This window comes from Neoarius graeffei, chromosome 17 (assembly GCF_027579695.1).
Source record: "Neoarius graeffei isolate fNeoGra1 chromosome 17, fNeoGra1.pri, whole genome shotgun sequence".
In the NCBI taxonomy this organism is placed as follows: Eukaryota; Metazoa; Chordata; class Actinopteri; order Siluriformes; family Ariidae; genus Neoarius; species Neoarius graeffei.
Window position 1 is genome coordinate 50,732,306 of NC_083585.1, and position 253,143 is coordinate 50,985,448.

The following is a 253,143-nucleotide window of genomic DNA, read 5'->3' on the forward strand; positions in this document are numbered from 1 at the left end:
TATTAGCCACAAAGTCAGGAAAATCTGTTCGTAAAATTACATTATAATGACCAAATACAATGAAAAGTATTTTTCCAGTCTCACCTGTGAAAGGTAATCCCATGTGATCTCATTTGGACGGTAAACCTGTTGGTACAGTTAAACGCAGCTAATCTTTATTCTCCGCTTTGACCTTTCCAAAATGGCGACGAGGATGACGTACGCGGAAGGCGGCGTCTTTAATTGTCCGGAATAAATTGAATGATACACGTTGATGGATTAATTTGCTTTTCTACGCCCTTTTTTGAGGAATGTATTGTAGGACTTAAACCATCATCTGAAGAGGTGAGATCGCTCCTTTTTTCCCCTTATTTTTGCTGGCAGGATTGACTCTGCCCTAAGGGCTATTCTCTCTCACTTTGCACCAGGCATTACACAATAAATATTCACAGTGAAAATATTTTGTAAGCGCGTTTCATGAACCAAGTTATAGGATTTCTTGACAACTTGCATCGCATCGCAATGAGATCATTGGCACTACTGGTGTTAAGAATCAGACCATTTTATAAATGAATATTTTGCTGTAGAGCTGCAGTGTTTGTACAATTGCATGTTTTTGCTTCACTATTACTGCCACTATTCTGCTTCTTGCCTTACTACTGTGAACTAACACTGAACATAATAATAATAATAATAATAATAATAATAATAATATCCAAGCTCGTGTTTCACTCTCACTAGTGCTCTGTAAGGCTTTTTCCTGGTGATATTCGTTACACTTCTACCTGGCGTGAAGCACTCACAGTCATGTGGTTGTGACGTCATCGTAAACAAATCCGTTTTACTCATCCAGACGACTTCACAACGGCAACGTTGCCAGATCTTTCCACTCTGGAACCCGTTCTCAAAAAGATTGCATTTTGGGCACCCAAAACGCCGGTGCCGTGTGGACGCCAGGCCTAAACGATAAGCAATTGTATCTGAGTCACCCGAATCCGCTGCCGTGTGGACAGGGCCTAAGATACTTGATGTCAGCATTATCAGTCACATCCATATGAAAATTAAAATCACCACAGATGAGGTAATTGCAATGAAAAGAAGACACATTCTCCAACAGATGAGAAAAATCGTCAAAGAACATGGTTGATGTAAGACCATTCTTTTTGGAAGGAGGAGGTCTGTAGATGGATATAAGGCGAAGAGATTTATTCCCAGCGCTAACATTGATGTCTAGACACTCCATAGCAGTAAATTTACACAATGGCTCGTTCTCAGTAATACTGAGGCCTTTCCGTGTTATCACTGCAATTCCACCGCCAGTTCTATTTAATCTAGGTAGATGAGTGATTACATGAGTAGGTAGTGCATTCATAAAATCAGCGATAGTCCGGTCGTCTCAACCGTCACCATTCAGCCAGGTCTCAATTATAACCATAACATCAATTTGACGGGAAATTATAAAATCACACAAACTGGTTGATTTGTTCTTCATGGAACAAGCATTCCAAAAAGCGAAACGAACTTTAGGACTATACGAAGTCGGGATCGTTTTAAAGATGTTCACATCTATTCTTTCTGTGATTCTTGGAATGTGTATCAAGTTTTGAGAACCAAAACAACGGTGATAATTATATGCAAAATCGCGATGAGGCCGTTGAGCCGTGACACGTGAAGCAATATTATAAATCTTCAAAGCTTCTCTTTCTTTTACTCTCCTCCCTGCTCTCTTGCCATGATAACGCCAATGAAATGAACATATTCCTGCGAAGAAACGATTGCAATGAGAGTTAAAGGAGCCAGGCATTGAGACCACTAGAACTAGAGGCAGGAATTGTTGCCTGAGCCAAGGCGGGAGCTGAACAGCTGAATTGAGTCCAACAGCAAAATCAGGATAAATACTCCAAGGTCGAGGCCAAAAACAACCAAGATAGATAGATATCAAAAGACAGATATCTAATAGTAAATTCAGGTTAATAATAACAAACATGAGTACATAAAATCCAAAATAATAAACGACTAAAAGCCAGTGCAACCTTGCTCATCGGTGCATAACAATGACGTAGTATAGATGTTAAGCTGTTAGATGTTCTCCCCGTGTCTATATGGGTTTCCTCCAGGTGCTCCAGTTTCTCCCACAATCCAAAGCAGGTTAGGTTAATTGGTGGTTCTAAATTGACCGTAGGTGTGAGTGTGAATGGTTGTGTGTCTCTATGTGTCAGCCTTTTGATGACCTGGCAACTTCCAGGGTGTACCCTGCCTCTCGCCCATAGTCAGCTGGGATAGGCTCCAGCTTGCCTGCGACCCTGTACAGGATAAGTGGTTACAGATAATGGATGGATGGATGTGCCCTGGTGCCACAGTGGTGTAGTCATTAGAACTGTCGCCTCACAGCAAGAAGGTCCGGGTTCGAGCCCAGTGGCCAACGGGGGCCTTTCTGTGTGGAGTCTGCATGTTCTCCCCATGTCTATATGGGTTTCCTCCGGGTGCTCTGGTTTCCCCTACAGTCCAAAGACATGCAGGTTAGGTTAATTGGTGGCTCTAAATTGATGACCGTATGTGAGTGTGAATGGGTGTCTGTGTCTATGTGTCAGCCCTGTGATGATCTGGCGACTTGTCCAGGGTGTACCTCACCTTTCGCCCATAGTCAGCTGGGATAGGATCCAGCTTGCCTGCGAGTCTGTACAGGATAAGTGGTTACAGATAATGGATAGATGGATGGATGGATGTGCCCTGGTGGCACAGTGGTATAGTCATTAGCACTCTCGCCTCACAGCAAGAAGGTCCTGGGTTCGAGCCCAGTGGCCAACAGGGGCCTTTCTGCGTGGAGTTTGCATGTTCTCCGCGTGGGTTTCCTCCGGGTGCTCCGGTTTCCCCTACAGTCCAAAGACATGCAGGTTAGGTTAACTGGTGACTCTAAATTGACCGTAGGTGTGAATGTGAGTGTGAATGGTTGTCTGTGTCTATGTGTCAGCCCTGCGATGATCTGGCGATCTGTAGTCAGCTGGGATAGGCTCCAGCTTGCCTAGCTTCCCTATAATAACGAGTCGGCTCTTTGATTCGGTTCTTTGAGGTGAACGTTAGGAGTCGACTCACAGATTTGAAGAGTTGTTTTAGTCAAAGTACGTAGAACAGTCAAGAAATAACAGGCTGTATCATCGAAATAGAATTTTTTAGAGTTTGGTATGCGTGCTGTTATAGGTATCAAGGTGCTTGGGGAAAATTCAGAGCAGAAGTATATTTTTAATCCTTTATTTGACTTTTAACATAGAAATATCCTCAAAACTTGTGAAACTGGGTATTTTTGCGGCTCATTTCGGTGTACCTAATAATCTGACCAGCCTTCTTCAGTGTATCCAGTGATGATATTTAGGCTTTGGACCCGGAGCAGGTGACGCGCAGGAGATCGAGGAAGAGGAGGCGCGCGGCGGGGGCGCGCACTGCCGCGCGCATGGCCCAGTTGCGTTTTGAGCCGCAGCTTTAAACGCGCACGAGCTCTATGGACTCGGACCTCAGCATCAGACCAGAGGATGCTGTAGAGCACGTTTTCTCCTACGGTAGGTCCTGTGTTTATTCCATGTATTCCAAAATGATCTTGGTGACGCGATGGTGAAGCTGCAACCTGTTGCGCACTTCCAGGATTTCATTCCATCTGCAGCATCCTAAATATAGACACAGTAGACGCATCACTGTGCAAGACTTCTACACACTTTAAAGCATCCTTTTCTGTCTCTGGCTTGTGCATCATACTGTACAGTACATGAAGCTGTTGCTTTTTGTAAGGTTGAAGGAATAAGGTTCCTTCTTTAATAAGGCGGGTATGGGATCGAAACCCCCTCAGTAGCTTTCTCACTTCACCCTGTTTCGATTTTGGAACGGACAAAGCCCTGGCCATAAGAGCAACCTACTTCCTGTAATAGATTAATTTACAAAAGGGTCAGATGAATCACATGAGTGACATAAAGGCATGTTTATCATATATGAACTAAAGAAGAAGTGATTCTTCAAATCTAGCATACCTAATTAAAGAGTATGATGGACTGGGCATGTCTAAATGACCATCAGGGATATACATATTTATGCACCGTTCCATGTATTGATCTGGAAAGTTGAACTTGCATCAGTATTAAAAACTAGATGGAAGTGAAGTTTAAGTGTGTTTGTACTGTACAATGATAAAAATCCATACCATTAAACGGTCATGACTTTATTCAATAGAAATGGTCTTCTTGTTTCTCAGGCAACCAGATATGTGTGTTTAGTGCTCCGCTATAAATATGTGTGTGGGGGCTGATAGCAGTGCTGATGCCAAGCATTTACATAATTGTGTTCCTCCTCCTCTCCTCTTTATATTGCAGTGTTATTTTTCATGTTCACAAATTTCCGCCTGCACAAATTTCCACTGAATCTCTTGCTGCGAGATGAGTTGAAGCTTCTGAATAAACCGTAGGCCTGCTCGTATGTGAGTCTGTCTGCTATTGACATGACACACACACACACACACACAAGTGACACAGTAACGGTCACAGACTATAGCGTGTTATGTCACTTGAGTCAGTTGACACCCATGCAAAGGTGTAATGCTCCTTTGTTTATCTGGCTTATTTCCTTTTCTTGTCCAAAAATGGATGGACAATGAGCGCTTGTTATACGTATCAATGACCGATCCAAGATGAACATAATCACCTGGCTGTAACTGGATACTTGGCAGCTGAGCCTAAGATCAAGACAGGCTTTGCACCTGGTTTCTTGTGCTGTTATTGGCTTGCGGTGCTTTATCTCCTCCTCTGAACAGTCGCTCTGCATTTGCATTTGCCAAAATGCATGTTGGCTCCTCCTTGAACTGTTGACAGACAGACAGTTTTGGGGACAGGTGCAGAATGAGGACCCAGATACTCTGAAAGCCCTCATTATCAGTGAAGCAGAAAGCACTCACCCTTTGATGGAGAACAGTCTCAACTCTGGGAACGTAGTACCCCAGTCCACGTCCCTTCGGATTTCAGAACTAGCTTGAAAGCTGTGATGGCTGGAACTGATATTAGACGGGAGAGTTAAACTCGAATAACTGTCAATAGCTGCACAGTTAAGATATTAGTGTTGAGCAGTTCTTTACATCGCATTCTCATCTGTGACATTAAAAACACACTTGATAAACATATTTAAGGACTAATAGGCAGCAGCATTCATGATTTTGAATCTATTCATGTGCGTCATGTCTGTAATACTCTTTGGGTTTATGCCGAGCTTTCTCCAAATACCAAACATTCAAACCAAAAATTATGAAACGTACTGTTCTTTTGTCTATTCGTTTGTGTAATTTGTACCTTGGACAATGTGTACGTCAGTATATCTATGTTTAATTTCTCTTCCAAAGGAAAAAATATGCTTTCTTTCTGTGTAATCACCTGATACTGATAGGCTGCACGAATCTACAGTCTGGGCTAGAAAGAATTCAGCCTCACTCATTCATACCCTTCCATCCATTATCCATAACCACTTATCCTGTACAGGGCAAACCGGATCCTATCCCAGCTGACTATGGGTGAGAGGCGGGGTACCGGTACACCCTGGACAAGTCGCCAGGTTATCACAGGGCTGACACATAGACACAGACAACCATTCATACTCACATTCACACCTACGGTCAATTTAGAGTCACCAGTTAACCTAACAGCGTGTCTTTGGACTGTGGGGGAAACCGGAGCACCCGGAGGAAACCCACACGGACAGAACATGCAAACACCACACAGAAAGGCCCTCGTCAGCTGCTGGGCTTGAACCCAGAACCTTCTTGCTGTGAGGCGACAGTGCTAACCACTACACCACCGTGCCGCCCATCATTCATACCTTTCTGTTTGTTTATTTATTTATTAATTTAATCAACCAACCAACCAACCATTGATGATGCTGCTGTATGTTGACATTTTAGGGGTACTGCTTTAAAAATAAAAAAAAATGCAAGAATTTGAGAGTAAATACGTAATATATAATGTCGATGCAGGTGTAACCTTTGCTAGCCTTGAAGGTGACCACTGCCTGCAATTCCTCCTTCAATAAAAGAGACTTCCACATACGTCAGCATAACTTCACCAAATTCTCAACTTACCTCATTTTAACACACAAATGGTGCTCTGATATGTGCTGTTTTGTCATCGTATTAGGACTTTATTCTTAGAAGAGTGCACCTTTTCTCATAATACTGACTTTGTTTTTCATTACAACTTTATTCAATGTTCAAGATTCAAGGTTCAAGAGAGTTTTATTTCTAATACGTCCATATACAAGTATACAGTGTACTGAAATACCGTTATAGAGAAATTCGAAGATGGCAAAATAAGGCATATAAATAACTCTCTTTATTCTATCCACATTCACTGGATATGAGCAATCGCACGCTCTGATTGGCTACTGTACTACAAGGCTATCAGCTCATATACCGTGACTAGAGAAAAACAAAATGGCGGCACGTGTTGCTGAACCAACCGAGGATGAAATAAAAACTCTACTCGAAAACAAAACCACAAAAAAAGCAAGAAAATATGGAATAAAAGTATTTGATGGTAAAGCCTCGGTCACAACCGGTCGTACGTGCTCCTACGGCCGGTCTACATGCAAAAAACGCAAGAAATGCACGGAGGGCGCGCGTGAAACGCACCGAGGGCGCGCGTGTGACGTGCTGATTTTCGAGCCGTAGACTGGCCACAGACCGGCCGCAGAGGTTCTTTGTCATGTCAAACAAACTCTACGGGCGCTTACGTTTTTTTCAAGTTGCAAGACAAACTTAGGCCAACGTGCTTCTTTCTCCATGAACAAAAAAAACACAGCAATTTGGGAAACGCCAAAAATCGCACGGCCAAAAAATCGTCCGTCCGGTTGTGACCTAGGCTTAAGAGCATATCTTTTTTTTTTCAAGAATTATTATTATAGCACTTTTCACAAATTGCTCCTGTCATTTCGCTGGTTTGTTTACATTCTTCATCTTTAAGCAGTAAAATTTGTTGAATTTTTTTTAGACTGGTTCAAAACCTCAAAGAAGTTTGAAAATTACGTCACTGAAATGTCCAAGGAAGAATTAAAGAAATGTCTAAAGCTATTCTATACCTCGGGACGACAGCAAGACGACACTTTCTACAAAAAAAAAACACTAAAGTCAATTCGTGCAGCCATCAATAGGTTTTTAAGAAGTCCGTTTAAGCGAAAATGATTTTGTCGGACGTTTTGTATACAGTTTTTATTGATCGAATTTGCAAAAAAATAAAAATAAAAATGCTCTGTTTTTCAAAATTCAGTGCATGCGGTTAGAATAAAACAGTTATTCCAGTCAATCTTGCCGGACATGGCTTATAAACAACTCGGTGCTACGCGCCTCGTCAGCTATCAGCTCATGTACGACTCGATTTTGTGGAATAATTGTGAAATATAAAGCTATCTAATTTGGCATTTAGCGATCTAAACATCTAGCTACCTAAACATATAGCTATCTAAGTACAATAAACAACATAAATAACAAGACAGACAGGTGTCTTAGTTTATTATTTATATGACGACTTTTTTCTTGTAATCTCAAAGACTGTATGAAGGTTTTTTTCTCTAAATATTCATTTACAACTATGATGTGATTGTCAAAATTGCTCGGTTATATGCACAATGATGAAGCTGCAACCTGTTAAGCAATTTCAGTATTTCAGTCCAGTTACAGCGTCCTAATGTAGACAGACAGGACATGCATCACCAAGACCTGTGCTCACTTTAAAGCATCCTTTTATATTTCTGTGTCTGGCTTGTACAGCATATGTGAAGTTCTTGGCTTTAGTCTATGTTTTTGCTCACTGTGAGATTAAAAAAAAAAAAAAAAGTGGGTGGATTTTCCTCTTGGTTCTGCCAGTACATGAAGTAGATATATATTATTAAAAACAATACGACAGTACCACTGGTATTAACAATGAACCACATCCTATAAAAGGTTAAAAGTACAGTATTGTTGGTGCAACTGACCAAAAAAGTACAAATCCATCATTCTTTGTTGTGCAGTCAGATGAACCACATGAATGAAATTTTCCTGAGATACTGTACCTAAACACAAATGTCACATCATTTTAAGTCAACTTTAAAATGAAGCATACAGATGTGTATGGTGTATTAAGTATTTACTAGCCATTATATGTGTTTATATGGACCGTTATACTCACCAGCCATTATATTAGGAGCACACGTACACCTTGAGTTTGATGCAGTTCTCTGATCAGCCGAACCCTTGACAGCAGCACAGTGCATACAGTCATGCAGATACAAATCAAGAGCTTCAGTTAATGTTCACAATGTTCAAACATCAGAATGGGAAAAATTGTGATCTCAAAGTGTGACTTTCTTTCACTGTGGCATGGGTGTTGGTTTGAGCCAGATGGACTGATTTGAGTATTTCAGAAACTGCTGATCTCCTGGGGTTTCACACACAGCAGTCTCGAGAGATTACACAGAATGGTGCGAAAAACAAAAAAACATCGAATGAGTGGGCGACAGTTCCGTGGGTGGAAACAAACGCTTTGTTGATAAGAGAGCTCAAAGGAAAATGGGCAGACTGGTTCAAGCTTTTTTGTCAGGAAGGATATAGTAACTCATATAATCACTCTTTACAACCACGGTGAGCAGAAAAGCATCTCAGCATGCAACAGTAGAAGAACACATTGGGTTCCGCTCCTGCAGCCAAGAACAGGGATCTTAGGATCAAGAACAAGTTCCTATTAAAGTGGCCAGTGTGTGTGAATTAAATCCAGAATTTGATGTGAAAATAATTAAAGCGAGACTGCCTTTCAGATTTTTCAAGTGTACTGTAGGTCATAAAAATAATTTTCCCCGACACCCAATTATTTTTGTTTAGTAAACTGAAAGCTACTGAATTCGAATCACAGATTTCCAATTTTATTACTTTTTTTTAAAACAGAACAATTAATGAATTTACAGCCACATGGCCCTAAATTCTCCGCTATTTTTTCCTGCTTCACCATGACCCAATTCAAGATACTACGTCATGCATCACGTGGTGGGCTTTCCCCGTTCACGCAAGGCATTGTGGGATACAAATTTGAAACAGGAGAGAAAAATGGAGGACGTGAGTGTGCGAATGAAACGTGAAAGACCGACTACAGTAACGGAAAGCGAGAAGAAAAGACGTTATGTTATATACGAAGGAAAGGAAACGCAGGACCAAACTAATAAATATCGGTGCTCTGCGAGCACCTCGGTGTGATCAGCTGTTCGTTTAGCAACAGAATGTTGGAACTGTCAGTGCACGCTCAAAGGTAAACCTGTAGATGGCAGTAATGCAACACTGTGGATGCCAGCTGCCGTGAAACTTAAAACAAGAAGAAGAAGGTAAGCCTGCGCATGCGCACACAGACTTCCCCTGTCTGCTTGCCTGCACGAAGAGACCGATTTCATGCACATTATTTGCTTGGGAATCCCCTCAAATTAAATAACTTCCCAGCCACAGAATGGCCTGATATTTTGTGAGATATTACAGAAATAAACATCTTTTTTTTCTTTTCTTTTTTTGCAAAATAACAGTTAATACAATTCTCAGTATCATTGCTTTGTATAGACATTGCTTCATTTGAACAATATTCAAAAACAAACAAAGTAAAAACATACCTAAATAATGTTGGGGAGATAAATAAGGCATAATAATAAACAAACAAGAAATAAACATCTATCACAATGACCAAATTTCAGAGCGAACTAAATTTCACTGATTTTATGAAATCGAAAGGCCGTCTCGCTTTAAACCATGTATTGATGTCTTTTTTATCTTTGAAAGACGTTGGTTTTAATTATCCCAGCCACTCCTGTTTCAGAACATTTCACATCATGTAACATGAAGTTCTTTCTAATGTTCTTTTTTTTTGACGACTTAGACACACATGTATTCTTCAATTCTTTATACACACACACACACACACACAAAAAAATCTCCTTCTCACCCCCGGCGGGGGGGTGGTATCCATGTCATCCTCAAGCTCGGGTCCTCTACCAGAGGCCTGGGAGTTTGAGGGTTCTGCGCAGTATCTTCGATGTTCCTAGTACTGCGCTCTTCTGGACTGAGGCTTCAGATGTTGTTCCTGGGATTTGCTGGAGCCACTCTCCCAGTTTGGGGGTTACTGCCCCAAGTGCCCCCACTACCACGGGGACCACGCAACCCTTGACCTTCCACATCCGTTCCAGCTGCTCTTTCAACCCTTGATACTTCTCAAGTTTCTCATGTTCCTTCTTCCTGATGTTGGCGTCAGCTGGGATCGCCACATCTATCACCACCACCCTCTTCTGCTCTTTGTCCACCACCACTATGTCCGGTTGGTTAGCCAGGATCTGTTTGTCAGTCTGGAAGCTGAAGTCCCACAGAATCTTGGCCCTGTTGTTCTCAGCCACCTTCTGTGGTATGGCCCATTGGGACTTGGGTATTTCTATTCCATACTGGTTGCAGATGTTCCTGTATACTATCCCAGCCACTTGGTTGTGCCTCTCCATGTACGCTGATCCAGCTAGCATCTTACACCCTGCTACTATGTGCTGGACTGTTTCAGGGGCTTCTTTGCACAGTCTGCATCTTGGGTCTGATCTACTCTGGTAGATCCTGGCCTCTATGGCTCTTGTGCTTATGGCCTGTTCTTGTGCTGCCATGATTAGTGCCTCTGTGCTGTCTGTCAGTCCTGCATTATCCAGCCACTGGTAGGATTTCTTGATATCAGCCACTTCCTCTATCTGACGGTGGTACATGCCATGTAGGGGTTTGTCTCTCCAGGTTGTCTGTTCCTCCTCCTCCTCTGCACTCTCATCAGGGTTCTGCTGCCTGAGACATTCACTTAGCAGTTCATCCTTTGGGGCCATCTTTCTGATGTATTCTCGGATTTTCGATGTTTCATCCTGGACCGTGGTCTTGACGCTCACTAGCCCTCAGCCTCCCTCTTTCCGCTTAGTGTATAGTCTCAGGGTGCTGGACTTGGGGTGGAACCCTCCATGCATGGTGAGGAGCTTTCTAGTCTTGATATCTGTGGCTTCTATCTCCTCCTTTGGCCAGTTTATGATACCAGCGGGGTATCTGATGACTGGTAGTGCGTACATGTTGATGGCTCGGACCTTGTTTTTACCATTCAGCTGACTTTTCAGGACCTGCCTTACTCTCTGGAGGTATTTGGCTGTGGTTGACTTCCTTGTGGCCTCTTCATGGTTTCCATTAGCCTGTGGGATGCCAAGGTACTTGTAGCTGTCTTGGATATCACCTATGTTGCCCTCTGGTAGGTCAATCCCTTCAGTCCGGATCATCTTGCCTCTCTTTGAGACCATCCGGCCACACTTGTCCAATCCGAATGACATCCCTATGTCATCGCTGTAGATCCGGGTGGTGTGGATCAGCGAGTCTATTTCTCGCTCATTCCTGGCATACAGCTTGATGTCATCCATGTAGAGCAGGTGGCTGATTGTTGCCCCACTACGGAATCGGTACCCGTAGCCGCTCTTCGTGATGATCTGACTGAGGGGGTTCAGGCCTATGCAGAACAGCAGTGGTGATAGCGCATATATATATATATACAGTGGGGCAAAAAAGTATTTAGTCAGCCACCAATTGTGCAAGTTCTCCCACTTAAAAAGATGAGAGAGGCCTGTAATTTTCATCATAGGTACACTTCAACTATGAGAGACAGAATGGGGGGAAAGAATCCAGGAAATCACATTGTAGGATTTTTAATGAATTAATTGGTAAATTCCTCGGTAAAATAAGTATTTGGTCACCTACAAACAAGCAAGATTTCTGGCTCTCACAGACCTGTAACTTCTTCTTTAAGAGGCTCCTCTGTCCTCCACTCGTTACCTGTATTAATGGCACCTGTTTGAACTCGTTATCAGTATAAAAGACACCTGTCCACAACCTCAAACAGTCACACTCCAAACTCCACTATGGCCAAGACCAAAGAGCTGTCAAAGGACACCAGAAACAAAATTGTAGACCTGCACCAGGCTGGGAAGACTGAATCTGCAATAGGTAAGCAGCTTGGTGTGAAGAAATCAACTGTGGGAGCAATTATTAGAAAATGGAAGACATACAAGACCACTGATAATCTCCCTCGATCTGGGGCTCCACGCAAGATCTCACCCCGTGGGGTCAAAATGATCACAAGAACGGTGAGCAAAAATCCCAGAACCACACGGGGGGACCTAGTGAATGACCTGCAGAGAGCTGGGACCAGAATAACAAAGGCTACCATCAGTAACACACTACGCCGCCAGGGACTCAAATCCTGCAGTACCAGACGTGTCCCCCTGCTTAAGCCAGTACATGTCCAGGCCCGTCTGAAGTTTGCTAGAGAGCATTTGGATGATCCAGAAGAGGATTGGGAGAATGTCATATGGTCAGATGAAACCAAAATAGAACTTTTTGGTAAAAACTCAACTTGTCATGTTTGGAGGAGAAAGAATGCTGAGTTGCATCCAAAGAACACCATACCTACTGTGAAGCATGGGGGTGGAAACATCATGCTTTGGGGCTGTTTTTCTGCAAAGGGACCAGGATGACTGATCCGTGTAAAGGAAAGAATGAATGGGGCCATGTATCGTGAGATTTTGAGTGAGAACCTCCTTCCATCAGCAAGGGCATTGAAGATGAAACATGGCTGGGTCTTTCAGCATGACAATGATCCCAAACACACCGCCCAGGCAACGAAGGAGTGGCTTCGTAAGAAGCATTTCAAGGTCCTGGAGTGGCCTAGGCAGTCTCCAGATCTCAACCCCATAGAAAATCTTTGGAGGGAGTTGAAAGTCCGTGTTGCCCAGCGACAGCCCCAAAACATCACTGCTCTAGAGGAGATCTGCATGGAGGAATGGGCCAAAATACCAGCAACAGTGTGTGAAAACCTTGTGAAGACTTACAGAAAACGTTTGACCTCTGTCATTGCCAACAAAGGGTATATAACAAAGTATTGAGATGAACTTTTGTTATTGACCAAATACTTATTTTCCACCATAATTTGCAAATAAATTCTTTAAAAATCAGACAATGTGATTTTCTGGATTTTTTTTCTCATTCTGTCTCTCATAGTTGAGGTATACCTATGATGAAAATTACAGGCCTCTCTCATCTTTTCAAGTGGGAGAACTTGCACAATTGGTGACTGACTAAATACTTTTTTGCCCCAGTGTAACAGGAATTTTCCCCACTGTGGGATAATAAAGGTCTTCTTATCTTATCTTATCTTATCTTATCTTATCTTATCTTATCTTATCTTATCTTATCTTATCTTATCTTATCTTATCTTATCTTATCTTATCTTATCTTATCTTATCTTATCTTATCTTATCTTATCTTATCTTATCTTATCTTATCTTAAAGGGGGTGTGAGCTCCAGATGGTGTCTGAGACAGAAAGACTCATCCTGCTTTGTGGATGATCTTAGAAACTGATATACCATCGTGCTCTTGAATTCTCAAATCTGACTGGGGAGAAGGTTTGATTAATTGTCCGTAAGAGCAGCTCTGACTGGAATTCAAATCACAGGTTTATATTAACATGCTCATTTTAATACACTGATGTTCTGTTAGTACAACTCACTTGTATAGTCGATGCTCAACATAATAATAAATGAATAAACAAAGATGTATAATCCTTGACATGATGACGTTTTCCATAATGTTTATTTGACATTGATGGAAGGAGTCTCCAGTGTTAGTGATTTGTAAGCGTTCAGTAGGGTGTTTGTTTGTTTGTTTGTTTGTTTGTTTAGATTTTTTGTTCACCACTGGAAAGTCTTTAGCATCAAGGAATTTACAGTTTCTTGGGAACAAGATTCATTTTTTTGTCTTAGCAATTTCTAGAGAGAGAAAAAGAGAACTTAGTGAGGGAATGACTGTTAATAACCAGCATAATGTAAGTGATAACAGTTACAAGTACGATGTGTTGTACTTAAAAAAAATATTTGTAATCGTTGAGAAATAGTGTAAGCGATATAAAACACTATGGAATGTGCTGATATTGGAAAATGATCACATTCAGGGTGGGAACATTACGCTTTGCATCAGGCCATATCACATCATCCCATTATTGAATATTTTCATTTAATCAATGTTTTATTTCTTGCTTAATAGTGTAATGCCTTTTTCATGTGTGATGCCCTGGGGGAACCTTTTCTCATATATATATATATATATATATATATATATATATATATATATATATATATATATATATATATATATATATATATATAACACACACACACACACACACACACACACACACTGATAAGCCATGACATTATGACCACTGACAGGTGAAGTGAATAATATTGATTATTATACATACAGGACACTTTTTCGATGGAATAAAAACGTGTTCTGTTCCCTTCTAGCGGGTTTCATTCATCGGTTTGATAGCATGCAATATTGTTAGCATATCGCTTATCCTATGTATATTACGTCACTCTACCCAATGGAGAATGAGCATTGAATATGGTTTAGGATATTGCATGGTTGTAAAGACAACTTGACGTCACATATCGGAGACGTAAAACTGATGCGCTAGCGAGAGACTGTGACAATTTGTAAACAAACATGGCCGCCAGGTTTGCTTCATTAAATACAGAAGATTTTGAGAGAATTTTGAAAGAGAAAGACGCTTTGAACACTCGAAAGGAATGTATAATAATAATAATAATAATATTGGCTGGCGTTGAGTGGTATATCAGATATATTCCATTCAGCTACTCGTTCAATATCATGCTAGCTGAGTGGAATATATCTGATATACCACTCAACGCCAGCCAATATTATTTAATTATCTCATTACAGTTGCACCTGTCAAGGGGTGGGATATATTCCACTCCAAGAGAACAGTCAGTCCTTGAAGTTGATGTGTTGGAAGCAGGAAAAATGGGCAAGCGTAAGGATCTGAGAGACTTTGACAAGGGCCAAATTGTGATATCTAGATTACTGGGTCTGAGCATCTCCAAAATGACACTTCTTGTGGGGTGTTCCCAATATGCAGTGGTTAGTACCTACCAAAAGTGGTCCAAGGACATACAACAGGAGAACCGGTGACATGGCCATGGGTGTCGAAGGCTCGTTGATTTGCATGGGGCATGAAGACTAGCTCATATGTTCCGATCCCATAGAAGAGCTCCTGTAGCACAAACTGCTGAAAAAGTTAATGCTGACACCTTATTGTTTTAGGCAGCATTAACATTTTCAGCAATGGGTGCTACAGTTTTTTAAGTTTTTTTTTTTTTTTGCTGTTTGTCAGAATTCATCAATTGTATTTCAGGTATTTCAACAAAGAATGATTGTGTAAGTAAGGAAATTTGTGTAACTGGACCTTTACAAATTTGAGCTGAAAACCCCTGATATAAGCTTTCCTTGTGCCCTATAAACCGACACCTTCCACAGTTGTACAACTCCTGATATATACATGATTTAAGAGCGACTTATGGAGCTGGATCATTGATAGGCTTCTTGATTTCATCCTGTGTCTCTTGGCTGATTCATTTACCGTAGCAGATCAGGATCGTACTCCTTTCAAAGTTAGACATGAAGGCCAGCAGGCAGTTAACTTTAGATGAGTTTATACTAATAATAGCTGCTTATCAATTATTCACCAGGGCTCGCTCTGCCTTTGCAAATCCAAATGTTCCTCACCATGGCAACAGTTTGCTGAATTTTCTCGCTGGTCCGAGGTGTTGGGCTTATCGCTTGAACAGTTTGTATACCTCTGCGGTCATCCGTGACCTGACACACACTTCTGAATACATACCTGTAGCATATCTTTACATATCTGTAGCACGTCAGCGGCTTCGAATTTTGAAGGAATGCTTCTCTCGGTGGATTCGGGACAGTGCTTTTATTTTTGCTGTATGATAAAGGTGTGTTTTTGTTTGTGTTGTGTTGGAAAGGGGTGTGGATGTGTTTTTCACTTTGTTACTGCTTTGTTGTTCAAAAGCACTGACTGCATTGGAGCAGGACAAACTTCAGAGGGCGCTCTCGTATCATAACTTTTTTCAATCGTGTACAGGTGTGGAATTTATGAGAACATGGTGCATCCATTGGTGCAATGTCAAGCTTTTACATTTGTAATTGAATAACTGGGAATTAACATTCGTACTTTGTAAAAGCAGCATCCCATCCCAATACAGGATCAATTCTCACTTTCAAGGATAAAATATTTTATATTTTACATCAGATGTGCTTTTTCCCCCTGTTTTGATCCACTGCTTTCCAAGATATACAGGATCTTAATCTTATCAAAATAAGCTCTCAGTGTAAAGCTCTTTCTTTTGATGGACTGTGAAGTAATTTTCTGTTTTGTTTTTGGTTTTTTTTCCTTAATAAAGATGCATGCAAGCACAAACTTGAAGAACGGTTTCATAATACGTCGTTTTATTGAAGTGTCATGTACATACACAGGTCTTGTCCCTTCGAGGTTCAGTCCTCAATCCTCAACTCGCCACATACCAAGCAATCCTTTCCCAAAACATCTTACCTAGGTTTCAAACCCAAGGTCAACACAAAGATAAAACTGTCTCCTTGGCCCTGGCAAACACATTCCTTTTCACAATATATGGTTTTCATTAACACATGAATTTTGAGAAGTACTCCAGTAGGTCTCAAAATTCGATTCCATACCATTAAAATCAAGAGGTGAGAAGAGCTAGAAAAAAAATCATAATTATTCTTCACTTTGTAGAGCTCAAAAAGCTTAACATGCAAAATACTAATGACGCAGTCAATGGTGTGTGTTCATAGTACAACAACCTTGTTACACAATACACAGTGTGTGTATTTGTTTTCACAATTAGATGCTCAAGTTAGGCAGGTGAGGGTGTGTGACTGGGAGTGTAAGTTTATATTAAAACGTCAGGCTGGCGTTTCGTTAAAGAGCTCTTTTCCTGGGCACGGTATATGCTGAAGGTGCAGTTTGACAGGGCTGACCTATATTTCAGGTTTGACCACACACACACACACACACACACACACACACACACACACACGTTTGTTTCACTATCCCTGTGAGGACCTTGCATTGGCATGATCTCATCTCATCATCTCTAGCCGCTTTATCCTGTTCTACAGGGTCGCAGGCAAGCTGGAGCCTATCCCAGCTGACTACGGGCGAAAGGCGGGGTACACCCTGGACAAGTCGCCAGGTCATCACAGGGCTGACACATAGACACAGACAACCATTCACACTCACATTCACACCTACGGTCAATTTAGAGTCACCAGTTAACCTAACCTGCATGTCTTTGGACTGTGGGGGAAACCGGAGCACCCGGAGGAAACCCACGCGGACACGGGGAGAACATGCAAACTCCGAACAAAAAGGCCCTCGCCGGCCACGGGGCTCAAACCCGGACATTCTTGCTGTGAGGCAACAGCGCTAACCACTCACTACACCTTATTATTGCAATTAATCCATGCTGTGCCTGCACCTAAACCTAACCCTGATCTTAACCACAGTTCTGAAAACAAAACTGTTTTTTTTTTCATTAATTAATTATTATTATTTTTTTAATTTAATACACCTACACACACACACACACACACACACACACACACCAGCAATTTCCTGATGGGGACTATCCAAATGTCCCTACAAAGTCAAAATTTTCATATTTTACTTTCCTTGTGGGGACATTTGGTCCCCGGAAGTATATAAACACACACGCACACACACACACACATTCACACTCAGAGCTATGGAATATCACTGAATAATAATTCCACCTGTCCACCTGTAAGAAAATCCTAAATGTAATCTTGCTATCATAAACATTTTTACAATTTCTTTGTTCATTCATATATTGTAAGCTGCAGATTTGCAAAACGTTGTTTGGGATGTCCCAGGGTTGCACCCAAACTCAGTGGAAAATTACAGCTTACAGCATGCTGAAAATGACAGTGCTCAGGTGTGAACATCTAGTCAAAATGAGTTTTCCTGGCATACAATATGCCTTTTCTTTGGAAAGCCAGAGAACTTTTGAAAACAGAAAACGCCTTGAAGTGTACACACTGTGTGTTTGTACTGCAGATGTGTGTCAACCCTGGAAAAACCTCACTCATTTAGGCGTGGGCTGCTGTTGTCTCGTTGTTTTATAAGGGCAGCTGGAAAGTGGCAAGTGATTTAGACAGGAGTCGCTAACAGGAATCGTGTTGTATCTGTCTCGATAGCCGGCGTGCAGAAATCTCTGACAAAGCCTGCTTTCTAGTGATGAGTCATTCACAAATTTACAAATGATTCATTCGTTTTGAATGACTCTTTTAACTGAATGGAAATGAAAATGATCGATTCTTTTTTTATGTCTCTGCCACCTTAAGGTGCAGGAGGTATTATGTTTTCGGGTTGTCCATCTGTCCGTGCGTCCGTCCCGAAACCTTGTGAACACGATATCGCAAAGGCTAACGAAAGGAATTTCACCAAACTTTCACCATTTGTGCACTTTGGGACAAACATGAACTGATTAGATTTTTGGGGGGCTTTTTTCACCTTTATTGGCTAGGACAGTGTAGAGACAGGAAATGAGCGGGAGAGAGAGACGGGGAGGGATTGGTAAATGACCTCAGGTCGGAATCGAACCTGGGTCCCCGGATTTATGGTATGGCACCTTATCCACCTGAGCCACGATGCCCCCAAACTGATTAGTTTTTGAGGTTAAAACGTCTAAGGTCACCGTGAGGTCAAACGTCTGTCCGAAAACCTTGTGAACACAATATCTCCAAGGCAAATGAAAGGAATTTCACCAAACTTTCACCATTTGTGCATTTGGGGACAAAGATAAACTGATTAGATTTTGAGATCAAAAGGTCAAGGTCACTGTGAGGTCAAATGTCTGTCTGAAAACCTTGTGAACACAATATCTCCAAGGCAAATGAAAGGAATTTCACCAAACTTTCACCATTTGTGCGCTTTGGGACAAACATGAACTGATTAGATTTTGAAGTTAAAAGGTCACAGGTCAAGATTACTGTGAGGTCATATGTCCATCCCCAAATCACAACTTAATAAGGTGTGTAGTCTACCAGGCGGAGGCATCCCCATCGACGCTGTTGGCGTCGAGTTCTATCTAGTTATGACTCGTTTGTCAGTGAATCGTGAGAAACCATTCACAGGCACAATAAACTGAAATTAAATGAGATGAAAGACAGTACAACAGTAGTATTGGATAGTAAAATAAAAAAAAATACATAATTTTCTAGACTAAAATAATGAAAATCAATGTATGGATTTTTTTTTATTAAAATGAACACTCTTACTCAAAAAAAAAACTCAGCTAGAAAATGGCAAATGATTCACACAGGACTCATTTCATAGGAAGGTATTTTTATTTTTTTGTCTATTTTTACCAGTGAAATTTCATTATGCAACAACTAACATACAGAAACATACTAATAAGCCTACTTGGTAGTGATGCATAATTTGCAAATCATTCATTCCTTATAATCCATCCATCCATCCATCAATCCATCCATTATCTGTAAGCGCTTATCCTGTTCTACAGGGTCGCAGGCAGGCTGGATGACTTTTGCAAATGAATTGTGAGAATCGATTAACAGACAATTGATTCGTTAATTTAGAAGACTCTGGTCAGCGAATTGTGAGAGTCGATTCAGAGTCAAATGACTGCAAGTGATTCATTCATTTTGAAAGATGCACAAAGAACAAAAATTAAAATTTCAATTAATAACTCAAATGGTGTTTTAATGAAAATGCACACTCTTAAAAGTACTTTGCGTGAATTGATTCACAGGCAAGTCATTTTTTTGAATGGCTCTTGTAAATAATTTGTGAATCGATTGACAGGCAGGACAAATTTAATTGGATCGAAGACAAATGGTTTCACTGTTGTGTAGTAAAAGAGCAGTATTGGATATTAAACTAAAACAATACGATTTTATTGATTGAAAGGGTTAAAAATAATGAAAATAGTGTTTCAATTAAAATGCACACTTTTACTAGAACATGTAGATAAATAAATAAGAAAGTTGGTACTGTAAATGGCAATGTAATGGCAAACTAGAGATTTCAAAATGAAAAAAAAAAATCTTACACTGTAATTTTGTACATGGTATTCAGGTTGTGTAGCTGAAAGTGTGTCGTGAATTATTTGACAATTCCACGTCCGGACTACTGAAGCATGAACATAGAACATTTAGGGCAGGGAATGACTGTTTTAAGGAAATGGCTTGTGTGCGATAGCTGCCTTAAGGAGGGGAGTTTTTGCAAATTGCACACCCTGGCTGACCACCACACTTCCTCTCTGTGAATAACACACACACACACACACACACACTCTCTCTCTCTCTCTCTCTCTCTCTCTCTCTCTATCCCTCCACCTGCCCATTTTCATGAGCTGCTGTTCTGTAACTGGCTGAACTGCTCTGACAAGTGCAGGGAGTGTTAAAATGTGCCTGGATCACCTCACACACCCATACACATACACACACACACACACACACACTTTCACGAGCAACAACACAAAATAAAGACTCAGCTCTCCAGGAGAAAGTTACAATACGAGAGTGAAAATAAAAAGAGGGAGAGGGAGAGAGCGAGCTAGGCTCAGATGGTAGAAGTAAAGTAAAGCAGATGTCAGTGTTTCCACGGAGTAAAGGCTGAAGAGCCACGGGCACGGTGCCAGCTGGACATGCCAGACTCGGAGCAGACGGACTCGTGCACATGGCACGACAGGATGATGCTGGAACGGATGGCTAATTTACCCGAGGACTTCCGGGGCAAACTGAAGAAGATGCGTGACAAAACGAGGCCCAGCATTCTGTCATGTAGGTGATGTTCAGACTCAGCTGCATTTCTGAGCTTAGGAGAAACCTGAACACAGGAGAGTCCAGACCGATAAACTGCAGCTATTCCTTGCAAGCAGACATGAAATGCCTTACCTCATGGTCATGTTTATCATGGTTAGCTCAAAAATTTTACATCTCGTCACTAAAACACTACACACATTAGGGGTAGCAGGACAGGGTGCTCAGTTTCTTCCATGGAGTTGAGTCGAGTGGAATCAGGTTTCTCATTTGTAACTGAGTGGCGTGTTTTGACATGCTTGATTTAGGCGAGCGTTTATATTAAAGCTGTTAATCTAACCTGCTAAACTTCATTGTGTTGCAGTCAGCTTGAAGAAACCAGGTAGAAATGTTTTGATTTCATTTTTAACTTTGCCTTCTTTGCTGTTATCCTGCCAGTTTAACAAACATGGTCGTAAAAACAGTCAGTCTGAATAAAGGTGGTTCGAACCTTCCTGTGATTTCCTCACACGGTGAAGGTCATACTTTGTTACATGCTAGAGTAAAACCAATCATAACCACAACCATAATCCATTCAGTTGGTAATCAGATCAATGTTGTCAACTCTTTTCACATGAAAGTGGAAAATCCTTGCTCAAACACATGCTGGAATTCAGCAGATGCTGTCATAGGTTCATTTGTGTATTATTTGAATTGTGATGGCCATTTGAATATTTGAACATGGTACATGAAGAAGGAAGATTTTCTAAACACATACACTATTTTCGAGGACACAATACAATACAGTACAAATTTTAGAGTTTTATCAGAATAGAAAATAACAGAAAACATGTTTCTTATAGAAAGACGTATTTGGTAACAGCACCACAAACCAACTCTTCATGTATTTACTGGCAGTGTAATGTTATCCAGAATATAGACAAAATGAAGCAATGGTAGTGAATAGGCAGGAAATAGATGTAGCAGAAATGTTTACAGATGGAGTAACTCATTAAAATAAAGAACAGAGAAGTGTGCAGGTCAACAAAAAATGGTGATCTGTGATTGGTTGTTGAGGAAAATGGTAGTCAGTGATTGGTTGTTGGGAACAACGGTGATTAGGGACTGGGCATTGGAAACAATAATGATCAGTTACTGATTGTTGGGAAACAATGGTGAGCAGTTATTGGTCAGTGGGAAACAATGGTGATTGGTCATTGGGAAGCAATGGTGATTAGTTATTGGGAAGCAATGGTCATTGGGCAACAATGGTGATTGCTGATTGGTTGTTGGGAAACACTGGTGATCAGTGACTGGTCACTGAGAAACATTAGTGATCAGTTACTGGTTGTTAGGAAACATTGGTGATTGTTCATTGGGCAATAATGGTGTTTAGTGATTCGTTGTAGAGGAAAATGGTAGTCAGTGATTGGGTGCTGGGAACAGTGGTGATTAGTGACTGGGCATTGGAAACAACAGTGATCACTTACTGGTTGTTGGGAAAATGGTGATGAGTGATTGGTCATTGGGAAACATTGGTCAGTGGGAAGCAGTGGGAAGCAGTTGTTGGTCATTGGTCAGCTGGCCCAATGTAAGATTAGCGGTGCTAAATTGGCTCCATCTTTAAATAAAGTTATTATTATTATTATTATTATTATTATTATTATTATTATTATTATTGGGAAACAACAGTGATTGGTCATTGGGAAGCAATGGTGATTGCTGATTGGTTGTTGGGAAACAATGGTGATCAGCGACTGGTCATTGGGAAACATTAGTGATTAGTTACTGGTTGTTAGGAAACATTGGTGATTGTTCATTAGGTCATAATGGTGTTTGGTGATTCATTGTTGAGGAAAATGGTAGTCAGTGATTGGCTGTTGGGAACAGTGGTGATTAGTAACTGGGCATTGGAAACAATAGTGATCAGTTACTGGTTGTTGGGAAAATGATGATGAGTGATTGGTCATTAGGAAACATTGGTAAGTGATCAGTGGGAAACAATGGTGAGCAGTTGTTGGTCATTAGGCAACAGTGGTGATTGGTCATTAGGCAACAATGGTGATTGGCTGTTGGGAAACAATTGTGATCAGTGACTGGTCATTGGGAAACATCAGTGATCAGTTACTGGTTGTTAGGAAAAATGGTGAGCAGTCATTGGTCATTGGGAAACATTGGTGATCAGTTACTGGTTGTTAGGAAACATTGGTGATTGTTCATTGGGCAATAATGGTGTTTGGGGATTTGTTGTTGAGGAAAGTGGTAGTCAGTGATTGGCTGTTGGGAACAGTGGTGATTAGTGACTGGGCATTGGAAACAACAGTGATCACTTACTGGTTGTTGGGAAAATGGTAATGAGTGATTGGTCATTGGGAAACATTGGTCAGTGGGAAGCAATGGTGATTGATCATTCTGAAGGAATGGCCATTGGGCAACAATGTTGATTGGTGATTGGTTGCTGGGAAACATTAGTGATCAGTTACTGGTTGTTGGGAAAAATGGTGATCAGTTATTGGTCATTGGGAAACAATGGTGATTGGTCATTAGGCAATAATGGTGAGTGGTTGTTGGGAAACAATGGTGATTAGTTGTTGGGAAACAGTGATCAGTTACTCGTTGTTGGGAATAATGGTGATCAGTAATTGGTTCCTGGGAAGCAATGGTGATCACCGATTGGTTCCTAGGAAGCAATGGTGATTAGTGATTTGGTAGCAATGGTACCAGCACAGCTCAGTCAAACTTTACACACTGGTGATGAGTTAACAGAACCTGCCCTCTCAACTCATATAACCTACAGATGTGATCTGAAAACTCCTCAAAAACGTACTAGATTTGTTGCTAGGTTATTTTTCGAAACAAAATTGCTAAAGGAGTTTAAAAAGTTGCCAAATCAAGAGGCAAAGTCCCTAAGTTGCCATTGCTGAATTAGATAACGACTGTCCATGCTGCTGCTGCACTGTACTCAGAATTAAATCTTTATGCAACTTTCTCATTTTCTATTTTCAGTCTCTTAAATGCTGGAACATTACTTGTGATTGAGAGACATATTTTAGTTCAGGAAAGTTTGTCTTTTTTTTTCTTCAGAATTTTCCAGGGTTTTTCCACGAAGCCACACACATAATGAACCTTGGATTTGGGAAAGAAAAAAACATCGCAAGAGGTTACCTGTGTAGTAGAACCACATAGAACTGACTTAATTCTTCATTGAAAGTGTTGAAATGGAAGCAAATGGGGTTCTATCAAGAAGGCTTTCTGTTAGGAAGCACTTTGTTAGAGGGTTCGACACAGCACATTTCAGGATTTCCTCAGAAGGACAAATCAAATAACTGAAAATGTCCATGAAAATTAAAGCGTATAGTTTTAAGTACACGTGTATAATTGAATAGCTTGCAGTGTTGACTTGAATTTAATCTACAGCATTGTTTTAGTGTTCTTTGGTATCCATATGGACTCCTATAAACACTGTGATTTGTGTTAATTTGGCACAGTGTGGGTGTTCTTGTGGTGCTTGATTTGGTCAATGAAGTATTGACATTAATCTTGGAACAACAATATTTAGAGAAGGAGGAAATGTTTGACTTAGTGACAGTTAGCACAAGAGCATAAAAGAACAATGTATGCAATTTGGAAAGAATGAAAAGGCTGAAGTGAAAGTAAAATCAGAGATAGAAGGCCAAAGAGTGAGAGAGAGGAAGGGAGGGCGGGTTGGAGAGAGGGAGGGAGAGGTGGAATATGGCAAGAATGGCCAGGAGACGGGGTGCTTGAAGGGAGTTGATTTTGTTCTGATAAACAACAGTGATGTATGCATCCATCCAACATACTTCACATTCTTTTCCTTCACCCGTGGTCGAAAATGCGTTTAATAAACTGTTAATGTGACAGCTCAGAGCCGCCTACACTCACACTCTCTCACTACTTGTTGACATCACATGGCCTTCAGTAACTGAACAGTAGCTTGTTTAATTGTGTGCCTATTATCTGGAATAGTTCTTTAGGGTGTTCTCACGTATGCTTATGTTTATAGTCCTTTTGAATCAAACCCGGGTGTGTTTTTCCCGTTAGTGCAGTTTTTCAGGTGAAACAAACCACTGACGCTCAGTTGTGGACTAAACAGGCAGAATGTCTGAGCGAGGTGCTCTCAGTCTACTTCCAAGAGAGATCTCGCACAGTTCAGTTACAGTGAGAAAGAGATTTGACTCTGAATCGACTCGACTGCAGAAAATGAAGCAACCATGACTTGTATTTTAGACCAGATGGACTAATACAAGGTTTCTCATTCAGGTCATTTCATTTAAAACATGACCTTGTCAGAGAAACTAATCATCTCTCTTACTATTCTATCCACATTCACTGGATATGAGCAATCGCACGCTCTGATTGGCTACTCTACTACTAGGCTATCAGCTCATATACCGTAAGTAGAGAAAAACAAAATGGTGGAGCGTGTTGCTGAACCAACCGAGGACAAAATAAAAACTCTACTCATAAACAGCCCCCCCCCCCCCCCCCCCCCCAAAAAAAAAAAAAAAATACAAAAAAGCAACAAATTATGTCATAAAAGTATTTAATGGTAAGAATGGGTTTTTTTTGTTTATTTTTCAAGAATTATTATTATCGCATTTTTTACAAATTGCTGCTGTCATTTCACCCATTTGTTAGCATTCTAAGCGGAAATGATTTTGTCGGATGTTTTGTATAAAGTTTTTATTTATCGAATTTGCTAAAAATAAAAATGCTCTGTTTCTCAAAATAAGGTGAATGTTGATTGAATAAAACAGTTATTCCACTCAATATTGTTGTACATGGCTTATAGCCGACAAGGCATGTAGCTCATGTACAACTCGATTTTGCGGAATAACTGTTAATTATTTTGTGACTTTGTTTTATAAATTAATATGATAAATATCACGATAATTATGGAGACATAATTATGTTTGTGTGTTGCTGTTTTGAAATATTACTGCAAGTCACATTCAGAAAAGCCACATTTAAGTGTGTATATGCTAATTTAGTTATTTTTCACTCTCCTGATATACTGCACTAGTAAATACTGTAAGTTCAGCAATAAAAATGAATCATTTTTTTCCATCGATCTACTTGACTGACTCTGAAGCAGTGGAACCACAAAAGTCAAGAAAACGAACATGAAAATGTTCAGAAACATGAATAACTAGAAGGGCACCCGGTAGAGTCCATACCTCTGCCAAGCCACATATTATCAACATCAAAATCAAATCACTTGATCCTAGGATAACACTCAAGCTGTCCACCAAACTTCATCCAAATCCGTTCACGGCTTTGTGAGTTATGTTGGGAAGAGACAAAAAAAAATCCTGGATCTGCATACATATCCGGATTTGCATCAAAATGTAATCAGTTGTTCCTTGGCCCATGTCTCACCTTTCCTCCAAATTTCATCAAAATCTGTTTACAACTTTTTGAGTTATATTGGAAACAGACAAACAAACAAACAAATGGAGGTGAAAACATAACCTCGTCCAACACAGTTGGCAGATGTAAATATGACTTTCCATGCATGACTTTAAATAACGAGGAAAAACCCAAATGCCAGCGCTTTGTCATAGAAAGTTCATGTCCATTTTGGGTGATTTGCCCAAAATGCCTGGGAATCCCTGGACTAATAAGCGTGAAAGTGCTATGAGTCATTAAATAAGTCCAAGTATGTCCTAAATGTTTATGATGAATGAGATTTTGATTTTTCATTTATCAGATTATTGGTAATACTGTGTTCCTCTTTAAAGGCTGCTTTTTTTTTTCTCAGATTTGAACACAAAAATGTACAGTAGCTTTCATTTTGAGTCCTTTACTGCCAGCACACTTTTCCCCAAGTAATTATAATTTCAAAATGTTGCAATTCTATCAGGGTGGCATGGTGGTGTAGTGGTTAGTACTGTAGCTTCATGGCAAGAAGGTTCTGGGTTCAAGCCCAGTGGTGGACGGAGGCCTTCCTGTGTGGCGCTTGCATGTTGTCTGTGTGGGTTTCCTCCGGGTGCTCCGGTTTCCCCCACAGTCCAAAGACATGCAGGTTAGGTTAACTGGTGGCTCTAAATTGACCGTAGGTGTGAATGTGAATGGTTGTGTGTCTCTATGGCCCTGTCCACACGGCAACGGATTCAGGTGAATCTGATAAAATTGTTTATCGTTTCGGCCTGGCGTCCACACGGCACCGGCATTTTGGGTGCCCCAAAACGAAATCTTTTGAGAACGGGTTCCAGAGTGAAAAAATCTGGCAACGGCGCCGTTGCGAAGTCGTCTGGATGAGTAGAACGGATTTGTTTACGATGACGTCACAACCACATGACTGTCAGTGCTTCACGCCGGGTAGAAGTGTAACGAACTCGATGCGAGTTGTCAACAAATCCTATAACTTGGTTCATGAAATGCGCTTACAAAATATTTTCACTGTGAATATTTATTGTTTAATGGTGCAAAGTGAGAGAGAGAGAGAGAGTGAGAAAATAGCCCTTAGGGCAGAGTCTTTAGTCCAAACACTGCGGAAGCAGTACCAAACCGTGCACCGCCCGTGCGCTTTCCAAAAACAAAAACAATCCCGCCAGCAAACATGGGAAAAAAAAAGGAGCAATCACACCTCTTCAGATGTTGGTTTAAGTCCGACAATACATTCCTCAAAAAGGGCGTAGAAGAACAAAGTAATCCATCAATGTGTAGCATTCAATTTATTCCGGACCATTAAAGAATTCTGGAGGATATCAGAATGTTGGCGTACCGGCTTCCATCTACCCCCATTCATTCCTCTTTCCGCGTCTTTCATTTTACGCTACTGATTAATAATCAAAACTTTATGTGGCTGATGCTACAGAAGAAGGGGTTTATGCTCATGCGTCTACTTCTTCTATTGTTCTGGTGTCTTCGATGGGACCGTCTTACAGCGCACGTAGAGGTGTGGCATGTGTATTGCATTGTTTTCAGCAAGCGTTGCGTTGCCATATGTACCTGAAATTTTACTGATCCGTTGCCCATGTGAACGCGATATTTAAAAAAAAAAATCTCGTTGCCATTGTCGTGTGGATGTAGCCTATGTGTAAGCCCTGTGATGACCTGGCAACTTGTCCAGGGTGTACCCCGCCTCTCACCCATAGTCATCTGGGATAGGCTCCAGCTTGCCTGTGACCCTGCGCAGGATAAGTGGTTATGGATGGCTGTAATTCTCTTGTGACTGTTTTAGGGCCTGACTGATATATCCCATGATACAATCAGTTGATATTAATGTTCTGCTCACTAATCAGTAGAAATCACATGGTCTATTGATACTAAAAAAACAAACAAATAAAAAAAATGTCTGTGGGTTTGATGCAACAACAATCGCAGAATGCTGTAATACCGGCCTTACACCAAACGACTTTTCAAGTGATTATAATGTCGCAGATAAGTTTCCAGTGTCAGAATAAAATCATGAGAGTGTTGCTTGAGCTGTTGTGCATTCCTGTCACCTCGATCATTTGGTATAAGGTGGTCAGGATAGCTGTCTTAAGTCAGTCTTTGTTTCTTCTTGATGTTCTCAATTGATAAAATCAACAGTGTTTAATATTATCTTAAGCGTTTTGTCTTGGCTTGTGAAAATAGTGACATGGACATTGTAAACAACCAGTAGGTGAGCTCTCTCCAGCACCAAACAGGAAACAGCAAAGCGGGTACAGGAACATCTCTCAAAAGGAATCGAGTTGCAGTTTTGCAAACAGTGACCCTGCAAGATTCCCAGTCTTTGCAAAATCATAGTCTGTGACTAAAAACTCTGTGACTTAGAACATGTTGTCTTTAGATGTTTGAGGGTGTCAGATGAAGAAAGAACCTGTCACAACGCCCTAGTTTAATACAGATATATTTAAAAACTCATTATTTAATAGAATAATATTTAAATATGAGGTATACACGGTGGTGTAGTGGTTAGCACTGTCGCCTCACAGCAAGAAGGTCCGGGTTCGAGCCCCGGGGCCGGCGAGGGCCTTTCTGTGCGGAGTTTGCATGTTCTCCCCGTGTCCGCGTGGGTTTCCTCCGGGTGCTCCGGTTTCCCCCACAGTCCAAAGACATGCAGGTTCGGTTAACTGGTGACTCTAAATTGACCGTAGGTGTGAATGTGAGTGTGAATGGTTGTCTGTGTCTATGTGTCAGCCCTGTGATGACCTGGCGACTTGTCCAGGGTGTACCCCGCCTTTCGCCTGTAGTCAGCTGGGATAGGCTCCAGCTTGCCTGCGACCCTGTAGAAGGATAAAGCGGCTAGAGATGATGAGATGAGATATTTAAATATGAATTAGCTGTTTAATTACCAGCATATAGAATTTGCTAAGCATTTCTTTGATTCTTGGCGTTTATGAATTTTGATTATTATTTGTTTTCCGCTTCACCATGTAAAGTACGATATGTATATTTGTCTTATTTAATTAAAGACCATTGACTGATTGATTGATTGAGACTTTAGTCTTCTTCAGAGTCTTTCCAAAGTCCTCTAGTGCATGGCATAAGGTGCATGAGGCACCAAAACTAACAAACCGGTGACAGGGTCATGGGTGTCAAAGGCTCATTGATTCACATGGGGCACAAAGGCTAGCCCATATGGTCCAATCCCACAGAAGAGCTACTGTAGCACAAACCGCTGAAAAAGTTAATGCTGGCTAAAACAGAAAGGTGTCAATTTGTGGTAAATGGAGCCCCAACCAAGTATTGAGTGTATAAATGAACATACTTTTCAGAAGTTGGACGTTTCTTGATTGTAATTCCTTTTTTCGATTGATCTTAGGAGATATTCTAATAATTTAAGATACTGGATTTCTGATTTTCATGAGCTATAAGCCATCTCATCTCATCTCATTATCTCTAGCCGCTTTATCCTTCTACAGGGTCGCAGGCAAGCTGGAGCCTATCCCAGCTGACTACGGGCGAAAGGCGGGGTACACCCTGGACAAGTCGCCAGGTCATCACAGGGCTGACACATAGACACAGACAACCATTCACACTCACATTCACACCTACGCTCAATTTAGAGTCACCAGTTAACCGAACCTGCATGTCTTTGGACTGTGGGGGAAACCGGAGCACCCGGAGGAAACCCACGCGGACACGGGGAGAACATGCAAACTCCACACAGAAAGGCCCTCGCCGGCCACAGGGCTCAAACCTGGACCTTCTTGCTGTGAGGCGACAGCGCTAACCACTACACCACCATGCCGCCCCGCTATAAGCCATGATCATCAAAATTAAAACAAAAAAAGGCTTGAAATATTTCACTTTATGTTTAATGAATGAAAAAATATTTTTTGCATGATATATTTTTTTAGATGCACCTATATATAGTTATATAGTTGCAAAATGCATGCTTGCATGATGGCATGGTTTTAATGCAACACGTTTAAAAGCTTTCATTAAATTGTCCTAATAAACATTTGTGAATATATGCTGTCAGTCCAGTTTGCCTGTCAAATAGTTTCAAATTAGAAAATCTAAGTCGGAAAATTGCTGAAATCTAATATCAACAGTAACAGATTATAAAGATTTATAACAATGATGCTATACATAAGACAAACAAGCATCCATTTATCCATTTGTCCAAACCCAGTAGGACATTTTCTTCTGTTCAGAGCTACATAAAAGGCCAGCTGGACTCATAAACATAACTCAGTGCATTATGTAATGAAGGTCAAGTAGCTGACGAAAGAGGAAGCTAATAAGATTACTAAAGCAGTGTCCTGGACCAGCATGGTGTGTGTACACAGATGGATTGGAGATGAGTAATAACCTACAAACCCACTGATTCAGTAATCTGATTCATCCTTGTTATTAGTTGATGTACAGAAAAGAACAAAGAAATCTGTTCATAGTTGCAGGAGGAATTAATACCAGGACTGCTCATTTCAGTGAAGTGAAAGTGCAGTTAGAATCTCATCTCATCTCATTATCTCTAACCGCTTTATCCTGTTCTACAGGGTTGCAGGCAAGCTGGAGCCTATCCCAGCTGACTACGGGTGAAAGGCGGGGTACACCCTGGACAAGTCGCCAGGTCATCACAGGGCTGACACATAGACACAGACAACCATTCACACTCACATTCACACCTACGGTCAATTTAGAGTCACCAGTTAACCTAACCTGCATGTCTTTGGACTGTGGGGGAAACCGGAGCACCCGGAGGAAACCCACGCGGACACAGGGAGAACATGCAAACTCCACACAGAAAGGCCCTCGCCGGCCACGGGGCTCGAACCCGGACCTTCTTGCTGTGAGGTGACCATGCTAACCACTACACCACCGTGCCATGTTAAAGGTTATTTGTGAGAAATCGAAGTGACTGCTTGAAAACGTCTGATGCTGAATTGCTAAAACGTGGTCTTATTTAATGTAGCTAAGGGATGCATGCTTGCTATTTTAGCATCATACGTCATACTGCTTCCCCACATCATCAACTCAAATGACATCGTTTGACTCAGTAATAGAATTTACACCTGAGCAGTTTCATAAAATAAAACAAACACGAAACATTGTCTTATCAGTTAACATGTAGTGTTCTTAGCTAACAATCCCATTGCCATCATTTATTAAAATTAACCCCTCAAAGTCTTGGTCTTGTCTTGGTCTCTGTACACTCTAGTCTTTGTCATGACTTGGTCTCGGTTTAGGTGGTCTCGACTACAACACTCATATGTAGTAATTTGGATGTAATAGTCAGGGGTAAAGCTGTAAGTTTATGACACTCGAAGGTCTTCATGATGTTTTTTTTTTCTTATTAACTTGAAGAAAGAGGAAAAAAGAGAAGATAATGAGGGAAATACTATTTATAACTGTTAAAATGAAAGTAATGACAAGAACCAACTTCTTTTACATTTAATCCACAACGTTAAATGTAATGATATACATACACTCGCCGGCCACTTTAATAGGAACTTGTTCTTGATTCGAAGATCCCTGTTCTTGGCTGCAGGAGTGGAACTCAATGTGGTCTTCTGTTCTGCTGTTGCATGCTGAGATGCTTTTCTGCTCACCACGGTTGTAAAGAGTTGCTATGAGTTACTATATCCTTCCTGGCAGCTCAAATCAATCTGTCCATTTTCCTCTGACCTCTCTTATCAACAAGGTGTTTGTTTCAACCCACAGAACTGTCACTCACTGTTTTTTTTGGTTTGGTTTTTTTGTGTTCCCCCCCACACACACACACCATTCCGTGTAAACTCCAGCGACTGTTGTGTGTGAAAACCCCAGGAGATCAGCAGTTTCTGAAATACTCAAACCAGTCCATCTGGCTCAAACCAACACCCATGCTACGGTGAAAGAAAGTCACACTTTGAGATCACAATTTTTCCCATTCTGATGTTTGAACATTGTGAACATTAACTGAAGCTCTTGATTTGTATCTGCATTGTGTTGCTGTCGAAGGCTTGACTGATGAGATAACTACATAAAACAGCATGCGGATGGGTGTTCCTAATAAAGTGGCTGGTGAGTGTATTTTAAAGGATAAGGCAACTTTTGTACAAAATCACCACAAATAGATATATATATATATATATATATATAAAGTAATCGATCATGGAATTTATAGAGAAAGAACAGACCGCATAACAGTATCTTTTAACTTTTAATAATATGGGCTTGCGCTGAGCTCAGCGAAGATGCGTTCCGCCATATTGATCTACTGCGTGTCGTCATGCGGCCCACCACTGAAAAGAACTCTTCAGTGCTTCATGGTAATAAGGTAAAAAACCAGTACAATCGCTTCTTCAAAGTTTCACCAAATGGTTTTATTGATGCAGCTTAAAGCTCATAATACTGTATAACTTTGGTCGAGTAAAAACACGGAGCAAAAACATGGCTGAATCCTGAATGACTCCTATTTGGATTTGTCCTACCAAGCCTACTGCGCATGCACGAAGCGGCTCGGCTCGGTTTTCCCTTTCGGGCGCTCTCGTTTTCTGTTAGAATTTGGTAAAGAAAAAAAAAATATTATTTATCAGCTTACCGGGTTCATGAACATAAATCTGACAGCTGACAAGGTCGGGATATAAACGAATCGAATACAAGCCACCCGCCGGGACTCCTTACTGTCATCACAGTGATCTGCTTGTAAACACTGTTTTCATGGGCCCAGTGACGTCACAGATCAGAGGGAGGCGCATTAACGAAAGATTCTGATTGGTTTATAGTTGCCCACACTCTCAAAATGGCTGCCTCCTCCAACTTCGACTCCTCTGTGTCAATTCATGATTTCAAAGTTAAAAATATTTGCTCATGTTCGATATATAATGGAAATAATTAACGGAATTGATTACGTATATGTTTTTCTCCTATTACACACCTGGTTTTGTGGAAAAACGGCATTACCCTTTAACTTTAGTTCAAATTTTTTTATACGTTTATGAATTCATTTTCAGTAACTGCAATGTATAAAAAAAACCCTGTAATCTGATTGCCATGTGCGTTTTTTTTTTCTTTTTATGAATCCTACTCTCTTTAAAGCTACTTAATCAGATTATATAATCCAGACTTCGTGAACTCCATTAACACCCAGTGCTATGGGTCAGCATGAAAATTGGAGTATATACGCACTGCTGCTCATAATCACCTTGCAACTGGAAATAGTCATATCCTTATTGTACACCATACAGTATCTGTCCTATTCACCTGGCACTGGTGAATGAGTAAAAACACGCTCTTCAAAATGAGAATTTTCACTCTGACGTATTGCATTTTGCCTGAGTGACAGCACAGGTATGCGATGTCTGTGCCAACCCAGCATGTGGTAAATGTTTAGGATTCTTGAGGACAGACAGACAGCTGATCTCCCACTGAGGCACCAGAGAAGGTTCAGTCTGCTGATTGGGCTGAAAGCATCAGCAGGTCATATTAAAAGCTTCAGTGTTACGTTTACCGCTACGCTGATAAAGTCACTTCTCTTTGCTGGGTATAGTAGCCAGTACAAACTACAATACACTGCGTTCAGCATGGCGGCACGGTGGTGTAGTGGTTAGCACTGTTGCCTCACAGCAAGAAGGTTCTGGGTTTGAGCCCAGTGGCTGACGAGGGCCTTTCTGTATGGAGTTTTCATGTTCTTGCCGTGCCTGCGTAAGTTTCCTCCGGGTGCGCCGGTTTCCCCCACAGTCCAAAGACATGCAGGTTAGGTTAACTGGTGACTCTAAATTGACCGTAGGTGTGAATGTGAGTGTGAATGGTTGTCTGTGTCTATGTGTCAGCCCTGTGATGACCTGGCGACTTGTCCAGGGTGTACCCCGCCTTTCGCCCGTAGTCAGCTGGGATAGGCTCCAGCTTGCCTGCGACCCTGTAGAACAGGATAAAGCGGCTACAGATAATGAGATTAGATGAGATGATGCTATATACTTGTATCCACTGTGCTGAAAACAGCTGAACCTAGATCAGAAAAGCAAATCCAACAGTGTTTGCTGATTATTTTGTAATGCTGGGTTGTTGTTTTTTTTTTTAATTGTTCGGCGGTATTCACCTGTCACAACTGGTTGACTACCGCGTGAATCGGTAGGATTGGCAAGAATGCTAGTCCACTAGTCCTCTAGTCCAGTTTTGCAGTGAAGTACAAGCAACCCAAACCCATCATAGCTAACTTTATATAAATGTGTTGTGATGCAGCAGGTAGTTTTGCTGCTTCAGTGCTCCAGAGTCCCAAATTCAATCCTGAGCTCTGTTTGGAGTTTTACATGCTCTTCCCATGTCTGCATGGGCTTCCTTTAAGTTCTCAGGGCTCCTTCCATCATTAAAACATGCCAGTTGGTGATAATCAGCTGTCTCAGGTGTGAATGAGTGTGGGAATATGTGCGTATGGTGTCTTGCAGCGGATTGGTATGCCATCCAGGGTGTATTCCCACCTTGTGCCTAGCGTTACAGAGATGGGCTCCAGGTTCACAGAATCCCTGACCAGTATAAAACAATTACTGTAGATGAATGAATGAATGAATGAATGAATGAATGCGTGATTTTCATTTACTGGTAGCTCTGGTGTTACAGTTCTACACTCCTGGCATGTTTGTGATGTCAAATCCCTAAAGGTTGTGAGTTCAAATCCCAGGACTGGCAGAGAGACATTGTTATTATACATCTCTTGTCACTTGCTTTGGATAAAAATGTCAAATGAATATATTCAGCATATAGTATACAGTTATCCAGACAGGTAGCAAATTAAAGGAAAAACCAACATAAAGGGAGTCTTGGGACAGCCACGTCACAAAAGAATCTTTCATAAGTATTCAACTGGGTTGAGATCTGATAACTGTGAAGTCCATAGTCCTTATAATTTACATAATTTACATCAAACCATTCAGCGAACCCTTGTGCCCTGTCGGTGGGGGTGGAGTTATCCTGGAAGAGACCACTCCCATCAGGATAGAAATGTTTCATCATAGGATAAAGGTCATCAGAAGAACTTTGTATCGATTTGCAATGACTCTTCCCTCTAAAGCATGCCGAATCATGCCGACAAAAATAAATGCCCCCCACAGCCTCACAGAGTCATCAGTTTTTCCTTTAATTCGTCAGCCTGCTCTATCTGCTGGTGTGTCATCACTTTGTTTGCATCAAGTTGTCATCATTTCTGATGATGCTCTTACAATTTGACAATTTTTTCTCCCAGAAAACCCACTGATTGTGCTGAAAAGCTGAGCACCATTAATTAGTTCTTTTCCCTTTGGGGTTTGAATAAACGGAGATACAGCTTGAATGCTACATGTCTCGGGCCAGACAGTTCTGATAGATAGTAAGAGCCCCTCTCTGAGATGCGAATAGAGGTTATAATTAGCCACGCTGGCTAAGAGGATTTCTCCTCCCCGCATTCCCGGTCTCCAAGCAGTGTCTGATCCAGCAAGGGCATTTAAAACCAACCTGCTTCTAAGCGAGAGACAAAGAGAAAGAGGGAGGGGAGAACTGGAGCGGTGTTTATTCTCTCCGGCAGCAGCATCAGCATTGTTTTATCGCATCACTTTCAGGCAGCGAGAGCAGCGTACACCACCTGCCTGCTCACGGCCTGGCTGCAGCAGGCAGGGGGGTAAATACATACGCCTACACACAAAGCAGAGCATGAAAAGAGTGCCCACTCTTCACGGGACAGCCAAACACACCATGGCCAGCCAGCAGGACTCGGGGTTCTTCGAAATCAGCATCAAGTCTCTGCTAAAGTCCTGGAGCAGCAGTGAGTAACTTCACCACTCTGTGCAATGGGACATGTTGTTGTTGTTATTGTTGGTTTTGTTGGATCTGTGTCACTTCTGCTTAGATTCGAGTGGTTTTTAGATTTTATCTCCCATTCCATTTCACAGCTAATATGATTAGGGATGGTTTGATTTATCACTGTGTTCTCTGAGCTTACTCTCTTGAGTATGATATGGAGATGCTTACTTCTTGTTTCATCAGCACTTCAGTCTTGCATTTACATTTATCACATTTTCTATTTACAAATTGACTGATTGTGCAATGCGTCATGCATTTCTCTTTGCATTGATAAGCAAAAACGTAACTTACTTATACATACATTGCTGCTACTTGGGATTGAAATCCCTTGCATTTATTCACAGCCCTTGATCTAAATGTAGTCAAAAATTTCAGTAAACACATTTCTTTGAACTTGCTTTTGGCAAGTAATGGTAGACCGTAATATTTAAAACATTCAAATGTGGCAGTTTAACCTTCAAATATCCAAATTCTGAGAAAAGTATTAGAACTTTGAATTTATTTCTGATTGTCATAATATAAATGAATTAATATTGAGGAAAATGTTGATGCTATGCTTTTCACACAGAGAGTGATTATACACTACGTTCAGACTGCAACCTGAAACGACCCATATCCGATTTGTTGTGAAATCCAATTTTTTTATTAGGCCGTTCACATTACCAATTATATGAGACTTGTATGCGATCTCCAATATGAACGGAAAACGACCCAAAAGTGTCCCGCATGCGCAAATTGACACGTAATAAGCACATCTACGTAATACGTAAGCAAAAAAAAGCGCACTCTTCAAGTTTAATGATTTCTTTTTTTGTTTGTTTGTTTAATTATCTGGTTAGTGTTAAAGTGTGAGGTCTCGTGTGTGTTTTTGTTTCTGAACTGAAATGAAAACGTGTAGCCTGGTAACGAGGGTTGACTCCTAAATGTCTCTCTAATTTCTATATAAGTGCACTACATGTTACTAGGAAGTAATGGATTTTTAAACTCTATATAGTGCACTCGAGCTTCAGTAGGCAGTCATTTGGGATACGGCCGCTGTATTACCAAACTCTTAATTCAGGCTTAATAATTTGCACATATTTATTTCGTCATATTAATAAACTTTTTCTACAATTTTATAAATATTTATTTAGATTGTTTATAGCTAGCTGAATTCTGCAACTTCTCTCAGCGCTGGCTCAAGGTGCAGAAACACCAGTGCAGTTTGCTATGGAGATGAGGTGAGACCTGGCGATGTGGTTTTTGTGGCGGCGGCGGAACTCACACAATAATCTGATTAATGTGGGCAGCAGACTAATGAGACCGAAGGTGTCAAATTACTGGAAATTTCCAGAACAATCTTATAATCTTGTAATACAGGATGGTTTAAGTTATAAATCAGTTATAGAAACTGTTTTATTTAATCAGGCTAACAGATCAACATCCAGGTCCCGACCAAATCCACCATTAGCTTGATCAATTCTATAAAAGTCTATTTAAATTCTGAAAACTGTACAAATGTTGTTGTTTTCCACCAAAGAGGCGGGATTAGCCAACGCAGAATAGTGACGTTTGTCTCTTGTTGATGACGTGTAGGTTGCATGAATGCGACCTGTCCGGTCAGACTGCAGTCGCATGTGAAAATATCGGATATGCATCGGAATTAGGACCACATATCCAAGCGGCCTGGGTCGCATGTGAAAAAATCGGATCTGCGTCGTTCAGATTGTCAATAACAAATCGGATACAGGTCGCATATGGGCAAAAAAATCGGATATGGGTCGTTTCAGGGTGCAGTCTGAACGTAGTCATACTGTCGAGGATAAAAATCCACAATTGAGATGCATAAAAATAAAGTTAACCTGATATTACGGAACCCTAAATAGAAATTTAGTCAAATTTCGAAATGCCTGGAGATTCCCACGGTTAGAAAACAAAACAGCTAAGATGCTGCTTGAAACAGGAACTTGAGACACAATATAAATATCAGTGGCGAACCGTTACTATTAAAGCTGGGACTTCAGCTCAGCCAAAACTTAGCCAGACACCAAAAAGGCAACAGGGCAAAGGATTTTGTAAGGGATTAGCAGCAGGCTCCCAGGTCGCTCCGTTGTATGTCGTTGTCGATGTTGATTTTAAAAATAACTAAGTAAATTACACCGGGAAATGAATACTTAAGTCTGAGTGAAAAATACTGTAGCGGGCGTGCATGGAAGAAGAGTCTGGAAACAGAAAGTTTAGTTTCTTGGTCGTTAGCCTGTGCTACTTGCGCTTGACCACTTTATTAGCATCCACTAACACTACTGAGGAACACTACACCGGTTGGAAGGTGACGTCACTGCTGTGCTGACAGCTCCAACTCACGGTTAAGCTCGCGTTGGCCTTCGAGAAGTCAGAGGGCAATACATTTTTGGTCCCTCCCACTATGAATCAAAATCTCATCTCATCTCATTATCTCTAGCCGCTTTATCCTGTTCTACAGGGTCGCAGGCAAGCTGGAGCCTATCCCAGCTGACTACGGGCGAAAGGCGGGGTACACCCTGGACAAGTCGCCAGGTCATCACAGGGCTGACACATAGACACAGACAACCATTCACACTCACATTCACACCTACGGTCAATTTAGAGTCACCAGTTAACCTAACCTGCATGTCTTTGGACTGTGGGGGAAACCGGAGCACCCGGAGGAAACCCACGCGGACACGGGGAGAACATGCAAACTCCACACAGAAAGGCCCTCGCCGGCCACGGGGCTCGAACCCGGACCTTCTTGCTGTGAGGCGACAGCGCTAACCACTACACCACCGTGCCGCCCCTGAATCAAAATCTGATTGGTTAATTAATCTGTTACTTCCTACATAAACATACACTGCCATGGCCTTCTGTCCCGGCAGTGAAGTCCTAACCAATGAGTGAGCCAGCTCGAAACTCTTCTCAGCCTAGAGACAACAAACAAAAAAAATCTAATTGGATAACTCGATTTTAATGTTTTCAGGACAGTAACCCTTTCATTTCTGAAGCAAATTTGATAGAAAATGAGGCCAAATTAGAATTAGAAGAGAATAATTATAATGAAATCATGAAAGAAATTAAAGCATGAAGGGAATTAAATATAACATTTGAAATGCTGATATGTTTGGGGCTCCTCTGAAGGCCTAGAAGGCCCTGATGGTTCCTCTCTGATAAATATACATCTTTTACATTACCTTACATTTAAGTGTATGATTAGATTCATGATAGAGATGCTTACCGAAGGACCATCACTCTGGATTTAAAGATAATAAAGAACAGCAAGAGAATGCTTATTCTATTACACCAATACTCCAACAGAGTCTCAGTCCTTGTCCTTCTAAAAAAAAAAAAAAAAAGGTTCACTTATTTAATGTCCATATTTAGATCTGTAGTCTGGAAGGTGGAAGGTTACAGGATAACTCATTAACTCATGCTCAACAACTCAAAAAACAACTTACTCCATGTCATGCTGCACCATCACTGGGGACTCTGCACTTCTAGAAACATCGTCTATCTCGGCCACTTGAGGAACAAAAAGGCGTTTTAAGTTAGTGGGTCAAGCCAAACTTGACTTGTAGCTTTAAGTTAGGTGATAGTGGTCCTTTTTGGGGTTTTATAAACTATAGGGGTGCTACACAATACCACTATCTCTATCTGCATCTGTTTAATACCTTAATATCCATAGTGGCGGCACGGTGGTGTAGTGGTTAGCACTGTCGCCTCACAGCAAGAAGGTCCTGGGTTCGAGCCCCGGGGCCGGCGAGGGCCTTTCTGTGTGGAGTTTGCATGTTCTCCCTGTGTCCGCGTGGGTTTCCTCCGGGTGCTCCGGTTTCCCCCACAGTCCAAAGACATGCAGGTTAGGTTAACTGGTGACTCTAAATTGACCGTAGGTGTGAATGTGAGTGTGAATGGTTGTCTGTGTCTATGTGTCAGCCCTGTGATGACCTGGCGACTTGTCCAGGGTGTACCCCGCCTTTCGCCCGTAGTCAGCTGGGATAGGCTCCAGCTTGCCTGCGACCCTGTAGAAGGATAAAGCGGCTAGAGATAATGAGATGAGATATCCATAGTGAAATCAGTATTTTGATTTAAACCATAGAAACACTGGAAAATACTGAAAAAGACCAGAGGTACCATGCCAACACTGTCAGCATGGTATTAATTCTGGCTCTGAAGTTCCTTTGCTTTAGCAAACTCATTTGAGTTCATATTTGGTCAAGGGATGTCTGGAGGACTTTTTCAACTCTTCTTACGCAGATCTCAGATTTGTTTTATCTTCCTGCAGTATTTCCAAACAAATTGAGTTGGTTCTGTTTGCCAAGCTGCCTCTCACCTGAAGTTGGCTGAGATTGGCTCTAGTTTCCCACATGACCCTGATGGATAAGTGGTATAGGTAATAAGTGGATGGACAAATGGATGTTTCCCAAACTATTATAAAAATCCAGTAGCCTAATTTAAGTCACAGCAACTGTGATCAGGCAGTTACTAAGGATGAATGAATGCTGTAAGTGTCCCATGTAGCACCTTCCCATTTTTTGTTTGTCCCTGATGGCTCTCGCACCCATACAGGAAAGTTAAAACCCTCATGCTCATATGACTTTTAGTTGCTTTTCTGCACGACCCCAGTCTTAATGCACACCTTGAATCTCAACTAGACATCCAGGTCACCTCTGTCTGCCTATTTGTATCTGTATAGACCACGTTATCTGTTCATTCTCAATAATGTACTGTATTTGTATTCAGTTACATCCCTAGCTGACAAACTTAATGGAGTTAGCGAGACCCTTGGAAGCTGGATATGGGTATACGGCCCTGGTCATGCTATTGGTCCCAAGTATGTTGCACAAGGGGTAAAATTGAAACATCCTTGTATGTACCCAGTACGACAGCATACTTTTTGATTTCCTAATACTCAAAAGTTAACAAATCACAGGGACTGAGAGCTCAATGGGACCGAGTGCACATTATCCAGGCATCTGAATGAAGTGACAAGAAGGATCTTCTGCTTCAAATAAGGTGGTGTAAACTCAGTGTTTCTAAAATTCACTTTACCTAGGCTTGCCAATGAGCCGAGCATGGTAAACATACTTTCTTTGTGTCAAAACTTAAAATTTCAGCAGAATTGGAACACCGCTTACAGAGGAAATTGAAATTCCATATGTGACGTAAATGTTTACGGAAAATAGTCGAATGAACTTCAGCCAAATGGCACATCTTAAAATTCTCAGCTTTTCAGAAGTCTGTGTATTACATCTATATATGTTGGACTCCGCCTTCTCAGAGAGCATTTTTTTTTATGACTCCAGTTCTTACCTGTTGGGACACAGCAGCCTACAAGAAATAGCTGAAAGGTTGTTTACGGGAAAAGTCACATACAGAACCATGGGGTTGCATTGCATCTGGTGAGACTGACATTCAACATGCAGCTTGAATCTTACTACACATTTAAACTATCAACTCTTAGTAGTCCAGCCAAAAAGAAATTTAGAGGCTATGCCAAACAGGCAAAAACTATGCACAGTTCCTATCTGGTCCTATGTCTGCATGCAACACGGCATACGGCCAAATGGGAGGCTTTGGGTGACTGTGGTGTGATCACCTGGGAATAGATCAGAAAAAAATCATTATGCTACCCAAGCTAGTCCTATATGAACACTATTAGGACATGTTGTGCTTTTGGTAATAAATATCTAACATGATCTAATAGGAGCTTAGACATGACATTTTTTGGAGTAGGACTAATAGTGTGGGTGGCACGGTGGTGTTGTGGTTAACACTGTTGCCTCACAGCAAGAAGGTCTTGGGTTCGAGCCCAGTGGCCAAGGAGGGCGTTTCTGTGTGGAGTTTGCATGTTCTCCCCGTGTGGGTGTGTGCTGGTTTCCCCCACAGTCCAAAGACATGCAGGTTAGGCTAATTGGTGGCTCTAAATTGACCATAGGTGTGAATGGTTGTGTGTCTCTATGTATCAGCCCTGTGATGACCTGGCGACGTGTCCAGGGTGTACCCCACCTCTTGCCCATAGTCAGCTGGGATAGGCTCCAGCTTGCCCATGATCCTGCACAGGATAAGTGGCTACAGATAGTGGCTGGCTGGACCAGTAGTGTGACCAGGGCCATACATAACTGATGCATGTTCCATATTTTGTGTTTTATGTCAAAAGATATTACAGAAAAGGCTGTTAATCACTTAACTCCTGCTCACTACGAGCTTCATTTCTCTTCCAATCAGCAGTGGAGGGTTTTCATTTGGGAGACAGGAGTTGTGTTCATGTGAAACTGAGCTTTTTTTTTTTTCCTAGATGAAGATGACCAATAAAAAAGAACCAGTTCATTAACATTTTGGTTTTCCCCCAACTCAGTGGAAAATCAAAAAGTTCAAACTGTAAGATGTTTTTTTTTCCCACCTGAGATAAATAGAAGTAGAATTGTTGCTTTGTTGTTGTTGTTGTTGTTGTTTTCCTAGTTCCCACCCCTATAGGTTTCCCTGTGTGCATTATGAAAAGATTTGTGATGACCTTGGAATGATCATGAATGACTTTCACAGTTTTAAACCATCCATTACATTCATGGCATTTAGCAGATGCTCTTGTGCAGCGCGATGTATAACATACCCAGAGCAGCCTGGGGAGCAGGTGGTAGTTAGGTGCCTTGCTCAAGGGCACTTCAGCCATGCGTACTGGTCTAGGGAATCAAACCAGTAACTTTTTGGTCCTAAAACTGCTTCTCTAACCATTAGGCCATGACTTCCCCGAGCTGTTCTTTGACATCTACTTGCATGAAATGATGTAGCAAGTCATGTTTAATGGTTATAGCTTCATAAAGGGGTCCTATTGTCCTGGGATATAGGATCCAGACTAACAATGGTCATGGGTTCACAAATTGTTTGTACCCATGGACCCTTAACAGAGTAAAAATATTTCCAAAGACCACTTTATAATCATAGGATAGAGTTAACTTAATGAACAGTCGAACAAATTGGAACATAGTGCATCATATTAACCCCTTCAATGCCCCTGGAGAAGTCAAGTACGTCATGAAATCTTTTACCGCTGTGCCTTATGATGTACGCTACTGGTCATAAACACCGCCTTTTATGTACCTTACATGGCACATTACTTTTATTTCACTGCGGTGCATACTGTAAGTTGACATGGTGGTTAGTGTGTCTGCCTCTCAACTGGGAGATAATGAGTTCTGTTCACGGTCGGGTCATATCAAAGACCATCATAAAAATGGTACCCAGTTACTTGGAATGCATGGACCCTTGGTATACATTTGTTTTCAAGTACTAGTAATTCCTGTTTATGGACAGGTTCTCATTGACAAGACCCGTTGTCTTGTGGTTTGGGTTTTTTTTTATGTTTTTGAAGTTGTTTTTGATTACTAAAGTTATTTTTACTCTACAACAGTGTTTTTTTTTGTGATTTTGCTATATGAATATTAAAAAATATAAAGTTCTGGACAAGTTAAAGAAAGATTATCAAAATATCCCAATTTTGACCTATTTTTGTCCAAAATGCCTGGCACATTACAATTAATTATGGGTGGCAGCCATGGGGTTAATAGCACTTCCTGGTTTCGTTCGAATTGTAGTTATATTCGAGTTAATATTATTAATATATGGTATATCATTTCTGAGTTTTAGATTAAGTCTTTTTCTTTCAGGTGACCAATTGGGCTTGAAACTGTGATCAGTAAAATAATAACTATAGCAATACGAATAATAGATGATAGTAATCTCTACCACTGTCGTGCGATTTTAAAAAATAATAATAAAGAAGTGTGAGTTCACCTTTTTTCCTCCAGACTGGTTCCTGAATTTAAAGACAGTATTTACTTCCTGATGCAAGAATGAGCTGCACACTGTCAAAACTAGGGGTACAGTAGGAGTCCATTTCTATCTCCCAAGGTACAGTACAGTCTACACCAGGGGTGGGCAATTATTTTTTCCATGGGGCCACATGAGAAACAGAAAATTTTGTGGAGGGCCGGACCAAAAGGCTGAACTAAATTCTGCATAATATTAATTGTATTTCTTTATATAAAGCAATAAATAACATTGTTTTTACAAGCTGCTAAGACTGGTAAGAGTATGGAAAAAACGAGGTTGCCTTACAAAAAATGTCATTTATTTAATCAAATTTCCCAAAACAATGGTTAACAAAATGTGAACGTTTGTATCATTTTTTTTCAGTCACATTCACCCCAAAACACAATAAAGACATCACAATATTGTCTTTCTACTCCAAATATCAAGCAAGATGCATCATATTATAATAATGATGCCCACATTTCTAGTCTAATCACCTCATTTGGTGTTTTTTATTTGTTCAGTGAGAGAAATCTAGTCTCTGTTGGTCTTTAACGAGTGCATCAGAGTCAGGTTGAATGTCTGAGGTGGAGATGCGAAGCACAGCTGACAGATGATCATCAGTCGATTCGATGTAGGTATCAGATCTACAGATCGGCTCGGGCTCCGGCGCCTGCTGGTGACGTCACACTATGTGATTGGCTGGACCGTTTGAAGGATGACATACAAGTTTGTGGTTGGTCTGGACAAATTACGGAAGTAGTTATCGCAGGATTAGGTTTCGTGGGATTTCATGTCGCGCGCATTGCGTTTTTGTTGAACACAACTTCAAAATAAAAGCAATGCACATTCAGTCCATTCATGGGGTAAAATTAGAAAATACGTTTATTTTGTAATTTCTAATTAACCTTACGCGGGCCGGTCAGAATGAACCAAAGGGCCGGATGCGGCCCGCGGGCCGTAAAATGCCCAGGTCTTGTCTACACTAATATACCCGCCTAGGGCTTATTATTAGACCTCAAGGTAGCTATATGTATGGTTTTAGGACCAAAAAGGTACATATATGTTCCTAAGCAGTATATAAAGGGTACAGATCAATACCATAGAAGGAACTGCTCCAGTGACAAGCTGTTGTACCCCTAAAGGTACAATAATGTGCTTTAATTTCTGAGATTGCACTCTGTCTATTGGTTCAGTGCTTTGGTGTTCTCACTGTTCTAAGGCAGTGACATGTCATATTTTTATGTCCATAACTCATCTGGCTGTTTTCAGCAACAGCTCAATTCTTCATCATCACCTGATCCTGTTACCAGGCTCCTGGATTCTCAGGGACGTTGTAAAAAAAGAGACTCTTGTGTTCATGATCCGGTTGTCAGTCTTGTTCTGTGAAGGACATCTGGCTTTCATGAGCAGATGGTGATGGTTCAGGTTTTATTCCAGAGAAGTCTCATCACATCACACACACACACACACACACACACACACACACACACACACACACACAAAATGTAAATTTGCAGTGATGAAGTACCCTTATCCCTTATCTTTTGTACCTTTTATGTGAATCTTTCACCCAAAAAATATGGATATCGTCTACCTTTAATAATAATTTGATATACATATAGTACCAGTCAAAAGTTTGGACACACCTTCTGTAACTAATTCAATGTTTCTTCTTTATTTTTATTAATTAAAAGACACTTTATGTCTTAAAGTAATGATGGATGTCATTTCTCGTTACTTAGTTGAGCGGTTCTTGACGTAATATGGATTACTACAGTTGTGGAATAGGGCTATTTACTGTATTATTATTATTTACTATTTACTGTTTGATCACAAACACGTTAAGAAGACAAGAAACTTGTCCACTAATTGACTTTTGACGAGGCACACCTGTTAATTAAAAAACATTCCAAGTGACGACCTCACGAAGCTGGTTAAGATAACGCCAATCGCGTGTAAAGCGTCATCAAGGTAAACGCTTGATATTTTGAAGAATTAAAATATGGAACATGTTTTTTGTTTTTTAACACTTTTTTGTTAACCACATAATTCCATATCCAGTACTGTGCAAAATTCTTCGTCACCCTATTTTATTTTATTTCATACAAACTTTGTTATAGATTTCTATTTTATGACGTCTACATTATCGAGTCAAAACAAAAACATGTTAGAGTCCAAATGCTTGTTTTCCAGCACAAAATTAAATATTACAGGGGAAAAAATGTTTGTATCTGAGCAGCATTTACATAAGCGAGCACTTTTCAGATTAAAAAAGAAAACATACTGAAGGCTACTGAGTTTTGGTGCAAAATTAAGAAGCAAGTGTGACAGTCAAAGTGTCCAGAAGAACTGGGGCTGGTTCTGTAAGATGCTCAGTAAAACCTACAGCTCATTTCCACATAAAACTGACCTCACTGGACCTAAGACTGCCATTTTTTTTAAAGCAAAGGGTCGTCTCACGCCAAATTGACTTTGTTTCATTTATTATGGCTTACTGATTACTTTTTATAGTTTTTTTTTCAATATTGAAACATTTCATTTCATTATTTTTAAGGCATTTTTGGTCTATAGCATTTCTTTACATGTGCGGAAGATTTTTGCACAGGACTGTATGTTCCATGTGTTATTTCATAGTTTTGATGTCTTCAGTATTGTTCTACAATGTAGAAAATACAAAATACAGAAAAACCTATGAATGAGTAGGGGTTTACAAACTTTTGCCTGATATATTAGGGATGACGGGGCTATTTTCACATTACAAGCTTCATTGCACAATTTTGATTTTTCATTCATATTGGATTTCGCTATTTTGTAATCATGGGTGACCCATATCTAGGAGTGGAAAATACTTGAGTACTGGTACTTCAGTACTTAAGTATTATTTTGCCATATTTACACTTTACTCAAGTATTATTGAAACTGAATACTTGTACTCTTATTTACATTTCCATGATTTTTATTCCTTATATTTTTATTTCAGTCTTCAAAGTATGTTACAAATCTCTTCTTTTCTCATACAGCCAATGAGTGCATGCTATCCATGAGTGATCTTGACTCATGTACGATTTGGGGAAGCCATGGCCTAATGGTTAGAGAAGCAGATTTGGGCCCAAAAGGTGGCTGGTTTGATTCCCAAGACCAGCAGGACTGGCTGAAGTGCCCTTTCGCAAGGCACATTACCCCCAACTGCTCCAGCAAGTGGTGTGGTGTGGTGTACCTTGTGTCTGATTAGCCAAAGAAAAGCTGATGATGTGATCATCAGTTCAGTCAGTGCCTAACTGAAACAAACAGTTTAAAGCAGCCAATCAAATGCATCAATTTAGAAAAAAAAAAAAAGTTTCAATCCAGTCATGTCAGTGCTGTGAGCCATGCAATTTCTACAGTTAAAGCATTTAGTCAAGTCACTTTATCATACATGTCAGCCTATACGGAATGTCCGTATTTTATATGGATTTGATTCAATAAACGTAATATAGGGCGGCACGGTGGTGTAGTGGTTAGCGCTGTCGCCTCACAGCAAGAAGGTCCTGGGTTCGAGCCCCGGGGCCGGCGAGGGCCTTTCTGTGTGGAGTTTGCATGTTCTCCCCGTGTCCGTGTGGGTTTCCTCCGGGTGCTCCGGTTTCCCCCACAGTCCAAAGACATGCAGGTTAGGTTAACTGGTGACTCTAAATTGACCATAGATGTGAGTGTGAATGGTTGTCTGTGTCTATGTGTCAGCCCTGTGATGACCTGGCGACTTGTCCAGGGTGTACCCCGCCTTTCGCCCGTAGTCAGCTGGGATAGGCTCCAGCTTGCCTGCGACCCTGTAGAAGGATAAAGCGGCTAGAGATAATGAGATGAGATGAGATGAGATGAGATGAACGTAGTATACGGGCGTACAAATAAAGGCAAGGCAAGTTTATTTATATAGCACATTTCATACACAGTGGCAGTTCAATGTGCTTTACAGAAGTAAAAGCAAAACAGTAAACAATAGAAAATAAAATTACATAAAATAAATGGGGAAGAAAATTAATAAGAATTAAACAATAGTAGAAATAAAATAATAAAATGAGATAAAAGCTCAATTAAAAAAAACAGCAGAATAAAATAGAATAAAAGTTAAGTAAAATTTAAAACATGGAGAGACTGTAAAAGTAAAGAGTTTAAAACATGTAGAGATGGCAATATTAATAATTTAGCAGAAAGCATCTGAAAACAGCTTGGTCTTTAGTCTAGATTTGAAGCTGCCAACAGCAGGAGCATTTTTGATGTCCTCTTGGAGTTGATTCCATAGCAGTACTGCATAGTAGCTAAAAGCTGTTTCACCACACTTTGTTTTAACAACAGGCTTTAACAGTAAATTTTTCTGCTGCGATCTGGTAGATCTGATTGGGTTAGGCCGCTGCAACATATCAGAGAGGTAATTGGGCCCTGTACCATTTAGAGATTTGTACACCAGCAGCAATGCTTTAAAGTCAATTCTGTAGCTTACTGGAAGCCAGTGAAGGGACCTTAGAATTGGAGTAATGTGCTCTCTTCTTTTTGTTCGTGTGAGAACCCTCGCCGCTGCATTTTGAACCAGCTGAAGTCGTTTGACGGGTTTTTTTGGCAGGCCTGTGAAAAGGCCATTGCAGTAATCAACCCTACTAGAGATGAAGGCATGTATAAGTTTTTCCAGATCATTTTTTGACATAAGTCCTCTTAGTTTGGAAATGTTTTTTAGGTGATAAAATGCTGTTTTAGTGATTGCTTTCATGTGCCTGTCAAAGTTTAGCTCGCTGTCAATGAAAACACCAAGATTTTTAACCATTTCTTTTGTTTTAATCCCCTTTGTGTCAAGAATAGTGGTAATCCTGAGTCTTTCATCTTTTTTTCCAAATAGAATTACTTCTGTTTTATCTGTGTTCAGCTGAAGAAAATTTTGTGACATCCAGTTGTTGATTTGATCGATACACTGGTAGAGACATTCAAGGGGGGCATAATCATTAGGTGATAGAGCAAGATAAATTTGGGTATCATCTGCATAGCAGTGATATAAAATTGAATTGTTCTTGATAATTTGCCCAAGTGGGAGCATAAAGTTATACGGATTCTTTAAAAAAACTTCAATATTTATTTAGAGCTATAATCAATTCCCACAATGATAAAAGAGTGCATAACATTTACAAACGTACTGTACACCACACAAAGCACAGACAGCCAGTAAAGAGTCTTATGAAATCGCGCGTTATCTTGTGGTAGCGAGACTTCGTTCCACTTTTGATCATGCGCACACCGCATTGCGAGAATCCCGCCAACCGGGAAGTTACATTTTGTTTGAAACACGTATTTCCACCTGAGCGACTTTCAATAGCGACTGAAAAGATTCTGAATGGGCACTCCGGCAAGATCAACACAGACACTTGCTGTGACAGGCAGCCTAGTGAGGTATTGGTGCAGACTGCTAAAAACTGTCATGGAGTACAATTCAGAACATTAGAGTGACACTTTGTGTTTTTGTCAAACATTGGAGCTTTGTATTCATTCTGAAGGTTTAAAGTAACTTGGATATATCATTGTAAATTATCATTCAAATTTTAGGTAAATTATTTTAATTTGCATCTTATAAGGATTTTATAAGGGAAATACGGATTTTGGAGGTTGGTTATACAGGTTTGATTGACCAAAGGTTGACATGTATGCTTTATTTATATCGCAAATTTTTAAAACAACCAGTGGTTTGACCAGAGTGCTTTACAGAGTTAATAGCTAAAAATATAGAAAGTCAGAAACAAACAAACAAATAAACAAACAAATAAAAGAAGGCATACAATGAAATAGTTATTTATTGAATTATTTATAAGTTAAGTAAATAGTATATTTGAAGAGTTTGGTTCCAAAACGTGATAAATGCCAAATTTGAAAAATTGAAACTCCCGCCACCAAACCATCAGCAATTATTATATCTTACTCGTACCATATTCAGTTTTCGCCAAAACACAATATCTGCCATTGATTTACACACTGCATTACAGCCTTTCGTTCCAAAACGCAACAAGCACCATCACCAATTTTTCTCAAAACCAGACCTATCTATTCGGCCAATCAGAGGTCGCCTTTGGCATGAAGTCTTCTAAGATGGCTGCACCCATGAAGTTGGAAATCGCTTCATCACTTCTCGCATTTATTGGACAGTTTCACGCTGAATTATGAATAATTTTGATAAAATAATCTAAAAAAATAAATAATTGATAAAATAAAATAATCTGTCATGAAAGAACATGGGGCGGCACGGTGGTGTAGTGGTTAGCGCTGTCGCCTCACAGCAAGAAGGTCCGGGTTCGAGCCCCGTGGCCAGCGAGGGCCTTTCTGTGCGGAGTTTGCATGTTCTCCCCGTGTCCGCGTGGGTTTCCTCCGGGTGCTCCGGTTTCCCCCACAGTCCAAAGACATGCAGGTTAGGTTAACTGGTGACTCTAAATTGACCGTAGGTGTGAATGTGAGTGTAAATGGTTGTCTGTGTCTATGTGTCAGCCCTGTGATGACCTGGCGACTTGTCCAGGGTGTACCCCGCCTTTCGCCCGTAGTCAGCTGGGATAGGCTCCAGCTTGCCTGCGACCCTGTAGAAGGATAAAGCAGCTAGAGATAATGTGATGTGTGATGTGATGTGACAAAAAAATTATTATTTGGCTCAGTTCAAAGCTGTTAATTAGTTCTGGATTTCATTGTTGAAGTTTTTGATCATTAAGGAGTTAGTCAATACATTTTAAAACAGGATACAGTGGTTTTCCTTTTATTACTTCCCATAGTCAGAAAAAGTGATTTTTCTCAAAACAATGGAATTGGATATATAGCGTTTTGGAACCAAACTCCATCCATTATCTGTAGCCACTTATCCTGTGCAGGGTCGCAGGCAAGCTGAAGCCTATCCCAGCTGACTATGGGTGAGAGGCGGGGTACACCCTGGACAAGTCGCCAGGTCATCGCAGGGCTGACACACAGAGACAAACAACCGTTCACAGTCAATTTAGAGCCACCAATTTGCCTAACCTGCATGTCTTTGGATTGTGGAGGAAACCAGAGCACCCGGAGGAAACCCACGCAGACACGGGGAGAACATGCAAACTCCACACAGGAAGGCTCTTGCCGGTAGCTGGGCTCAAACCCAGGACCTTCTTGCTGTGAGGCAACAGCGATAACCACTACACCACCGTGCCACCTGGAACCAAACTCTTCATTTACTAATTTACTTTTTCATACTCGAGCAACTTCTTGACTTTGGCTTGAGTAGATTTTTTGACCATATTCTTCGATTTTTACTTGAGTAACATCTTGACACATTATCTGTCCTTTTATTTCGTATAATTTCTCAGTACTTTTTGCACTTCTGCCTATATTTGTCTTTAATGAGAATAAACTTGTCTGCTGAACCGCCCTGCATCCACGCATCAACTTCTTGGTCAATTATTTCATTCCACTTTTCTGTTTTGGTACGTTCCTTCCAGGTTTGCTGGAACTCACCAACAAACATATTTTGTCCTCTTTGCAGAAGAAGAAGAAGATGCCTTTATTTATCACATGTACACTCATGCACAGTGAAATTCCTCCTCTGCATTTAACCCATCTGAAGCGGTAAACACAGACATGCACACACGAGCACACACACACATACCCAGAGCAGTGGGCAGCTATACCACAGTGCCCAGGGAGTAGTTGGGGGTTAGGTGCCTTGCTCAAGGGCACTTCAGCCATGATACAGAGGGAAGAGAAAGTGCTGTTCATTCACTCAACTCCCCTCACATTTTTCCTGCCGGTTCCAGGAATCAAACTGGTGACCCTTTGGGCCCGAGGCTGCTTCTCTACCCTTCAGTGCCCTCCTTTGTTGTTTTGCTGCATTGCTGACACTGAATGATCATCATGACTTGTGCCAACAACACAAAGCCACGTCAATTTTGATTTGGTCGTTCTCATTCATGTCACATGACCGTTTCTCAGATATAAAATAGGATTTGTGTCACTTCAACCTGGTAATGGTATGAACGTAGCCTAAGATTTGTGTGCTTCACTCACTCATGACCCGCTCTGTGCTGTGAGAACAGTCTGAAATATCAAATGTGTGGGCTGCGAGGTTGGTTGTTCTAAATGTGTTGATCCGATAAACATCTGAGAATGGAGGGGGATTTTGAGTTCCCATTTCTTCATAATTATACAGTTTCCTGGAGGACCGTTTATAGAGTTAATTATTAAAGAACATCCTACACTATTTACAGTGAAGGAAGATTTTTCCCATGGTGAAGCTGAAGCAGGAAGTTTGGATAATTTTGTGGATGCATGTACAGTATGAGCCCATGTGTGTGTTTGGGGAGATGTTTTTTATATCTTGATGAGAACCAAATGTCCCCACAAGGAGAGGAATATCTGATAGTTTTAACCTTGTGGAAACTTTTGTAACTGAAAGAGCCAAAAAGTTTCCTTTTGGTTACTGGGGTTAATATTTGCTAGGTTCAGGTTTAGGCATATCATTAATTAGATAAATTATTTAGAAGGTCCTCACTAGGACAGTCAGTCCATGATTTTATGAGTGGGGGGGGGGGGGGGGGGGGGCGCTCACGCTTGTATTCTATTTTTATATTTTCCCTTTTCTAAAACAGCATTTTATGTAGCTATAAATCTGGGAAAAATCTGGGAATTAATGACTGATTTGGGATTTTAACTCTTACATACTCAACATACTGGTCACCAAGTGTCACCAGGCAAAACAAACCTCGCCCGGCAGCACTTATTTTATACCTATATGTTGATAACGGTAATGTTTTTCAATCATCAGCTGTCAGGTTATAGTCCTGTGAAAATCCATGACCTTGAGTTTGACATTTCAGAGTCATTCAAGGTCAAAGATCATGGTGCCAAATGAAAGCCCATATGGCACTCCCTATAAGTTGATAATGGTAAATATCTGTCTACCATCAACCATTTTCAAGTTACAGCCCTCTGAAAATCTGTGACCTTGAGTTTGACCTTTCAGGATCACTCAAGGTCAAAGATCATGGTGCCAAATGAAAGGCTATATGGGAGTTCCTATATGCTCATAATAGTAAACATTTGTCTATCAGGAACTGTTTTTGAGTTATCATGGAAAATGTTATTTTGACCGAAAGGTTGACCTTTCTGGTGACCTTGACCTTGACCTGAATACCCCCAAAATTTAATCAGGTAATCTATGGACCATTGCCCACCTACCCCGGAAATTTGAAGTCAATTGGTGCAACCGTCTAGACGCTAGATTGTTAACAGACAGACACACAAACAAAAAACAAACAAACTGCACTGATTACAATAGCTCACCCCGCTTACTCCATCGCGGGTGAGGTAATAATACAGAACCTTTTTTGAAAAAAAATCATTTGCATTTTTGTATCTTCCTCGTTACTGTAAGTGGTATGCACACGTGTGTGTGTGTGTGTGTGTGTGTGTATTACTGAATGCAACATGAATGATAGGCTTATATTAATTCACAAACATGTTATCGCTCATTCACAGGCATTTGGAATCTGAGACGAATAATAAACACAGCCAATCAGTGTTACTGTCCCAAAACCACTACGGAAACCTGTTTTGCACCCTAATTTTTTAAACTAAAATCTTGAACCTTGGTCTGCCATCTTGTTTAATTTTCTGTCTCTCCTCAACATTAGCAATGCCAGCCGTTTCACCCCAAAAAGCATTTCAGCTGCTAGATGAAGAAAGAAGTGAACACTACCTCAACTTATAAACAAAAGACTTCAGAAAAGCATGCATAAATAAAACTCAGATATTCTCTGAGACAACAATCCTTGCTTCCTGGCTGCAGTGCATTCTGAGAAATGTAGTTGAAAATCTCTTTGTGCTTTATTCTTTTACTCGTAGTTATGGCCCGTGAACCTGATTTCTTCTGAATGGCCCAGTGGAGAGTTGAGTAGACACGTGTGATATATACGTTTTCACTGTGTTCTGTCAAAACGATGTATATCGCTCCCCGTGTCTCCTCAGTGAAGTAGACTCGGCCCTTGCGAAAGTCTCCGGTGAGGAGCATTGATTGCGAGGTCCTGTACAATTGAAACTCTCAGGCGAGTCGGGGAGGGGATTCCCCGCCGAGACTACACGCAGTGTGTTAGCACGAGCATGTAGCCTATGTGAAATGAATAATGTGTTGGATTAGCACTAATTCCATGTTTTGGAAAATCGAAAAGGTTGTCTTGGGCCCCTCTGGGGTTTCACCAATCCATGTGCGAAGTATAGAGTATGTGCGTCCAACCATGTCGATTTGCACAGGTGAACAGACAGACAGAGAGACAGACAGCCTTCCTTTAGTAGTGTAGATGTTGCATGATCGAGGAGGAGAGACTGCATTTCCCATGACTCTCAGCTCAGCCTTGGTGTCTGTAGTGTGATAACGTTGATTCAGCTTTGCGAAGCAAAGTGGGTGTTTTTTTTTTTTTTGCTTGTTTGTTTGCATGAATTTGTGACATTATGATCTCAGAATGGGGCGGCACGGTGGTGTAGTGGTTAGCACTGTCACCTCACAGCAAGAAGGTCCGGGTTCGAGCCCCGTGGCCGGCGAGGGCCTTTCTGTGCGGAGTTTGCATGTTCTCCCCGTGTCCGCGTGGGTTTCCTCCGGGTGCTCCGGTTTCCCCCACAGTCCAAAGACATGCAGGTTAGGTTAACTGGTGACTCTAAATTGACCGTAGGTGTGAATGTGAGTGTGAATGGTTGTCTGTGTCTATGTGTCAGCCCTGTGATGACCTGGCGACTTGTCCAGGGTGTACCCCGCCTTTCGCCCGTAGTCAGCTGGGATAGGCTCCAGCTTGCCTGCGACCCTGTAGAACAGGATAAAGCGGCTACAGATAATGAGATGAGATGAGATGATCTCAGAATTTCTGAGGGTTTTTTTCTTGCAAATTTATGACGTTATAATTTCAGAGTATCCAAGTTTTTTCTTGTAAAGTGACGACTTTAATCTCAGAAACTTTTTTTTTCTCAGAATATTACCCCTTCCTTCAGCTCCATAGTGCACAAAAAAACCTCACTATTTTCCAGTTTGTTTGTTTTTTCTCGTGACATTATGACTTTATAATCTCAGAGATTATCAGAGGGTTTTTTTCATGGAAATTTATTATGATTCTGAGTTTATGTCTTGGAATATTACCACTCCTTTTTTAATTTTATTTATTTATTTATTTTTAAAAATTTTAACCAACAAACCCAGTGTCCCTCATATGCCGTCATAGTTCTCAAATGTGAAGGTGTGGATTCATTTTCAATTGTATAACAGTAGTTTTGGTTGTAGTTCAAATCACAGGTTTATAATGATAATAACTCATTTGTATACATTATTGCTTCTATAGTAACGGCTCATCCACAGGGACCTATATGGCAGACGCCCCACATAATTTAAGCCTAATAATAAATGATTTTTTTTAAAGTGCTGTTATTTAACAAAGGAAAATATTTGTATAATCATTGCTATTCTATCTACCATCACTGGATATGAGCAATTGTGCGCTTTGATTGGCTACTCTACTCCTGGGATATTAGCTTATATACCATGAGTAGAGAAAAACAAAATGGCGGAGTGTGTTACTGAACCAACTGAGGACGAAATAAAAACTCAACTTGAAAACAAAACTCCAAAAAATACAAAAAAAGCAACAAAATATGGAATGAAAGTATTTGATGGGAAGAACGTATCTTTTTTATTTTTCAAGAATTATTATTATTATCGCATTTTTCACAACTTGTTACTGTCATTTCGCCGGTTTGTTTACATTCTAATCAGAAATGGTTTTGTCGGATGTTTTGTATAAAGTTTTTATTTATCAAATTTGCAAAAAATAAAAATAAAAATGATCCGTTTCTCAAAATCCAGTGAATGTGGATAGAATAAAACAGTTATTCCACTCAATCTCGTCGTCCGTGGCTTATAGCCAACTCGGTGCTATGCGCCTCGTCGGCTATCAGCTCATGTACGACTTGATTTTGTGGAATAACTGTTATATATGGTGAAGATTGATGTAAGGAGATGTTTATTTAACTGTGAGTACATTTTGCATCATGGGAAAGCCTTCAGGACAGAGGCGTTTGTGCTTTGTGGTTTCTTAGTGAAATGACCAGCTGTAGCTTTTTGTCTTATTGACTTCAAGAGAGAGAAAAATGAGAGGCTGGTGAGGAAATGGCTGTGAGAATGTAAATGATAACAGGAAGTAACTTGTCTCACCGATGTTCCACAACATTAACTGTAGCTATAAAAAAGTTAAAAGCATGACATTGCTCTTTAATAAACGGGAAGAAAATGCAACTGTGCAAGAGCAAAAGAACACTTTGGGATGTGCTGGTCTTCCAGGTGTTATTCCTTGTCATGGATTATTTTCCGATAACAGCATTCCTGGTCGTATTTTATTCCTTATAATTCAGTTAATACAGTTTACCAAAACAGTTTTAATTTATGTACTCATGTATCTGATGAGCGTATGGGGTTAAATGTGTTAAAGGGCTACCTTTCGACAGTTCTCCGGTTGTAACTTCTCATGAGGACAGAATCTTGAGATATTATAAAATTAGATTTGCATTTTTTTTTTTTTACATCTACTTTTTTTTGCCTTTGTAAGCATGTAGTTGGCTGAACTCATCAGCATTTTCTGGGGAAAAAAAGTGTAAAAAGGTTGACTGTGGCCTGTCAAGAGCTGAACTGTGTTCGTGTGTGTGTGTGTGTTGTTGGGAGTTGTTTACACTGCTGGTATGGGTGGGTTGATCTCTCAGTATAGTGTGTACTCAGGGATAAATATAGCCAAGCAGCTATGCCGCTGCAGTGTGTCAGTCCTCCACACATGCCCGGGCCCCCAGCTTAAAATTCCAACCTGACCTTCAGATTCACGAGCCACAAACTGATCACACTTCTGCACAGAGACGTCTGGCAACAAGCTGCCGTGGAAAACATCCTGCCCTGTGCTGAAGGCACAGACAGAGATGGAGGCTGTGTGTGGGAACGCAGCAAGTCGGAGATGCAGTAGGAACGGCTGATAACGACGTGTGATGTGAAAGTTAGCAAGAATGGATACGGTATACCGGTGTCCCACTATGGACGGTACAGCCATGTGCTGGAGCAAAGCCAGCGTGGTCAGCTTCATCAAGGGCCTGGGTATGTTGCCATAGAGAGAGAGAGAGAGAGAGAGGGAGGGTTACTCTGTATGAAGTAGTTCATGCATGCATATACTTTATACACTTTATTTTTAAAAAAAATGGGATGGAGGATTCTGAGAGGAATTTTGGGATACAGTGAAAGGGAGTCGGTTTTAAAGATGTGTGCTTTTGGTGTTCAGCTCGAAGCTCTCTGTGTGCTCTAACTGGGTGAGTGTTTTGGCTTGTTTCCCTCCTTTAACACTTCTGCTGTGTACAGTAGCACCTGTGTGTGGAAGTGTAAAAAAAATCATGGAAGAATATTGCTCTTACATGCTCACTAGTGAAGTGAAGGGGGGGTTTTTTTGGTCAGAAAATGATTATGTATCTCAGTAAAAATATATCTTCGGAAATAATAGTGAATTTTTCCTTAATAACAAGCTTAATAACTCCAAAACCTCTTTGAGTTTACAATAATATTTCACATTAACTGTAGTTATACAGCAGTACTACTAAATGAATGCTCAAAACCGATTGATCAAAATGTATTCATTAATTTTCTCTACGAGCAGCTCTTACATTAATTCTGGCTGCAAGGCAAATCACAGGTTTATATTCAAGCGCTTGTTATTGTTTCTACTTACACAGAAACAACTTACAATTAGATAGAGACTGTGACTGAAGTCACAGTAATTTGCACAAGCTCTTACACACCAGGACATCTGGTCACCGTACCCTATAGATCCGGAACGGTAAGAGATAGAGAATGACGCTTAGTGAGGAAAAGTTGCGCCCTGCCGCCCTGAACAAAATAAAAAAGTGATTGAAAAAATCATGAGAATTGACAGCGTTATAACTGATTGAAAAAAATCCCGTTTTTCATGGATCATTCCGGTTCGGTGATCCAGATCAGCACCAAAAGTCATAGCAATGTAATTCAGCCCAGAGATATTCTGCATGTGAAATTTGATGATGATTGGTTGAAAATTGAGTGAGAAGAAGAAGAAGAGAGAAAGATCCTGAGTGAGGGTAACAACTTACACCAGTGCTGCCAGCATAAATTAAATTTGCTGTGAGAAGTTTATTTCATATTTGCGGAAGGAGTTTCCTGTACAACTTACGCTGGTGTTTTCCGACATGGGGAAGTCTTCAGGATGGAGGGATTTGCGGGTTCTTTGTGATATTGATAGATAAGCTGCATTTTTTGCCTTCAAGAAAGAAAAAACAAGAGGCTGGTGAAGGAACGACTGTTTATATCTATTAATATGAGTGATTAAAAGAGCGAACTTGTTTTGGAGATGTTCCACAAAATTAAACATACTTATTAATGGATAAAAACAATGAGGCATCATTCTTTAATTAATAAAAATATACTGTATAGTTGTTGGTTCTATTTCTATAAAAGCACGTCATGCTTTGTTTTATTCTTTACATTGCATTGTACCATATACTGGATAAAATTTATCTTGATATTTTATCTCACTGATGTAAATGTGGGGCGGCACGGTGGTGTAGTGGTTAGCGCTGTTGCCTCACAGCAAGAAGGTCCGGGTTCGAGCCCCGTGGCCGGCGAGGGCCTTTCTGTGCGGAGTTTGCATGTTCTCCCCGTGTCCGTGTGGGTTTCCTCCGGGTGCTCCGGTTTCCCCCACAGTCCAAAGACATGCAGGTTAGGTTAACTGGTGACTCTAAATTGACCGTAGGTGTGAATGTGAGTGTGAATGGTTGTCTGTGTCTATGTGTCAGCCCTGTGATGACCTGGCGACTTGTCCAGGGTGTACCCCGCCTTTCGCCCGTAGTCAGCTGGGATAGGCTCCAGCTTGCCTGCGACCCTGTAGAACAGGATAAAGCAGCTAGAGATAATGAGATGAGATGATGTAAATGTATTCAAAATGCAGCGCTCCGAATGAATAAGCTCTTTTTCTCACACACATTAACATGAAAATGCAGAATTAGGATGTCGATCTTACAAAAGTGTGCATTGAACTTACGCTGGTGTTCATCCATGCAGGAAAGATAAGCGTTTTCATTTCTAAGAAAATGTGGTTGCAGTTATTTGTGAATTTTCTCTTTGTCTCAAATTTAGGCACTTTTTTTTTTTTGCCTTACATGGTAATGATGTCACATTTCAGTGGAGGAATGTGAACAGCAGCTGTGAGTCTGGGCGTTTTACTTCCGTTTGTCTGCGCTGAGATAAGAGTGACCCATGTGTTCAGCTGTGTTTGTTCGAGAGACAGAGAACATGGAAATGACTTAACGTCTGACACTGTAGCTTGACAAGTTTGGGGTTTTTTTTCACTGTATAGCACATGGGTTATGATGTCTTTTCAAAAAATAGAAAGAGGAAACATCTCAATCTTGCCATATGTACTTGGTTTGAACTCGGTTTGAACTATTTCAGATTCTCACATTCCCAGCCAAATGTTTGTTAACGTGTATTTCTGTGTTATCTTTGGCAGCCTCTCCTGGATACAGCAAGCCTCCTGTGTCTTCTGTGTACCACTCTCATAGCGAGAAGGGCCCCGGGACCATGATGTCCATCAACGTGGATCCCGAGAGCCGCCCTGGCGAGTACGTCCTCAAGAGCCTGTTTGCCAACTTCGCCACGCTTTCCGAGCGCAAAATCCGACTTGTCATGGCCGAGCCACTGGTGAGTAAACCTGGATGTAGAATGTACGATTACAGCGTTTCTCACAGCGTAGTCCTGACATGGCCCTGGCTGAATTCTGTAACAGACTATGTGATAACATGCATTCTTCATGTCAGACTGAATGTTGAAGATCCACTAATGATAGACCTGTAATTGAAGAAAATGGCTGAGCTTTGCCTATGTCATCGATCAGTGTGATCCAGGTTTTTGTACAGCAATGCAGCAAGGGTTTGTAGCTCCTTAGTTAGGATGCATGAAATAATTTCATGTTGTCGTAATGATAAACAAACTTGCCATGTTTGATCGGAGCATTGCTTTCTAATTAGCTGCCTACATAGCATTTAAAGCTTTAATAGCATGCTTTGTTTACGCTTCACCATTGCCACTACCAAAGAGGAACCATCAGGGCCTTCTAGGCATCCAGAGAGGGCCCAAACATATCAGCATTTCAAATATTATATTTAATTTCTTTCATTCCTTAATTTCTTTCATAATTTCATTATAATTATTTTCTTCGAATTCTAATTTGGCCTCATTTTCTATCACATTTGCTTCAGAAGTGAAAACGTTGTCCTGAAAACATTAAAATCGAGCTATCCAATGATATTTTTTTGTTTGTTGTCTCTAGGCTGAGAAGAGTTTAGAGCTGCTCACTCATTGGTTAGGACTTCATTGCCAGGACAGAAGGCCATGGCAGTGTATGTTTATGTAGGAAGTGACAGATGAATTAACCAATCAGATTTTGATTTAAGCTCTGTGATGACCTGGCGACTTGTCCGGGGTGTACTCCGCCTTTCGCACCGTAGTCAGCTGGGATTGGCTCCAGCTTGCCTGCGACCCTGTAGAACAGGATAAAGCGGCTAGAGATAATGAGATGAGATGAGAGATTTTGATTTATAGTGAGAGGGACCAAAGATTTATCACCCTCGGCCTTCTCAAAGGCCAGCGAGAGCATACTCGCAAGTCAGCGCCGTCAGCACAGTGGTGAAGTCACCTTCCAGCTGGTGTAGCATTCATTAGTAGTGTTAGCGAATGCTAATAAAGTGGTCAAGCCAGTGCTGTCGAGAGCAAGTAGCAAAGACTAACGACTGAGAAACTAAGATTTCTGTCTCCAGACTCTTCTTCCACATTGCACGCTCACTACAGTATTTTAACTCATGCTTAAGTATTCATTTCCCTGTGTAATTTACTTAGTTACTTTTAAAATCAACATCGACAACGATACACAACGGAGCAACCTAGTAGCCTGCCGCTAATCCCTTGCAAAATCCTTCACTCTGTTGCTTTTTTGGTGTCTAGCTGAGCTCAAGTCCCAGGTCTCATACTAACGGCTCGCCACTGGCCACTACCATACATGTATCTGTCTTGTGAACTTGGCATAATCCAAATGCACACACTGAGAAAAAATTTTGACCTTGACAGAGCATTGTTATTGTCTGTCTTGGGTCCTAAATTGACAGTAAGTGAGATTTTCACATTAGATCCCAACTTACAACCAAAGAACTATTTTACAATGAATCATCGACAAGTCAATGACACCATGATACATCCATACCAACAGAGGGCCCCCTCCTGTGAATTCTATGCCACAGCTTGTTTCACAATCACTTCCTGTTTATGAACCGGATAAGGACAATCAAGTTCACAGTGATGTTGCAAGGTTTGAATCATACATTTGCAAGTTCTGAGCCATTGCTTCCTGAGTGACATCTCTGTGCATTGGTCTTTACTCTGGTATTTTGGCTGCTCTTTGGATTTTTCCTCTGGCCTTGATAGTATCATGGATATTTTGTCCCTCTTCCTGTTATTCAGCATTCCCTTTTGGATTGTGTGTAAAGTTTGACCAAAACCTCCAGTACATTGAGCCTTCGTCATCTCCTGAGTCTCTAGTGTGACAGCTGGCCGAGACAGACAAGCATCCTTTTTGTCAAAAAGTACAAACTTATTTATTGGCCCTGTTGGATAACAGGTCATAGATCTTTACTTGACTCTCCTGCTTGGTGCTTTTGTTTTTCTGTTTTTTTTTTTTTTCTTATTGGTCATTTCTGAAGGTCTCAGTTCTGTTCAGGTCTTTAGGTCCCTGTATTCCTGAGTCACCACACACTCTGCACACTGCCTACTCATCTAATAGTCAAAGTCATGGTTTGGCCACTTATGCAAGTGATCTAATAGTCAAATCAGTGGGATTAATGATGACTCCCAGATGATTGGTTTTGCTTTGATTCAGTCCTATGAGGTGAGTGATTTGCAACCTGCATAGGCCTTTCGTTAACCTTTGGTTCTTCTACAAATCCTTCAAATCTGAGAGGAAATTTAGTTGATTGGTTGTAATGTGTAGCTCATAAGGTTAATAATCATGAGATCTTTCTGCAGGCGAGACATTGTGCAGCGTGATATCAAAACTATCTCGATATTACATTCAGTTTCTGGAAGAAACAGAGGTGATATGTTGCAAGTATGTTTATAACATGATTTTTCTTTTACTATTCTAATTACGTATTCAGATAGTGTTGATTAATTTACTTTATTATATGGCACGAGTTACTTCCGGTAAAATCGTGCGCTCTGATTGGTTCCTTGGCGAGCAGAATTTTCCCATAATGCCTGTGGGTGATTACAGACTTACTTTCCAAGGCACCGGCTTTCAATATTACAAAAGACAAGCAAAAACAAAACGACAAAAAAAGATTCATTGGGACTCAAAACAGAATCAAAAATGGCTGAAACACAAAAGACAAACAAGTGTCACCGAGTTATTCAAGAAATGAGCAATGAAGAGCATTCAGAAACAGCTAACCGCTAAGAAAAATTCAGTTTTGAAACCGCTAGCTGTTTATTCTGCGTGCGTGACTCAACTACGTTACAAATGTGACTTGACTGAAAGCAGCATCACACTTCATTATAATGAGTGTCTATTTTAATCTTAGAAATAAAAAAGCCAAATAATAAACTCCTTATTGATCTCGCTTGCTCGGTCTTTACGGGAAAATATTAGCAGGGATGTGATTTTTCCGCGAATTCGCGGAATTCCGCTTTTTTCACCTCAAAACTTGAAAAAAAAAATGTTTCCGATTTTTCCCTCAAATCCACATTCGTATCCTATTCATTCCGACTTTGTTTGAAAGATGGCAGCCTCGGATTTGCATCTTTATGCCTCAATCATGGAGGCTGCCATCTTTCAACTCTTCGTTTGAAGCGAGCGCGTTCATTGGTTGTTACAGAGCGATGGGTCAATCACGTACCTCATTTCATCTCATTGACGTAATTATGTCATTTACGCAATTACGTCATTGAGATTAAACGAGGTACGTGATTGGCCCATCGCTCTGTAACAACCAATGAACGCGCTTGTTAGCTGTACGTAAGCTCGCTTCAAACAAAGAGTTGAAAGATGGCAGCCTCCGTGATCGAGCGTAAAGATGCAAATCGAGTTAAAGAAATCGACAGAATAGTGAAAAACAAGTTCCGCTGGGAATGGTTGGAGAAAGAGGTTGCTACAGACGTTGGACATAAGACTGTGAGACATTTGTTCAGCGATTTCGTTCTTTGGGGAGAGGGCAGAGGTCTCTGGCTGTCAAGTTTGGGGATATTGGGACCTCCCCTGCCCGAGCTACGAGCGTCCAAAGTCGGGATAGAAACGAAACCTAAGCGGAGCGCCGCGGCTTGCCTCGGGGCGAATTACGTCCCAAGGCTAGCGGGCCCTGCTCGCGCTGGTTCTTTGGGGGGAGTGTGAGTGAGAGTGAGTGAGTGAGAGTGAGTGAGTGAGTGTGTGTGTGAGAGTGAGTGAGTGAGTGAGTGTGTGTGTGTGAGTGAGAGTGAGTGTGTGAGAGAGTGTGTGTGAGAGAGAGTGACCGTGTGTGTCAGAGTTGCATGTTGACCATTAAATTGGCTTGAATTTGTTAATCATGACAAGTTTTTTCTTGTGTGTTTTGCTTGCCATTTTAATACAATTTTTAAGTCAGAAAAACCCAGGAGCTTCGGGGGGCTTCCCCCCTTGTCCCCCCACCAGGGCGCTGCCCTGGACCAGCTGGGGGCCTGCGGCCCCCAGACCCCCGCTTAAAATTTTCAGATAATTTCACCAGCCCCAAATCACATCCCTGTATTAGACCTCAGTCTTTTTGTATGGGCCGAGCCAATATTTTTCCGTAAAGACCGAGCAAGTGAGGTTAATAAGTACTTAATAACAGCAGCTCTGATAGTAAGTTGGTTGCAAGGCAAATCACAGGTTTATATCAATGTATATTAATGTCCTTATTCTAATACTTCATTATTTCTGGAGTAGCAACATACACAGGAACTTGGTGGAAACTTCACATCTATGGAAATCTAAGGAAAATGCGGGCACTTATTGATATAATCACTGATGATAATGAGTGGGATGAGACATTTACGTATTACATTCACATTTATGGAAGGTGCGTCAGAGTGTTGTATAGAGTAGTGTTGTCATACTTGAGACCGGTCTTGGTCTCGGGATCAGTCTCGAGACTACTTTTTGAAGGTCTTGGTCTCATCTTGGACTTGACCACATTTTTTTCTCGGACATAAAGGACTCAGGATTTTATTTCAAGACCATTCAAGACCACAAGTGTGGGGATTTCACTAAATTGCCTGTTCATTGTCTGATTTATTTGTTAACATCATGACTGTGATTGAATGTAAATGCGACCAATACCGTGATTCATTGCTAATTTGAATTTTTTCTTCCTGTTAACAGCCGTCACCTTTCCCCCACCCCCCTTCACACACACCGGTCTGGTCCTGATTTTGACTCGGTCTTGCCCTGCCTTGGTCTTGGTCTTGACTTGGTCTCAACCCCTCAAAGTCTTGGTCTTGTCTTGGTCTCTGTACACTCTAGTCTTTGTCATGACTTGGTCTCGGTTTAGGTGGTCTCGACTACAACACTCATATGTAGTAATTTGGATGTAATAGTCAGGGGTAAAGCTGTTGTGATAGGAAAGTCCCAGCAAAAGTGAAAGGTAAGATGTATAAGATAGTAGTGAGACCAGCTGTGATGTATGGATTGGAGACCGTACCCTTAACGAAGAGACAGGAGGCAAAGTTGGAGGTGGCAGAGTTGAGGATGTTAAGGTTTGCGATGGGAGGTTGGACAGGATAAGGAACGAGCACATCAGAGGGACAGCACACGTGGAGAGCTTGAGAATGAAGCTAAGAGAGATGAGACTGAGATGGTATGGACACATCCTGAGAAGAGATGCAGAGCATGTGGGAAGGAGAATGTTGAGGATGGAGCTGCCAGGCAAACGAAAACGAGGAAGGCCAAAGAGGAGATTCATGGATGTGGTGAGGGAGGACATGAAAGTGGCAGGTGTGGTAGAGAAGGATGCGGAAGACAGGGAGCAATGGAGATGAAAGATCCGCTGTGGCGACCCCTAATCGGGAGCAGCCAAAAGAAGAAGTAGTCAGGGGTAAAGCTTTAAGTTGTATGACACTCGAAGGTCTTCATGATGTTTTTTTCTTATTAACTTGAGGAAAGAGGAAAAAAGAGAAGATAATGAGGGAAATACTATTTATAACTGTTAAAATGAAAGTAATGACAAGAACCAACTTCTTTTACATTTAATCCACAATGTTAAATGTAAAGATAAACATACACTCACTGGCCACTTTAATAGGAACTTGTTCTTGATTCTAAGATTCCTGTACTTGGCTGCAGGAGTGGAACCTAATGTGTTGTTCTGCTGTCGCATGCTGAGATGCTTTTCTGCTCACCACGGTTATAAAGAGTTGCTATGAGTTACTATATCCTTCCTGGCAAAAAAAAAAATCTCGAACCAATCTGGTCATTTTCCTCTGACCTCTCTTATGAACAAGGCATTTGTTGCCACCCACAGAAATGTCACTGCTCACTCAATGTTTTTTGTTTTTCGCACCATTCTGTGTAAATTCTTGAGACTGTTGTGTGTGAAACCCCAGGAGATCAGCAGTTTCTGAAATACTCAAACCAGTCCATCTGGCTCAAACCAACACCCATGCCACAGTGAAAGAAAGTCACACTTTGAGATCACAATTTTTCACATTCTGATGTTTGAACATTGTGAACATTAACTGAAGCTCTTGATTTGTATCTGCATGATTTGATGCATTGTGCTGCTGTCAAGGGATTGGCTGATTTAGATCACTGCATACAACGGCAGGTGTATGTGTGCTCCTAATAAAGCAGCTGGGGAGTGTAATGTACAATGTGGCATTTTGTAATAAATAAAAATTGTGTCGTATAAAAGGAATAAAACACTTCAGGATGTACTGTTATTGGAAAATGATCAGCTTCCGGTTGGTCACAGTAACTTGCCTTCACACGTCACACCTCTTTGCCATTGATTATTTTCCTGTAACAGATGTTGCAAAGTCACAGATGTTTTATTCCTTACATTATTCATGATGTCACTGTATATCTAAAGGCGATAACACAAACTGGCATTTTGTAGTATAAAGCAGAACAGGAAGTAAGGTAACCTACATATAATGGTGTAACTTACAGTAGGGTCAGAAATTTAACCTGACCCACATGTCTTGAGGAGTGGGGTAAAACTTTCAGGCATTAGCTTTCAGTTGAGCGAAAATGGAATGAAATTTAATTTTCACTGCTAAAAGGGAAAAGGAATCAATATGTGACCTCACATTGATTTTGTTTCCTCTGAGATGAAGACAGGATATTGGTTTATGCAACTTAATATAGCACACTATTTAGCTAAAATTGGAGGGTTCCTTTCCTCAACTGAGGACACAGTTCCTCAGTTATCAAAACCTCATAGCATTCAGTCTACTGTACTGTACCTCTCAAACAGGATTCCAACATTCCTCAGTGAGATAAGACTGAAAATTCATCCTGACTGAAAGCTGTACAGATTTCTCAGAGATACAGTGGTGCTTGAACGTTTGTGAACCCTTTAGAATTTTCTATATTTCTGCATAAATATGACCTAAAACATCATCAGATTTTCACACAAGTCCTAAAAGTAGATTAAGAGAACCCAGTTAAACAAATGAGATAAAAATATTATACTTGGTCATTTATTTATTGAGGAAAATGATCCAATATTAGATATATGTGAGTGGCAAAAGTATGTGAACCTTTGCTTTCAGTATCTGGTGTGACCCCCTTGTGCAGCAATAACTGCAACTAAACGTTTCTGGTAACTGTTGATCAGTCCTGCACACCGGCTTGGAGAAATTTTAGTCCATTCCTCCATACAGAACAGCTTCAACTCTGGGATGTTGGTGGGTTTCCTCACATGAACTGCTCGCTTCAGGTCCTTCCACAACATTTCAATTGGATTAAGGTCAGGACTTTGACTTGGCCATTCCAAAACATTAACTTTATTCTTCTTTAACCATTCTTTGGTAGAACGACTTGTGTGCTTAGGGTCGTTGTCTTGCTGCATGACCCACCTTCTCTTGAGATCCAGTTCATGGACAGATGTCCTGACGTTTTCCTTTAGAATTCGCTGGTATAATTCAGAATTCATTGTTCCATCAATGATGGCAAGCCGTCCTGGCACCAGATGCAGCAAAACAGGCCCAAACCATGATACTACCACCACCATGTTTCACAGATGGGATAAGGTTCTTACGCTGGAATGCAGTGTTTTCCTTTCTCAAAAATGTAATGCTTCTCATTCAAACCAAAATGTTCTATTTTGGTCTCATCCATCTACAAAACATGTTTCCAATAGCCTTCTGGCTTGTCCATGTGATCTTTAGCAAACTGCAGACGAGCAGCAATGTTCTTTTTGGAGAGCAGTGGCTTTCTCCTTGCAACCCTACCATGCACACCATTGTTGTTCAGTGTTCTGATGGTGGACTCATGAACATTAGCATTAGCCAATGTGAGAGAGGCCTTCAGTTGCTTAGAAGTTACCCTGGGGTCCTTTGTGACCTTGCTGACTATTACACGCCTTGCTCTTGGAGTGATCTTTGTTGGTCGACCACTCCTGGGGAGGGTAACAATGGTCTTGAATTTCCTCCATTTGTACACAATCTGTCTGACTATGGATTGGTGGAGTCCAAACTCTTTAGAGATGGTTTTGTAACCTTTTCCAGCCCGATGAGCATCAACAACGCTTTTTCTGAGGTCCTCAGAAATCTCCTTTGTTCATGCCATGATACACTTCCACAAACGTGTTGTGAAGATCAGACTTTGATAGATCCCTGTTCTTTAAATAAAACAGGGTGCCCACTCACACCTGATTGTCATCCCACTGATTGAGAACACCTGACTCTAATTTCACTTTCAAATTAACTGCTAATCCTAGAGGTTCACGTACTTTTGCCACTCACAGATGTGTAATATTGCATCATTTTCCTCAATAAATAAATGACCAAGTATAATATTTTTGTCTCATTTGTTTAACTGAGTCCTCTTTATCTACTTTTAGGACTTGCGTGAAAATCTGATGATGTTTTAGGTTATGTTTATGCAGAAATATAGAAGATTCGAAAGGGTTCACAAACTTTCAAGCACCACTGTATCTATATGAAGTGTGTTCAAATATTTTCCTGGACTTTTTTTTTCAGAAAGTAGATACAGCTACAAACACACAAACATACAATGCTTATTCGTTAAAAAAAGAGACAAAAATAACTTTGAAAAATTGGAGAGGGGTGGGAAATTAAGGTATACTCATCGAAATTGAATAATTAAGACTTTCCTACCAAACAGTTCTACTTGGAGCTTTTCTAACATGAAAACATGACGTTATAGGGTTCTTTAAAGGTTTCTTCGTGAATAAACCTTGGGTGTCTTACATTTTCTGAAAGTGTCCTCTTAGAAAATGGATGAGAGAAGAGAAAATGGCCAATTTGTGGTTTAGAGATTGTTGGGGTTCTGTTTTTAAAAGGTTTCTGTTTGAAATCTTTTGTAAAAGAACCTTCTTCTGTAAGGGTCTTCATAGGACTTTTAAGCGTTCATTTACAAGGTCATACTGTACTAGAACATTCCTTGAAGGTGCAAGATGTAAACTTTTTCTTTCTTGCTTTTAAATATCTATCTATCTATCTATCTATCTGTCTGTCTGTCTGTCTGTCTGTCTGTCTGTCTGTCTATCTATCTATCTATCTATCTATCTATCTATCTAAGTGAAAATCATGTGACGATTTTAAATAAATATACCATCAGGAATAATGAAGAAACTAAGAGGAGGAACATTTTTCCCTAAGATCAGAATGCATTCTTTAATTTAAAAAAATAATCATAATATGTGGTGAAAGAAGAATAAAACACTTTGGGATTTTTCTTTGGTGTGGTATTTAACAGTTATTCCATGAAATCGAGTCGTACATAAGCTGATAGCTGACAAGGTGCATAACACCGAGTTGGCTATAAGCCATGTCCAACAAGATTGAGTGTAATAACTGTTATTATATCCATGTTCACTGGATTTTGAGAAACAGAGCAATTTTATTTTTATTTTTTGCAAATTTTATAAATAAAAAACTTTATACAAAACAGCCAGCAAAATCATTTCTGCTTAGAATGTAAACAAATCGGCAAAATGACAGGAGCAATTTGTAAAAAATGCTATCATGATAATTCTTGGAAAATAAAAAAAAACATATATGTTCTTACCATCAAATACTTTTATTCCATATTTCATTGATTTTTTGTATTTTTGAGGGGTTGTTTTCAAGTAGTTTTTATTTAGTCCTCGGTTGGTTCAGCAAACTGCTCCACCATTTTGTTTTTCTTGACTCACGGTATATGATCTGATAGCTTAGTAGTAGGTTAGCCAGTCAGAGCGCGCGATTGCTCTTATCCAGTGAATATGGGTAGAATAAATTCCGATATTCTGTTATTGTGATGGATGAAACTCGTCAAGCTTCAGATCAAGTGTTTCAACATTTCAAGACAAATCCTCTTCCACTGGCTAGTTTGTATGTTGATGGAAATCCTTCTTTTTTTTTCTGTACTGATGAAAACAAGCATCAAATTATGTGTGTTGAATTGTCAGCTTGTTCATTGGCTGCAAGTTTTTCCACTCCAAGTTCTTCCTCTCAAGTTCTTCCACTCCAACCTTGGCAAACCATGTCTTCATGGAGCTGGCTTTGTGCACAGAAGCCCTGTTATGGAACAGGTTTGGGCCTCTTAGTTCCAGGAAATGGAAATAGTAATTCTACATTGCACAAAGACATTCTATCCAATAGTTTAATTTCAGCTTTTGTGGCAGTTATTGGTGGAAGGCCCACATATGGTCAGGTATCCATATACTTTCAGTCATAGAGTGTATGTGACTTAAACTGGGCCTCTATTATGAACAAATTCACAACTGCTGGGTCATTAGTGTAGTACTGCTTTTAAGGGAACTGGTACATACAGAACGGATGCCAAGAATGCCAGGAAGCTCAAACACTGTTCCATGAGATACTAGGAGATGCTGGGACATTTTCCACTTGCCTAAACTATTTGCTTATACTGTATTGACTTTTGTATTGCTGATGTTACCAAGATTTTTTTTTATTAAGTTCTTTAAAGAATACTATTTGGATGAAAAAGAGGTAGAGAACTATATACATGTATATATAAAAAAGATATGACTCAAATGGTGTGTCAGTAAGAAACCCAAAGCAACATTTCCCTCATTCCATAATGACGGCTCCTCACTCCAAAAACTCAGATCACATGTTGTTGCTGACGTGATCACTGGCTTTAAAGAGGTATGGAGTAAAGACAAGCCAGGAATAAGGCCAAGGAATAAAAACAGATGTACGACAGGGTCAGGTTAAGGTGAAAGGATATTAGAGAATGGTGCCGGATATGTCAGCTAGTAACGTTGGAGACCAGCACCTGCTACCCTCTACTCAAGAATAAAGTGAGAGATAGAGTGTGGAGTATTCTCGCTGTTTTTGTAGGTTGCATATGTAGTTTTTGAGTGATTGTGTAAGATTTTTATGATATTTTTTAGCAACAGTGTCAAGTTCTATTTCTGAGAAATTTTGACTAGCAATTAGCATGGCGATATGGTGGTTAAAAAGAAAGTTCATTTTTCTTTTAATAAAAAAAAACTCATTGAAATTTGACTTTTTCTTCCAATATGGAGCCATTTAATGAACCATGATGTTCATATGTCAAGAAAAAATCAAGCAAGTATCAGTACAACAGATAAAGGCAGAATTCTCCTCTTGGCTATTAGCATTGATGATTTTTATGGGTGAGAAAATGTCTTTACAGCCTGATCGTGCATCTGGATAGTACTTAATGCCAAAAAGTTTTGCCTTAAAGGGTTTAGGACTGTTTTGCAAAGTACAATATTTAAATAATACTGGCTGGCATTGAGTGGTATATCAGATATATTTCGTTCAGCTAGTATGATATTGAACGAGTTGAAGATGAGTTCAGTATCATGCTAGCTGAAAGGAATATATCTGATATACCCCGAAAATAAACCAGCCAATATTATTATTATTATTATTATTATTATTATTATTATTATTATACATACACCAGAGGGGAACCGTCAGGGCCTTCTAGACCTTCAGCAAAGGCCCAAACATATCAGCATTTCAAATGTTATATTTAATTTCTTTCATAATTTCATTATAATTATTCTCTTCTAATTTTATTCAGCCTCATTTTCTATCAAATTTGCTTCAGAAATGAAAACATTGCCCTGAAAACATTAAAATCAAGTTATCCAATCAGATATTTTTGTTTGCTGTCTCTAGGCTGAGAAGAGTTTAGAGCTGCTCACTCATTGGTTAGGACTTCATTGCCGGGACAGAAGGCCATGGCAGTGTATGTTTATGTAGGAAGTGACAGATGAATTAAGCAATCAGATTTTGATATATAGCAGGAGGGACTAAAAATTTATCGCCCTAGGCATTCTCAAAGGCCAGTGCTAGCTTAACCGTGAGTCAGCGCCATCAGTCCAGCAGTAAAGTTGCCTTCCAGCCGGTGTAGCATTCATCAGTAGTGTTAGCGAATGCTAATAAAGCGATCAAGCCAGTGCTGTCTATCGAGAGCAAGTAGCACAGGCTAACGACCGAGAAACTAAGATTTCTGTCTCCAGACTCTTCTTCCACACTGCACACTCATTACAGTATTTTTCACTCCGACTTAAGTATTCATTTCCCTCTGTAATTTATTTAGTTTTAAAACACACAACAGAGCGACCTTTCTCTTTCTCTTTGCATCTTTCTCTTTCCCAGCAAACAAATAAATGCTTCTGCACATGTGCAGTAGAAAACCTTCTCACTGGATATTCGTGTCAGCTCCAACGTGTAACGTCATGTTGTCTTGACAACCACGCAATATTGTAAACCATATTCAACGCTCATTCTCCATTGGGTAGAGTGACGTAATACACGTAGGATAAGCAATATGCTAACAATATTGCACGCTATCAAACCAAATGAATTAAACCAGCTAGAACGGAATAGAACACATGTTTTAACCCATCAAAAAAGTGTCCTGTATGTATAATAACGTACAATATTAGCCATGTTATTAGGTTTCTGTAAAGGTATGCTCACACAGATGTACTCGTCTTTGACATGAGCCAAGCCAGTACTAGGTAGTGTAGAAATAAGTACTCCTTGCAAGCAGTGCCTAGTGATATGAAGTCTAAAATATTCTGTTTTCCTGTGTAGAAAACATACGGTCAAGTTACTATCCATTTTCATGCTAGTCCAGTCTTGATAATTCATATCCGTAAGGTTCAGAAAGGCATTTTTAAATGGTAGTACTGTCTATGACTATATATTTTTATTCACAATTTTCCAAGACCTGTAAGCATGCTAAGAAGGTCAAAAAGATTTCGAGGTTGAGGAAGATTTACCGAGAAAAGTAAGGAGGCGGAAAAGGAAATAAATTCCTTTCCAGGTTACAGCATCCTATAAAATGTAGGGATGGAATACACGCTGTAAATCTTGACTGTGCTGTAAGTGCTGTCCATTTCCTAAATGTAAAATCCAGCGTTTTCCATGACATCTTTATTATTAATGAGAACGTTGTTTGTACTTTTAATAAACTGAATAACAGTATCTCAGATGAGTTATCAAATGGCCAGGCCTTATTTTTGTTATGAAGGTCTTAACAACTGATCAGTGACTGCATTAAGCTCATACAAATGGAAAAGAACATTGCACGTTCTATAAATATATGCTTAATCAATTCTGCTCCAGAGCAACTTTCAGCTGAAATATTTATGAGCCCAAAACTAAAAGGCTTCATTATTGAGCTGAATCAGCATAAATTGAATTGACCTCAGCGTCCTGTCCGTCTGCTCCTGTAGACTCGTTTAGCGCCGGTGACTTTTCTTTGCTCTTGACTGCACTGCCTAAAGTTAAAGCCGATAAAAGTGTTTGATTGAGCTGGAAGAAATCCAACAGCATGACCTTGGATGTCTTATTTATGTGTCCTCGAATAACTTGGGGATGGAAAAAGCATGGCTTGTCTGACCGGAATCACCAAGACCAGGACCAGGACAGTGTGAACAAACACTTTTTCTTGCATTTTATGTGAATCATGTAGGTGGAAGGTTCCACAATGGTGGTGCCGTTTATGACCAACTGATCTTGCATTTAAAAATACTGTATGTATGTAAAGCAAAGGTGGAAGCCATTTTAATAGACACAGGTAACATGTCCTTCACAACCATCTGTGTGTAAGTTTCAGATAAATATCTGAAAATATTAATAAAATATCTGTAGCACTTTGGGGGAAAAAAATTGCCCCATTCCAACCCAGCGTAACTACTCTTTAGAATAAAAATAATTCTGAATTCAAATACTTCAAAAGTCTTCTTGTTTTTTGTTTTTGCATTAATATGTGAATACTGTGCATTTTACCTCTTGTGCTGGAAACTTTTCCCTTTCCATAAGACTACGTTCAGACTGCACCCTGAAACGACCCATATCCGATTTTTTTGCCCATATGCGACCTGTATTCGATTTGTTATTGACAATCTGAACGACACAGATCCGATTTTTTTCACGTGCGACCCAGGCCGCTTGGATATGTGGTCCTACTGTAATTCCGATGCATATCCGTCATTTTCACATGCGACTGCAGTCATGCAACCTACACGTCATCAACAAGAGACAAACGTCACTATTCTGCCTTGGCTAATCCCGCCTCTTTGGTGGAAAACAACAACATTTGTACAGTTTTCAGAATTTAAATAGACTTTTATAGAATTGATCAAGCTAATGGTGGATTTGGTAGGGACCTGGATGTTGATCTGTTAGCCTGATTAAATAAAACAGTTTCTATAACTGATTTATAACTTAAACCATCCTGTATTACAAGATTATAAGATTGTTCTGGAAATTTCCAGTAATTTGACACCTTCGGTCTCATTAGTCTGCTGCCCACATTAATCAGATTATTGTGTGAGTTCCGCCGCCGCCACAAAAACCACATCTCCAGGTCTCGCCTCATCTCCATGCTTTACTTGCAAACTTGAAGAGTGTGCTTTTTTTTTGTTTACGTATTACGTAGATGTGCTTATTACGTGTCAATTTGCGCATGCGGGACACTTTTGGGTCGTTTTCCGTTCATATTGGAGATCGCATACAAGTCTCATATAATTGGTAATGTGAACGGCCTAACAAAAAAATCGGATTTCACAACAAATCGGATATGGGTCGTTTCAGGTTGCAGTCTGAACGTAGTGTAAGTCATCCATTATCAGTTATCAACAACCCTGTGATCTCCAACAACCCTGTTACCTGAACACGCCCACCCCATGAAATATTTGCAATTTTACGCAAGTCACATATTCAACATGAAACTGTGACATCAAAACTTCCTGAGGATCAAGGGAAGGAAAAATAAGTTGTCTTATTTGTTAGCTCACCGGCCGTAGGCGATAAGCTATTGCCATTACGCAGCATCCGTCGTCCATCCATCCACAAAAATTTGTGACTCCTCCCTGAGTTTTCAATGGATTTTGATTGTTTTGTTTGGAAGATATAATTGTTCTAATCGTTCTCATGAAGAGCAACTTAGCTAAACGAGTCTGGTTTCTCATGGTATAGCCGTGTGCGCTACTACATCACTGGCGCTCTGTTGTTTTTTTTTTTTTTTTTTAATTCCTATTGACATTGTGATATTAACTGGCCAGATCCCTTTGAAAGTACAGCCCTGTTACCCAAATTATAGAGTGACAGTAAATTATTCGTTAAAAAATGACATGTTAAGTAGATCATAAGAATGTCATCATGCCTTTAGCATGGATGCAGGTTAGCCCACATTTTGTGTCTTTGCTAATGACATGCTAAAAAAAAAACCTCTCTCAATCTTTTTACTCATTTAAGAGTACAATGCAGCCACTGTCCACTTGAGAACCTTGTAGAAAATAAACTATATTTGCCTGTGTTTGGTTAACATGTTTTTTGAACGCTTCAAGGCGTGTTTTCTTAAATTTCTTAAAATAATAGTTTCATTTCTAAGAGTTACAAAGGGACCTAGAAGGGCACACGGTAGAGTCCATATCTCCACCAAGCCACATGTTATCAACATCAAAATCAAATCACTTGAACCTAGGATAATACTAAAGCTGTCCACCAAATTTCATCCAAATCCGTTCACTACTTTTTGAGTTATGTTTGGAACAGACAAAAAAAATCCTGGATACATATGTATATATCAGGATTTGCATCAAAAGCTAATCAATTGTTCCTTGGCCCATGGCCCACCTTTTCTCCAAATTTCATCCAAATCCATTCACCACTTTTTGAGTTACGCTGGGAACAGACAATGAAACAAACAAAGAAACAAATGGAGGCGAACACATAACCTCCTCCAACAAAGCTGGTGGAGGTAACAATAGCACACCAAACATGAAACCAGCCTTTCAATGATGTGTTCATATGATATATTTTACAAAATCTTTAAAATAATTCTTTAAAATAATGTTTGCTGTACGACAATAGAATACGACTGTTCTTCAGGTGTAATACATTTATCTGATCTTTCTTTCTTTTCAGGAGAAGCCTTTAACTAAATCACTGCAGAGGGGTGAGGATCCACAGTTTGACCAAGTACGTGCACGTTACTCACCAGAGCTCTAAACATTTTTTTTTAATAAACAGAACTGTGGCAGGGTGGTGTAGTGGTTAGCGCTGTCGCCTCACAGCAAGAAGGTCCGGGTTCGAGTCCCGTGGCCGGCGAGGGCCTTTCTGTGTGGAGTTTGCATGTTCTAGATTTACTTCGGTGAATTAGGTTGGCATTCTTAAAAGGGATTTTTTTGGGGGGGGCAGTCTTATAAAGGAAGCAGAGCATTTCAACAACCACTCTCTAGTCACTTTTCACCCTCATTTCTCACTTACCCCCTTTGCATCTTCTGTCCTTTTATACATCTCTACCCAGAATTACGCTTACGTACTGTATATACTTGTCTTTCTAATTTAATTTGCTTCCCCCCCACTTTTTACTGTCCTTGCTGGGACTCGAACTCAGTTTTCAAAGTTTTCTGCTTTGAAGTTCACCACTACACTACGAAGGATTCAGTTGCATCTAAGAAAAACATTCCACTGGATGACCCAACCCTGAACCTAACCCTAAGTTCTAACTCTAGAATCACATTGGTGAATCCAGAGTCACCTGATTTCAAAAATCACCTGTGACGCTTGGGGCGGCACGGTGGTGTAGTGGTTAGTGCTGTTGCCTCACAGCAAGAAGGTCCGGGTTCGAGCCCCCTGGCCGGCGAGGGCCTTTCTGTGCGGAGTTTGCATGTTGTCCGCGTGGGTTTCCTCCAGGTGCTCCGGTTTCCCCCAAAGACATGCAGGTTAGGTTAACTGGTGACTCTAAATTGACCGTAGGTGTGAATGTGAGTGTGAATGGTTGTCTGTGTCTATGTGTCAGCCCTGTGATGACCTGGCGACTTGTCCAGGGTGTACCCCGCCTTTCGCCCGTAGTCAGCTGGGATAGGCTCCAGCTTGCCTGCGACCCTGTAGAACAGGATAAAGCGGCTAGAGATAATGAGATGAGAACTGTGCAAAAGTTTTAGCCCCCAGTTTTTTTTAATACAAACTTTGTTATAGATTTTTATTTTATGACTTCTACATTATCGAGTCAGTACAAAAACATTTTAGAGTTCCAAGCGTTTGTTTTACAGCACAACATTAAATGTTACAGGGAAAGTAAATTACATCAGGGAGCACTTTTCAGATTAAAAAAGAAAACATACTGAAGGCTACTGGGTTTTGGTGCAAAATGAAGAAGCGAGTGTGACAGTCAAAGCGTCCAGAAGAACTGTGGCTGGTTCTGTAAGATGCTCAGTAAAACCTACAGCTCATTTCCACATAAAACTGCACTCTTTGTACATCATACTGCTATATTTTTTTAAAGCCAAAGGGTCGTCTTACACCAAATATTGACTTTGTTTCATTTATTATGGCTTACTGCTTACTGTTTATAGTATTTTTTTTAATGTTGAAGCATTTCATTTCATTATTTTTAAGCTATTTTTGGTCTAAAGCATTTCTTTACATGTGCCTAAGACTTTTGTACGGAGCTGTGTGTCGATATAAAGATGAGATAGTTCATACACAGACAAACAGATATATCCAGGAAATGTGATATCCGAGAAATGACCAAATGTCAGCTCCTGTATACGGGAACCTTTTAGGCTGATCTGCTGAGCCAAAGGTGAATCAGGCTTTATATTTTATTGAAATGTTTTTGGATCACTCCGGCAGGCATCAGCAGGAATACAGAAATGATTTATAAATAATGAATGAATAGTAAAGTTTAAGAATCAGCACAGGATTAAAGGGTACTTCTATGGCGTATAAAAGCGTATTTGTTTAACTTTTTTACCTGGGTCTTTTATCTTTTTAAATATACTTTTAACTATACATTTGGAAATGATTACAACTTTATTCATTCTGCTAGATCTGTCGTTAGTCCAACATTGAGTTTGTAATTCTGATTGGACAGATGGTTGTCATTTTCAAGAACAGCAGCGATGACACTAGTGCTGGTTGGATACTAATAAAAAATTCACCAGGAATAAACAGACTTTTCAAGACAAAACTGCCTTATTGACACACCAAATAACATTTTTGAACTTTTCTGATAAGAGACATTTATTTAACATGAATGGTAGGAGTCTCATGTATCAGCATTGGTGCTTTCTGGATTCTCAGTCACAAGACAAGCTGCACTGGGGGAAAAAAGAGGCTGGTGAGGGAATGACGGTTTATAGCTCCGATAATATAAGTGATAACAGGAAGAAACTTTTTTCAGATGCTTGAATACTTTCAGTATGTCACTGGCAAATTGTTGTGGTGTAGTGGTTAGCACTGTCTGTGCAGTCTAGAAGGTTCTGGGTTCGAGACCCGTGGGTTTCCTCCGGGTGCTCCGGTTTCCCCCACAGTCCAAAGACATGCAGGTTAGATTAACTGGTGACTCTAAATTGACCGTAGGTGTGAATGTGAGTGTGAATGGTTGTCTGTGTCTATGTGTCAGCCCTGCGATGACCTGGCGACTTGTCCAGGGTGTACCCCGCCTTTCGCCCGTAGTCAGCTGGGATAGGCTCCAGCTTGCCCGCGACCCTGTAGAACAGGATAAAGCGGCTAGAGATAATGGATGGATGGCTGGATGGATGGATGGATGGATGGAAATTGTTGTGGTAGAAGAGAAATTATTAGATATCAGAGAAAGTAATTATTGGATATTAATGTTGAATAAAACCTGTTGTTACAGCATAAAAAAAAATCCAAATGTTCTGGTGAGCAAGTAGTGTTCATGTTTATTTCCATATTCAAGGTTTGTAGGCATTCTGTGTGTGTGTGTGTGTGTGCGCGCGCATGGGCGCGCACCAGATAGATAGCGGGCTCATTCAGGGCTCACAGGGTCGTGTGTGTGTGTGTGTGTGTGTGTGTGTAGTTCCTGGTCTTTCAGCTACCTCACAGAGACATGATTCTTCTTTCAGAATGAACGGTCCTCTGTGTTCTCCCCAAGCCCCAAATCTATCTCTCCTCTCTTCTCTTTTTTACTCCTCACCTCCTCTCTCTTGCTCTCTCTCTCTCTCCCTCTTCTTTCACCATGCCCTCCTTACCCAGCTCCTTTCCTCCCCACTATCTAAGATATCCTCATACTCTTTTTGAAATCTTTTTCTGTTCTTCTACCTGATACACATGAGCTTTCTTGGATGTTCTCATCTACTGGGACTTTCCATTTCCAGGGATTTTCTTTAGCCTGCTTTCTTTTTTCATGAGAATTGTACTTAACTTTAAAAATCCATATTTTGTATGATTAAATCTTTTCAGATGGATCAATTGATTTTATTTTTTTGGTGGCACGGTGGTGTAGTGGCTAGCACTGGCTCGTCACATCAAGAAGGTTCTGGGTTCGAGCCCAATGGCAGTCGCAAGACAAGCTGCACTGGGGGGAAAAAGAGGCTGGTGAGAGAATGAAGATTTATAGGTGCGATAATATAAGGGCCCGTTTACACGAGGACGCTGTCGGGTAAAAACGACTAAATATTTTATCGGAAGTGCCTTTCGTCTACACGAGGACGGCGTTTCCGAGGCTGAAAAACGGAAAAAATTGAAAACGCCTTCCAGAGTGGATAAGTTAAAAACAGCCCCCGTTGCATATCCGTCTAAACTACCCAATACGCGAAACTCTGCTCGGATCTGCTCACGTCGGGTACGCGTTTACGTCATACATATGTCATATACTGTACATGCCAGCCTGGGAAGTAAGAAAGTAAGTAAAAAAGTAAGAGCTTGTCTGATTACATCGATCCAACGGACCTTCAAGCTGCTCTGGCAGCTTTAATAAACGTCCAGGAGTCCTTCGAACATCTATACCGAATCTGCACATATACCGTTAATGAACAGAGGCGGGTATAGCATGCTCTTACTTTTTTACTTACTTTCTTACTTACCATAGTAGTCAAAGTTTTCGCGGCGCAGATGTGCAGATCAGACAAGACGGAAGACGTTGCGCATGCGTGCAGACATAGCGGAGGTCTTTCACAGCACCACCTAGCCGCCTGGCATGCGCATCCAATTAAATTCCACACATTTATGCGTCACCGTATAGACGCAGATTTCCTCCTTGAAAACGGCCGTGTAGACGCGGAAAAAAGTGAGAACGAAAACGGACTTTTGCGTTTTTGTTTCAGGCCGTCCCCGTGTAAAGTGGGCCAAAGTGATAACAGGAAGAAACTTTTTTCAGATGCTCGAATACTTTAAGTACACTCCTGTTCAAAAGTTTGGGGTCACTTTGAAATGTCCTTATTTTTGAAAGAAAAGCACTGTTCTTTTCAATGCAGATCACTTTAAACTAATCAGAAATCCACTCTATACATTGCTAATGTGGTAAATGACTATTCTAGCTGCAAATGTCTGGTTTTTGGTGCAATATCTCCATAGGTGTATAGAGGCCCATTTCCAGCAACTCTCACTCCAGTGTTCTAATGGTACAATGTGTTTGCTCATTGCCTCAGAAGGCTAATGGATGATTAGAAAACCCTTGTACAATCATGTTAGCACAGCTGAAAACAGTTGAGCTCTTTAGAGAAGCTATAAAACTGACCTTCCTTTGAGCAGATTGAGTTTCTGGAGCATCACATTTGTGGGGTCGATTAAATGCTCAAAATGGCCAGAAAAATGTCTTGACTATATTTTCTATTCATTTTACAACTTATGGTGGTAAATAAAAGTGTGACTTTTCATGGAAAACACAAAATTGTCTGGGTGACCCCAAACTTTTGAACGGTAGTGTATGTCACGGGCAGATTGTTGTGGTGGGGCGGCACGGTGGTGTAGTGGTTAGCACTGTCACCTCACAGCAAGAAGGTTCTGGGTTCGAGCCCAGTGGCTGACGAGGGCCTTTCTGTGTGGAGTTTGCATGTTCTCCCTGTGTCTGCCGTGTGAGTAGTGTTGCGACTGCCAGTGGCGCCTGTGTATGCCTTCGACTTGGCCATGTTGAGCTGAGTCCTTCATTATTCAGCTGCAAGAAAGGATGATAGCCACCCCAAACATTATTAATGAAGGAAGAAAAAATAAATTATTATTATTTAATTAAATTATTTAATTAATTTGGGAAGGGTGGTTAGAATGTGAAATTTGTCACTGCAGCGTTTTTGCCCCATTGTTTTAAACAGCATGAGGCTCTGAAAATCTTATTAGAAGTTAGGAGAGCGAGGGGTTAGGATTGAACATGTGACAGGCACGTGTTATTACATCATAACGGGCGGCACGGTGGTGTAAGTGGTTAGCACGGTCGCCTCACAGCAAGAAGGTACTGGGTTCGAGCCCAGCGGCCGGCGAGGGCCTTTCTGTGTGGAGTTTGCATGTTCTCCCCGTGTCTGCGTGGGTTTCCTTCGGGTGCTCCGGTTTCCCCCACAGTCCAAAGACATGCGGTTTAGGTTAATATAGGACAGCCTTGGGCTGAGGTGCACTTGAGCGAGGCACCTAACTTCCGACTGCTCCCCGAGTGCTGTTAGCATGGCTGCCCACTGCTCTGGGTATGTGTGTGTGCTCACTGTGCATGTGTGTGTTCACTGCTTCAGACGGGTTAAATGCAGTGAGGAAATTTCACAAGTGTGTGATGAATAAAGTTGTGCTTTCTTTTCTTTCTTTTTGTTTTTCTTTCTATCATACATTTTAAGAGCCGGGCGGCACGGTGGTGTAGTGGTTAGCGCTGTCGCCTCACAGCAAGAAGGTCCTGGGTTCGAGCCCCGGGGCCGGCGAGGGCCTTTCTGTGTGGAGTTTGCATGTTCTCCCCGTGTCTGCGTGGGTTTCCTCCGGGTGCTCCGGTTTCCCCCACAGTCCAAAGACATGCAGGTTAGGTTAACTGGTGACTCTAAATTGACCGTAGGTGTGAATGTGAGTGTGAATGGTTGTCTGTGTCTATGTGTCAGCCCTGTGATGACCTGGCGACTTGTCCAGGGTGTACCCCGCCTTTCGCCCGTAGTCAGCTGGGATAGGCTCCAGCTTGCCTGCGACCCTGTAGAAGGATAAAGCGGCTACAGATAATGAGATGAGATGAGAATGAGATTTTAAGAGCCTATCAGGATTTTGTATGCAATTGCTGGTCTTTTTTTTCCATGTTAATAGCGTCTGTACATTTTAATGAGAGTTTAAAAAAAATACAGGCATGATTTTTGTGCCTTATGCTTTAGTCTGAAAGGTTCTGGATAGCTTGTGATGTCTGAATTATTTACGCAATTTGATATTACTATGTAGCAAACAATCTCAAGTGAACTAATGTCAAGCAGTTAGTATGTAAGAAGAAGAACGTTTACCAGGTCTACCAAGGGTTTTGTCTTTGGTCATGCTCGAGACAAATAAAATGGTGATAAAGTCCATTCACTTCACTGGTAGAGGATGCAGTACACAAAAAAAAAAAGGGGGGGTTGTGATTTGTTCTCTTCATGGTTACTTTTGTATTCGCCTTCTTCACTTTTGCTTTGCTCCAAGTTTATCTACATGAGCGTTAATCCTAAGAAGCCACCAATATTAGAAGTGTGGACACAGGCCTGAGGTCATTTTCTGCCTCGAGCTGGCTAAGGCTAATTTTCCACTCAACTACTAGCTTTCCTGCCAGAAACATGTCACCCCAGCACCACTGATAAACGCCTGGTTTCACTCCGCTCTGGTGAAGAAATTCACAAAGACAGAAATCTGTTGCGACCACACCTTTAGGTTTCTGCTGCTATGCTCTCCACCCTGCTCTCTTCTTTCCGTTCATCTTCACAAAAGCAAGGCATTGTTTTGTCTGAATGGACTGTAATTAAAACACATTTTTGAAAAGGGACTAAATATGCCTGGAATGAAAGTGTGCCAGAAACAGTTGAACTGTGATTTCAAGCAGTTAATTATCCAATCTGAGATACAGAGTGAAACACTTTTGTCCTCATCTCTGAGATTGCAGGTCTCTTCCTCTTTTGAAAATGCAAGTAAACGGCATCTTTTTTCACCTTGCTTTTCCACTCACATTATCGCTCACACATGTGGCATCATCCATTTTTTTGTTTTACTCTTTCTTTTAGTATTATTGTTTATTACCGTTTGTCTGTCTTTTGATTTTATTCCTATAGTCCATTTAACAATGGACATTATTCTATCCACATTCACTGGATATGAGCAATCGTATGCTCTGATTGGCTACTCTACTACTTGTCTATCAGCTCATATACCGTGAGTAGAGAAAAACAAAATGGCGGAGCGCGTTGCTGAACTAACCGAGGATGAAATAAAAACTCTATTCGAAAACAAAACCCCAAAAATACAAAAAAATGCAACAAAATATGGAATGAAAGTATTTGATGGTAAGAACATATAGTTTTTTTTCAATAATTATCATTCTTCTTCTTATTATTATTATTGTTATTGCATTTTTCACAAATTGTTAGTCATTTTGGGGCGGCACGGTGGTGTAGTGGTTAGCGCTGTCGCCTCACAGCAAGAAGGTCCTGGGTTCGAGCCCCGGGGCCGGCGAGGGCCTTTCTGTGTGGAGTTTGCATGTTCTCCCCGTGTCCGCGTGGGTTTCCTCCGGGTGCTCCGGTTTCCCCCACAGTCCAAAGACATGCAGGTTAGGTTAACTGGTGACTCTAAATTGACCGTAGGTGTGAATGTGAGTGTGAATGGTTGTCTATGTGTCAGCCCTGTGATGACCTGGCGACTTGTCCAGGGTGTACCCCGCCTTTCGCCCGTAGTCAGCTGGGATAGGCTCCAGCTTGCCTGCGACCCTGTAGAAGGATAAAGCGGCTACAGATAATGAGATGAGATGTTAGTCATTTTGCCGGTTTGTTTACATTCTTCGTCTTAAAGCATTAAAATTACACATATATGCAATTTGTCATGTGTCCGCTAAGCAGAAAGTATTTTGTCTGGACATTTTGTATCAATTTTTTATTTATTGAATTAGCAAAAAATAAGAATAAAAATTCGCTGTTTCTCAAAATCCAGTGAATGTGGATAGAATAAAATAATTATTCCACTCAATCTCATCGTACATGGCTTATAGCCAACTCGGTGCGACGCACCTCATCTCTATCAGCTCATGTATGACTTGATTTCATGGAATGATTGTTAATTATCACAAAGCAGTGTTACAGAAATATATAAATATTTTAAATAAATTTTACATATACAGTACGATGCAAAAGTCTTTGGCACATGTAAAGAAATGCTGTCGACCAAAAATGGTTTAAAAAATAATGAAATGAAATGTTTCAACATTTTAAAAAAGTACAGTAAGCCATAATAAATGAAACAAAGTCAATATTTGGTGTGAGACGACCCTTTGCTTAAAAAATAAAATAAAATAGTAGTCTCAGGTACAGTGAGTGCAGCTTTATGTGGAAATGAGCTGTAGGTTTTACTGAGCATCTTACAGAACCAGCCACAGTTCTTCTGGACACTTTGACTGTCACACTCACTTCTTAATTTTGCACCAAAACCCAGCAGCCTTCATTATGTTTTCTTTTTTAATCTGAAAAGTGGCCTCTTTTGTAATCTACTGCTCAGATCTCAGATACAAACTTTTTTTTTTCTGAAACATTTAATTTTGTTCTGGAAAATGAACGTTTGGACTCTAAAATGTTTTTGTACTGACTCAATAATGTAGAAGTCATGAAATAGAAATCTATAACAAAGTTTGCATGAAAAAAAATAGAGTGCCTAAGACTTTTGCACAGTATTGTATGTATTAATAAATGTATTCCTAATGAGCGAGCCAGAGATGACGGTGGTGAGGAAAAACTCCCTGAGACGACAAGAGGGAGAAACCTTGAGAGGAACCAGACTTGAAAGGGAACCAATCCCATAATAAAGTACAGATACGGGTTACAAATATCGCATGTTATAAAATGTGCAATTTTTTTTTTCTTTTTTTGCCTTCCAGGCAAAAATCAGGGCTATGAGATCTTATATCCTCCTTGTCTTTCTTCACCTTTGGAGTAATTGTGCATTGCATTGATATTCTGTGTACATTAGATTGTATATTTAACTGGATAACTCATTTACCTTCCAGTTGATCAACACTATGAGTTCTCTGGCAGAGTACTGCCTGCCTTCTATCCTCCGCACGCTGTTCGACTGGTACAGGAGGCAGAATGGAGTGGACGATGAATCCCATGAGTACAGACCACGCTCCAGCACAAAGTCCAAAAAGTGAGACTTGTTACCCTTTTTCACAAGGCTAAGAGCATTAATCATTGTGCTGTAAGACCATTACATTCTTGTTTTGCTCTATAAAACTGAAGGGACCTTTGTTGGTATTGAATTCCATTTGATTTTGTATTTGGGTGTGTTTGGGTGGGTATATTTTCTCTTCCATGGACTGTATGACACTCCTAATAAATATCACTGACATAAGAGAAATGCACTATAATGGACCATTAAAATGTTCGCCTCCAGGCTTGACTGGATGGATTGGTTCAACATGCCAAAATAGCCCAGTGACATCACATGTTCAGCCCAGCACTCGGTCATGGAAAGCTGTTTCATCACTGCAGAATAATATTTTAATCTGTGATTGAGGATGAGACAATGAGAGTGAATATTACTCACATAACCTATTCATTGTTCTTCTCTCTCTCTTTCTCTCTTTCTCTCTCTCTCTCAGTGATGAACAGCAGAGAGATTATCTCCTGGAGAGGAGAGATCTGGCCATTGACTTCATCTTCTCCCTCGTTCTTATAGAAGTTCTCAAACAGGTACTTGAGACAGTCATATCTCAGTTTAACCAGCACGTGAATTGGCACCTCACCAGATTGGATGGATACTTTATTATCTACACAGGAATATTGCCTGAGTACAATTTACTCAAATTGAAGAAAATTTTACTCTACGCCAGATAACATTTGGTCCCTCTTGAAAAAGAGTAAAATTTGCTCTTTTGATAGAGCTGTTTTTCCAGAGTCAGTTCTCCTCAATTCAGTGTTAATCCTTCAGGGTCGAGAGCTTCGCCGGCAAAGCTCGGCAGGTTTAGAATGAGTAGGTTTAGATAAATATCTTCACAAGTTTTTTATCATACAAGCATGATAAACATATTGACAGAAACTTTATACTTTACACTTTCAGAGGCTCCAACTCTCTCGCCGTGGGCGGGAGATCTCCCGCTGTAGGGAACATTTAGAAAATCCTCCCGACCTCCCACTGACAACATAAAAATCTCCCGCCCACCCTTACTACACATTATTAGTTAAAAAAATATATAACTTGATACGTTTATGTTGACGAAAATTAATAGTTGACTTTCCGCTTTTCGTGCGTCTGACATTGTATGGGTGGACTCAAGTGTGTACCCCACAGTATACGACGATTCCCCAGTCGGTACACCGATCGGCGTACGGTAACAGGGGGATTGGAGTGAATGCCGGAGGCATGCGCGCACAGATCAAGCGCGCATATGAATCGAGCGGAATTCGGTATGCCGCGGGGTACACACTTGAGCCCACCCAATGTCTTAGCAGTTACTGATAAAGCGTACAGATGGCGCTATTAATGATACGCGCGAGAGAACGAGAAAACCCGTGACACTCAACCGTTTTGTTTGCTTTTTTGCGTCTGCATTTTGTCTGCATTTATCGCCTGCTCGTCTTTAATTTTATGTTCTCTTGAATGAGATAATGAAACGAAGTTCCGTTGGTGGAAATGGCAAAAGCCAAACTACGAAGAAAAAATATCAGAAAATCACCAAGATAAAGTTCGGATCGCCTGTCGCAATGGTCGCCAGGGATAAATGGCGGACTATTTTGGACGGCAGCAAGACGACCCTATATCTGACAGGGTTAGATCACCAGACCAGATGTTAGATTCTAACGAACTTGTCTGACTTTTTTTGTCTGACTTTTACTAACTTAGAATATTATTAGAAGAACATTATCATCAGAGGGTCTACCATTGGCAATTTATAATAGTCACTATTGACATTAACATTGACTTTAGGCATATTAAAGTTTGGTCTATAGTCACTGGATTTATCTCGATCCGTTACTATTAATAAGATTTAATTGACATGAAATGTGGTGAATCATTCATATATATATATATATATATATACACACACACCATTTTTTATATATATTTTTATATATATACACATACACACACACACACACACACACACACACACCATTTTATATTTAGATATAAAACTCGCCTTCGCGCCTATGGTGCTCAAACTTGTCTCCCTCCGAGCTACTCGCAGAGAGGGAGAATCTCCCTCTTTGCAATTTCCCAAGTTGGAACCTCTGCACTTTCCTCTGTGCCCACTGCCAAATAATATTATAGTTTTAAATTACCTAAATTAGATGAAATGTAAAACTTGTCACCTTACTCAGTCACACTAGAGTCGGAGCGCTGACCATACACTTACGCATTCATAAAAGACTATTCACATGGAAACTCTTTCGGTTTCCATTGGTTTCTCTTTCACCATGGGAACGCCCATCGTAAACAGGATAAAATCTGTCAGACATAGTTTGGGCTGTTTGGAGGTAAAACTTGTTGCGAGATGGCACGCGTGTTTTATGCATTCAGATGATTCAGGACAGCGATTCAATTCATGAATCATTTCATGATTCAGGACAGCGATTCAGTTCAGTCTTGAGAACTGTGATACTGATGATGAATGGTGCCTTTTTTTTTTTACTTTGACTTGATCCAGCCAAAGATCAGCTCGAGTAAGTGTAAATATGTCTTCTATTTTTGATGAGCAGATCGATTGATATGGTGTGCTGTAGTGCATACACAGGGAAAATGACTGAGCACTTTTTTCCAGAGTTAAAAGTATTAAAAGTTGATTGTAATGTAAATTAGAATGAACAGGCATTGAAACTAAACCTCATTTCACATTATGCTGATGCTAAGTTCTCACAGGTCTAATTGTGGTTATTAACATTACCATTCATTATCCGTAACCGCTTATCCTGTTCTACAGGGTCGCAGGCAAGCTGGAGCCTATCCCAGCTGACTGTGGGTGAGAGGCGGGGTACACCCTGGACAAGTCGCCAGGTCATCACAGGGTTGATACATAGAGACAAACAACCATTCACACCTACGGTCAATTTAGAGCCACCAGTTAACCTAACCTGCATGTCTTTGGACTGTGGGGGAAACCGGAGCACCCGGAGGAAACCCACACAGAGAACATGCAAACTCCGCACAGAAAGGCCCCTGTCAGCCGCTGGGCTTGAACCCAGAACCTTCTTGCTGTGAGGTGGCAGTGCTAACCACTACACTACCGTGCCGCCTATTAAGATTACTTTCATTGTTATTACTTATAGACTACAATGCCACACATTTATTTATTTATTTATTTATTTATTCATTCGAGACTTTCATTTTATTACTTACCTACAAAGCAAGTATTTTTGAGACTGGTAAAATGTTATGCTCAACTTTGTACACACACACATACACACACACACGCACGTGAGGGCGAAACGCCAAAAATGAAACTGATGAATGAGGAAACTGTTGGTGGATCTTCTTCTGGCCTCAAGTTGACTGATACTTTTTTTAGATGCTATATTTTCGTTCATATAAAGTCTCTTCCTTTGTCCTTGATTAGTTACAACACAGTATTATTTTCCTGAAATATTCAGGTTAATGGTTACAGATATTGGTTTGGATTCGCTGTCAAAATTGAGTTTAGGGTTCATCCACAAACGCTGCACTTCTCAAGTTCTTTACGATAATAAAACATGGATATAGCATGTTAAAGATTTTAAAAAAAATCTTTGCCATGCTACAAGGCATATCAGGTGGCGCCGATCTCCATTTCAGTAGCCCTCGGCCTCTCACGTATTACATAGGGTGGCACGGTGATGTAGTGGTTAGCACGGTCGCCTCACAGCAAGAAGGTTCTGGGTTCGAAACCAACGGCTGGCGAGGGCCTTTCTGTGTAGATCTTGCATGTTCTCCCTGTGTCTGTGTGGGTTTCCTCCGGGTGCTCCGGTTTCCCCCACAATTCAAAGACATGCAGTTAGATTGACGTGGGGTGGCCTTGGGCTGAGGTGCCCTTGAGCAAGGTACTGAATCCCCGACTGCTCTGAGTGTGTGTGCGTGTGTTCAGTGCTTCAGATGGGTTAAACGCCGAGGATGAATTTCACTGTGCTTGAAGTGTGCATGTGACGAATAAAGGTTTCTTCTTCTTTTCTTCATAGTTTGGGTTATACTAGGGGGCTAGTCCTCTGGTTCATAGTTTCTTCATAGTTCACAAGAGTTTGTGAAAAATAATGGCAGGAGTTAAATATAAGCTTTCTAATGATTATTTATGTCTCTCTCAATGATTAGATGCCTCTCCATCCTGTCCTCGACAATTTGGTCCAGGAAGTCATTGACCTGGCCTTTAAGCACTTTAAATACAAAGAAGGGTAATATTCAGATCTCCCTGTATCCACGACAAGCATTGTATGTTTTCCTGTCCCACTCATCTCTAACATTATGGTGTTTTCTGCATGTTTTTAGGTACAACGGTCCGAACATGACCAATTTGCACATTGTAGCAGATTTATATGCAGAAGTAATCGGAATCTTGGCTCAGGCAAAGTGAGTAGATCACACTCGCACACAAAGAGGACATTACACTATGCAGGCTTTACACAATTTACATTAAATATATTACAGGACCACGGGCTTCTAAAAAATTCGTACTTTCTTTTTAATGTTGTAAAATTTACTTAAGTATCTGGATGGTATAATTGCACCTTTTTAAATTAGATATGTTAATGAAGTGAGTATTAATTAACCTTTTATTATTTAATTTTCTTACACACTTGTCATAAAATGGGGGCGGCACGGTGGTGTAGTGGTTAGCGCTGTCGCCTCACAGCAAGAAGGTCCGGGTTCGAGCCCCGTGGCCGGCGAGGGCCTTTCTGTGTGGAGTTTGCATGTTCTCCCCGTGTCCGCGTGGGTTTCCTCCGGGTGCTCCGGTTTCCCCCACAGTCCAAAGACATGCAGGTTAGGTTAACTGGTGACTCTAAATTGACCGTAGGTGTGAACGTGAGTGTGAATGGTTGTCTGTGTCTATGTGTCAGCCCTGTGATGACCTGGCGACTTGTCCAGGGTGCACCCCGCCTTTCGCCCATAGTCAGCTGGGATAGGCTCCAGCTTGCCTGCGACCCTGTAGAAGGATAAAGCGGCTAGAGATAATGAGATGAGAATGAGACTTGTCATAAAATGTTTGGTCTGAGAGAGATAATAGGACAATGGGAGTATTTCCAATATACAGTACTTGTCAAAAGTTTGGACACTTCTTCTAATTCAGTGGTTTTTCTTTATTGTTATACATTAAGATACTTCTTCATGTCTTAAAGTAATGATGGATGTCGTTTCTCTTTATTTAGTTGAGTGGTTCTTGACATAATTTGGATTACTACAATTCTGGTGTTGAATAGGGCGATTTACTGTATTTTTTATTATTTACTATTTACTGTTTGATCTCAGACACATTAAGAAAGCAAGAGATTGCACTAATTAACTTTTGACAAGACACCTGTTAATTGAAAACCATTCCAGGTGAATTCCACCTCATGAAGCTGGGTAAGATAATGCCAATAGTGTGCAAAGCGTCATCAATGTAAACGAGGCTACTTTGAAGAATCTACTGTAAAACATGAAAGAAATCTACATTGTTTCCCACATAATTCCATATATGTTCTGGATGTTATTTCATAGTTTTGATGTCTTCAGTATTGTTCGACAATGTAGAAGATCGTCAAAAAATACAGAAGAATCCTCTGAATGAGTAGGGGTGTACAAACCTTTGACTGTTACTATATCATATATTTAATTAGCTACAGATCTGGACTGTGTTGGTTAGAATATTCTTTATTCTTTTTATTCACGCGCCATGTTTCTAGCTTTGTCTCTATCTTTCCTTTTGAGTCTTTGTGTTCAAATTGTGCAAACTGAGGAGAACATTCCAGGTGAACCGGTTTTCTTTGAACTTTTAAATTTGAACGTGTTTCAAGTTGGTCGCAAACATTACAAATTTAGCTTGGTCAGCATACGTCGATGATATTAATCCTCTCGGCTACTAATAACAACCCAATGACCAGGTCAGACAGCAGGGTTCAACTAGTTTTCAACTACTTACATCTACCTGTGATAACAAAATTGCAGGTAGACGCAAGACTGGTCTTGCGTCGACGCACGACAACGCAGATAATGACAGAGTGTTGCAGAGAGTCTTTAGTAGAGGCAGGTTGACGCAAGTGGATCACGATCTGTTCGTATTTCAGCTGCGATTTGCTTCCAGTCGGTGCAAATAGCAGGTTGACGCATGTAGAGGCAGGTGGCCGTGCAACGCTTGAGCAACCAATTGCAGGTTGAAGCAGTAATGGCAGCTAGACGCAGTCTGACGCAGAGGAAGGCAATTCTTTCGAGATGACTGCGATGCATCGCAGGTAGATGCAGACTGCACCTGCAAATAGTTTACAACAACTTGCGAGCAGTCTTATGGCCTTATATTTTTTAAAGGTTTTCTGTACGCTGCGCCAACCTGCGTCTAGCTGCGTCTGCTTCCGACTGGTTGATTCAGCTTAAAAACCCTGTATCTTGCAATACATCTGACCACAACGAAGGATTTGATGCAAAACGCCTGCATCTACCTGCGATCAGTTGCCACTCGACTGATCGCAGGTCGCAGCATGCATCTTTCTGCTGTCTGACCTGGGCACAAGGTGTCAATTCAAATTTTAAACACTTAACACTTCAGGTGCATGTGATGTATGCAAGTTATGCTAAACTAACAGCCACAGAGAGCAATACAGTCGCTTAGCTAATGCTAAGGATTGATTAATACAAAAAAATCAGAAAAAGTCGTAGTCTAACTAACAGACAAGTTTTCCACTTGAATTACTGTAAGAACATTAAATAAAATGGAACACTTGTGTCTATTTTCGGGAATCTGAACACAGATAGTCCTGCAGGGTGCTTAGCTACCCTCCTCACCAGGAAAACCTGGTGGGGTTGCCGGTTTAGTCACCGATGACCCGACCATGTACAGATGGTACTGGATTACACGGTTACCAGTAGCGGGTTTATGACCTGACCTGACACCTCCGACTGATTATGAAGATCTCTTGGAGGGACAAAATTACAAATGAGGAGGTTCTAGACAGAGCCAGCCTTCCCAGTATGGAAAAAAATACTCATTCACAGAAACCTCTGGTGGCTTAGTCATGTCTGCCGCATGGACTGAGAGCATCTGCCCAGACAACTCCTCTACTCCCAGCCCTTACTTGGAAGCCAAGGCAAGCGTAGACCAAGACTACAGTATAAAGACACTATCAAACGAAACCTCAAGTGTCTACAAATAAATCTTGACTCCTGGCCCTTCTTAGTGGCCGATCATTCATTATGGAGATGTTGTACTTCAGACTTCTTCCAAACAGATTAGGCAGTCTTCGTTGGTCATCAACAGACAACAGCATATACAGTTGTGCTCATAGGTGTACATACCCTGGCAGAATCTATGATTCTTTGACCATTTTTCAGAGAATATGAATGATAACACAAAAACATCTTTTCCACTCATGCTTAGTGGTTGGGTGAAACCATTTATTGTCAAATGACTGTGTTTTCTCTTTTTAAATCATAATGACAACAGAAACTACCCAAATGACCCTGATCAAAAGTTCACATACCCTGGTGATTTTGGCCTGATAACATGCACAGAAGTTGACACAAATGGGTTTGAATGGCTACTAAAGGTAACATCCTCACCTGTGATCTGTTTGCTTGTAATCAGTGTGTGCGCATAAAAGCTGAGTGAGTTTCTGGGATCCAGACAGACTCTTGCATCTTTCATCCAGCCACTAACGTTTCTGGATTCTGAGTCATGGGGAAAGCGAAAGAATTGTCAACGGATCTACGGGAAAAGGTAGTTGAACTGTATAAAACAGGAAAGGGATACAAAAAGATATCCACGGAATTGATAATGACAGTCAGCAGTGTTCAAACTGTGATTAACAAATGGAAAATCAGGGGCTCTGTTAAAACCAAACCACGGTCAGGTAGACCAACAAAAATTTACGCCAAACAGCACAGAGACGAGCCTCAAAACTTCTGGAACAAGGTAATTTGGAGTGATGAGACCAAAATTGAACTTTTTGGCCACAACCATAAACGTTACATTTGGAGAGGTGTCAACAAGGCCTATGATGAAAGGAACACCATTCCTACTGTAAAGCATGGAGGTGGATCGCTGATGTTTTGGGGATGTGTGAGCTACAAAGGCACAGGAAACTTGGTCAAAGTTGAAGGAAAGATGAATGCAGCACGTTATCAGCAAATACTGGAGGCAAATTTGCACTCATCAGCCCGGAAGCTGCGCATGGGACGTACTTGGACGTTCCAACATGACAACGATCCAAAACACAAGGCCAAGTCGATCTGTCATTGGCTACAGCAGAACAAAGTGAAGGTTCTGGAGTGGCCATCTCAGTCTCCTGACCTCAATATCATTGAGCCACTCTGGAGAGATCTCAAGTGCGCAGTTCATGCAAGACAGCCCAGGAATTTACAGGAACTGGAGGCTTTTTGCCAAGAAGAATGGGCAGCTTTACCATCTGAGAAAATAAAGAGCCTCATCCACAACTACCACAAAAGACTTCAGGCTGTCATTGATGTTAGAGGGGGCAATACACGGTATTAAGAACTGGGGTATGTAAACTTTTGATCAGGGTCATTTGGATGTTTTTTGTTGTCATTATGATTTAAAAATAGAAAACACAGTTGTTAATCAATAAATGGCTTCACCCAACCACTAACATGAGTGGGAAAAAAGTTTGTGTTATCATTCATATTCTCTGAAAAAAGGCCAAGAAAGCTAAAATTCTGCCAGGGTATGTAAACTTATGAGCACAACTGTATGGACACAGATAAATAATTCTCACTTGGGCACACCTTCATCCAGCATCCATGTTTGTTCACAGAGGACTACCTTCCCAGACCATTTGTGTGTTCTCAAATGTTTGCAGTGATCTCAAATCAAACAAAAAACTGTTTGAAAATGTCTGCCTTTGTTTGCTAATTTGAACATACCTATGCTTAATGGCTTACTTCAGTGTCACACATTGTTTTATTACCTACGTCAACTTTGTTGAAGGACGTCATGTTTTCACCTCTTTTTGTTTGTCTGTTCCGACCATAACTCAAAAAGTAGTGAGCAGATTTTTATGAAATTTTGAGAAGTGAGCCATGGGCCAATGAACAATCGATTAGATTTTGATGTAAATCCAGATATATATGTGGATCCAGGATTTTTTTGTTTGTTCCCAACGTAACTCAAAAAGTATTGAACGGATTTGGATGAAATTTGGCGGACAGCTTTAGTATTACCCTAGGTTCAAGCAATTTGATTTTGATGTTGATAATATGTGCCTGGAAGAGGTATGGACTGGACTGTGTGGCCTTCAAGTTTTGTCTTGTTTTCACTCCTTTCGCTTTGTCCTACTTCAGGTTCCCTGCCGTGAAGAAGAAGTTTCTGAGCGAGCTGAAGGAGCTCCGTCAGAAGGAGCAGAACCCCTGTGTGGTCCAGAGTACCATCAGTCTCATCATGGGTCTGAAGTTCTTCAGGGTGAAGATGTATCCTGTGGAGGACTTCGAGGCGTCTTTTCAATTCTTGCAGGTGCTGTGAAGTGATGAGAAAGTGGGGAATGTCGCAAAGTTTCCTGGAAGTTAGACAACGTAGTGCACATACTGTTTAACTATCGTTATGTATTCTGTATCAGGCTATTTATATCACATTCACTGATATAGATATACTATAGTTTAACTGAACGTTTATGTGAGTTTGCTTGAAACTTTCCATTTAGGCATTAAATCTGCAAGATCTTTTCTTTTGCACTTTCAGTTGTCAATACAATTTGCCAAATTGTGAACCCATTTGTTCAGTGGAAAAATACCTGACAAAGAATGGAATTGGTTTTTTTCCACTTTTGGAAACATTGCATAAGCTTATTGCATCATGGGTGTGTCAAAATTATTCTAACAACACACATTACTTCCTCAAAAGTAACATTATAGGGGAACTGTGAGCTCTATTTTCATCATCATGGTCCACATGGAAGAAAAAAAAAACAACCAAGATGTAAGATCAGCACATTGTTTGGAATCTTTGTGCCTGTTGGTGCATGTAATAATGTAACACAGAGCAGTGCAAATGTAAACCATGTCCACAATAACATCATAAACTCACACTTTATTGGCATGAAGATCTACAGTACCAGTCAAAAGTTTGGACTCACCTACTAATGCAATGGTTTTCTTTATTTTTATTAATTAAAAGTCACTTCATGTCTTAAAGTAATGATGGATGTCGTTTCTCTTTACTTAGTTGAGCGGTTCTTGACATAATATGGATTACTACAGTTGCAGATTTGGGCTATGTACTGTATTTTTATTATTTACTATTTACTGTTTGATCTCAGACACATTAAGAAGGCAAGAGATTGCACTAATTAACTTTTGACAAGACACATCTGTTAACTGAAAAGCATTCCAGGTGACTACCTCATGAAGCTGGTTAAGATAATTCCAATAGTGTACAAAGCGTCAAGGTAAACGCTGGATACGCTGAAGAATCTAAAAACGAAACTTTTTTAACCACCTAATTCCGTATGTTCCAGATGTTATTTTATAGTTTTGATGTATTCTGTATTGTTCTACAATGTAGAAAAATAATAGTAATAATAATAAGTTCAAGTTATATTGCACCTTTCTCACACCCAAGGTCGCTTTACAATTACTAAATAAATAAATCCACCAAAAGAAGGTCAGGATGTAATTCCAATGGCGTAGCCACCCACAGTTCCACAAAAAAGCGCACAAAGGTATGTCCCACACCGCCTGCACAGCCGCCACGACGCCACCAGGCAACATTGCCTGGAACACCATGCCAATGACCCACAAAACGGGCACAGAGGCACTGCCACACAGAGCGCCGGCATGTCCCAAACCACCTGCAAAGCCACCGTGATGCCACCGGGCAACATCTCTTGGAACACTGTACCAACCACAGAAGCACCACAAAGTGCTGGACAACCCTGATGCCAAAAGAGCAACGAGCCCACCGCAGCCCACAGCGAGGAGCATGGGCACCATCCACGGCAGACCAAGGCCCGAAGGAAACCGATGCTCAAAACTGGGTCCGGAGCGATGCTATAACCGGCAGACAAAACACCCAAAGAAAGAACACTCAAACAAAGAACAAACATCAAACCATACAAACACAAAAAGAAAAACCAAAGGCGAACAAAAGCAAAATAAAAAGGTCCGGTGAGAAGCGGCAACCAAAACGCGCACAGCGTACCCTCAACCATTAAACTACAAAATAATCAAACTACAGAAAATCCTCTGAATGAGTAGGGGTGTACAAACTTTTGACTGGTTCTGTAACTGACTGGAAACATATTGTATTAAAACAGCATAAGAGCTACAGTATATGTAAAAGCCTAAACCAGTCTATGCATCTATAAATGTCATTAGTGACAGTCAGACTGCAGTATAAATCATGTACAGTGGAGTTGCTTTGCCGTCTCGTTGAGTTGGTGCTTTGGTGAAGTCATCAGTATGGCTCAGAGGAGGCATGTGAAACCTCACTGTGTTCTCTGTTACAGGAGTGTGCACAGTACTTCCTGGAAGTGAAAGACAAAGATATCAAGCAGGCTCTGGCTGGTCTCTTCGTGGAGATTTTGGTGCCTGTTGCAGCAGTGAGTACCGAAGTATTGGCAAACTTTCTGCTTATATACTTCTAGAATTCTAGTAAAAGTGTTCACCCTGTCATCCAGAGATCCTGAGTTCGATTCCTGATGTTGTCACAGCCATCCATAGCCAGGAGCTCAAGCGCTCAAGAGTGCTCAGTCTCTCCCCTGTCAATTACAAGTAACACTAACCAGTTATGGGTGTCTCTGAGGGTGTCTCATGCATACGGAGGTGGGCGGTGGGCACTTTACTCCAAGTGTGTCGCCGCCCACTGATGTTGCCTGTGCAGCAGTTTGAAAATATTCTGTCAGCTGACTTCATATGCCTTGGAGGAAGCATGTCTCTGCCTTCACCCTCGCTGGTTGGTCGCTGTAATGAGACAGGGGAGAACTGTCTAATGGGCAGGAAATGGCCATAACTAAATTTGGAAGAAAATCCCCCCAAAAAAGAAAATAAGGTGAAATATGACCCTTGTTCATTTTTGTTTTCACGGCAGGCTGTGAAGAATGAAGTCAACGTCCCTTGTCTAAGGAACTTTGTGGAGAGTTTGTATGATACAACGTTGGATCTGTCTACTAGGAAGAAACACTCTCTGGTCAGATGATACTGCTGTACAGCTCTCTTTCTGCTTCGAAGTGCTGTTTTAACTGCAGCTTCTATTCACGACTTAAAAATGATTACTGGATTACTTTGACCCAATCTGTGTCATCTGAGTTTAATAACACTGGTTATTCTATCCACATTCACTGGATATGAGCAATCGCGCACTCTGATTGGCTATTCTAATACTAGGATATCAGGTCATATACCGTGAGTAGAGAAAAACAAAATGGTGGAGCGTGTTGCTGAACCAACCAAGGAAGAAATAAAAACTCTACTCGAAAACAAAAATCGTTATTAAGTTTTTAAAAGAAATAGCTAAAAGAATATAGGGTTGTTGTTTTATTTTTTTTTTTGGGGGGGGGGGGGTGTTTTGTTTTCTCACTATCTCCTGTTCCATACTCCAGCCCAGTCGGTGGCGATAATGCACCTTTAAGTTGGTTTGCCAACCACCAGAAAAACCCTAAAGAAGAACAAAACCCCCCAAAATTGCTGGGTTTCACGTGACGTCACATCCACCTCATTTGTTATTCAGAACTTTAGCTGGTGGTCTACCAAAGCTCAGTTGACAAAGTGTTTGTACAGAGAAGGCCCATTGCCACAAGAAAAATGCCTTACGCTTGCGTTGTTTTAGGTTGTTTGAATCGATCAAACCATGAAACTGCTAAAAGTTTCTTCAGTGAAACATTTATTGAATGTTTATTGAATTTAATGAACACAGGATTTCACAAAAAGACGTCGAGAAAGGTGGCTTTCGAACCTCTCACTGAAATCGAAGGGAGCCGAGTCGAAGCATGCTCGAGTTTGCAGTGATCATTTGGTGAAAGGTTTGTATTTCCCTCCCAGCTATGGCCTTAGTGTTTTCCAAGTACTTTTCTTGCTATATCTCGTTATTTTACGGTACTTTTTTCAGTCACGAAGCGCTAAAGTCCCCAGCTGTTTCTTTGTTTACTCCTCACAAAGTCCAGGTGCATGAAGGTCACGACAAAATTCTTCCCCAGCCGTACAGTTACAATGCGCCGTGATCACTTCTCCGTCTTGTTTAACTAAGATCCAGGTCTTTAAAGGGGTGAACTGTTGTTTGTTTGCACTTCAACTTGCAGTGCTTCATTGTAAAAATGCGAACGAAAAGCTTGAAAAAAAACCATACTTACACGGGCAAAAACAATACAGGATTCATTTGGCAGCGACTCGATACTGAGGTCCTTTACCCAGCCACATACAAAAAAGTTGTAAGCCTCCGTACTTTTCCACGCTTTCATCTGTTTTGCGGTGTAGAAGGACGTCTGCAACACCAGATAGTTCGAGATGTCGGGGAACTCGACTGAAGGGTAGTTTTCCAGATCATATGACAAATCCTTCTTTCCCGGACTGTAGGGGTCGATTCCATTGCACATAGCAATCTTATGAATATATCTAAAGCCAGCAGTGGCTTCTAGATTACGAGCATACTCTGATAAGTTATCGCTAGTTGTTTGCACTACGACAGCCGTTTAGACCACCAGCTATTTCACTTCTGGTAAAACCGCTAAGAAAAGTCACGTCACTGAAGCCCAGCAATACAAAAAAAAAAAAGCAACAAAATATGGAATAAAAGTATTTGATGGTAAGAACATATCTTTTTTATTTTTCAAGAATTATTATTATTATTATTATTATTATTATCGTATTTTGGGCGGCATGGTGGTGTAGTGGTTAGCGCTGTCGCCTCACAGCAAGAAGGTCTGGGTTCGAGCCCCGTGGCCGGCGAGGGCCTTTCTGTGTGGAGTTTGCATGTTCTCCCCGTGTCCGCGTGGGTTTCCTCCGGGTGCTCCGGTTTCCCCCACAGTCCAAAGACATGCAGGTTAGGTTAACTGGTGACTCTAAATTGACCGTAGGTGTGAATGTGAGTGTGAATGGTTGTCTGTGTCTATGTGTCAGCCCTGTGATGACCTGGCGACTTGTCCAGGGTGTACCCCGCCTTTCGCCCGTAGTCAGCTGGGATAGGCTCCAGCTTGCCTGCGACCCTGTAGAAGGATAAAGCGGCTAGAGATAATGAGATGAGAATAAGATTATCGTATTTTTCAAAAATTGCTACTGTCTTTTCGCCCGTTTGTTTACATTCTGAGCAGAAACGATATTGTCGGACATTTTATATAAAGTTTTTATTTATCGAATTTGCGAAAAATAAAAATACTCTGTTTCTCAAAATCCAGTGAATGTGGATAGAATAAACTGGTTTTTCCACTCGATCTCGTCGTACATCGACGCTGTGCGCCTTGTCGGCTATCAGCTCATGTACGACTCCATTTCGTGGAATAACTTTTAAATATATTGTCTCTTAACGTAAGTTATTCTCTATGTAAACATCATTCATGAAAATAGACAGCAAAACCCAATTCATGCTTGGGAATCGTTCAGAAAACAGAGGTGTGTATGCGCATGTGTGTGTGACCATTGCTTGTGGAAAACTGAGCCCTGGAATATGCCAACTGTTTTAAATTCAAGCCAAGTAGATATAGTTTACTGCTGGAAAACATCCTGATCATCTGTCTGTCTTTGTCCTCAGGCTCTTTACCCACTCGTCACATGTTTGCTGTGCGTCAGTCAGAAGCAGTTCTTCCTCAACAGATGGCATGTCTTCCTCAGCAACTGCCTCTCAAACCTGAAGGTAGTCAATGTTCTTCTTTCACTCTGTACTGCTTTTCAGATTTCTGCATTCAATTCACTGCCATTTTGGATTAAGTCTTATCTTCTTTAGCGAATTTTATATACTTACCTATCAAATGCATATGCACAAATACACGTGCCAAGGTACTGTATATGTGCTGGATATAATTGTGATTTAACATCATATTCAAAAGAGCTTATCTGTTGTACAGAGCAAAGACCCAAAGATGGCCCGTGTAGCACTGGAGTCTCTATACCGTCTCCTCTGGGTGTACATGATCCGCATCAAGTGTGAAAGCAACACTGCAACACAGGGGTGAGTCTGTACCCGTGTTGTGTAACACTCCTGCAGTTAAAGCCCCACTGAGAGCCAGGCGTGAGCAGAGCCAAAGGAAGTGGTGTTTACGTCATCAAGCCTGCTCCATCAATGCCATCTTTCTTGGTAGATTATGGGCTGGCTGGAGCAGTGAAATAAATAACACACGCTCTGTACCCCACCCAGTGGCGTCACCGGTGTGTGTGTGTGTGTGTGTGTGTGTGTGTGGAGAGTAAATGTACTCAGTGCCTCAGCGTAATTAGTGAAGGAGGACCAGGAGCGGGTGGAGGACAGAAAAAGGAAAACTCTGGGAACTTGGCTCACAGCCTTTTTTGGTACTGGGCTTGGATGCAAACAATGAATAGTGCCTTTTTGGAACCTAGACATATGTTTGGACCTTTTTTTAGCTCATTATTTATTAGGTTTACTAAAATAACTCCTCATTGGATGCAGTTTAAGCTTTAGGGTGTTCATTTAGTCCAAATGCCAGACTCCTGTAACTGCAGGAGCACTTTAATGAGGTGGACTGAGGTCCAGTGTCAAATGCCAAGTCTATAAAGAACTATTATTTTTTCCATTATTTATGAAAAAGCTAATATGATTTTATAATATTTTATACCACAGCTCTGTTGAATTCTCAAATCTGATAGGTCAGAAGGTTTATGTTTCTATATTTTCTATAGTAGCAGCTCTGACAATAATTCTAGCTATAATACAAATCATGGGATTATACAGAAGATATTACACGGTTGTGCAAAGATATGAAGTTTATCTTTGAGTGGTGAATGGATATATCACGAGTGAGCAAAGCAAACAAGTGAAAATATTTTCAACACTTCAGATATTCGTGCCACCGTGTAATGTTCTTTATATTATACTAGCAGGTTGCCCAGGTTTTGCAAAATTCTGGGTTGCCCCCAGACTTCCATGTCAAATTTGGTGAAGATCCGGGGACCCCCTGGGGCCCAAATATGGAGTTTCTGAGTTCTGCCAAATTGTGGCTATCTCCTGTACCTACATGCCAAGTTTAGTGAAGATCTGTTGAGAGTTTGTGTTAATAAATGTAACATAAAAGGCATTGAGGGAGGGGGTAGGTGGATGCTGTGCCCCCCAGGGACCTCCCTGGGGCCCGTACATGAATTTTGTTTATATCTGCAAAATTCCGGGTCATCCCCGGACCTACTTGCAAAATTTGATGAAAATCCGTAGAGAAATGGCAACGTTAGTTCAAGACAAACAAAAAAATTATAGTATAGCAGGTTACCCGGCATTGCCCGGGTTTTGCAAAATTCTGGGTTGTCCCCAGACTTCCATGTCAAATTTGGTGAAGATCTGTCGAGAAATGGTGATGTTAACCCAAGACAAACAAAAATCCAAACATCCACCACCCAGGGGCCCACCAGGGACTCCAAATATGGAGTTTCTGAGTTCTGCCAAATTGTGGCTATCTCCTAGTCTGGTTAACACCAGACCATATCACAAGTGAAATATGGTCTGGAATCCGCCTATTGAATTTCTTGTAGGGGAGGTGTGGTTTACGATTGTCAACGGCCGTTTATTGGACGTTGCGAATGTCTATCATTTGGCGTATACGTAGCCCATGGCCAATCATGGCAATTGTACCCGGTGACGTAGTTAAGAGCGACGAAGAAGACGAAGAGGCGAAGAAAGACTGTAACGCCAAACGCTGTTCTTTTTTTTAAAACAAACTTTCGCTCTAAACTATTCAGAACAGTGTCTAAAGCTTGATTGAAAGTTTGGTTCGTATCGCTCGCCGCCATGTTAAATGTGATCCGTAAACAGTCCCAAATAAACTACAAGCTTCCGTTTGTCGAGTAGTACACGTCACCGTCTTTCCACCCCTCCCCACTCTCTGATTGGCTCCCTAACTCAGGCGAGCCTTTAGACCATAGTTTCCATGCTGTCTTTTCAGATCGGAACGATTGTGCAAAGCAGCATGGGATTTCCCAGGCTAGCTATCTCCTGTACCTACAGTACGTGTCAAATTTGGTGAAAATCCATGTAGAAATGGCGACATTAGCTCAAGACAAACAAACAAACTTTGCAGATTATTATATAGATATGGACAAAGCCACAAAAAAAAACAAGTTCATTAAAAAACAAAATTAATTTTGAACCGGTTTGCCATTTTGACAACGCACGTCTAGTCAGCGGGAAAACACTGGGAGTGACGTCATCGGAGTGAAATATCGCGAAATATGTCACTCAGATCCGTGACATATTTCGTACAAAAAATGCAAGTTTTTCAACACGAGAAGATAAACTTCATATCTTCAAGCCAACATGTGATTTTCTTTTTATTATACAGACACATTCACAAACAAAAAGGACCCAAATTTATCAAAACAATTCATGGATTTCCTCACGAGTGACATATAGAGACTTATGTCACGGTTTTGGTTCTCTATGTCCCGGATGGAGCTCATATGAAAAATACGAGTGATGTATAGATTATATGGTTATATACATTATATGGTTATGTCCATATAATATTTAACAGTTATTCCACGAAATCGAGTTGTCCATGTACAGTGTACATTCGTGGCTCAGGTGGATAGGGTGTCATACCATAAATCCAGGGACCCGGGTTTGATTCCTAATCACTCCCTGTCTCTCTCTCTCCCGCTCATTTCTTGTCTCTATACTGTCCTATCCAATAAAGGTGAAAAAGCCCCCCCAAAAAAGTGATATATCTGACTTGATGCACTCCGCCATTTTGCTTTTCTCTACTCACGGTACAGTATATGAGCTGATAGTCTCCTAGTAGAGTAGCTAATCAGAGTGCGCAATTTCTCATACCCAGTGAATGTGGATAGAATAAATACAGATGTTACACATGAACTTGAATGGTGGATATTCTAACACCTAAAAGTCTTTTTATTTAATTATTTGAAGATGTAAGTTATATAGTAATTATTGACATTGTGATGTTTTCTATCAGGAGATGTTTATTTAAAATTTATGGAAGGAGTCTCCAGTGTCAGTGTTGTGTTACAGTAGTAGTTTTAGTTTTCCACCATGGGAAAGTCTTCATGGCAGAGGTGTTTTAATCTGAAAGTAAGAAACAAACAAACAAACATGACTAACTTGTGCTGTGGCTGTGCCACAACATGAAATATCACTTTAAGTGGTTTAAAAGCATGACATGTGATTGCTTAATTGCTAAAATTTGTAATTATTGGTAAATTGCTGTGGTATAAAAGGAAGAAAACACTTCTGGTTTGACTGTTTTTGGAAAATAATGAATTTGGGGTGGTAACAGTAGTTCTGCTTTGTATCGAGCCACAGTGTACCACCCCACCATTGATTATTTTCCAATAACAGTATGTCCCTTTTATTTATATTCCAGATGAAATATTCCATTAAAATAATTTGTCTAAAATTCCATAAAATATTCCATATTTTCCATATTGGGCCGCAGTGTACCACCCCACCATTGATTTTTTTTTCCTATAACAGTATGTCACTTACATATTTAAAGCAAAAACAAAACAAAATATTCAGTATTTCCTAAATATTAGTGCTGTCAAGCGATGAAAATATTTAATCGCGATTAATGTCGCGACTGTCATAGTTAACTCGCGATTAATCGCAATTTAATCGCACATTTTTGTCACATGAAAAACCATTGTAATTCTCTTATCAGCATAAAAAAGTGAATGGGCTTGCTCACCGTTCGAACTACGGGGGGGTACTCGGGGGATCCGAGATCCCCTGAAACAGACATGAGATCCCTTGAAAACATGATTTGGGAAATGTTGGGGGGTCTCTAAAATATTGGCAAAATGATGTTTATTGACATAGCAATCGTGTGTAACGGGAAGCATTTGCATATCCGAAGTGAGCGCGCGATGGAGAGCTGCGCTCTGAGACAAGCGCAAGCACCCCACCCCCCCCAAGGGAAAAAAGGGACCCCCCGAAAATATCGGCATAGGTTGAACACTGGTTGTACCAATGTGTTTGTTTTTTTTTTATTGCAGAGCATAACACATCTTGTCACAGCCACTGCAAAGTGGGGCTGGAGCCGCCGATGGGAAAACGAAACCTAAGCCGAGCACCGTGGCTCTTCGGGGGAGGGCAGAGGACTTTGGCTGTGCGGGGCATTACAGTCTAGCTGCTATCGTTTTTCTAAGCAAAGTCTCTGTTCCAAGTTCCTGGCAGTTTCAAAAGCTTATGAAAAACCTACATCATGTCACAGAGCGTTAATCTCGCGATAAAAAAATTATCGCCGTTAAAATTGAGTCAAGTTAACGCGTTAATAACGCGACATTTTTGACAGCACTACTAAATATATATGATTGATCTCACTAAGATACAGCAGGAGGGAAAATATCTTGTTACGCCAACCGGCTTATTCAGCAGCTTATCATGTTTTGTATAGTTCAAGCATTATTTCTTTTCTTTTCTGATTTTTCAAATTACATGCAAGGGCGGCACGGTGGTGTAGTGGTTAGTGCTGTCGCCTCACAGCAAGAAGGTCCTGGGTTCGAGCCCCGGGGCCGGCGAGGGCCTTTCTGTGTGGAGTTTGCATGTTGTCCGCGTGGGTTTCCTCCAGGTGCTCTGGTTTCCCCCACAGTCCAAAGACATGCAGGTTAGGTTAACCGGTGACTCTAAATTGACCGTAGGTGTGAGTGTGAATGGTTGTCTGTGTCTATGTGTCAGCCCTGTGATGACCTGGCGACTTGTCCAGGGTGTACCCCGCCTTTCGTCCGTAGTCAGCTGGGATAGGCTCCAGCTTGCCTGCGACCCTGTAGAAGGATAAAGCGGCTAGAGATAATGAGATGAGATGAAATTACATGCATTGCAGTTACTGATAAAAGGTCTGGTTCATGACAGATTTTAAACTTTTGTCAAGAATAATGGCAAGATGAAAAATCCAACTTGGAAATTCATAACAATTTGCACAACTCAAACCGTATATAAAGTTTGCATGGTTCAAATCAGAGTCTCAGAGTAAGCTACTAAACACAGAACACTGAAAAAGATGTTATCAACACACCTTCCTGAAGGCGGAAACCCATAATGATCTGAAAGTGAAAGTAGTTCTGTGCTTTTGACCAGGGTTTATTTTTTGCTACATTTTTTTGAGAAATTAACTGTTTGTGCAGGTTGAGATCTTGCCCTTGTCATGATTAGCATTATTAATTTATGTAATAATTTGTTTGCGGGATATACGGTGTATATACAGTATAATAACAAATTATTATATTGTATGCTGCAGTATCCATAACACTGTAACCAGTCAGCGACAGTGTTGCTCGCTTTGCCCTCAAGTACCATTAAGTCCTGTTAGTCTGTGAGTATCAGTCAAAAACTGATATAAACTGGACTGATGGGCAGTGAATAAAGTATCATTTCATTTTTTAAATTGCAGACTTTCTAGTTTTTTAATTGCAAACTTTGTGCAGTAGATACACTGTTAAAAATTTACTGTAAAATTTACAGTAAATTACTGGCAGCAGAGTAGCCAGTATTTTACTGTAAAATTTACAGTAACAAAAAACCCTACTGTAAATTGTGGAACAGTGTTACTATAATTTTTACACTACTGCAAGATGTTACTGTAAACTTTACAGTAAATTTTTAACAGTGTAGACACAGACAACCATTCACACCTACGGTCAATTTAGAGTCACCAGTTAACCTAACCTGCATGTCTTTGGACTGTGGGGGAAACCGGAGCACCCGGAGGAAACCCACGTGCAAACTCCGCACAAAAAGGCCCTCGCCAGCCACGGGGCTCGAACCCGGACCTTCTTGCTGTGAGGCGACAGTGCTAACCACTACACCACCGTGCCACCCTGAGGCTAATGTTTAGGCCTAAAAACCAACGTTAGATTGTGTCCGTATACTTGTAGAATTGATACAGATGTTGCCGACTTATGCACACGTTGAAAAATACGTCATAAAAACAAATCAGTATGAGTTCAGCATCCAGTAAAGCTTATTATATTTAGAGGCAACTTGCGAAAGTGCTTGCTTCCTGCTCCCTTACCAGATTCACAGCAGTGGGTGAGTGGGTTGCATCAGCATCCGTCTGCTCGCTTCGTGCTTAGCGCCAAAAAATTCCCAGAAACCTTTGCGCATTACGGTAGCAGTACACTGTACTGTATAAACGTAGCCACCTATAATTATTTACTGTATAAGTGTCACACAGTATCTTACTGTAAAATAATACTGTGCTATACTGTAAGTTTTACAGCAATTGTTTACAGTATACATTCCTTGAGTGTGCATTGTGTCACAGCCTGTGCTCTGGGGAGGTTCTTGTTGGGTTGGCAGTTGATTCAGTGGTCTTCGAGTCTGTAGTTACAGGGTACAAGAGGCTACATTTACCTCTGTTAACCTCAAGCACAATGACGTTGCTTTGTCACTTTAGCAGGTCATAAAGATATGAACTGGGATTAGCACATTGCAGGTCAAGCAGTCACCCCGGTCACTTGGAAGCTGTCAATCTCTCTCTCTCTCTCTCTCTCTCTCTCTCTCTCTCTCTGTCTCTCACACACACACACACACACACACACACACACACACACACACAAGTGCGGCCATTACTTTAAATAAAGCTAGTGTAATGGGCTCATGCCAGGGTTCCACCATGTACTAATTAGCCCAAAATAAAGCCAAAAAAAACTTAGTTGAATTGAGTAAAATAGCCGGCGATGCTACAACAGCATCCACGTACTTTCTGTCACTGGTGCCACTGAAAACTAGTGTATGTCAGTTGTTAGAATGAATTCTGTTCATTGTTTAATTGATTGATCTTGATACATTAATATATTTTGTCTACTTTTTTTTTCTAACCAGACGTCTTAACAATATTGTCACTACGCTGTTCCCGAAAGGGTCTCGGAGTGTCGTCCCAAAAGACATGCCTCTCAATATCTTCGTCAAGATCATTCAGTTTATTGCACAGGTAAAGAAAAAACATATGCAAAAAAACCACACACGTACGTACACACACACACACACACACACAAATTAATTATATTTATTAATGATTTAATTTAAAAAAAGCTGAAAAAGACATTTTCCTCATAGGAACCAGACAGATCTCCCCATGATGTCAAAATTTTCATTCAAAGTTTCATATGTAGAAATTATTAAAAGTAAAATGAGTAAGTAAGCAGGAAATAAGTAGTAAGTATGAAATAAGTAGTAAGTCGCAATAAGTAGTAAATAAGTTGTAAGTAAATAGTAAATAGGTAGGAAGTAAGAAAGTAAGTAGTAAGTAGCAAGGAAGTAAGTAGTAAATAAGTAGTAAGAAAGTTTAGTAAGTATGTAGGAAGAAAGTAAGTAATAAGTAGTTCGTAAGTAAGTAGTAAATAAGTAGTAAGTAAATAGTAAATAGGTAGGAAGTAAGAAAGTAAGTAGTAAATAAGTAAGTAGTATGTAGTTAGTAAGTAAGTAGTAAATAAGTAGTGAGTTAGAAGTAAATAAGTAGTAATTAGTAAATAAGTAGTAATTAGTAAGTAAGTAGTATGTTGTTAGTAAGTAGTAAATAAGTCATGAGTTAGTAGTAAATAAGTACTAACTCATGACTTATTTACTTAGTAGTAATTAGTAAGTAGTAATTAGTAAGTAAGTAGTAAGAAAGTATGTAGTGCATTAGTAGTAAATAAGTAGTAAATAATTAGTGAGTTAGGAGTAAATAAGTCATAAGTAAGTACTAAATAAGTAGTAAGAAAGTAAGTTGTCAATCAGTAGTAAGTAGTAAATAAGTCGTAAGTACTAAGTAGTAAATAATTAGTAAGTAATAAGTAGTAGATAAGTATTAACTTGTAAGTAATAAATGTTTAAAGTAAGCCCATTCTATAAGTTGAAACAAAAATATTAGATGTGTACCATGTTTAACTGTCTGTATGACTGTTTAACAGTTTGTGAAACTGTTTGCAAAGAATATTCTTATTTTAATTTTTAATGCCATCGTTACAGGAAAGGCTTGATTTTGCGATGAAAGAAGTCATCTTTGACCTGCTGTGTGTTGGGAAGCCTGCAAAAGCTTTTAGTCTTAATCCCGAGGTACATAAATAATGAAGTTATTATCATACTAAATCAATATATTCTGCACTGTTTTGTGTTGTGTGTTATGTTAATGGTGTTGCGCCTCCATTCACGCTGTTTCATCCACTAATGCTTGCAGTACAGAATGTAATAAACCGAGTCCCTTAATGTATTTGAACGCCATTATGTTACCCTCTTGGTGCCTCTGTGTTTACTTCAGCGAATGAATATTGGCCTGCGTGCATTCCTGGTCATCGCTGATAAGCTCCAGCAGAAGGACGGAGAGCCGCCGATGCCCAACACGGGAGTCGCTCTTCCGTCTGGGAACACACTGCGAGTCAAAAAGACATACCTGAGCAAAGCACTTACCGAGGATGAGGCCAAACTTATAGGTGACTGACTGAAACTATGAAGTGTTGACTGGAAAAGATATAGATGTATATCTACAGATGTACTCTCTATAGATGTATAAAGTATGCACTCACTGGCTACTTTATTAGGAACACCCATCCACCTATAGTTTTATGCATTTCTTTAATCAGCCAATCCCTTGGCAGCAGCACAATGCATAAAATCATGCAGATACAAATCAAGAACTTCAGTTAATGTCTACTTTGAACATCAGAATGGGAAAAATTGTGATGTCAAAGTGTGACTTTCACTGTGGCATGGGTGTTGGTTTGAGCCAGATGGACTGGTTTATTTGAGTATTTCAGAAACTGCTGATCTCCTGGGGTTTTCACACACAACAGTCTCGAGAGTTTACACAGAATGGTGCGAAAAACAAAAAAACATTGAGTGAGTGGGTGACAGTTCTGTGGGTGGAAACAAACGCCCTGTTGATAAGAGAGGTCAGAGGAAAATGGCCAGATTGGTTCGAGCTGCCAGGAAGGATATAGTAACTCATATAATCACTCTCTACAACCGTGGTGCGCAGAAAAGCATCTCAGCATGCGACAGCAGAACAACACATTGGGTTCCACTCCTACAGCCAAGAACAGGGATCTTAGAATCAAGAACAAGTTCCTATTAAAGTGACCGGTGAGTGTATATACTGTGTACAGTATATAAACTTAGTGGTTTGTAATTTTTACAAGTGATTTTTGGATTTTAATAATCATATTTTAAAGACACCTTATAAAAATTTTATTTGGAGTATTGTTATGAGGAGAATCTGCCTCATTTGTTTGTGTCAAAAATTTCTGGCCCAGAAATTAGTCCTGCCTCTTTTGACCTAATTGCTGATTTAGGAAGTCTACATTCTGTAATTTGTTTGGGCATGTTAAGTCACGCTAAGTAGAGTATGTACGCTACCATCCAAAGTTTAGGCACACTAGATTAAAAATGTATGTATAAGCAATATAGTTTATAAAGATAGGTGGTTGAGATTTATTTCATGAATATTGTAGCCTAAATCTTGAAGTTGATTATGTTTAAGAAGTTTGAAGCAGGTTTTTTACAGTATTACGTACACCTTATCCTTGCAACCTACTTACAACCCTGACAATCCACGGACATGGAGAACAATACGTGTGAAGTGCAATTCTACACATAGCCTTCTTAGGCCTTTAACTTGTCGTTTTTAAATATTTATATTTTGTTACTAAGCTAGTGGTCATCATCATGTCATCTTAAGCCTCGGTCACAACCGGCCGTACGCGCTCCTACGGCCAATCTATGTGCAAAAAACGCAAGAAACGCACGGAGGGCACGCGTGTGACGTGCTGATTTTCGAGCCGTAGACTGGCCGCAGACCAGCCGCAAAGGTTCTTTGTCATGTCAAACAAACTCTACGGGCGCTTACGTTTTTTTTCAGGTTGCAAGACAAACTTACGGCCTCGTGTGTCTTCCTTACGGCCGATGTGCATCTTTCGTACAATTTGCTGGTGTCAGGTTTGGGCAAAATGCCAAATTTTTTTGTACGTCGCACTAGCGGACTCCGTATGTGTGTCGTGCGCCCCACATACGTAATTAGTGCGGCCAACGCACGTTCAGATATTTCGTACATCATCCATGCGTGTCGAGTGAGTCGGCCGTGCATTGGCCGTACGGTGAGAGGGCGTCAATCGCACGAAAACTCGGTTATATAAAGCTGCAGGAGTGCCTACAGCCATTTGTACACGTAGGCTTTAATTGAGAGAAAATCCAATTTCATTTCATTGCATTGCTTCAATATGCCGAAGGCAAAAGGGAAGAGGAGGATAGAAAAGATGTCGGAGACGGAGGAGAGAGAGGGGGTGACAGAGAGGGAGGAGAGAGAGATGGCGGCAGAGAGGGAGGAGAGAGAGAGGACAAGGAGCAGTGAGGAGGAGGATGAAGACCACTACAGTTGGTACGCACAACGTATAGATCGTGCGCAGTTCTTGCAACCTTCATACGAAGCCTGCATGGAACGCACGGTCAGTACAATTAGTGCACATTTGAAGGGCGTTGGTCTTACAACTACGTGCGTTGGCTGTATGAATGAAACGACAGCTGTACGGCTGAGCAGCCTCAGATTTCGTGCGTGGTACGCACATTCGACTTCCAGGTTGTACGTTGGGTGCGCGGTGATCCTACTCCTTCATGGTCACCACAACTACGTTCTCCACGAACAAAAAAAACCGCAGCGATTTGGGAAACGGCAAAAATCGCACGGCCAAAAAATCGTACGTCCGGTTGTGACCGAGGCTTTAGTTTTACGTACGGGTCTGCAATAATTGGCTTTAGCTGTGTTGCAGTTTCCCTGCCTTAGTTTTATTATTATACCTCCGCTCTGAAGGAGAGGGGGTATACTGTTTTTTTACCTCTGTCCGTCTGTATCTCCGTATTTCCGTCTGTCCGAAACACCCTTTTTCTCAGCAGCCACAAATCATTTGTACTTGGTACCAAACATCAGCTTGGGGTTCTATACCGTGTGTACCATTTTCACCTCTGTCACACATCAACTTCCTGTTCACCAACTTAATGTATTTATGAAACATATAGCGTGGATTTACAAAATTTTTGTAACACTTTTCTCAGCAACTACAAATCAACTGCTTGATGTTTGGTACCGAGCTTCAGCTTGGGGTTCTATACCATGTGTTTCATTTTCAGGTCTGTGCCACATCGGCTTCCTGTTTACCGACTGAATGTATTTATGAAACATATAGCGTGGATTTACAAAATTTTTGTAACACGTTTCTCAGCAATTACAAATCACAACTGCTTGATTTTTGGTACCGAGCTTCAGCTTGATGTTCTATACCGTATATACCATTTTCACCTCTGTCACACATCGACTTCCTGTTCACCAACTTAATGTATTTATGAAACATATAGCGTGGATTTATAAAATTTTTGTAACACTTTTCTCAGCAACTACAAATCACAACTGCTTGATGTTTGGTACTGAGCTTCAGCTTGGGGTTCTATACCGTGTTTTCCATTTTCAGGTCTGTCCTACATCGGCTTCCTGTTTACCGACTGAATGTATTTACGAAACATACCGGTATAACGTGGATTTACAAAATTTTTGTAACACGTTTCTCAGCAACTACAAATCACAACTGCTTGATTTTTGGTACCAAGCTTCAGCTTGGTGTTCTATACCGTGCATACCGTTTTCAGGTCTGTGGCCCATCGTCTTCCTGTTTACCGACTGAATATATTTATGAAACATATAGGGTGGATTTTGACGCTATTTTAAGAAGCAAAATGCTATTTCAGAATGACAGTTTACCAGGATGCTGTTTGAAATCCTTGGAGAGAACACTGCTCTTTACTTACTTGTTTCAGGGTTCATTATTTGTTGAAGTCATCGTTCATAATACGTAAGTGTCCTATTCCTTCGATTGCTCGCATTCTGATATAAGCGAGAGCGGGGGGGGGGGATACGTAAGTGAGCAGTAGCTCACAGTTGATCTTGTTATTATTGTAAAATTATTTAAAGTTTGTTTGCCCCAAGGCAAATCTAAATAAATAAACAAACAAATAAATGGATAAAAGGTTTCCCAAAATGAGTAGTGTTCATGTAGTTTGGGAATTTAAGAAGCTCTTGAAGCTGCTTGAGAAAAAGCTCGAGTGTGCAAACTTCATTCGTAATACTGTTAATAATGTATTATATAGTTTTGATTTGTTGAGCACTTTTCTTGGTCACTGCATAATTGCATGTGTTATTTATCAAATTAAAAGAAAAGAAAGCAGTTTAAATATACTTCATCCTTTATCCCATGTGTTCTGTCTTGTAGGAATGTCCCTTTATTATTCCCAAGTTCGGAAAGCCATAGATAACATCCTGAGACATTTGGATAAAGAAGTGGGTCGCTGTATGATGCTTACTAATGCACAGATGCTTAATAAGGAACCGGAGGACATGATCACGTGAGTATGACACACAGCATGATGCACAGATTTATATGAAATGATACATTTGTTCACGTCTATAACTTTTCTTCATTTAAGCTGGAGCGGTAAACATCGCAAATATGTTTATTTCACGACTCACTTAAAATTATTTTTGAAGAATGCTTAAGCTCCACCCACTTTGCAGAATTATGTGATGTCATAAACCCCTGAAAAGCTTCTTTCGTCAATTTGTTTATCATATACAGTACCAGTCAAAAGTTTGTACACCCCTACTCATTCATAGGTATTTCTGTATTTTGTATTTTGTACATTGTAGAGCAATACTGAAGACATCACAACTATGAAATAGCATATATGGAATTATGTGGTAAAAAAAGTGTTTAAAAAACAAAACAAAATATGCTTCATATTTTAGATTCTTCAAATAATAATAATAATAATAATAATAAATTTTATTTGGAGCGCCTTTCAAGATACCCAAGGACACTTTGCAAAAAGTGTAAAAATTGTAAGTAAAAGTCAAAGTAGAACTAGTTAAAAGGCACAGAAGCATGACACAGAATCAACAACAAAGTAAAAAACACAGATGATGCAGCAATACAATGAAAAATAATAATAAGAAAAAATAATAACCTCAATCATTCAGCATTATGATGAGAAAGCAAGGGTAAAAAGATAAGTTTTGAGCATGGTTTTAAAAGATGAAAGGGAGGTGCATTGACGCAATGAAAGTGGGAGGCTATTCCAGAGTTTGGGGCCAGCCACACTAAAAGCCCTATCACCCATAGATCGGAGATTTGTGGAAGGGGTGGTGAGAAGGAGTGTATCAGAGGAGCGTAAATTTCGGAAGTATGCAGCGTTTTTCAAAGTATGCAGCGTTTACCTTGATGACGCTTTGTACACTGCTGGCATTATCTTAACCAGCTTCATGAGGTCGTCACCTGGAATGCTTTTCAATTAACAGATGTGTCTCATCAAAAATTAATTCGTGGACAAGTTTCTTGCCTTCTTAATGCGTTTGAGATCAAACAGTAAATAATAATAAGAATAATATAAGTAAACAGCCCGATTCCACAACTGTAGTAATCCATATTATGTCAAGAACCAAACAACTAAGTAAAGAGAAACGGCATCCATCATTACTTTAAGACATGAAGTGTCTTTTAATTCATAAAAATAAAGAAAAAGCATTGAATTAGAAAGAGTGTCCAGACTTCTGACTGGTACTGTTGATGATAAATATCAATTTTCTTCACAAATCTTTTAACCAGAGTAAACTACTCTATATTTTTTTTCCCCTCCCAAGAATCTAGTTTCTGGATGACCTGCATTCATGGAATTTGCACTCATTTCTATGCCTAATTAGATGGATATTTCCCATTAGAAGGAATTCCCCATTCTTTATGACACCGCATGGTGTTCTTTTGACTAAATAATAAAGAAATAATAAAAATAATAATAAAGAAAGAATAATTTCTGATCAGTTCCTTCACTGAAACAATCTTTCTTGTCTTTTTAGTCAAATAAATGTTTGAATCCTAACAACGTGGAAAGACTAGATTTGTATGCATATATAATTCGCTAAAAGCTCATTTGCATAAAGGCGGCACGGTGGTGTAGTGGTTAGCGCTGTCGCCTCACAGCAAGAAGGTTCCGGGTTCGAGCCCCGTGGCCGGCGAGGGCCTTTCTGTGCGGAGTTTGCATGTTTTCCCCGTGTCCGCGTGGGTTTCCTCCGGGTGCGCCGGTTTCCCCCACAGTCCAAAGACATGCAGGTTAGGTTAACTGGTGACTCTAATGGCCCTTTTCCACTACCCTTTTTCAGCTCACTTCAGCTCGCTTCAGCTCACTTCAGCCCGACACGGCTCGCATTTCGACTACCAAAAACCAGCACGACTCAGCTCGTTTCAGCCCTGCTTAGCCCCTAAAACTCGCACCGTTTTGGGGTAGGGCTGAAGCGAGCCAAACCGTGCTGACTGAGGCTGGGGGCGTGAGCAGACACTCCCCTGTGCACTGATTGGTGAGGAGGCGTGTCCTCATATGCCCACACACGCCCCGCGAGCGCGCTGGGATCTGTCAACACCGCAAACCCGGAAGAAGAAGAATTACGAATTACGAGAATTTCTGAAGCCTTATGCGCCGCCTCGCCTCATCTGTACGCTCTTGCCAGTATCTGTTGGCGTTGTCAAGCCACAGCACCAAGACCAGCAACACTAACGACTCCATGTCCTCCATGTTTATTGTTTACTATCCGGGTCGTGAGACTACTGCTTAAAAGCTCACTGAATCAGTGACATACAGAGCATCGTGGACGAGTTCGCGGAGCGCAAGGCTCGCCGTATGCCCTTCAAATAATGCGCGCAGTAGGCTATTGATGTTTTATTATGAGCCATGTACAGTATGTCGCCTAATGTTTTTTTGTTTCTGAGTTACATGTTCGTTTGAAGGACTTAATGTACAAAATAACATAGTTGCACCCCGTAGTGTTGAAATTGGTAAACACAGTGCATTCAGTGAGGTTTGCACCGCCCTCCTTTTATTTCTGACTCTTCCTGTCACCACTCTGAGCGCTCATTCGTATGCCCTTCAAATAATGTGCGCAGTATAGGCTATTGATGTTTTATTATGAGCCATGTACAGTATCCTAATGTTTTTTGTTTCTGAGTTACATGTTCGTTTGAAGGACTTGATGTACTAAATAACATAGTTGCACCCGGTAGTGTTGAAATTGGTAAACACCGCAGTTGCGGACATTTTGTAGCCTAAAATGATGTTATGATAAGCTTTAATAAAGGGCCCGGTCATTTGCCCCGCCCCCGGCCCGGCTCTGACTTGTTCCGCCACTGTCACTGATGTCACTGTTTGCGCTGCTTAACGACATCACATGACGTCCACCCACTTTCGCTAACTCCACCCAATGTGTCCACCCACTTCCAGCCAGCACGGTTCAGCGCGGTTGTAGTCGAAATGCAACTCCAACAGCCCCGCTCAGCTCGACTCAGCTCGACTCGGCACGGCACGGCTCAGCCGCGTTTGTAGTGGAAAAGCGGCATAAATTGACCGTAGGTGTGAATGTGAGTGTGAATGGTTGTCTGTGTCTATGTGTCAGCCCTGTGATGACCTGGCAACTTATCCAGGGTGTACCCTGCCTTTCGCCCGTAGTCAGCTGGGATAGGCTCCAGCTTGCCTGCGACCCTGTAGAACAGGATAAGCGGTTATGGATGATGGATGGATGGATCATTTGCAAAAATAAATACAAATGTCTGACAGTATTCTCATACAAGACATATTTTTAATAATATCAGCAAACATCTGCCAAAGATTAATTCTGATACGTTTTGTATAGAGTGTTGCTGAAAGTACATGTAATTACACACTCAATAACTACACATTTTCCTGTTTTGTTGTGTTGGTGGAATGATATTCCTAAAGTCTATTTTATTTCTGTGTGTGTTTGTGTGGCAGAGGGGAGAGGAAGCCCAAGATCGACCTGTTTAGGACGTGTGTAGCTGCCATCCCTCGCATCCTGCCTGATGGCATGACCAAGCCGGAGCTGGTCGACCTGCTCTCTCGGTGTGTGAGATAGAGATAGATCATGTGGGTGGTGTGATGAGACCTTATGTGAAGCAGAGGTACTATTGCCACCTCAAAGTTGATTATTAGCTCATCCGGCTGACAGGTGATGAGTTTAGGCCATCATGTGTTGTCTGTCATCCATCCGGTGGCATCCACATTTCATGAAAATCGTTACTTCTCTCTCAATTCTTCATCGATTTTTATTCTTTTTGGCAGGAAGGTAGGTCTGCCTGGGGTGCATATAGCTTCTACCCAAATTTGCATAATTGTAATTAATAATGAAGATATGGAGTAATTAATCAATCCCTAATGAGCAGTTTCCACACAAATTGCTTCTTCTTTCTCAGTTCTTCACTGATTTTGATTCTTTCTGGTATGAAGGTAGGGGGACCTAGGGTGCGTATAACTTTTACACAGATTTGCTTAATTGCAATGACTAATGAAGTTATGGACTAATTAAGCCTTAATGAGCAGTTCAACAAAAATTGCTTCTTCTCGGTCAATTCCTCACCATTTTGGATTCTTTCTGGCAAATATTTGAGCTGGACTGGTTGAGAATAGAATTGCGCAAGGTGGCCCAGTTTAGATCGTTCCTTCTGGACTAGACAGGGCCGGAGTGAGCTCTGCCGTCATTGACGGTCTCATTTTCCTTTAACAACACGTCCTAAAACATTTTGTTCCTCTTATACCTCGTAAACACTGCAACAATTGCAATTTGTAATTTATTAATGAACAACACATCATGCTTTTTACTACTCATGACTACATTTAATGTTGGGAAACGTCTGGAAGACAAGTTACTTCCTCATATCACTTATAAGTGCAATAGATAATCATTACATCACCAGCTTCTCTTTTTTTCCTCTCTGAAGAAGTTAATAATAAAAGAACAGTTTATCATGTTCCAGAAGAACTCAGTGACCAGCACAATGCTGGGGAAAGTAACCCAGCTCGGAAAGTTGCCATTTTATCCTTCAGTTTTTGAGGGGTCTTCATCAAAAATGGTAAAATATTATCTACTACCAAATTGTTATGATGAGTATTATTGGTGAATGATTATGCTAGAAAATATGGCTGTAGTATAGACAGAGAGAGGGCAAGTAATGAAAGTAGTAACGTCAGTGATAGAGTGTGTAGCGATGTTTCTCCTTGACCTTGTCTCATTTCCTTTTTCTTATTTTAAAACTATTATTATCTCATTGCGTGGGTGGCACGGTGGTATAGTGGTTAGCGCTGTCTCCTCACAGCAAGAAGGTCCGGGTTCGAGCCCCGTGGCCGGCGAGGGCCTTTCTGTGCGGAGTTTGCATGTTCTCCCCGTGTCCACGTGGGTTTCCTCCGGGTGCTCCGGTTTCCCCCACAGTCCAAAGACATGCAGGTTAGGTTAACTGGTGACTCTAAATTGACCGTAAATGTGAGTGTGAATGGTTGTCTGTGTCTATGTGTCAGCCCTGTGATGACCTGGCGACTTGTCCAGGGTGTACCCCGCCTTTCACCCATAGTCAGCTGGGATAGGCTCCAGCTTGTCTGTGACCCTGTAGAACAGGATAAAGCGGCTAGAGATAATGAGATGAGATTATCTCATTGCACTTCAAAATTTTGACATGACTTGTCAGTAGAAACTGTTCATTTTAACTTTACATGTATGGAAATCTTCAAACAGCGCCAGAAAGATAAAAGGAAAACACGAAGCACAATGAATACACGACTGATCTGGTTTCTCAGAGACTCCTGGGTAAAGTGATCTCTTCCTGGCTGCTGGCTGAATTGGTCATCTCAGTGCAATCTGAGAGGTGAACTGCTCTAATTGGGTCTAATTCCTCATGTTTAAACCATGAGGTCAGAGCAGGTTTATTTGACTGCAGGAGATAACCCTGAGTGCTGCTTTCCTGCTTGCATGCACTGTAACATAAGAAATTAAAAATTGATTATTTATGAATAATGAAGAAAATGTAATGTCGAGGAAGCTTTCAGATGAAAATTAAAGGGATTTGCAAGTTATAAATACAGTGGTGCTTGGAAGTTTGTGAACCCTTTAGAATTTTCTATATTTCTGCATAAATATGACCTAAAACATCATCAGATTTTCACACAAGTCCTAAAAGTAGATAAAGAGAACCCAGTTAAACAAATGAGACAAAAATATTATACTTGGTCATTTATTTATTGAGGAAAATGATCCAATATTACATATCTGTGAGTGGCAAAAGTATGTGAACCTCTAGGATTAGCAGTTAATTTGAAGGTGAAATTAGAGTCCGGTGTTTTCAATCAATGGGATGACAATCAGGTGTGAGTGGGCACCCTGTTTTATTTAAAGAGCAATGATCTATCAAAGTCTGATCTTCACAACCACATGTCTGTGGAAGTGTATCATGACACGAACAAAGGAGATTTCTGAGGACCTCAGAAAAAGCGTTGTTGATGCTCATCAGACTGGAAGGTTCCAAAACCATCTCTAAAGAGTTTGGACTCCACCAATCCACAGTCAGACAGATTGTGTACAAATGGAGGAAATTCAAGACCATTGTTACCCTCCCCAGGAGTGGTCAACCAACAAAGATCACTCCAAGAGCAAGGCGTGTAATAGTCGGCGAGGTCACAAAGGACCCCAGGGTAACTTCTAAGCAACTGATGGCCTCTCTCACATTAGCTAATGTTAATGTTCATGAGTCCACCATCAGGAGAACACTGAACAACAATGGTGTGCATGGCAGGGTTGCAAGGAGAAAGCCACTGCTCTCCAAAAAGAACATTGCTGCTCGTCTGCAGTTTGTTAAAGATCACATAGACAAGCCAGAAGGCTATTGGAAAAATTTTTTGTGGACGGATGAGACCAAAATAGAACTTTTTGGTTTAAATGAGAAGCGTTATGTTTGGAGAAAGGAAAACATTGCATTCCAACATAAGAACCTTATCCCATCTGTGAAACATGGTGGTAGTAGTATCATGGTTTGGGCCTGTTTTGCTGCATCTGGGCCAGTACGGCTTGCCATCATTGATGGAACAATGAATTCTGAATTATACCAGCAAATTCTAAAGGAAAATGTCATGACATCTGTCCATGAACTGAATCTCAAGAGAAGGTGGGTCATGCAGCAAGACAACGACCCTAAGCACACAAGTCGTTCTGCTTAAGAAGAATAAAGTTAATGTTTTGGATTGGCCAAGCCAAAGTCCTGACCTTAATCCAATCGAAATGTTGCGGAAGGACCTGAAGCGAGCAGTTCATGTGAGGAAACCCACCAACATCCCAGAGTTGAAGCTGTTCTGTACGGAGGAACGGGCTAAAATTCCTCCAAGCCAGTGTGCAGGACTGATCAACAGTTACCGGAAACGTTTAGTTGCAGTTATTGCTGCACAAGGGGGTCACACCAGATACTGAAAGCAAAGGTTCACATACTTTTGCCACTCACAGATATGTAACACTGGATCATTTTCCTCAATAAATAAATGACCAAGTATAATATTTTTGTCTCATTTGTTTAATTGGATTCTCTTTATCTACTTTTAGGACTTGTGTGAAAATCTGATGATGTTTTAGGTCATATTTATGCAGAAATATAGACAATTCTAAAGGGTTCACAAACTTTCAAGCACTACTGTAATATGTAGTAATGCACATGTTGCATTTTCTCTTTTATCCCATCCACATTACAATTGAAGCAGGAGACAGCTCAGTAGTTGAAGGTTAAGGGTCATGCTCAAGGACCCAACCATGGCAGCTTGGCTCTGCTGAGAGCTTGACCTATTGATGTAAGGTGACATATGATACCCGTTTTACACAAGTTGACACAGTTCCCTGAGGTCTTAATGAAATGTCTGTGACATGCTTTGATCTAAATATCACAAGCACCATAGCTCCCTGATCACCCTGCCTAAACAGCCCTGTTCAAAATGGCTCATTTGAGGAATGACCTGTTCCTTTAAATTATAATAATGAGCCACTGCTCAGCCCATTTTCCTCATTAATATTCATTCACAAAAGCAGTTCTCAAGCCGTGAGTGGAGGTATTCAGATGAGGAGGCGGGATAACTCTCATGAGCTCCACTTGTGACATAGAAAGTAGAGCCAAATCTGAATGGCTTGTTTTCTGAAATCGGCAGTACAAAGGAAACTGACTGGTGTCTTATTCCAGAGTTTATGGACTGGTAGGCACTTCAGATACCCAAAGGGATGTGCATAAGCACTGAAAAAGTGAGTGTTTAATAATATGTCGCCTTTAAACACTTAGCTACCAGTTTGCTCGTTTTCCAAAGCTGGTAATCCTTGAAAGTTGCTTTCAGACATCTTGTCTTTGTACGTTTTAATTTGTTTCCAAAACCCGACCCTGCACCTGATAAATTCCTAATTTTAAGCATGTAATATTTTTATAAATCTTGTAAAAGATCATAAAATGTTATGATCTTTTACAGTACAATTTCCTTAGACTTCAGAAAGGAAACACATTCTGAAATATCAATAAGTAGGTATAAATTACCCTGAAGTTGAAGCCATGAAACTACGTGTGGTTAAAACAAAGTTGAAAAAGTAAGTTAATGCTTATTCTCTTTGTTTTATTAAAGCTATACTGCTTTTCAGATTTTGAAGTGTAGATCATAAAAAGAATTTTCCCTGACACCCATTTATTTTTGTTTAGTGGACTGAAAACTACTGAATTCGAATCACAGACTTCCAATTTTATTATTATTATTATTATCTCATCTCATTATCTGTAGCCGCTTTATCCTTCTACAGGGTCGCAGGCAAGCTGGAGCCTCTCCCAGCTGACTACGGGCGAAAGGCGGGGTACACCCTGGACAAGTCGCCAGGTCATCACAGGGCTGACACATAGACACAGACAACCATTCACACTCACATTCACACCTACGTTCAATTTAGAGTCACCAGTTAACCTAACCTGTATGTCTTTGGACTGTGGGGGAAACCGGAGCACCCGGAGGAAACCCACGCGGACACGGGGAGAACATGCAAACTCCACACAGAAAGGCCCTCGCCGGCCCCGGGGCTCGAACCCAGGACCTTCTTGCTGTGAGGCGACAGCGCTAACCACTACACCACCGTGCCGCCATTATTATTATTTTAATAAAACAGTGAATGAATTTAGGGTCATGTGGCCCTAAATTCTCCGCTATTTTTTCCTGCTTCACCATGACTCAATTCAAGATACTATGTCATACATCACATGGTGGGCTTTCCCCATTCACCTAAGGCATTGTGGGATACAAATTTGAAACAGGAGAGAAAAATGAAGGATGTGAATGTGCGAATGAAACATGAAAGACCGACTACAGTAACGGAAAGAAAATGAGAAGAAAAGACATTATGTTGTGAAGGAAAGGAAACCCAGGACCAAACTAATACCGTAAATATCGACGGTCAGCGAGCACCTCGGTGTGATCAGCTGTTTGTTTAGCAATAGAATGATGGAACTGTCAGTGCACGGTCAAAGGTAAACCTGCGCATTGCACACACACACGGACTTCCTCTGTCTGCTTGATTGCGCGAAGCGAGCGATTTAATGCACATTATTTGTTCGTGAATCCCCTCAAATTAAATAACTTCCCAGCCACCGAATGGCCTGATATTTTGTGAGATATTACAGAAATAAACATCTATCACAATGACCAAATTTCAGAGGGAACTAAATTTCACCGATTTTATGAAATCGAAAGGCCGTCTAGCTTTAAATATTTATAAACTCTCAGGTTATTTCATAGATTTGAATCAGAGCAATGTTGAATCCTTGATTCTGATTGGTCAAAAGACTGTAATACAAATTACAGGGGATGCTTTTATTTCTGTTTTTTCATCTTCATTATTGTTTGTCTCGCAATAAAAAACAATTTGCACCTTTCAAGTGGTAAGCGTGTTGTATCAATCAAATGGTACTAACCCTGCAAAAATCCATTTTAATTCCAGCTTGTGACAAAACCAAGGGGGATGAATACTTTTGCAAGACACTGTATACTGTACTGTTGTTATTTATGCGTATTATTTGTTATTATGACGATATCTGTACATTTATAGCTGTCCTGTGGTTGCTGCTTCATTTGTTCAGGAGGTAAAAATGTACTCATCATGAAGTATATATTTATGCTTGACTCAGTGTGTCTTGTGAGTAGGTTGACCATCCACATGGATGATGAGCTGCGTCTGATAGCCCAGAATTCCCTCCAGAGTCTGCTGCTGGACTTTTCCGACTGGCGGGAGGAAGTGCTGCTAGGATACAGCGGTTTCCTGCTGCGGGAGGTTCAGGACACACAGCAGAGCCTTCTCCACTCCTCCATCAAACTGCTCCTCCAGCTCCTCACTCAGTGGAGGCTCGCTCTCCTCACATCCAGCAAGAGCACAGAGAACACCAACATTTGCTCCGCTGAGGTAACACATCACCACTTACGCTTATATTTATACAGATTTATCCATGACGCCATGATAGTTGGATAATATGATCCTGATGTGTGAGTTTTTATTGGATTTGGAGTTGAGATGAAGGTGGAGTTGCAGACGGTGGGTGGTATCAGGGTGTCCTGAAGATGATTCAGACCTTTCTGTTGCTCTCATCTCCTTCCAAAATCCAAGAAAATCCACAAACTACGTCATTTCATGTTTGTGTTTAAATTAAAACTGAAGATTTATGGAACTCAGTTGATGTGAATGTGTCATGTTTGTTTTATGATGCGTGTGTGTGTGTGTGTTTATGGGTTGGGGAGGTGCATATGTTACACGTGTGTCTTTGTGCATGTGTGTGTATGTGTACATGCACATGCATTCATGTTTATGTAATTGTGTGCATGCATGTATGTTTGTGCATGTTTATGTGTGTTTATGCATTTAATATTTATGACTGTATATGTAAATGTATATTGCACCTATGTGTGTGTGTGTGTGTGTGTGTGTGTGTGTAGTTATTACAGGGTGTGTCAGGCTCCAGGCTCCGTGCTGACGCTGCTCCTTTCTCAGCGGTGTTACGTGCTCTCGAGGGTCTCGGTCTCGTGCTGCTCTGCTCCTGTCACACTGCAACACGCAAACTAGCCGTGTCTGTGCTCCGAGAACTCCGCCTCCTCCTCCTCACGGTCTCACACACTGAGGTTAGAGGATGCGTACATACTGTACACAAACACACACACACCTCTCACAGCACACATTACACTGGAGCAACCCTCATTTCTGATTCTGGTATAGAGGACTTTCACTGACGTCACGGGTTTATGTTTATCACGCAGCGTCCGCCATATTGCCAGGCAAACAAAGAACCATAGCCACGACAGGTAATGAAGAAAGTCGAGAGGACTGCAGTCAGTACAATCTCTCTGAAATGATTAAAAAATTTATACCAGCAGATCGTGTTATATCCAAAAGCTGAAACATGCAGGCATCATAGAGCCATATAATTTACCCACAAACGTATTTATTTATTCTGCCCATTGCTCTCTCTCTCTCTCTCTCTCTCTCTCTCTGTGTATGTATATATCCATGCACACACAGGTTAAATGCAGAGGAGGAATGTAACAAAAATAAAGTCTTGTTCTTCTTCTTAATTTACCCACAAATGTATTTATTCCACATGAAAAGTGTTCAGCAAACCAGCTACCAGATTTAGGACACTATGACATCCTGAACTATTTAGTATTTGAGATTTCTAAATACACCGGATATGCTAAAGGCAAACAAAAGTGCAAATGCCTACCAATATCGAGGCAGGTTTTGTGCCAGAATGTTATGGGAAATTCCAGATAAAGAAAAATACCTTATTATGACAAAGGTAAGTTAGACTTTTTATAGTAATAAACAAGCCAGGGCCTAGATCTAGCATATTTTATGGTGTTTAACTGAGCCTACATTATCAGTCCATAACAAACATGCTGCTAGTTGAGCCAAGCATTAGGTCTAATAAAATATATCACATCCAAAGCCCACATTCAGATATATATGTTAATGTTGCACAGAGCTTTCACACTAACCTGTGATATATAACGAAATGATATTTAGATATCTAGTTACTTAAGATAGTTAAGAGTATAATATATTTTTGTGAGAAATTCCAGTCCTCTCCAGTGAACATGGAATTGAGAGACTTAGAGTGTGTTTAGTTTCCATTTTTTCTCCTCCAGGATATGACTGAATGCAGGATATTAATTACCTGGGGATATTTCTGAAGAGAACATTTTATACTCAGTAAAAGACAGCAATAAGCATTATTTACATACACGGACATGTGCATACCCACATGACGGATTCAGACATGACCGAAATCACAAATTAATAATTACCCCACCAAAATCGCTTTGTAAAACTGATCCCATCTGAACCATTTTTAACCTACTGTAACAGTATTGCTAATTTACCACATGGAGCAGCTAACTACCAGAACAGGTAGGCGGGGTTTTTACAACAGCCTTAAAAATGTTAACAGATTTGCATATTACGAGGAGACGAGGGTTTAATAAGGACAGCGCAAGCGAAGGAAAATGTTATAAACATGCTGCACACACACAAAAAAGTGTGAAATTTGGAAATATTTGTGGACACAAGTGTGTGACAGATGTGTGTGTTGGACAGGATGATGAGCGGCCCATGCTGGACGTGCTGGACCAGGCGAGCCCAGTGGTGCTGGAGAGCTTCACACATGTGCTAAGTGATTCTGTAAGCAATTCAGTGTGTGTGTGTGTGTGTGTGTGTGTGTGTGTGTGTGTGTGTGTGTGGTTTAACTCAGCCTCCTGCACAGAAGAAGCCTCTGTACAGCCACAAAGTCACTCCTGTTCTCACATTCATACAAGTTAGTATAGCTTGTCTGCTGTCTGTTTATGGATTAATACACAGTTTAGTACACTCTGTGTGTGTGTGTGTGTGTGTGTGTGTGTGTGTGTGTGTGTGTGTGTGTGTGTGTGTAGTGGACTGTACAGAGCCTGTGTGTTCAGTGCTGTAGAGAATCGTCACTTGCTGACACTTCATGCGGCGGCCACGAGTCTGAGGTGGTGTTTACATTAGACCGTATCCGTATCGTTTTCATCGCGGATGCCCTGTCCGTGCACATTAAAACGCCGGAAAACGACTCCACAGGCGGAACAGTTTGAATCCGCCAGGGCCCACGTATTCAACCCAGTACGTATCTGATCCGGTGCTGTGTAAACATTGAGGAACGAGGATACGCAGTGCTGAGCTCTAGCTGACGTCGTCATTGGACAACGTCACTGTGACATCCACCTTCCTGATTCGCTGGCGTTGGTCATGCCACGTTGGTCATGTGAATGAGCAATACAGGAAGTGTGTTGAGGAAGTCATTAAGTGAATGAGCAATACAGGAAGTGTGTTGGTTACCGTAGCACTAAATAGTCTTGTTGTAATCGCAAAAAACGGCCGTTCTGCGAGGTGAAGAGTGTACCGAACACTGTTAGATCCTTCTAGCATAAACACGAAGGCCATACACGGTGTAAAAAAGGCGTCATTGTAGTACCAGTACCGCCGATAACAGACTGGCATACTTCATTTTTTACAATGACATCCTTCCACTTGCAAGTGGTGAGTGACTTGCGCATGCCCGATATGCACTGGGATCATGTGACGTGCCGTCTAATTAGTCATGTGATTAGCGTATCCGTGTATTGGCGTTGCTGTGTGCACGGGGAACGGTTTTGTTGCGGGCACAGAAATTTTGTGTGTGTACGCGAATCGTTTTAAAAACGTTAATCTGATGATATGCTGATTCGAAATAATGTAAACAGGGCCTGAGTGCATATCCAAAAAGTGCATTTTGTATTCATGAATTTGTACCAGTTTTCAAATTCTCGAATCTGATTGGTCAGAAGGTGTTGATTCCAACTGAAGGGCCAAACCCGGGTGTTTAGTGCTAGTCTTACAAAAATGACATCACCCCTGGAAATTATACCTTATAAAACTAGACATGTTAAATAGTTTACTGTCTAAATTGCATTTTAATACGAGACCGGGAACGCGTTCTACGGTATCTAACTGGTACAGTTTGGCTCTTTGAGTCCGCCATTACATGAATGCGTTCCTGGTAAGTTATAATTAATTCAAAGGAAGTGATGTCATACACGTAAAGCTTGAAAGTTCGCTGCATTTCTAGCTTCAAGGCTATTCAAGTGTAGCCGATAAAAAAAAAAAAGCAGAATTTTGATGCATTATCGCCCAACGTCGGCAGGACACTTACGGAATGAATGGGTTCGATTTTTACGGACAAAGAGCATTTTGAAAAAAATTAATTTGTGAGGCAGATTCACATAGAAGGGTTTGAGTGACGTCTGGTACCCAGAACAGTTCCTATGATCTGGAAACAAAAATCAGAAGCGCCGTCCCAAAGAGCAAAGAGCTCACCGCTGCACAGGAAGTGTCAAGCTTGTTGCTTGAATTGATTAGTTGTCCTTAGTCAGATCAATAATGTTCTAAGGTAGTTTGTATGTGGCCAAATATAATACTCAGATAGACGACAGACAATTACTGATCTAAAAGCAAACCAAAACATACTTACTCTGAGTCACTTCGTCGTCCTTGTTGTTGTGTCGAGGGCTTTACAAAAGAAGGCAGTTGCGCATATGATGTCACACATGCAGCACCGCTGACCAATAGACCCCTTCGCAGTAAACGTCATTCATACGTAAGCGGAAATTGCGCGCGCAGCCTGGACCCAAAAAAGACTCAGGAATGCCTAGTTGTTGTGTTGTCAGGTGTCAGAATCGTAGCAGTGATGGGGTTAAAATGTACAGAATTCCAGCAGGATCTCACCCATTCCAAAAAAATCGCCGACATCTATGGCTACAAGCCATCAAACGTGTAGACTGGGATGAAAGCTCTATCAAAAATGCGCGGGTTTGCAGCGCCCACTTCATCACAGGTAAGATCAGGCTATTTATTAAACCTTTCTTTTTTATTCTTTCTAGTCTTCGTTTATTGATGGAACAAAATACTTTGGTAACGTTTGTCTGATTAGCTGGGTCATAGTTACACAATGTAATGAATATCGTTAGCATGTTAACTTAGCTTTGCATGCAGTTTTGTTTGTAGGAGAGGTCTCGCTTGACTCAAGCAGTCCAGATTTTGTGCCATCATTATTTGTGTATGCCGAAAATCACAATTTTAAAGCAAGGATGGAAAGGTAAAATTGTGTGCCCTCACTCTAAATGCCAACTTGCGTTGACTGCTCTAACCTAGCTCCCGCCCCGTTCAGTTTCATTTCTGCTCTCTGCCTCTCGCTTTTTACGCAGCTCTGATTTCTCTTAGCTGCACTCTTTACACTATCATTCCTTTCATGCCATTCCCTCCTGCAAATTGCTGTTTAGTGTTGGTATTTGCTGTTGTAGCTAAAGCCACATTGCCATCACATCACTGGCATAATTTGATTAAAACAAAATGAATATGAATGTCCCATTGTTAATCAAGTTGTACATGCCCGCACATAACATAATCATATGCGTCTAAAGACTTGTAGGCACGAAGTTTTTCGTGGGTGTGCACTGAAGTCTTGTCAATAAGGTACGAGTATATATCTGGCCGTTGTATACCAGGGAACTTACTAACATCGTCCGTCCACTCTTTAATTAAATGCGGATCCGGTAGGCGATGTCCACTTGTTAGAGTTAACTTATTTATGTAGCATTCTCGATCTTGTAACGACAATTGTTTGGCATAATCTGCTCATAATGCCGGTCTATGGCCAGCGCCATCCTGGCAATGGTCGGTTTGTTTACAAACATGCGAAGGGGTCTATAAATTGCTGTGAGCTAATGGTGGACAAACTTTTAGTGATTTTTGGAACAGAATTCAGATGCAAAAAATTCTTTTTCGAACCATTTTTTTTTTATTTATCAGTGAACTTTGCAACCTATTTGAACATATCACACACAGAAAACCCGGGATTTTATGATGTCATTTTCGTAAGATTAGCACTTTAATTCACTTGGTCTAATACATGAGCATTTCTATAGAAACGACTAACTCACAGAGACTCGTATGGTGGACATAACCTATCCTAATCCGAATAATAAACTGGTTAAAAATAAATAACAAATTTTTAAAGGGTGTGATTTTTTTCATATGGTGAAGTATTCTATCAGGAGATGTTTATTTAGCATTTGTGGAAGGAGTCTCCAGTGTCAGTAACAATCCTTTGTAACGATCAGAGGAAAATCTTGTACCTTTTTTAAGCAAATTGCTGTGGTGTGAGAGGAGCAGTGACATCAAGAGTGAAGAGAGACTGAAAAATAAATGCAAGGATAATGAAACGCGAATGTATTCAGTCCTATTTTGGTGCACAGTCAGTACGTGCTGATGTTTTCAAGAATGTTGGAAGAATTTGGGAAAAGTGTACATCGTATTTAACCTTTTCATTGTTCATTATTTTAGAAACATAGCCAGACTCATTACATCAAATAAAATCGCATGTCACATGAAGTGTCGCTTTTTCTAAATAGCATTTATATTAATTCAATGATTAATGGATTGTCCGTGTGTAGGAATACAAAGAGTGAAACAGATAATAGATTAGACTTGGAGGGGGAAAAAATATTCTCCTCACAATTGAAGAGGAAGCCATGGCCTAATGGTCAGAGAAACAGCTTTGGGACCCGAAGGTTCCTGGTTCGATTCCCTGGACCAGCAGGACTGGCTTATGTGCCCTTGAGCAAGGTGCCTAACCCCCAACTGCTCTGGCAAGAGTGGTGGCATATCTTGTGTCTGATTCGCCAAAGAAAAACTGATGATGTGATTCTCAATTTGGGCATTGAACCCCATTACTGTAAATCTGACATGAAATCATGTGCGATGATTTCATGCGCAACCCAAAATGGTCCATTTTCCAGGCACTGACTACAGATGATACAGAAACTTGTGAATCCATCAGGAGACAATCTTGACTATAGATTATTGCCGAATTTCCCAAATTCGTTGAGCAACAGACCACAAAATGCTGCTCAGAAGGTCAAGAAAACACGTAGTGAACTATTAGCGCCACCAAGCGAATGTTGCGCGAAAACTGCGCTCGCATGTTCGACGCATTTTCACAACAAATCAAAATGTCATTTGCTGGTTTTTATGGTAGAAGGAAGATCTACACTTGTCTCAGTTGTGTATGATGTTAAAAGTGGTAACCTATGGGGCGCTATTGAGGTGATTATTTGTTGATAGTTCCTGGATCGGAGTGGCACGGTGGTGTAGTGGTTAGCACTGTCGCCTCACAGCAAGAAGGTCCTGGGTTCGAGCCCAGTGGCCGGCGAGGGCCTTTCTGTGTGGAGTTTGCATGCTGTCCCCGTGTCCGTGTGGGTTTCCTCCGGGTGCTCTGGTTTCCCCCACAGTCCAAAGGTATGCAGGTTAGGCTAATTGGTGACTCCAAATTGACTGTACAGTAGGTGTGAATGTGAGTGTGAATGGTTGTGTCTCTATGTGTCAACCCTGTGCTGACCTGGCGACTTGTCCAGGGTGTACCCCGCCTTTCGCCCGTAGTCAGCTGGGATAGGCTCCAGCTTGCCTGCGACTCTGTAGGACAGGATAAAGTGGCTAGAGATAATGGATGGATGGAGTTACTGGATCAGCTAGCAAAAATGGTGCAAAATATCGCATGCTTTTCAATACCATTTCTACACAGAGCATCTGGTACAAAAATGCTGTGGTGTGACACATATCTAGTCTTTATTTTACTTTGCCTTCGCTCTGTCCCTGACTTGGACATGTGTGTGTGTTTCAGACGTCGGTTCCATCAGGACACCAGGTTGACCTGCAGTGGTTAGTGGAGTGGAGCGGGAGTCTCCTGAGCAGTCAGTACGATGTGTGCAGCCCGTCATCAGTGTGGGTGGTGGCACAGTCAGCACGGGACCCCTGGGCTCTTTGCCTCTTCAGCCTGCTGAGACAGGAACATCTGCCCAAGCAGTGTCCTACAGCGCTGAGCTACGCCTGGCCCTACGCCTTCACCCGCCTGCAGCTGCTCCTGCCTGTAATCGATCCCGGGTGAGCCACAGCTCTTTCAGCAGGCTTTATTCTAACTTTATTCTAAGCTCAGTAATATAATAAACCTTTGATAAATAATTGTGGAAATTCGTTTTCGTTGATCCCTATTAGCAACCCAGCAAATATGAAAAAGATGAGTGCAGCAGGTTCAGGTGACAACTACGTGGCTCTCTGGAGAAACTACCTGATCCTGTGCTTCGGTGTGGCCAAGCCGAGCATCATGAGCCCTGGCCATCTGCGAGCCTCCACTCCAGAGATCATGACCCCTACTAGTGAGAACAGCAGCAGCTACGACTACAAGGTGAACACTCAGGATTAACAGCCGTTAATGAACACATGCGTTTGGATGGTACTATATCTGTCATAGTGTAATGGTGTGTGTGTTGTGCGTCAGGTGGTGGGGACGCCATCAGTAGCATGGTTATTAAAGCAGCTCGTTCCCTTGATGCGTTCTGAGAGCATCGACATCACCGAGGCACTGGTGCTGGGCTTCGGCCGCACAAACGCACTCATTTTCAGGTTTGTAAAGAAATTCAAATGCTATAATTTCCCAAGCCGTATTTATCAGTTAATTAGCAGAATTAACACAATGCACTATAAGGACTGTTTTTAACACACCAATACCAAAATTCTCGCCCGGTTTGTTGACTGCATTCTGTTTAGTCATATACTGATCGTGCGCAATGTTCACGATTCATAATGCATCATAAAAGTAGTGAAAGGCAGTTTCACAATCATGGTTGTCTTTGTTGAATAACGCCAACTAATTCCTGCAACTAGGTCCAGTATGTAAATGCTGAGACCTTGTGGTCATTTTATTTAATTCTGCTTTAATTATGACGCTTAGATTTTATTGGTTAAACTAAGAATTGCATTTTTTTTAGCACTCACTAGGTTTTACTTTGGGACATATACTGTATTTTCATTCAGAATAGAAAGATATTGAAGTGGAAGTTGTTTTTGTGAACTAAATGCCTCTGACAGTATCCTTTATCCATCACAAATGTCCTCGCCGGAAAACACTCGCCATATGATGAGGTTGTAAATGATTTTTAAGAAAATATTTGTCTCTTTTGAAGCAGAAAACTCTGTTGTTGCGCAGTGAAAAACAGGAGTTGGGAAAAAAAACAAACAAACAGATGTGAGACACATTTGCAGCGGAGCTTCACATGTGGTTGAAATGTGAGTCCGTCAAAAAGTGTCCTCTCCGGAAATCCATAAGGATTGTGGTCACCGCTTCAGTGGTTCATATTATTAGCTCATCCGACCGACAGGCGATGAGCTTATGCTGGCGGCGTCCAAATTTCACGTAAATCGTTTCTTCTCTCTCAATTCTTCACTGATTTTTATTCTTTTTGGCAGGAAGGTAGGTCTGCCTGGGGTGCATATAGTTTCTACCCAAATTTGAATAATTGCAATTAATAATGAAGATATGCAGTAATTAATCAATCCCTAACGAGCAGTTTCCACACAAATCCATGGATTAAAGTTTTCCGTCGTGTGACGGATTTCCGTCAACTGAACTCTCCCAAGGCCAAATGTGAGGTCGGTGCTGATCCGAGGAGAATTAAAATGACGGGTGGTTGGGTAGAGATTGGGTTATAACACTGATGTGTTGCAACACCATCAACTATCAGCAGGGTTTATTTCACTTTTTTGTTTTTGAGCCATGCTTTGTGTCGTTCATTTCCTATGTTTGATCATGTTTAAACGTTCGCTGTCTACAGTGCGGCATTAAAAAAACATGCGCTGTCAAAATTGGCAAAATACATTCCCATGTGCTTGGTGTGCTTGTGTCTGACCATTTCTGTTTTGTATTAAATTAAATCTTGCTAAAATGACTTAGTTCAAACTTGGACATATAGAAATAGAGCATGTTAAAAAAAAAAAACGAAAAAATACACCCCGGAAAGCCCGCTCCTCTGCTTCAGCCAGACTTGAAGACCCGACGGTGCAATGCTTGCAGACTGTCAGAAGTAATTAGACCTAAATTTATAGCTAACAAATCAGCAGACGCCCCAACAATTATTATTTTCGTTAGGCCAGTGTGTAAGGTATGTTAGAACCGTGCCTTATAGCCTACGTTATGTCACAATTTAAAGGGCGTTTGAGGAGTTGGAGGCTGCGAGCGCAATGATGTTCCGACATGCGCTAAACTTTATTCCCTGAAAATCATACACCAGCGTTCAATGCCCCAAACAGTCAAAATGTCTAGAAGACTACGGTTAAATAATAATCATAGCCTACTAAGTTAAATTACGTCAAAACATCTGTTTCTGGCCTATGAAATGATGGAGGAAAATGAGAACGAACGCAAAGTAGATAGCAGCCAACTTCACGCGATCTTTTAGGGAACTTAACACTCGTGCTGGCCACAATATTTCTCTTAATAAAATCTTGAATTGTTTTTGAAGTCGTATTCAACACAAAGTAAGGTCAAACCCCAATTTTAATTTAAGCGAAGATCCAAACTTTTTTCTATATTGACGTTGAGCATAGAGGAGCATGTCATTCTGCTTTCGGTTTCGGCAGCATGGATGCGCTTTACATGAAAGAAGGCACTGATGTGTCTGCCATCGATAAAGGTGTAAAACAAGTGGAGGTGAGCTTGGCTGTATGAAATAGGTGAAAACGGAAAGCCATTTAGTTCATGGTGCAAAAAACTAAACATTCCAGGCGCTTGCATTTGTGTGGTTTGCCACAAAAAAATAATATACGGAAGCAATGGAAAGAAAGTGCAATAAATTGAATATATTAATCCATTAATTAATTGATAATAAAGTTATCAGTTCTAAGTTAACCATTCTCAGAATTTCATCGAAATCCACCCATAACACCCACCCCCCCCTGTAAATTTTCAGTCAAATAATTTTTTTTTGCTTTAATCCATGCAAATCGCTTCTTCTCCCTCAGTTCTTCACTGATTTTGATTCTTTCTGGCATGAAGGTAGGGGTACCTAGGGTGCGTATAACTTCTACACAGATTTGCTTAATTACAATTATTCATGAAGTTATGGACTAATTAAGCCTTAATTCAACAGCAGTTCAACAAAAATCGCTTCTTCTCGGTCAATTCCTCATCATTTTGGATTCTTTCTGGCAAATGGGTCGGTATTCCTAGGGTGTATATCGCTTCTATATATAGCTTGGATATAGTGTATATAGCTTGCAACATTTATTGCGCAAGGTGGCCCACTTTAGATCGTTCCTTCTGGACTAGACAGGGCCGGAGTGAGCTACGCCGTCACTGATGGTCTCGTTATTATAGTTACCACCATGTCCAAAGATCGCTGCACAGGACTTGAAAATTTGTACTTAAAATCACATCCATTTCATCAGTTTTGTATCCTGTACTCTTGTGGACTATAAGAAAGGTGGTCAGTTTTAGAAATGCACTACATGCCTCTTCTCACCACAAGTAACACGTCCAGTATAAGACTTGTAGCTCTGAAACTCTGCGCAGTTCATTTCCATTTCAAAAGGTCATTTTTGGCAGCAGAGAAACACAAAAATCTGATGTTTGATATTTGGACTATCGTGGACCTGAAAATTATGCCCTGTTTGTCAAACAGCCCATATAAAGTGTAATGTGTATGCGTATAATGTCTTGTGAAGGCATTATAACACGATACATGTAGAGAGTTCATTTTAGATATGACCTTCACTGAGAAAAGTAACTTTGCTGTACTGCTGTTGGTTTATTTGTTTGTTGGTGTGTTTCATACAGAGAACTGATCGAAGAACTGCACCCTTTGATGAAGGAAGCTCTGGAAAAGAGACCAGAGGTCAGTGTCTATCCCATAACGCTTGCATAAGAGTTATAAGTGTGGAGAAATCCAATCCAAGCATAGTGCTAGTGCAGTTAGTGAAAGGTTGGGCAATATTTCCTATGAATCTGGTACATAATGGATTCTAAGACTACGTTCAGACTGCACCCTGAAACGACCCATATCCGATTTTTTTGCCCATATGCGACCTGTATCCGATTTGTTACTGACAATCTGAACGACACAGATCCGATTTTTTCACATGCGACCCAGGCCGCTTGGATATGTGGTCCTAATTCCGATGCATATCCGTTATTTTCACATGCGACTGCAGTCTGACCGGACAGGTCGCATTCATGCGACCTACACGTCATCAACAAGAGACAAACGTCACTATTCTGCGTTGGCTAATCCCGCCTCTTTGGTGGAAAACAACAACATTTGTACAGTTTTCAGAATTTAAATAGACTTTTATAGAATTGATCAAGCTAATGGTGGATTTGGTAGGGACCTTGATGTTGATCTGTTAGCCTGATTAAATAAAACAGTTTCTATAACTGATTTATAACTTAAACCATCCTGTATTACAAGATTATAAGATTGTTCTGGAAATTTCCAGTAATTTGACACCTTCGGTCTCATTAGTCTGCTGCCCACATTAATCAGATTATTGTGTGAGTTCTGCCGCCGCCACAAAAACCACATCGCCAGGTCTCGCGTCATCTCCATAGCAAACTGCACTGGTGTTTCTGCACCTTGAGCCAGCGCTGAGAGAAGTTGCAGAATTCAGCTAGCTATAAACAATCTAAATAAATATTTATAAAAATGTAGAAAAAGTTTATTAATATGACGAAATAAATATGTGCAAATTATTAAGCCTGAATTAAGAGTTTGGTAATACAGCGGCCGTATCCCAAATGACTGCCTACTGAAGCTCGAGTGCACTATATAGAGTTTAAAAATCCATTACTTCCTAGTAACATGTAGTGCACTTATATAGAAATTAGAGAGACATTTAGGAGTCAACCCTCGTTACCAGGCTACACGTTTTCATTTCAGTTCAGAAACAAAAACACACACGAGACCTCACACTTTAACACTAACCAGATAATTAAACAAACAAACAAATAAAGAAATCATTAAACTTGAAGAGTGCGCTTTTTTTTGCTTACGTATTACGTAGATGTGCTTATTACGTGTCAATTTGCGCATGCGGGACACTTTTGGGTCGTTTTCCGTTCATATTGGAGATCGCATACAAGTCTCATATAATTGGTAATGTGAACGGCCTAACAAAAAAATCGGATTTCACAACAAATCGGATATGGGTCGCTTCAGGTTGCAGTCTGAACGTAGTGTAAATGTATTTAAGTGTTACAGAAAAAATACAGCCCCTGTATCACAAATATCCCCTCCCCCTTTTGAGGTCACTCCATGTACTTTTGATTTGGTTTTGTTCCTGTCCCTGTCATACCACTGACTGATTATCCTAATGTGTTCACCTGCTCCGTGTTAATTCAACAGGAAACTTGCATGTAAGATATACAATACATACAATTAACAGTTATTCCACAAAATCGAGTCAAACATGAGCCGATAGCCGACGAGGTGCGTAGTGCCAAGTCGGCTATAAGCTGTGTACAACCAGGTTGAGTGGAATATCTATTTTATTCTATCCACGTTCACTGGATTTTGAGAAACAGAACATTTTTATTTTTATTTTTTGCAAATTCGAGCAATAAAACTTAATACAAAACGTCTGACAAATCATTTCCGCTTAGTGTGTAAACAAACCGGTGAAATGACAGTAGCAATTTCTGAAAAATGCTATAATAATAATAATAATTATTGAAAAATAAAAAAAGATACGTTCTTACCAGGCGGCACAGTGGTGTAGTGGTTAGTGCTGTCGCCTCACAGCAAGAAGGTCCGGGTTCGAGCCCCGTGGTCGGCGAGGGCCTTTCTGTGTGGAGTTTGCATGTTCTCCCCGTGTCCGCGTGGGTTTCCTCCGGGTGCTCCAGTTTCCCCCACAGTCCAAAGACATGCAGGTTAGGTTAACTGGTGACTCTAAATTGACCGTAGGTGTGAATGTGAGTGTGAATGGTTGTCTGTGTCTATGTGTCAGCCCTGTGATGACCTGGCGACTTGTCCAGGGTGTACCCCGCCTTTTGCCCGTAGTCAGCTGGGATAGGCTCCAGCTTGCCTGCGACCCTGTAGAACAGGATAAAGCGGCTACAGATAATGAGATGAGATGAGATGTTCTTACCATCAAATACTTTCATTACTTATTTTGTCGCTTTTTTTGTGTTTTTTGGGCTTTTGTTCTCGAGTTTTTATTTCATCCTTGGTTGGTTCAGCAGTACGGCATTTTGTTTTTCTCTACTCACGGTATATGAGCTGATATCCTTGTAGTAGATTGTAGTAGCCAATCAGAGTGCACGATTGCTCATATCCAGTGAATGTGGATAGAATAATACGTAAGATAACGTATGTTTGTATAAATTCTGATAAGCAGTAGTGGGAATATGAGTAAAACTTTATAAAGCATGAGTGCAGTGTTTATGCCCTGCCACTGATGACTCATGTCGCTGTAAGTCTGTAGGTGATCATACAACCATGGCTCATTTCACTTCTTATCCACCCTGTACATTTATCTTGCATAAATACAGGATGGATGGTTGTATGAACACAGTATGAAGCGTTCTTTATGGATGCACTTGACTGCAATGAATGAGCTCTTGTTATGCATTAGAATAAGAAGCGAAGAGAGCGAAGGGATCTGCTGAGGCTCCAACTGCTCAGGATTTTTGAGCTCTTGGCCGATTCTGGGGTGATCAGCGACAGGTGAGAGGAATATGTTTATCTGTATCTGAGTGTGTGTGTGTTTTGTGGTTTTGCCTGAATATGTCATGAATTCCCACTCTCAGTGTGCAGGGGCTTTCCTAGCTGCTGTCATGTAGTTTTGTTTTGAGTTCATAGTGCTTTTACTGTGACATGTGATTTTGTTTTAGTTTTGGTCCTGTCTCATGATATCACATAATTACCCAAATGTGGTCACCTGTTACGTGCTTTACCTTGATTCATCTGGTTATTTCTGACCTGCTGATTCAGTTCCTCCTTGGAAAGTTGGATCATGTTTTTGTCTCATTAAACCCATAGCTTAGTTTCCTGTCTTCAAGGTTTGGATCTGAATCTGTTCTTGGGCTGTTTCACAATCATGGTTGTCTTTTTGAATTACACAAACTAACTCCTGCAACAAGGTCCAGTATGCATCTGTGTGTGTGTGTGTGTGTGTGTGCAGTATATAAGGGGCGGCACGGTGGTGTAGTGGTTAGCACTTTCACCTCACAGCAAGAAGGTTCTGGGTTCGAGCCCCGTGGCTGGCGAGGGCCTTTCTGTGCAGAGTTTGCATGTTCTCCCCGTGTCCGCGTGGGTTTCCTCCGGGTGCTCCGGTTTCCCCCACAGTCCAAAGACATGCAAGTTAGGTTAACTGGTGACTCTAAATTGACCGTAGGTGTGAATGTGAGTGTGAATGGTTGTCTGTGTCTATGTGTCAGCCCTGTGATGACCTGGCGACTTGTCCAGGGTGTACCCCGCCTCTCGCCCATAGTCAGTTGGGATAGGCTCCAGCTTGCCTGCGACCCTGTAGAACAGGATAAGCAGCTACAGATAATGGATGGATGGATGGATGTGTGTGTATATATATATATATATATATATATATATATGCTGGAGTTTCTTATATCTTATTTTACAGGGACACACCTACAGCCCTACCGACAACACTAATGTCTCTTCCTGTATACATTCTTATAAATAGGTTTATCAGGGTCAAATGCAGCTCAGTTTTGACCTTGTGGTTATTTCATTTAATTCTACTTGAATTATTACACTTAGATTTTACTGGTTAAATTCAGAATTGCATTTTTTAGCACTAACTAGGTTTTACTTTGGGACGTATACAGTACTTTCATTCACAATAGAAGGATATTTAAGTGGGAGTTACAGCTTTTTGCAAACTAAGTGCTTCTGACAGGATCCTTTATCCATCAGAAATGTCCTCTTCGGAAAACACTCTCCATATGATGAGACTGTAAATGATTTTTTAAAGAAAATATTTGTCTCTTTTGAAGCTGAATACTCTGTTGCTGCTGCACAGTAAAAAAAAAAAAAAAACAGGACTTGAAACAGATGTGAGACACTTTTGCAGCGGAGCTTCACATGTGGTTGAAATGTGAGTCCGTCAAAAAGTGTTCTCTCCGGAAAACCACAAGGATTGTGATCACCACTTCAGTTGTTATGACAGTTACCACCATGTACAAACATCGCTGCACAGGACTTGAAAATTTGTACTTAATATATGTCACATCCATTTCAACAGTTTTCACTTTGTATCCCTTAGTCTTGTGGACTATAAGAAAGGTGGTGAGTTTTAGAAATACACGATGTATATGCCTCTTCTCACCACAAGTACATGCTCAGTATATGACCTGTAGCTCTGAAATACTGCATCGTTCATTTGGTCATTCTTTGGCAGCAGTGAAACACAAAAATCTGAGGTTTGATTTTTGGACTATCGCGGACCCGAAAAGTTCCCCGATTGTGAAACAGCCCACTTATGTTTAGATTATGGGTTATACTTTTATTATGCTGTTTGTGTTTTGACCTCGGTGACTGGGTTGACACACTTGCTTGTATTTATAATTCTTCAAAAATGGTATTTAAGACTTAAAAACGGTATTTGTTTTTATGGTTGTATTTGGTGGTGGAAATAGTTTAATATTAATGAGCCTATAATTTCATACTGCTCCAAACAAACGAACTTAAGCGTAACTTTGTGTTCATGTTTCATAAACTGCAAAGGAATAAAATCGTGTTTTTCAGTAATGAATCTGGAATGTTTCTCTTTGATTTTCATTTACTGTGATTTTTTTTCTTTTTCATTGTACCAACACAAAGACTGTACAACAAAAAAACAAAAGACAACAGACAAAGACAGTCGTGCATAGACAGTGAATACAAGATGTGTAACGAACAAAGGGAAGAGGTCAATTTTTAAAGTAGAACCCCGATTCCAAAAAAGTTGAGACAAAGTACAAATTATAAATAAAAACGGAATGCAATAATTTACAAATCTCAAAAACTGATATTGTATTCACAATAGAACATAGACAACATGTCAAATGTCGAAAGTGAGACATTTTGAAATTTCATACCAAGTATTGGCTCATTTGAAATTTCATGACAGCAACACATCTCAAAAAAGTTGGGACAGGGGCAATAAAAGGCTGGAAAAGTTAAAGGTACAAAAAAGGAACAGCTGGAGGACCAAATTGCAACTCATTAGGTCAATTGGCAATAGGTCATTAACATGACTGGGTATAAAAAGAGCATCTTGGAGTGGCAGCGGCTCTCAGAAGTAAAGATGGGAAGAGGATCACCAATCCCCCCAATTCTGCGCCGACAAATAGTGGAGCAATATCAGAAAGGAGTTCGACAGTGCAAAATTGCAAAGAGTTTGAACATATCATCATCTACAGTGCATAATATCATCAAAAGATTCAGAGAATCTGGATGAATCTCTGTGCATAAGGGTCAAGGCCGGAAAACCATACCGGGTGCCCGTGATCTTCGGGCCCTTAGACGGCACTGCATCACATACAGGCATGCTTCTGTATTGGAAATCACAAAATGGGCTCAGGAATATTTCCAGAGAACATTATCTGTGAGCACAATTCACCGTACCATCCGCCGTTGCCAGCTAAAACTCTATAGTTCAAAGAAGCAGCCGTATCTAAACATGATCCAGAAGTGCAGACGTCTTCTCTGGGCCAAGGCTCATTTAAAATGGACTGTGGCAAAGTGGAAAACTGTTCTGTGGTCAGACGAATCAAAATTTGAAGTTCTTTATGGAAATCAGGGACGCCGTGTCATTCGGACTAAAGAGGAGAAGGACGACCCAAGTTGTTATCAGCGCTCAGTTCAGAAGCCTGCATCTCTGATGGTATGGGGTTGCATTAGTGCGTGTGGCATGGGCAGCTTACACATCTGGAAAGACGGCATCAATGCTGAAAGGTATATCCAGGTTCTAGAGCAACATATGCTCCCATCCAGACGACGTCTCTTTCAGGGAAGACCTTGCATTTTCCAACATGACAATGCCAAACCACATACTGCATCAATTACAGCATCTTGGCTGCGTAGAAGAAGGGTCCGGGTACTGAACTGGCCAGCCTGCAGTCCAGATCTTTCACCCATAGAAAAAATTTGGCGCATCATAAAACGGAAGATACGACAAAAAAGACCTAAGACAGTTGAGCAACTAGAATCCTACATTAGACAAGAATGGGTTAACATTCCTATCCCTAAACTCGAGCAACTTGTCTCCTCAGTCCCCAGACGTTTACAGACTGTTGTAAAGAGAAAAGGGGATGTCTCACAGTGGGAAACATGGCCTTGTCCCAACTTTTTTGAGATTTGTTGTCATGAAATTTAAAATCACCTAATTTTTCTCTTTAAATGATACATTTTCTCAGTTTAAACATTTGATATGTCATCTATGTTCTATTCTGAATAAAATATGGAATTTTGAAACGTCCACATCATTGCATTCCGCTTTTATTTACAATTTGTACTTTGTCCCAACTTTTTTGGAATCAGGGTTGTACAAATTCAATCCTGAAGTGATTCATACAGTAGATTAGATTAGATAGAACTTTATTGATCCCTTTGGGAGGGTTCCCTCAGGGAAATTAAAATTCCAGTAGCATCATTATAGGATAAACAGAGAATAGAATAGAAAAAAGAGAGAACTTCTAGATAAATTAAGTCTTTAGAAAACTTCTAGATAAATAAATTATTTACATATACAAATATCTTAAAAAGATATGAAAAAAGTCCAGCAGGAGAGGTATTGCACATTTATATTGCACATTGTCCAGTATTGCAGTATCAGTGATTTGTAGTATATACACCCTACCAGACAAAAGTTTATACACCCCCACTCATTCATAGGTTCCCCTGCATTCCGACCATCCTTCCCAGTGTAGAACAACACTGAAGACACCAAAACTCTGAAACAACATATGGAACAAACAAAAAGTGTTGAAAAAAAACAAAACTTGTTTTTTTTAATCATATTTTAGTCTTCAACATAGCCACCATGCCCCCCCTTGTTACGGATATTTAGATTGAGTTCCTCGGCAAGCCAGGATATATAAATATAAAAATCTGTTCATCCTCAGCTCTTTACCAAATATAATATGTTTATTTTTATGATTCCAAAATGGCATCATACTCACAATATACTGGATGCTTATTATGTAGGACATGGCATAAAAGCATTATAAAACCTACATAGCGCACTATAGCTCTATACAGTACAGCCCCTTGAGTACATGTGTCTTTATATTGGAAATTCATCAGTAATTAATGAGGAACTATTGAAAGAGCTTGCTCTCTCTCTCTCTCTCTCTCTCTCTCTCTCTCTCTCTCTCTCTCTCTCAGTACAAATGGAGCACTGGAACGTGACACTCTGGCTCTTGGTGCTCTCTTTCTGGAGTATGTTGATCTGACCAGGATGCTTTTGGAGGCTGAAAATGACAAAGACGTCGAGATCCTTCGAGACATCCGATCCCACTTTAGCTCCATGGTGGCCAACCTCATACAGTGTGTCCCTGGTAAAGACCAGACTCACAAATCAAACAGTTTCCTCAATGTAGGACAAAGAGATGCTTCTGAATGAAGACAGTGTAACTGCTGTTCATGAACTGAGGCTCTCCATGATGAAACATAAGCGTGGCAAATGTTTTATTCCAAGTTGTTCCTATTAATATGACTAACTTAATTGTTGCCCTGTTCTCTGACTGATAGCGGTTCTCTTTGTAAGACTGTTCCCAAAAAGCAGTGATTATAATGACGTCAAGGGCAAAATGACGAGCAATTTCAGACTTCCTCATGAAATGACAGAGACGACCATTCAGAGATTGGATCTCACAAATCAATAACAGATGTTGTGTTTGAATCAGACATTCAGAGTTCACTTACAGACTATTCAGTAAATTTTATAAAAAAACGTAGCCCATGAGCTGATTGATGAGCTGACTCATAATGGCATACACTACCGTTCAAAAGTTTGGGGTCACCCAGACAATTTTGTGTTTTCCATGAAAAGTCACACTTTTATTTCCCACCATAAGTTGTAAAATGAATAGAAAATATAGTCAAGACATTTTTCTGGCCATTTTGAGCATTTAATCGACCCCACAAATGTGATGCTCCAGAAACTCAATCTGCTCAAAGGAAGGTCAGTTTTATAGCTTCTCTAAAGAGCTCAACTGTTTTCAGCTGTGCTAACATGATTGTACAAGGGTTTTCTAATCATCCATTAGCCTTCTGAGGCAATGAGCAAACACATTGTACCATTAGAACACTGGAGTGAGAGTTGCTGGAAATGGGCCTCTATACACCTATGGAGATATTGCATCAAAAACCAGACATTTGCAGCTAGAATAGTCATTTACCACATTAGCAATGTATAGAGTGGATTTCTGATTAGTTTAAAGTGATCTTCATTGAAAAGAACAGTGCTTTTCTTTCAAAAATAAGGACATTTCAAAGTGACCCCAAACTTTTGAACAGTAGTGTATTTCTCTGTCTTTAGTGCACCATCGGCGCTTCCTGTTTCCCCAGCAGAGCCTACGACATCACCTCTTCATCCTCTTTAGTCAGTGGGCTGGTCCTTTCAGCATCATGTTCACTCCTCTGGACCGCTACAGCGACCGGAACCATCAAATCACTCGATATCAGTACTGTGCCCTGAAGGTAATGTAACACTCAGCCAGCTAGATTTCCTTTCTTTTTTTTTTTCATTAGATTTGAACTAGGGGGCGGCACGGTGGTGTAGTGGTTAGCGCTGTTGCCTCACAGCAAGAAGGTCCTGGGTTCGAGCCCCGGGGCCGGTGAGGGCCTTTCTGTGCGGAGTTTGCATGTTCTCCCCGTGTCCGCGTGGGTTTCCTCCGGGTGCTCCGGTTTTCCCCACAGTCCAAAGACATGCAGGTTAGGTTAACTGGTGACTCTAAATTGAGCGTAGGTGTGAATGTGAGTGTGAATGGTTGTCTGTGTCTATGTGTCAGCCCTGTGATGACCTGGCGACTTGTCCAGGGTGTACCCCGCCTTTCGCCCATAGTCAGCTGGGATAGGCTCCAGCTTGCCTGCGACCCTGTAGAACAGGATAAAGCGGCTAGAGATAATGAGATGAGATGAGATTTGAACTAACAAGCATATATCCAGTGCATACTGTCTTTTCATGGAGTTTAAATAAGATGTGAGAAGGCTGATGAACAGATGTTAAACGCTGCGTAATTGTTGACATGGTGCAATTTTCTGTGAAGAAAAAGAAGCCTTTATTTTTCACATGCACACTCAAGCAAAGTGAAATTCATCCTCTGCATTTCACCCAACTGAAGCAGTGAACACATGCACACACCCAGAGCAGTGGGCAGCCATACTACCGGTACAGCGCCAGGGGAGCAGTGAAGGGCTAGGTACCTTGCTCAAAGGAACGTCAGCCCAAGGACGCCCCATGTTAACCTAACTGCATGTCTTTGGACTGTGGGGGAAACCGAAGCACCTGGAGGAAACCCACGCAGACGCAGGGAGAACATGCAAACTCCGCACAAAAAGGCCCTCGCCGGCTGCTGGGCTCGAACCCAGAACCTTCTTGCTGTGAGGCAACAGTGCTAACTGACACATTAAAAGTAGACGGCCTTTCGATTTCATAAAACCGGTGAAATTTAGCTCCCTCTGAAATTTGCTCATTGTGATATACGTTTATTTCTGTAATATCTAAACAAAAAAACAGGCCACTCTGTGGCTGGGAAGTTATTTAATCTGAGGGGATTCCCTAGCAAATAATGTGCATGAAATCGCTCGCTTCGCACAGTCAAGCAGACAGAGGAAGTCTGTATGCGCATGTGCAAGTTTACTTTTCGGCGTCGTCTTCTTCTTATTCTTTTGTGTTTTACGGCAACTGGCATCCACAGTGTTGCATTACTGCTATCTACAGGTTTACCTTTGAGCGTGCACTGACAGTTCCATCATTCTGTTGCAAAACGAACAGCTGATCACACCGAGGTGTTCGCTGACCGCCGATATTTATTATCCTGCGTTTCCTATTTAACATAACGTCTTTTCTTCTCGCTTTCCGTTACTGTAGTCGGTCTTTCACGTTTCATTTGCACACTCACGTCCTCCATTTTTCTGTCCTGTTTCAGATTTGTATCCCACAATGCCTTGCGTGAATGGGGAAAGCCCACCACGTCATGCATGGCGTAGTATCGTGGATTGGGTCACGGTGAAGCAAGAAATAATAGTGGAGAATTTAGGGCCACGTCTCCCTAAATTCATCAATTGTTCTGTTTAAAAAATACTGAATAAAATAGAAAGTCTGTGATTAGAATTCAGTAGCTTTGGGTCCACTAAACAAAAATAATTGGGTGTCGGGGAAAATTCTTTTTATGATCTACACTTGAAAAATCTGAAAGGCAGTCTACCTTTAACTGAAGATTTATGGAAGGAGTCTCCAGTGTCAGTGCTTTGTAACAATCTGAGACACTATAGAACCACTCATCATGTGAGGTTTTTGTAGCATGCTGTGTCTCAGCTCAAGTGGCTGGAATATCATCAAACTCTCTCTCTGTTGTTCTGACTGTAATTCTGAAGTCATTTCTGTCACAGTTTTTGATCTACGTCCTACATGAAATGAAACCAAAACCAAACTTTTCCATAGTTTCCCAACTTGTGATGTGTTGAATAGAAAACACAGGCACTTCATAAAGATTCCGGTTGTGTGTGATTTAAAAATATGGGGAAAAAATGGATGAATATGTTTGCCGTTAGGGCGGCATGGTGGTGTAGTGGTTAGCGCTGTCGCCTCACAGCAAGAAGGTCCGGGTTCGAGCCCCGTGGCCGGCGAGGGCCTTTCTGTGCGGAGTTTGCATGTTCTCCCCGTGTCCGCGTGGGTTTCCTCCGGGTGCTCCGGTTTCCCCCACAGTCCAAAGACATGCAGGTTAGGTTAACTGGTGACTCTAAATTGACCGTAGGTGTGAATGTGAGTGTGAATGGTTGTCTGTGTCTATGTGTCAGCCCTGTGATGACCTGGCGACTTGTCCAGGGTGTAACCCGCCTTTCGCCCGTAGTCAGCTGGGATAGGCTCCAGCTTGCCTGCGACCCTGTAGAACAGGATAAAGCGGCTACAGATAATGAGATGAGATGAGATGTTTGCCATTAATATGCCAATTCATGAAATGTGTCTATAACATGTTACATGCATGTTTTTACCAGATAACCAGTGTTATTCTATCCACATTCACTGGATATGAGCAATTGCACGCTTTGATTGGCTACTCTACTACTAGGCTGTAACACAAACGATATGCGAGTAATTAAAACACTCGTTCAAATCAAATTAAAATTTTATTTGTCACATACACAATCATACATACTATGACATGCAGTCCGATCGCCCGACACACGAAGCCCCGATGAAATCAGGAAGGTGTGCACTGGGCTTAAGTAGTAATGATAGCTGAAGAAAGGAAAAGTAGTAAAACGAATGGGAGTAAAATAGAATGCAATTGTAAATAAAGTTAAAAAAAATCAAAATGTGATAGAATGCTCTGGAGAATATACAATATGCAGAATATGTATAGTTATTCTATCCACATTCACTGGATATGAGCAATCGTGCGCTCTGATTGGCTACTCTACTACTAGGCTATCAGCTCATATACCGTGAGTAGAGAAAAGCAAAATGGCGGAGCTTTTGTTGAACCAACCAAAGATGAAATAAAAATTGCTCGACAACAAAACCCCAACAATACAAAAAAAAAAAGCAACAAAATATGGAATGAAAGTATTTGACAGTAAGAACATCTCATCTCATCTCATCTCATCTCATTATCTGTAGCCGCTTTATCCTTCTACAGGGTCGCAGGCAAGCTGGAGCCTATCCCAGCTGACTATGGGCGAAAGGCGGGGTACACCCTGGACAAGTCGCCAGGTCATCACAGGGCTGACACATAGACACAGACAACCATTCACACTCACATTCACACCTACGCTCAATTTAGAGTCACCAGTTAACCTAACCTGCATGTCTTTGGACTGTGGGGGAAACCGGAGCACCCGGAGGAAACCCACACGGACACGGGGAGAACATGCAAACTCCGCACAGAAAGGCCCTCGCCGGCCACGGGGCTCGAACCCGGCCCTTCTTGCTGTGAGGCGACAGCGCTAACCACTACACCACTGTGCTGCCCAGAATTATTATTATTATTATAGCATTTTTCACAAATTGTGACTATCATTTCGCCGGTTTGTTTACATTCTAAGCAGAAATGATTTTGTCGGATGTTTTGTATAAAGTTTTTATTTACTGAATTTACAGAAAATAAAAATGCTCTGTTTCTCAAAATCCAGTGAATGTGGATAGAATAAAACAGTTATTCCACTCAATCTCGCCGTACATGGTTTATAGCGGCTATAAGCCATGTACGACGAGATTGAGTGGAATAACTGCTAAATATTGACTTGACTGCAACTCAGTAAAAAGCCTGTATTTAGTGACACTTCCAACCCAAATGAAGGAATTAAGAGAATTAAACAGCTTATATTCCTGTTATTTATCTATACACACACTCAATCTGGGTTTATCCAAAGCAATTAGTAGTGTTAATGTATTTTTAATGCTGCACTTCCTTTTCTGATTACAAAAACATCACCTACACTAACGCTCCTCTCCTGAGTCAGTGTATAAATCTGAATGTGGAGTAAAAGCCCATAATTCGAGGCTTGTGTCTGGACAATAGATTTAATCGGTGATTGCAGCTGTTTCAATGACATGATTCGTGCATGACTGCACGATGACAAAACACTGGTGTTCACCTGCATTAGAGGTGAGAAAAGCTGCAGGCTTCTGTTTCACATTTTAGGAGGAATATTTGTGGCTTTTTTTATGTGTGCGCGCGCGCATATGCGTGTGTCTGCCTTTAACCTCTATTCAGTCACACTGTAAGGAATGTAAACTGATCTCATGCCGATCTGTGGCTGTTGCTAGAAGCGTGTAATTTCAGAACTTTTGCCTGTCTGAAAATGTAAAGTGGAACATGATATGAGTGTACGAAACGTAAAGTCCTATAGGTTCTGCCTTTTGGTTGTGAGGTGCTTAATTTCTCTCAGACAGAGCTACAAACAATCCCTCTTTAGAAAATATCCCATTGTTTGTTTCCAAATGTAATGTTATACGCAGGGTGGGTTGGGAAAGTGTGTACAGGGGTAACAGCAAACATCTGAACAAGACAAAAATGATACCCCATTGTCCAGATTTGGATGTATCCTTTTTTATTTTATTATTTTATTTAGATAATAATTTTCATTCAGAAGTAATACTACCAATAATAATAATAATAATAATAATAATAATAATAATAATAATAATAATAATACCCTTGTGGCTACTACTTCAATTCCAAAAAAGTTGGGATGCTGTGTAAAACATAAATAAAAACAGAATGTGATGATTTGCAAATCATGGAAACTCTATATTTCAATGAAAATTATACAAAGACAACATATCAAATGTTGAAATTGAGACATGTTTTTGAAAAATATATGCTTATTTAGAATTTAATGCCAGCAGCATGTTTAAAAAAAAATGGCACAGGGGCATGTGTGTTGCATCACCTTTACTTTTAACAACACTCTGTAAACATTTGGGAACTGAGGAGACCAGTTGCTGTCGTTTTGAAAGGGAAATGTTGTCCCATTTTTTTCCTGATATACAATTTCAGTTGCACTTCATAATGCACCAAATGTTTTCAATAGGACACAGGTCTGGACTACAGGCAGGCCAGTTTAGCACCTGGACTCTTTTCGTACAGAGCCATGCAGTTTTAATACGTGCAGAAAGTGGTTTGGTATCGTCTTGATGAAATAAGCAAGGGCTTTCCTGAAAAAGACATCGTCTGAATGGCAGTGTGTTGTTTCAAAACCTGTATACCTCATTCAGCATTAATGGAGCCTTTGCAGATGTGCAAGCTACCCATGTCATGTGCACTAATGCACCCTCATACCATCACAGATGCTGGCTTTTGAACTGTGCACTGATAACAAGCCGGATGGTCCCTCTCCTCTTTAGCCTGGAGGATGTGGTGACCATGATTTCCAAAAAGAGTTTAAAATTCCAATTCGTCAGATCACAGGACAGTTTTGCTCAGGGCTAGACTGAGTAATATGATTAACTGTTAAATATATCCTTGTTCCCCTGTTTTTTCTCAGGCCATGTCATCTGTGCTTTGTTGTGGCCCTGTGTTTGACAACGTGGGTCTCTCTCCAGATGGCTACCTCTACAAGTGGCTGGATAACATCTTAGCCTGCCAGGACCTGCGGGTACACAGCTTATCATTCCTCACATACTATTCTCAAAACATTACGATAATAATGGCCATTTAATTGGCTTATTCTGAATCTGAATCTGTCATTTGTGTTTATATTATTGTTGTGCTGCCATGGAGTCCCAAATGCCTGGTTATCTCACACACACACACACACACACACACACACACACACACACACACACACACACACACACACACAGAGTCCCAAATATTGCATATAGGGCATGTACAGTACATCTTCATCACTGACTCATTTATTTGGTTTTAGCATATACTGCTTACTAAATTGCACACGATAAATGATTTCAAGTCATACACTGACTAGGATGCATGTCTGTTCTTTGAGTTTGAATTACTCAGAAGATGTGTGCACCTTTCAGCATATCTTCTAAGGAAATAGAAACATTGGAAGACTTTTGTGAGAAACTCTTAATTGTATAATCAGAATTGCAGCACATGTGGACAAGCAATGCACTTTAAAGTATCAAGTTGTGGAAGTTGTCAGTGGTTTAAAGAAAAGCTCGTCTCTGTTTACATCATCTTGAGCGTGATTACCGTGAGCAGAACTTTCAAACATTTCCTCTGTGCTGAGGAAATAAAAGAAAAGGACACTTGTTTCCTTGGCACTCACTTACTATGGAAGCCAAAGTCCAAATTGTCAATAAATGTTCCACAACATCAAATGAGATTAATATCAAATAGAGATTTTTTTTAAATGCTGTCATATTTCTTTAACTCGGCAATCAGTGTCCTCTTGAGCAAGGCAGTTTAATCATATTTAATAGTTATGTGCTGTATTTCAAAATGGCAAAGACAATTTCACGAGTAATTTGCTCCAAACCACATTTATTGAAATAGGCACAGCAGATGTTCCCGAAATATACTTAGTAAAATCATGTTTTCTTTGACGCTGACAAACAGCTATTTTAAACACTTATTTTGTTGATTTTTTTTTTAAATAAAACGTTCACACTAAAGAAAAGGTTCCACAAAAATATAAATGTCTTCCAGTGATTTTGACCTCAACAGATCTTAAAGATGAATCAGAATTATTTCAAAGTACAGTATGATGTTTCCTGTAGGTTCATCAGTTAGGTTGTGAGGTGGTGGTGCTGTTACTGGAACTGAACCCAGATCAGGCCAATCTGTTCAACTGGGCCATGGATCGCTGCTATACCAGCTCATACCAACTCGCCTCGGGCTGCTTCAAAGCCATTGCCATTGTCTGTGGAAGCAGGTGGGTTTGGGATTACATCAAAACCACAATCAGAAGTTTCATCTCATCTCATTATCTCTAGCCGCTTTATCCTGTTCTACAGGGTCGCAGGCAAGCTGGAGCCTATCCCAGCTGACTACAGGTGAAAGGCGGGGTACACCCTGGACAAGTCGCCAGGTCATCACAGGGCTGACACATAGACACAGACAACCATTCACACTCACATTCACACCTACGGTCAATTTAGAGTCACCAGTTAACCTAACCTGCATGTCTTTGGACTGTGGGGGAAACCGGAGCACCCGGAGGAAACCCACGCGGACACGGGAAGAACATGCAAACTCCACACAGAAAGTCCCTCGCCGGCCACGGGGCTCAAACCCAGGACCTTCTTGCTGTGAGGCGACAGCGCTAACCACTACACCACCGTGCCACCACAATCAGAAGTTTTATTCAGTAAATACACTGTATGGAAGAATGTGTTTCCTTATCATAACCTCTGTGAAGATAAACTACATGTGTCTAATAAATATTATTCTATCCATATTCACTGGATATGAGCAATCGCATGCTCTGATTGGCTACTCTACTACTAGGCTATCAGCTCATATACCGTGAGTAGAGAAAAACAAAATGGCGGCGCGTGTTGCTGAACCAACCGAGGACGAAATAAAAACTCCACTCGAAAACAAACCCCCCAAAAAAACAAAAAAAGAAGCAACAAAATATGGAATGAAAGTATTTGATAGTAAGAATGTATCTTTTTTGTTTTTCAAGAATTATTATTATTATTGCATTTTTCTCAAATTGCTCCTGTCATTTCGTTGGTTTGTTTACATTCTTCATATTTAAGCATTAAAATTTGTTGAATTTTTTTTTAGACTGGTTCAAAAGCTCAAAGAAGTTTGAAAATTACAGAACTGAAATGTCCAAGGAAGAATTAAATAAACGTCTAAAGCTATTCTATACCTCGGCACGACAGCAAGATGGCACTTTCTACAAAAAAAAATTAAAAAAACAATAACACTAAAGTCAATTCGTGCAGCCATCGATAGGTTTTTAAGAAGTCCGTCTAAGAGGAAAAGATTTTGTTGGACGTTTTGTATAAAGTTTTTATTGATCGAATCCAGCTTGCCTGCGACCCTGTAGAAGGATAAAGCGGCTAGGGATAATGAGATGTGATGAGATGAGAATTTGCAAAAATTAAAAATAAAAACACTCTGTTTCTCAAATTCCAGTGACTGTGGATAGAATAAAACAGTTATTCCAATCAATCTCGTTGTACATGGCTTATAGACAACTTGGTGCTACGCGCCTTGGCAGCTATCAGCTCATGTACGACTCGATTTTGTGGAATAATTCTTAAATATATTATAACGGTTACATTTGAAATGCATTACAGGCAGTCGTTGCGTTTACAACTAAGATGGTCTAAGAGAAGTCATGTGTCTAGGGTACTTGTTTTTCATATTTATAGCACCAAATATTCACTCTGAACTGTAACAGTGACATTTAACAACACCTCATGGTTTCCTTTCATGGAAACCAGGTCTGATTTACTTATGCAAAACTACTTTTGCATGTTGTCGCAGCATTCAAAGCAATGATGCAATCATGTGAATTTTAGAAAATCAACAGGCTTCTACAAGAGCTCCTGAGTTTGTGTAAACATTCACTATGTGATTGAATTCAGTGTAACTCATTCACATTGTAACTGGTGATTAGTTACTTTAATTTTATGTACAAATTATGGCAGAGTGACGTGATATTCAAACAAAGCAGAATAGATTAAGCAATATTTCAAAGACAAGTGTGTGTAATGAGTAATCGGGTGACTGGGAAGGGAAATAGGGGCCATGTGATTGGTTCGGAGACTGAATTCTGAGATTTGGCATTAGTAGTTGGTTGGTTTGTGATATGGAACTTGGAGTACAAGACGGTCTGAGACATGACATCTGGAAGTTATGAGAAGTCGTATTGACTCCAAACACCAGTCTATATGATGAAAATCAGCCCTCAAATGAAATATCACATTTTGAGTCACACTTCCCCTCCCCCAATATTACTATGAACTATACGAGTTATAAATAATTCAAAAACAGGTATTTTCTTACCTTCGTATTTGTGTCTGTGTGATGAAACATAAAATTTTAAGCCTTTTTTATCCCCCACTGGCTGAAAGGCCCGAAGGGGGATTATGTTGTGACGAAGTCTGTCCGTCTGTCTGTCCATCCGTCCTGGAAAGGGTTCTCACCTTCTGAAATCAACTCCTCTCACAATTTTTGGAGGAATTTCACGTAACTTGGCAAAACGCTTTGTTATAGGACAGTAATACGCATATTGCAATTTCATTTGCAATATATTGTAGCAGGGGATATTGTGCTCTCAGAGCACTCTTGTTTTTCAGCTTGCTAGAAAGGGATTTGCAAGTATTCCTACATAATCTGAGGAACGTTATTGTAGCTTGTGTTACAGGTGATTTTTGAAATCAGGTGAATCTGGATTCACCTAGGTGATTCTAGATTTACTTCGGTGAATTAGGTTGGCATTCTTAAAAGGGATTTTTTTTTGGGGGGGCAGTCTTATAAAGGAAGCAGAGCATTTCAACAACCACTCTCTAGTCACTTTTCACCCTCATTTCTCACTTACCCCCTTTGCATCTTCTGTCCTTTTATACATCTCTACCCAGAATTACGCTTACGTACTGTATATACTTGTCTTTCTAATTTAATTTGCTTCCCTCCCACTTTTTACTGTCCTTGCTGGGACTCGAACTCAGTTTTCAAAGTTTTCTGCTTTGAAGTTCACCACTACACTACGAAGGATTCAGTTGCATCTAAGAAAAACATTCCATTGGATGACCCAACCCTGAACCTAACCCTAATGCCGCTTTTCCACTACAAACGCGGCTGAGTCGGGCTGAGCCGTGCCGTGCTGAGTCGGGCTGAGCGGGGCTGTTGGAGTTGCATTTCGACTACAACCGCGCTGAACCGTGCTGGCTGGAAGTGGGTGGACACATTGGGTGGAGTTAGCGAAAGTGGGTGGACGTCAGGTGATGTCGTTAAGCAGCGCAAACAGTGACATCAGTGAGCTTCTAAGCGGTAGTCTCACGACCCGAATAGTAAACAAGAAACATGGAGGACATGGAGTCGTTAGTGTTGCTGGTCTTGGTGCTGTGGCTTGTTGTCACCGACAACGCGGACAGATACTGGCAAGAGCGTATAGATGAGGCGAGGCGCATAAGGCTTCAGAAATTCTCGTAATTCCTAATTCTTCTCCTTCCGGGTTTGCGGTGTTTACAGATCCCAGCGCGCTCGCGGGGCGTGTGTGGGCATGTGAGGACACTCCTCCTCACCAATCAGTGCACAGGGGAGTGTCTGCTCACGCCCCCAACCTCACTCAGCTCGCTTTGGCTCGCTTCAGCCCTACTCCAAAACCGTGCGAGTTTTAGGGGCTAAGCAGGGCTGAAGCGAGCTGAGTCGTGCTGGTTTTTGGTAGTCGAAACGCGAGCCGTGTCGGGCTGAAGTGAGCTGAAGTGAGCTGAAAAAGGGTAGTGGAAAAGGGCCATAAGTTCTAACTCTAGAATCACATTGGTGAATCCAGAGTCACCTGATTTCAAAAATCACCTGTGATGCTTGGGGCGGCACGGTGGTGTAGTGGTTAGCGCTGTCGCCTCACAGCAAGAAGGTCCGGGTTCGAGCCCCGTGGCTGGCAAGGGCCTTTCTGTGTGGAGTTTGCATGTTCTCCCCGTGTCCGCGTGGGTTTCCTCCGGGTGCTCCGGTTTCCCTCACAGTCCAAAGACATGCAGGTTAGGTTAACTGGTGACTCTAAATTGACCGTAGGTGTGAGTGTGAATGGTTGTCTGTGTCTATGTGTCAGCCCTGTGATGACCTGGCGACTTGTCCAGGGTGTACCCCGCCTTTCGCTCGTAGTCAGCTGGGATAGGCTCCAGCTTGCCTGCGACCCTGTAGAACAGGATAAAGCGGCTAGAGATAATGTGATGTGATGTGTGAAACGCGAGCCGTGTCGGGCTGAAGTGAGCTGAAGTGAGCTGAAAAAGGGTAGTGGAAAAGGGCCATAAGTTCTAACTCTAGAATCACATTGGTGAATCCAGAGTCACCTGATTTCAAAAATCACCTGTGATGCTTGGGGCGGCACGGTGGTGTAGTGGTTAGCGCTGTCGCCTCACAGCAAGAAGGTCCGGGTTCGAGCCCCGTGGCTGGCAAGGGCCTTTCTGTGTGGAGTTTGCATGTTCTCCCCGTGTCCGCGTGGGTTTCCTCCGGGTGCTCCGGTTTCCCTCACAGTCCAAAGACATGCAGGTTAGGTTAACTGGTGACTCTAAATTGACCGTAGGTGTGAGTGTGAATGGTTGTCTGTGTCTATGTGTCAGCCCTGTGATGACCTGGCGACTTGTCCAGGGTGTACCCCGCCTTTCGCTCGTAGTCAGCTGGGATAGGCTCCAGCTTGCCTGCGACCCTGTAGAACAGGATAAAGCGGCTAGAGATAATGAGATGAGATGAGACCTGTGACGCTTGCTTGCTTGAAGTATGCATTTCTAGTTCTTGTGGCATGTTGCATACTTTCACACAAAGAACTTCATTTCGTGTCATCTAAATGTACTGTAGCTAAATTCCATCACTGTGTGTGAACTCTTGGTATTAGCAGGGGTGTGTCCATAATAAGTATGGTTTGGACGGAGACTCTGTCACTTCCATGTCTCATATATAATGTGTACCGTGTTGTCTACATGTTTAGAATTATTGGTCTGAACGTCATGTTAATACTTTATTTTGGTTTTCCATGCAGAAATTACCCTTATGACATTGTGACCTTGCTGAACCTCATCCTCTTCAAAGCATCAAACAACAGCAGAGAGATCTATGAGATTTCTATGCAGTTAATGCAGGTGATTATGGATTATAAACACTCATCAGTGAAAAATATCAGTCGTTGTGGGATGTACCATGGACTAAAAATGTTGTGTACGTGCACGTTTGTGTATTCCATTGTATTAGCAGATTCTGGAGTCGAAGCTGTGTGTGTACTCTAAGAGGATAGTGGAAGAGAGAAGTAACGGGATTCTGTATGGTACGCACAAGCCTCTGCCCCCACTCTACAGTATCTCTGTAGGCCAGCTGTCTGCCCAACTTGCCAGGATGTACCCAGAACTTACCCTGCCCCTCTTCTCAGGTTAGTGATTAGTATGGTTATCTGTGTTAATGCATTATGCTTTTACAAAATACAGATCTCACATGATGAACGTTCCTGTTTTCTCTTTCATGATCTGTCACCTCCAGAGGTCAGCCAAAGGTTTCCCTCTACGCATTCCAACGGGAGGCAGGTGATGTTGACCTACTTGCTGCCGTGGCTCAGAAACATCGAGCTGGTGGACGGAGGTCTCCTGCCAGTTACCTCCAGCCCCGCCCACCAAGGAGAGGAGAAGAGAAGGCGGGGTCCCTGCATAGCCCCACCTTCATTACACCTCCCGGGTTCCGGATGGGGATCGGCACAGGCAACCTCGCTCGTCCTCAACAACCTTATGTTCATGACCGCCAAGGTAATGACATGCCCATGGCAACACTACATGATTTTACAAGAATAACCAAAATTTGTGTAAATAATACCTTTCAAGCAAGATTCCACCAAGATTCTTATTGGCTGTCAGCAGTAGAGACAATAACAATACAGACACAAGGAAAAAATTGCAGTCCTTTTGGAATTACCACACTCTCAGAAAATAAAGTACGGTACATTTATTGTAGCTTGAGTAGTACAACAGCTTGTCACTGGGGCAGTACCCTCTAAGGTACTTATTTGTACTCTTTATATACTGCTTGGGAACATATATGTACCTTTTCGGCCCTAAAAAGGTACACATAGTTACCCTGACGTGCAATAATGAGCCCTAAGGGGCATATCAGTGTAGATTGTACTTTGGGGATAGAAATGGACTCCTACTGCACCTCTATTTCTAACAGTGCAGGATTTCTGCATTAAATATGTCATATATATATCATCTCATTATCTCTAGCCGCTTTATCCTGTTCTAATATGTGCAATATGTGAAATAATCTTTTCTTCTTTTTTTTTTTGCTATTACAGTCATTTGTTGTCTTTGTTGTTATTTATTGTCCTTTGTGCTATTGTTGTTATTGTATGGTACATTGTCAATGAATGTGTGGAGTTATTTTTATATATTTATTTATTTATTTATTTGTGCGTGTGTGTACTAATTGCACCTTACGGGAATCTCATCTCATCTCATTATCTGTAGCCGCTTTATCCTGTTCTACAGGGTTGCAGGTAAGCTGGAGCCTATCCCAGCTGACTACGGGTGAAAGGCGGGGTACACCCTGGACAAGTTGCCAGGTCATCACAGGGCTGACACATAGACACAGACAACCATTCACACTCACATTCACACCTACGGTCAATTTAGAGTCACCAGTTAACCTAACCTGCATGTCTTTGGACTGTGGGGGAAACCGGAGCACCCGGAGGAAACCCACGCGGACAACATGCAAACTCTGCACAGAAGGGCCCTCGTCAGCCACGGGGCTCAAACCTGGACCTTCTTGCTGTGAGGCAACAAATATATATATATATATATATATATATATATATATATATATATATATATATATATATACAGGCATTGCCTAAATGCGGCACTCCCAATGAGTGTGAAATGTGTTAGTAAATAATCCCAGGTTATTTTTTAAAAAGCAAATTAAAAATAAGCACTGGATAAAAAAACAGCTATTTTATGTAAATAAAGATACAAATTTTATTGTCCAGTGATCAAGTGTTTGAGATACAGTGGGGCAAAAAAGTATTTAGTCAGCCACCAATTGTGCAAGTTCTCCCACTTAAAAAGATGAGAGAGGCCTGTAATTTTCATCATAGGTATACCTCAACTATGAGAGACAAAATGAGAAAAAAAAAATCCAGAAAATCCAGAAACAAAATTGTAGACCTGCACCAGGCTGGGAAGACTGAATCTGCAATAGGTAAGCAGCTTGGTGTGAAGAAATCAACTGTCGGAGCAATTATTAGAAAATGGAAGACATACAAGACCACTGATAATCTCCCTCGATCTGGGGCTCCACGCAAGATCTCACCCCGTGGGGTCAAAATGATCACAAGAACGGTGAGCAAAAATCCCAGAACCACACGGGGGGACCTAGTGAATGACCTGCAGAGAGCTGGGACCAAAGTAACAAAGGATACCATCAGTAACACACTACGCCTCCAGGGACTCAAATCCTGCAGTGCCAGACGTGTCCCCCTGCTTAAGCCAGTACATGTCCAGGCCCGTCTGAAGTTTGCTAGAGAGCATTTGGATGATCCGGAAGAGGATTGGGAGAATGTCATATGGTCAGATGAAACCAAAATAGAACTTTTTGGTAAAAACTCAACTTGTCATGTTTGGAGGAGAAAGAATGCTGAGTTGCATCCAAAGAACACCATACCTACTGTGAAGCATGGGGGTGGAAACATCATGCTTTGGGGCTGTTTTTCTGCAAAGGGACCAGGACGACTGATCCGTGTAAAGGAAAGAATGAATGGGGCCATGTATTGTGAGATTTTGAGTGAAAACCTCCTTCCATCAGCAAGGGCATTGAAGATGAAACGTGGCTGGGTCTTTCAGCATGACAATGATCCCAAACACACCGCCCGGGCAACGAAGGAGTGGCTTCGTAAGAAGCATTTCAAGGTCCTGGAGTGGCCTAGCCAGTCTCCAGATCTCAACCCCATAGAAAATCTTTGGAGGGAGTTGAAAGTCCGTGTTGCCCAGCGACAGCCCCAAAACATCACTGCTCTAGAGGAGATCTGCATGGAGGAATGGGCCAAAATACCAGCAACAGTGTGTGAAAACCTTGTGAAGACTTACAGAAAACATTTGACCTCTGTCATTGCCAACAAAGGGTATATAACAAAGTATTGAGATGAACTTTTGTTATTGACCAAATAGTTATTTTCCACCATAATTTGCAAATAAATTCTTTAAAAATCAGACAATGTGATTTTCTGGATTTTTTTTTCTCATTTTGTCTCTCATAGTTGAGGTATACCTATGATGAAAATTACAGGCCTCTCTCATCTTTTTAAGTGGGAGAACTTGCACAATTGGTGACTAACTAAATACTTTTTTGCCCCACTGTATGTTGTCTTGCATTTACGATCTGGTACCCTGTGGTGGTATGTCGTACGTACGTACGTACGGTACAGTCGCAAAAGCCATCAGAAATCAGGTCGATGCATTGCCATATTCTCTTAGGTATGAAGCTCCGCTATAAAATGTAGCCTGGTATTTACCAAAGGTAGGATTCAGACAACAGATCAAAATGGCTGCACCCCATATAGTGCAGTATATTGTACACTATTTTTTTTAAAGGTCCAATCTGTGCCCCTTAAGCATTTCTTTGGTTGTCCCTCTGGAACATTACAACAGAGTGATCCCCTTCCAAACTAGATCTTTTTTGGGCAGCAAAGAGCAAAGAAGGCTTTTCTCACATGCAGTTTTTACATGTGAAGAAAAGTATTTCCTTCACATATATACCATCTTGATAGGAAGCTAAGTTCAGAGCACAGGGCCAGCAATGATATTGGAGCAAAAAGACTTAAGAGCCTTGCTCAAGGGCCCAACAGTGGCATTCTGAAGCTTGAACCACCAACCTTTTGATCAGTATCCCAGAGCTTGAACCATTGAGCCATTGAACCATTTGTAAATATTCAAAGACCCTTGAACATCCCATTTCTAAGAGTATATGGTGAATAGAAAATGAATTCAAACACATCATATGTTTAAAAACAGTATGTGTAATAAAAAGTGCTTTACTTTCATATGGATGTGTGTGTCAGTATGGCGATGATGTCCCAGGCCTGGAGATGGAACAAGCTTGGAACGCTGTGGTCTGTAATGAGAAATGGAGCAGTAACCTCCGTACGACCTTGCAGTTCCTGATCAGCCTGTGTGGCGTCAGTAGCGACACCCTTCTCCTGCCACACGTGAGTCCTTTCTAACTACACATTCTGGGAATATCAGTCATGCTTAAACTGCATACTTACCTTTACTTCTCATAAGTGGAAGCATACATGTGTTTGTATTTGCACATTTGCAACACTAGGCTGTTAAGACTGCTGTTGTTCACAGTTGGCTGCTATTGTCAAAGTTGATGGGTGGAGGTAAGGATGAGTGTCATTCGTTATATAGCGTCTTCATCAACATGTTACTCAACACCTATTAGAACCAGCAGTCATGAGGTGCTCACATGACAACACAAGAATCCAAAGCAGGTCAAACAACAACGCAGGTCTATTTTCATGCAAACACAAGCATGACTTAAGGGTATAATGCTATATAGTATATATATATATATATATATATATATATTTAATTTGATTAAATCAATTTATTTCCTGTTCTCACCAGTTTCTATTTAAATCCACAGAAATTATGGGGCCTGCTCTGATATGGCTGAAGTGGCACAAAAAGCAGCAGCCACAGTGGCATTTCCAAATCCGCGCTGGCCAAAATATGTGTTTACATTCTCACGTGTTAACACTAATGCGGTATTTTCCTGACGTCAAGCCTGGACTAAAAGCTTTGTACCATTTCTAAAAACCTAATTACTTGTAGCATAAACAAGTACTTCACTGACTTTTCACCTACTAACTGACTGAATTATTTTATCAAACAGCGAAATGATTAACTATAGAGGATTTTCACTGACGTCATAGATTTTTGTTTTTCACGCAGCATCCGCCATATTGCTGGGCAAACAAAGAAACAGTCGCGACAGTTAATCATGAAAATCGAGATGACTGCAGTCAGTACAATCTGTCTGAAAGTATTACAAATTTATTTTATATCAGCAGATCGTGTTATAACCAAAAGCTGAAACATGCAGGCATCACAGATCCATATAATTTACCCACAAACGTATTTATTTATTATTTATTCTGCACTCTGCTCTCTCTCTCTCTCTCTCTCTCTCTCTCTGTATTCATGCGCACATACACTGCTTCAGAGGGTTTAATTGCAGAGGAGGAATTTCACTATGCTTGAGTCTTATTATTATTATTTTACCCACAAATGTATGTATTCCGTTTGAAAAGTGTTCGGCAACCAGCTACCGGATTTAGGACACTCCGACATCCTGAACTATTTGGCATTTGAGATTTCTAAATACACCGGATATGCTAAAGGCAGACAAAAGTACAGATGCCTACCAATATTGAGGCATGTTTCATGCTGGAACCTTATGGGAAATTCCCGATAAAGAAAAATACCTTATTATGACAAAGATAAGTTAGAAGTCAAACATTGACTTTTAATAGTAATAAACAAGCCAGGGCCTAGATCTAGCATATTTTATGGTGTTTAACCGAGTCTACATTATCAGTCCATAACAAACATGCTGCTAGTCGAGCCAAGCATTAGGTCTAATATTGCATCCAAAGCCCAGATCCAGAGCTCCATTTTAATGTTGCACGGAGCTTTCACACTAACCTGATATAAAATGTTCTCCACACACAGAAATGTTTTTATCATCTACTCTTCCTGTTTAACTGCAGCTTACCATTTTTCTCATCTTTCTGGGTTCACTGGGAAGTGGTGAAAAGTTAAACCAGGCTTATCTCCATGTCTGTTATTACATCCAAAAGCACTACAGGTCTCTGGCGTTGTTCATTTAGATGGAACTCCTACAGGTTTATCTGTAGATGTTTACTGAATCGGGCTTACAGTCACTCGTGTACTCTTGTGCTGGTTGTTTTCAAACACAAAGCTTGCCTGGCGACATGGCTGCATAAACAAATCCGCAGTTGCGATGATGTCACGTGAAAGTCCTCTATAGACCCTTTTCACTCACGTGACCTTCGTAAACGCGACCGCCATTTTGGACATGAAGAAATAACGGTTTATGGCACAGACCCTTTCGGTTCTCGCTCATCTAGCTGCTACAATGACTGCTTAGACTGCAACAATAATACCTAACACACATTTAAGTATCCGTCGTAAAGACGTGAAACTCGTCGAGTGACGAGTGTGTTCATTGATAAGCTAACACAATCTAAAAGTAGACATACCATCACACTGCCCTGGCGCTGTGTACAGTTTACCTTCTATGGTTTGTGCACTCACTATTTGCCATTACTTTCTCCAACCCAGTGTTCGAACTATGCCGATATTTTCGGGGGGTCCCTTTTTTTCCCTGGGGGGGGTGCTTGCGCTTGTCTCAGAGCGCGGATCTCCAAACACATGAGAAGCCTATCTTACGCACATATCATGCGGACTCCACACCTCCACACACGCATCGCGTCTGAAGTCATAACTCATCAGGGGAAATCGTGTCCGCATTGGCATGTTCAAAAAACAACCTCACGTCAACAATGATACCACACGCAAGAAAAAAAAAAACAGTCAGGCTACTCAACACATCTGATCCACAGCAGCACCAAAGCATCACTGGAAATCATGTCAACAACCAATCTTCCATTTCAACACGCATCAACAAACAAATGGCACCACAAACATGAACGAATCGGTCAGGCTACCGATTCCAAACCCACAGCAGACGAATAATTAAATGCATCTTACCTTAAAGCAGAATCGACCACAAAGGAAGTCTGTTGGCACACTTCCTTTCTACTAGTTTGTGTCCCCAACCTGGCAGCAGCAGTCGTTGTCATATCGGTTTACTTTATCTTTGATGTAAACACAACACTTCGGATATGCAAATGCTTCCCGTTACACACGATTGCTATGTCAATAAACATCATTTTGCCAATATTTTAGAGACCATCCATCTTCTCCGTCGGTCAGCATCTGTCGGGATCCGATAAAATGATAAATCTTGCCTTGTGTGTTGATGGTTACTACATCCAGGTGCACAACAATATAATGGCATGATGGAAGTCTTGCTGAAAGTAAAAACTTTTTTTGATGGCTGTATTCCTTTCGATGCTTTGCCGTCGTTCCTCGTTGTTGGCTGTGGTAGACTACTGGTAGTTCATGTCCAAAATGGCGGCCGCGTTTGTCGTGACGTCACGTGGGAAGGGTCTATAGAAGTTTGCTTCGAGCATTGTTGCAAAAGTTTGGGGAAGGCCCATTTATGGGTGTGTTGGTCAGATGTCCATAAACATTTGGTCGTATCATGTAAATGGCACGTCCCTGAATAAAAATTTCCAAAAGTCCGTGAGAAGTTAGTAAACACACTTACTGTAAGTGTAGTCATTCAGAAAGTTTTTTCAACATCTGAAAATCGAATCATCTTCTCAATGATGACTGGTGACACGATTGAATGGGAAGGTTAAAAAAAATCTACAACTCATCAGTACCTCAGTGCTACAATTGTGAAACCATTACGATTGAATTGAGGTCTCATCATAGGCTTAAAGCATACACACATGAACACAATTATAGAAAGTCACATATGGAACACCGTCAGTGATTGCCATTTTTCTTTTAAAAATCAAATGTTTCAAGTCCGTAATAACACCATCCCTTTTAATACCTTCATGTTAACCAATTCTTTTGTTCAGTCCACACAAAATTTGTAGTTTCATAATGTTTACTTGGCCTATTTACGTCTAGTTTCTCCCAGGGTATTTTGAACCCGTTGGTAATTAGGCAGTAGTCACAACACAGGAAATCACAGTGCAAACAAGCAAGAGGATAACCCAAATAACAAAGCAAGAAAGCAGACAAAGAGGCGAACATACACTATAAGGCCAAAAGTTTGTGGACAACTGCTCATCAGCCTTGTATGTGGTTCTTCCCTCAGCGTTTGCCACAGAGTTGGAAGCACTCAGTTGTATAGAAAATCTTTGTATGTTGTAGCATTACAATGTCTTTCGGTGGAATTAAGAGGCTTAAACAAGTTCCAGCATGACAATGCCCCTGTGCAGAAAGCAAGCTCCATAAAGACATGGTTTGCTTTTGTCAAGTTTGGTCTGGAAGAACGTGAGTGTCTTTCACAGAGCCCTGAACTCAACCCCACTGAACACCTTTGGGATGAACTAGAGCGCTGACTGAAACCCAGGCCTCTTCACCTAAGCTCACTAATGCTCTTGGAGCTGAATGATCACAAATCCCCCCACCCACACACCAAAATCTAATGGAAAGCCTTTCAAGAAGAGTGGAGGTTATTATAAGACCAAAAGAGGGACTAAATCTTGAATTGGATGTTCAGCAAGCACATATGGATGTGATGATTAGGTGTCTACAAAGTTTTGGCTATATAGTGTAGCATAAATTCAGGAGAATAACAAGTATCATAATTTACACAGCTGTAATGTTTGTCAAGACTTTGCAACGAATGAATGTTCTTTGGTGTGTATACACTCACTGGACGCTTTATTAGATGGTGTTTACATTAGACCGTATCCGTCTCGTTTTCGTCGCGGGTGCACTGTCCGTGCACATTAAAATGCCGGGAAACGACTCCACAGGCGGAACAACTTGAATCCGCCAGGGCCCACGTATTCAACCCAGTTCGTATCTGATCCGGTGCTGTGTAAACATTGAGGAACGAGGAAACGCAGTGCTGAGCTCTAGCTGACGTCGTCATTGGACAACGTCACTGTGACATCCACCTTCCTGATTTGCTGGCGTTGGGATCACACACACAGTGGCTCAGTCCCGAATCACTGCTCGTGCGCTTCACTCGCGCGCTCTATGAGCTGCGCAGGGCCGGAGTGCGCACCCTCCAGAGGGCACTCGCTGTTCAGGGCGGAGTGATTTGGAGCGCAGGAGGAAGCGCTGAGCCGTACTGAGGTTTATTTACACATTTCAACTTATTTACCTCCTTCAGGCGCTTAAACTCAGTGAGAATATGAACATCACAGCCAGGTGTGTTTATCTGCTGGAGAAGGTGTTCGCTTGCCATCCTTCCACTTGCAAGTGGTGAGTGACTTGCGCATGCCCGATATGCACTGGGATCATGTGACGTGCCGTCTAATTAGTCATGTGATTAGCGTATCCGTGTATTGGCGTTGCTGTGTGCACGCGAATCGTGTATTGGCGTTGCTGTGTGCACGCGAATCGTTTTAAAAACGTTAATCTGATGATCCGCTGATACGGTCTAATGTAAACACCGCCTAAGAGTCCTGTTCTTGGCTGGCAGGAGTGGAACTCAATGTGGCCATCTGCTGTTGCATGCTGAGATGCTTTTCTGCTCACCACGGTTGAAATGAGTGACTATATCCTTCCTGGCAGCTCGAATCAATCTGGCCATTTTCCTCTAACCTCTCTTATCAACGAGGCGTTTGATTCCACCCACAGAACTGTCACTCACTCACTCACTCAGTGGTTTTTGTTTTTCACACCATTCTGTGTAAACTCTACAGATTGTTGTGTGTGGAGATCAACAGCTTCTGAAATACTCAGACCAGTCCATCTAGCTCTGACACCCATCAGTCACAGAGATCACAATTATAAATAGGACCTTATGATGCAGCCCATATCTATTTCCCTTACTCTGTCTATCTCTCTTTGTCTCTCTTCAGATTAAGAAGGTGGTGATCTATCTGTGTCGGAACAACACCACCCAGACAATGGAAGAGCTCCTGTTTGAGCTCCAGCAGACTGACCCGGTCAACCCAATGGTGGTGCACTGTGACAATCCGCCGTTTTACCGCTTCTCAGCCACCAGCAAAATACCCACCGCCACTAATGGTATACACACACTATGAATTACAGCTGTCTTGAAATTTCAATTTAATATCTATTCAGAGGACCAAAAACATCGCACAACCATCCAGACAACCGATACTCATTCTCACTGCAAACTGAAAACCAACCTGTGACATCTCTACAGGTACGATGTCCAGCAGCAATACAGTTATCGCCATCCAGGAAAACATCTCTGACAACGATGACCCAAAAATAGCAAAAGAAAGTGAGGACAGGTACAGTATCAACACCTTCCTCATCACAAACATGCACATGCACTTAAATTATCTCCTGCTGTAATGGGAACGGAGTAACATAAGGACAATACCACCTACTAGAATTATTTTAAACATTTTAATTGCTGTAATGTGTGAAAAATTCCTGGCATGAAAGACTGCGTGCTATGTGTGTCTGTCTGCCATAGGCTCAGAAGTATGATGCGGGCTCATATCCGTCTGGAGTCTCGTTACAGCAACAGCTCCGGAGGCTCGTACGACGAGGAAAAAAGTGAGTGAACTTTAGTGAACTGTGCTGCTGTGTGCAGTGACAGATAGTGACAGATAAGTGACAGATATCCTCAGGCGTGAATGCAGCCTGAGGCCTGGTTTATAAGTCTGTGTTAATGTTTATTTGCATATTTGCCTTTTGGCGCTTAGGCAATGAACACACAGCAGTGGCGGCTGGTGGTCTTTGAAATAGGGGAAGCTCAGGTTTTTTTTTTTCTTCTTCTTATTTCAATGAAATTTTTCAGTTATTAATTATTTGTCAGTTTGTGGTAATTTATCTGTGAATTCTGCCATGTTCTACTCTGACTCTACCAAGTAAACTTAGGGTGTTTTCACACTTGGTCCCTTTCAGCCATCTAACCGAACTCAGATCGATGACTCAGCATTTTTTGCGCATATGTGAACACTCCAACCGTACCCAGACCCCTTTAAAGCGAACCGAACTGAGACCACCTCAGGAGGTGGTCTCAGTACGGTTCGCTAAAAATCAACGGTACGGTTCGCCTGACCTGCGCATTGTGAACAAAAAGCGCACCGGGTTCACTTCGCCTTTTTCACTGTAGTTTAACCTTCTTCGTTTGCCGTAGTTGGTCACGTGACTGTAGCAGGGAAACTCAACTTCCTTTTGGAACTTACCACAGCCGCTTTACAGTTCTCTGAACTTACTGACTGATGAGTCGGCCACAATAATATAACTATATATATATATATATATATCATCTCATCTCATTATCTCTAGCCGCTTTATCCTTCTACAGGGTCGCAGGCAAGCTGGAGCCTATCCCAGCTGACTACGGGCGAAAGGCGGGGTACACCCTGGACAAGTCGCCAGGTCATCACAGGGCTGACACATAGACACAGACAACCATTCACACTCACATTCACACCTACGGTCAATTTAGAGTCACCAGTTAACCTAACCTGCATGTCTTTGGACTGTGGGGGAAACCGGAGCACCCAGAGGAAACCCACGCGGACACGGGGAGAACATGCAAACTCCGCACAGAAAGGCCCTCACCGGCCCCGGGGCTCGAACCCAGGACATTCTTGCTGTGAGGCGACAGCGCTAACCACTACACCACCGTGCCGCCCTATATATATATATATATATATATATATATATATAATTTATTTTCCTTAATCCGCACTATTTTGATCAAAGAATACAGCAGGGCAAGCATGGCAGCAGACATTTTGATTCAAGAGAAAATTACCCAGAATTCCGTGCACTGGGGGTCTGAGGGCTCTAGAGGACCTGGTGTGAACAGAAAGAGGACTGAGGCCCCATCAAAGCTTAACTGGACCAGAAAGAGAACCCAGTCCTCTTTGTAATAAATTCACAGTGTGAACACAAAAAGAACCGAGTTCTTTTTCTGTTGGTCCACTTTTTGGTCCACTTAAAGAGGACTGAGTCTGGTTCCTTTAAAGGGGACCAGGTGTGAAAACACCCTTAAAGTGCACATCTTGGGTATACTTAGGAGCAAGATCAATGTAATTATCTTATTTTATATTAAACTTTGGTCAAATATCTGTCACATTTTGCATTTTGTGCAATTTTTTTTTACCTTGCGCAATACCAGAAAAATTCAGTTGAAATCAAGCCATTTGAGGCGAATTGGTCCGCCTCTGAAAAAACTTGCCATTTGGATTTCCCGGCAAACACTGATTTTCATGACGTCACGTGCGGGACGCCTCCTTCTGAATCCTACGTCAGTGCTGGTTTGTTTATGAGAAAACGACCTGGTGGCTTTCTGCAAATTTCTTCAACGTTATCACGTAATTATTAAAATGGTTAACAGATGTATCGTAGGAGGGTGTAGCAACACCAATCTTGATGGGATTAGTACTCATCGTTTTCCAAAAGACCGGACAATGAGAGAGAAATGGGAGCGCTTCGTGCGAGGCACCTGGAAAAAGCCGAGGACCAAGCAGAGCCGAGAAAAAGACCAAGAAAATTGGCAATTCACAAGTTGACTGTTGCTAGGGTAAGAAATAAGAGAGACTATACTCTAAATTAGGTGTTCCTGTGTTTGTGTGGTACACGGATAATGTTATTTATTGACACACACAAAAGTAAACAACACGAAAGCGCTGGGCGATAATATACTTACTTGACGCGTGTCAGGGCTTGAGATCTTGGAACCTGTCAAACACATTAAATGTATATACAACCCTGCTTAGCCAATTCCATGTGTGGAGCTTATGAAATCTTTCTTCTACAGTAGCCAGTCCTCTTCTAAATGAAGAAATATATCAATACATAATAGTAATTAGAAAAAATATGATTTATGTAACAATAGATCGATGAGCATTGATACATGAATCCACGGATTTAGAAGCTGAAGCTTTTAACTATCATCATTTCAATGCAAAATCGCTCGCTGCCAAACTTCGTCTACACAGACTGTGCACTGAACCCATGCAGGGTCTCTCAGTAGAGTGTGGATCGGGCCGATTTTTTTCTGTCCGAAACCGGCCCGCATCGACAGAGCGATGCTCGAAACCGACCCGAGTCCGAAAGGAATTGAGATATTTGTGCCCGAGCCCGACCGAAGCCCGAAGCCATTTAAATCACACTATTTTCATTAGCCTACTAAAGACCCATGTATTTTGTGTGGAAAGTTTGTGTGGTTTTATCAACAAACTGAAAAGGGCATTTTGAGTCATCAACACCTGCGAGCGCTTTAAGCGCACGCTTGGAGTAAGTCTGCCAGGCTCATGTAACCTACTCACTTAACCTAAGCAAACCAAAAATAACGGAACAGCAGAACAAATCCACAACATTCAGACAAAGGGTTCTGTTGACCTAATAAACACTAGGCCATTTAATGAAATTCAACAAATAATTGAAATGAAAATCCCGCTGTCTGTCTGCACACGTCATGAACACACACTCGCGTGTGCACCAAAATAACATAGCCACAATATTGCCGTAAAGCCATCACATAGCCTACAAACCTAACCAAGATATTATATGGGCCTAGGTCTGTAAATTAAATTAACTTCTGCTCCCAGCACGGTAACAATAGCCTATTGGCCAAACATAAATGGTTTAGGGGGATTAACAAAAACACTCACCATTCAAACAGGTAATTATTTACATTTACATGAGTCCATCCAAAGATTATGCTAATCCATATGCTTGTGGAGAAAAAGGATTGCATCAACGGTGGATGGCTTCAAGGCTGTCCTCCTCTGCTCAATTGCCCTGCCAGCAGCCCTGAAGTTGCACTCACTGCTGCTTCCATTGCACACTCAACTGCGCTGACCACGCTTTGTCGCTACATCAAATCCCGCGCACAGGCGAAACTGGTTTAGAGTGACTGCTTTTAAATTTACACATTAATTTTACACAAAGTCTTATCGTGAGCATACAGTATGTCCAAGCCCGACCTAAGCCCGAGCATAATTTCTAAATATTTGTTCGAGTCCGACTGAGCCCGTCGGGTTCCGACGGGTCCCGACGGGCTTCGATCGGGTTTCCATGCCTTGTCTCTCAGCCTGCTGGCGGTTCCACACGTGACGTCACGAATCTGGATCAGTCTGGCTCCAGACTCCCTTGGGATTTTTCCAGACGCGTTTTGTTATTTTATTTTTTTCTGCTGTAGACAGATGGCCTTGTGCAAAATTACCCTTCTGGATGAGTGTGTAAAGGGACGTACCCCACTAAATTGGTCCAGGTGGGATATGCACTTTAAGCGTGCACATGATCTTAAGTGTTCTTTGCTTTTCTCATGCTCTGTCAAAGTTGGCCAAATTTCCAAAACCCATTTTTGACCCAATAATCCATCCCTGGGATGGTTTCATTAAGAGACAAGGCCAACAGGACATTCTCTTGGTCAAAGCACTGCTAATTAACCAGTTTACTTTGTCATACCAAGACAGCTGAAATGAGCGATTGTGTAAATCGATTTTGGGCCTTGATCTGCTCTGTTGTTTAATGTTCAGCCTCTCCTCGTAAGAAAGAGCATCAGATGTCTTCTCTGAAATCAGGTCGACAACATTAGCAATGTCTGCCATTTTGCACAGCTACAGTACCAGCTCGCTAGATGGCTAGATTTCCTCTCTATTGTCTGGCTTAAAATAAACAGCCTTTCCTGAACCGAAACGAAAGCAAGTAGCAAACTCTCAAACTCTATATTTACAATTTTATTTACAGTATATACAAATGGAAATAGGAACTGTATATTGGTAGAAAAAGAACGAGAATGAGCAGCAGCTAGTCTCACGACTTCACTTGCCAGTATACTGCATGATGGGCTGAGCTTGAATCCCTCCGATGTGACGTATAATTTTAAAACGCTGTCAGTCACATGACATTCAAAAGAGATTTCAGAGTTCTTCCAATCATCATACAGAAGCCCAGCTTCCAGTCCCGTCTTACTGGCTTCCCTTGTAGCCGCTTCTGACACACAGTGAGATGATCACGTTATTGTATAATGGAGTATTTACAGTAAAGTACATGTACATCATGACACTGTGGTATATATATATATATATATATATATATAAAAATGGGCGGCACGGTGGTGTAGTGGTTAACGCTGTCGCCTCACAGCAAGAAGGTCCTGGGTTCGAGCCCCGTGGCCGGCGAGGGCCTTTCTGTGCGGAGTTTGCATGTTCTCCCCGTGTCCGCGTGGGTTTTCTCTGGGTGCTCCGGTTTCCCCCACAGTCCAAAGACATGCAGGTTAGGTTAACTGGTGACTCTAAATTGAGCGTAGGTGTGAATGTGAGTGTGAATGGTTGTCTGTGTCTATGTGTCAGCCCTGTGATGACCTGGCGACTTGTCCAGGGTGTACCCCGCCTTTCGCCCGTAGTCAGCTGGGATAGGCTCCAGCTTGCCTGCGACCCTGTAGAACAGGATAAAGCGGCTAGAGATAATGAGATGAGATGAGATAATATAAAAATTTTGACTTTCCCTGCCCTATCACAGGGAACCACTTGGAAGATTGTCACAGATAAAGAGGAGGTTGAAAAATCAGGGCAGCCATATATTATTATGCAATTTAATAAATAATATAATCAAGTTTTAGTTCATGTAGCATGTTTTTTAACGTGTTATTAAAAATATCAATTTGTCTTGTTCAAATAAACTGATTTAACTTGCTAATGTTGGCTAGCTAGCAAGTTAAACATCTTTGGTATCAGCCCATGAAGAAAATTACACACCAGAACTTTCGTAATAAATAAATTTTAATAATAAATTATAAGTCAAAAGGAAAAACACTTTAAAAGAATCAAGGTAGGGTTTTTTTTTTTCTTGATTATGCTTTTTTTTATTTATTTATTTATTTTAGTAGTTAATTTTGTTAATCCTATCTTGGTTAGCTGTTGCATGATTAACCTGTTCTCCTTCCACCTGTGATACACATTTACTGTATTCTTAAGAACTGTTAAATTGTCTGTTTATTTAGCATTAACTTCTTAAATATTGCAAAAATGTTCAAGACAATCCTTTTTCAGAAAGAAGTGGTTCTTTCTGAAATGGGCACAAATGGCACACCTGTCCGGGTTTAGACATAAACCAAGTAACACTCCATGACCTGAACGACTTCAAATCATCACATATTGGCTTTTATAGGCCATTTTCTTCTAAGAGCTGCGTAAAAGCTAGCATTAGCAGTACTGAAAAAATGTTAAATGGTATCATAAATATTCAGTAAAATGTACAAAATTTGCTATGCAGATGAGCCCCTCCCACCATATGCTGGTTGGCTAATGAATGTCCTGGAGACCAATCAGCCGTTGCCTTTGCCCATGCCGGCTAATGGAGGTTGCTGGGCCCCTCTGGTCGACTTCCTGCCCGAAACTGTGACCCCGCGTGGGCCGTTACACAGGTCAGATTACACTTTTCATGTACAGAGAACATACATGGTCATTAAACGCAGTTAAGCAGTTACTGCTACTGAGCGTTACTTGTTTACTGCAGCCGATATATATTTCTTCATTATCGCTCATTCAGAGGTCGAAAGGAATGAGGTTAGATGACCAAAAATGACAGGTTTGGTGTTTTCTATGAATAATGTTATGTGTCAAATTACATGTCTTGTGAATTACCAGAAACAGTTTCAAAAGTGCTTGAAGTCAGCATATTTAAGCCAAATTAAAGGCAGGTCAGGTCATGTAATGGTAAAATATGCAAGCATGTCATTCTCTCTTCATCATATAGATGCAATTTTTAAAGCAGTGCACACTGACCTGAAGACTGAGGACAAAGTAATTAAAATAATTAAATTATCAAAGGAAGACTGTAGTTGAAAAAGAAATAAATGAACAATTTTTAAGGAGGATTTGTCTTTTAAGAAAGGTACAAATACACATTTTATACACATATTTAAGGATATTATACACACATACACTGCCTGGCCAAAAAAAAAAAAGTTTCCTTGGACTGCCTTTCATTTTGATTATGGCACACATTCGGTGTGGCATTGTTTCGACAACGTTATGCAACATAACAGCATTTATTTCCACCCCGAGTTGCATTAGTTTTATGCCGAGATCTTGTCTTGATGACTAGAAAGTCGAACCACTGTGTAAAGTCTTCTCCAGCATCCCAAAGACCTTCAATGGGGTTAAGGTCGGGACTCTGTGTTGGCCAGTTCATGTGTGAAAATGATTCCTCATGCTTCCTGAACCACTCTTTCATAGTCCGAGCCCTAATTTTATGCCTGTGACATCAGGGAAGGAAAAAATCCTTTGATGTGATGATAACCTGGTCATTCAGTCCATTCAGGTCGTCAGCTGACTTTGGTTTATTGCCCCATAATGTTGCTGAGCCTCGGCCTGACCAGCTGAAGCAACCCCAGATCATAACCCTGCCTCCAGAGGCTTGTACAGTGACCACTATGCATGATGGGGTATCTTTATCACTTATAAACGATCGCTTTATATCGTTTATGAAACATATAGCGTAGATTTATAAAATTTTCCTAACACTTTTCTCAGCAACTGCTTGATATTTGGTATCGAGCTTCAGCTTGGGGCTGTGTACCGTATATGCCATTTTCAGGTCTGTTGCACATCGACTTCCTGTTTACCGACTGAATGTATTTATGAAACACGCCCACCACTCAGGAATAGGGTCAATCTGGACTCATCAGGCCACATGATCTTTTTTCCATTGCTCCAGAGTCCAATCTTTATGCTCCTGGGCAAAGTGAAGCCTTTTCTCCTGATTAGTCTCACAAACAAGTGGTTTTCTTATGGACAGACAGTTGTTTAGTCCCAATCCCAAGTTTTTGTTACACTGTTTATGTGCAAATGCTCTGACTTTCACTATTAACCCTCATCCTACCATGCTATTTTACACCTTAATCTTAGCATGTGGGGTCCGTTTGGACCCCAGTACTTTTCTTTAAAATTAAAGTTTATAAAGACAAAATCACCAGACAAGTTTTGTTCAGAACATCTTGTATTAATAACAGCAATACACTAAAGGGCCCAAGGCATAAAGAACACACTTAACCTTCATCCTACCAGCCAATTTTACATACACAAACTACCAGGCGGGGTCCGTATGGACCCCAGGAGGGAATACCTTGAAATCAATGCAGTAAGAACCAATTCAATGCAGCAAACAGACATAACTTTATTGAAGAACAAAATCCACTATGGCTGAATATCAATGATGTATTATAAATGCAATAACATTGCAATAATATTGCAATAACTAGCATACATGTAGCAAATTATAGCGCCACAAAAAAAAATTGGCATTATATACATGATTTTTGCAGCTCATGCAGCTGTAAAACATTCTGGATTACAACTTAGGTCTTTTCTTACAGAATTTAAAACAAAAAAGTAATTGTAAAATAATTTAGGGCTTTTGTTTTGCAGCCTGTGCTTATTGCAGCAGTGGGGTCCACACGGACCCCAAGAAGGAATGCCTTGGTAGTTTCATTATGGAACATAAAAGAAATAAAAGAAGTTAACTTTCAGTGTGCTATTCAATTATAAAATGAAAGACAGATAAACTTTACTCTGGGGTCCGGTTGGACCCCAGTAACAAATTAATTATACCTTCACAATGCAAAAAGCTGATCTTCCGGTGCTTTAGTGTTTTAATTAAGACATAAATTCCGACAAATTCATAAAACGGTGAGGCAGTCTGTCACATATTTTTAAAATGGCAAACAAACATATAGGTGCGGGGTCCAGATGGACCCCACTTGGTAGGATGAAGGTTAAACATAGTCGTGAGTTCGACTGTCCATTTTTTATGATTTGACTTCACCAAGTGTTTAAGTGATCTCTGATCATGGTCAGTCAGGATTTTATCTCAACCACATTTCTTCCATGAAGTTGATGGGCCACCACTATCCTTCCAGGTTTTAATAATGTGTTGGAACAGTTCTTAACACAATTCCAGTAAAATCCAGTAAATCTCCTTATTTGTTTTCTTTGCTTGATGCAGGTCAGTAATTTGACCCTTCGGAAACATAGTCACATCTTTTCCATGAGCACGGGATACGTCTTCTGACATGTTTGTTTAAGAAGTGAGAAGCTACTCACTGCATCAGTTAGGGTTAAAAGAATTGTTGTTGTCAGCTGAAAGACAACAAGAATTAATCACTGCAGTAATTATCCAATCAAAGACTCTGAAGTATTTACTTATTTAAATCCGAATGGTGACTTCTTTTGGCTAGGCAGTGTACTGTGTTTAAGCATATATAATAGTAGGGGAAAAGCACAAAGATTGACAAATTGATCAGGAAGCTGTTTGTTTGTTTGTTTGTCTGCATGATCAGCTTTTTGTGTACACACTAGTTGCACACAGATTTGCATGACGTGTGGCTGTGAGGACGGTTTTAAAGTCTGTCCCTATCTTGGTTCCTCAGGTGTAATATAGCTGTGATCTTTATGACGGAGCTGGTGGTGGATCACAGTGTGAAAGAGGACTGGAATGAACACCTGCCCCTGCTGCTCCATGCCCTCTTTCTGGGTGAGAGATAATATGTGTGTCTCGCTCCTGACTTTGTCTTTTCTTCTTGTTTATATATATACAGGAACAGAATTAGTTTCATTACTAATGTTGTTTGCAATCGTGTGAACACAGTTCAATCTTGAGGAGGTATTTATTTATTTATTTATTTATTTAAAAGCTGTCATAACCTAATGATGATTTTGAGTCCAGGAGATGTGATGATACTCATCAGATGGCCCTTTGAAATTGTCACTTATTTCTATTCAGTGAAGTCTTTCCACCGAGCCTGATTCATGCTCGATGATGTCACATGATCATTCTACAAAACAATAATCTGTGGAATGCCTGGATCTCTTTTTATTCATACAGTGGTGCTTGAAAGTTTGTGAACCCTTTAGAATTTTCTATATTTCTGCATAAATATGACCTAAAACAATATCAGATTTTCACACAAGTCCTAAAAGTAGATAAAGAGAACCCAGTTAAACAAATGAGACAAAAATATTATACTTGGTCATTTATTTATTGAGGAAAATGATCCAATATTACATATCTGTGAGTGGCAAAAGTATGTGAACCTCTAGGATTAGCAGTTAATTTGAAGGTGAAATTAGAGTCAGGTGTTTTCAATCAATGGGTTGACAATCAGGTGTGAGTGGGCACCCTGTTTTATTTAAAGAACAGGGATCTATCAAAGTCTGATCTTCACAACACATGTTTGTGGAAGTGTATCATGGCACGAACAAAGGAGATTTCTGAGGACCTCAGAAAATGATGCTCATCAGGCTGGAAAAGGTTACAAAACCATCTTTAAAGAGTTTGGACTCCACCAATCCACAGTCAGACAGATTGTGTACAAATGGAGGAAATTCAAGACCAATATTACCCTCCCCAGGAGTGGTTGACCAACAAAGATCACTCCAAGAGCAAGGCATGTAATAGTCGGCGAGGTCACAAAGGACCCCAGGTTAACTTCTAAGCAACTGAAGGCCTCTCTCACATTGGCTAATGTTAATGTTCATGAGTCCACCATCAGGAAAACACTGAACAACAATGGTGTGCATGGCAGGGTTTCAAGGAGAAAGCCACTGCTCTCCAAAAAGAACATTGCTGCTTGTCTGCAGTTTGCTAAAGATCACGTGGACAAGCCAGAAGGCTATTGGAAAAATGTTTTGTGGATGGATGAGACCAAAATAGAACTTTCTGGTTTAAATGAGAAGCGTTATGTTTGGAGAAAGGAAAACACTGCATTCCAGCATAAGAACCTTATCCCATCTGTGAAACATGGTGGTGGTAGTATCATGGTTTGGGCCTGTTTTGCTGCATCTGGGCCAGGACGGCTTGCCATCATTGATGGAACAATGAATTCTGAATTATACCAGCGAATTCTAAAGGAAAATGTCAGGACATCTATCCATGAACTGAATCTCAAGAGAAGGTGGGTCATGCAGCAAGACAATGACCCTAAGCACACAAGTCGTTCTACCAAAGAATGGTTAAAGAAGAATAAAGTGAATGTTTTGGAATGGCCAAGTCAAAGTCCTGACCTTAATCCAATGGAAATGTTGTGGAAGGACCTGAAGTGTGCAGTTCATGTGAGGAAACCCACCAACATCCCAGAGTTGAAGCTGTTCTGTATGGAGGAATGGGCTAAAATTCCTCCAAGCCGGTGTGCAGGACTGATCAACAGTTACCGCAAACGTTTAGTTGCAGTTATTGCTGCACAAGGGGGTCACACCAGATACTGAAAGCAAAGGTTCACATACTTTTGCCACTCACAGATATGTAATTTTGGATCATTTTCCTCAATAAATAAATGACCAAGTATAATATTTTTGTCTCATTTGTTTAACTGGGTTCTCTTTATCTACTTTTAGGACTTGTGTGAAAATCTGATGATGTTTTAGGTCATATTTATGCAGAAATATAGAAAATGTTAAAGGGTTCACAAACTTTCAGGCACCACTGTAGACTGCTACGATTGCCATGCCATTTTTTCCTCTTACACACACACACACACACACACACACACACACACACACACACACACTTTTGACATGCCAGTCAAAGTTTCCCAGACACGTAATTAAATTAGTGTTGCATACAAAACAAACAGACTAACAAAGTATTCACCAAATATCTTGATTTTAGTAATTGCAGGCTGATTAACTGTCTGCGCTCATATTTTATTGGAACTTTAAATGTACTGAAAGGGCAAACCATTCAAGCCGAACGCAAGTTCTATAATTTATAGGCACCCTTTATTAAAATGGGTAAAAATGATCGTGGAAAAAAAATTGCAGAAAATTATAGACATTTTTGACTCAAATATTTAGTGAAACTGTTCACAAAAATTTTATCGGAACTTTTATACATGAAATATTTTCTCTGAAAAACCTGGGGCATTAGGCCCTGTGGGGTATTCGGCCCCACTACATTGAAAATGCATGAAATTTATCAGCGATATGTTAGATATTACTGTAGATTAATCAGGAGCCAATCACAATGTGTGATAAATGTAGCCAGTAAAATTAAATAGAAATTGAAAGTTGGACTCTTCTCCTGGGGACTTACGTATTGCCCCACACTGTATTAAAAAAAAAAGTTGTTGGAAACCTGTTGCATTTTTATCATTGGATTAGATGCCAGTTAATTTGTAATTATGTTTGTTTTATTACACTGTTAATAAACTTACATTCTTTCCATCCCTCCATTCATTATTCGTAACCATTTATCCGACGCAGGATCGCGGGCAAGCTGGAGCCTATCCCAGCTGACTATGGGCGAGTGGCAGGGTACACCCTGGACAAGTTGCCAGATCATCGCAGGGCTGACACATAGGCTGCGTTTACATTAGACCGTATCTGTCTCGTTTTCTTCGCGGATGCACTGTCCGTTTACATTAAACCGCCTGGAAACGCCGGGAAACGGGAATCCGCCAGCATCCACGTATTCAATCCAGATCGTGTCAGCTCCGGTGCTGTGTAAACATTGAGAATACGCGGATACGCTGTGCTGAGCTCTAGCTGGCGTCTCATTGGACAACGTCACTGTGACATCCACCTTCCTGATTCACTGGCGTTGGTCATGTGACGCGACTGCTGAAAAACGGCGCGGACTTCCGCCTTGTATCACCTTTCATTAAAGAGTATAAAAGTATGAAAATACTGCAAATACTGATGCAAATACTGCCCATTGTGTAGTTATGATTGTCTTTAGGCTTGCCATCCTTCCACTTGCAAGTGGTAAGTGATATGCGCTGGGATCACACACACAGCGGCTCAGTCCCAAATCACAGCTTGTTCACTTCACTCGCGTGCTCTGTGAGCTACGCAGGGCCGGAGTGCGCACCCTCCAGAGGGCACTCGCTGTTAAGGGCGGAGTGATTTGGAGCGCAGGATGCCTGCGGAGCCGAGCGTATCCGTGTATTGGTATTGCTGTGTGCACGCAAATCGTGTATTGGTGTTGCTGTGTGCACACTAATCATTTTAAAAACGTTAATCTGATGATCCGCTGATACGGTCTAATGTAAACATGGGCATAGAGACAGACAACCGTTCACACTCACATCTATGGTCGATTAAGAGCTGCCAATTAGCCTAACCTGCATGTCTTTGGGGGAAACCGGAGCACCCAGAGGAAACCCACACAGACACGGGGAGAACATGCAAACTCCACACAGAAAGGCCCTCGCCGGCCACTGGGCTTGAACCCAGAACCTTCTTGCTGTGACACGACAGTGTTAACCACTACACCACCGTGCCACCCAGTTAGTCTTTATACCATATTTTTTTTAAACACAAAAGTGTATGGCTGAACGCCCCCATTTGCCCTATTTGAAGTAAATATATGCATATTGTCACACCCGCGTGCACTGGTGCGCACAACAGACTTTCTCTCACGTGCACTCTGAACAGCATAGGCCACTAATTACAAACACCTGCCTCGCATTAAGACGCAATCAGCACGCTCATATAAGGACGCTGAAGACTCATTCACTTGTATTGCATTGCGAGTAACACATTATCGAGCCTTGTTGTCATGTTGTTCTCCTGGTTTCCCGATTCCTGTTCCATGTTTTGTTTCCGACATTGTTTAGCCCCGTTTAGCCTGTTTGTGCCTCGCCCGACCCTTTGCCTGTTCCTTGTTTCGAGAGTTGCCTACTGTTTTGGATTGTATGCCTGTTTTCTGTTTCTTTTGTAATAAAGACTCTCTTCTGCACATCCATCCATCTCCACTCCAATCTACCTGCATTCTCCTGACAGTACACTTCGGCTCAGTGACAGAACGCCTCGCCTGACTGACAAAATACTTCACCCTGCTAAAACATATTGCCGTCTTTAAAAAGATCCTGTTTCCATGGGGTATAAAAGTCAAGTTGTACATGTGTAAAATCTCGTTAATCACCTGCTGAAAACCTGGAAAACTGGTATTGTATATAGCATAAATATTGTAACACTTTCTATGAGGGCCATGACCTTTGAACACCTCCAGAAAACGTTGTTATGCTTTTATAAGGCAGCTTACAGCTTATGGTTTTCTGCTACTGAGTAGTGTGTGCTTTCCAGTTTTTTAGTAATATCACAAGATATCTTGTGGACATTCCATAACATTAAATGTTATGTATGTATGTATGTATGTATGTATGTATGTATGTATGTATGTATGTATATAAATGGTAATAAATGAATAAGTCAGAGGATGGGGAAAAAACCCCCCACAGAAATCACACCCACTAATTGAAGATGGACCCTGGCAGGGCGAATATATTTTCAGCAGCTTTGCACCTAATTTATGAAAGTTACAGATTCATTTCTTAAACTTTGTCGCTTTCGAGTCAGTTTTGGATCCCACTGTATGAAGTTGAGGCAAATTATTAACGTTTGACACTGTGTTGCTTTTCCGACTCAGGAATGGATCACTGTCGGCCCGAGGTGTTTGAGCACTGTAAGCATCTCCTCCTGCACTTGCTCCTCATGCTCTCCTGCAGCAGGAGTTTCCCCTTGGTCTCCTCCATGCTGATGCACAGCAAAAGCCTCGGCACCCGACCCAACTACCAGACTGAGACCTTCTACACGGGTATGTCAGTGTTATATGCTATAGGCTGTCCTAAGGGTTCTTTTAAATCATTAGATTACCAGAAATTACTTCTTGCTTTCTATTTCAGGATTTGGTTTTGTACAATTAGTGTTGTCTGTAAGATTCGGTTATTTTCATTATCAGTGATAGGAAGCAAAGAAAACAGCTTACAGGTTTGTCTTGTTATCAACTAGCAGGTTACCCGGTGTTGCCCAGGTTTTGCAAAATTCTGGGTTGCTCCCAGACTTCCATGTCAAATTTGGTGAAGATCCATCGAGAAATGGTGATGTTAACCCGAGACAAACAAAAATCCAAACATCCACCTCCCAGGGGCCCACCGGGGACCCCCTGGGGCCCAAATATGGAATTTCTGAGTTCTGCCAAATTGTGGCTATCTCCTGTACCTACGTGCCAAGTTTAGTGAAGATCTGTTGAGAGTTTGTGTTGATAAATGTAATGTGAAAGGCATTGAGGGAGGGGGTGGGTGGTATTGTTGTGCCCCCCAGGGCATCTCCCTGGGGCCCGTACATGAATTTTGTTTATATCTGCAAAATTCTGGGTCATCCCCGGACCTACTTGGCAAATTTGGTGAAAATCCATCTAGAAATGGCAACGTTAGCTCAAGACAAACAAACAAACAAACTTTGCCACTTATATATTACCAAAGGCACAAACAATGTAATTGTGATCTTCGTTCTGTTGGTAGAAATTCAGAAATATCTATCTATAATATGAAAGGAAGGCTGTCTGTTCACCTATGCAAATCGACACAGCTGGACACACATGCTCCATACTTTGCACATGGATTGGTGACACCCCAGAGGGGCCCAAGACAACATTTTCGATTTTCCAAAACATGGGATTAGTGCTAATTCAACACACTATTAATTTCCCATAGGCTACATGCTCGTGCTAACATGCTATGCTAATCCAGGACACGATCATTTCCCATAGGCTACATGCTCACACTGCACGCAGCCTCGGTGGGGAATCCCCTCCCCAACACGCCTGACAGTTTCGATTGTACGGGACCTCGCAATCAGCGATCCTCACCAGAGACTTCCGCTAGGGCTCAGTCTCCATCACCGAGGAAACATGGAGAGCAATTTACGTTGAAAAAATATTTTCAGCTGTATGACCAAACCCTAGGACCAATACAGCCCCTGTGAAGAACATCATTCAGAGGAAATCAGGTTCACAGGAAATAACTGCTACTATAAATTGAAACCATCTTGAAACCATCGTGAGCCCGTGATCTAAATAAAGGCACAGAAGAGCTAAACTGCCAGGGAAAAAAAAAATAAAAATGAGCATTACATTTCAAAAAAATGCGCTCAGGTTAAATCCATCCATCCATTATTTATACCGTTTATCCAATCCCAGCTGACTTTGGGCGGGAGGCGGGGTATACATCCTGGACAGGTCGCCAAGCTGTCACAGGGCTCAAGTTAAATGCTGTCGAATTTAATACAGAAATATAAGTGAACTAAGTGACTTTTTATGAGAATGCATTCGATTTTTATTGGATTTTATTGGGGGAATTCTAGCTGTAAGTGGAAAAGACAGATCTGAGTCACTAGATCAAGTTGTACACAACAAAGTAGGTGTATTTGTGCTACTATTAAACAAAGCTTACAGTCACTTCCAGTCTCATTACAATATGAAATTTAATGATGATGTCCTTAAAGGAACAGTCCACCGTACTTCCATAATGAAATATGTTCTTCTCTGAATTGAGACGAGCTGATCCGTACCTCTCCGAGCTTTGCGCGACCTCCCAGTCAGTCAGACGCGCTGTCACTCCTGTTAGCAATGTAGCTAGGCTCAGTATGGCCAATGGTATTTTTTGGGGCTGTAGTTAGATGCGACCAAACTCTTCCGCGTTTTTCCTGTTTACATAGATTTATATGACCAGTGATATGAAACAAAGTTCAGTTACACAAATTGAAACGTGGCGATTTTCTATGCTATGGAAAGTCCGCACTATAATGACAGGCGTACTAACACCTTCTGCGCGCTTTGACAGCGCATTGATACCTTCACTCCTGTTATTTTTTCTCTCCCCCGCCCCCCCCTAACTTCCGTCAATACAACCAACGTGACCACCAAGACAAGTAGCCTGCACTCCTTGGAACACAGTCTAGTCAGGGGGGAGAAGGGGGAGAGAGGGAAAACAGGAGTGAAGGTATCAATGCGCTGTCAAAGCACGCAGAAGGTGTTAGTACACCTGTCATTATAGTGCGGACTTTCCATAGCATAGAAAATCGCCACGTTTCAATTTGTGTAACTGAACTTTGTTTCATGTCACTGGTCATATAAACCTATGTAAACAGGAAAAACACAGAAGAGTTTGGTCGCATCTAACTACAGCCCCAAAAAATACCATTGGCCATGCTGAGCCTAGCTACATTGCTAACAGGAGTAACAGCGCGTCTGACTGACTGGGAGGTCGCACAAAGCTCGGAGAGGTACGGATCAGCTCGTCTCAATTCAGAGAAGAACATATTTCATTATGGAAGTATGGTGGACTGTTCCTTTAAATACAAAGCTTTAGGCTGCGTTTTTCCTTTATTTAATTGCCGATCATGGGTATACTGTCATAAAACACAGTAACAAACGTCCACATATGAGACCACGTGTGCTTACGACGCTCCAGTGTAGGTCCTATTAAAGGTGACTGTTCAGTGGAGCTCAACAATCAGCAAGTGGTTCGTGAGCTCTGAACTTTGACCTTCATTAGACCTGTGGCTTCTCCTGAAAAACAACACCCTGGTGCACTATTTTCGAAGGACACCTTGTCAGTGACTTAACACGCTTGCCAAAGTAGCTTTATACAGCACTGCTGTTCTGATCTGCCTGGACGGAGAAACAAGGACGTACTTATCTGACAAAAAGGAATGCCAAGCCAAAAACAATCACATGTCTGCAGCGTCTTGATTAGAGCCCTGATTAGAGCATTCCACTGCGCTGTTTTTATCTTCCTGCCCTAAAAGGGGCATCTACAGTACCAGCAGCTGGTGTGTATGAGACGAGGTCTTGAATTCATCGCTCAGTTGAGCGTGTCTGGTCTCAGCCGAACTGACACCGATCATATATTATTCACTGTACACTGTCATAACACTGTGACTGAGATTAATACCCGTGTCATGGCCTCGTCTCTGCTGCCGAGTCGCGGTTGTGTCTCGTTATGTGAAAATAACCAGCTGAATCAGAGTCACTTTATCATCGCTGAGATCATGCATAGAGAGAAATATATACACACCATGTATCCTGTATGTGTTCCATCAGTATGAAGAAGTTCACTGAGTCTGTCCTTGCATGAACAGTGAATTTAGGACAGGGTTTCGAAGTCTGGCAGTTATACCAAAAACTGACTTTATTTTTTAATCAAATTTCAGAATAGCACAGATGATTTAAAACTCGGAATATCTCATCTCATTATCTCTAGCCGCTTTATCCTGTTCTACAGGGTCGCAGGCGAGCTGGAGCCTATCCCAGCTGACTACGGGCGAAAGGCGGGGTACACCCTGGACAAGTCGCCAGGTCATCACAGGGCTGACACATAGGTGGGGTTTACATTAGACCGTATCAGCGGATCATCAGATTAACGTTTTTAAAACGATTAGTGTGCACACAGCAACACCAATACACGATTCGCGTGCACATAGCAACGCCAATACACAGATACGCTCGGCTCCGCAGGCATCCTGCGCTCCAAATCACTCCGCCCTGAACAGCGAGTGCCCTCTGGAGGGTGCGCACTCCGGCCCTGCGCAGCTCACAGAGCGCGCGAGTGTAGTGCATGAGCCACGATTCGGGACTGAGCCGCTGTGTGTGTGATCCCAGCGCATATCACTTACCACTTGCAAGTGGAAGGATGGCAAGCCTAAAGACAATCATAACTACACAATGGGCAGTATTTGCATCAGTATTTGCAGTATTTTCATACTTTTATACTCTTTAATGAAAGGTGATACAAGGCGGAAGTCCGCGCCGTTTTTCAGCAGTCGCGTCACATGACCAACGCCAGCGAATCAGGAAGGTGGATGTCACAGTGACGTTGTCCAATGACGACGCCAGCTAGAGCTCAGCACAGCGTATCCGCGTATTCTCAATGTTTACACAGCACCGGATCAGACACGATCTAGATGGAATACGTGGACCCTGGCGGATTCCCGTTTCCCGGCGTTTCCAGGCGGTTTAATGTAAACGGACAGTGCATCCGCGAAGAAAACGAGACAGATACGGTCTAATGTAAACTTGGCCATAGACAACCATTCACACTCACATTCACACCTACGGTCAATTTAGAGTCACCAGTTAACCTAACCTGCATGTCTTTGGACTGTGGGGGAAACCGGAGCACCCAGAGGAAACCCACGCGGACACGGGGAGAACATGCAAACTCCACACAGAAAGGCCCTCGCCGGCCACGGGGCTCGAACCCGGACCTTCTTGCTGTGAGGCAACAGCACTAACCACTACACCACCCTGCCACCAACTCGGAATATCTGTTTAATAAATTAAATAACATATCTAATAAATATTAAAATAAACATGGAATATATATTGGATTTTTTTTAAAATAATAATAATAATAATAATAATAATAATAACGGGGCTTGCTCATCAGGGATATATAACAATTATTCCATGAAATTGAGTCGTACATGAGCTGATCGCTGACGAGGTGCGTAGCACAGAGTTGTCTATAAGCCGTGTACAACAAGATTGAGTGGAATAACTGTTTTATTCTGTCCACATTCACTGGATTTTGAAAAACAGAGCATTTTTTTTTACAAGTTCGAGAAATAAAAACTTTATACAAAATGTCAGACAAAGTCATTTCTGCTTAGAATGTAAACAAACCGGCGAAATGACAGGAGCAATTTGTGAAAAATGCGAAAATAATAATAATTCTTGAAAAATAAAAAGAGAGACGTTCTTACCATAAAATACTTTCATTCCATATTTTGTTGCTTTTTTGTAATGTTTGGGGCTTTGTTTTCAAGTCGAGTTTTATTTTGTCCTCGGTTGGTTCACCAACATGCTCCGCCATTTTCATCGTTAGGTTTTTTGCCGGTTGGCAAGCCAACTTTAAGGTGCATTACCGCCACCGACTGGGCTAGAATGTGGAACAGCAGATATTGGGAGGGGGGATTCTTTTAGCTATTAATGTTTTTTTTAAATACTTGATAACAATTTTTGTTTTTTTTTTCTCAAGTAGAGTTTTTATTTTGTCCTCGGTTGGTTGAGCAACACACTCCGCCATTTTGTTTTTCTCTACTCACGGTATAAGAGCTGATAGCCTAGTAGTAAAGTAGCCAATCAGAGTGCACGATTGCTCATATCCAGTGAATGTGGAGAGAATAAATATATTTATCAGGGATAAAATTAGCGAATATGTTTAAAGTCTTTAATTTCCTATAAAGCTGCCTTGCGACAATGTCTGTTGTTAAAAGCACTATACAAATAAACATGACTTGAAACTATAATAATAATAATAATAATATTTGGAATAATAATAACATACCGTATTAACATGCAACAAGACCACCACCATGAAGAAGAAGAATAGTTGTTGTTGTTGTTGTTGTTGTTGTTGTTTAAAACCAAAATTTGGTTTCTGATATAAAACCAAAATAATTGTTTTCATGTTTATATTAAATATAATATTTTATACTAATATTCACTCCACCTTCGGACTTCCGATGGCAGCAGTGTATGAAGGAAAAAAACCAAAAACGTTGAATGTGGTTTCTTTCCATTTACCTTCTGAACAGAACCCACTTGTCTTCATATCCTAGTTCTTGACACATCCTGACACTTTCTCTCCCATCATGCATTACGTTCGCTGATGCAGTTATGCGCGTGATAAGTTTCAGTTTGGCTCTGTGACTCTGACCCTACTGTGTGTGTGTGAGACACAATTATTACACAGTTCTTCTTTGTAAATATAATTTGCATGCAGTCTGTTAACTGAAACCTCTTGTGATGATGGACAGGATTCGATCAGAGGGAAGGACACACCAAGGTGGGGTAAATAGAATAGAATAGAATGCCTTGATTGTCACTGTATCGCCAAAAACCATACAACAAAATTTGGGGTGCCATTCCCGTAAGGGAGGGCGGCACGGTGGTGTAGTGGTTAGCGCTGTCGCCTCACAGCAAGAAGGTCCGGGTTCGAGCCACGTGGCTGGCGAGGGCCTTTCTGTGTGGAGTTTGCATGTTCTCCCCGTGTCCGCGTGGGTTTCCCCCGGGTGCTCCGGTTTCCCCCACAGTCCAAAGACATGCAGGTTAGGTTAACTGGTGACTCTAAATTGACCGTAGGTGTGAATGTGAGTGTGAATGGTTGTCTGTGTCTATGTGTCAGCCCTGTGATGACCTGGCGACTTGTCCAGGGTGTACCCCGCCTTTCGCCCGTAGTCAGCTGGGATAGGCTCCAGCTTGCCTGCGACCCTGTAGAAGGATAAAGCGGCTAGAGATAATGAGATGAGATGAGATTCCCGTAAGGTGCAATTAGTACACACACGCACAAATAAATAAATAAATAAATAAAAATAACTCCACACATTCATTGACAATGTACCATACAATAACAACAATAGCACAAAGGACAATAAATAACAACAAAGACAACAAATGACTGTAATAGCAAAAAAAAAAGAAGAAAAGATTATTTCACATATTGCACATATTACTGCACAGATATAGTTACATTCATCTTGTATAACTGAGTTTGTTTAAGGTGCATATTGCTTTCAGTAAGAAGCTGTGATTGAATCTGTTAGTCCGAGTGATGATTAATCTGTATCGCTTCCCAGAGGGCAATAAGTCAAACAGATGGGATCCTGGGGGTGTACAGTGTCTGAAGATGGAAAGATCAGGGGACAAGATCTTCAAATAAAGGCCTACACTGTTCATGTTAATTACACCCCCGCTCCGGGGTGGGGGTATACTGGTTTACCTCTGTCCGTATCTCCGTATTTCTGTCTGTCCTAAACACCCTTTTTCTCAGCAACCACAAATCATAGCCACTTGGTACCAAACTTCAGCTTGAGGTTCTAGACCATGTATACCGTTTTCAGGTCTGTCCCATATTGACTTCCTGTTTACCGACTGAATGTATTTACGAAAAATATTAGGTCATTTACAAAATTTTCATAACACTTTTCTCAGCGGGCGGCACGGCGGTGTAGTGGTTAGCGCTGTCACCTCACAGCAAGAAGGTCCGGGTTCGAGCCCCGTGGCCGGCGACGGCCTTTCTGTGCGGAGTTTGCATGTTCTCCCCGTGTCCGCGTGGGTTTCCTCCGGGTGCTCCGGTTTCCCCCACAGTCCAAAGACATGCAGGTTAGGTTAACTGGTGACTCTAAATTGACCGTAGGTGTGAATGTGAGTGTGAATGGTTGTCTGTGTCTATGTGTCAGCCCTGTGATGATCTGGCGACTTGTCCAGGGTGTACCCTGCCTTTCGCCCGTAGTCAGCTGGGATAGGCTCCAGCTTGCCTGCGACCCTGTAGAACAGGATAAAGCGGCTAGAGATAATGAGATGAGATGAGATGAGATGAGACTTTTCTCAGCAACTACAAATCACAACTGCTTGATATTTGGTACCGAGCTTCAGCTTGGGGTTCTATATGTACCATGTATACCGTTTTCAGGTCTGTCGCACATCGACTTCCTGTTTACCGATTGAATGTATTTATGAAACATACAGTGTAACGTAGATGTACAAAATTTTCGTCACACTTTTCTCAGCAACTACAAATCACAACTGCTTGATATTTGGTACTGAGCTTCAGCTTGGGATTCTGTACCATGTATACCATTTTCAGGTCTGTCGCCCATCGACTTCCTGTTTACCGACTGAATGTATTTATGAAACATATAGGGTGGATTTTGACGCTATTTCAAGAAGCAAAATGCTATTTCAAAATGACAGTTTACCAGGATGCTATTTGAAATCCCTAGGGAGAGACACTGCTCTTTACTTACTTGTGTCAGGGTTCATTATTTGTTGAAGTCAACATTCATAATAAGTGTCCTATTCCTTCAATTGCTTGCATTCTGATATAAGCGAGAGCGGGGGGATACGTAAGTGAGCAGTAGCTCACAGTTGAGCTTGTTAAACTTGCCATGAAGCAACGTTAAGGTCACACACTTAAAATAATTGGCTAACCTGAGTCTGATCACTGATCTCATTTATACTGTATCATTACACAAATTACCCAGACTATCGCCTGCATACACATTATATTATATGGCACTCCTCTTATTTGAATTAACTGGCCATCACAAACAGCTATGACTAATTATTTCTCAGAGTTAATGACACTGAGTATTTGTCACTGGAAAAAAAAAACATTCAGGAATGTAATCAAGTCTTTAAAACCGTCCCAGATGCTCATGTTTATGCTCTCACACCTTTGATCACTTGAACACTGTCAGTTCGCAGTTTAACGACTTTATCGCTCCTTGATCAAGGAGTTTGCTTTCTTACCCCAACTGCTTTTTCCCATCTGTACAGTATTGAGGTTTTTCACCCACGTGACCAAGTCATGTGAGGCTGCCATTTTGGACGGCACGGCTCGAATCAGTTTGAATGCGAGGAAGGCGACAAACGAAAAACATGAAAGAAAAAGGAGCGAGATGCAGAAAACACCTTCACTATCCAGCGACATAGGGCATTTACAGGGCGAGCAGAGGGAGAGGTATTTGCAAAAATTGAGGTTAGCAGGCTTAGAGAACGACGTTTACCTGCTTCCACCAGGATTGTTCACTGACGTATGGAAGTACACGAAGCCCTCGTCTTTACCTGACTTTGGCCCACATGATCTGTATACCTATGTCGTTAAAAACCCATCGCCATACACAGGTATTGATCTGAAAGTGTAGAAGAGTTTGGATGCCTACAAATATTTTGTGTCAGGCTGGGTAACATGCCTACATCAGCGGGTCGTCCCTGGAGCCGGTGGTCGCCATCTTATTACAGCTAAGGTTTGTTCACATTTTCATTTACTTTCGGTCCTCAGGATAAACAAAATGTTATTAAATGTCATTGAAATAACTTCTTAGTCTGTTGAGACATGGCCCGTTATAAATTTGCTGTTACCAGGCAATGACCAAGAACTGTATGATTAGGGTCGGTGTCTGTGTTGTAGCAGTGTACTAGCAGCTAGCTGTTAGCACTAGCTAATGTCAACAACATAGCTAGTATGTTACTGTAGCAATGTTTACGTTCAGTCATTTGGATGACTGTTAAAACCTTTCAGTCTCAAGTTTTTCCTTTACTGTATTTACTAGTTTACTGTAATTATGATCCGGCAGCTATTTACACCAGATCCAGTGTAAATAACTGCCGGAGCGCGCTCCGGAACCTCGGCCGGAGCACTCCGGGAGCAAGCCGGAGCGTGCTGCTTAATTTGAGGGAGAGCAAGCCGGAGCGCGCTCCGGAACCTTGGCCGGAGCACTCCGGGAGCAAGCCGGAGCGCGCTGCTTAATTTGAGGGGGAGCAAGCTGGAGCGCGCTGCTTAATTTGAGGAGGAGCAAGCTGGAGCGCGCTGCTTAATTTGAGGGGGAGCAAGCCGGAGAGCGCTGCTTAATTTGAGGGGGAGCAAGCTGGAGCGCGCTGCTTAATTTGAGGGGGAGCAAGCTGGAGCGTGCTGCTTAATTTGAGGGGGAGCAAGCCGGAGCACGCTGCTTAATTTGAGGGGGAGCAAGCCGGAGCGCGCTGCTTAATTTGAGGGGGAGCAAGCCGGAGCGCGCTCCGGCAGCTATTTACACTGGATCCGGTGTCTGTAACACGTTTTTTTTCAAGCTGGGTCTCCCTCTCTGTCTGCAGCGTTAGTATGTAGCTTGACCTTCAAAATGGCGGACACCGGGGCGTCACGTGACCCTGTGACGTCAGGTGAAAAACCTCAATTCCCAGAAACATGCAATACAGCTGGAGACATATTTGTCAGGGTTTTACTGAATGAAAGTTTTCAGTTGAGATTTTGACTCGATTGTGCTTTAAACCCAAGATGAATTTAATAAATCACCCCTCTTCTTTCCCCCACATGCTGTGTCCCTAGGTGGTGTGGATTTCCTGCGGGATGCTCAGGCGTCTCCGGTACCTGACTCTGGATTGAGCTCCTCGTCAACATCCTCGAGTCTGAGTCTGGGAAGCAGCAGCAGCAACCTGCAGCACTTCTCCACTGAGGAGTCAGAAACACTGGAGAGCAGCACTGACACTGATGAGAAGAGCAGCAAGCTGGTGGAGTTCCTCAGCACACGGTAAACACTCATGTTCTCGAATAAATCTCTTACACCCTTTGTTTTGTCTGACCCCTTGTGGCAATCTACTGTCATTACAATTGTTTGGGCTTTTTTTTGTTTTTTATCTGAGAAAAAATTGATATCCGTTATGTGGAAAATATGAAATTATACAAAAAAACTTTTTTTTAATATCAAAAGCATAGATGCTCTTTTTTTAATGTTTTGCCATATCTTTAATTAAAATGGTAACATTTCTTATACGGGCGGCACGGTGGTGTAGTGGTTAGCGCTGTCGCCTCACAGCAAGAAGGTCCGGGTTCGAGCCCCGTGGCCGGCGAGGGCCTTTCTGTGTGGAGTTTGCATGTTCTCCCCGTGTCCGCGTGGGTTTCCTCCGGGTGCTCCGGTTTCCCCCACAGTCCAAAGACATGCAGGTTAGGTTAACTGGTGACTCTAAATTGACCGTAGGTGTGAATGTGAGTGTGAATGGTTGTCTGTGTCTATGTGTCAGCCCTGTGATGACCTGGCGACTTGTCCAGGGTGTACCCTGCCTTTCGCCCGTAGTCAGCTGGGATAGGCTCCAGCTTGCCTGCGACCCTGTAGAACAGGATAAAGCGGCTACAGATGATGAGATGAGATCTGCCGTACTTGTCCCTTTGTGAATTGTTGTTTCGAAATGTAGCGTTTTAGTGTAAACGAGCACATGAATAAATCAACACCGTCTGACCAATCAGAATCGAGTAATCAACAGTGCTGTTGTATATCTGTGGTTATGACGTAACCCCTTTCTGATCAGATTTTGATATTATAAGTTTGACTTTTACGAACACAGAGAATAGCAAATGTCATGCTATGTATCATATAATATATTGAGTGATAAGCTTTGCTATAAATCGCACTTCCTTTCCATTGAGGTATTAATACGATGGTATATTTCCTGTTATCTTTAGGCCGTTTGGGCCGTTGTGGTGTCATGAAGATATCAGCCCTAAAAACCAACACTCAAAGAGCACTGAGCAGCTCGCCAACTTCCTGCATCACGTGGTTTCTGTCTTTAAAGAGTCTAAATCAGGCAAGTCTTTCAAGTGCTTTTGATTATAATGATAATGATCATAATGGGTAATTATTGTTATTGTAACTAATTTCAATATCATTATAGATTACATAGACACGAGTGTTTTACTGGGAAATACGCCACTCGTATTATTCATACAAACTACATCCAGGACATTGAGTAACTTTTTTTTTTTTTAATATCCTCACTCAGGAGGAAATCGATGAATTGTTTTGATAAATTTCAGCACTTTTGGTTTGTGATCTGTGTTCTTTCCCAGCGAACACTGAAATGCTTCTGCGCATGCACAACAGAAAAGTTTCTCATTCGATATTTGCGCTCCGACATCGTGTTGTCTTGACAGTGTGCAATATTTTAACAATATTGCACATTGTCAAACTTGGGTATGACTTTAAACTGCAACCGGTGGTGAGTCTCAGATCCAGGAGGACTTGAGTATTGGGGAAAGTGGAGTTATGGCCTCTGCATGCTCTTGCGACAAGGCTTTCGCAGATAGCTTTTCGCAGACAGTTGTAATTTATCGTTGAGTGGGGAGTAATAGGCGTGCGCGATGTTATTCACCGCCACAACGCAAGGGGGCGCGAAGTCGCGAAATCGCTAGGAGTAGTTGGTGGGTGTGGTTAGTGGAGTGTTTATCCTCCGGTTACTTATAATGACTAGAACTGGAGTCGTATAGATGTACGTACTTCCTCACTTCCTCGATCAACCGCTGTTCGTGCTGCTCCATCTTCACTCGTGTTTTTAAAAATGGCGGTCGTGAAAACAAACCAAACCGGGAAAGTAGGGAAGCGGAAGTCCGTGTACAGCGGATGTAGACTGGACCAATCAGAGCCCTCTTGTCTGCGACGCTGTCTGCAAGGCTTCTGCGGTGGTCACAATTTTTGGGAGGTGCGCGCAGAGCGTCTGCGAAGGGGGGGGGCTACGCAGACGCCATCTGCGACGCCATCTGCGAGGACTGTGTTGTCAGCATAAATTGGCCTTTACTCCTTAATCACTATTGCTCCCAGGTCCGCTCTGACCTGGAGTGGTAGCACCTGCCTGGGTTCCAGCTATGGGTTAAATAGTGCATCACCAATAAGGCGCTGGCAGCAGGGCGCTTTTCGGTGCAATGTGGCAGATGAACCCAACAGGGTCAATGGCACACCACCAGATGGCATGCGGAAGAGCCGCTCAAATGGCCAAAGGATGGCATCACTCAGCAAGTCAGTTGTCACTGCGGGGCAACTTCCATACCCATCAGGTCTGTGGCACTTTTGTGCACCACTTGGCATCAGGTCTCGAGGTCCAGAGAGACAACACAACGGGGTCACGACACCGTTTGTCTTACCTTACTGTGCAAGGTGCTTCATTAGGAGAGGAGCTCTGGTGCGGGCCTTGCGGCCCATTTCTGTTTCTGTGCATCCTAATGAAGCAGTCATCATTGCTCGCGATGGACAGCCACCGGCGACATATATAATAAAAAGAACATCACATGTTGGCTTGAAGATATGAAGTTTATCTACTTGCACTTTTTTGATGAAACTCATTGCAGATCTGAGTGACATATTTAAATATTATTGGCTGGATTTTTTTCGTGGTATATCAGATATCGTCCATTTAGCTAGCATGATATTGAACGAGTCGGAGATGAGTAGTTGAAAAGAATATATGTGATAGACCATGAAAAAAAGCCAGCCAATATTGTTATTATTATACACACTCTCTTCATATCAGCATTCTCGAAGGCCAATGTTGGCTTACCCGCAAGCTGGCGCTGTCAGTACGGCAGTGCAGTCACCTTCCAGCCAGTGTTGCATTCATCAGTGGTGTTAGCGAAGCCAGTGCTAGCTCACCCACGACTCAGTGCTGTTAACACAGTAGTCCAGTTACCTTCTAGACCGGTGTAGTGTTCATCAGTAGTGTTACCGAATGCTAATAAAGTGGTCAAGCTAGTGCAAGTAGCACAGGCTAATGACCGAGAAACTAAGATGTCTGTCTCCAGACTCTTCTTCCATGCACACTCACCACAGTATGTTTCACTCAGACTTAAGTATTCATTTCCTTATGTATTGACTTAATTACTTTCAAAATCAATATCGACAACTACACACGACGGAGCGACCTGGCAGCCAAAATTCTCTCAAAATCTTCTGTTTTTAACGAAGCAAACCTAGCAGCCATGTTTGTTTACAAATTGTCACAGTCGCTCATTCGCATGGAAGTTTTACAAATCTCTGATGTGTCTCTTTTCCAGTTTTTTTTTTATGTCATTTGGTTTGTTTTTCTCTTGGAAATGTGTAAAGAATATCTAATGAAGTTTTGGTAGCCTTTCGAGTGTTCAATGCATCTTTCTCTTTCCCGGCAAACACAGAAATGCTTGCACGCATGCCTGGCAGAAAATTTCTCACTGGATATTTGCATTCCAACATCCGACTTCATGTTTTCTTGACAATGTGCAATATCATAATATTGTACGCTCATTCTCCATTGGGTCAAGTGGCGTAATACATGTAGGATTAGCGATATGATAACAATATTGCATGCTATCAAACCAAATGAATGAAACCCGCAAGAAGGGACTCGAACACACATTTTTATTCCATCAACAAAGTGTCCTGTATGTGTAATAATTCCTGATATTTCACCTCGATGACGTCACTCCCAGTGTTTTCCCACTGAGCGGATGTGCATTATCAGAATGATGAACTGGTTCAAAATGAAAATTCTTTTGATTAACTTGCATATTTTTTTTTTTGTGTGGATGTGTCCATATAATATAAAGAACATTACACGGTGGCACGAAGAGATGAAGTTTATCTTCTCATGTTGAAAATATTTCACTCATTTGCTGCACTCATTCATGAAATATACATTCACCACTTGAAGATCAACTTTGTATCTTCGCATGACCGTGTAATAACGGAGCTCCCAGTGGAGCAACATACCTCAGAAAAAGTGGTAAACCCATCGAGTCGAGTTTTTGTGGTTTGTCCGTGTATGTGTACCACCACTCATACACACCACCTAGTGGCCAGTGTTAGCAATTACCAGTCATACACACCACCTAGTGGTCAGTGTTAGCAATTACCAGTAATAAACACCGCCTAGTGGTCAGTGTTAGCAATTACCAGTAATAAACACCGCCTAGTGGCCAGTGTTAGCAATTACCAGTAATAAACACCGCCTAGTGGTCAGTGTTAGCAATTACCAGTAATAAACACCGCCTAGTGGCCAGTGTTAGTAATTGCCAGTCATACACACCGCCTAGTGGTCAGTGTTAGCAATTACCAGTCATAAACACCGCCTAGTGGCCAGTGTTAGTAATTGCCAGTCATACACACCGCCTAGTGGCCAGTGTTAGTAATTACCAGTCATACACACCGCCTAGTGGCCAGTGTTAGTAATTACCAGTCATAAACACCGCCTAGTGGCCAGTGCTAGTAATTACCAGTCATAAACACCGCCTAGTGGCCAGTGCTAGTAATTACCAGTCATACACACCGCCTAGTGGCCAGTGCTAGTAATTACCAGTCATACACACCGCCTAGTGGCCAGTGCTAGTAATTACCAGTCATACACACCGCCTAGTGGCCAGTGCTAGTAATTACCAGTCATACACACCGCCTAGGGGCGGCACGGTGGTGTAGTGGTTAGCGCTGTAGCCTCACAGCAAGAAGGTCCTGGGTTCGAGCCCCAGGGCCGGCGAGGGCCTTTCTGTGTGGAGTTTGCATGTTCTCCCCGTGTCCGTGTGGGTTTCCTCCGGGTGCTCCGGTTTCCCCCACAGTCCAAAGACATGCAGGTTAGGTTAACTGGTGACTCTAAATTGACCGTAGGTGTGAATGTGAGTGTGAATGGTTGTCTGTGTATATGTGTCAGCCCTGTGATGACCTGGCGACTTGTCCAGGGTGTCCAGAGTTTGCATGTTCTCCCCGTGTCCGCATGGGTTTCCTCCGGGTGCTCCGGTTTCCCCCACAGTCCAAAGACATGCAGGTTAGGTTAACTGGTGACTCTAAATTGACCGTAGGTGTGAATGTGAGTGTGAATGGTTGTCTGTGTCTATGTGTCAGCCCTGTGATGACCTGGCGACTTGTCCAGGGTGTACCCCGCCTTTCGCCTGTAGTCAGCTGGGATAGGCTCCAGCTTGCCTGCGACCCTGTAGAAGGATAAAGCGGCTAGAGATAATGAGATGAGATGAGATGAGATGAGACACACCGCCTAGTGGCCAGTGTTAGTAATTACCAGTCATACACACCGCCTAGTGGCCAGTGTTAGTAACTATCAGTCATACACACCGCCTAGTGGCCAGTGTTAGTAACTATCAGTCATACACACTGCCTAGTGGCCAGTGTTAGTAACTATCAGTCATACACACCGCCTAGTGGCCAGTGTTAGTAACTATCAGTCATACACACCGCCTAGTGGCCAGTGTTAGTAACTATCAGTCATACACACCGCCTAGTGGCCAGTGTTAGTAACTATCAGTCATACACACCGCCTAGTGGCCAGTGTTAGTAACTATCAGTCATACACACCGCCTAGTGGCCAGTGTTAGTAACTATCAGTCATACACACCGCCTAGTGGCCAGTGTTAGTAACTATCAGTCATACACACTGCCGAGTGGCCAGTGTTAGTAACTATCAGTCATACACACCGCCTAGTGGCCAGTGTTAGTAACTATCAGTCATACACACCGCCTAGTGGCCAGTGTTAGTAACTATCAGTCATACACACCGCCTAGTGGCCAGTGTTAGTAACTATCAGTCATACACACCGCCTAGTGGCCAGTGTTAGTAACTATCAGTCATACACACCGCCTAGTGGCCAGTGTTAGTAACTATCAGTCATACACACCGCCTAGTGGCCAGTGTTAGTAACTATCAGTCATACACACCGCCTAGTGGCCAGTGCTAGCCAGTAAAGAAATAAAACAAAAGAGACTGGCTGTGATATAAGAAAATTCTACAGAAACAGATGGGAGCTCCGCTTTTAGGCAGTGCCTAAATCTATATATTTTCCTCTACATATGATACCATTTCATCATTTGGAATAAAAGCAATATGTGATATATAAAAGTATTGTCTGTGCATGACGTGTGTTTGTGTTCAGGTGCATGTTTGGAGCAGCAGCTGAGCGACGTAGCTCTGCAGACAGCTCTGTGCAGCTCGTCTAGGCATTACGCCGGCCGCTCCTTCCAACTGTTCCGTGCTCTGAAGCAGCCGCTCTCGGCTCTGGCTGTGTCCGACCTGCTGTCTCGCCTCGTCGAGGTAGTGGGGGAACATGGTGAGGAGGTGCAGGTGAGGCTGAATAAACACTAACTTAGATATTTGCAATTCAATTTGTCAAAAAAAGGCTTCCTCAAAAATGATAACGGTAATGCTGATTTCGGCTTGTTTTCTTCTCAGGGTTATGTCATGGAGCTTCTCCTAACTCTCGAATCTGTCGTGGACAACCTCGCCGAGTGCCTGAAGAACAATGATTTAATGACTGTTCTTACAAGGTAACAACGACCGACTCTTTACTTTCAGCTTCATGTTCTGCTCACTATTTAGTGCACACTATTTTCTTTACAATTGTATTTCATAGCATTTTTATAGCAGTACAATTATAAGTAAGGAATAAAACATTTGGTGGTATGGGGTTATAGGAAAATAATCAATAATGGGGTGATGTGATGCTGCCCAACACAAAGCAGGGTTCCTGTTATTACCTCAAAGTTGATTATTTTCCGATGGCAGCAAGTCGTGAAGTGTTATTGCTCGTATACCACAACAAATTGCCAGCACTATTATATTGTTATTCATTAAAAAACAATACATAATATTTTTTATTAATTCATATTCATGTGTAATATGTTTTATAAACATGTCACAAAGGTTCTGAGTCTCATCTTTTTCTTCAAAGAAAGTCAAAGCAAACTTAATTTCTTGTGTAAATATTTGATATATTCTCCCAGGGCGTCTTCTCCAGACCTTCTTGCTGATGAGAAGCTCACAATGAACAGGAAGAGCACCAGTCAGCTGGATTTGGTCCCCGGCTCAGGAACGGCATCTGAGCGAATCCGCCATCAGCGAAGCTACTCTGTGCCTAAGCGTTTCGGTGAGGCAGAGCGTTCCTCTGAAGTTCCTCGCAGTGCAACCCTGGACCGCCTCCACGCCCACGGCCACCCCCATCGGCGCCAGAGCAACCTGGCCAAACTTCGTTCCCATTCCTCCACCTCCTGCACTGTTGATGTACTCTCCATCAACCCCACCAATGCCAACCATCCCTGTAACCTCCTTGCCACCATTTTCTGGGCAGCCGTGTCCCTCATGGAGTCTGATTTTGAGTTTGAGTACCAGATGGCGCTGCGGTTGCTTGGTAAGCTGCTTGCCCATGTCTCTCTGGAGAAACAAGAGTACCGTGAAAAGCTGGAGAAAATCCAGAGCCAGCTGAGATGGATTGGATTCTCTGGGCTCCAGCAGCTTTTGCTCAAAGGTTTCACCTCGGCTCCCACCACTGAACTCACACTGCAGCTTTTCTCCCAGCTCACGCCCATCTCCCGTCTGCCGGTAGTGGACACGACCCAGGCCATAGGTGAGCTCTTAGCCTGTTTACTTGGAAGATGTAGACCAAAGCTATGGTTAGTGCTATGGCATTTTAAAAACAAACAAACAAAAAAATAAAAATGAGGGACAAAAGATATCCATTACCAACAATGCCATTTCATTATGTAGTATTAATGTTAATGCAGCATAAGATTTAATATAGCGTTATTCTAGCAATATTTCTAATAATGTTGTTTAACCATGTAATATTAATGGTGATCATTGTGTGTTTAATCTTCTAGTCTTAGAATTAATACAGGTTTAATTGTGTATTATTAGTAGTAATATTTTTTATTGATATTACAGTAGTTACAGTATTAATGAAACTTTAGTAAAGTGTTAGTAGTATTAATTGAGTTTTAGTAAACAGTGATAGTATTAATGAGGCTTTAGTAAAGTAGTAATAGTAATTATGAAGCTTTAGTGAAGTAGTAATTGCATTAATGAAGCTTTAGTGAAGTATTAATGCCAATAATGAAGCTTTAATAAAGTAGTAATAGTAATAATGAAGCTTTAGTGAAGTAGTAATAGTAACAATGAAGCTTGAGTAAAGTAGTAATAGTAATAATGAAGCTTTAATAAAGTAGTAATAGTAACAATGAAGCTTTAGTGAAGTAGTAATAGAAATAATGAAGCTTTAGCAAAGTATCAATAGCAATACTGAAGCTTTAGTAAAGTGTGAACCGTAATAATGAAGCTTTTTTAAAATAGTAATAGTGATAATGAAGCTTTAGTAAAATAATAATAGCATTAATGAAGCTTTAGTAAAGTAATAATAGCATTAATGAAGCTTTAGTAAAGTAATAATAGCATCAATGAAGCTTTAGTAAAGTAATAATAGCATTAATGAAGCTTTAGTAAAGTAATAATAGCATTAATGAAGCTTTAGTAAAGTAATAATAGCATTAATGAAGCTTTAGTAAAGTAGTGGTAGTGTTAATGAAGCTTTAGTAAAGTAATAATAGTGTTAATGAAGCTTTGGTAAAGTATTAATTGTATTAGTAAAGTATTAATAGCAAGAATGAAGCTTTACTAAAGTAGTAAGTAATGTTGCATTATTGTACATTTAACAGTTATTCCACGAATTCGAGTCGTACATGAGCTGATAGCCGATGAGGCGCGTAGCACCGAGTTGGCTATAAGCCATGTACGACAATATTGAGTAGAATAACTGTTTTCTTATATCCACATTCACTGGATTTTGAGAAACAGAGCATTTTTTTTGTAAATTCAGTAAATAAAATGTAATAAATAAAAACAAAACATGCGACAAAATAATTTCCGCTTAGAATATAAACAAACCGGCGAAATGACAGTAGCATTTGTGAAAAATGCTATAATAATAATTCTTAAAAAATAAAAAAAGATACATTCTTACCATCAAATAGTTTTATTCCGTATTTTGTTGCTTTTTTTTGTATTTTTGGGGGTTTTGTTTTCAGGTAGAGTTTTTATTTCAACCTTGGTTGGTTCAGCAACACGCTCCGCCATTTTGATTTTCTCTGCTCATGGTATATGACCTGATATCCTAGTAGTCGTAGAGTAGCCAATCAGAGCGTGCGATTGCTCATATCCAGTGAATTTGGATGGAATAAAAAGTAATGTAACCCTCATCTTGTAGTTTTAGCCATGCTGTATCATTTTTTAACACAATATTTAATGTTGTTATAATCATATTGTTTTCATAATAATGATACCTGAATAATGTTTTATTTCGTAAATACATTTATTGGTAATTCAACTTTAATAAAGTAGTATTGGTCATATTTCAGAGTTAGTAAAGTAAATAAATGGGTAATTGAGGTAATACAATGGTAATAATCATAAAGTAGGGTAATAGTAATAAAGTAGTGCTAATTATCCATAAGGTAATGTAAATTTAATCAGGTAATATCACAAGTAATGTATCTTTTAATAATTGTGTGGGTATTAAAGTAGTACAAATCATAATAAGGTAGTATTCGTATTATTTTAGCTTCAGTATTGTGAGCAGTAGTATTTGATCTTATTAGAGTCGTATTGGTGGTGATGCAGCTTTAATAAATGAGTACTGTAGTGTTAATAACAATAAAGTGCTTTACTTTGCAAGCACTATAATTATCTATAAGTAGTAGTAGTAGTAGTGATGTATCTTCAATAAAGTAATGTTAGTAATAGTTTAGTTTTAGTCATGCAGTATTAATAATGCAGGTATATTACAACCCCGATTCCAAAAAAGTTGGGACAAAGTACAAATTGTAAATAAAGACGGAATGCAATAATTTACAAATCTCAAAAACTGATATTGTATTCACAATAGAACATAGACAACATATCAAATGTCGAAAGTGAGACATTTTGAAATTTCATGCCAAATATTGGCTCATTTGAAATTTCATGACAGCAACACATCTCAAAAAAGTTGGGACGGGGCAATAAGAGGCTGGAAAAGTTACAGGTACAAAAAAGGAACAGCTGGAGGACCAAATTGCAACTCATTAGGTCAATTGGCAATAGGTCATTAACATGACTGGGTATAAAAAGAGCATCTTGGAGTGGCAGCGGCTCTCAGAAGTAAAGATGGGAAGAGGATCACCAATCCCCCTAATTCTGCGCCGACAAATAGTGGAGCAATATCAGAAAGGAGTTCGACAGTGTACAATTGCAAAGAGTTTGAACATATCATCATCTACAGTGCATAATATCATCAAAAGATTCAGAGAATCTGGAAGAATCTCTGTGCGTAAGGGTCAAGGCCGGAAAACCATACTGGGTGCCCGTGATCTTCGGGCCCTTAGACGGCACTGCATCACATACAGGCATGCTTCTGTATTGGAAATCACAAAATGGGCTCAGGAATATTTCCAGAGAACATTATCTTTGAACACAATTCACCGTGCCATCCGCCGTCGCCAGCTAAAACTCTATAGTTCAAAGAAGAAGCCGTATCTAAACACGATCCAGAAGCGCAGACGTCTTCTCTGGGCCAAGGATCATTTAAAATGGACTGTGGCAAAGTGGAAAACTGTTCTGTGGTCAGACGAATCAAAATTTGAAGTTCTTTATGGAAATCAGGGACGCCGTGTCATTCGGACTAAAGAGGAGAAGGACGACCCAAGTTGTTATCAGCGCTCAGTTCAGAAGCCTGCATCTCTGATGGTATGGGGTTGCATTAGTGCGTGTGGCATGGGCAGCTTACACATCTGGAAAGACACCATCAATGCTGAAAGGTATATCCAGGTTCTAGAGCAACATATGCTCCCATCCAGACGACGTCTCTTTCAGGGAAGACCTTGCATTTTCCAACATGACAATGCCAAACCACATACTGCATCAATTACAGCATCATGGCTGCGTAGAAGAAGGGTCCGGGTACTGAACTGGCCAGCCTGCAGTCCAGATCTTTCACCCATAGAAAAAATTTGGCGCATCATAAAACGGAAGATACGACAAAAAAGACCTAAGACAGTTGAGCAACTAGAATCCTACATTAGACAAGAATGGGTTAACATTCCTATCCCTAAACTTGAGCAACTTGTCTCCTCAGTCCCCAGACGTTTACAGACTGTTGTAAAGAGAAAAGGGGATGTCTCACAGTGGGAAACATGGCCTTGTCCCAACTTTTTTGAGATGTGTTGTTGTCATGAAATTTAAAATCACCTAATTTTTTCTCTTTAAATGATACGTTTTCTCAGTTTAAACATTTGATATGTCATCTATGTTCTATTCTGAATAAAATATGGAATTTTGAAACTTCCACATCATTGCATTCCATTTTTATTTACAATTTGTACTTTGTCCCAACTTTTTTGGAATCGGGGTTGTATTAAGTACCGTAGTAATAGCAGTAATCCAGTGTTAATTATGCATTTGTTCTCGTATAGTGTGTATGAGTGCAGTATGAGTCGTCTTGTTTTGTAGAATGTCCTGTTTCTGTTTGTAGGTTTCCCTTTGAACATCCTCTGTCTCCTCCCTCACCTGGTCCAGCACTTCGACTGTCCCACTCAGTTCTGTAAGGACGTGGCGGAGAGGATAGCGCAGGTCTGCTCAGCTGAACACAGACACTATTACACAGCGCTTCCAAAGAGTGTTGAGATTTTTCTCGAATCACTGTCCATTTCAATTTTCAGGTCTGCCTTGATGAGAAGAACTCAAAGCTGTCGAACCTGGCCCATGTGATGACCCTGTATAAAACACACTCCTACACACGTGACTGCCTGTCCTGGGTCAACGTGGTGTGTCGCTACCTGCATGAAGCCTTCAGTGAAAACACACTCTGCATGGTGACCTACATGGCTGAGGTAAACACGCGCGGACTAAAAACATTGCTTTTGTTATGCATTTACAATATTTTTTCAGTTAACAAGCATTATGATTGAAAAGGTAAAATGAAAATACAAAAGAAATAATGAATAAATTAGTAATAAATTACGCACTTATGTTATTTGTAAAATCAACGGCAAATGACGAAGAAGAGCAATAACAATGCCATAAACTTAAAAAAAATGTTAATTTATTTGTTTCTTCGTTTGTTTGTTTGTTTGGTACAGTACCAGTCAAAAGTTTGTACACCCCTACTCATTCATCGGTTCTCTGTATTTTGTGTTTTCTCCATTGTAGAACAATACTAAAGACATCAAAACTATGAAAAAACATCTGGAACATATCTGGAATTATGTGGGGAAAAAGTGTTTCAAAAACAAAATATGCCTCATATTTTAGATTCTGGGCGGCATGGTGGTGTCTTTATGACATTAGTTCACCTGATTACAGCAAACGGGAAAAGAGGAACGAGGCTATGGTTGTAATCGTGCCAGCTTTGAAAATGCCTGGTAAAGTATTATAGCATTGTCAGTGGTACAGAAATCGCTTGTCCAGAATCCTGGAACAAGTTGAATTTTAAGAACGGCTGAACAAATTAGAATCAATTCTTATTATTGATTTGTCTAGTTGGGATTATTATCCCTTTTTGATTCTAATATGGGGGCGGCACGGTGGTGTAGTGGTTAGCGCTGTCGCCTCACAGCAAGAAGGTCCGGGTTCGAGCCCCGTGGCCGACGAGGGCCTTTCTGTGTGGAGTTTGCATGTTCTCCCCGTGTCCGCGTGGGTTTCCCCCACAGTCCAAAGACATGCAGGTTAGCTTAACTGGTGACTCTAAATTGAGCGTAGGTGTGAATGTGAGTGTGAATGGTTGTCTGTGTCTATGTGTCAGCCCTGTGATGACCTGGCGACTTGTCCAGGGTGTACCCCGCCTTTCACCCGTAGTCAGCTGGGATAGGCTCCAGCTTGCCTGCGACCCTGTAGAAGGATAAAGCGGCTAGAGATAATGAGATGAGATGAGATTTTAGATTCTTCAAAGTATCCAGTGTTTACCTTGATGATGCTTTGCACACTATTGGCGTCATCTTAACCAGCTTCATGAGGTCGTCACCTGGAACGCTTAACAGTTAACAGTTGTGTCTCGTAAAAAATGAATTAGTGAATGAGTTTCTTGCCTCCTTAATGTGTTTGAGGTCACGCAGTAAATAGTAAATAATAAAATAGCCCTATTCCATAACTGTAGTAATCCATATTATGTCAAGACCCGCTCAACTCCATAAAGAGAAACGACATCCATCATTATTTTAAGACATGAAGTGACTTTTAATGAATAAAATTAAAGAAAAAAAAACATTGAATGAGCTGTAGAAGGTGTGTCCAAACTTTTGACTTGTTATATATCTGGCCTGAAAATACAAACATGGAATTTCAGCGAAACAAAAATTTTCTATTGTTCTTTTTGTTATGTTAGTTTTATTTATAGTGACAGAGATGAACACTACGTGGTCATATTTGTGAAAAATCCTGTAATATTACTCTAACTTGTCAGTTGACATGGTTCTTTGGCTAATGCTTTTCTGGGTCCTTCAGGTTGGAAACAAATGCACGCGCACAGCTGTTCATGAGGGGAGCTCAAAGCACAATTTGCATTTATGACAAAGGCACGTTATTGAGTAAACAGATGAGCAGTTTCGTACACACGGGGCCAGGAAAAAAATGCCTTGTCTAAAGTTAATTCGTGCAATTTCTTTGAGATCATCTCATCTCATTATCTGTAGCCGCTTTATCCTGTTCTACAGGGTCGCAGGCAAGCTGGAGCCTATCCCAGCTGACTACGGGCGAAAGGCGGGGTACACCCTGGACAAGTCGCCAGGTCATCACAGGGCTGACACATAGACACAGACAACCATTCACACTCACATTCACACCTACACTCAATTTAGAGTCACCAGTTAACCTAACCTGCATGTCTTTGGACTGTGGGGGAAACCGGAGCACCCGGAGGAAACCCACGCGGACACGGGGAGAACATGCAAACTCCGCACAGAAAGGCCCTCGCCGGCCACGGGGCTCGAACCCGGACCTTCTTGATGTGAGGCGACAGCGCTAACCACTACACCACCGTGCCGCCCTTCTTTGAGATCATCAAACATTAAATAGTAAACAATAATAATACAGTAAAAGCCCTATTCCACAACTGTAGTAATCCATATTATATCAAGAATCGCTCAATTAAGTAAAGAAAAACGACATCCATCATTATTTTAAGACAGGAAATGTCTTTTAGTTTAATGAATAAAAATAAAGAAAAAAACATGGAATTAGAAGGAGTGTACAAACTTTTGATTGGTACCGTATCTGTTTATCTATTTATTTATTCATTTGGTTGGTTTTAGCACCAGAAAAAGAACAACAGTAAAGTCAGTAAAATGATAAAACAGTTTAAAAAGTTAATTAATTAGTTAATTAGTTAGTTAATTTATTAACTTCCATCATTCCCTCTTATTTATTTATTTATTTATTTATTTATGTCCCTGATTTTTATGGAATCAATTTTGTGTCAAAATGTTCATACAATACTTTTGAAATATCAAACAAAAACGGCAAATCAAAATACAAAAAAAGAAAAAAGTGTCAATTTTTTTAGACTGGCAAACAAATAATTCGTGTAATCGTGCAAAATATCAGTCTGTTACTCTTCAGAAACCTTTTATTTTTGTTCCGCGTCTTTCTCAGTTTTGTTTGACGTAATTTATTTCGGTTGCGATTCCAGCTTTCTCGTTTGCGCTCCCGGACTTTTTGCTTGCAGTTTTGGCACAAACTTCACGTGTGGGTGGGCTGTCCAGGAATGCATTCCCATTGGCTAACTTGTGTTTGACTGACAGCTACGCTCAGCCATTCCCCGGAGGCTGTTGCCGCCATTCCCTACTCGGATTTTGGTGGACTGTTTGACGAGTGACCGATCCATTGACGGTAAACAAGGATCGAGTGGACTTCAGTGGCGACTATGATATTGAATTTACACTTTGTTGAATTAATTCAATATCATAATCGCCACTGAAGTCCACTCCATCCTTGTTTACCGTCAATGGATCGGTCACTCGTCAAACAGTCCGCCAGAATCCGAGTAGGGAATGGCTGAGCGTAGCTGTCAGTCAAACACAAGTTAGCCAATGGGAATGCATTCCTGGACAGCCCACCCACACGGGAAGTTTGTGCCAAAACTGCAAGCAAGAAGTCAGGGAGCTTTTGTATTTTGATTTGTCGTTTTTGTTTGATATTTCAAAAATATAGTATGAACATTTTGGCACAGAATTGATTCCATAGATTTTCTCTCTAATTTAATTTACTTCAAAGCTAATTCAAGGTCTCGGCTCTCACACAACAGCGACCAACCCGTGCAGGCGAAGGCTATCACGTGCTTCCTCCGAGGCACGTGAAGCTAGCCGACTGCATCTTTTCCTTATTTCTTACTTTCCTTGTTTCATCGGTATGATCTTATGCAGTCTGCATCAATAAATAACTTTCAAACAGTCTCAATACAAAACATAAGCACTATATAAACACAACACTCACTGGCTGTGTAATGTAATGCTGATGTCATGCTGATGTTATGTGTTGACAGTTGTTGGAGAAAGGCCTTCCCAGCATGCAGCAGAGTCTCCTGCAGATTATTTACAGTCTGCTCACACACATGGAGCTCAGTAGCATCCAGGCCAAGACCTTCAACACTGATGTGCTCAACACCATCGAGAAGTTTGTTCAGGTTCGATGAGATCTTTCTCTCAGTCTCTTTCACTCTTTGTCACTGCTGTACCTTCTCATGGTTCGACATATGGCTACAAATGAAAAAAGGTTAAATAGAAAATAATAAATGATCATTTTCTACATGTATCCCTCTCACACTTTTTCTCTCTCTCCTAGAGAGCAATCTGTTCCTTTCTTAAATTGAAATAATCAGACTTCAGTGATAGACTTCAGGTGATTGATTTGTAATTCTAAGTCGTACTGGTGAATATTTTTAGTGCTACTCGAAATCATGAGGTTTGGGGTTGGGCATGTGCCTCTTTAATTTTATCATGTCTGGGAAGTTTATAGCTCATTTTCATGATGCGATTTTACCCTCAGCTCATATTAAAGAACAGATCTTGGCTGATCAAGGTGGAAATATAGGCGTTTAAAGTGCATATTCTGGACCAATTTCTTTTTTTTTTTTTTTTATATGAAAGTATGTCCTTTTACACACTCATCCAGAAGGGTGATTTTGCACAAGGCCATCTGTCTACAGCAGAAAAAAATAAAATAACAAAACACATCTGGAAAAATCCCAAGGGAGTCTGGAGCCAGATTCGTGACGTCACCTGCGGAAGCGCCAGCAGGCTGCGCGAGCTTTGCACGGTTTCAGTGCACAGCCTGTGTAGACCAAGCGCTCCCATTTCTCTCTCATTGTCCGGTCTTTTGGGAAACGATGAGTACTAATCCCAGCATGATTGGTGTTGCTACACCCTCCTACGATACATCTGTTAACCATTTAATTACGCGATAAAGTTGAAGAAATTTGCAGGTCGTTTTCTCATAAACAAACCAGCGCTGGCGTAGGATTCAGAAGGAGGCGTCCCGCACGCAACATCACGAAAATCAATGTTTCCCGGGAAATCCAAATGCCAAGTTTTTTCAGAGGCGGACCAGTTCGCCTCAAATGGCTTGATTTCAACTGAATTTTTCTGGTATTGCGCAAGGTAAAAAAAAAATTGCAGAGAATGCAGAATGTTACAGATATTTGACCAAAGTTTAATAGAAAATAGGAGAATTACGGTACATTGATCTTGCTCCTGAATTTGCCTGTGACATGCACTTTAATTTCAGGGACTTTCACTCACACCTGTGTTGCTTTGAGGATGTTGCGGAGAAAACAAACGTTTTCTTGTCTTCTGTCCATTTGGACAGATGTGAACACGCTACCTACGGTATACTGAACCCTGGTCCATTAAAATTGAGGATCTGGACCTGGTTCAGGGTATTACTGGTGGCAAGCTAGTTTTCTGACATTTTGCACAAAAATGACCTGAAATGGAGTTAAGTTTTGGGTCCGAATATGCAGTGGATGCTGTTGAAACTGAGGTATTGCTCAGCCGTTTCATGCAACATTTCAGTATCGTGACTAGCCGTCGTTTTCCATGAGCGTTTAATGAGCATGTGCTGGGATTAACTGCTCATTAGCTCACAAGTTACCATTATCTCATTTGATCTAAATTTTGCTCATTCATTTCCCAGAATGCTTTGCTAATCTCTTCCTATCTCTCAGCCTTTTCCTTGCTTTGGGGCAGTAAATTCAGAGACACACCCAGCAGCTCTCTGTAAACACTCTGCCCTCTTGGCCAGCCTCCACATAACTGAGGCCTACACACACACACACACACACACACATAGACAGAGAGAGAGAGAGAAGGCGATCCAGGTGCTTGTATGAAGGCTCCCTGGTTGGTGTCTATCTATTTAAATGCTTCTGGTTTTTATTTTATTTTATTTTATTTTATTTTATTTTATTATATGGACTGATTCTGTCTGTGTGTGTGTGTGTGTGTGTGTGTGTGTGTGTGTGAGAGAGAGATGTTTGTATCTGTTTGCATACCTGCACGTGTTCTGTGGATGTTTTGTTTATATATATCAATATATATATGTGTGTGTGTGTGTGTGTGTGTGTGTGTGCATTCCAGACAGCTCACTGGAAGGAAGCTTTGAACATTCTGAAGTTAGTTGTGTCTCGTTCTGCCAGTCTGGTTCTTCCCTCATCTCCGTCCAGCAGCAGCGTCTCGCATGTGGATGTGAGTCGCGTGTGGGACACGGAGTCCAAAGCACTGCCCGGGAAGACACTCGATTTCCATTTTGACATCTCAGAGGTGAGTTTCCCTCTCTTCTTTTGTCTTAGCTTATTATGTCCTTGTCTTGTTTTTTTTTCTGTCCCCTTTTCTTCTGCACTTTCTGAGAACTTTGTGTGAAGTTTTCTCTGAAAAGGAGACCACCCAGTCCTGGCATACTTGCCCAGCGTTACCAAGTTTTCCAAGGCGGGGTCGTTCTTATTCCTCTGCCGTTTATCTGCGGCTTTGCTGTCATGGAAGTGTATTTTCTTCACTTCTATTTCACTCTTTAAGGGAAAGCAGGCAGTAAAGCCGTGCTTGAAGGCACTGCTTGTTGAAAGTGTGTGGGAACCAAACACTGAGCTATTTGTGTGCTGCATGAATTCCAGGAAATGATGTCAGTCCGGTTTTGGTTCCTTGCATCCCGAAGCGAGTGAGAGTTCTAGACAGCCCATTTAGAGGCTTTAAACAGAGCTCACCTCTCTGTCAGATACAGAGTACAGACGATTCAGCCTCATGGAAGCAAGAGAGACCGAAAGAAAGCTAATACCAAACCCAGTGGAGCTGGAGCCGAACAGAGAGTTTGATCCGTCTTGGCAGTGAGTTTGATCATCGTTTTCTGAGCCAAGCCCCTGAACACACACGAGCAGGATGAGACGGGAATGAGCTCCAGCTTGTCAGACATTGCTTTAGACATGACTTTGAATTTGGGCAAGTCAGATGTGACAAAAGGGCAAGAAGAAACAAAATACACTCAGAATACTTTTCACAAGGAATAATCCAGCATTTGTTTTTAACCCCTTCAATGCCCTTGGATGAGTCACGTACGTCATGAAGTCTTTTACCGCTGTGCCTTATGACGGAAGAAAGTTTTAGGCATTGAGTGTAATTCATATGTGCCACTGTGAAGTAAAAGTAATGTGCCATGTAAGGTACATAAAAGGAGGTGTTTATGACGAGTAGCGTACGTCATAAGGCACAGCGGTAAAAGACTTCATGACGTACGTGATTCGTCCAAGGGCATTGAACAGGTTAAACCTAATCTTTATCGACACGTTCAATGTGTGGTTGATTACCGAAGGTACACATTTTTCCTGTACTGGGGAAAAAAGTGGATGCGGTAATCTCATTTGTATTTTATTACATCTGCCAACTTTGTTGAAGGAGATTACCTTCACCTGTTTGTTTGCTTGTCTGTTTCCAATGTAACTCAAAGTGCTGAACAAATTTTGATGAAATTTTGAGGAAAGGTGGGCCAAGAAACAATTGATATTTTGATGCAAATCCGGATATGTACTTGGGTCCAGGATTTTTTTGTTTGTTCCCAAAGTAACTCAAAAAGTAGTGAAAGAATTTGGGTGAAATTTGGTGGACAGCTTTAGTATTACCTTAGGTTCAAGTGATTTGATTTTGATAGTGTGTGGCTTGGGGGTGGCACGGTGGTGTAGTGGTTAGCGCTGTCGCCTCACAGCAAGAAGGTCCTGGGTTCGAGCCCCGGGGCCGGCGAGGGCCTTTCTGTGTGGAGTTTGCATGTTCTCCCCGTGTCCGCGTGGGTTTCCTCCGGGTGCTCCGGTTTCCCCCACAGTCCAAAGACATGCAGGTTAGGTTAACTGGTGACTCTAAATTGACCGTAGGTGTGAATGTGAGTGTGAATGGTTGTCTGTGTCTCTGTGTCAGCCCTGTGATGACCTGGCGACTTGTCCAGGGTGTACCCCGCCTTTCGCCCGTAGTCAGCTGGGATAGGCTCCAGCTTGCCTGCGACCCTGTAGAAGGATAAAGCGGCTACAGATAATGAGATGTGATGATGAGTGTGTGGCTTGGTGGGGGTATGAACTCTACCATGTTCCCTTTTGTTACTTTGTTTGTTTGTTTGTTTGTTCCCAACATAACTCAAAAAGTACTGAACCAATTTTGATGAAATTTTGAAGAAAGGTGATCCACGAGCCGAGGAGCAATTGAGTACTTTTGATGCAAATCCAGATATGTATGTGGATCCAGGATGTTCTAATTTAGTCTATCTACATTCACTGGATATGAGCAGTTGTGCACTCTGATTGGCTACTCTACTACGAGGCTATCAGCTCATATACCGTGAGTAGAGAAAAACAAAATGGCGGCGCATGTTGCTGAACCAACCGAGGACAAAATAAAAATTCTACTTGAAAACAAAACCCCAAAAAATGCAAGAAAGCAACAAAATATGGAATAAAAGTATTTGACGGTAAGAACGTATGTTTATTATTTTTTGAAGAATTGTTATTATAGCATTTTTCACAAATTGCTCCTGTCATTTCGCGCGTTTGTTTACATTCTAAGTGGAAATGATTACCGGTATGTTGGATGTTTTGTATAAAGTTTTTATTTATCGAATTTGCAGAAACAATAAAAATGCTCTGTTTCTCAAAATCCAGTGAATGTGGATAGAATAAAATGGTTATTTCACTTAATTTTTTCATATATGGCTTACAGCCAACTCAGTGCTACACGCCTCGTCGGCTATCAGCTCATGTACGACTTGATTTCATGGAATAACTGTTAAATGTGGCTTGGCGGAGGTGTACACTCTAACAAGTGCCCTTCTATTATTGTATTATATTTGGATAGATAGATAGATAGATAGATAGATAGATAGATAGATAGATAGATAGATAGATAGATAGATAGATAGATAGATAAATGTTTATTTGCTTTTACATGATAACAATTTGGGTCTAAATGTCTTTGTGTGTGTTTTAGACTCCGTTGATTGGCCGGCGCTATGATGACCTGCACAGCTCACCAGGCAGGGATGAGAAAGTCGGAGGAGTGGTGGTCGTGACCCGGAGCACCTCCTCCACCTCCTCTGGCTCTAACAACACTAACCACGTGCTGGTGCCCGTCAGCTGGAAACGGCCCCAGTCATCTCAGGTGTGTTCTAAACACATGTACACACACACACACCTATACATACAGTATTACACAAAGATGCACTGGCAAATATTATAACCATGATGTTCTTTTGGGTATTAATGATGTGTCTAGAGAGTGGGCGTAAGGTGGGGTCCTTACCTTGACAAACAGATTCAGGAACACTTTCAGTACAGCTCATATTGATAAATCATTATAACTGAGATGTTGGTGATTGCTTGTAAGCCATTTAAAATGGTGATAATGTGTGGTTTTTTTTTATCATTATTAGTTGTAAATGTTCTAAAATGTTGTAGAGCACATGGCTTTATCATGAACAGTAACACTTGTATAACAATGTGATTATAAGTGATCAAGGATTTATTCCTCGCGCATTAGAGCTTCATTAAGAATTAATAGAGTTAAAAAAATGTTTTTTAATGAATCATTACGAATGTACAAAGAATTCTGAGCACAGTCATAAAGATTTATAAATATGTGCTTCATACGTATCATTACCCAGTTTTCTTTCCTTCCTTCTCATTCTGCAGAAGAGAACAAGAGAGAAGCTGGTGAACGTATTGACACTGTGTGGACAGGAAGTGGGGCTGAGCAAAAACCCTTCGGTCAGTAAAACTGTCAAATAATTCCTGGAAAATAAAAAAAGAATGAGCTTTATAATGAAACCTTTCCTGAAACTCCAGGTGATCTTCTCGTCCTGCGGAGAGCTGGACCTGATCGATCACCAGCCCAGTCTGGTGTCTTCCGAGGACGGGACCCGGGATCCAGACAACATGGACGACACGACCTCCGAACAGCAGTTCCGTGTCTTCCGTGACTTTGACTTCTTGGATGTAGAGCTGGAAGATGGAGAGGTATGAAGCCTTTAATTTCCAACTATGCGCAAACAAGAAAGCTTTTGCAGGGTGTTTTTATGCCTCCAGGACTAGGTGGTGAAAGCATTGTTTTCAGGTTGTTTGTGTGTCTGTTCAACCATCCAAGATCATCATTCGCGTGGTATCTCAAGAATGAGTGGTTGAACATTTGTGCGATTTATATGGAATGATCATCGTAACCAGCAGATGAACTGATTAGAGTTTAGAATCGATTCAAAAAAGGGTCAAGACCACAGCAAGGTCAAATGTCTGAAATAGTTTTTCTTCACCAACTTCCTTCCTGTTTTCATACAGTGATGTTACTGAAACGTTAATATTCAGGAACTGGCTTTCTCAGATTTTTTCCATCAAGTAGTCCATCAATGCAAAATTATTTTGAGCCCAATATCTCAAAAATAATTAGTTAAATGTAGGATTTGTTTGGACTTATCCTTTCTCCCACCAGATGCCATGATTACAACCCCGATTCCAAAAAAGTTGGGACAAAGTACAAATTGTAAATAAAAACGGAATGCAATGATGTGGAAGTTTCAAAATTCCATATTTTATTCAGAATAGAACATAGATGACATATCAAATGTTTAAACTGAGAAAATGTATCATTTAAAGAGAAAAATTAGGTGATTTTAAATTTCATGACAACAACACATCTCAAAAAAGTTGGGACAAGGCCATGTTTACCACTGTGAGACATCCCCTTTTCTCTTTACAACAGTCTGTAAACGTCTGGGGACTGAGGAGACAAGTTGCTCAAGTTTAGGGATAGGAATGTTAACCCATTCTTGTCTAATGTAGGATTCTAGTTGCTCGACTGTCTTAGGTCTTTTTTGTCGTATCTTCCGTTTTATGATGCGCCAAATGTTTTCTGTGGGTGAAAGATCTGGACTGCAGGCTGGCCAGTTTAGTACCCGGACCCTTCTTCTACGCAGCCATGATGCTGTAATTGATGCAGTATGTGGTTTGGCATTGTCATGTTGGAAAATGCAAGGTCTTCCCTGAAAGAGACGTCATCTGGATGGGAGCATATGTTGCTCTAGAACCTGGATATACCTTTCAGCATTGATGGTGTCTTCCCAGATGTGTAAGCTGCCCATGCCACACGCACTAATGCAACCCCATACCATCAGAGATGCAGGCTTCTGAACTGAGCGCTGATAACAACTTGGGTCGTCCTTCTCCTCTTTAGTCCGAATGACACGGCGTCCCTGATTTCCATAAAGAACTTCAAATTTTGATTCGTCTGACCACAGAACAGTTTTCCACTTTGCCACAGTCCATTTTAAATGAGCCTTGGCCCAGAGAAGACGTCTGCGCTTCTGGATCATGTTTAGATACGGCTGCTTCTTTGAACTATAGAGTTTTAGCTGGCATCGGCGGATGGCACGGTGAATTATGTTCACAGATAATGTTCTCTGGAAATATTCCTGAGCCCATTTTGTGATTTCCAATACAGAAGCATGCCTGTATGTGATGCAGTGCCGTCTAAGGGCCCGAAGATCACGGGCACCCAGTATGGTTTTCCAGCCTTGACCCTTACGCACAGAGATTCTTCCAGATTCTCTGAATGTTTTGATGATATTATGCACTGTAGATGATGATATGTTCAAACTCTTTGCAATTGTACACTGTCGAACTCCTTTCTGATATTGCTCCACTATTTGTCGGCGCAGAATTAGGGGGATTGGTGATCCTCTTCCCATCTTTACTTCTGAGAGCCGCTGCCACTCCAAGATGCTCTTTTTATACCCAGTCATGTTAATGACCTATTGCCAATTGACCTAATGAGTTGCAATTTGGTCCTCCAGCTGTTCCTTTTTTGTACCTTTAACTTTTCCAGCCTCTTATTGCCCCTGTCCCAACTTTTTTGAGATGTGTTGCTGTCATGAAATTTCAAATGAGCCAATATTTGGCATGAAATTTCAAAATGTCTCACTTTCGACATTTGATATGTTGTCTATGTTCTATTGTGAATACAATATCAGTTTTTGAGATTTGTAAATTATTGCATTCCGTTTTTATTTACAATTTGTACTTTGTTCCAACTTTTTTGGAATCGGGGTTGTATATTTTGGCACTGATCCAGATAAGCTCAAGGTATATTGAACAGTTATTCCACGAAATCGAGTCAAACATGAGCTGATAGCCGATGATGGACGTAGCACCGTGTTGGCTATAAGCCATGTACGACAAGATTGAGTGAAATAACTGTTTTATTCTCTCCACATTCACTGGATTTTAAGAAACAGAGCATTTTTATTTTTATTTTTTGCAAATTCGATAAAAACTTTATAAAAAACGTCCGACAAAATAATTTCCGCTTAGAATGTAAACAAACTGGTGAAATGACAGTCGCAATTTGTGAAAAATGCTACAGTAATAATTTTTGAAAAATAAAAAAGGCGTCATCATCCAATACTTTTATTCCATATTTTGTTGCTTTTTTTGTATTTTTTAGGGTTTTGTTTTCGAGTAGAGTTTTTATTTCGTCCTCGGTTGGTTCAGCAACACGCTCCGCCATTTTGTTTTTCTCTACTCAAGGTATATGAGCTGATATCCTAGTAGTAGAGTAGCCAATCAGAGCACACGATTGCTCATATCCAGTGATTGTGGATAGAATAATTTATGATAATATCTAAAACAACATGACAAATGTCTGTCTCTGACGTTACTGTATATCCAATGGTTTCTTCTCTTTCTGTGTATGTCTGTACTGTGAAGGAGCTACAGGTAAGCTTGAGTTGTTTTCAGTGCAAGAACTGTAGCATTACGTAGGCTCCATCCGTATCACGTTTCCTGGAGTATGTGTGTTTGCAGTGATGTGCATGGTGTCAGTTCTCTTGTGCATGGTTTGATATGGTTCTTGAAGACTTTAAGTAGCACTAAATACAGCAGTCTCCAAATCAATCAATAAGATGAAACGTCTTCGAAGTAAAGTATGGTGATGGCTGGAATCAGGCCCGCCGACAGGGGGGGACAAACGGGTATGTTGTCCCGGGCCCAGGAATGGGGAGGGCCCAGAACTGGGCTCTCATGAAGTTACGATTAAATTATTTTATTTCATTTCAAAATGTGTTGATTTGGGGGAGAAATGTGCTATATTTGCATTCAATAAATGATTTCTAGATCTTTTGCCTTTATTGTCTTTGGAAAAGGCGTCAAGAACCCCCTACCACCCCTAATGCAAAAATGGTTTGGTCTGACTCTTTGATTAAGGGGAAAAAAACAACATTGTTCGATCATAGCGCTTCGGCAATCAGCGTGCATGCCATTTGCCAACATGCACAAGTCAGGAGCACAGAAAAGAAAAGAAAAGAGAAAAAGAGAGGAAGAAACCAAGAGACTCAGGGGCTCACTGCATAAATATTTTAAAAAAGATTCGGATGATGCAGCAGGTACTAGCAAAGGCAGTGGGGCAGCTGAACCAGGTAAGACACAACCAACTTTTTCCAGCCCCATAAAGTAACCCCAACCAAGGCACGCGTGGCACGCAATTCATGTTACAAACGAGGGGAGAGCAAGTCACACTGAACACCATATCAAACGCACAGGGCATTGAATCATTTCATAACCACAACGGCTTAATAACATTGTGTTTCATATATCTGATTGAAGCTAAGAATATTCACATTAGCCCGCAATCATATCCCGCCGTTTCTCGAGCGGTGTGTTCTCTGCTTTTCACACTGGACAGTACGCACGCACAGTATACTATGTTCGCCCCCAGCCCTGCCCGAAATCCCCCGTCCATCGCTGCTCCTTCAAGAGCACCCCAATCGTGTGATTATAGTAGACTATCCACGAGTTTAGGAAGGCATTGCGGGGGCTGTCGCATGCAGGCTTGGGGCGTAATGGAATACATTTAATGGCGTTCGGTTAAAGGATACAAAATAACAGTAACCGCTTATTCCGTTACAGCACAGGGGGGAAAGATTCAGTGAAATTGGGGATTACCTCACAGGATCACAATGTGTGTGAGGTTGCTGGTTTTGGGCTTTTTTTTGTTAAAATGTTAAAACTGTAAAAATGTTGAAATGCTAAAATGAAATGTTTGTTGACCGGTTGAATGGTTTTTGAATACCTGCCATTTAAGGGTTGGAGTGAGTAGAGACTGGGATAAGAGAGGTGGGTGGGTGTGGGTTGGCCTGGGGGGAGGGGGGGGGGTTGTTAGGAGGGGCCCATTCAGAGCATTTTGTCCTGGGCCCAGCCAAAGCTGTCAGCGGCCCTGGCTGGAATTAGTGTTGGATCATGACGAGAAAAGTTATTGTTTCTCTAAGACGGTCCCTATTTCGGCAAGAAAATCTCCTCAGCCTGGGCAGCCAGGCCAAGGTCTGGAGGGTTTCGTGAAATCAACAGAGATGAGTGATTTCTGGTGGCACTGATATACCTTTTGGGCAGTTGATTTTCACTGTTCATGCCAGGAATGAGTTGTTAGCTATTGGACAGCCTGATCGACACACATGGTAAAGAGTATATCTATAGAAGAGTGTGACACTGCCTGCTTTTGTGTGAGTGTGTATGGAAGCATGAGTGTGTATCCAAGTATGTACATGGAAGCATGAATCTCTTTCCCAATCTTCTCCATGTGTCTCTGTGCCAGGGGGAGACAGTGGACAGTTTTAACTGGGGGGCAAGGAGGCGCTCGATAGACAGTCTGGACCGTGTGGAACAACGCATCCTCGAGGAAGATGAGAGTCAGCAATCAGGCAGCTCACCAAGCCTCAGACCCATCATCCGTCATGACTCAGACGAGTCCTCAGAGGAAGACTCTCTTACTGTCAGCCAGATCCTGGCCTCCTCACAACTCGTGAGTTGCAGTCTCTCTGATTTGGTGTCACTAGGTTCATGGATTAAGATTCAGAAATATTTCATTGCTGGTGGATGTGAAATCTAACAGGAAGTTATCAGGATAATCATTTCAGCAATACTTAAAGGTGATTAATATATAAATACAATATGTAAAGGATGCTCCGGTTTCCCCCACAATCCAAAGACAAAGTCGAAATTGTCAATATGTGTGAATGGTTGTTTGCCAAGCTTAGAAATGGGAGGGTTGTCACAGGAAGAGCATCTGGTGTAAAACTATGCTCCAATTAATATGACATGTGGATCAATAGGGTCCACATGGACCCCAACCTGGCAACAGTGCTGGACAAGGGAGAAGATGATGATGATGAGTCAAATATTAGTCTTTGCATTCAGGTCATTTCAATAAAATATACTGTACGAATAAACAATACTCCACTAACATCCAACCAATCAGGATGAGAAAGTATCTTGCCTGTCAGTTATGTTTTCTTTCAAATCAGAAAGCCTCCTTGCTTAGGCTTCGTTCACATCTAGCATAGATATGCGGTCTGAGGAATCGGACCACCATTCCCAGGGACAGTCATTTTTATATTATATTACATTACTGGCATTTAGCAAATGCTGTCATCCAGAGCAACATAGAACACTTCAGCCATTCCTGCTGGTCCATGGAATCAAATCAGCAACCATTTGGTCCCCAAGCTGCTTCTGTAACCATTAGGCCATGGCTTCCCCATTCATACCTGGCATAATAAGTGCTTTTCCAGTGACCACTTGGGATCAGATTTCCTATAGTGTTTATGCTGGAGAAAGGCTGCCGTGGTTGTCCAGACAGTCTTGCAATGATTACATGTTTTTCAGCCAGAGCAGTAACACAGTCGATTAGGCGCGTCATTGTTGCGGTCCGGGATGCATCAAGGTGCATTTGCATTCAGACTACAAATGTAATGTGGTCATTTGCATCCCAGACCACCTCGTGAATGTGGTTTGAGTGATCAGACCACAATGCGTCTTGACCCCACTCACACTTGTACTTCGTGCTGACCACTTGTGTGTGTTTTGGGGGCATGGCTTTGGTATGGAACAATAAATAGACCATATTATGTGGATCAAAATAACTAACATCTCCTATAAATGCAAAATTTTAGGATTGCAATAACACCTTTAGATGGATGAACTTAAATCCTGTCTGTAAGGTGTTGGGACACCAAGAACCACCAGATTACATTACAGGCATTGAGCAGACGCTATTATCCAGAGCGATGTACAACATACCCAGAGCAGCCTGGGTAGCAGTAGGGGGTGAGGTGCCTTGCTCAAGGGCATTTCAGCCATTCTTGCTGGTCCAGGGAATCAAACCAGCAACCTTTTGGGCCCAGAGCTGCTTCTCTAACCATCAGGCCATGGCTTCCCCATTGCTCCTGGCCATCAGTTCTGCAATTCTCTGGAACTGTACTGGAGTGACAAACACCATTCTTCTAAAAGACATTTCTTCAGTTGGTGGTTTGTTGATGGTTGTCAAAAATGCTGTCAATCCAAAATCTCAGGTTGAGATGTGATGTGTGTGTGTGTGTGTGTGTGTGTGTGTGTGTGTGAGAGTGAAGGCCATAGTGTGTGTGTATATATATATATATATATATATATATATATATATATATATATATATATATATGCATAGGATATAGGAGTGAGCCTTTGTGGATGGGGATGGAGCCATCCTGGAGGAGACCACAACCATCAGGATAGAAATGTTTCATCATGTCATCAAGGAGATACAGTGGTGCTTGAAAGTTTGTGAACCCTTTATAATTTTCTATATTTCTGCATAAATATGACCTAAAACATCATCAGATTTTCACACAAGTCCTAAAAGTAAAGAGAGCCCAGTGAAACAAATGAGACAAAAATATTATACTTGGTCATTTATTTATTGAGGAAAATAATCCAATATTACATATCTGTGAGTGGCAAAAGTATGTGAACCTCTAGGATTAGCAGTTAATTTGAAGGTGAAATTAGAGTCAGGTGTTTGCAATCAATGGGATGACAATCAGGTGTGAGTGGGCACCCTGTTTTATTTAAAGAACAGGGATCTATCAAAGTCTGATCTTCACAACACATGTTTGTGGAAGTGTATCATGGCACGAACAAAGGAGATTTCTGAGGACCTCAGAAAAAGCGTTGTTGATGCTCATCAGGCTGGAAAAGGTTACAAAACCATCTCTAAAGAGTTTGGACTCCCCCAATCCACAGTCAGACAGATTGTGTACAAATGGAAGAAATTCAAGACCATTGTTACCCTCCCCAGGAGTGGTTGACCAACAAAGATCACTCCAAGAGCAAGGCGTGTAATAGTCGGCAAGGTCACAAAGGACCCCAGGGTAACTTCTAAGCAACTGAAGGCCTCTCTCACATTGGCTAATGTTAATGTTCATGAGTCCACCATCAGGAGAACACTGAACAATGGTGTGCATGGCAGGGTTGCAAGGAGAAAGCCACTGCTCTCCAAAAAGAACATTGCTGCTCGTCTGTAGTTTGCTAAAGATCACGGGGACAAGCCAGAAGGCTATTGGGAAAATGTTTTGTGGATGGATGAGACCAAAATAGAACTTTTTGGTTTAAATGAGAAGCGTTATGTTTGTAGAAAGGAAAACACTGCATTCCAGCATAAGAACCTTATCCCATCTGTGAAACATGGTGGTGGTAGTATCATGGTTTGGGCCTGTTTTGCTGCATCTGGGCCAGGACGGCTTGCCATCATTGATGGAACAATGAATTCTGAATTATACCAGTGAATTCTAAAGGAAAATGTCAGGACATCTGTCCATGAACTGAATCTCAAGAGAAGGTGGGTCATGCAGCAAGACAATGACCCTAAGCACACAAGTCATTCTGCTAAAGAAGAATAAAGTTAATGTTTTGGAATGGCCAAGTCAAAGTCCTGACCTTAATCCAATCGAAATGTTATGGAAGGACCTGAAGTGAGCAGTTCATGTGAGGAAACCCACCAACATCCCAGAGTTGAAGCTGTTCTGTATGGAGGAACGGGCTAAAATTCCTCCAAGCTGGTGTGCAGGACTGATCAACAGTTGCCGGAAACGTTTAGTTGCAGTTATTGTTGCACAGGGGGGTCACACCAGATACTGAAAGTAAAGGTTCACATACTTTTGCCACTCACAGATATGTAATATTGGATAATTTTCCTCAATAAATAAATGACCAAGTATAATATTTTTGTCTCATTTGTTTAACTGGGTTCTCTTTATCTACTTTTAGGACTTGTGTGAAAATCTGATGATGTTTTAGGTCATATTTATGCAGAAATCTAGACAATTCTAAAGGGTTCACAAACTTTCAAGCCCCACTGTAGGTCAGAAGGACTTTGTACTGATTTGCAGTGAGACTGGCAGTAACCAAACCTTCCAACAAAATAAATAAATGCCCCCACAGCATAGCAGAGCTACAGTCCCATTTCTTCCCCTTTGTCACCTGTCTGTAGCCTGCAAGTATAAATGTAATCAACTTTTTGTACCTAAGATCCTGTGTATGCCTTTCCAGAATGTCATGATGTCCCCCACTGAGAAGGTGAACCACATGGACTCACTTCCTTCCTCACTGGAACCTGTGCCAGCTGCCCCCCTCTCTCAGTCCCCATCAGTGCCGGGTCTTCACGCCGCTTCGCCCGAGGACTCGACCCCACGGGTGAATAAGGCCTTCAGAATGGCTGACTTCTGGGGGCCGAGTCACTCCTACTCCTACCGCACCTCCATTCTTGAGTTTTTCTCTAACCCTGCTGATTAAAAACATTTTCTGCTTTCTCTTTTGGAAATGGTGCTGCTTTTAGCTCTGCACATGGTTGAGGTTTAACATCTTACAGGCTTATGGTTAGCTGCTGTACATTTTGGGATTTAGTAACCTGCTTCTTTTAAAGACCATGGCAGGATCTGGGATTTCTGTACTAAGATGTAGCTGCATGAAAATCAGCTAACACTGGCATTCTTTCGAAACTTTATGGCTTTAAGTTTTCATTTGGCTGCGTTAACTGGCATTGCTTTGGGTTTGGGTGGCAGCAACTTTTACTTGGCCACCATGGCAATGTGTACGGCTTCTCGCTGGGGTGGCTGGGCTCGGATCTCTTCTGCATGCAAATTAAGCTTGGAGCTGCAAAGGAAGCGAGCGTACACATTGCCTGTGGCTTCATATATTAGACAAGATCACTGGGTCTTAGTCTTCCAATGATTTTAAAACATTTCTCAATTTCCTATGATTTGAGCATTTAAAAACTACCCTAAAGAAAAAAAGAAACTCAACAAGAAGAATCTTAGTCTAAAAAGGTTAGTGTATCCATCATTTATTCCTCTATGCTTTGTTAAAATGTAGACATTTTGCAATGAATACCTTTTGTTATAAATACTGATTGCTTAATGTGAAGATTTGGTTAAAAAAAGGGCTTAATTTATTTTATTCTAAATAGTATTTGATCTTCAGTTGATCAACAAGTAATGAAACTCTCTCCTTCAAAATCTTTAGACTGTAAATATCTCGAAGGGCAAATCTTCATAAAGTTGCTTCAGATGACATTAAGTTACGTCAAATCTCACTTTTAAATACATATTTTCATAAAAATGCAGAGATCTAACGTATTTTCTCACTTCATTCATATTAGACCTATATTATTCCCGTTATATTATACCACAGCAGTGTTGAATTCTTGAATTTGATTGGCTAAAAGGTGTTGATTAATTTTCTAAAACCGAAGATATGATTGGAGTTCTGACTGCAAGCAAATCACAGGTTTACATTAATGTGTACATATTTTGTATATATTATACAAATATACAAATATATTAATGAGTATGTAATTTGTGTAGTAACTGCTAATTCTCAGGGACTTATCTCACAGGCGCACTACACAATCTAAGACTAATAATCAATAGATTAAAAAATAATGTTATTTACTAAATCAAACTGTCCAGTTGTTGATATGGTGACACTTGGAAATAATTTATGGAAGGAGTCTCCAGTGTCGGTGCTTTGCAACAGTCAGTTTTCCACCATGTTTCTCAATAACAAACTATTTTTTGTCTTATATTAATTAACAAATGACCGTTTATACCTACTTTTTGCCTACATTAAAAATATAACTAAAAATGAATAAAAAGAATGATGTTTTGACAAATAAATAGTGGAATCATCGGTAAATTTCTGTGATATAAGAAGAATAAAACACTTCAGGGTGTCCTTTTATCAGAAAACTAGCAGGTTAACTGGTGTTGCGCAGGTTTTGCAAAATTCTGGGTTGCCCCCTGACTTCCATGTCAAATTTGGTGAAGATCCATCAAGAAATGATGATGTTAACCCAAGACAAAAATCCAAACATCCACCACCCAGGGGCCCATCGGGGACCCTCTGGGGCACGTACATGAATTTTGTTTATATCTGCAAAGTTCCAGGTCATCCCCAGACCTACTTGCCAAATTTGGTGAAAATCCATCAAGAAATGGAGACGTTAGCTTAAGACAAACAAACAAACTTTGGCGCTTATTATATAGATAATCAACTTTGGAATGGTAATAGTCATTATACCCCCTGCAAACAAAGTTTGGGGGGTGGGGTGTATATCGGAATCACCCTGTTTGTCCATCCGTTCGTCGATGTGTCTTGTAAGCGCAACTCCTAAACGGTTTGATGGATTTTGATGAAACTTTACATAGTTGCAGTATACTGCCTGAAGATGTGCATGAAGAAAAATAATCCCGAACTAAGGTCTTAAAGATACTTATTTTCTTACATATGTCATTATCTGGTGATGTGGCTGGTGTTCCACTCCATGAAATTGTGCCAAATGGATTTCGACCCCATATACGTATTATTGAGATGAATGACGAATAGGAATTTGAATCATGGTGTTGGAGGGGTATTGTTTTTTAAGTTCATACACAGTTCCAGTTGACAGATTTTGTTGCAAGCGGGGGATATTCTATCGTGAGTTTACTCACAGTTCTACGTTTAGTTCACAGCAGTCGGCATCATGCTGCACTGACATTGATTACTTTCCGAAACCATGATGTTCTATCATGTTTTATTCCTTAATTATGTGCCAGAGTGTCGAACGTAAAAGTGGAATTTTAACAGAAAGCAATAATACAGCTAATATCATACAATATATAAGTTATGATTCGACACAGTAATTAGTTATATTTTCTAGTTAGTTATGATTATTTAGCTCCAGACTGAATTTTTTTAAATGTATAAAAGTCTATCTTTGCTATTTTTTAATCAAATTCTCTATTTAAAACAGAGCATTATGTAACTTAACAATGCAATGTGTAGCAAATTCTGTATATAAAGATTTGGACAGCAACTATATATATATATATATATATATATATATATATATATATATATATATATATATATATATATACAGGGTGTTTTAAAAAAGTTTATGTCATTTGAGATGTAAATATCCCAGAAACTACATAGTCCAGGCAATTGAAGCTAAACAGGCTTAATGTTGAACAATATAAGATTTAAGATTTATTCCTCAAAATGTGAATGAGAAATTCAAAGGTATGTGGATTCCATGAACGATTTCACAAATTTTCAATATGAGCACCGCCTGAGACACGGCACACGTCAAGTCGGTAGTCCAGCTCCTGCCAAACACGCTGCAGCATGTCTTTATAAGTATAAACTGTAAATAAAAACAGAAACTGATGATTTGCAAATCGTGGAAATCCAATATTTCATTGAAAATTGTACAAAGACAACATATCAAATATTGAAACTCTGTCTTTTTTGAAAAATCTCTGCTCATTTTGAATTTGATGTCAGCAACATGTTTTAGAAAAGTTGGGATGCGTCAACAAAAGAGGGAAAATGTTATCTAATGCTAAAAAAAAAAAAAAAAATTGGGTTAATTGGCAACAAGTCAGTATCATGATTGTGTCTAAAAAGGGCATCCCAGAGAGGCGGAGTCTCTCAGAAGTAAAGATGGGGAGGGGTTCACTGCTCCATGAAAGACTGCGTGGGCAAACAGTGCGACAATTTATGTGCATGGTGGTGTAGTGGTTATTTCTGTCGCCTCACAGCAAGAAGGTTCTTGGTTCGAGCCCAGTGGCTGACGAGGGCCTTTCTGTGTGGAGCTTCTGTGTGGAGTTCTTCTCGTGTCTGTGTGGGTTTCCTCCGGGTGCTCCGGTTTCCCCCACAGTCCAAAGACATGCAGGTTAGGCTAATTGGTGGCTCTAAATTGGCCGTAGGTGTGAATGTGAGTATGAATAGTTGTTGGTCTCTGTTACCCCTTTTCCACTAAATCAGTTCCAGGGCTGGTTCGGGGCCAGTGCTGGTGCTGGTTCACAACTCGTTCAACTTGCGAGCCAGCTGAGAACCAGTTTGCTTTTCCATAGCTCGCGGTGCTAAGGGAAGCTACGTCATTACGTCGCTGTATACGTCAGTTACGTCGTTACGTTTGCATAAACCTTGGCGCGAATATAGAAGCAAAAACAACACGGAAGAAGCAGCAGCAGCAGCAATAACAACGACAACAATAATAATAATGGATGACTTCGCGTTTGTACAGCTGCTGCTTCTCGTCGATTAAAAATGGCAATCTTTCGCGGTCTTGTTATTGTTGTTGGTCTTAACAACTACGCCCCCCCTGCTGACATAAGCCGTTCTTTCCTCTGGCCCAGCAGAGAGTTGGTGCTAGCCTGGAACCGGTTTTTCTGGCCCCAGAGCCAGTTCTTTGTCAGTGGAAACAGAAAACCCGGTTCCAAACTAAGCACTGGCCCCGAACCAGCCCTGGAACTGCTTTGGTGGAAAAGGGGCATGTGTGTCAGCCCTGTGATGATCTGGCGACTTGTCCAGGGTGTACTCCGCCTCTCGCCCATAGTCAGCTGGGATTGGCTCCAGCTTGTCTGCGACCCTTCACAGGATAAGCGGCGATGGATGGATGGATGGATCATCTATGGTACATAATATCATTAAAAGATTCAGAGAATCTGGAGAAATCTCTGTACGCAAGGGACAAGACCAAAAACCAACATTGGAAGGCGACACTGCATTAAAAACAGACATCATTCTATATCATAGGCTCAGGAATACTTCCAAAAAACATTGTTTGTGAACATCCACAAATGCAAGTTAAAACCAGATATAAACAATATCCAGAAACATCCTGTTTATTTCAGCAAGACAATGCCAATCCACATTCTGTACGTATTACAACTGCATGGCTCAGTACTAAAAGAGTCCAGGTGCTAAACTGGCCTGCCTGCAGTCCAGACCTGTCTCCCATTTAAAATATTAAGCAAAGCACAAAATACAACACAGGAGACCCCAAACTGTTGAGCAACTAAAATTGTATGTCAGGCAAGAATGGGACAACATTTCTCTTTTAAAACTACAGCAACTGGTCTCCTCAGTTCCCAAACATTTAGTCTTGTTAAAATTAGAGGTGATGCAACACAGTGGTAAACATGCCTTTGGCCCATGAAACGTGTTGCTTGAATCAAATTCAAAATGAGCATAGATTTTTTTTTCTAAAAACAATAAATTTCTTCTCTTCAACAATTCATATGTTGTCTTTGTACTATTTTCAGTGAAATATAGGGTTTCCATGATTTGCAAATCATCACATTCTGTTTTTATTTACAGTTTACACAGCGTCCCAACATTTTTTGGGTTGCGTGTATGAGTATATATCGATTTTGGGTGAGACTTCCATTACATTATACATGTCATTAGTTTAGCTCCATGAAGAATCGAATACATGTCTTGGCTACATCAGGATTAAAATTGCACAAAATTGTTTAGTTGTTTAGTTTTAGTTTGAATTGAGATAAATGTTTTTTGATGAACACATAAAAGGACAACCAGACACACATAATGATCCACATCATACTCATGCATGAGAGTTTGCTTGACTGCTTATGCATAATTCAGTTCAACACTGCTAGCACACACTGTTTACTTTTCCAGTTATTGAGTTTCCAGTGAAAGGCCAGTGTGTGGTGGATTTTCACAGCTTCCAATTACTTACACAGCTTTTCATCGTGTTTGAATATTAGACTGAGCTATCAGCAGAGGACGAGGACACGAGCCTCCATGAGGACGAGATCTCCCTCTGTATTACTGAGCTTCCCAGTGGCCTCAAACGCTCTGACAGTGTGTCACTGGATGCTCACGGGGAGGAAAAGGATGATATGGGGCCCAGCTGCCCACCCAGGTTTGGGCATTAAATGACTTTAATGATGAATGTGAAACATGGATCACTTTTCAGGACCATGCGAGAACTCAAGATACTAAATACTGTATATTTTTAGTCAAGTAGCCATGTACACATTAGTAGAACTGGTCTTCGTCTTTCCATGCAGCTCCAGTCTTTGTTTTAGTCGCGGCCCAGAATTAATTTCTTATATATTTATATAAAGAGTAGACTTCTGAGATCCATGAGAACCAAACTAAATACGGTGAAGTCGCATTTCACTTTTATGTTGCACATAAGTGAAATTAATTCCGAGCGGGTTTTAGATCCAAGATGATTGAATCCAGTTTACTGTTTACGTTTACAATGCTTGTAGGACATGCATTTTATTTTTGCTGCATTTTATTTTCTGAATTGTACTTTGAATTACATTTTTACTTGCATTTTAATTTAATTTAAATTTAATTTTATCTCGTTGTATTATTTTTATTGCTGCTTTTATTATTATTAGTATTAGTATTATTATACACTTAACCCTACAATTCATATTTTACCTTTCAGTTAGGGAACGTTTTATTCTATCTATCTATCTATCTATCTATCTATCTATCTATCTATCTATCTATCTATCTGTCTGTCTGTCTGTCTGTCTGTCTGTCTGTCTGTTCAGCCATCTATCTATCTATCTATCTATCTATCTATCTATCTATCTATCTATCTATCTATCTATCTATCTATTCATCCCTCTTTCTGTCTCGCCTATCTATCTATCTATCTATCTATCTATCTATCTATCTATCTATCTATCTATCTGTCTGTCTGTCTGTCTGTCTGTCTGTCTGTCTGTCTGTCTGTCTGTCTGTTCAGCCATCTATCTATCTATCTATCTATCTATCTATCTATCTATCTATCTATCTATCTATCTATCTATCTATCTATCTATCTATCCCTCTTTCTGTCTCGCCTATCTATCTATCTATCTATCTATCTATCTATCTATCTATCTATCTATCTATCTATCTATCTATCTATCTATCTATCCAGCCCTCTGTCTATCTGTCTCGCTAATCTATCTATCTATCTATCTATCTATCTATCTATCTATCTATCTATCTATCTATCTATCTATCTATCTATCTATCTTTAGCCTAAATTGAACGTAGTTGTATTTCTTTTTGTTAATTCTTTATTTTTATTGTCTTTATGTAAAGAAGTTGACCTCTTATGACCTCTGTGTTCAATTTGCTATTCACACAATCATACTTTGCCTTTCAGGCACTTTGTGGATAAGCACAGTCCTGGAGCGATGGCTGAAGATGACAGAGAGGACCTCATGCTTGACTCTGGTTCCACCTCTCCCCCTCCATCTCCCTTCTTCTCAGCCATCCTGGCTGCCTTTCAGCCGGTGGTGTGTGATGACACTGAGGAAGCCTGGCGCTGCCACCTGAACCAGCTTGTGTCCGACACTGACGGCTCCAGCGCTGTTTACACCTTCCATGTCTTTTCTTCCCTCTTCCAGGTATGACGTGCTCCACTCTGAAGTTCACGTACTTCAAAAATGCTGAAACACAGCTGTCTGTTTTGTTTTGATGTGGGTTTATCATCAGGATGATTCTCAACATGTTCCTGGAAAATCTGGAAAAGTTCCAGTTGGAGGAAATCCAACACTAATCTGTGGTTGATAAATTAGGTCTAATGGAGTTAGCTGTGCTCCGTTTCCCAGAGCTGACAGGCCTGGATGTGTGCTGTGACTTTATTAATACTGAAAACATTTTTCTTTTAGAATATCCAGACCAAGTTCTGTGCCTTGACGTGTGACGCTGCAGGCTTCCTCGGCGATGGACTTCGTGGAATAGGAGCGAAGTTCGTCAGGTCGTCGCAGATGTTAACGTCGTGCTTTAAGTGCCCTACTCTGTTTATAGATGCTGATACAGTGAGTAATACTCGAACTACACAGGAGTCACAGCCACGCAAACACCACACTACTGACGCTCAGAAAGATCTTGGGATTGCTTCGGCTGAGGCCAAATGACTGTGAATGTGTTTGGGTGTCTATGAGATGAAAGTTTTATCAGCAATTCTGATTTTATGGAGCAAAAATTTCTGATCATATTGGCTGCTGTCACTGAAGATGATCAATAATGTAAACAGACACTTAACTCCTTAGAGTTAAATAACAGCAGAAACTCTCCTCACTGCCTCACAGCTTTTATTCTAAGGCAGTTAAAAAAACCTCGATCTTACCTTGGTGAATGAGGAGAACGTTATATTCTGCATTTTGCAACTGGATCTGAAGAGGATTTACTGATACCTCACTGAAGTTGATTCATTTCCTATTACAGCTACGTCCCAAAGTGTTTTATTCCTCTTATGCCATTTAGCAATGATTACAATTCATTATTTCTGTTATTAATGAATTAGTTGCTCTTTCTACATTTATAGTTATATTTAATTTTTGTGGAATGTCCATGTAATTCCATTAATTATTTTTTTCTTGAATGCAATTCAGATTTTCATTTACATTTTATGCTTTCAATTTTCATCACCTTGAAAAAAACATACATGCAGTATGTGCACATAGAGAAGGAATGGAAATAAGGAGGGAGAAGTCAGAGAAGGAAGGAAGGAAGGAAGGAAGGAAGGAACAAAGAGAAAGAAAGAAAGAAAGAAAGAAAGAAAGAAAGAAAGAAAGAAAGAAAGACTGAGAGGAAGGAACAAAGAAAGAGGGAAAGACTGAGAGGAAGGAACAAAGAGAAAGAAAGAAAGAAAGAAAGAAAGAAAGAAAGAAAGAAAGACTGAGAGGAAGGAACAAAGAGAAAGAAAGAGACTGAGAGGAAGGAACAAAGAGAAAGAAAGAAAGAAAGAAAGAAAGAAAGAAAGAAAGAAAGAAAGACTGAGAGGAAGGAACAAAGAGAAAGAAAGAAAGACTGAGAGGAAGGAACAAAGAGAAAGAAAGAGACTGAGAGGAAGGAACAAAGAGAAAGAAAGAAAGAAAGAAAGAAAGAAAGAAAGAAAGAAAGAAAGAAAGAAAGAAAGAAAGAAAGAAAGACTGAGAGGAAAGAACAAAGAGAAAGAAAGAAAGACTGAGAGGAAGGAACAAAGAGAAAGAAAGAGACTGAGAGGAAGGAACAAAGAGAAAGAAAGAAAGACTGAAAGAAAGAAAGAAAGAAAGAAAGAAAGAAAGAAAGAAAGAAAGAAAGAAAGAAAGAAAGAAAGAGACTGAGAGGAAGGAACAAAGAGAAAGAAAGAGACTGAGAGGAAGGAACAAAGAGAAAGAAAGAGACTGAGAGGAAGGAACAAAGAGAAAGAGGGAAAGACTGAGAGGAAGGAACAAAGAGAAAGAAGGGAAAGACTGAGAGGAAGGAACAAAGAGAAAGAGGGAAAGACTGAGAGGAAGGAACAAAGAGAAAGAAAGAAAGACTGAGAGGAAGGAACAAAGAGAAAGAAAGAAAGAAAGAAAGAAAGAAAGAAAGAAAGACTGAGAGGAAGGAACAAAGAGAAAGAAAGAGACTGAGAGGAAGGAACAAAGAGAAAGAAAGAGACTGAGAGGAAGGAACAAAGAGAAAGAGGGAAAGACTGAGAGGAAGGAACAAAGAGAAAGAGGGAAAGACTGAGAGGAAGGAACAAAGAGAAAGAAGGGAAAGACTGAGAGGAAGGAACAAAGAGAAAGAGGGAAAGACTGAGAGGAAGGAACAAAGAGAAAGAAGGGAAAGACTGAGAGGAAGGAAGGAAGAAAGGAAGGAAGAAGATGGAGAAAGAAGGGAAAGAAGAGGAAGGAAGGAAGAAAGGAAGGAAGAAGATGGAGAAAGAAAGACAAAATGAAAGCAAGGAAGGAAGAAAGGAAGGAAGAAGATGGAGAAAGACAAAATGAAAGCAAGGAAGGAAGGAGGGAAAAAAGAAAGAAGATGAAGGGAAGAAGAAGAAAGGGGGAAATGTTAAAGCATGTTAATTCCTGTTATCACTGACGTTATAGCAGCTATAAACTATAAACTCGTTCCATCATTTTCCCTTGAAATTGAAAAGACAAAACAATACAGTTTATTACAGAGGAACTGCAGAGTGCAGCATCTTCTGTTCCGCTCAGCAGAATCAGGAGTAGATTTTAAGAAGAAACGTTTTTATACTTATACTTTTTGTCTTAGTTGTCCGATATTTTAATCCTTAACTACAGTACATGCTTTTACATTTAGCAGCTTTTATTGCCGTGTAGAAGAACGATTAGTGTTCCGAGTGTTTATGAACACAACCTCTGATTGAATCGTCTTCCCCATAAAACCTTCTCTCTGTTCCAGATCGTCTCATATGGACTGCTGGAAAAAATGAAGTTCAGTGTGTTGGAGCTCCAGGAATACCTGGACACCTACAACAACAGGAAGGAAGCAGCCATCTCGGTACGTGTCATTTCTTTTCCTCTCTAATGCATGAGTTCAAATCCTTTCCCAACTCTTCATGTATCGTTTTTATTTCTTTCAGTGGCTGCGGAACTGCAGGGCAACTTTTCCGAAAGGCTCAGGAGATGGGATTATCACATACCAGAGTTCGGAAACTGAAGACAAGGTATAAATTCATGGCTTGGAGTGATTCTCAGTCTGAAATAATTCTCATCCCGTGACTCAGAACGTACCGGATATATACAGTGGTGCTTGAAAGTTTGTGAACCCTTTAGAATTTTCTATATTTCTGCATAAATATGACCGAAAACAACATCAGATTTTCACACAAGTCCTAAAAGTAGATAAAGAGAACCCAGTTAAACAAATGAGACAAAAATATTATACTTGTTCATTTATTTATTGAGGAAAATGATCCAATATTACATATCTGTGAGTGGCAAAAGTATGTGAACCTTTGTTTCAGTATCTGGTGTGACCCCCTTGTGCAGCAATAACTGCAACTAAATGTTTCCGGTAACTGTTGATCAGTCCTGCACACCGGCTTGGAGGAATTTTAGCCCATTCCTCCATACAGAACAGCTTCAACTCTGGGATGTTGGTGGGTTTCCTCACATGAACTGCTCACTTCAGGTCCTTCCACAACATTTCGATTGGATTAAGGTCAGGACTTTGACTTGGACATTCCAAAACATTAACTTTATTCTTTTTTTAACCATTCTTTGGTAGAACGAGTTGTGTGCTTAAGGTCATTGTCTTACTGCATGACCCACCTTCTCTTGAAATTCAGTTCATGGACAGATGTCCTGACATTTTCCTTTAGAATTGACTGGTATAATTCAGAATTCATTGTTCTATCAATGATGGCAAACTGTCCTGGCCCAGATGCAGCAAAACAGGCCCAAACCATAATACTACCACCACCATGTTTCACAGATGGGATAAGGTTCTTATGCTGCAATGCAGTGTTTTCCTTTCTCCAAACATAATGCTTTTCATTTAAACCAAAAAGTTCTATTTTGGTCTCATCCGTCCACAAAACATTTTTCCAATAGCCTTCTGGCTTGTCCACATGATCTGTAGCAAACTGCAGATGAGCAGCAATGTTCTTTTTGGAGAGCGGTGGCTTTCTCCTTGCAACCCTGCCATGCACCCCATTGTTGTTCAGTGTTCTCCTGATGGTGGACTCATGAACATTAACATTAGTCAATGTGAGAAAGGCCTTCAGTTGCTTAGAAGTTACCCTGGGGTCCTTTGTGGCCTCACTGACTATTACACGCCTTGCTCTTGGAGTGATCTTTGTTGGTTGACCACTCCTGGGGAGGGTAACAATGGTCTTGAATTTCCTCCATTTGTACACAATCTGTCTGACTGTGGATTGGTGGAGTCCAAACTCTTTAGAGATGGTTTTGTAACCTTTTCCAGCCTCATGAGCATCAACAACACTTTTTCTGAGGTCCCCAGAAATCTCCTTTGTTCGCGCCATGATACACTTCCACAAACATGTGTTGTGAAAATCAGACTTTGATAGATCCCTGTTCTTTAAATAAAACAGGGTGCCCACTCACACCTGATTGTCATCCCATTGATTGAAAACACCTGACTCTAATTTCTCCTTTAAATTAACTGCTAATCCTAGAGGTTCACATACTTTTGCCACTCACAGATATGTAATATTGGATAATTTTCCTCAATAAATAAATGACCAAGTATAATATTTTTGTCTCATTTGTTTAGCTGGGTTCTCTTTATTTACTTTTAGGACTTGTGTGAAAACCTGATGATGTTTTAGGTCATATTTATGCAGAAATATAGAAAATTCTAAAGGGTTCACAAACTTTCAAGCACCACTGTAAAGTGGACCACTTGCCTGCTGCCCACTGCTCACGTCATGACGTTGTTTAATCCAGAATTTCATGTTGTATGTCGCCATTGATTACTGTTATGTATTGATGTATAGTATAACACTTTTCCACGTTTCCATGGTAACAAATGAGCGATCTAAATGTGTTCTATAGCTGCCCGATTGTAATGCACGTGACCTACTTACCACCTCTCTGTATAGATATGACTCATTATTTGACCAGGTTTATTTCAGCTTCCGTTTCAATCTGTCTCTCCCATTTCCTGCCTGTCGGTTGTTCTGCGGTAGCTCTGTGAGTGAAATCGCTGTCTTGTTCTCTGACTCTTGAGCTTTAAGCCTGTTTCCAGAGCAGCCTTGGAAGTTTGGCATATCACTGAAAGAAAACCCCTCTCATTTCTCGTTTTTTTTTTTGAAAACTCTGCTGGACAGAAGAGCATTAGAAGGATGTGACATTCTTTAGACATGAATATGTAATGTTTAGCAACATTACTGCTTAGTTTTCACTTCTCTATCCTGTATGTACGCAGCTACAATTATTATATCAAGCAATTTTTTTCAGGATGTTCTCAGATAATTATTAGTCATTATTTCTTTGACATTTAAGAGTAGTGTTCATAAGGCTACATAAAGCCTACATACTGTTCAACCCTCATTAATCCAAAATGATTTTAATGAAGCAGAAGCGCGCTGAGCCACAATGTCAGCTTAAAGAGTGACATGATATCTAAGACTACGTTCAGACTGCACCCTGAAACGACCCATATCCGATTTTTTTGCCCATATGCGACCTGTATCCGATTTGTTATTGACAATCTGAACGACACAGATCCGATTTTTTTCACATGCGACCCAGGCCGCTTGGATATGTGGTCCTAATTCCGATGCATATCCGTTATTTTCACATGCGACTGCAGTCTGACCGGACAGGTCGCATTCATGCGACCTACACGTCATCAACAAGAGACAAACGTCACTATTCTGCGTTGGCTAATCCCGCCTCTTTGGTGGAAAACAACAACATTTGTACAGTTTTCAGAATTTAAATAGACTTTTATAGAATTGATCAAGCTAATGGTGGATTTGGTAGGGACCTGGATGTTGATCTGTTAGCCTGATTAAATAAAACAGTTTCTATAACTGATTTATAACTTAAACCATCCTGTATTACAAGATTATAAGATTGTTCTGGAAATTTCCAGTAATTTGACACCTTCGGTCTCATTATTCTGCTGCCCACATTAATCAGATTATTGTGTGAGTTCCGCCGCCGCCACAAAAACCACATCGCCAGGTCTCGCCTCATCTCCATGCTTTACTTGCAAACTTGAAGAGTGCGCTTTTTTTTTGTTTACGTATTACGTAGATGTGCTTATTACGTGTCAATTTGCGCATGCGGGACACTTTTGGGTCGTTTTCCGTTTATATTGGAGATCACATACAAGTCTCATATAATTGGTAATGTGAACGGCCTAACAAAAAAATCGGATTTCACAACAAATCGGATATGGGTCGTTTCAGGTTGCAGTCTGAACGTAGTGTAAATTCCTAAATACAGTACATCATGTACATATAATTGCTGACGTACTGTATGTTTATGGCAGGGGTCATTGAGGCATCATGTAGCCTAATGAACAATCAACCCTTCAAGGAAACCTTTCGCTTAATTCTGATCTTATGCTAAAGTCACACATAGCTGGTTGATCCGTGGGAACCGTGGCTGGGGCTACCGTGTCCATTCCAGCAGATTTTGGAGGTGAGCCATTACATAAATTTGGGCAGAGTAAATATGCAAATGAAACCACGGTAGCCGTGATGGAAGACGCTGGTAAAACCAACAACAGTGGTGACATATAGCAATGTATGGCCTTACACCACAGGGACGGATCCAGACCAATGCAACCGACGCACATGCATCGGTCAGAAATATATGTGCACCACTTGGCATCGGTCATGGGACGTTTGTTTACTTTACTGCTAGCTGGCTACATGGGCTATAGCCACGCTCAACCAACAGACCAATGGTTCAGGATCCGACCACCTGTGGTAAGCGGTGATGCTTGCCTGACCTAATTACCTGTATTCTCACGATGCTTTGTATAGGATGACCTGAGACAAAGAATCTAGGACAAACCAATACAATGGTCCAGAAAGAGGTCAAAATTTGAAATTTGCCACAAATAATGGGGCCGAGCTGCGGTCATAATAGGCTGAGCCTGGGCTGTTTCGAAAAGTCTCAGGGAGAAGGAGGTGCCTGTAAAGTTTGGCAGGGCTAGGACTTTTGGTGGCCGAGTTATGAATTTTTAAATCCCTGCATGAGCACGTAGCTGGAGCCAGAGCTCCTGTCAAAGTTTTCAGCAAGCCGTGCTCACACGGAGGGGTTCGGGGATGGATAACAGGCTGAGCTGTGGTCATAGCAGGCCGTGCCTGAGCTGTTTCAAAAAATCTCAGGGAGAGGGAGGTGCCTGTAAAGTTTGGTAGGGCTAGGACTTTCGGTGGCCGAGTTATGAATTTTTAAATCCCTGTATGAGCACACAGCTGGAGCCAGGGCTCCTGTCAAAGTTTTCAGCAAGCCACGCTCACACGGGGGGGTTCAGAGGTGAATAACGGGATGAGCCATAGTCATAGCAGGCCACGCCTGGGCTGTTTCAAAAGGGCTTAGGGAGAGGGAGGTGCCTGTAAAGTTTGGCGGGGCTAGGACTTTCGTTGGCCGAGTTATGAATTTTTAAAGGCTGGCTGGAGCCAGGGCTCATTTTAAAGTTTTCAGTGAGTCACGCTTGTGCAGCACTTTGGGGGCGAATAGCAGGCTGAAGTATGGTCGTAGCGGGCCATGACTATCCTCTTCAGAAAGGGCCCAGCGTGCTGTATGCCCCTGTGAAAATCCATAGCAATCTGGTAAAATTAGTGAAAATATTTCTGCAAATGTGTATCTGTCAGATTCTTGGGCTGGATCTGTCCCTGCACCATATGGTAGCGTATATGGTTTTCTCAGTACAGCATAGCCACAGCAAGACAAAATAAGCCATGCCCCCTCGACAAACTTTTCACTTTCTGCAGAATGTTGTTCCGTGAACATTTTGAGCTCAATGGTTGCGACGGAATACTACGGTAACCCCCAGTAGCCCATGTAAGCCTCACCTATGCCTCAAGGATGCCTTCACAGTTGCGATGGATGAATTCATCTGGCGCTTGACCCACGGCAATTTTCAACATGACAGACCTTTCTGGGGATGAAAGCCAAGCCCTCTCAGTTGTCAAGGTAGCTCCCAGGCTCTTATGTATTCTGACAGAAGGGCCCAGAACACTAGCTGGTTGACCCCTGGAAGGCTCAAAATCGTCTACTGGCGTCTATCGTGAAGTGATTCCGGCTATGTGAGACCTTAGCTTTATTCACTGGTATCGTTAAAATCTGACTAGTTTGTGTAAGGCCTGGTTTATACTTGTGCTTTCAGGTATTTGCGACCAAGTCCAGGTGTTGTGCGCAGGCGATCATAAGGGTTCCTGCTTTCTTTCTTACATGTAGCACATGAACGTGTCCACTAGGTGGCGGGAAAATGCAAACGACTAAATGGATCACTATTAACTTCCCTGTTCTAAATCACACATTCCATGCTATGTAGTATCAACATCGACAGTCAGATAGAGAATCATTTTTGTCACAAAGTAGCTTTAAAAAAAATCCCGATATCAAATTTAAGTTCAGATTGATCCCAAATGACTAAGCCAGAGGAAACGGTGGCAAGAAGAAATTCCCTGAGACTATAAGAGGAACAAACCTGGAGAGGAACGAGACTCAATAGGGAAGCCGTCCTCATCTGGATGACAGGCAACTCAGAAGCTAATATGTTTATTGCATGTGAAAAGAGATATGTAATAAGCCCCACCCACTGAATAATGTCTCTGAGAGACCATATAAACTATATAAAGATCATCTAAACTACTCAGCGTTCTAGCTAGCTAAATGAACTGAGACATTATTTGTAATTTCATATATCCATTTTATTGCTCAGTATAAACTCGATATATATGTGAGCGAAATTTTGTACCCACAGTAATAAGAGGAGGAGCAGCTCAACACTTCTTATCTTGGTATCTGTTATCTTGCTGTACATCAGCACTTTTGTGCTTGTTATAGTGCTACACCAGAGCGATGTTAGGTTTGCCGTTAGATTTAAGCACTGTATTGCTAATATTACTCTGAAAACCCACAGAAATACCCTTTTCCAACCAACAGGTGTCAGGTTCTTGAACTGGTTTCGTTCTGGATTCTTTGAACTTTGGTGCCAATTAGTGAATCGGCCCATGTTTTCACCAGTTTTGAGCAGAACTGTTGTAACTGGGTTCAGATGAGAGCAGCCATGGCTTAAAGGTTATAGAAGCAGACTTGGGCCCAAAGGGTTGCCGATTTGAGTCCCAGGACTGGCCGGAAAATCCATGGTTGAAGTGCGATGGATTTGAAGTGCCATAGCACTGGGTATGTGTGTGCTCATTGTACATCGCTCTGGATAAGAGCGCCTGCTAAATGCAGTGTAATGTAATGTAATGCAATCAAGGGTGCATCATGAATGGAGAGCGTTGCACAATTCACAATAGGAGTAAACAGAATAGAATGCCTTTATTGTCACTGCACAAATGTACAACGAAATTTAGTTCATCCCAGGAGAGCAAAGCTGCTGCATACGTACGCGCCGCCACTCTTGGGCACTTCTGCCCAAGGCCGTCCTATGTTAACCTAACTGCATGTCTTTGAACTGTGGGGGAAACCAGAGCACCCGGAGGAAACCCACGCAGACACGGGGAGAACATGCAAACTCCACACAGAAAGGCCCCCGTCGGCTGCTGGGCTGGAACCCGGAACCTTCTTGCCGTGAGGCGACAGTGCTAACCACTACACCACTGCCGCCCAGTAGCAGCAAGATGGCGGATCGCACTGATTATCTGCTAGCTTTTGTTCTGTTATTGCAGATATTTGTTTTCTATCCGTTTTCTCTGAAGATGTACCTTTTCCATTGTGTCCTCCATTACTGTGCTCCATTCTGTCTCCAAACTAATGACAGGCCCACTGATGTCATCAAGGTTCGCACTGGAAAAACTGGCTATAATTTGGTTCCAGCTGAGAACCAACTTTTCAGTTTCCGAACCAATTTATTTTTGGTCGAAATGCTCTGAATGGTTCAAAATTTGGTGCACGAACCAGAACGGAACCCCATTCCCTATTGGCCGAAAAGGGTCACCATGTTTCCCTTTCCGAGTATTCAACTTGACACACCTGCCTGCCTCAACCAATCAGGATTCTCCTGAAGTTTATAGGCAAGACAGGCTACATATCAGTCTGTCAGTGCACCAGGTTTACCCATAAACCCCGTCTCTAATGTAATGATGCAAGTACATTTTAGCACAAACGTATAAACCAGCTGTAATAGGTCTTGCTGTCCCAGCAGAGTCTCTGTGAGAGGGAAGTGCTGCTTCTGTGCTTGGCTTGAAATAAGAGAGCTGCAGAGTTGCCTCATATTTCATCTCCGTTTTGCCACCCGTCGGCGCCGTCTTTCTCTGGTCATGCATGCGTCAATCAGATCGCGCTTCTGCTTAACCCTAAACTGACCTGTCTGGAGAGTTGCTGCATGTTTTGTTTTTTTTTAAATCTGCTGAACTTTCTCTGTCCTCACCTCTCACCTTTTCCCTTGTAAACGGCCTGCTTTGTAGCAAATGGAAACTCTTGCAGTAAGTTTCAGAAAATCTTTCTACACCCTGTTCCAACACTGGATTAGCAACTTTGATTTGTACAGGTTATAGTTTTATATTATAGCTACTGTATGTCCTGATACAGACAATCTTTGAAAGGTTATATGTGTTTTATTCTGCTTTTTTTTTATTCTAGCAACTGGAGCTGTGTCAAAAGCTGTACAAACTCCACTTTCAACTGCTCCTGCTTTTTCAGTCTTACTGTAAACTAATCAGTGAAGTCTACGCTATCAGCTCTGTCCCCGAGGTGCGACCTTTCATGAATGACCATGCACAATTTATGTCAGGACAAAAATCATGACTGAAGCTTGTATCCTACAAGGTTGCCTGTGTTTTTTTGTATTTTTTATTTATTTTCTGGCCTGGATTTACTCCACTTGTCCTTTTAGAAGGAAGCGTTACGGCTAATTAGGACAAAACATGTACACAACTTTGCCAAATGATTGATAAATGAGCTCCATGATCAGGAATCAGTGATTTCTATTGATGATGCTGAAACCTTAATAGTTTTTCTTTTTTCCCCCAAACAATATATTGTTCAAGCATTTTTTTTATAGCAACAACAGGTTTAATTTATATAGCGCCTTTGACCAACCCAAAGACATTTTACAGAGTCAAGGCACAACCACAAGACAAAACAGAATGACAAACAAATCAACCAAATGAAGATATTTCAGATAAGAGACATTGAAAAGGAACACAACAAAATCACAATTAACATGGGCATAAAGACAGCAGATGAGCTCAAAGCATAGAAAAATGATGAACAGTACTTGGTGACCAGGAGAGGAAGAAGACCAGAGAGAGAGAGAGAGAGAGAGAGAGGAGATAAGACTTAAGTTGAGTTTTGAATTTGGGGAGAGATCACATCCTATCACGAGAATTCCACCACTTGGGGGCTGCAACCCTAAATGCCCAGGAACCCATGGTCAGAGAATTCAAATTTGGGGACAGAAAACAAACCAGAGGATGAAGATCTGAGACCACAAATGGTAGAATAGGGTTGTAGTAGTTCCAGGAGAGATTGAGAAGTGTAGCCATGGCTGTCCACTAGGGGTGTGCATTGGCACAGCCCTCACGATTCAATTCGATTACGATTCGGAGGGTAACGATTCGATTCGATTCGATTCAATCCGATTCTACGATGCATTGTGATGCATTAAAATTTTACAGAAAGCAAGGCAAATTTTTCAGTAGTCATACAAGCAGTCAGATACTGAACAACATTTTATTGGCTGTTGTGTGTATCACTCCTGTTTTAAACAAAATAAAATTGAATGTTATAGAGTTTCAAATATGAAAAAGAAAACAAATTACAGCTGTTTAGTGTTTTTAGCGTTAATAATAACCTGTCTCTCGCAGTCCTCTTCCTCCGCCTCAGCCATCTTGCTAAGCTAGTGCTCTCTCGACTGGCGTGCAGCTACAGACTGCGCATGTCTGTGATGTTGCTCTGGAAATGCCCACGGAAGTTTTTTTTTTTTTAATATGCTGAATTGATCTGGCATGTTGCCGAATCGATGCTGAATCGTCCATGCCCCGCATTGCGATGCATTGCCGAATCGATTATTGTTGACACCACTACTGTCCACACCACGGCAGCAGTCTACAGAGCCTGCGTACTCTCTACCTTGCTGTACGGCAGTGAATCCTGGACCCTCTACTCCAAACAGGAAAGAATGTTGAACACTTTCCACCTGTGGAGTTTGCAGCACATTCTTGGCATCATTTGGATGGACTGAATCACAAACAACGAGGTCCTTGCTTGCGCCAGCATCCCAAGTATCTTCACAATGCTCCAACAGCATCACCTTCACTGGCACAGCCATGTCCACCACATGCAGGATGGGAGGATCCCCAAGGACCTGCTGTACGACGAGTTGGCCACCGGAAAATGTGCACAAGGACGATCCCACCTCCGCTTTGAAGACATCTGCAAGTACAACATAAAAGCGCTCAACATGAATGTTGAAAGGTGGGAGGAACCCAATGGAGGCCAGAGATGGGGGGCCAGACTGAGACAGGCAGTAGAGGAGAAACATACCCGGAGGAAGGCCAGCCATTTGGCGACAGCTGGCACCGACACCGCCTTCAAGTGCGCCTGTTGTAGCAGAGACTGCCACTCACATGTGGGCTTATACAGCCACTCAAGGCACTGTTCTGAACAGACCTTCTGGATGCAACCCATGGTCACCCGAGACTGACGGCAGCCATACAGCCATGGAATGCTTTAAATGTGAACAGAAGAATTTTATATTGAATGTGATAATAGATCAGGGAGCCAGTGGAGGTTCTGTGGGTGAGGACTCTGGCTGTAGAATTTTGAATATACTGAAGCCAAGCAATGGCCTTGGCTAGAAGACCAACGAATAGAGCATTACAATAATCTAATCATGATGTAATCAAAGCATGGATGAGCGTTTCAGCATCCTTGGTACTGAGTGCAGGACCGAGATGTGCAATGTTGCAGAGGTGAAAAGAGGCATCTCCAACATGGAGTTCATGTGATTTTGAAAAGAGGATGGCAGAATCAAAGATAACACTCAATTAAAACTACTACTGGAAGAGGTTATTGATTTGGACCCAATCAGAAGAAGATCCATTTTATCAGCATTAAGTTTTAAAACGTTAGCATTCATCCACAGCTTTAGGTTTTGGATGCATTCAGAGAGGCAGGGGGCGGGGCAGATGTAGAAACCTTGCAGCTGATGTAAATTTGCATATCATCTGAATAGCAATGAAAATTCAAACCATAATGGAGGATAATTTGGCCCAGGGGTAGCACATAGATAATGAAGTGGAGAAGACCTAAGACAGAACCCTGTGGGACGCCACAGCTGACAGATGCCGTGAAAGATTTGGCAATGGAAATAAACCACTGTCAGTCTGTGAGATAGGATTTTAACCAGGAAAAGTTAGAACCGAAAATAACAATCGCAGAGAGACAGGAGAGAAGCAGTTCATGACAGACAATGTCACAAGCACAGCTAAGGTCCTGAAGAAGGAGGATATTAAGAGCCCCAGCATCAGCAGAGGAGAGGAGGTCATTAACCCGTTAACTATGTCAAGAAGTGCTGAGTCGGTACTGTGAGATGAGCGAAAACCAGACTGAAATAGTTTGTAAAGATTTTTTTTATAGAAGTACTCAGTTTTATATTAAAATATTCACCAATTCGGATTAAATCTATAAGCTTGAAGTTCCTTTTACATTCATGTACCCCAGTGGTTTAGTGACGTCCTTTCATTACAGTTATTAATACGTGATAATTCAAGTCTCCAGACATCATAAAACTTTTTTTTGCTCCTCTCTAGCTGGTAAACATGTCCAGGGAGCTGAATGAGCTAAAGAATAAACTGCGAGCAGCAGCAGCTTCAGTTGCAAGAGAGCAGACAGCGCAAGACACTAAAACATCCACCGATCCCTCCTTCAGCTCGTCTGAGGCGGCGGTGCAGGCCATCCTGGAGAGCCTGAGGAACAACGAGTTCTCCACAGCCATCCTCTACATTCAGGAGTGCAGGTATCACCACCGGAAGTATATTTAGCGAGTTCTGGAGTGATTGAGCACTCTGGGGGTGGGTTTTAGATAAAGTCATACGGTTGAGCATACTTGGGATTGGTCAAACCTGCTGTGAGAGCAGGTGGGAGTGAGATTTAAAGAAAAATCAAATTTTTAAAGACTGGCTAAATAGTGAACAGAATATGAATCATGAATCCACTCGGCTTTGCAGGAGGCTGTGGCCGAGCGACATCTTCGGCAGCAGCTCGGAGAACGAAACCCAGACTCTCCTAAACATCTACTTCCGGCACCAGACGCTGGGTCAGACGGGCACGTTTGCCCTGGTGGGCTGTAAGCAAGACTTGTCGGAGGCCTGCTCACGTCTCACCGAGCTTAACCGCGAGATCAGGGACATGATCCGGCGGGCGAAAGGCTACAGCGCCATCACGGCCTTCCTGCCCGACTCCAGTGTAACTGGGATCAGCCTCTGAGGTGCTGCTTTTCCACTGGAGATCCACAGACGCTGCTGAATTTATTACCCATGTAAGACTGGATATGTGTGACAATCTGTTCTAGGCTTAGTTAAAACAAAATGACTCCTTGGCCTTGAGTCTTGCACTAAAACTAGTACATATGATGTCACAGGGTCATATTTTTCTGCCACTGGCGAAACCAAAGCTTCCTGAACGCCAGTCTACCATTGTCAAGATTAAGGGAAAATGTGCAATGCTTTAAAAAGACTTACTGTATCATTGAAAGAATGTTGTTTTTTTTAAAAACTGTATTCAGGCTACTTGAATACTGTAGTAGCTGGAATGATGCTGTATTTTTTCTTCTTCATGACTGACCATTATTCAAGATGATATTGTATTCATCTGGGGAAAATGACCATTAAGCACCTCAGTATAATGACTACACACACACACACATACACATACACCAACTCAGAGCTATGTTTTTGCAGTGCTACTGTCTGAATGACCTGGATGCTTCGAAAAGTCATCCACTACTTAATGAAGATCAGATTTTTTTTTTTTTGCTTTCTACTGTTGCATATAGGAGACTTATTTATATTCTCAATACATCCACATGCTTTGGATGGTATAGTTTTATAGAAGGAAACATGGCCAAGCATGCAAATGTATGTACCATAAGAAGAGAATCGAGATATTTATGAACATAAGAAACTATTTTAAATCACGGTTGCGTTTGTACATAATAGTCTGTATGAGTGAAGCGTGCTTGTGACTTTTTCTCTCTTTTTTTTCCTGCGTTCTATTTTGTTCATCTGATTTTTGTCATTTGACTCTGCCGACCTGCGTTCTTCCAAAGGGACGATGCAGACATGCTACGCTTTTGAGAGATGTGTTGAACTTGTAAATACTGTTCGTGTGCTTTGGGTTGTGTTCTTTAAAGCTGTGTTGCAGAATAAACATGATGAGTAATGTGTCAGTACACTACATTCTCCTGGAGTCATGCCTGGTGTTTTGAAGGCACTGTAATGTTCTCTAGTAAAACTGAGAGAGTTAAAATTATGTCAGTCTTGTTTTTTGTGGGGTTGTTTTAGGTTTATTAGCTCATCCTTAGCTCACGTGATCACACGTCGTCCGTCTGTTGTCTCTCGTCGTCGTCCATCAGTTTACCAAAATTGCTACTCCTCCTATAGATTTCGATCAAACTCACATACAATGTTCCCCAGGTGGGTGTGCATAAAAGTTGTCAAGATCATGGCGCCACCTGTCATATTTATGATTTTTTGGACGTTAAAATTTTTGAGTGACTTGTCACATTAAATGCTAGTCTTCGTAAACTGCTAGGACGTTTTCACTGAAACTCACCCAGAAGACTCTAAAGACATATTCCAACAAGAGTTGTTCACCAGGTGGTGCTACCTACCATGGATGAGGCTACAGAGGGGTCATGTACAATTTCACGAAAGTCGCTACTCCTCCTAGAGGAGTGATCAGATTTTGATCAAACTCATAGGGAATGCTCCCCAGGCTGGTATGGATAAAAGTTGTCAAGACGATAGCACCACCTGTCATATTTAACATTTTATGGGCATCTGAAATTTTTTGGTGACTCATCACATTAAATGCTACTCTGGGACGTTTTCACTGAAACTCACCCAGAAGACTCTAAAGACATATTCCAACAAGAGTTGTTCACCAGGTGGTGCTACCTACCATGGATGAGGCTACAGAGGGGTCATGTACAATTTCACGAAAGTCGCTACTCCTCCTAGAGGAGTGATTAGATATTGATCAAACTCATATGGAACGTTCCCCAGGTTGGTATATATAAAAGTCGTCAAGACGATGGCACCACTTCTCATATTTAACATTTTATGGGCGTTTTATGGGCAAAATTTTGAGTGTCTCGTCACACCAAACACTACTGTTCGTAAACTGCTAGGATGTTATCACTGAAACTCACCCAGAAGACTCTGAAGACATATTCCAACAAGAATTGTTCACCAGGTGGCGCCACATGCCATGGATGAGGCTACACAGGGGTCATATGCAATTTCACAAAAATCACTACTCCTCCCACAGGAGTGATCAGATTTCAAACTCACACACAGCAACAGTGGCCGGTATGAGCTACAGCCTCATTGAGGCTTTTTTTTTTTACATTTCCAATGGAATCATCTCATCTCATTATCTCTAGCCGCTTTATCCTGTTCTACAGGGTCACAGGCAAGCTGGAGCCTATCCCAGCTGACTACGAGCGAAAGGCGGGGTACACCCTGGACAAGTCGCCAGGTCATCACAGGGCTGACACATGGACACAGACAACCATTCACACTCACATTCACACCTACGGTCAATTTAGAGTCACCAGTTAACCTAACCTGCATGTCTTTGGACTGTGGGGGAAACCGGAGCACCCGGAGGAAACCCACGCGGACACGGGGGGAACGTACAATCTCTGCACAGAAAGGCCCTCGCCGGCCACGGGGCTCAAACCCGGACCTTCTTGCTGTGAGGCGACAGCGCTAACCACTACACCACCGTGCCGCCCCCAATGGAATCAGTTTTACCCAATTACAAAACCACATGTTTATATATTTTCCTCACTGCTTTACAAGCTAAAGCAGAAAGAAAACAGACTGTTAGAAAGCTGAATGTCTGAGTGAAAATGTAGGCTGTAATTTTGCTAAATGTTTTCAAATTAGCATTATGGTGAAGACGGATAGAAATAAATTAGCATTATGGTGAAGACGGATAGAAATAAATTAGCATTATGGTGAAGACGGATATAAATAAATACTATGTTTGGACAATTTTTTAAATAAAATAATTTACTGCACAGTAATATTGAGCCATTCATATTTAAATGAACAGCTATGTTGAAATTCACACTAGCCAACTTAAACTCTAGCAGGAAAGCTCATAACACAACTATCCAAAGGAAGGAATAAAACACAACGGGGCATGCTGATATAGAAAAGTAATCAATGATGGGGTGATGAGATGCAGTTTGACAGAAACTGAAGTTGATCTTAACACCCAGAATTTATTTATTTTCTTGTATCAGCATGTCCTGCAGTGCTTTATTCCTCTTATACTACGGCAATTTGCCAACACTAATATTAAAGAACAATAAAGTATACACTCACTGGCCACTTTATTAGTTACTTGTTCTTGATTCTAAGATTCCTGTACTTTGCTGCAGGAGTGGAACCCAATGTGGTCTTCTGCTGTTACATGCTGAGATGCTTTTCTGCTCACCACAGTTGTAAAGAGTTGCTATGAGTTCCCATATCCTTCCTGGCATCTCGAATCAGTCTGGCCATTTTCCTCTGACCTCTCTTATGAACAAGGCGTTTGTTTCCAACCATAGAGCTGTCACTCACTCAATGTTTTTCACACCATTCTGTGTAAACTCTAGAGACTGTTGTGTGTGAAACCCCAGGAGATCAGCAGTTTCTGAAATACTCAAACCAGTCCATCTGGCTCAAACCAACACCCATGCCACAGTGAAAGAAAGTCACACTTTGAGATCATAATTTTTCCCGTTCTGATGTTTGAAGTGAACATTAACTGAAGCTCTTGACTTGTATCTGCATGATCTTATGCATTGTGCTGCTGTCAAGGGATTGGCTGATTAGAGAACCTGCATAAAACAGCAAGGGGATGTATGGGGGCTCCTAATAAAGTGGCCGGTGAGTGTAGGTTTTATTTGTTTCTAGTAACAATTGAAATAAGTTCATTCCTGTTATGGGTCCGTCTCAGAAACTGGTCTCTCATTTGGGACATTATGGTCAAAAAATACATTTTCTAATTTTACTTTTTTTTTTTGCATTTACCTAACACTCAGTTTCTTTTGTCATGTTTAATAAAAATAAAGATAGCATCTTGCTTTATCTGGCCTCCACTGTGGAAATTCTTTTTGATTACAATTCAAATGCTTTTGTAAAACTGATTTCCATATAAAATAACGACATCATGAAGAATTAAAGCTCCTCCTTCACAGATGAGTGAAAATATTGAATACTAAATTTCCTCTTTTTGATTGCTTGGGTTAAAAATGCCAAGTTATGATGACTGAATTGATTATTCACTTAAATATGAATAATATGATACATTTTGGGTATTTGATATGGCGAAATAGGACACAACGGAAAAATCAAGAACACACCGGAAAGATGAGAATAACGGCGGTGGTAAAAGAACAGCGACTATACTGGCTGAAGGTCACGCGGGTCTCTGCTGTGGCGCGGGACATCACTACCGCACCGGACGGAACGCGAGGCGGGGGCGGGGCAAAATGACTGGCCGTAGATTCCATCAAAAGTTCGATCTAAATTGACCATGGTTGCAAAATATTGGCCAAAAATACGCAAACACTACAAAATATGAAAGTAAGATGAAAAAGAAACATTCTATTGCCTTATACTGCAAGACTAAAACAAAATAAAACTGTCAAAACTCACCTTTTCAGTGATAACGTCCGAACAGATCACCCGCGTAACAGAAAGACCGCAAATGAAAGCACGATCAACTTCTAACTGTTGGAGTGGAAAATTCCATTCTACACATGCAAATTGTTAATGTGTGTCCTTCCCCGCACACAAATAACACGCTACGGTAAAAAATAGACCACAACTCATTTTATAGCTCAGAAATTCATACAAGACCAGCTACCATCGTAACATATTCTGTAAGAAACATATTCTGTTGGGTGCCACAGTGGTGTAAGTGGTTAGCACGGTCGTCTCACAGCAAGAAGGTTCTGGGTTTGAACCCAGCGGCCAGCGAGGGCCTTTCTGTGTGGAGTTTGCCCCATGTCTGTGTGGGTTTCCTCCGGGTGCTCTGGTTTCCCCCACAGTCCAAAGACATGCTGTTAGGTTAATATGGGATGGCCTTGGGCTGAGGTGCCCTTGAGCGAGGCACCTAACCCCTGACTGCTCCCCGGGCGCTGTTAGCATGGCTGCCCACTGCTCTGGGTATGTGTGTGTGCTCATTGCTCACGTGTGTGTTCACTGCTTCAGATGGAGAGAGGAATGCAGAGAGGAAATTTAACAAGTGTGTGATGAATAAAGTTGTGCTTTCTTTCTTTTCTTTTTCTATACCTAACTTTCAGCTTTCGTTTTAAAAAACAAAATCGCAGATTTATAACTAAATTTTTATATGGCGTAGTGATTTTAAGTTACTACTTTTGGTGAGGTAGTGACCTTGACCCTGAAGCTTTCTGTTTAGATCAAAACACACGATCGTATTGGTTTTGGGTATGTGGAAAATGAAGTTACAACGGTGATCAAATATTTTGCATGATGTTTTATTACGGTTATGATTATTCTGTGAGCGCACCGATCCTTAGGTGGATAAAGTTACAACTTAAAATACAGTTAGTGATAACTGTAGACTTTTCAGTGGACTACAACCTTTTTAAGGGAATGCGATGTAGTCAACCATTTATCATGTCCCAGATCAAGCCGCCATTTTTCCACAAATTTGCAGAATTTTGGCCAAATTCTGAATAGAGTATTCACATCAAAGATTTAGTTTTATCTGTATTATTTCTTTCATCATATTATTTCAAATTAAAACCAACATCGCCATTCAAAACCGTATAGTTTATTGACTGTGAGTATATTTAGTGGGCTACCCCCACAGTACCCAGTTTCTGAGACAGACCCTCATCAATTATGTTACAGCAGTTATAGACAGTCATCCTGTTACCAGCCTCTTTTTTTCGTTTTTGAAGCTCGTTCATGAAGTTGTCATGTTCTTGAGAAACTTCCCCTGTCTAAAAACCTCAACTTACTGCTTTCCCTCTGACACTTCATCCAGCCAGAGCAGTTACATGTTGGTCCTGGGATTGAGATGCTGGTCTCTTCTGCCCCTCGGACCTGCTTGATCCATCCTGGTACCCTGTGTCTGGTCGGAGTTTTATCGCATCGCTCCTGTGAAGGACGGCCCCATGAGGATAGTTGAGGGTTATACCTGGAGGATGCTCTTGACTCTTACAGTAATGCTTTTATGGCTGAGGACTACAGTTGTCTTGCTAACTTTAGGACTGCAGTTATCATGAATCAGTTTTGCACTCAAGTTTCCATCAATGAAGAGTTATAACATCAACGAAACTGTCCTCATGTTAAAACTGTTAATATTATAGTCAGGCTGTCTGTTGTTGCCCAAATGAGGATGGGTTCCCTTTTGAGTCTGGTTCCTCTCGAGGTTTCTTCCTCATGTCGTCTGAGGGAGTTTTTCCCTCGCCACAGGCTTGCTCATTGGGGATAGATTAGGGATAAAATTAGCTCATGTTTTAAGTTGTTCAAATTCTGTAAAGCTGCTTTGCGACAATGTTTATTGTTAAAAGCGCTATACAAATAAACTTGACTTGACTTGACACTTACAAAGCACTGACACTTGAGAATCCTTCCAAAAAGGCTGAATAAATGTCTTCATATTCATGTTAATACACATTTTTTTGTGGAGAATCAGCCACACAGGTCCTTAAGTAAGTTTAGAATGAGTATATTGATATAAGCATGTGATCTCCCTTTCACAGAGTTGTTATATCAGGAATAACACAAAGGACTGTGCGGTTACATGAAATTTATGCACACCTTCGGACCAATCAGATTCAAGCGTTCAGCTGCACTGTGGTAAATCAAGATTTCAACATGCTGCTGTGGAAGAAACTATCGTACAAAATTCATGTTAGTGGATACGTTTAGATTACAAGTATTAACATTACAAGTCCATCCATCCATTTTCTGTATCCATTGTGGGTCACGGGTGAGCTGAATCCAATCCCAGCTGACATCAGGCGAGAGGTGGGGTACCGTACATCCTGGACAGGTAACCAATCTATCACGGGACTAACACAGAGAGATTGCAGTCATTCACACTCACACCAACACCTAAAATGAGCAGTTAAGTGAATACACATATCTTTGGACTGTTGAAGGAAACAAAAATACCCAGACATGAGGAGAAGGTCCAAACTCAAAACAGAAAGGCCCTGGTCACCCAGCAGGTTTAAACCCAACACCTATTTGCTGTTCCAGCTCAAAAACAACAATTAGTATGTTCGCTAGGTGTTTTACCTCAGCTCAGCCTTCTCATCTCATCTCATTATCTCTAGCCGCTTTATCCTTCTACAGGGTCACAGGCAAGCTGGAGCCTATCCCAGCTGACTACGGGTGAAAGGCGGGGTACACCCTGGACAAGTCGCCAGGTCATCACAGGGCTGACACATAGACACAGACAACCATTCACACTCACATTCACACCTACGCTCAATTTAGAGTCACCAGTTAACCTAACCTGCATGTCTTTGGACTGTGGGGGAAACCAGAGCACCCGGAGGAAACCCACACGGACACGGGGAGAACATGCAAACTCCGCACAGAAAGGCCCTCGCCGGCCACAGGGCTCGAACCCGGACCTTCTTGCTGTGAGGCGACAGCGCTAACCACTACACCACCGTGCCGCCAGCTCAGCCTTCTCTGATGATTAATTAATGAGGATGAGGAACTTGTGACTTTTGTGTAGAATATTTTGTACAGAATATTTATTAAGTGTTGGATAAATAAATATTTTGTGTTTGATATCTACTGTAGGGCGGCACGGTGGTGTAGTGGTTAGCGCTGTCGCCTCACAGCAAAAAGGTCCTGGGTTCGAGCCCCGGGGCCGGCGAGGGCCTTTCTGTGTGGAGTTTGCATGTTCTCCCCGTGTCCGCGTGGGTTTCCTCCGGGTGCTCCGGTTTCCCCCACAGTCCAAAGACATGCAGGTTAGGTTAACTGATGACTCTAAATTGACCGTAGGTGTGAATGTGAGTGTGAATTGTTGTCTGTGTCTATGTGTCGGCCCTGTGATGACCTGGCGACTTGTCCAGGGTGTACCCCGCCTTTTGCCCGTAGTCAGCTGGGATAGGCTCCAGCTTGCCTGCGACCCTGTAGAAGGATAAAGCGGCTAGAGATAATGAGATGAGATGAGATATCTACTGTAATAGTTCAGTTATGAGACAAATCAACTCTGTACTGTGTGCCCAATTCACGTTTTTTCTTTCCTGTTCCTATAACTCGTATTTAAATTAACAATGAGCATTAAAACTAGACTGCATTTCCGCAGAGAAAATGCAGTTTGCTTGCTGAGCTGTAGCAGAACAGCTATCATGCTAGCATGCTAAAAGCTAGCATGCCAACATGCTAACAACTTGCATGCTAACAGTTAGCATACTAACATGCTAACAGCATACTAACATGCTAACAGTTAGCATACTAACATGCTAAAAGCTAGCATGTTAACATGTTAATGCTAACATGCTAATAGATAACATGCTAATAGATAACATGCTAACAGCTAGCATTCTAACATGCTAATGATTAACATGCTATTTGTTAAAATTCTAACACTTTAAGGCTAATATGCTAACAGCTATCATGCTAACAGCTAACAGGCTAACATGCTAATGGATAGTATGTTAACTTTTAGCATGCTAACACGCTGAGGGTGACATGTTAACAGCTAACATGCTAACAGTTAGCATGCTAACATGCTCAGGCGAACTCGCTAACAGCAAACATACAAACTCTGCATGCTACCATGCTAATCCTAACATGTTAACAGCTCTCATGATAACATGTTAATGGTGAACATGCTAACAACTCGCGAGCTAACAGCAGGCATGATATCGTAATGGGTAACATGCTAACAGCTAGCATGGTAACACGTGAATGCTTATATGCTAATTGCTATCGTGTGCGCGTGTAAGTATTCCTAATAAAGTGGCCATTGAGTTGAAGTTGATTTGCTGTCAAAGTCTCAAATGAGCAGATCCTTGCCAAATGCATCACCACCTATGGAGGAAGGGAGGAATGACTCAGTCAAGCTTCCACTGATTAGCGGCAAAATGGAGAAAAAAATGGACGGATGAAAGGCAAGACAAAGACGAGTGCGGGTCAGAACCGATATCATGTGTGTGATGGTGATTTGGCCTGAGGTGCCGTATGAAGTTTGGTGGATGTGTGGTGAAGTGTTACTGAGCAAAACTCCATTCATTTGAATGGGGCCAAAAATCAATGGAAGCCTATGGAGGTAAAAAGAGACGCGTGAAAACCAAGGAAAAGATGAGTGCAGGTCTCAGATGAGGGGATGGATCTGTGCAGGGACTTGGCCTGAGGCATCAAGTGAAGTTTCTTGAAGTTTGGTTACTTGGTTAAAAAAAATTTGATGGCGAGTGAAAGTTTTTCTCCTGAAACACCATTCATTTTCAATGGGGCCAAAAATCAATGCAAGCCTATGGAGGAAAAAGGGATGAGCAAAAAGAAAGGAAAAATATGAGTGCAGGTCAGAACCGATTGCATGTATGTGTCGGGGGAGTTGGCCTGAAGTATCACATGAGGTTTGGTGCATCTGCGATGGAGCGTGTCCGAGTAGGACAATTTGGATTCATGAGCCCTATTCATTCTCTATGGGAAAAAAACAAAAGAAAAACGACAAGAACAAGAGAATGGGCGCGTTGATCCAAAAGCTGTATACAAGCACACTACACCACTTCGAGCCAGACGTCTCAAAGTTGGAACATGTCTCTATCTCGAACGCCCTAGGAGGAGTAGTGGATCCAAAAAACGTGTCGGAATAAGGCAGAATAAGTAAACTTAAAGGATATGGGACATGAAACATAAATGCACGCTATATCAGTTTCTTTCCATTAAAAATATGAATTAATTGCATCAACAAATACAAAATCATCTATTAAATTCAGCAAAATCGTTATATTCGTGATGATTATTTGACATTTCTGCTCGAGCTCCGATATGCATTTTCTACAACCGGAAGAGCCGCTGTCACGTGATCATACGTCACAAAAACTTTCGGGCACAGCACAAGCGGGTAGATGAATGGAGAAGTGGATGACAAGAAAATTGTTTTTATAGTCTTTAACGTACATTGGACATCATGGTGTATTGTGCTGCTTATGGTTGCAATAATTCCAATGGGAAATGCCCTGGAGTAAGTTTTTTTGCATTCCCCAAGGACCCGAAGCTGAGGAAAGTGTGGGCTCACTACTGCCGTAGAAAAAACTTTGCACCTACTGTTTCCCACAAACTGTGTTCGGACCATTTCACAGAGGATTCTTTCAACTTTAATACTCAGGTACTGAGCGATATTAATTGCCAAGCCAAATTTAAGAGGCTACTTAAAGATGGAGCCATTCCCAACGTCCCAATTCAGGAACAAGACGGCGGAGTGAAACCAGAAGTGCTACGGCCACCACGAGCTGCATTCGCTAAGCGTCTGAAAGCCGAGGTAAGGATTAGTATTATAAGTATTATAATTTTAGGTGTATCAATTATTGATTATCATAATTCTGACTCATTTACTCTTATATCTGTCCTTCTTTGTTTACGTACCGAATCGAAGAGTTGTGGTGAAGTTGTTGAAAACAATAGATATCGATTATGTTTTCAAAACAACTGAATAATTTTCTGGAGCAACTATGCGGATTCCAACATAAACATCGGTGAGGACAATAGGCCGTATAGCCGGGTTCATGGAGGCAGTGATAGCGCCATAATATACAGGGCCTAACATTCCTACAACTGTAGAGACAGTCAAGAAATCCTGTAACATTAATGGACATTTAAATAAATGTTATGTTGGTAAGTTTGTTTAACTTTTCTTAATTTTCATCTCTTTCACCAAATGGCGTAGTGTTGTTGGCTGCGTGATGGCGTTTCGCCATTTTGAATGTTTTCATCTCGGACTCTGGAAGCATTGTATCTCAATCAATCTCGAAAAATATCAGCAAAAAAAAAATAGCTTGCAACGGACTTTAGCGAGATCTATGATGAACTTTCAATGTATGATACAAAAATAATACTTCTTTCAACAGATCATTAGCCTTTGAGCAGAATTGTTTTTAACTTACCAGGAAGTGTTATTGAGCCGACCGCTTTCAGTTTCATGGGGACTGAATGAACTCTCACTCTCAGAATCATCTGACCCGTCAGAGTAAAGACAAGATCCATGTTCATGTGAATTTCCAGCTATCGGTTCGAATTGATAGGGTCTAACTTCACATCTCTGTGAAACATCGGGAATGTCACTGTCGATGGTGTTCATTTCGGTAACCTGTTTACATTCGATTCCCAAGCGCTGGCTCCTTGGAAAGTTTTTGTGACGTCACGGGTCACGTGACCACCTAGCTCATTAACGAATCCTTGTTTTACGCTGATGTATAAAAAAACTTGAATAATGTGATGATTTTCACATTTTTGACGCCCTGCAGTGATTTAGATGACATTTCTTATGTCCTTTATACATAATTATGCCCAGAAAAAAATCCATGTCCCATGTCCTTTAAGAACAACAATAGTGTGCTTGCACACAGCATGCTTGAGCAAGCACAATAATAAGGGTTAGGGGAGTAACAAAACTGAAGTTACTCTCAACTCTATGGCTATCTCAGAGAGAGAGAGAGAGAGAGAGAGAGAGAGAGTAAACTGAAAAAGTGTATTAGCCCCCTCTAGTGTGCCCTAATGGTAATTAGCAAACTATTTTCATTGAGTGTGTACATCTGCAAAGTACAGTGGTGCTTGAAAGTTTGTGAGCCCTTTAAAATTTTCTATATTTCTGCATAAATATGACCAAAAACAACATCAGATTTTCACACAAGTCCTAAAAGTAGATAAAGAGAACCCAGTTAAACATCCATACATCCATTATCTGTAGCCGCTTATCCTGCCAGTTAAACAAATGAGACAAAAATATTATACTTGATCATTTATTTATTGAGGAAAATGATCCAATATTACATATCTGTGACTGGCAAAAGTATGTGAACCTCTAGGATTAGCAGTTAATTTGAAGGTGAAATTAGAGTCAGGTGTTTTCAATCAATGGGATGACAATCAGGTGTGAGTGGGCACCCTGTTTTATTTAAAGAACAGGGATCTATCAAAGTCTGATCTTCACAACACATGTTTGTGGAAGTGTATCATGGCACGAACAAAGGAGATTCCTGAGGACCTCAGAAAAAGCGTTGTTGATGCTCATCAGGCTGGAAAAGGTTACAAAACCATCTCTAAAGAGTTTGGACTCCACCAAGCCACAGTCAGACAGATTGTGTACAAATGGAGGAAATTCAAGACCATTGTTACCCTTCCCAGGAGTGGTCGACCAACAAAGATCACTCCAAGAGCAAGGCATGTAATAGTCGACGAGGTCACAAAGGACCCCAGGGTAACTTCTAAGCAACTGAAGGCCTCGCTCACATTGGCTAATGTTAATGCTCATGAGTCCACCATCAGGAGAACACTGAGCAACAATGGTGTGCATGGCAGGGTTGCAAGGAGAAAGCCACTGCTCTCCAAAAAGAACATTGCTGCTCGTCTGCAGTTTGCTAAAGATCATGTGGAAGCCAGAAGGCTATTGGAAAAATGTTTTGTGGACAGATGAGACAAAAATAAAAATTTTTGGTTTAAATGAGAAGCGTTATGTTTGGAGAAAGGAAAACACTGCATTCCAGCATAAGAACCTTATCCCATCTGTGAAACATGGTGGTGGTAGTATCATGGTTTGGGCCTGTTTTGCTGCATCTGGGCCAGAACGGCTTGCCATCATTGATGGAACAATGAATTCTGAATTATACCAGCGAATTCTAAAGGAAAATGTCAGGACATCTGCCCATGAACTGAATCTCAAGAGAAGGTGGGTCATGCAGCAAGACAACGACCCTAAGCACACAAGTCGTTCCACCAAAGAATGGTTAAAGAAGAATAAAGTTCATGTTTTGGAATGGCCAAGTCAAAGTCCTGAATCAAAATGTTGTGGAAGGACCTGAAGCGAGCAGTTCATGTGAGGAAACCCATCAACATCCCAGAGTTGAAGCTGTTCTGTATGGAGGAATGGGCTAAAATTCCTCCAAGCCGGTGTGCAGGACTGATCAACAGTTACCGGAAACGTTTAGTTGCAGTTATTGCTGCACAAGGGGGTCACACCAGATACTGAAAGCAAAGGTTCACATACTTTTGCCACTCACAGATATGTAATATTGGATCATTTTCCTCAATAAATAAATGACCAAGTATAATATTTTTG

At 41.2% G+C, this 253,143-nt stretch overlaps 1 protein-coding gene across 7 annotated transcripts; it reads left to right on the forward strand.

The window, feature by feature from the left end:
• Positions 1-3,449: 3,449 nt before the first annotated feature.
• On the forward strand, positions 3,450-241,116 carry frya (furry homolog a (Drosophila)). 7 transcript variants are annotated; one of them, XM_060897703.1, is made up of 61 exons: positions 3,450-3,533; positions 59,331-59,521; positions 75,470-75,523; positions 84,480-84,619; positions 85,074-85,164; positions 88,751-88,830; positions 88,925-89,005; positions 93,923-94,091; positions 96,082-96,174; positions 96,663-96,761; positions 99,315-99,416; positions 99,628-99,731; positions 106,560-106,668; positions 107,688-107,774; positions 107,977-108,148; positions 111,968-112,100; positions 115,548-115,655; positions 121,782-122,037; positions 122,565-122,747; positions 124,219-124,302; positions 129,356-129,615; positions 129,727-129,916; positions 130,010-130,134; positions 133,343-133,400; positions 136,135-136,226; positions 140,889-141,061; positions 142,045-142,205; positions 147,720-147,830; positions 148,921-149,075; positions 153,861-153,960; positions 154,070-154,244; positions 154,352-154,611; positions 157,920-158,066; positions 163,569-163,737; positions 163,880-163,970; positions 164,159-164,241; positions 169,927-170,077; positions 173,084-173,187; positions 178,081-178,248; positions 188,321-188,522; positions 189,452-189,573; positions 194,663-194,850; positions 194,959-195,053; positions 195,510-196,129; positions 200,063-200,160; positions 200,250-200,420; positions 204,065-204,205; positions 206,157-206,339; positions 209,034-209,204; positions 209,735-209,809; positions 209,888-210,058; positions 214,677-214,883; positions 218,444-218,587; positions 223,957-224,114; positions 225,369-225,612; positions 225,877-226,026; positions 228,386-228,484; positions 228,567-228,650; positions 236,224-236,334; positions 239,397-239,602; positions 239,814-241,116. In XM_060897703.1, exons 1-61 carry the CDS (start codon positions 3,476-3,478, stop codon positions 240,070-240,072), a joined length of 9,066 nt encoding a protein of 3,021 aa, XP_060753686.1. In that variant the 5' UTR covers positions 3,450-3,475; the 3' UTR covers positions 240,073-241,116. The 7 variants fall into 7 exon arrangements, 5 of the variants coding, with proteins under 5 accessions (XP_060753686.1, XP_060753683.1, XP_060753684.1 ...); XM_060897700.1 differs by lacking the exon at positions 3,450-3,533 and adding an exon at positions 20,434-20,790; XM_060897701.1 differs by lacking the exon at positions 3,450-3,533 and adding an exon at positions 20,434-20,790 and having other exon boundaries at positions 154,073-154,244.
• The last annotated feature ends 12,027 nt before the right edge of the window (positions 241,117-253,143 follow it).

What these genes read in the sequence shown, in the direction of transcription:
- frya (XM_060897700.1), top strand. Translation starts at nt 20,655, where the DNA reads ATGCCAGACTCGGAGCAGACGGACTCGTGCACATGGCACGACAGGATG. An exon ending in ACAAACGCACTCATTTTCAG is followed by an intron (nt 130,135 to 133,342) that starts GTTTGTAAAGAA and finishes TGTTTCATACAG; the next exon opens with AGAACTGATCGAAGAACTGC. An exon ending in AATACCCACCGCCACTAATG is followed by an intron (nt 163,738 to 163,879) that starts GTATACACACAC and finishes ACATCTCTACAG; the next exon opens with GTACGATGTCCAGCAGCAAT.